This window comes from Abrus precatorius, unplaced genomic scaffold (assembly GCF_003935025.1).
Source record: "Abrus precatorius isolate BTA unplaced genomic scaffold, Abrus_2018 Scaffold7, whole genome shotgun sequence".
Taxonomy (NCBI): domain Eukaryota; kingdom Viridiplantae; phylum Streptophyta; class Magnoliopsida; order Fabales; family Fabaceae; genus Abrus; species Abrus precatorius.
The window spans coordinates 34,714,605-34,940,291 of NW_020874417.1; the positions used below are offsets into that span (position 1 = coordinate 34,714,605).

Consider the following 225,687-nt stretch of genomic DNA (forward strand, 5'->3'; position numbering starts at 1 on the left):
ATGAATTGCCAAACTGTCCAATCTATCTGCATCTTCCAAGAAAGTAAAAACATTTGTATCTCGTCCTCAACACATTTTGCATCTATTTAAAGAAAATACTTGAATCCCTACATTCATTATTGTTGCTTTTTTTTTACAAAAATATAGCTTTTTTTAAATAAAATTACGCACGTGTCCTAATCTTTTACATAAATATCCTAAAACCCATATGCGACTTCCCCCTCTAAATAAGTCGATTTTGGCTCTTCAAATAAGTCAACTCTAATCGACTTTCATAGTGCAGGGAAAACGATTAAAATTGACTTCTGTTAATGTTTGGAGATTATTTTAAACGACTACCATATAGTCCAAGTTGGAGAAAGGCAAGACCAGAAAGAGGCAAGAAGAGAGAGAAACGAGGCCAAAGAGAATGATAAGAGAACAACAGAGATTGCGAAGACAACAGAGACGACAAAAGATGGATAACAATTTATATCGACTTAATTTTATTGATTATATTGTAAACAAGTTGTTAACACAGATAAATTAATTTTTAAATATATTTAATTTATTTATAATTAGTTATTGTTGTGTTTAATTTAATGTATTATTAATTCTGTAATTATATGTTTAAAAATATGTGTAAATGTTAATACTTATTATCTTCTAAATTAATTATAATAATTTTGTTATAATATTTTCATTTAAATCTTGTATATATTATTTTGTTATTATACAGGAAGCTCGAATTTTAAAATGTAGACATTATAATATGATGATTCTTCCAAATTTAAGAATGGAACCATTTCTTAGACAAATTAATTTTTGGTATGTTGCACAGATGATTCTAGTATTTGATTATGATAGGACATTTATAAGTGCACTTGTAGAACATTGGAGACCTGAGACACATACATTTTATTTTTCATACAGAGAATGTACGATCACTTTGGAGGATGTTGTGTTTCAATCAGACTTACCTGTGGATGGAGTCCCTGTGAGTAGTTGTATTGGAGCGTGGGAGAAATTTTATGATTGAAATATATGGACATTGTGTGAAGATTTACTTGGAGTAGTTCCCGATGAGAGTAATATAAAAGAGTTTTCTGTAAATTTACAGTGATTCATAGATATATTTGGAGTATTATTTTACAATGCCGATGGACAGACTATTATCTGTTACAGTAGAGCATACATAATGGTGATATTTGGTGGGATATTATTTCCAGATAAATCAGGATTTAGGATTCATATGAAGTGACTACATCTTTTAACTGATTTTACTGAGATTCTAAACTATAGTTGGGGTTTTGTTGTTCTAGCATCCCTTTATCGTGAGCTTTATCGTGCGGTAAAATACAATGTCACCAAGATTGCAGATTATTTGTCTCTTCTACAGTCTTAGGCATGGTATAGAATACCTCAGTTAGCCCCTAGGTACTATTATCCTCTCACTTTTCCACTAGCATTGAGATATTGTGATATTATTTTTTTGGTATTTATATATGTTAAATTTGCAAGTAAAAACTAATTATGCCATTTCAAGTGGAAAATTTATAGGTCATCGACGAGATCAGATATGGATAAGTTATTGCGATATAGGAGGATTATTAATTTAATTGGCATTATTGGGTAAGTTCAAACAAGGTGTATGTTACTAAATTCTTTTGTTGTAAATACATATATTTTTTGGTCTAATATTTGTTATTTATTATTTCAGTTTAGGTGGACATCCTACAATAACAATGAGGTTAGAAACATTACACCTCTTATCGTGTTTGATGAGGCTGATATTTAGGCATCTGTGAATGCTCTTATACAGTTTACTGTGATTGAGTGGCACACTGTTGATCACGTAGTTCAACAATTTGGTGGAGCACAACACATACCAATTAGCCTGATAAATATTGATCGGTTGCATGCTAAGGATGGGAGGGATAATCTAGATATATAGCGGCCTAATTATTATGTGATATGGCACGTTGTATGGGAGGCACGTAGGGACCGGCGAGTTCTATATCCTCTAACTGACCATGATTGTCCCCCTGTTAAGTACTTTCAGTAGTACTTGTCAGTCGCTAATAGATTTTTGTCATTGGATGGAGCGCCAAAGGATGCAGAGCTTAAGGACTTATCTGATGGTGTACCACTACATGCACTCCAGCACCTAACATAACACACCTTAATGATGTTCCAAATAAACGCTCTTTCATGTGTCATTTGCATGCTAGTAGACGTCAGTATTGTGATAAGGCACATATAACAGCCGACCTCCCAACACACGATGTAGAACCTGATGCAAATCCAACTGTACAACGTACTTCGCACTACGTATACCACCCCAGCCACCTACATACCCCAGCCACCGCTTCATGTCAAGACCTAGCCAACAACAGTACATGGCTGGTCCTTCTCAGCACCAGTTCATGCCGAGCCCTAGCCAGCCATGTATGACTCTTAGCCAACATTTTATGGTAGACCCTAGTCATCAGTTCATATTAGATTCTTCTCTTACTCCTAGTCCTATGCAACAGGGTGATATTGCACAACATATATCTTTTAGTCCACATTTCATGTCAGATTCTGAGGTTATGACTTGGCAAAATTCAATCAGTACAATGTCACCACCTGATAATTTATATCAACCATCACCATCACATATCCAAACTCCCTCCTTTAATAGTTCATCAGAGGAGGAACATACACACTACAGACCTGTACGATAGATTATATATCGTCGTTGTGTAACAGGGAGTCACCTTGCTGGGCCTAGGCGCAATAGGCATGACCCATTGTCACATATGCTGCATGATAATCTATATATTTTATAGACAATGTACTTTGAAATTTTAATTTTCTATATTTTAGAATTTTATTTTTATGTCCTTTCAAATTTTAATTTCATGTACTTTGGAATTTAAATTTTATGTAGTTTAGAATTTAAATTTATGTCCTTTGAAATATTATTTTTACATTTATATCATTTAATAATTTTATAAATTATAAAATTATACAAAAATATTAACAAATTTGATTAAAATTATTATTTTTCTTTAATTTAGGTAAAAAATTCAAACAAAATATATAACTTAGGATATGGTATCCACCCAAAATGCATTACAGAAGTTGATTATAATCGATTCTTATATAATACAAAAGTCAATTATAATCAATTTTCTCATTGTACTATCAAAAGCGATTATAATCGACTTATGTAATCGTATGTAAAATCATTGACTTCTATGCAATTTAAATCAGGACATTTATGTAAAAAAGAAATTTTTGAAGATATATACGTAATTTTATTTTTAAAATGTTTTGTTTATGTAAAAAACCCCATTATTGTATTGAGAAAAAAAATCAAGGATAGTTAAGCAAGAAAACAATATAAAATTATAAATGCATGCTTCCGTCAATCCAAGTAGTTATTTTTTAAATACGGTTACATTCTAAAGATTGTTCTTTCACTAGCAAAATCTCCCTAGTTTATAGATCGTCAAGAATTAGAAGTTTGAAATACTGCTGAGAATTACACTGTAACACTATAATAAAATTGATTGTCAGCATATTACCATTCCATGGCTAATGGCTTCCTCGCGAGACCTCACTTGATAACTTTCAAGGGTCTCATCATAGCATTGTCTTCATGGTCCAATATCTGCATAGAAACGGTGTGTGCCGTGGGTTACTACGATGCATATCGCTTACAAATTGTGTATGTCGTTTTCCCATAAAAACATGCAATACTTCCTTCAAAAGCTATACCACCGATCCTCCACTTAACTAATACAAAATCAAGATAATTAATTACAAGCATGCTTTGAAAGTATATTTTCTTGAATGTTCTTATTATTTTACAGAAACTTGTTAATTAATATTACAAATCCATTGACTACAAAATTAATAAATATTTTTAATAAAAATCAGGTTAGAATTATATTAAAATATAAAAGAGAGATACATTGTTATAGTTTATTTATATAAGGTTATTTTAAAATCTTATCTTTTTAAGACATCAATTACTAACATTTATCTACTTGATATTACATTATTGTTTAGTAAAGACCGTTGTTTGCTACCAAGTGGTCAATACTGAATAGGCTTCTAGTGATTTAGCAGGAACGTTAGCTTAGGAATGGTTGAAATTACTGGTTCCACATAACTCCACTTTGCTTCGTTCCTCTCTCAGAGGGACCATCCTACTTCTTGTTGTCCCCTTCGAACCTACCATTGCAAATCCACAGAGAAGGTGTAGGAGCCAACAGAATTAAGTTTTAAAATATTATCCGACCATACACTAAGGTTGTGTTTGTTTGTATAAAGTGTAAAGATAGAAGTAAAAAAGATACACATGTGAAGGGAAAAGAAAGAAAGAAAATAATCAATTTAGAAGAGAGAAGAAGATTGAGAAATTTATCATGGAAAATACTAAAAATGAAATTTCTTCCCGTGAGGTGGGTTCTTGGTCAATAATAACTTCTTATTTTGTTGGAGGGAGGGGGGTTTAAATGCTCAATTTACGCTTTACATGCATGATACCTTTTAAAGAAAAAGAAAAATCATGCATTCTATTATAAAAGACAAGCATTTTTTTTTCAGTCTTCTACTCACAAAATAATTTTTTTTCTCAGTTTAAATAAACCTAAAATACAATTAGTTTGTATTTATTTTCAATATATTTAATGGAATATAATTAATGTCAAATGTTTCTTTTGACTTGTAATTAAATAATTAATATATTTTAAATTCATACCAGATAAGATTGAAATTCAAGTTTAAACTTTTATTATATTTTAGCTATAGTATATAATTAAAAAAAATTAAGCAAGTTAAATTAAACCAATATTGATAATTTTTACAAAACCAATCGCAAATTGAAGAGGTAAAAAATAGTTTCAACATATACAAATTAACACACGTATTTTCCACCTATTAAAAAATCTAGCAAATATCGTCAAAACATAAAACTCAACATTTATTTTTTCGTACTTCCTAACGAAGTCCATAATCCAAACATGCCACTATAAAATACGGCTAGGAAAATAAAAATTTACGCAAAGAAAAAAAAAGTCAGTTTAAAAAATGTTATCATCATTTTGGCTCATGGCCTGAGTGGGCATTTGCTGCCATGGGCCTTCAAAAAGGAAAACATATATGAATAAATAGTTTAAAATTATTTTAAAAAAACATATCATATCATAAATTTCGAATATTTAAAGACACTGAAATTATATTTATAAATTTTTTTATTATGCACATATAGACACGATGGAAAAAAATATAAAAATTCAATTAATGCAGTTTTTACTACTTTGAACCTTTTTAAATAGTATATTTAATGCTTTCACACTATATATTATAATTTTATTAACACCTATTCTCATGTTAAATAACTAAAAAAAATTTATAAATATAATTTCATATTAGTTTTTAAATCTGTACTTTGTTTTATTTTTCTATATAAAAAACATATATTTTGCTCCTTACAAATATAATATCATATTAATTTTTCTTAGAATACTTTAAATGTAAAAATTTGCATTAAAAGAATAATAAAACGAATCACACGTAGAACTAAAGTTGAATTTTAAACTTAGAATGAGACGATTTATATTGTCAACGTGCATCGCACATGTATTTGTTCGGCCGAATAAAAATTAATGTAACGATGCAAAATAATGGCATGGACGTGTATTTCAAGTGCCCAGGTCTATTGCCTGGACATACTTTGCAGGTGCATTTAATATACTGCGAATAATATTAAAACGCTTTACACAAACTAAATTGAAATAGATTAGAGAACAAAAAAATATTAAAATAAAAATTGAAATAGATTCTTTTGAAAGGCAATTTTGGTAGATATTATTTATTTTACTTTAAAGTTTGTTAAATTAATAGAATATACTGTATTTATTTTATAATTTTTTTCATCTCCTTCTCAGTGTAATTTAGGATGGTTCCGAGTTAAAAATAATGCATGAAATTTATTATTTTAACATTATTAAATGTAAAATAAATAAGAAATATATCTTTACTTTTACCATATTTTATTTTGTCAAACTCACACACTCCATTCTATGTTAATTAAACGGACTCAAATTATATTAATTCAGTTTAGGGTTTTAGCTTTGCTATTTAACACGAAACTTGTGTTACTAGAGTTGACCAATTTTAAACTTTAATAATCAGTTTAAATGCATGTCCAGACACAGCAAGGTGATGATTAATATATTATTGAGAATGTCAATAACTTATTTATTCTATTTGTCTATGGATAACTTTTCATGCAAAACATTTCGTGTTAAAAAGGAATATAAAAAGACATCTGTTATTAATATTACAGGAGATAGTATTAACCAGTTATTTCAGCGCAGTAATTAAAGAATTAAAAGTGTTTTTTTTTTATGATAAAGTATTAGTACAACATTCTATTACGATTTATATTTCAACATTGCATTATTTCTAATTATTTTAAATCAGTAATATATATATATATATACCGTTTAATTAATTTATCTTTATATACAGAACATGTATCTTTGTTCCTAGCTCAAATTATTTTAAATTTAAAAATATAATTTATCATATCACATAACTTTATTTACATTGAATATTTAATTTTTGAAATTAAACCTCAATATAATTATTTAATCTTAGAAGCTTTATAATTCAAGTTTTTATAATTTTGTTCTTTTTAATTTAGTTTTATTTAATGTAATAAAATTATTATTATTTATTTAAAATATGTATATTTTAATTACAAATAATTATATAACATATCTTCAATGTTTTCAAAAGAAATATTTTTAATTCATTAAAGGGAAAACTCAATGGTTATTATTTAAAACTTTTACTTATCTACTGATACATAAAATAAAAATAAAAATAAAAAAATGTGCAGGGTGAGTTTGACAGAAAAATGGAACCAAAGAGTGGATTTGACAGAAAAATGTGAATGGTATTGAGAGAGCGAACTTGTTCAAAACACGGTCCTCCATTCTCGGACACTCTCTCTCTCTCTCTCTCTAACTCTATAAGACGTCCACAAAGATGAACGCAGAGCAATTCCAATTCCTCAATGGCCACACTCTCAGAGACCTATGCGTGCGTCCCTTCCACCGAGCGCGGCCGCGGAATACTCATCTCCGGCGACCCCAAATCCAACAACATTCTCTACTGCACTGCCCGATCCGTCATCATCCGCAACCTCGACAACCCCCTTCAGGTCTCCGTCTACGGCGAGCACGCTTATCCCGTGACGGTGGCACGTTACTCCCCCAACGGCGAGTGGATCGCCTCCGCCGACGTCTCCGGCGTTGTCCGCATCTGGGGGACCCACAACGAATTCGTTCTGAAGAACGAGTTTCGGGTCCTCTCGGGTCGGATCGATGACCTCCAATGGTCCTTCGATGGGCTAAGGATCGTTGCCTGTGGCGATGGCAAGGGCAAGTCCTTTGTTCGCGCCTTCATGTAACCGTCTTTTCATTCTTTTTTATTTTTATATTTTTTTAATTCAAACGAATCCTTTCAACATAAAATATTAGAATTGTTCTGTCACAGTCACCCGAAACACAAATTTAATATTCAACTTTTGTACGGTGGATTTGAATCTTAAGCCCTAACATTATTGCCCACAACTTTTAAAATATATAAAAAATATTAAGCACGCTTTACAGTCGAAGTTCGTGACATAAGCACTTGCTGCATGTGAACGGTTCTGTGATGTGACTTTACTGAGTTTGCAATCCAAAACGTAGGTCTCGTGAGACCAATGAAATAGTATATGAATTCCTTTAGTTAACAAAATAATAATAAAAAACACTTAATTCAATTGATACGGGTTAATTGCTTTTCAACTTCACCGTACGAGCTTCGTCATGATTGAATGCATGATATTATATTCACATAACAAAAATATATTATAATTTGTATAGCTCTTGTTTGTTTATTTTTATCTATTATATTGCTTTTTTTATCTCGTATTTTTCTATTTTTTTTATTCTTATCTCTGATATTTACATGAATGATCGTATTTGTACGAATTATATGAATAAAATTTCTCATCGCATGCATGTGCAAATGTGCTTCCATCTTTTAATTTTAAACACGTGATTCCTCTTTTCATCTTTCATATGTGTTGCATTTGAAGGTGGGATTCTGGTTCTACTGTTGGTGATTTTGATGGCCATTCACGGCGGGTTTTAAGCTGTTCAATCAAACCAACAAGGCCATTTCGCATTGTCACGTGCGGAGAAGATTTTTTAGCGAATTTTTATGATGGTCCACCGTTCAAGTTCAACATGTCCATCAGGTAAGTTCTGTTATCTGGGGTTGCTTGCATATTTGTCTCTATAATTCTACATGTATCTATTATCTAGTACTTAAAATTATCTGTGAGCTTCGCCTTTCTTCATTTTAAGTGAGTGTAGTGTATATTCATTTCCTGTGAAGGAATTTCTATGAGAGTTTGCATTTCTCTTTCATTCGTAAAGGTGCCCACAAAAATGAATGCATGCTATTTGACGAGGGAATTGAAATATCAATAATTTTTATCAATAGGAATAATCAAAATTCAAGAGTTTTTGCATGGTCGGGAAAAAGTCAACTTCGTTATATTTATATATTGTATGATCAAGAGTATCGTATGAATTATTAATTCTAAACTTTTGAAAATAGGATCAAGTTATAGCGAGAAACAAATGTTTTGGGTTGAGTAGGTTTCCATTTCTTTATTCAGGTTGTCATAGAAGACATTCTGTATCTGCAGGGACCATTCGAATTTCGTCAACTGTGTTAGATTTTCTCCAGATGGTAGCAAATTTATTACTGTTAGCTCAGATAGGAAGGGTATTATATATGATGGAAAGACAGGGGACAAGCTGGGAGAGTTGTCCGCAGAGGATGGTCACAGTGGCAGCATATATGCTGTTAGTTGGAGTCCTGACAGCAAACAGGTAAGTGAATCTTACTGTTTCAAGTTTACTTACAATGGTGACAGAAGAATTTTATGTTTTCTGCAAATATAATAACTTACCACTAACAAATAGGAATCTAAACATGTAAGGAAGAAAATGTTTTGATCTTGCTTGTGCTCCTGTTGATGTCTCGGGTTACTATTTACATTCTAACTTAAATTACGTATCAATTAATTCCAGGTTCTTACTGTGTCTGCTGACAAATCTGCAAAAGTATGGGATATTCTTGAGGATGGTAGTGGAACAGTAAGCAAGAATTTGGCACTTACTGAATCTGGCGGGGTAGAGGACATGCTTGTTGGTTGTCTTTGGCAAAATGATTATCTTCTTACTGTCTCTCTTGGTGGCACGATCAATTTATATTCTGCTAAGGATTTAGATAAAAACCCATTGTCATTTTCTGGTCACATGAAGAATGTCACCGTTTTGACTCTGCTCAACAGACCTGAAAAGGTGCTTTTGTCAAGCAGCTATTGTGGAGCGATCATTAGATGGATGCCAGGCATTGGTTACAGTGGTAAGTTTGACAATAAACAATTTGGATTAATCAAAGTGTTAGTAGCTGGCGAAGAAGAAGTTATTGCGGCTGGATTTGACAATAAGGTAACTGATATACTCGTGTCATCGCTCGTCATTATCATTCTAAGGTTCTTGATTTGGTAGCGTAAAAATTATAGTGTAGATGCATCTTCTCTCCTTTTATTTCGTGTTTGATGCCCATATATCATTGAAGCTCCACGTCTGATGACACTGAATTGCTGAGTTAGTTTTAGAAAAATGTAGTAAATGTTTGTGGTAGCCAAACCATAATGGAAATTGAGCTTACTTTTTATTCTAAATACTGCTGATTATTGCATTCTGTTGATATTATTTAAATTTTATGTATTTAAATGAAGGTATACAGAGTTCCTCTTCAAGGGGATAATTTTGGTGTTGCCGAGGATATTGATGTTGGAAGCCAGCCTAAGGATTTGAGCCTTGCACTTAATAGTCCTGAACTTGCTCTCGTTGCAATTGAATCCGGCATTGTCTTACTAAAGGGTTCAAAAATTGTCTCCACTATAAACCTGGGCTTTTTTGTGACCGCATGTGCCATTTCACCAGATGGTAGTGAAGCAATCGTGGGAGGGCAAGATGGTAAGTTGCGCTTATATTCTGTTTCAGGAGATACAGTTACAGAGCAGAGTGTCCTTGAGAAGCACCGAGGTGCCATCAGTGTAATCAGATACTCTCCAGACGTTTCCATGTTTGCATCAGCTGATGTAAATCGTGAAGCTGTTGTATGGGACTGTGATTCCAAAGAGGTAACTTGAGCCTGAAATGATAGTTGCATGAAGTTCAAATGTTTCATGCCTCGAAGGATAGTGTCTACTTTGGTTTCTCCTATACCAAACTTTCCTATTTGAAATAAGAAATATATGCCATTTTCTCTCGATTGTAGTATTTTTGCTTGAGCGATCATAACGTGTGCATCTAAATTTCAAATCATGTTAGCTTCATGTTTATGTAATAACTTGCTTCCATGATGAGCAGCACTGATGAAATCAGTTGAATGGCCATAATTCTTTACTTATTTAACGGAAAATTAGAGTAACTTAACCAAATCCATGAACAAATATGCTCCAAGCCTTGAATGCTCATCTGGCTTTCTTACTGTTTATAACCATCGTATATAAACATGAATTTGAGTTATAAAAAGTGCTTAGTGTTAGAAAATAAAGTACACAAGTAAAATTATGTAGTTTTTAAAATTTTAACAGTTGATTTTTTAGTCAATTATTATTAATTTGTACTTATCCTTTGAAACTGTGTATTTAGAGTACCCAAATCTAACCACAGAAACTTTTTCCTATTTTGTCAAACAACATTAATATGGACATGGGTTCTCTGCTGCTCAACGTTGCAGTTGTAGGAGAGAGAGAGTCTTGTAGGAAATTCAATATAAAGAAACACCCCAAAAGTTCCAACACATTTCTAACCATTCTTGGCAAGATTTGGTAAACAGGGTATGTTGCGTGTGTTTTTCCCGAATAAATTTTATTGAAAAGAACTGAGGAATATTCATAAAGACACTGGATCCAAACCTGCTTACATCGTTGAGGCAGTTCTATCCCATTTTTCTTATCGGGATATTCTTGTTTAATATGATGTTATTCTGACATTGTAAGTGTGTGGCTGAGATTTTTCAAATGCTGATGTTTGTGTGCTTTATAGATAATAGTTCCCTTAGTTATTTTGACTTAATAAATTCCTCCTTTCTTTAGTAGGCATTTAACTGAAAATTTTCTCTTTCAGGTGAAGCTTAATAACATGTTGTTTAATACTGCACGTATTAACTGCCTGTCTTGGTCACCTGATAGCAGACTGGTAGCTACTGGTTCACTTGATACATGTGTCATTATATACGAAGTTGGAAAGCCAGCATCAAGCCGCAGAACCATAAAAGGAGCTCATTTAGGTGGAGTATATGGGTTGACTTTCATTGATCAGGAAAGAGTGGCCAGTTCTGGAGAGGATGGTTGTGTTCGTGTTTGGACTTTGATTTCTGAATAAACTCAGCATCAGAACCTCCCAATGCGTGATGCAGTATTGTGGTAAGAAATTTATGGTTGTAACGTGTATTATATGATGATCTTCAATGTTCTGTAATAGTTATGTAGTGGGAAGGAAACTGAAGATTGCAATACTGTGTGGTGTGTGCTCTTGATAGATTTCTCCAATAACTAACAGTCGGATACTTTATCCTAGCTGAATTTTGATTTGCAGAGGCGGGGAACTCCTAGTTATTTCCAAAGAAATTGGAAATAATATTTGTCCTTGTCTGAGCAAAATTCCAATCCAGTTATGCAGGTAATGAAATGGCACTTCTGATCCCTTTATTTTGCCTATCAAATCAGTTTAGTCCATTTAGTTTCAATTAGGTGAGTCCTACGCATTTAATCAGAGCAATTCAGTACACCTTCTGACCTCAAATATTTATTTAAGAACATGGATTGTTGCTGTCCTATTGTTTTGCCTGTATAATTCAAATTAACATGTTTTTGACACCCTCTTATTACATGAAATCTTATATAGACATCAATAAATAATCTAAACTTACATATCAAATAATAATTTAAAAAGTGTCAAACAGCGATCATCATATAATGGAGAAGATCTAAATTATCGTGCGTAACTTCTATAATAAGAACACCAAAAGAAAAAGTGCACACGCACAAGTTTAGAAGAACCAAATATCTACATAAATAACAAATTCGTCTTTTCGTTTTTTCACATCACTCTTTTATCATATTACTATATTTTTGTTTCCAAGTATCCCATGCATAAAAAGAGAGTAAAAAAATGTAATATTTAAAGTAATGTGGAAAGAAATATATGTAAAAAAGCGTTAAAATAATCGGTTGAGAAAGATGGGGAAAATTTGAAATTAATCTGAATTTCAGATTAGGGGAAAGGGAGGGAATGAACTTAGCGAAGCGACAGTTGACTGTATCAAGGCTCGATTCAGTGTCATTATTGACTTCAAGAAAGTGTTTATAACGCTAACAGTATACACCATCCCTCTCATGTTTGGCTAGTCATAAAATATTTATTATTTTAATTTTTTTTTTCAATGATATATCTTTTTGTTCATATCTCATTTATTTTCTAACTTTCTTAAGAAAGATTTTTTTTTGTCAAAGAAAGTCATTTGAAAAGGAAAAGAACACAGTGAGAAGAAAGGTGATAAGAGATTGCAGATATACTGTATAAAACTTCGGTGTTTGTATAGGAGAAGGAACAATAAATAAATATTGTTTTTGAATGATTCTTGGCATTTTAGTTGACTTGGTCAACCTTGTGTTTCGTATTCAGCATGTAATGGGAGCATATTGTTCGGTACATACTACGAAAGATGAGCTACCGTTTAAATAATGGTTTATGTGTGCAGAATCTTGTCTGTCTCCTATGGTGATACTTCAAAACCAAATACAGAAAGAATAGAATAGGATTAGTGGATAATCTCGATCTCACTTCAAGTTGAGCCACATATGTTGTCGCCATGCCTTTGTTTCTTCCCTATGTTTACTTCACATGCCTATCAAATGGTTCCCATCAATCTAGTAATTTACTGGAGGGCTGCAGAGAATACATTATTCAGAAATAGACAAGAAACCTTTGCATTAACTGTGAACAGTTCTCTAAGGGTAGGGAAGCATTTTGTTATGTAGAGATGAATTTCATATTGATTTATTTAACTGTAGCTATTTGGTGTCTTGGACTTCGGCGTCGCAAATGGCATCCATTTCATGCAACAGGCCCGTGGCCTCGTGTATCTGCGTTTAACCTTAGGTGGTAAATATTTGTCTCTCTTTTTTTGTTACAAAGAAAAAGGAATTGATTGAAGCCAAACTTTAATTTAAATTCCTATAATTAACTCAGAATTTTATTAGTTCAGAGCCCCTTCTAAAAAATAAAGTTGGGTGAACTGTAAAAAAATAAAAGAAAAAGGGGTAAAGGAAGACCTCATGAAAGTAATATTCGCTGTCGAAGAGAAGAACTACTAGTTTGTAGAATAACAAAGCTTAGGAGTAGTATTATACGCATTGATTGTGTTGTTGTTTTATTTAGAATTGAAAATTTGCTTAAGTTATGTGTATCAATTTTGAATGTTAATTTTTATTATACATATTATCAAAGTAAAAATTCAACTCTTACCTTATGATACTGTAATTAAGTTTTGTCCTTTATAAAATGTGTGAATTAATTTATTGAGTTAACTAATTTTTCAAATGTTTCTTTAAAATAATTCATCTTCCAATATACCATCTACTCCACTTTATGCATGTTGTTGAATTGCTGGCAACCACATTGTAGACATTCTAGTGATTTATTTATTGCTCACGGTCATGGTCCATGGATTCTCCTTGTCTTGGCAGTAGCGTTTTGCTTACAAGACAAGATGGCCCTCCTGATGTTTGTCTCTTCCATCTTAACAAACCAACTCTATCAACCCACTGCTAGTTTTTTCTTTTTAATGTATTTCTATTCATCACCTCGCAGTGAGGTTTAAATCTTGAAAGCATTCATAAAGTATATATACGCCCTATTACTATCTTAGATATTTCATGGATTTCATATCACTTTACAAAGACAATTACAAGTAAATATTATTTAATTTATGAAAAAAAGGACAAGGATAATTGTGTTTATTCTATTTGAGATGAATGATTATTATATCCTTTAAAAATAACGACCCTAGGAAGCAAAACAAAGTAGCAGTTTTTATAATTTTTCTGGGTCAACAACAAAGCAGCAGTTTCAACAGTTTCTGTTTAAACCTTTTTTCATAATTAGAAAAGGCTATTATGTTCAGTTTAAAATTCTCTTCGTATAAGCACCTTAAACATAGTGCATGTGCTTTATGACACTTAATATACTACTAGTTAATATTACCTGACTGGCGGGCTATCAGCATCATATGAGTATAATTAGTGTACTAATAAATGTTATTATATTCCCAACATCCAAGTTGTAATGTGGTCCCGCCCGATTACAATACTGTAATATCACGCACGTGACATACGCGTGCGTATACACCTAACGTTCATAATACTATTATTCACAGCGAAGCACATTGTCAACCCCACTGTTCCTAGACACACACGGTGTCATCATGTCTCAGGGCACAGAAAACAGTAATTCGTGTCACCTTGTCTAATTAGAGAAGGTTGTCCCATATCCAAGCCAATAATATAATAAAGGGAAAACCCATCCATCAGGTCCCTCATAGACACAAAGTTAGGTTCGCATATTTTTACATTGGCTTAGTTGCACATACTTTATTAAACCTTAAAAGTTAGGACTTGGGCATAACACATACTCATCATCTACTCCACATACAAAGCAAGCCATTGAGACAGAACAACCAAGGACAATTTTTAAAAAAATAAAGGCAGACATCATCTCAACCACTACACAGTACACTTGAGATGATTCACTCACTCACATCTATCCATCCATCCCTAACACATTCACATGCCTCACCAAATTATAGTCAAACAGTATACTAGCTTGGTAAATGGGACTTTAAGGTCAAACACCATCCTTTTTGCTTCTTTTTTTTTTTCACTTTTTGGCTCTACGATCTATCATTACATTATTGAACAGCTGCTGCTAGTATTGTCATCACTGAACATGTGAGCTGCAGAGTGATGATCATCGCCCCCTGCGTAGTAACTAGGCAAGGAGGCATAGGAATAAGAGTAATTTGCAGGGCTGTAGCTATTATTATTGTAGTAATAGCCAGTGTTTGGGGGAATAAAATGAGACCTGTGATACATCATCTGGGGTTGTTGCTGCATGGCTTGCCTAGCCTGCATGTTCATGTTCATCATTAATGGAGATGGGGATGGATGGTTATTGATGCCATTCATGTTCATCAACAGAGATGATGGATATTGGCTTGTTGCAAAACCACCATTAGAAAAAGCTGCAGAAGATCCTGGAATCATGTTATTAGACTGAACAGCAAAACCTCCCAAACCATTGGAATTTCCCCCTGGAACAGTGACGCTACCAACATTAACACCACTACCATTAAACCCAGCTAAATTCATCATCGCACCAATGTCATTGGCCCTTTTGGCTTCTCCAAGATTGAGGCTTTCACCACCCAGGTGGGCATTGTTTAACTTCAGAGCTGCCATGGTTTTCTGATCAAGCCCATTAGGACCATCCTTCATTGCCATATTCGTATTTGGTCCTCCTTTCTTCGCACCATTGGTATTGCCAGCATTGTTCATCTTACCATTATTGGAAGCTGCAGATATGGCTGCAATACCTTTCTTCACATTATTTGCATCTGCAGCTTGCTGCCTCAGCAATTGCAGTTGATTGGCTTTCTCTCTGATAAAGCGCATCTCTTCATCTTCATCGTCTTCGTCGTCATCATAATCATAAAAGTCATCATCCTCTTCAGAACTGAAAGCAGGAAATTTCTGCTGCTGATTTTTGAAGGCCTCAAGCCCCTTCACCAGCCCTTGCTTTTGCCCTTTGTTCTTGTCATCCTTGGCGCAGTTATTCTTCTGCTTTTGATTCTGATTTGTTTTCTGAGACCAGAGCTCGGCATATTTACCAGCTCTGACCAGTTTCTTGATCAAAGTTGCAGAATCCACACTACCTGAAACTGTTACTTTCTGCTGCTCCGCATCTATTTGAACTTGGTAAACTCCTGTGGAACAAGGGATCAAAATTTCAATTCCAAACTCAGCAATGTATTAGAAGATAAACTCCAAAACCTTTCACCAACCTTCTACGAAGTAAACAGAAATGCATCTCACTAAATTAAAATAGCACACAATAGTGACATTTTTTTAATTGGGTCGATTACTCGGGGGGTTATTTTCTTCTTGTTGTACCTTTTATCTGACAAGCTCTTCTCTACGTTTCTTAACTTCTTCACAGTAACCATGCCGTACAACAAGGTCAAACTAGGACGACTGTTAAACAAACTGCTCCCCTTCGAAATAAACATTAACAAAAGCCTGAACCTCCCAACGAGGATTTGAGTAGTAGTAACAGCCAATCAATGTCTACTTAATGAAAAATATCACCACTCAATAGGTACAATAGTTTCCTGTTTTCCTACAACTCCCATGACTTATGAAAGGAAACCCTTTGATGTGAGTAAAGAATGCTACTACACTCACTTTCAGTATGATTCTTATTCTTGTATTAAAGATGTACTCAATCTTACGAAAATTACACAATATTTTGGTGTGCCGTACATTTTGAAGTCAAGAAAACCAGGTAAGGTAAAGATAATGTAGACAAGAATGAGCATAGTGAGTGAATAGTATGGACAAGACAGGAGATGGAAAACAAGAGAGATGAAAAGAAAGTGAGGACCTTCAATTCTCTGAAGGAGTTTCTTCACTTTCTGCTTACACCCATCGCAGTGAATGTTCACTTTGAGAACACAAGTCTGTAGATGAAAATGAGAAGAAACAAAGCAAAGAACAAAAGAAAACAGAAAGATTCCTCAGGATAAGACCAATAAACAACTTTGCTGTGTTGAAAGAAAACGAAATTAAAATGAAAAAGGGTCTCAAAAGACAGAAAGCATGTGATGGATAAGAGGAGAAAGACCTGGATTTTAAGGAGCTTAAAGTCATCTTCTTTAGTCATTTCTTCAGTGCTGTTTGGAACGAAACAGGCTCCCTCTTTTCTCTCTCCCTCTGTTTGCAACCAAAAAATAAGGCTCCTTAAGCAATGGTACAAGGGTTTGCATGTGAGTTTCTACAACTTATAGATTCTACTTTCTCTCTCTCTCTTTCTATCTATCTTTGTGCTGGCTAGTAGCTACCCTTCTTCATCTCAACTCAGGCAGTTCTCAAAAGCAAACAAAACAAAGGCACATGGGGTTGGAGCATAAACATAAAATAATATTAAAAGTGAACAGCAAGAATGCAAGCCAAATGCCAAATGCCAAGAAAGAAAAACAGTAGAAAGCACCAATAAAAAAAGAAAATGCAGTGAGAAAGAGAGAGATATGAAAAAGTCAGAGGGAGAATTCAAAGGGTGAAAAGGTAAATGAGAGAGAAAGAAAGAAAGAAGAGAGAGAATTGCGGGATTGCTCTGAATTCTGAAATGATGTGATTTAACGTTAAATACTGAGGGAAAACAATAAAAGAAGAACAGCGACTTGACATGCCGAATTCATACTCTGTACCCTTTGTCACATCTCAATGTACTCTCTTTTTTCTCGTGATATTCAAATCAAACATCATTTACTGCTTCTTTTTAAATTACTTCCTTACATCAAAATATTTACATGCCTCCTTGTTGCAATTTGCAATTTTGTCCCTTGTGATGGGTTGTGAGAGCAAATATAACCTCAGAATGAAATCAACCACCTAAGCTTCTCGTGGAAGATGAAGATTTTAATTGAGGTCGAGTATGACTCTTCAACTCTTGTAACTAGTAATGATATTTTTACATTTATTTACAATGTATAAAGTAGATATAAGAAAAAAAAACCAAGTTCTATAAAAAAAAATCAAATTAAAATATGATTAAAAAAGATAATAAAAAATAAATATAGAGAAAATGTAAAAATGTTTTTTACTGTTCATGTATTAAACTTCCACAAAATACAATGTTAAATTTGTTCGTACTTAGTTACCACCGTCAAGGCGTCTACTGCTAGAGACAACATGAGAGACAAAATGCTTTCCCTTATAAAGTCTGTCTGCGAAAATTAAATTGGAGTGTATAAAATATGTGTTTAGAAAAAATTCTAAAAATAGTTTATATTTTTAAAAAAAATTTGTAGTACTTTTTAAATATATTTTGTTAGAATAAAATTTTGGAGTTTGTTTCAATTAATTTTATTATTAAATTTATAAGATATGTTTTTTTTAATAATATTTACTGAAGTTATATTTTTAAATATATAAAAAATAATAATACAGACTCAAGTAGTACATGATTATAGTGTTAATACATTCTATTTTAACTCTTTTTTAGCTTATTTTTAACAAATTTTTTAATATGTATAAACATTACAAAATATAATGATATATATATATATATATAATTTATTACAAAGTATAATATTTAGCGAGATCAAATGTATTCAATTATGTTAAATTGAGTTATTTATTTCATCCATGTCTACATATACATTCTAGTGCAATAGACGCACATTAATTAAGGTTAATTTTTTAAGCGTGAAGTACATACTAAATCAAAGCATGGCTTAACAGGATGAAAGATTGATGTAGGTAACATTTGAACAAACTCCTGTGATATTGTAAAATGTTTATTTGATAATGTTTCAAAGTTTTGTTTTTTTTTCTAATGTGCTACAATTTTATTTCTTCCTACAGGGATTGCAGACTATAGGACGCATTGCAGAACGATGAAGGAGCTACATTCGAATGGAATGCATGAATCGAAAACTGGTGGGGTCTTATACCTACCAAAAATTGGGTTATAATAATGATTTACCTTGTGGATGATGACTTGTTGGAATATATAATACAGATGAAGTAATGAATGAACAATGAAGAGCTTAACCGTACGTACCTTGGTGGCAGTTCACAATCCTTGCTTTGCGACCTTTGTCTGAGGCTTTATTTTCGCTATCCATATGCTACCATTGTCACGACTTGTTTGTCTTTTGATTGGAGTGTTTGGAGCTAATCAACAATCATAATATTCTACCAATAAATCATTTCCTACATACAAATGTAACAATCGAAACATTGCTGGCTGCCAGTTACTTCGCATGCAGTGACCAACACATGAATTTGCATGTGACATCATATTAGATCAATCACTTGCTTCTATACATCGTTTCTCCCGTGGAACTGGAATTGCTTTATCACCTTCTATTCCAATAGTAAGTTATGATACGTATACAAAAACCACCCATTGTTTCAAAGAAGAAAATAAAAAAAAAAGGAAAAAGCTCAAAATAGATAAATCATAACTATGTTGTTTTCTTTGATATATGTAAAGTTTAGATGTTTTTCTCATAATAAATCCATGCTCTACACTTGCCATGTTTTATTCTCTCTTTTTTTCTTTTGATCACACCAAGGAGAAATAATATTGAGTTTATGGTTTCTTGCATTGTTTGTACTTTGTACCACATGAGTGTGTAAATAATTCAAATTAATCAAATCAAGTAGACTAATCTGAACTTCTTTTTGCTCAATACTAATTTTGGTTCAATTTAATTAGATCCAGCTTGACTGAGCCATCAAACAGCATCATTATAATTAATTAGACGATTATTAAGGTTTTTATAACTTTATTTGAAAGATGTTTTAAAATAAACATAAATCAAATATCTTGGTATTTATATGTATATATTTTCATATATTTCCTTTTCTACGTCTTTAAAGTTATTTAAAAAACTTTGAATGAACGACCCCATACTTAACTTGCTGCACATAAAGTTCAGCTAGTGTTAAATTTTAAATTATGAGAACTTTTCAACTGTAAAACTTTAAAGATAAATCTATTAAATTTACAGCTGTTTGTGAAAAAGTTAAAAGAATAATTTAAAATTATATATATATATATATATATATATATATATATTAATTCTAACTTGAGCAAGAAATTATATATATATTTTTTTATAACCACTTATTAAATAATTGTTTGATTTTTTCAAATATTTTGGACGACATGATTTTTTTTTTTTTGTCACCAATATTAAGCTCAACAAGAAATGAGAATGAATTGGCCCAAACGGAACGACTTAGCCCAACCATGATCAGATCCCTAATCAAGTGCTCATAAATTCTCACATTTGTGTGGTTTCAAACTATCCAATATTCTCTCTTTGCAGTATTTTCTTGTGAGTAACTGCAACACCTTTATTTCATAGAAACTGTATATTAGTAAAAAATATTTTAATAATAAATTTCCACAGCATAAAAATTTTATTCTTCTTTGGATGTATTGTGGTATTTTTTACCCATTTTCCCGTGTATGCTTCTTGTTTTCTTGCCACCCAGCATATTCAGTCTAAGTTCACGAACGTTGATCCCATAGATGCGATAAGTACTTTAAGACGATTAAAGAGAGAATCTTTGTGTTAAAAGCCTGAAACAATTTGTACCCTAGCTATGGAGCAAGAAAATCTTTACCCTCATTGCTATTTTGGACAAAGATCCTTATATTCCACACCATTAGCTCTAAAATTATAAACAAATATTGTATAATGAAAGTTTATTTCTTCAAAAGAGTATTCGGAGTCATTTACAAAGCTGGTTCGCAATTACAAGATTGAGAAGATAACAACTTGAATTTGAAAGGCCAAGTGGGGAGAAGGGATGGGAATGGTTTAACTAAGGAAAGGAGAGTTAGATAAAATTTAGATTTTAACCATTTATGGCCCCAAATTAAAAAGCACATCCTCGTTTAAAAGCTATTTATGGTAGGCGATACGCATAGAGCAATTTGGGAGGGAGATATCAGAAATGACTTTTGGTTTGGGCATCGTGTCATATGTCACAAGATTTGTTTTTTATAGGCTATAATGAGAATAATAATATTAATATAGGGTGTATTAACAGAGGCAGAGTGCACGCAATCACACAAAGGCTGTGAAAATGTGTGACGAGTGGACTTGGGACTAGAGAAGGGTGGGGTTCAGTCACCAGTATGAGCCCTTGTTAGGTCATCATTACTTGCTACTCCCAAACACCTGCATCTTGTCTCTACAAAAAGCTCTTTTTCCTCTACTTTTATGTCTTTGCTTCTCCATCAAGTCTGTCATTTTTCTCTGAAAATATCAATTAGCTTTAACTGCTACTCACTTTCTTATTATTATATAAATAAAAGTGAGAATATTATTATTAAATTGTTTTTTTTAAGAAGCGTGTAACATAAGAAGTGTCCAAATAAGTGTATTAATAAAATAAATTGTTTCTAAGTCCTTAAATAATGCTTCTGCTTTAATCCATTTTTTGTAATCATGCATTACTGCACTTGTTTGTCATAGTTCTACCAAAACAGGCATGTTCCCGCTCTAGACTTGACCAATGACAGCGCAAGCAGAAGCCACTGCAACCCATAACAGCAACTTAATAACGGAGGATGATTCTGGTTTTTGTGTTGTTCAACACTTATTGAAATATAATGTTTAAAACTTAAGAAACTGCTATGCTTTTGTAGAGCTATATCAGTAAGGAAACTAAACCTAAAAATTCAAACAAAATACAAAGACCAAAATAAAAAGTTAAAGGAATTAAACTACAGTCGTAAAATATAAGGAATACAATTTTTTTTCACAGAACAAAGAACAAAAATGGTGTAGGCCCAACAACTGACAAAAATGGTGTAGGCCCAAATGAGTGGGAACGCTGGCCCATCTACTGCAACACAACAATGACGAATGACGGAGCGAAGCTTGTGGGTTGGACAGAGGCCCATACTAAAATAGTGGTGGACACGAGTACACGACCCATAACCACAACAAAATTAGTTAATTTACTCTCTTTTTTTCAGCCAATTAGAGATTGATATGTTGACAAAAAAAAAAAAAAAACCGAAAGAGTAATTCGTAATGAATTTACTTAGACTTCAAAAGAACAAAAATCAATAGTGAGCCATTATTTTATTTAGTAAAGAACGCTACAATACAATGTTTCTTAATAATGGGTAAATGTGTGATTATGTCTAACTTGGAGATAGGAGACTAACTATAATCAGCAATGACATAGCAAGGTTGAGTTATCCACAGCGGAATATAGGACCATATGATAGATGGATCGTCCTTCTATTATAAAATGGAATATTTGTTTGACCAATTTACCCTCAATATGTATACAAAAGAAAGCAAGACTTTTGCAAAAGGAAACAAACTTTAGCTAGGAGTGGGACTTCTTAACCTTTAGAACATCCTACTGTTCTACTCGCACCAACTATTTGGAATCTAACCTTTCAAATTGCTTTCCGTTTTTGTTTTTTGACAATCTAAAGGTGAAAACTACCAACGGAAAAAACACCCAAATTCGTTTACAGCCTTATTCCTTTCGGCTTATGTTCAAATGTTCTTTTTTTATAGAAGGATGTGGAGCTGCTAAGAGGCGTTGGAAATATCTCATAGCTTGATTGAACCCATCGTAAAATTGGGCTAATTCGATTTCACTAAGATAATGACGAAAAAAAATGGATAACTACAACGAGGAAATGAAAACAATTGATCTCCCATAATTTTCTAATGAATAAGTATATCCAAAACTATTTTAGAATCATCTTCTGATATATTAGTACTTAATCACTGTACCACCTACTTGTTTGTTAATATAAATATATAGTTTAATATGAATATCTATAAAAATTTCTCAATAACATTATTATTAATTATTACTTATGATCTAAAAAAAATTGTATTACTATAATTATAATATATTTAATTTAGTATTAAATAATATATTTACACATTTATGATACCTTATATTACTATCCATTGATAATTTATTAATCAATGAAAGAGTTTCCTAATAAAATTCTCTTAACTATGGGAGAGTAAGTGCTTACATAATGTATAAAATGTTTACATAAGTAATAAGTCAATAGCAAATAATTTCCTCAAGTTTACTTCAAAATCTTTGCATTTGCAAGTTGTGGTGCGGAGGTGGTGTAGTCCCTCGACGTCAATGAACGTTCTTAATCAATTGCTTATAGTTAAATGGACCAGCTTGAATATGTTCACATTTACATACAAATTTTCGTGCTCAAAATCCTTTAAAAAAAGTTTATTAATTGGACTAGTTTGCGGGTCCGTTCTCAAACCAAAATGACCATTGCTTAGTTTACTTGGAAAATATACAGTGAATTTTTAAAATGATAATTTTTTGTTATTGCTTTACATGCATGTTATTATAACACACGTGCATGCATCTAGATCCAACGTAGACCTCGATCTTCTTTACATGGATATGAATATTGGCCTTTTTTTTTCTGGATTGGAAGCCACACATCACGAGCTTAATTCCACCACGTAAATGGAAGTGTAGTCACAAATCATCCAACTCAAAGTTTTTTTTTTCTTCCTCTCTAAGACACACTCGTGCAATGCCAAAAGAACAAGAATGCTAGAGTTACGCTTCGTGTTCCCTAGTGGAGGGATCCTGTGCCAAATAATAGCCGGTTACTTTTTCTGAAGATTAGCTTTATGCAAATGGAATATAAATATATGGACCCATCAACTTTTCGTCCCCTACCAAAATAAAAATAAAAGCCAAACTCGATAGAGATAGAACAATTAACTATGCTCTCATTATTTGTTCCCGCAGGATATCCTTAGATATGTATCCCTGCATTTTGGTTGGTAAGAAAGTGCACAATTTACGGGTTTGCATTAAATGCAGAACCTCTTGAATTACGTGCCTATTCTCATTATCGTTAAATTCTTTTTGCCTTTATACTTTTCAAAAGGGTCAATATTCATCATATTTATGAATTTCTCACAGACAGAAAGAAAAAAAAGCCTGCGGTAAGTAAGAGCAAAGATAAGTTTCCTTTGAAACCTTATCTTATTCCTAAAAGCTACGTTGGAGTAATTTCATACCAAGTGGAAGCTTTGAGTTTCATTACATGATTGGGGAATATGAAAAGGTCTGGCCACTCACTTTCGTGCCAAGAGTCTCCTTCAAGCCATTAGACGCAGTAAACATCTACTTAGACGTTATTTATTAATTGATGATGGAATGTGACAATCAGAAGGGTAACTATGATTGATCTTTCTATATATTAAAGATAAATACAAGGAAAAGCGAAGGAGCTAAATTTAGTAAAAAAGAAAAGCATAGCAACAAAATGTAATAATAAGAGTTTAATCTCAATATATTATTATTATTATTAAAAAAAAAATTATACTTAATAGATAATATTTTGTGAATAATTTTAAAACTAATTATCATAAATAGCAATAATTTTCAATAATTTACAATTAGTTATGAGTATAAAAAAATGTACTTCATTACATTCTAACTATATTTATGTAATAATTAATCATATACTATATTACATAGTATTGGTGAATATATTTAATTTAAATATAGTGACAGTGTAAAAAAAAGTGTTTACATCATTATTCTAATTGATTGTTCGTGCAATATTTTATACTAATAATATATTAAAATTAAAATTTTAAATGAATATTTTAAAAAATTAACTAAGTTATTAGTTACATGACTAACATATAATTAAATTTTGAAAATTAATCTCAGAAAAATGTAACTTAGCACCATAAAGGTTGAACAATATACAACTTCGTATGGCTTACTTTCAAAAAGCATTATTTTGTCTTCTTGACGTTTTAAAATTGTGAAAAAAAAATAATCATATGACTGACGTTTATTTATTTTATTTCAAAACTATTCATATACTCAATTCTCATATATTTATCTATCTCTTTTGAACTTAATTACTACTCCCTAACAAAAGACTAAATTGCTAAGATAAAAAAATAAATAAATCAGTTATATTTTTTATAAATATAAATCTTATTTTAAAAATACCTATAACATTAAATGATGTAATCAGCACTTCATAAACATATATTTACAATAAAAAAAAGATAAAAAAAATAACGATCAATACATATTAAATTTATTTTATATTTCTTATAATTAAGACTAATAAAATATTATATTACGTTATTTATAAAAAAAAATCAAAGTATTAAATTTAGCAAATGCATACTGCTTAAGTTATCACATAGATTTCATGCTGAATATGTATCACAATCACAACACGAGCGACTCTAAATCAAATAAACACAGTGTTTAACATATCCAGTACTACACTAATAGAGAATTTACAATGATGATGAATAATCGATATCTTCTCATGTCATGCTTCTATCCTTTATGGCGTAGGTTTTTCAGGAAAAGAAAAGTTATATGCAAGATGATATTTCACACAACTTAGTGTTTTGGTGTGTACACACTGCACATTCTGTTATATGTAGTCCCAAATTTATACATTTTTTTAAGGGTAAGTTAGCACTTTACAGGAATTTTATTGTTGTTGATATTTGTTTTTATTTTTAAACTTTTAAATTTATATTGATTATTATTACATTGTTATTATATATTTCGATTTCCTTTTTTGCTCATATTTTCACTATAATTATTTTTAATCTCAAGATTCTGTCACTTACATATGAGGTTATATTGTCAAATAGAATCTTTTAATTTTTTTAAAAAAGTAATCATTTTTAAATTTAAATTATTCATACTTTTTCTTATTTATTCAAATTAATTATATTTATTTTGAATACATTTTATATTTTATATTTTCAAAATTTTACTTTAATAAAAAAAAATCCCTTCACGTGTGGAATATTGACTATTTCCTTATATCATAAGCATGATAATTTAATAAAACTTTGATTTGATATTACATAATTTAATTGATTTTTGTCTTTAAATTTAAATATCAAAAATAGTATAATTTTATAAAAAGAAATGTATTATATTTTATATTTTTTTAATAAATATTTACTATTTAATATTATTTAAAATCAATACTAAAAACTAAAATTAACAGTCTTCGATCATATGCTATCGCCTGACATTTTGCAAAAATCAACCACCGTTAATGCATTAGCATTCCACTCTACTGTCCTTTTGTTCTAAAATCCCAAAATTTAAGGAAAAGCAAGATACCATGATGTCTACTGTTTGACAAACATGACAGCAGATTTTTATTCTATATTATTTTATTTACAAGGAAAGTTAATTTTCTTTTCTTTTTAAAATCATTGGAGCTGTAAGAATGATAAACAATTTTACAAATAATTAATCAAGTACAGAGTTAATAAGAATCCAGATTTTCTTTCATTTGTTATTACTTGAAAGTCTGCTGCCAATGCGATCATTTGCACCTGCCTGCAGTTATATTGGGGTTATTTTTCTTGTTATAATTTTTATAGTAAAATGATATTAAAATATACAAGATAAAATGAATAATATGAAATAGTAAAAATATACTATATTTTTGATAAAAATATTCTTAATATTTTATCTCGTTATAGGTATAAATATTTAATAATTGTTTAAATAACTTTAAATTTGACCTTTTAATCAATTGAACTTTTAAAAAATCCAAAGTATAAGCTATTTAACAAATAAACGTAGTGCGATGACTTAAGTCATATATATTTTAGGTTATTATTTTCGAACAGGTAACATCATTACATATGTTCTCGGGTTTTTTTAATAATTTTTTTTGAAATTATAAAAATATAAATATTTTAGTCAAATTATAGAAATATAAAAAAAATAAAAAATTTTATAGCAGCTTTTAACAAAATAAATAATCAATAACAATTTTTCATATTTTAAAATATTTTTATTATTTTAAAAAAATTTATAGACAATTTTTATTTTTTTGTAAAAAATTGCTAATAATTTTAGAAACTTTATTATTATTATTTTATTTTTAAATTTATGTACTTATACTAAAGATCAAATGACACTTTTTAAATTCTATATTTTATAAAAAAATTTAAATATTTTATTATTATTATTTCTAAATATCATATATAAAAAATTAATCCGAAAGCTAGACTATTCGCCTTTTTCTTAATAGATAGATGATTCATTCATGATTTGCCAAACAAGCACTGTGGGGAAGTCGGCAGATACCATAAACAGGCTGTGATAAGATGTGGCCATCAAATATAATATAATTCTGTTGACGGTGAAAGAAATCTTTTAAACATTCTCTACAAAAGCGTACTTAATTTTTTTTTATTATTATTATTAGGTTATTTTGAAAATTATAATTAAAGTTTTTCTAAACAAACCATTAAAATTACCAAATATACACTATAGATAGCAGATAATTAAGAAAATTATTTGAGCATAATCTAATCTAACGCGTTTCTTGCAAGCACCTTGAAATTTTATATTTTAACACAAATATTTGCACCACATTTATACATGCTTAACACAGAATAACATTACGTAAAAAACAAGTTACTAATTATAAATTAATTCAAAATAATTTTCGTTTACTAGATACCTTCACAGCTTCAACACAGTAATTAAGGTAATAATACTTGAATTTAACTCAAAATAGTTAAGCTAATGGCCTTTTATATTTGACTTCCAATGTGAAAAAAACCATTATAATATATTTAATATAATAATATTTTAATTCCTAAAATTGTAATTTTATTAACTTAGTTCTTTAAATTATTAAAAAAAATCATTCTAAACCTGTAACTTTAGTCTTTAAGATTATATGCATTTGCTAATTTAAGTTTTGACATTATAAAGGAAATATTTAAATATTGAATCAAAATTCAGATATTTTTATCAAATTCTATCACAAAAGATGGAATAAACACACATTATTTTCTTTATCAAATATTTAAACACACGTTATTATCTGCATCGATCCTCGTAGGTGTTACATTTAAGTTGTATTTATGCACAACACATTAGTTAGATTTTTTTTTATAACGCCAATCATCATATATATTTCTACTGTTGTAACCCTAAGTTTAACTTCAGGCTTATTAATAAAGGAGAATGTTTTACGTGCTGCTTGAAAATAGTTTAAGGCATTTTTTTTAACATTTTAGATGTGTTTTTAAGACGTGTAGATAAAAAAAATAAAGCAATTGATGAAAAAATACATACAATATTAATTTTAAATAATTCAAATAACGATATCGATTTAGAAACCCTAGTACATAATTACTTTGAAATATTTATTAAGAAAAGCTTTATACAAGATGATCATGGAGTAGAACATAGGGATTATACAATTTAAACACAAGTTCATAACTATCACAACGATTGCCTACGAGGTACAAACATTATTTCTACATATTCTTCTACGTTCTATTCTAATTACTCATAAGCATAACCTGATATATTTAAATATGGATAGTAAAGCTTACAACGAGTTCAAAAATACCCTCCAAGTCTTTGTGAATAGTCCCCAAAATTGATCAAAGAAACTATGCACATATGGGAACAGTGAACCATGTGAACATGAACTTGCAAGCTGGTCCTTCTATTGCATGACTAAAATTGCGTTACATAATTGAACATGCGTTAGGGTTATCATCGCTGAAGAGAGTGGCGAGCTTCTCATCGGGTGCATTTGGGTTAGGAAGAGCTAGTTCAGTGTTTCTCACATACCCAGAAGGTGCTTTCTTGTCGTATGCCTGTGCTACATAGGGATATGCCACCAAGTTATATTGAATATAGGGCCAAAATTCAGCTCTCTTTCCTGTGCTCTTCACTTTCTTTAGGACCTTGTTTCTATCCACGTAACCTGTCACAGTTACCTTGCTTTGCTTTCTATTCACCTCTACTTGCTTCACACCTGGATTAATGTTCTAAAATTATTTAGTCCCAGTCGATAATAATTTTTTTCTAACACTAATAGCATAATTCTTTTTTAATTTGTATAAGGTTTCTCGTATAGACACTTAACTCTTTTTTTAATTACCAAAAACATTTCAGTGAAGCCTTTTGGAAACTTAATCTGAACGTTCTCATAAAGCAAAATAGCAAACTACCAAAAAATTATGCAACTTGAAATAAGAACATAAATACATATTTGGTGTGTGGGTATGAACTTGTTGTTTACCGTACAAGAGAGGAAAAAATGTCATGTCAAAGCTATTAATAGTTATAAGATAAAATAGTCTCCAATTTTCCTACAAGCTAAAATAGTTTACTTTGAACTATGAAATATAAAGTCTCTGCTTGATTTGGTTGTTTACCACATACGAAGTAGCCTTTGTATTTGGTTCTCATGAACAAGTTAGGACTGGTAGAGACGGAAATAAGCGAAACTGAGAGAGTAAGAGAGAGAGATGAACCTGACATGTTGGAAACAGAGTTCCGAACTCTTCTTTCACAGCCATCACAGTCCATTTTCACCTTGATTTCAACCGTCTATAGAAAAAAAGGGAGGGAAAAAAAATCAGTTTTTGCTTGAGATTAAAACAACCATAAACACACACATACACACACGGGATAGGAGTTCATTAAAACCTGCATTGGTTTGCGTTTCTTTTTCGAAGTGGAAACAGAGAAGTGATCTGAAAGGTAATCAAGAACACCCATTTCCTTGGTTCTTTTTGGAGCAGAGAAATGAATAGAGAACTCCACACAACAGAAAAAAAAACAGGGGAGGGAGGGAGAGAAGACAGAGCACAGTACTTGTGTGTGTGTGTGTGTGAGAGAGAGAGAGAGAGAGAGAGGGAGGGAATGGGGAGTCTATAACAATATTTTGGGACATCATATTATAGGTTTATAAAGAAAGTGGTTTGCTTAATGTATGCGCAACTTGTGGTAAAATTTAATGTATAAAATAAGACTTGGATAATGACTTTTGTCTCTAATCAATAATCATGTTCCTCTCCCCAAATATCGCTTGACACGAATAGACAAAATTATTGAACATAGGTAGTTAATTATTTGGGAATGATAAGGGTAAAATGTGTATTATCAAAGTCAAGCCGCAGTCTGAGTGGTTTCTTTTGCTCAAAGAAACGTTTACTATTTCAACTTTCTTTTCATTGTTCTGCAGAATGCAAAGTATCTTGTTCTCGACACCTGTACCTTTGGGATTTGACTTCACACCGCGTGGCTGCTTCTCTTAAATTTAATTCAGAACTTGTTTCTTCAGATACTCATGCACACTAATATTATTAAGCCAAATGCATACCAATATTTCCATCAAAAATTATTTTACAATCAATTGGTAGTAGTTAACTTCTTTCGAAATACCAAAGTTATTCATGAGTTTCATCTTTCTTAACTTTTATTTACAGAAAAAAATAGATTTGTCTAAGATGCTTTCTTGACTTCATTAGTTAAATGAAATTATTTATCTTATTCAATAGTTTAAATAAATCCTTTTTACACATATAATTAAAATTTTAATTTTAATTAATTGAATTAAATAATTAGTATATTACTCAATATTTTAACTGTTTTGAACCTTGTTGGTAATATATTATTATTTTATCTATATTACAATATCATGTATCATGTCTATTAACTGCAACAGCATGAAAACGATTTTAGAAAGAAAAAAAAAAATCCAATCAGTGAATTTCACAGTACAGCCTAAGATTTTGTTCTGCCAGTCAATGTGTGTTCCTTTTTCAGAACGAGATAAAAATAGAATTTTTTATTTATAATTAAATTTAATTTAGATGTGTTAATAATATATTTTTTATAGTATTATTTAATTATAGATTATTATATTGAAAAAACTATTAGTTTTTATAATAATTAGTTTAAAAATATAAGAATAATGTAGTTTAATTGGCTGATAATGTAAACAATTTTACATTTAAATTAAACTCTTGAAAATTTTCGGTTCCAAACTCATTATATTTGAATATTATATAAGACATTAAATAGTTTGCATTAACAGTGCAATTCAGTTAAAAATCAATACTCTACTCAAAAAGAAGAAAATAAAAGAACTTGGTAATCATTAATTTCATTGCAACCATTCTATTGCATCCATAAATGCGATGGATCCTTTCTCTTTTTCTTGGTGGTAAATGATTGTGATGGATCGTTTAATTTGAAGTGTCAATGTTTCTATCTAAACAGTGTGAAACTGTAGAAAACCTACCACATCTATATTCAATTTTGTTGTAGTGATATTTTTTTGTTGGAAAATGGTCGTGACTTGTGACGGATCATTTTGAAGTGTCAGTTTTGTTATAAATATTGAGAGATTGTTTGGTTTTTTTTTTAATATTTTTAATAATAAAAATATCACTTATAGTTTTATTTGTTTTTAAAAATTGTACAAAATAATAAAAATATTTTTTTTATGATTTCACTGCATACTGTAATATTTAAAAACAGGAAATAAAACAATTATATGATATCTTTATAATTAAAAATACAAACAAGAAATTTTTTTTTACAGTTAAATGGTTCCTAAGAAAATCATGCATACCTATATTCTCTCTTCTCTTTGATTTATACCACAACAATTGATTAGTGATATGGTTCATTGGTTCCCATCTGTGTTGCATGCATGCGGTGCAAGGGAAATCATAAAAGTTTATGTGTGTAAAACATACTTAATTAACGTTGAAACTGTCACAGTTCAATGGATAAAGCCCCAATATTTTTTTTATAAAATTGAAGGTTGACCGTCAATCTCACCACCAGTGATTGTCTGCACCTGGCACATGCATAGATCAATTAATGCCTTTCATTCATAATTAGAGATTTGGAACAAATTGAGATAATGCCAAAGCCATTTCAAATCGAAGCTTATTTGAAATACTATACAATATACATGCTATCATAACTTGTTAACCTAATACTATCTATGATTTTTAACCATCCTTGTCAAAATTAGTTGGATGGGTCCGTGCATGCATTATTCAAACAGATGCATGAACAGATTAAGTGAGAGGCAATCATTCAATTTCTATGTTTCTCACTCTCTTGTGGCCTCAATTCATGGATTCCATTGTTACTAAATTTTCGTTTTGTTCGCCTCCATTATTTTTCTAAGTGCATGTGGCACCATCCCATTACATACATGTTTCTCTTGCCCAGGATCAAGCTTTGGTACTTCATCACTTCGTGCCTTAGTGGCACCCTTCTAGCAATTTCCATCAATTAGTGTTTTCTTCCCTTTTGTATGGGACAGATTCGTAATTTGCATAAAATGCCTTTCATAAAAGTTAAGTATGTCATTGTACTAAAATTTTGTCGTATCACATTTTACATTTTTTTATAAGTTAATTTTTTATATTTTACATTTATTGCAGTTTATAAAATATTTAGTGTAACATATACGCTTCAAAAATTTAAAAACTACATTACTGTAGCATAAAAAATAAACAGAATAAATTATAATTTCATGCCTTTAAACCCGTGAAAAAAGTGTAATTTGAATCCCTTTGAACACTTCCCTTAGTTCCGGTCTAATATATGCTTATTGTCTTGCTTTACGCATGTGTTTGTTCGTCGTTCTTTCTATCGTTTTTTTCTTGTAACTTATTTTTTAAGAAAATCCTCTTTGGGAAAAAAGAGATAAAGCGTCCAGTCTTTCTTTCTTTCCTGGGGAAAAGGGCACACACATTTTTTTATAATTTTTGCACGTATGAAGATTGAAAGATGTCATTAATGCATAATTTGCTTCAATGCTTCATTTAAAATTAAACACTGTGAGCATTATATATGAATTTGAAGAGAATAATTTAGTGTAAATGTGCAACTGATCCTTCTACAAGGAATTTGAAGATAAAATTCAGAAGTTATAAACAAATATAGAACTCTACACTCAAAATGCTCTACGTTTCTTAGTCAAGTTAGCTGTTGTGACCTTAATTTGAATTTGTGTAAGCATTGCCTATTCAAACCTTGTCAACATTAGAAGCATTTGCACTCAATAGTTGTTATTTTTTATTAAAAAATTAGAAGGAAAGGATAATACTCCAATTTAAGATAGAGAAAGCCTTTGATTTGGACATAGAGCTCAAAATACTTATATTTAACTCTCTTTAAAAAGATAAATAAAGCTCAAATTTGTAACCTATCATCTGCAAAATTTTAAATTTTGAAAAAATTATATATATTATTCCTGCTTTCCAACATTACTTTAATAGCTTTATTCATATAATTGTAAAAAAAATAAAAAATAAGAGAATTATTATTAAAAATGATATATGATGTTATATTATTTAAATTAAAAGAGATTTCAATAATAAAAATAAATGTATATACATACGTACATACATATATACATATATATATATATATATATATATATATATATATATTAAGCTTGAAGAAATATAAATATAATTTGTTCTTGAAAATTTGTGATATAAGTCATTAAACGATGATAATAAATTTTGCGACTTTTTACTTTTGTTGATAATTTTTTAAATACTAATTTATATTTTTCACCTTGTTATCTTTTTAAATAGACTAAGTTATTTGCTAAGCCTTTAAAATTGATCAGTGCTGACGAATTTATCTTTTATATTGTTTGTAAAAGAAAGCAAGAGCTTAATGTCTGAATGTCTTAAGAATTAAGTTACTTGATCCACAAAAAAAATAATAATTTATTTAGCTTTCTCTATGTTTAACTGCATTGCTTGTTAAAGAAAGAAATACTTCATTCACTTTCTTGGTTTAACCAAAAATAAACACTTGACATTGAAGATAAAATACTGACAAAGAAAATTTTTAATGTATAAACATTCCAAATTAAATCAATGTATAATAATATAAAATCAATATTTTTAAATATAAAGTTTTATTCAATTATAAATGTATTTAATACACCACATAAATAAATATTTATTTAATTATAAAATTATTTTAAATTAAATTAAATTTTATTTTGATAAATTAACAAATTTATATCAAAATAAATTTGTACTATACTAATTTATATTGCTTGTAAAAAAATATATTTATTTTTTTATACGTAACACCTGTAAGGAGATAGAATAGTCACAAACCGATGTCATATTGTGTATATATTTATTTAACGTGCATAAAAAGATAGTATAATATTTTATAAAACCTCTAATGTTGGACATAAGATCTGTTCTGGGTGTTTCGTCTTCATCAAGCATGTAAATTTGTGGTAAGATTCGTATCACTTTCTCAACACCTATGCACGTAACCCAATTTTACTTTTTCAACACGTGTTCACCAAGTACACTTCAGATGTTAAGTACTTAGCAAACTTCTCTTGTACGACAGTACGGATATTCTCATTTTTTAATAATAAATTTTTTGTTATAGTTAACAAAGGAAAATAAAAAAATTGACTTTTAAAAGTGAATTTTTTTTTATCAAATAAATTATCAAAATTAAAACACTATCATATTTATTATTTAAGATGTCAAAATTTAAATTTATTATATTGAAATTTAGTTTATATTAATTCTTTATTTAATATGGTGTATCTATATTAAATTTAAAATTTAAATTAAATTTTTTAAAAAAATTTAAAAGGATGGAAAGTTAACGAAAAAACTAAATAGTCAGGGAAAAAAGTTATATAACTTAATAAAAACGATAACAAATCTAAAAGGAATTCTTATTAAAAATAAAGGCTTTTTTCATACAAAACCTAAAAAAAATTGCCAAGCTTGTTTTTATGATTTGATTTATTATTATTCATAAAAAAAAATTGATTCATCCTTATTTCGTATCAAACCGATACGAATAAGCGTTACTGTAAAGCAATGTCATAGGGATAAAAAAAAAAAACCCAAAGGTAAAATAAACAAATCACATTACCTGGTTATTAATCTAAGAACAGATCGTTACAGATCCAAAAAAACACTTTTTTTTGCAAAGAATTAAAAATTGGTGTAATTCTTCAAGTATTTTTAGTATTATTTTTGAATTTAAGTTTTATCCTAATAATATATATTAATATTTTAGCAGAATAGGATCCAAATTTTAATTTAATCTTTATAGAGTAGTGGAATGCCATTAAAAAAAGATTTAAATTTTAATCAATAAACAACATAAAAATATTTAAATAACTATACGTAAGTTCTCTCTCTCTCTCTCTCTCTCTCTCTCTTTTAACTCTCCTAAATCTAAGAAAGAACTACCAAAAGTTGTCGACTCTCCGGTGGACTTCTAAATGGGCCACTCCTTAGATTACAAACTTTAATAATGAAGATTTTGACCCACAAAGTAGCTAAGAAGTGGACTAGGGCCAAGCTAGCCCAGTCCACATGCGATACATCGCATAAATCATTAGTTAATAATAATAATAAAAAAATGTTAGCAACACAAAATATTAACCCGTTTTTTCTAATAGTCTTTTTACTGCTGGATAGAATTTATGTGATTTTCATAAAATTATTTCATTAGATAAGAGGTAAGATTTATAAATTTAATAAGATTTCTATAAAATTTTACTTAATAAGAAAGAGCTAGTTAGAAATATTAAGTAAGAAATTATGATGCCTAGCACTTCCCTCGATTTATGTTTGAGGACTAGGCTTTTATTTCGGACTTTCACAGTTTAAATTATTTCTTGAATTGGGATTTGGGCTCTTTCCCCTAAAAAAGGGGTAAATATATAACAAATAAGTTGAAGTTAAAATACAGATAAATATTTTATGTAAGTCAGCTTAAAATATTAAAAGTTACTTAAAATTTTAAAACAATAGTTTAATCTTATATGATATACTAGCTAACTTATATAATAACTATTATTATTATTATTATTATTCATTTTAGTCATTAACATAGATAAGAAACTAATTCACTTGAATTTAATAATAAAAAATATTTATTTTATCATGTATATTTGACTCTACTTATTTTATTAACCTTGATTAATATTATAGGTCAGTGATTAAAAAAGCATATTATTCTATCAAAAATAAATTTGTATATCTTCATTTTTTTTTCTTTCCTTCGTCCATTAAAAAAAAAAAAAACTGTTTGTCAATTAATCATTTTCCAAAAAAAGAAAAAAGAAAAATGGAGGTTAATAGCTACGACTCTAAACGGCGACGTCTGAAGCAAAGACCCGATCGCAGGTAGCTTTCCTTTCTCCGCGCTCTCTCCTCTCCTCTCGCCGTTGCCGCGCGCCACCTTTTCTAGTTTCGTTAGGGTAAGTTTTTTGTTCACCCTTACTATTCCATTTACGGTTTTTAATTTCAATTTTCTGTTGTTAATCGGTGTTTGAGTTCTGGATAATTTTGCTCTCAAATTTCACTCAATGTTCGCGAACTCATCTCTCTATACCGAAGAAACTCCACCAAAATTCTTCATGTTATCTGGTTCAGTTTGCTAGTGAATGATTTTAGGTCATTATATGTATTTGAAGTCGTTTTATTTGTTTAACCTTGTTAAGTTCAACCTGTTTGTGAATGCATTTTACATTCCATAGAAGTTTGGACATAGAGCTCAAAATACTTATATTTAACTCTCTTTAAAATGATAAATAAAGCTCAAATTTGTAACCTATCATCTGCTCAGAATACTTATATTTGATTGAATTTCGTGCTCAGAATACCCCTCTTCAATTTTATTCATTCTTAACTTTTCTTGCTTTCTTCGTTCGACTGCACCTTTCTCTGTTCACTTGCTATTAATTTCTACTTTTGTTTTTGTCTCTACTTCTGCATGCTTAAGTGTTATTTCAATTGCTATGCCCTCGCTTTTTGCATTTACTTTGCTGGGAATTATTTCAATTAAACAGGCTTATTTATGCGTTTTTTTTTTTCGTATTTTTATTATTATGCAGGCATTGGTACGTTCTAGCAATCTAGAAAATGCTTTCAGGGGTGAAGTTCATTCCCCGTGACCAGGTCAGTGGAGTTAGCATAGCATACTTCTATCATAGTGTCACTGTTATTATTCCCCCATTGCTGTGGCTGATTGTATGTGTACTAGGTGCAAGATGAGGACTTGGATTCTATTTCAAAGGAAAGGAAAAAATCAGATAGTAGGAGGAAAAGGAATAAGAGGAAGAAGGGTAAGAGCTCTCGGTATAGTTCAGATGATGATGATGAGCTTGAAAAGATAAAGAAAGGATCTAGGAAGAAGAAGTGGTATTTGTCCGACGAAGATTCTTACACAACTGAAAGTGAAAGTGAGCAAGATGAAAAGAAGAGGAGGAAATCAAAAGTGAAAAGAGACGATGCTTCGTCATGTGATTCTGGTGAAAGGTCAAAAGCCAGATCAAGATCAAGGAGTAGTAAAAAAGAATATATGTCTGAGGATGAGGAAGACTCTTCATTTTCTACTGATGATAGTGATAGTTTTTCAGGTCGACGAGGGAAGCAGCAAAAGTCAGATAGAAAAGATGGGAGTAAGAGGAACAAGATTAAAGGCAAAGCTACAAGTGTCGAAGGAGATTCTATGAGTGAGAGGGAAATTGCAAGAAAAGATATGGGATTGGATTGGATGCTTAGGGCTGAAAGTATGAGGCCTGCAATTTCAGAAACAAAAAAGGAATTGTCAGAGGAGGTTCCAGTTGAGGAGGTATGTCTCAATGTTAATTTCTTTCCCTCTCATCTGCAAAAATGTCTAGCTGTCTTGGCAGGTTCTATATTTATTTATTTATTCTGTCCTCAAAGGAGGACACATTGTTATATGTTTATTAATTCTTGTTACTTCTATATGAATTGATAATATTTATCATTTGTTTCAGTATGTTTTTATTTGAAGTGTTGAATTAGTGACCAGAGTTTCACTTTCCCTGTTGACTCCATTAATTGAAGTTTTTGTCCATTTATGGTCTGCTTAAACGTTTTCATTTAGTTTGCATGTAAGGTGATAAAAGGACTAAGTTTATTTTCTTTTTCAGTCAAAGAAGGTGAATCCCAAGGAATTGAATCCATATCTCAAGGATAATGGAAGTGGTTACCCAGAAGAAAGTGATGGAGCTAAAGTTGGTGCTGACCAACTTCTATCTTCTTCACTTGTTGGGGACGGAGGAGCAAGTTGGAGGCTCAAAGCTTTAAAGCGTGCACAAGAGCAAGCAGCTCGAGAAGGAGGAAACATTCATGAGGTTTTATGCCTTGCTTTACAGATATTCCTTGTTTCTATATATGAAATAGCTTTGTCCATCTTGTAAAATTTTTGCTTCTTATTATACGTGTGCAGATTATGGAAGAAAGGTGGGGTTCTCTTGGTGAGTTTACTGCATCTGTTGCATCTCATGCAGCTGCCCCAGCTCGTGCTCATCTACGTGCAATAAAAAATAGACAAAAAGGGATAACTGAAGAAAATTTACCAGATTCTGACAAGCATGGTCGAAGGGATTCTAAAAGGGTAACTTTGAAAACGAAAAGAGAACTATTTCAATTTTCTTTCTTGTTCCTTCTATGGGTTTTACATTAAACAAATAATATCAATTTTTCTGGAATTCTGAAGCATATTCCACTACACTTCACTGACTTTGGCTAATGAAACGCCACCAGGACTACTTAAAGGATGTTTCTGTTCGAGACCATAAAATGAAAACACCTAAAGTTCAAGATTCTTTATCTTGGGGAAAGCGAAAGAGCCAACGTGCTGTAGCTGAGGGTGCTGGGGTCATCTCTGCTGCAGCGTCTAGCCTAAATAAGTTTGCGAATGATGGAAGCTTTATGCATGATTTTGTTAGCAAGACCAATAATAATTCTGATGGCTCTGTTTTGGAAAGTGTTGAATTGGAAAAGGTTTCATCAGAAGCAAACACACCTGTTGAAAGAAGTGAAATAGTCAAGAATGAGATGAGTGCAAACCAGTTGGCGGCTAAGGCTATGCAACTTCGTTTGAAAGGAAAGCATCAAGAAGCTGAAAAACTGATGGTAAGTCCATAAAATAAGAGAATATGCCTTCTTTTCTATACTTTCTGACTTTGTTTGCCTCTTATCAATTTTTTGAGCTCGAAACTAATGCATCATGGTTTGTTTTTCTTAACAAATTTGTGCACCTGTTCAGTATTGAATTTGGCATAATGTTCAAACTGTTTTCTCAGATAAGTGTTTCGATGTATGTGATTTTGACCCTTAATCCAGAATTAGGACAAACCAGGTTTCTCTGGTTCAGGTGCCTTGAAAAGTCTATAATGATTAATGAATTATAAATGCATCCAGGGTTTCTCCAGACCATGCAGCATTGACAAATTTGCTTTTCATCAGTATTCGTTATTGTTTATAAAATTTTCTGTGACATATTGGTTTATCACTTGTGCTGAAATTATACATTTTACACTTTCTGGACTTCTTTTTCATGTTATCTATACCTTTTCTCGGGAGGGTGATTTGTGAGAAGATGGTAAGAAACTGGGGAGTAGTTGAAAAATTTCTAGCCTTGTAAGAGAACAATATCTGCCTTTGCCTATTGCTTTTATTTTATATTACTTTGGGAGAAGGTGGGACTAGCCTAGTCTATTGTGTTTATTTATTGCCTACAAAACATATTCTTCTGGTTTTATGATTATTTTGATTTCATTGTCTGGTTTTTGCTCTCACTTTGGCGGGCAGCAAGAAGCAAAAGTTACTAATGCAAAGCAGGGAAATCAAGATAATACAATTAGATCCAGAACTGGGGGAAGTTCTAGCAGGTATTTTGCTGTCTTCAAATTCTGTACATATGTTATTTTGTTCCCGTTAGTCCCATACACACTTGATTTATTCATTTCTTATGTGAAAACATCCTGTCCAAGGTGAAATTTCTCTTATTGCAGCAAAATAGAGGGTGACTTTGTCTTCTTTTTTTTTTGTTTTTTGCGTTTCTCTATTCTTAATAAGTTTGTGAACATATTTGATGTAGTGCTATTTTTATTATTATTATTATTATTATTATTATTATTGGTTTCTACAGCATTATTTATTCTTGTGAACTTTCATTATTCCATATGGTTTTAATGGTGACTTCTTACCCTTTATAGGTATGCTATGCAGAAGATATCTGCTGAGCAGAAGAAAGGAGAGGATGATGCTGATATGCATCTTGCTTACAAAATAATGCAGAACAAGCAGTTCAAGGTTTCTACTCAGGCTGATGATGAATATGACTTTGAAGATGGTCCAAGCAGGAAGAGTAGAAAGAAGCAAGGAGGTGATGACCACAAGATTAATCAAAAAAAGATGAATGCAAATCGATTCTTGACTCAGCAAGAGCGCTGCCTCTTTTGTTTAGAGAATCGAAATCGGCCCATGCATCTTGTTGTTTCAATTGCAAATTTCACATATCTTATGTTGCCACAGTGGCAGCCTGTGGTGCCTGGTCATTGCTGCATTTTACCCATTCAGGTGAGTTCAATTTCTATTACTGTTAAGTGTTTATTTTGGAGTTCATGCTGGTCAAAAGCAATATGGGGTTGATTAAATTCTTTAGTTGATGGTTTTTCATACGGAAAAAGATGCCAATTAACAATGTTTGCAACATGTGAAGATTTTCCTTCGTGACTAGAACCGTTCTTAAATAAATGATGCGGATCCAGGAAAAATCCAAATAGAATTTAGTAATGAGGATTAAAGTGTATTTCATGCTACTTTCTTGAAATTGTGATCACAATTTGGTAAAATGAAATATTCCTGCTTGCATTGGAAGTAACATTGAGTTGTCTAAATGTGATGCAAATTGAAAGTGGTCAACTGATTTTTGGGTTAGTTGATTTGTGTAATTATATATATATATATATATATGTATATGTATTTTTTTTATTTTATTTTTGTGGAATTTTACACTTACAACTTTGTCTTACCGTTTTGTATGACAGCATGAATCAGCTACTAGAACAGTGGATGATAATGTGTGGACAGAAATTCGAAACTTCAAGAAGTGCCTGATTATGATGTTTGCTAAGCAAGAGAAGGAGGTAGTGTTTCTTGAAACTGTGATGGGATTGGCACAACAACGTCGGCACTGTATGGTTGAGTGCATTCCTTTACCCCAAGAAATTGCTAAAGAGGCTCCTTTATACTTTAAAAAGGTGAGATGCCTAACATCGTTTTCTTGTGTTATACTGAATTGTGTACTTATCTCTTCTGAACCAATGCTATGCATCGTATAAAATGAACTATTAATCTATTAGGTTGCATGGTTATATCACTACTTTGTTTCTAAAAGCCAGCACAAAGTTAATCACCTAGTGTTTCTTTCTTGGTTTCTTGAGAGTTGAGTCAATGAATTGTTATATCAGTGTATGTGGTCATATCTAATGCTTGTGTAGAGATGCTGGGATTTGTTTCCATAGGGTATAAAGGACCAAACCTTGCAATTTAGAAGCCTTACTTCAGAGAGACGTCTGTAACTAATGGTTAAACTTGGGAACAGAGATCCTTTTGAGTAATTAGATTAAGATCTACCATGTGAAGTGTCTGCAGTGATACTCTCCTAGTTTGATCTATATCTTCCGTGACATTCTCATGTGTTTTGATGGGAAGCTGAAATTCTTTCTGGACTTGGGTTTTGTCCCATCTTAAAAAGAATAGAAATTAGTGTATGGGATTTGATTTGAGGGATTAGGTCATTCTAGGAATGGCTCTTTAGCAATTCTATTATCACTTAATTTACCCAGTTTTTACCTTGAGATTATTGGTATTCATTCCAGTGCTTTCGATAAAAGATCCTTTGGATATTGTGCTTTGTAGTTGTTGACGACACTTCTTTTTATCCTTCATATTTTCATTAAATCTTAATCTTTGTGTATTTCAAAATTCTAAACTCTTTTGAAATTGAGTTCATCACAGGCAATTGATGAAGCTGAAGATGAGTGGAGCCAACACAATGCGAAGAAACTTATTGATACAAGTCAAAAGGGATTGCGCAATTCAATTCCCAAGCACTTTCCGTATTTCCACGTTGAATTTGGTCTAAACAAGGGTTTTGTCCATGTTATTGACGATGAAAAGCAATTCAAGAGCAGCCTTGGCTTGAATGTAATAAGAGGCATGTTACATTTGGCAGAGGAGGACATGTATAGGCGTCGACGGTATGAGGCAGTGGAGGTACAAAAGCAAGCAGTTGCTAGCTTTTCCCAAGAGTGGGATCATTTTGATTGGACAAAACAGCTTCATGGAACATCTTAACGGCACATTTTACAGATTAGACCACTTTGACTTCTCGTGAATTATGTTAAATATAGGGTAACCTCGCTCATGATCTGTGGCATACTATAAGTTAATATACGTTCACTGACAAAAATGAGTTTTGCATGGTAACACCCTCCTTTCAATAAAAAAAAAACGAAGTGAAAGAATGTTTACTCATTGTTCATGTAAAAGCGTTCAGCTCACCGATCAGTTATTCCACTCGTTACAAGAATGGGTGGTAGCTTTCATTTCCAATCAGGTGCAGAATAGTTGGCCAATAATTTATGATAATAGGTGTGATTAACAAACATTGATTGCGAGCAGTAGAATAAACTCCCAGGAAGATATCCAATAAGAATCCCTTTTTTCCTATTTACTGAAAAATGAAATAATTGCTATTTACTTGGCAATAAAATGCTTGTTTTGAAATCAATTAAATTATGTTTAAAAGATTTGGAACTATATTCAGACAGTACAACATTCATGAAATGTTTAGAGTATGCCGCGATGTTTATACAGCGCTTCATTTTCCTTTCTTCTGACCAGATCGAAGAGTGCTTGCTATTAAAAGCACTCTTATCTAACTAAGGAAAATAAAATATGCCTTACTATGCAACAGAGCTTACTATACCCTTCACCCCCAAGCTGCCAATATTACAATGAAATATGATTAAAAAATTCATTTAAAATAGAAGAAAATTGAATCTATGGCCACTCATGTTTTAATTTTTTTTATATCGTAAAAGTATATTTTAATAGCAACAACAGATGATAAATGTCACCAGTTATGCATGCTAGTTTCAAACAATTGCAGCAATTGATGTTTAGGCAACATATCAAGTACTAATATGTTCTAAGCTTCTTCTTTTTTTTATGCATGACTTTACTCAGTAAATGATATTAAATCACACAAGTACATGAGCTCACTCTCAAATTATCACACTATAAAATGTCTACTTTGTGGAGCTTATGTGAACAAAGATGGTATTGATGAAAACACCTAACAGGAATATAAGCCTTTCCTACGGGAAGAACAATATAACTACCAGTATCTTGACCGTTACGCAGCTCTTGCAAACGTATGTGTCATACGCAAGTTACAACATATGAAATAATACTGCTATTTCAGGCAGCCAAGCCTTCATGCAAAAAAGGAAATCCTCCTGCAGCAGGCACCGCTTTGTGTCAAGATAAGATGGTTCTAAGTTGTAGCCTAATTCGTCTCTGACCTTGCCAGGAACACAAGTAACTAATTGACATCTGGTTTCTTCAAGTTCAAACAATTATCTGATGCTTGCCTAAACAGATCCTGAACTTGATTTAATTCCTTCTCTGACATCAAGAACAGAGTGTTAGGCAGTCGCATACTTTCTCAACATCCTACAGTCCATAAAAGCATAAATCATTTATTATTTTAAAAAATTTTCATTTTCAGTACAAACAATAAGTGAATGCACAATACAACTCTCATTACTTTTAGGAACTTGGTTTCAATATGAATCCATACAAAGCCAACCACAGATGAATGTCAGCCGTTACCAAATTACTACAGCTGTACAGGCCTACAAAATGCTCAATACATGAACAAACCCCTTTGGTATTTTCCATTGTTCATCAAATTAAACACAATGCTGATATTTGCTACACATGAAAGTTATGCACCAGGACATCTTTTTCAAAGAATATTACTGATCCAAGAACTTCACAAATTTATTTTTGCTATTTAACTCGAATTTACCCTTTCATGTGTTGTAAAGAGAAATCAAGATAGAAGTTCAGACTTCAGAGATAAACAGGAATCTGGACACAGACCTGCAGCTTCTAATTGCTTCTGAAGTTCTTGGCCTATTGCATCATTTTCAGCCTGAAAGGTAGATCCATAAACAATGTAAAATCATAAACACTGTTTGTTACAATTAAACTACTCATTATTAACTACACCAATCAATCACATAAGGAACAGTCCGTGAGCTGTGAGTTCCATACTTGTAGTTCAGCAATCCTCTTAAGCTGTGCTTCTTCACCTGACTCAGATATTGGAAGCGCTGCAACCAAAGCATCAAACTGCAGAAGAAACCACATATATTTTCAATGGACCACTCATGAGCGAACTAATAAAATTATTAGTTCAAAATAGAAGACATAAGGCATGATACATAATGAGGTACAAGTGTGAAAAACAGTAAAAATAGAGGCTAGACTCTAATTGTTTAATTTGGTTATATGCATATGGTCAATATTGGTTTAAAATTTCTGAACTGGCACCATGCAACTGGAATACTGGATACCACACCTTGTTTATCTACTATTGTTAGGATTGGTCATAGAGAAGAAAGATGAGAGAATATGACAGAGAATGAAAGAATTCTGTTGTTCTGTGAAAGAACCAAGGTGCTGAATCACCTTCCAAGGGTTCCCCCTTTTTCAACTGAATTACTCAACGTACTAAGCATTAGCACTTCACCACATTTGGGCAGTATTCTTTAAGATATATGAATTCTACATTTCCATATTTGCAGCTTCTTAGAAAGTTTCTAAACATATTTATCTTTGATATATTTTCTTATACTTGCTTAGCTGCTAACGATTTTATACGTCATTTTAACAATCCTTAGAATATAATTTTATTTTGCAATATATATCTAGTGTGTTGTGTTCTTTGAGGCATGGATCGGCTTCATAGTCTAGTAGTAACAAACTACAACCTCTCTTCACCGGCGTCAACTCAGTATCATATACTATACACCTTTTCACTTTTAACTAAATGCCACATACCTGCTTAGCAGCCTTCACCAAAGCAGCACTCATCTGCTTTGGCTGTTCAGAAAAATTTGCCCCATCCTCCGCTGGATGCGCGGGTGGTTCAGGATAATTTGGCGATAGACGATTAGGAGGGGCATCCCTTTGCAATGTACCAATGGTATTAAAAACTAAATGCGCTATCAAGTTAACCTGTTCTTGTAACTGAGAGATTATATCCATTACAAGAGCAACTTTCCCAAGGAAATTTTGACTTGCGAAAATTTAACTGCTACGTGTATAAGAAACACAAAGGTCATCTGTATGTATATGTATATGCACGCACGCACAAGTATACATATTCAAAATTGCATTGGCTTTAAAATTCGATTTCAGCATTCAAGAATCAACAAACACAGCTTTACAATACATTCTGGAACTCAAATCTAAACTCACGCAGTTATGAGAATGAAGAACCATAACCTAATTCTTGCAATTGCAATATTTGCAGTATTATCACACACAAGGAAACCATAAAAAAAAAAAAGAAAAAAAGCAGCGTGTGTTGAAGGAACGAAGTTCAGTTAAGAAGAGGAAATCAATCGAAGAAATAACGCAGAGTTGTTCGTTCAACAACGCCTATACGAATTATGCGGATATCTATCATTATTACAATTTTAATCGAAAAAGAAGAAAATCCATTCTCTGAAGTAGAAATTACCGATGGATGAGTGTACAGTGATGAATTCTCGTTGCTTCCTTTCACTTCCAATTCACAGGGAGTAAGAATTGTGCCTCCCCTTTCTTTTCCCTTACACTTAAAACTAGTAAGAAAATATGTTTTTTAGGTTAAAAATTAACACATTACTCTATAAATTATTTTAATTTTTTTTATATTTTAAAATTTGTATTTATTTATTTTTATTTACAAATTATTTTCTATCTAGTTCTTCGATTAAGTTTCTGAAAGACCAAATATTATTTTATCTCTGTTAAAGTATATGAAAGTAAACGAAAACATTTAAATAATACAAAATTAAATCATTAATTTGATTATTAAGTAGTTCTATGAATCATTTGAAAAATTTTAAATACGTCCCTATATTTTAACAGGGACTAGCAATTTTTTCGTGTATAATATGAATTTTTAAATAAAAATAAATTAAAAAACAGTAAACATTTGTGTTAAATTAATAAAAAAATATTTGTTTTACTATTTTTATATAAAATATTTTAAAAAATAGAGATAAAAATATTTTTAAAACTAAATAGTTTCTTAAATTTATAATAATTAATTTATTTTAATTTGACACTTGTAATAGAATGGTCATATAACCTCATTTTACTTAAAATAAAATGTAATTTATTTTTCATTTTTAAGAATTTATACAAAAATTAGTGAAAATTAGATATTTTGTATAAAAACAAGAAACATAATAAAAATATGATAACGGATAGTTTTATGATTAAAAGTAAAAATAAAAAATGAAAATAATAAGACCGTAAGAAATCAAACAAATTTGTTTATTTTGGAGCTATTTTCTTAATTTTAACACAACAACAAACCAGAAAAAATAAAAATAGTGATAAAACAAATGATATGACAGTATAAAAGATAAAAAATATCATTATAAATTTTTTTTAAAATAATATAACCAATAACAAATAAGATAAAATTTACATACCATTTTTTAAGTACTATTTCTGTTATTTATTAACAAATTATAAATTTATTTTAATAAAACTTATATTTAATGATTTATGAATTATTAAAATTAAAATTAAAAATACTTACAATATTTCATTTAAAATTCATTGGCTTGTTTAGTATATGGAATTAGAATTAACGTTCAAGCTATAATTCTAATTCCAATTTTATTATAATTGAAATTAATTTAGAATATAATTTTATATTTAACATATTTAAAGAATTAGAATTCTAAATTGAAATAAAATTTTATAATATAATGTAAGATTTTTTTTAAATTAATTTTGTACTAAAAATTTATTTAATAAATTTTTTAAAAATAATGTGTTAAGTAAAAATACAAAAACAATTATTAAATAAATTTTTAAAGATGATATAATTAAATAATAATTGATTTTTTTTTAAAAAAATCATGATACAATAGATTTATTTTTTATATTTAATTTATAATTAAAATTTAATATTATGTTATGAATTATCTTTCTTATAAATTAGATGAAAGTATACGAATGCTGACATTTATAACACCATGAGATAAAGTAGCATAAACATACATAAATGTAAAAAAGAAGAAAGAATGAATAAAATTTTTAAAGAAAGAGTATATTTTATAATATTAGAAATTCAAATTTTTAAAGTATAACCTAGGAATTAAAGTGGACTAATGATTAAAATTTTAAAAATCAATTCCAATTCTACCGTATAATTTCATACTCAGGTACTAATATTTAGTTCCTAACATTTTCACAATTTAAAGATTTAATCTGTATAAATTAAGCCCAGTTAAGTTATAGTACGATTTGCTGGTAGCACGTTTGTGGAAGCTCTCACAAGAAGCCTATATTTTAAGAATACCAATTCTTGAAATTGGTATTAAAAACCTGAAGTTCAGCACTGCGACCATCCATGGTCTAATATGCAATTCGGAGGCTTTCGTGTTCCCTGCTTGCAGCTTGTTGCGTTGAAAAATCTGGTACTACTTTTTTCCCGTGCATACACGGGCTACCCTTCCCTCAAGAATAGCATTGGCATCGAAAATAGTATATTATGTCTTTTTTATAACTTATTAACCTTATTTTGCTATAAAATGTCATTCATTTTACCTACAACATTTCTTAAAATTTTTATTACTTTTTTCTTTGGATTTTAACTTTGTTGCAATCAACAGTTTTATTGGCGATGCCTTAAGAAATAGTTCACTTCCTACTGAAGTTAGGAATATATTTTTGATGTGATCAATTTATAAGCAAATATTTATTAACTAACATTTATCCAACCAAGTGAAAAACATCATTTTCATAATTTAAAGATAAATACTTTTATGTTATTTTTTAAATCGTCCAAAAATCATTTGCACAGGTCAGGAGGTTGAAAGTTTTAGGTTTGTTTAAAGAATGATGACAAAAAACGTTGATGATTACCGTTGCAAAAATCTATTCTTTAAAGGACTAAATTGAATATTTATTTTCTTTTATAATACAGCAATTAATCTAAAATGAAAGCTCAACTGCAATTAACAGTCCCCATCCTATGATCCAAAATCCATACCAAATGAAACTCAAATCTTTCTATATCCTGACTCTGCAAAAGAATCAAACGGAAACGTTTCTTTCTATTTTGAGTTGGGTGAGAGGACTTGAACCGCTCACCGACTCCCTCATATCCTCACCTCAAGCTTAATAATGACTTGTTGCTTAGCTTAGTACAATCCCCAGTTACTATAAATGGTGCAGTAATGTAAAAGGCGCATACATAATTAAATACTTGCTTAATAGTTTTTTAAAAATAATGACTTGTACTATATAATTTATTAGCACAAACAAAAAACAACTTATTATAATAAATTATACTATAAAATTATTGAAATAAACTTAAAAGAACTTTCAAGAATCATAAATTAATTCTACAAGGTTTTTCGACAGACCCAAAATCTTTTAAAGGTTACCAAAAAGGTGCAAAATAGCATACTGTAAGAAAAGTCATAATCCTAGCAATTTGCGAAACAGAATCGTGTCAAACTTCAATGAGTTTAGCCATCAGAGTTGCTGTCCCGTTTCCACAACTCAAGTAACCTAATGAACAAAAAAGAAATAATGAACACTAGAGCTACCAGGCTAAACCAGTCTCGAACTTGTGAAGCCATAGAGTCAAACAAGGGGCTCCAATCCATCATACTAACAATCTCACGCAGAGAGAAATGAAGATACAAAGGCACAGAGCAAATTGTAGCTCAAATCAACTATAGCAGAATAGGATTTAACATGACCAACTAATCTCAATCAAGATCATCGGCAAGTGATCTCAAACTGAAAGTTCCATAAGATATCCCCCAAAAGATGAAATGTGAATCCGTGCCTTCTCTAAATTACCAAACCTGGTCCGTTCTGCAATAAATTGGCAGGTACAAACTGCCATCAGAACAAAACTTGCAAAAAAGTAGTAAAGGATCTTAATGTAAGGATTATAACAGCACAAAAAAGATTGTTGACCATTCTACCTGCCTCATCCCATTCACAAACACATAAGGCTAAGTTGCACAGCCTTTCCCACATGTCCAAGTAGAATTCTGTTATGACAAAACAGAAAAATCAAAAAACAACCGGACCAAAACTGGAAATAATCTAGGTTAAGGATATATATAACGGCAAAATAAAACCTCACGTGACTAAACCCCAAACAAGACACACCAGTTAAAGATAAATATGCTCAGCAACTGAAACGGCCTTCTAACCAACTGTCCAATTATGTTCTTGTATGAACATATCCAACATAAGACAAAACCTAAACACTAAGGCAAAGACAAAAAACCCTAAATCATCACTTCACATTGATATTGCAAGAATGTTGAAAATGAACAAAATTTTAAAATATATGTAAATGATCCCCTCCCTGACAGCAATGGAGCTTCGATCAAAAACAAATCATTAACTTAGCAATAAACCAACTGAAATTCAAAATAAAACAATAATCAGTGAAACAAATAATTTGTCTTGATCAGATTAGATAAAGGAACTCCACTACTTCCCATTCCCCTCAAGAGATAAGCGCCAAGGTGCCAAAATCTGTATTCCAGAATTAACATCAGTCTTCAAGACAACAGTAAATCCTTCAAGAAGTCTCACAGTACAATAAATATAAGGTATTCAACATAAAATTCATGAAAATAAATAACATCATGTAGTCTATCAATACTATAAGAATCCATATGCCTCATGATAAGGCAAAGATTACAACAACCTTCTTGAATGGTAATGCAAGAAATATGCTCATTTCTTTCTACCACCACGCTCTCTTAAGGTGAGGGCAAGTGTTTCTCCTCCACCAACGTTGTAATGGGCAAGTGACATGTTATCCTTGAGAAAGCCTGGTTTTCCACTCAGTTTCTGTTTGTTAGCTGGAAGCTGTATCTCCCCGGCAATTTTTTCCTTTAGACTGCCAACAGTTTCAGACAAAGATTGAACTGTAATTTCCAGAACTTGTCCTTTGAGATTTCCTTCGTCAACATTAGGAACAGATATGCTGATGCGAACAGGTCCCTAGAGTAAACAAAGCATAATGCCAGTTAGGACAGACAAAATAGCATTCACGATAAATATGTTGCTATATACATTAAAACGATACTAATTGTTAAATTGGTATGCCCATACCGGATGTTGGGCCAGAAATTGATCTTCAGGGATCAGAGCAGAATCATCAAGCTTCTGCCTCTTTGGTTCCGGTTCATCTGGGAGAGGGGGAGGAGCTTCCTCTGGTGGAGGTGGCGGTGGCACTCCTTGAGGCAAAGGTGGTGGATGCATCATAGGCATACCTGATGGTGGAACAGAAAGAGGAACAAAAGGTCGAGGAACTGGAACAGGAGTAAACTGAGATCCTGGTGGTGGAGGTATGGGAATTCCTTGGCTATTCATAGGAATTGATGGATGCATTGGGGGCGGTTGACCAGCCATGACTGGCTGCTGTCCAGAAGTCATTGGCATTGGAGGAGGGGGAGCTGGCCGAACAGAAGAAATCATGGGAACGACTGGGGGTCTGGGAGGAGGAATTGGAAGGGCACCACTATTAGGAGCAGAATATTGGACAGGAACACGGGGAAGATTCAATGCCAGTCCAGGTGGTGGTGGAAGAGGACGAACTAAAGGCATACCAGGTCTTGGAGGAGGTGCAGCAGGACCAAGAAGGTTCTTGATTTCATTATTAGAAGCATCATTTGGATCCTCACCTCCAATATTCTGTGACATGGCTTGGTTTGCAGTGCGGCCAATGCTACCAGTGTGACCATCCCATATAACCTGCTTAGGTTGCTCATCATTTTTCTTCTCAATCTCTGCCTTGACAGCATTGGAAACCTCTTCCTCCGTAGTACCAAAGATATCAGGACGGGTCCGAGCAAGTCCAACAATGTTTCTTGAGATTTCATCATCCGCAGCCAGAGTTGTCTCTCGAATTTTGGCAAACATCCTTTCTTTTTGTTCTTTGTACTTGGGATCAATGAGAGAAATTCGCATATGTTCCGACATTTCACTAATAGGAATTAGCTCACCAGTGATAGGAGAAACAACAAACTTGGTTGGATCTCTTTCTGCAGGAATCCTCTCCTCAGGTCTCTTCCAGTTCTTCACAATCCTCATTGGTGGTTCAGGATCTTCAGTAACCCTCACTTCATTTTGCTTCCCATCATCATTATCTTCCAAACTAGCAGCTCGCATGCCCTCTTCAACAAGCTGGGCCTCTTCCTCATCCATTTCCATTTCAACCTCCTTTCCTGGCTCAACAATATCCTCTTCCATGGCTGTCATCTTGCTTCTCCTTATAACCTCCTCAATAGTCATTGGAGGAGGTAATTCTTCATCCTCATCATCAACAAAATCTATTGTTTCAACCACCACAAAATCATGCCAATCAATCATAGCCATTTGTATCCTTTCCTGCTCTATCTCATCCTCAGCCTTTTGCCTAGCTTGCTCTTGTGAACGCTCCCATTCCAGCCTATTCACACACCTTTCAAGGACAGTAGTCATGTCAGAGACACTCTTCTTCAGCTTCTCTGTCAAACCCTTTGGAGGCATCAAAACCTTTGAATATGCATCAGCAAGGGAAGTAAAAAATGTAAACATGCTGTGGGTTGGTTTTAAAAAATGGAATTGGGGGTTGTTAACTTCTCTACTTGTCAAGCCTGTCAAAAAAGATTTCCCATTTCGGGCCACAAACTGTGCTGTAAGCTTTATAATATCCAGCTCTTCCCCTGTAATTCCTTCAGGAAGCCTAACAGTATACTGCTCGGCTTCAGGGGGTTCAAGTACTTTCCTTACAGGTTTAAACTGGGCAGAAACATCAGGCTTTTCTGCTGCTACTACACCATTACTATCAGGCGTTGGTGCAGACGGGACAGATTCAGGAATAGCTGAATCTGCAGGCAGCGACAGAGGTTGCAGTGAAGAAGACTGATTCTGAGCACGAAATTCAGTCAACCGGTGTTGGTAATACGCATGATAAGGATCTGATGAGTTCAAGAAATTGAACTTGACATTGCCGGTGTTATTTGCAATAATCCTCTTTTCAAATTCTGGACCATTTTTAGCCACAAACTGGGCAGTTTTATCAACAATGGTTCTAATGTCAGGAGGGGGATGTATAATTCCAATAGTTCTAGTGTGGGTGGCAACTGTTGCCGGTACCGGAACAGAAGCTAAATTTTTCTGCTCCTCGTTAGAGAATTTCTCATCCCTCTCATTCTCAGAGAGTTGAGCCTCAGGGAGAGGACCTAGATTTCCATCAGAAGGAGGAGCAGGAAGAGGCAATATAGGCAATGAACCTAACATGATGTGAATTACTAAAACACTGAAAAACTTCTATGTATTCATGTAAAGCAAAAATGAAAGAAACACCAAAGCAGCCTCTTGCTAACAGAACCCCCTGCAATGAAAACAAAAGAAAGTAAAGTATAGCTCAGATTAAATTAATTGAACTTATCATGCTCGAGAAGTAGGTAACAATCACACAAAATCATGCTTTACATGAAGCCCTGAGTGGAAAACACCTCCACTACTATTTCACACAACAACAAAAACCCTAATACAAGATTATTGATGATACATATTATAATAAATAAACACAATACATAGACTCCGCTTTTATTCGGATGTAAATTAAAATAGAAAATTTTCACTTTATTGAAATCGAGAGGTGGTAATAAAACGAAAAGAAGAAAAAAAATTCTTATTTACCAGATTCTTCCGCGCAAAGCGAGTGAAAAAGAATCTAAACGAAATTGAATCGTGGAGAGAAGAAGAAACAATGTTTGGTGGTACAAGGTAAACGGCGAAACAGAAAAAGAGAACGAAAACAATGAATGTGTTAACTGCGGAAAAGAAAAACGAAGAATTGTGGAGAAGACCTTACTGTGGAGCATAAGGGTTGGGATCTTCTCTTCCCAAACTGTTCCTAAATTCCAGAGACTGGGCTCTTATCATCTACCATCTACCATCTACAAGTCCGTTCCTTCAATGGGTTGAGCTTACTAAGGCCCAAACCTGATTACCGACTTACCGTATTCATTTATCACGTGCAGATTAAAATATTTAGAGTTTTTGGTTTTACAAATTATATATATATGACATTAATTGGTTGAGTATTTTTAATTATAATTTTATTTTCCGAACATCATTCCTTAAATTTAACTAGTTTAAATTTAAATATACTTCTAAATCTTGAATCTACTAATACATTATATCAAATTAAAAATATTGTTTAAAATAAACTGAACGTTGAGATATTATAATATTAGCAATAAATATAGTGTATGTTAATTTAAATAATTTTATTTTATTACTTTTTATCAAATTCAGAATATTATCTTCCTAATTTATGATTAATTAATAGGATAAAATAATCATTATTGGAAGATAGTCTTTATAATTTTCATTTATAGATTTTACAAAAATTTAAAATTAATAATAATCATTTTGCTCGGATTTCGTCAAGATCTTTAACATAGTACACACGTGCTAGTCGCTGAAATCATTTACAGTTCTCACAATATCTGAACTTGATTTAGGTCGATAATTTTCAACACTGAATAATTGAACTACAATTGTTTTCCTTAGTTACTTGAGAGAGAGAGAATGAAAAAGTATATATTTTTCTCCAATTTGTTAATGATAAACATAAACAATAAATATTTAAATATATAAAAGGCCAAGACAGATATAAATGAAGAAAATAACAAATAAATAAAACTCAGTAATGATTTTTTAAAAAACAAAATTAAGAAGAAGACGCGTTGCATTGTCAAAAAAACAGAGATGAAGAGAATTCTCACATAATAAGTTGTTGGGTAAGAATTTCATATCCATCTCTTGTGAATGTCCACAAAGGTAGAGATGGACACTTTTTGCATGATCACATGAAAGTTTTCACATCTCTGCATCTAATGGATTAATCATGTATGCATACAAAACTGATAATGTATTTATTTGTGCCAAGCAACTAATGGCGATTTCCTCAATTTATCAATTTTCAATGCGAAATATAAGGCAGTATTCTCCATCCCAGAATTAATTAGAGCATACTTAAAGGTACTAAACATTTTGGAAGGTGGCCGAATGCCCGCATCCAACATTTGTTGAAAGTATTTACTGGCTTCATCTAACTTATTTTCATGGCACAAGGCAATGATTAACATGGAGAACATATTAATTCCTGGAAGGAGTCCCTTGGCTTTCATCTGATCCCAAACTGCCATTGCAGCATCCAATCGCTCTTCATTACAAAACATTCTAACCATGATCTCATACGTGCTGAGAGTTGGTTCACACCCCCACTCATCACTCATCCTCTCAAAAACCAAGCAAGCTTGTTCAATTCTACGAGCCTTTATTAGGTGATGAAGTATTATGTCACACGTTCGAGAATTCGGACCAATCCCATGTTTCTTCATCTCATCAACCATCCTATACGCATCATCTATCTGCATTGAGTGACAATAAGCCCCAACAACAGCATTGTAGGTGGGAGCGTCAGGTGCAAAACCACTAGCCTTAGATTTTTCAAAGAATTCAAGGGCTTCGTGCAATCTCTTGTCAGAACCCAAACCACTAATCAAAGTAGAATATATATGGGGGCTAGGCCTCGTACCCTTTGCTTGCATCTCATGATAGAACCCAATGGCCTCGTCATATTTCTTAGCCTTACAGTATGCATTAATAATTATACAATAAGCAACAACATCAAGCTCAAAACCCTCATCCTTCATCTCCCTACACACCTCATCGACCCTCAACAAGTTTTGCTGCTGACTCCACCCTTCTAACAAAATGGTGTAGGACTTAATATCAGGCGTTAGCCCTAATTGCCGCATTTTATCAAACACCTCTTGTGCTTTCTCAACAAACTTGGATTTGCACAAAACATCAATCAACCTATTGAAATCCAACACTTGGGGCTTCAAGCCATACTTTTCCATCTTTTCAAACGTCTCCACTGCTTCGTCGACCTTCTTTGCTCTTGTGTATCTTCGAGCAACGAAGGAAAAAGTGTTACCAGTAAGCAACTTTCGGCGATTCATGTCATCCACCAAAGACCAAATCATCTTGAACTGTCTAATCTTACCCAATGCCTCGATCAAAGCGTGGAAGCTCTCTGTGGTGTGTTTGAACCCTTCTTGTTTCTCTGCCCAACGAAAGAACGAAAGCGCGAGTACACCCGCATTGCTGAGCCTGTTCAAAACCTCAACCACCAGTTCCGGCGACGCAGTCACCGGAACATTGCGGAGAGAGGCGTCGACGGTGGAATCACGAGTGTTTGATAAGACTTTGCAGATTGTTTCGGCGTCTGTGTGAGAGGCAGAAGTGTGAATTTTTGGAAACCCATATGGGATTTGGGTGAGTTGGAATGTGGGTATGGAGTGATGATGCTCAAGATTTGAACTTGATGAAGGTGAAAGGGATTTTGAGAGTGGAACAAGATTGGGGTTGGTCAATTTTTTGTATGATCGTAAAAGAGCCATGGAAGTTGGAAACCTAATTGGAAATTTAGGAGGTGCCATGGTTATTTGTTTTGGGTGATTCAGCTTGCAGCTTCACCTCTTCGGCCATGTAAACTGATATAAGTCCTTATAATTTCATTAAAATTTTAACTGAGTTTTACAATTTATAAATGTTTAGTTAACTTTTTGAAAAAGGACAGCATAAAATTTCTGTTTAAAATTACCCTTTATTGCCGTATGTCTGTTCATAAAACTTTGTTTTTCAGTAAAAAGATGCTCCCATCTCTTGCTCTAACAAAGAGCACCTACGAGGTATGTTTTCTTAAAATTTCTACTTGGGGACCACTTAAAGTTAACATTCAATGAGACTGTGAACTAGATAGTACGCAATTTATACCACTTTGGTAAATAATCATTTTTATAATCCATTCTTTTGTACCTTCATTCACTTGTTAATGATTGTGTTTACGAGCTCAAAGTTTTATTATTCCTCTTTTCATTTTAAATTAAGTAATATTTTAGTAAAAAATTTGGATCTTACTAAAAAAGGGTCTTCCGTTTAAAAAATAAAATAATATATATATATATATATATTAAAAATCTTTTTTTTTTGGTTAATTTTTTAATCAATACTGTAAAGGGATACATTTGTGAATATTGTAAAAAAGTAACAAATACTATGTAGAATGAATCAAGAAGGCACTAAAATTTAAGAAGAAAATAAACAACACTAAGAGATGTGATGTTCATGCATATTTAGATGCACATTAAAATACTAAATGACTTTATTTAGACCTACCGTAATTACATTAAAAAAATACGATGTTTTAAAAAAATTCAGCACTCTGTTAGAAGTATTAAGAAGATTGAAGATCAGAACTGCAATTTAAAAGTTTTGATAACTAACTTATCAAATATCAAAATTCTGTAAATAAATATTAAAATAATAACACCGAGGGTCTAAAACTTGAAGGGGGCACCATTATGTGGCCCAGAGAACTATACGAAGACTTTTTTTTTTAGAACTATGAGACAATTTCACATAACCCTCCAAAGGACTGAGCCGTCACTGTTTCACTTACTAGATTCAACACCAATAAAGTTGAGGAACCGCTGATCCCCCCCACTTACCATCTTTTAACATCTTCCATCCATCTGAAAATCTGCTAGTCAGTAACATGCAGCACGTGGAAAGCTATATAATAGAACTAGCAAAAATCCAATATAAAAGTTGCAAAGGGAAAGGGTAAGAAATTGGAAAATGACAAGTATATCTAAAAAGAATGAACTTTCTGCTCTACTCGTCCAGAATCACTAAGGTAATGAGGAGACATACAGAACATACAACATGATGAAAATGGAATCATGACGGAATACCCTCCTACCGATTGAAGGAAATGGAGGATCCACCACAAATATTAAGCTTCCAAAACGATACAGCCAAACTCTGATGTGTTGTTATGAACAGTCACTTACAAACACTGTTATGACAGGAGTCCCTTCTTCCAAGATTGATATTACACTTTGGAGACCAAAGAATGTGCTTTCAGCAAATGGCGACTTCTACTGGTCAATGAATCGAGGTGCAATAGCCTGCACAGCTCCTAAAATGTTTCTATTTTTGTGTCTATTCACTGGCACTGATTGGTCTGGGAGCTCCAGTCATCAAGAAGGCTAGAAACAGACCCTTCAAGCTTCTTAGCCTCAGGACCTGGCTTAACAATATTGACATCACCCCACTGGGAGCATGGATCTACCCACCAGCTCCTCCTCCCAGAGCACCATGCTCCGGGAGTAGCTCGACTGCGACCACGTTTGAGGATCTTTTCATCAATCAAGTCCAGCACAGGGTTATCAACTTCAAACTGTCTTGCAAAAGCAGCACCACTTTCTACCATCTGATTATAAACAGAGGCATTTAGGAAGTGTGGATCCATCCTTGGCGGATTGTCCCAGATCATATATCGTAAGTCACCATTTACTGTTGTGTTCTTAAATTCTGGTGCATTACAAATGACCGAGTGAAAGTAGCCTTCTTGAGATAGCTTCACATTTGTAAAATACATCAGCAGTGTTCGAGGTAAATTGTCCCAACCAAAAATGCAGAACTCCAGGAAGGGTCGGCTCAAGATGACCCATGGCGAACCTGTAAGGGAAGGAAAGCATTCAATAAAAAAATAAAAAAACTTCACAGGCATAGATTGTGTTCGGAAAGGATGTGAAGAAAAGATTTGCCTGTGAATAGTTTGAATGCATCAGGTGTTGGCCTCTTCTCTGTAGCCTGAAAAATTTGACTTCTCCTTGCTAAATATAGCCCAGGGTCAACAACAATAGGTTGGAATCTATCACCCCTGCACGGACACAAATACATAAATAAAACATCAAGGACAAACTGAATAAGTGCGCCAAAGTAATAGCTAGATGTTAGCAGTAGTTCTCGTACTCTTTCCATCCAAGGTCACCAGTGTGATCAATGAAATTCAGGTCTCTCCTAACGGTAGAGAATACGTGGGACAGATCTGATAAAGATAACAGAGCATGGGTCGGTCAGTAAGAAAAGTATGGAAAGTAAGCAAACATCAAACTGACTTGAGAATATGAACAAACGAGAAATCTATTGACCTTAAAAAAAACATAATCCAGTGAATAAAGTCAGGAAAAAATTAATAAATTAATGAATGTAAATGTTCTTGTACCGCATCTAAAATAAGTCATAGCCAAACCAATAAAGATGTTCAGCTCTACCAGTAAATGTAAATGTTTATTCCAATCGACAAGGCCATACCACAACTAGGGTCTAGGAGAACCAATGCATAATAGAATGTTGCCACTTGCCAATCTACAGGCTAATAATAATTTTTAGTCAAACAAAATATTTTCAGATCAGCCAGCCCAATGCATATGAAATCCCTTCAGAGATTCTAGTATAAACAATAAGCTTGTGCTTGAATGCCACACTAGTGATCTCAAATATTGGGGCTTAAAAAGCCCATCTCTGGTTGCCAACATAGCAAAATGTTTTTTCAGTATACCCCATATATGATGAAAATCAAATCTTACTCAGTTTCTTGGACAAGTGCCCTTTAGTGATATCTCTGACTTTTCATTTACAACTGATAGTATCCATTAGCAGGCACATAGCTTGAATTGCATGGGTTTTTTCCCCTCTTTTGTTATCAGAATGATAATGGAAGTGTTTGAAATATAAGAATTTCTTATAAATATGCTGTAAGCTCCTACTTGAAACATGCCAATATCTACATGTCATTTTTGTTATTTATGATTATGCTTCCCAGTTGCAGGAGTATATCAGAGTGAAATATAACCAATTTTCCTTGTTTCCACAAAAGCATAATAAAAGCACTTAAACTAATGATTGAACTGTGGTATACTCCCCTTGAAACATTTTAGTATCTACAACTTTCTTCTTCTTTTATCACTATTTATGATAACCTTTTTGGCTCAAAACTATTTGTTACATTTGAGCATGCTAAATTACGTCCTCCTGCCACCATATCAGTCAAACTATCTGTTAATTCACTATCAAAAACTTTATTCCACCTTGATACTCCACTTTGTGAGGATGCTTAAAAATCTCCTCCAATTAGAAGCCCATGCCTCCAGTCTTACTAGATCTGTATAACAAGATCAGTATTTCAATTTATCAATTCATCAGCAGATAACAACAATCAGTAGAATTGACTTGGTCCCCTTATCAGATTTTGCAATCATAAGCACTCAAGATATTCAGCAATCCAAGGCATAAAATACAATCTCCAGCTCAGAACTAATCAATTCCGTCAGGAGATTAATATGCAATGCCAAAGCAGTTTGTCAAACATGCTTAAGCAAAATCAATTTTGGTTGGAATGTGAAATGCATTCACAAACAGGTTGAACCTAACAAGGTTAAACAAATAAAATGACGTCAAATACATAAAATGACCTAAAACCATTCACTAGCAAACTGAACCAAATACATGAAGAATTTTGGTGGAGTTTCTTCGGTATAGAGAGATGAGTTTGAAGTATCTCTGTCTCTGAATTTATTATTTGGTTACGATAGAACAGTAACTTCTGCCTTTTGGCTGTAACCACCAAAGGCACAGCGAAGGGCAAGTGCCCCCTGACCTATCCCCCTTAAATACCCTTTTATTTACCATCTCTACCTCCGCATTCCCCTCTCCGCACCAGTAATCCCTATACCTTTTCCCCCTTTTCAGCTCCCTCTCAACTTATGTCTTGGTTTCATCTCCTAGCTGCTACCACACAGTCCTTATGCATGAACAACTAATCATCTGGAAAACCTGTCTCTTCAACTCAGTATCCAACACGTTTTCAATTCTACAGCCTAAATCATGGTCAGCTCCCAGTAAATTTAAATTTAAATTTATTTGGAAAATCAAAATAAGAATGGTCAGGCCTCAGTTCAATTAACCTGTAGCAACCAATATAATGTGAAGAAATTTCAATAATTTTTAAATGGTATAATTCTTAAACTTCAGTATTTAAACTAAAAAAATCTAAAAAGATGAAAACTTACAGAAAGTGTCATTTTATCACATAAAAGGATATTATATGTACGTCAATGTGAAATTCTTTTAAGACCTAATTGGAATTCATGAAAATTCAAAGCAAGGAGGCAAAATTGGGATGCCTAGAGAAATTTAAAAAGAAAAAAATATGTCAATACTTATACTGATTTACATAAAATTCAAGTTGATCATGTGAAAGATTCAAATGATAATTGATAAGACAGCATCTTACCATAATCCAGGAGCAAACTCATTCATTTAAAATTGAATTCTAAAGAGATCAATTTTCCAGTTAATACCAAATCTCAAATTCCTAAGACAAGCGAACCTGACAAAAAAGGGGTCAACTAAAGAAACAAAAAGTGAAAACCAAAACAAAACTCCTAAAAATTTTCAGAAAATTGCCAACAAGCACCAAACTACTACTTCCCAATATTAGATCACTCAAAATAAAATTCACAATATTGAGTCACCAATCCTCAAACTGAATCAACCAAAACAATCAAATTCAAGACACAAAGTCCATGAAGCAAACAGAAAGGACCAATAGGCATACCATCCTGAGTAATCAGAGGATAATCACGTGCACTCAAAGTGATGAACCAATTCCACCCACTATCCAATTTCAACATAATAGCCGCAGCACGGAGAGTGATAGCAACATTGGAGGATCCCAAGTAGGTGACCCAATCAGCCTTGCCAACCACATCAACGTTCCCGAAAGCCTGAATCGCCGGCACCGACCTCACGGCGGCAACCAGAGCCAGCCTCTCTTCATCCCGAGCATCCCTCCCAAGATGAAGGAGGTACCTATTCCTAGGATGATAGATTGCCAACAACAAACGAAAGATCCGGTTCTTATCTTGGTGTCCACCAGAGATAAAGTATGCAAACGCAGGAGGGTAATGAGAACCACGTTGAACAATAGAAGGAAAAGGCTTTGGAGAGCTAAAGGCAGAGAAGGAAGACATCAACAGAAGCATGAGGGATAGGAATGCTGCACTGAATAGCGTGAAAAGCCATTTTCTCTCAGCTCCCATAGCCACTATTTTCTCTCTCTTTCTCTCTTTGTGGGTGTTGGGGCATACGAGCTTCTTCCGGTGAAAGAAAGGATTCTGAGAAGTAGGTGTAGCTAAAGTCTGGGTTTTGAGACTCTTCCGGTTAACGGGTCGTTGAAGATCTTGGCTTTTCCGGTTATGGTGTTTCGATTTGGGAGGTTGGTGACGATGATGATGGGCATGGAAGCTATTAAACTAACTACAATAAGATACATAATAAAATAAAATAAAATAAAATGGTGATCGATGAAAACGTAAAGCAGATCGGAATGTTCTAAAATCTTCCTCCAATTTTGCAAGTTCTCGCTAATTCAAATGCTCAAATCCCAACCCATTTTTGCAGGATTCTCGGAGAGAAGGGCTAGGGTTTCTTACAGGTTGGATTGGTTGTTGGCTACTGCAGAAGAAAATGGAGATCACGGATTCCTTCTTCTCTTTCCCCTTTAAACTCTACTTATTGATTGATGTTAAAATTCAGGTTTGTTTTAAGCAACCCAACAAAATAATCAAATTAGGTATTGCATTGTAAGAAAAGAAAATAAAATAGGTATTACATATTACATAAATTAAATAAATAGAAGATGCAGACACAGTCTACATGTATGCATTTTTTTTTTCCTGGTAAAAAGTGTAGAAGTATGATACTGTGATTCGATGCACTCAAAAAAGAAATTGTGATATTGTGATTCGATTATACTTTACTTGAGCGGAAATAGTTGACCGTTTGAATACGCACCACTATAGCGCGTGTGCTCAGCTTCTTCGCGAACATTTGAGTTTTGGGATTTGGCTACTATCGTGAATAGGATGAAAGAGAGTGCTTTACACTCGCTCTTCTAGAACGTCCCTTGACATTCTTGAGCGTTTATTATGTTTTTCGAAGTTGATAAAAAACATTCGTATGGTAAAAAATATTTGGATAAAAGGTTAAAAAAAAAATTTTTTTTGTATAACACCGCACGGATTTTTTTTTTTTTAATTTAACTCTTAAAAATTACTAGCAGTTATGGATTAGTTCAAGAATAATTTAACTATAAGTAAAATTGTGTAGTATGATATTATTTTATATTTTATTAATTAAATTATATATCATTTAAGAAGACTTGAATTACGAAACATATAAATTAGTTAGTAAGAGATTATTTTAATTTAATTTTTATTTTAATTCTATTAAATACAGTTATATTAAATATTTAAATAAATAAATTTTGTTGTATGTAATAATTTTATCAGGTTAAGATAAAATTATATTTAATAAAAAGTACAATAATATAGACAAAAATATAAATATTTTAAATTAATTAAAAACATGTCCTTGTCAAGTTAGAACGTTGAAGTAGAATAAGTCAACAAAATATTTAAAAGTATATTATTTAAAATAGTTAAGGGTTGCTGTATTTTAAAAATATAAATACAAAAACAATATTTCATAAAATATTAATAAAAAAACGCATCTATTCATAATTTTCAATATCATCCCAATATAATGTTTTAAATTATTTACCAATTGTTATTTTATATTCTTAAAACACAATATTTTAAACACATCAGCTGACGGCAAGAGCTTGAAAATTTGACCGAAGTGTTTGTTAATGGAGAGTAGTCGAGAACGTGAAGAGAAACGTATGGAGCCATGGCAAGTTTTTTAAAATTAAATTAAACATGCAAGTAAACTTTTTTAAAAAATATTAGTGTTAAAATATTTATTATATTTTTAATATGAGAATGCTTTTATTTTAATGAAAAATATTATATTTAAATTCAATTTTAACGAACTAAAATAAGTACAAATTATTTTTATGCCAATATCTTTAATTATTAATGACATATTTATTACAAATTTACATGTTTTAAAAATAATAAAAAAACTATTTAATATTAGTTTTAAAACAAAAGATCGCAAAAACAATTGGGGGTCTGAAATTTTAGTTACTTAGCACCGATTTTCGTAATAATAAAAAATTTGTTATATGTGACGCATAATAAAAAATAATAATAATAATAATAATAATAACATTTTCAATAAATATTAAAGTCTTTAACGTGTATTAACGACACACATCTTATTACAAGTTATAACAGTAATATAAATGAGTGAATTATGTGATTTTTAATAACAAAATACTATATAAAATTTTTATTAGATATATTAAATAAATATATAAAAATATTTTTATAATTAAGGCTAAAACAATGTTTTTATATTTTTACAAAAATGATAAACGTATATATATACACGTATCTCTAATAATTATATTTTTTCCTTATCATATTAATTTGTTGTTATTTATTTATTTTCTTCCTCGTTCGGCACTGTACAAGCAGACGTGGATTAATAGGAGAGGTGTTGAAGCCATAGCCTATCACTCTGTTTTGTCTTTACTTAATGCAACTAATGACGTGGGTGGGTTACCCTTTGCAGTTTGTGGTCCTGCACATGGAATCATTTGTTTTTAACGAACTTAAAATATTCAAAATAACTTCTTAATACCACTTGCAACTTTAAACTAAAACGATAAACATGTATACATAATATTATTTTCCCTTTAACATATATGACTCATAATTTTACTCTTGATCCAAAATATCAACACATTATTTTAGTTAGTGATTATACCTGTTGAATAAAATGAAGAAAAAATAGCTTGAATCGTGTAAGGGATACAATTATAATCGTTAATAGTTAAAAACATATCGTATTCTTCAAATAATATTGTCATGAATTGGTTTTGAAAGAAAATAAAACTTAGGAGTGTAAAATAGAAATTAAGTAATCTGGGGGTTGAGTATTAATTACTTTCCTAATTTAAGAATATGTTTACTTTAAATTTAGGGTTTTAAATATTATTATTTATTTATTTATTTCAGCGAGCAGATAACTCTGACCATCAAATTAAATGATTTTGCATCAAATCAATAGCTTATGTATTTGGATAATGACACTCATGTGTCTAACGAATTTAAGTTATAGTACCACGGAGTGATTTCAACTTTCCCCTAAAAAGAGGTTGAATTTTCTCCCCAATTTTCGTATTGTTCATATCACCCTTTGCTCATTGGTCAAAGTTATCAGAATTCTAATATTCCACGTTGATCTTGTCGGGGCAAAATATAAACTTACTTAATTGTTTTAATATGCCGTAATGATAAATATTTTCACAGTTATAAAAGGATAAAAGTTATCTTCAACCTAGATTAAGATCTCACTACTAATAAAGCCTGACATAATTAATAAATAGTTAAAATCCTTTAACACATTAGGTAGAGTTTAATTCTTAATAACGTATGTCAAAAAATTATATTAAATTTGATAATATTTACATATTAAAAATCTTTAATATTTAATTCTTAACGCATAAATATTTTTTTACACACAAAAAAATTAAAGGACTTGATTGCAATCCACTGGTGATTGGTGAGACATCAAGCCTGTGGAATTCACATTGGAAGGGGGAGGTGAGCCGCCTCCTTCACAAAGGCTCCATCTATATAATTCAAATATGACATTAATACTGCTATTAATAATTAATATTCACAAATAAACTGATATTTTATTAATAATACCTTTAAGCAATAGTTAAAATATTAATATTTTTTACTAAAAAATATGCTAAATAGAGTTATTAATTAATGCTTAAAGAACTGATTAACATCTATTAAAAGAATTCAGTTTTTAACTTATTTCGTTTTCATATAAAACATGTATTTTACTTTTTTAAATAATAAATTTAAAAGAGCCTTTATGTTATATTATTCTGAAAAATATACTGTGATTTTTTGCTTCAAGCTTCTGTTTGTATTGGGCCAGCTTGCCAACATCAAACAGAGTTTTAAAAGTCAATTTGGAACATGAAATTCAACCAGTTGGAAACGGAAACATCACTTGCAATTTGTTGGAAATTTGTTGCAACCTATTTCATTTTCTTTCTTTACGTGTAGGAACGCTATTACATGTTAACCTCACCACTGTTGTCATCAAGAGTTGTCTATTGTGTTTATTTTGTTTTTTTCTAGGATTTGTCATGCTATTCTTGCGTTGGGTGCTGGCATATATGTGTTGCCTTTATCTCTGTCACCTCCTCGATTTTACTTGAGCATGAAGTGTGAACATCTCTCTGCAATTTTTTTTCTTCATTTTGCCTCTTTCGTCTCTTATTACATTTTTGTTTTTTTTCCTTTTCTTCTCTTCTTCTTTGTTAACAAATAATACTTGTTAAGTTTGTTTTTTAAGCATATAAGCAATGCAGAAATACATTTTATGAATTATTCATTAATAAAAATACGAATGTATTCTTTTTGTCTAAAAGCTGTGCTTAAACTTCGTGTAAAAATGTTTATAAAATCTGAATTATTAAAAATAGATATATGAAACACGTTTTTAATATTTTGATTTTTTCTAAAAATAGAAAATTGGACACTAAAATAAATATATTTTATAAATCTTGAAAATGTGAAAATAATAACTGTTTTATTTAAAAAATGTTTTTTTCAGACTAAAAACCCCGTTTGGATTAGTACTTTTATGTGACATGAAGATGTGTCGTTTCTAATAAATAATGAGCGGTGACGTTTTTGGTTGGTTCAGTTTAAAGTCTTCTCAATCCCAAAGACTCGATGGCATGAAACTGTGAGTCCATAAAGGATGAATATAACAATTTTCAAAACTAACAATATGACGCTAGCTATTAAAAAATCACTGTATGCTTATTTATTTCATATTTTATTATGAAAATATTTAAAAAAATACATTTAAGAACTTAATTTTTTTAAAAAACCAATTATATTATAATTTATGGGTTTGGAAAATTTAGATTGTTTTTTTTAAGATACAATTTAGTTGATGCACCAACACAATAAAATAAGTTTTTATCTTGATATCAAAATGTCATATTAGAACATTGATTAACAAATTAAAAATATTTTTTTATCAAAAAGTACTTGTTAACATATATTTTAATATGATTAAAAAGTAATAATTTTAATTCTTTAACCAGTATCATTGTCAGTTAAAATTTGATTTATTTTTGAAAAATAGTAAATTGTTAATCTCATGTAGTCATGTGCATGATAGGAAATAAAAATTTTTTTGCGTGTTGAATTTGGCATGCCTTTAAAAAATTTGGGTTAAAAACGTAATTGACAGATTTCATGTATATAATATAATATATCACTTATATAATGCGAGTGGAAAATTAAGAATGTATATAACTTGATCGTTTGATCAAGCCGAGAAGAATAATATGACATATGATTTTTGTTTAAAAAGACATATATTTTTTTTCAAAATATTTAAGTGTCCAAATTATTAATATTCTACCGTCGACCCTTATAAAAGGAAAAGATCTGGTAAAGTAATGGGATTTTTTGGCTTTGAATTGAAGCTTTCCAAAAAGACAAAGAACATAGCCAATTCTCTTCACAAGAAGACACGCTTTTTTCATACCCATCTTATCTTCAAGCGGACACGTGTCACACATGCTTTCCAGTCACCAAAACGCGGTCGTTCCTTCACGATATTTTACTCGTTAAGTTCTTTGTTCCGGGGGCACTCTTTACACTCACAGTTCCCAGTGCACACTTCGCACCGAAGAGAAGAGACGATAATGGCGGGTTTTGGCGGGAAAAAGGTGCGCCAAATGGTCGTCGGCTTCGGCGGCAGTGGCCTCGGCCAGGTCGTCATTGCTGTCGCCGTCTCCTTCATCGTCCGCGTCTTCTCCGCTCCCGGCCCCGCCCTCTCTCCGGATAACGACGATGATGACATGCCGGACAACGATTCTCGCAACGGCGAAGCTCCGTCCTCCGGAAAGGTCACGCCGGTCACAATTCGCTGGAATAGCATCAATTGCTCCCTTTCCGATAAATCCTCCAAGTCCGTGAGTTCCTATTATATTCTTCTTCGTGAATGCTGAGTTCCTGTTTGGTTGCTACGAATATTCGCGAGGGGGAGGGAAAAAATCGAGTATTATCTTTGGATATTTATCATAATTAAGATAACCTGTTAGTTTTCGTTACCTGCACATTTTTGTGCTAGACTGATAGTTTTTTTTGCCTTTATAGATATTTTTTTTGCTTTGTTTTGGTGATAATGGGGAGTTGATGTTAAACTTACAGGTGAGATTTTTGCTTAAAAATGTGAGTGGAGAAGCAAAGCCTGGGAGATTATTAGCCATAATGGGGCCTTCAGGTTCGGGGAAGACAACATTGCTTAACGTTCTTGCGGGTCAGTTGCAAGCATCTCCTCGGTTGCATTTAAGTGGCATTTTGGAGTTCAATGGAAAGTCTAGTTCTAAGAACGCTTACAAGTATGCTTGTTTGTTAGTGTGTTTACCGTACATTTTTTATGTTTCTTTCTGAACAAAATTTAGGTGCAACGTTTTAGGTACTTTTTTTCAATCAAGATTGAAGTTTCATATTGGTAACTTGCATCGACCTTTGTTATGCTAGTTATCGATGTAAAACTCTAATTTTGATTGAAGAATAGCAGAAAAAGCACTTACAATATTACACCTAAGTTTTGTCCTCTCTTTTAAGCTGCTAAGGAGATAATAATGCCGTTATTTATTGCTGTAGGTTTGCTTATGTGAGACAGGAGGATCTCTTTTTCTCACAGCTCACTGTGCGGGAAACATTGTCTCTAGCTACAGAACTCCAGCTTCCCAGTATATCTTCTGCTGAAGAGAGAGATGAATTCGTGAACAATCTTCTTTTCAAACTAGGCTTGGTGAGATTCCCTCATATCCTGTAACTTGTGTTGGTGATGAAGTAGTTACTGGGAGTATATTGGAATATAGGAACAGTTTTGAGTAGTTTTTTTTTCAACAAACCTGTATATCTTCTTTGAAAACTGAATTTTGATTCATCCATTTTAGATGCTTGCCCTTTATTGTCACATGTTTCAAAATAAGAATCACCATTAGAAGTTACTGGTGTATCTTATGTAATTATTTCAGCTTTCCTCTTTCAAATTTATGATTGAAAATGTGATACTCTTGTTGGATAGTCCTATGTTACTGATATTACTCCCTTTGGTATCTGTATGCCTTTTTTTTTCTTTTTCTAAAGGTTAGTTGTGCTGACACCAATGTTGGTGATTCAAAAGTTCGTGGAATTAGTGGTGGTGAAAAGAAACGCTTAGCGTTGGCATGTGAACTGCTTGCAAGCCCATCTGTTATATTTGCTGATGAACCCACGACAGGTAAGCATGTGTTTGTGCTTGTGCTTGTAGAATTTAAACTTTGCATACAATATGGAGTAGGTGTATGGCTAATTAAGTAAAAATATAATATTGCATGCACAAAGTGTATTCCTTGTGTGCATGCTTAAAACTAAAATTTAAGAATTAGTCAGTAAGGAATTTCAATATGTACTTTTAGTTTCATATGCATTCTGATCTATCATCTGACCATTTACCACTTTGATGCTCGTGGTAAAAGAGTTTCAATTTCAGAATACTATCATTGTTATCATCTATTATGAATTGATGATGAGAATGGAAAAGAGAAAAGAATGATTTTATTGCTCAACTAAGATATGAACAAGAAGGAAAATCTCTTCTCCTAAGGGTTTCCCCTTCACAATTGAGCATTTGCTCGGTTCTCTCAAATACAATTCCTTGAATGATCCCCCTACTCTTACTTCTGTCTTTTCATTTATCTAAGAAATTAGCTTAATTTACTATTTTTTCTATGTTTCTAACTGTCTAAACTAACTCATTTGTCTTCCCCTCCAATCAAGTACACTTTTGTCCAAGCCATATCTGCCAATCACTTTAGGGCTGCTGAAACTATTGGGTTGTTTCTCAATAAAAAAGAAGTTAGTAGTGTTTTGCTGTATAACTTGCTGCTTGTTCAGTAATGAGTATTCACTTTGACATCTTTAAATCTGCTCAATAAGGATTTCTATTGTCATGGTTTAACCTGACATTCTGACTTCATGGTAGTGAAATTATCTTGGTTTGGGGGATATATGTATATGATGATCTGAATACAGCAACAACTAAACTTTCTTACTAATTGCAGCAGCTGCATGGATTATACATCATTATAAATTTGTCATGTATAAGTGTAAAGATAGACCGTTTCCCTCTAAATCTCTCTTGATGCTTTTATAGTGTTTCTGGGTTTTCCTTTACTTCTAACCATTAGAATATCTTCCACTGGGTCAAGTCAACCCTCCTTATTGGTCTTTCTACAGTCTTCTGCACACATGCCCAAACCATCTAAGAAGAAATCTCAATTTTTTCTACAACAGAGGCTACCCTAACTTTTCCTCTGAAGGTTGTATTTCTAATGCTATTTTATCTTGTATAACTACTTATCCACCCTTGCTGTTAGGGTGACTGATATGGGCCCATTAGTGAGTCAAGTGGAAAGGCTCAAAATTTGGCATGTGTACACTAGGAAGGGAAAGGGAGCACCCGTTTAAGGGGGAGTCAGTTATATAGGAAAGGAGGAGAGAGAAGTTTGTTATGGAAGAAAATGATTAGGGAGGCTGTTTGTGCCTAGAGAGGGAGGCTCTGGGTCTGTGAACTGAGAGAGTGGTACTTTTATACCTTCTTTCATATATCATACATCTCATATACATGATTACTCCATTTCTGATTTTTTTTTTTTCTGCTCTTAACCATTATTGTTATATTCGTGTTTGGTGAGCTTAACAGTAACATCTTATCTCTGCAACATTAAGTTTCCTTTCTAGTTGGCTCTTTGCTGCCTTACACTCGGTCTAAGACAGCATTGTAGGTCTTATAGAACGTTTCCTTTGGCTTGAATGGTACTTTTCTATCGTTTATCACCCCTGAAGCATTCCTCCATTTCATCCACCCTGAATGTATCTTTTGACTGATATCACTTTTTATTTATGACCTGAGTATCTACAATTTTAGAGAGGTAATCTTGGTTGATCACATCATTTTGCTGATAAATTCCATCTATTCACTGAGTTGTTTAACACAACAGTTTCCTATCTTAGAACCATTAATCAGAAAACTGTGTATGTTGACACCATACAAAGGATTTCATACCTGAATAATGGATTACTTTATGCCTACTTTACACCATTTGATAAGTATAGGAAGTTTGAGTAACAAGTGGTTTTTCTAACACTAGCCTAGACTTAAGAGAGGGTTCTTGCACTTTTGCCCATAAAACATATAGCATAATAATGTGCACAGATTGCACTTCTTTTCACTTTCAGTGTTTTTTTAGTGCAAAACCCCTGTTTTCATTCTTTAAATCTTTAATGTAATAATGTATAGATGACTCTTCCCTGCCAGAAGCTGCTGTCAAATGCTGTCAATCTGTACACTCATTTTGTCATGAAGTTACTTTCTGTTCTTTCAGGACTTGATGCCTTCCAGGCTGAGAAAGTCATGGAAACTCTCCAACAACTTGCACAAGATGGTCATACTGTAATTTGCTCTATACATCAGCCAAGAGGTTCAGTGTATAGTAAATTTGACGACATCATCTTGCTAACAGAGGGTTCTCTTGTTTATGCTGGTCCTGCTCGTGATGAACCATTGGAATACTTCTCAAAATTTGGGTCATCATCTGGAACTTATTATATTATGCTATTATACAGTCTTCACACTTTCTCTCAAGTTTTATATTATTTGAGAAATTGTGGCTAATTTAAGAAATTGTGGCTAGGTTAACTTCATACACTATTGAATGACCTATTATTCTAGAAAAACCAGGAAATCCAAATTAGGAAGCTTGTCAGAATTTCAAATCTGACAATTATATTTAACTTATCATTTAATCAAGTCTTTGATTGATATTGGTAGCAATGCTGTGATAAGTTATATTCTTGGAGATACACCTTGCATCTATTGTTATCCTACTTAATTACTTTTAAAGGCAGTCTGCATTGTGAATGAGGTTCTTTACACATCTAAGGGTTTTTTCTTGCAAAGCCATGATGTTAGGTAGTGTATGAATTGAATCCTAATGAGCATAATTGAAATAGATATATTTCTAATTCTCTAAGAGGTAAATCCTTTCATCATGTATGAACCTTAATATTTGCCTAATTTCCAGTTTTTATGCATTTGGTAGATATTTTTGTTTTGCCTTCAAGTTGAGATATTACAACAATAACCAAACCTTATCACTATGTGAGGTCGACTACATGGATCATGATGCCATTGAGCTTGGTGAAAAACTAAATTTTAGAAATCTAGTTAATCAAAATTATTTGAGTTTTAAGTCAAAATTATATTTTGCAATAGTCTGTTGACTTTTCTCCATTGTCTAATTATATGAGTTAATTAGTTAAATGAACCCTATTTTTTCATTCATTCAATCCAAAAGCATAGTCCCTTTCTTTATACCATTTGTTGTTAATATCTGAATGGAAGTAAGAAATAGTGCACTGAAATGGTAATTTTGTGTAATTTAAAATTTTTTCTTTGACTTTTTTATTGTTTGTTCCACACAATTGGTTGATGATTGCTTGTGTAACAGGTACCCCTGTCCAGATCATGTAAATCCTGCTGAATTTTTGGCTGATCTTATATCCGTGGACTACAGTTCTGCTGATAGTGTCTGTTCCTCTCAAAAAAGGATCGATGGTCTTGTTGAGTCATTCTCACAAAGAGTATCAACTGTAATATATGCAACTCCAATTACTATAGATGATTTCTCAAAAAGTAGAAAGAAAATTAGCAAGAGGACTGTAGCAAAGAAGTCAGGGGGTTGGTGGAAGCAGTTTCAGTTGCTTCTTAGAAGGGCATGGATGCAGGTCTGCCTTTTTATTTTGTTGTCTGTCACTCTGTCAACTTTCATAGGATGGCAGGATCTGGATAAATTGCATGATAGGACCTGTATAAAATTTTCTGGCTTGCCCACAAACAAATTTGATGTCTCTTAAGGAACGACTTATGATGCATGCTTAAGTCATTTGAGAAGATATACTAACAAAAGTGGCATTACTGTTTAATTATTTATTGTTTTCACATCTTGTATGTTATGCGGTTAAATTATTTATTTTCTCCATCTTACAGCTTCTATGAATGTCACCAGTTCTCTTAAATTCTTTATCTTGTCCTGATCCCTAGAGATTAGATATAGTTTAGGAAGATAATGAAGGATAATTTATTTCTTAGACATAGTATAAGGAGAATCAAACTTTTTCTCATTCATTGGATTCATGTTTGTCTGGCTGACTAGGCTTCCCGTGATGCTCCAACAAACAAAGTTCGGGCAAGGATGTCAATTGCATCAGCGATTATCTTTGGGTCAGTTTTTTGGAGAATGGGAAAATCTCAGACTTCAATACAAGACAGAATGGGATTGCTTCAGGTTTGTGGTCTTCCTGATTCCTGTATGCTTGTTTTCATATTGACTTGCTTCTGACATACATTGCAGAACAACTTTGAAATGTTCTTATGATTCAATTTTAATTCTACCATGTGATAGGAACCCATAAGCAAAATATGATGTTTAAGAGGTGTAACTTAGAATGAGAGAAGTTGAGACAGGAAAGAATGCGTCTGTTGTTGGTAACTGAATTTCCAAGAAAGAACAAAGGAGGAATTCTCCTTCTGGTGGTTTCCCCTTCACAAAGGGTTACCCCTTTCACAACTGGGCTAATTCTCTTCTCCAAAACTAATAAAACTGAATTACATTTTCCTTTTTATTTATCTAATTATCTTCCCTCTGACTGACTAACTACTCTAACCGTCAATACTATTTTGTTTGTTTTCCCTTTATTCTTCCAAGAAAAAACCCTTCTGTCTTAACTCCTAACACTATGGTTAGAGATCTTGTCTACATTTAAACTCTGAACACTGTTGGCTTTTGTGGAATTTATTATGCATATTAGAATGGTCTTTATATGAGCTAATATTATAAAAGTTGACTTTAGATAACTAGCTCTGTTTACATGTCCTTTGACTATTAATCCTTGTACGCACCTTTCTCCAAGCATGTATCTGTGTTTTGTATGTACTTCACATGTGAATAAACCGCATACATCTGCACAAGTTTTGTGAGGAGATTTTCTTGGAATTCATTATTAGTTTCAATTTGTTAAACAGAAAATAATTGAACATAACATGAAGATTGTACTGGTAAAAGAATTTCAAGATTGTTTATTTATTTATTTATTCAAGACGAAGAAAAATAAGTTCCAAGGAGAAAATGGAAAGTATCTAATTTGAGATTTCTCTATAAAGTGCTCATTCATCACCTATTTTATTTATTTGGCTTATTAGTTTAGTTGATTTTGTGAGGTCAAACTTCTGAATTAATAGTGAAGTTTTTGCTTATTGACCTAAAAGTAAAACTATAAATATTATGGGGACCACCAATTAATTGTGTAGGGATAGTGTTATCCAAAATCTAGTGCACTTGACTACTTGAGTTCCATCTTTTATTGTAATTATCTTGACAATTGCTTTGAAATGCTTTAAACCCAAATATTGCTATGTTACAGAAAATGACAGTTTCACTTGGCTAAGTTTACTTTCCTTAATTACATGGTGGCCATCCAGGTTACTGCAATAAACACAGCTATGGCTGCTCTCACAAAGACTGTTGGCGTGTTTCCAAAGGAACGAGCAATTGTTGATAGAGAACGTGCTAAAGGCTCCTATTCCTTGGGTCCCTATTTGTTATCAAAGTTGTTGGCTGAGATTCCCATCGGAGCGGCATTTCCATTAGTGTTTGGTTCTGTTTTGTATCCAATGGCACGTCTTCATCCTACTTTGCAAAGGTCAATTTCTTATCTGGGCCTATATGAGCTACAGTTTTGAATAAATTTGCAATTTTCTTTCATTTTATTTTGCTATTTTTTGGGTAGCAGATTGACTTTTTCTCTAATGCTTTATATGATTGAGGAAGGCAAAGAAATGTGTATAATTTTCTAAGTAGTCCTTTACAATCCGTTATTGCCGTTGTTTCATTTCCGAGGATTATTTATAGGGGTCAATCTCAAAGGCCATGGGGGTATATACATAAATAGGTGATGAATGAATGTTCTGTTGAAAAAATATATATTTTTCTTTTTTCTCTTGGCCAGCTTTATTCCAATTAATTCTTTCCATTTCATATATGATGACTTATTAATTTGACATTCTAGATTTGGAAAATTCTGTGGCATTGTCACTATGGAATCTTTTGCTGCATCTGCTATGGGTCTTACTGTTGGTGCTATGGTTCCAACCACTGAAGCAGCAATGGCAGTAGGCCCCTCTCTGATGACAGTTTTTATCGTATTTGGAGGTTACTATGTCAATCCAGAGAATACCCCAATCATCTTCCGCTGGATTCCCAATGTTTCTCTGATTAGATGGTAAACACAATTCTGATTTGTGAGTGAGCAAGAGGAGTTAAGTTCAAATATATAGCTAGTACTAGGAAACTGAACTTCATTGAGCTAAATATCCTTGCAAAGTTTACTATTGGTTTTTCCTGCTCTGATACTGATGAATACCAAATTGATTTATGCACACTTTCAGGGCCTTCCAGGGACTCTGCATCAATGAATTTAGTGGTCTTCAATTTGACCATCAGCATTCATTTGATGTTCAAACTGGAGAACAGGTGAGGGTAGAGCCAAGAATCTCTTACTTTCATTTGGAGTTAAGATAACATTTGATAGAATTGAATAAAAAATGACATTATAACCGATGTACTCCAAATCTAAAGAGAAAAGTTATCAAGTATTTAAAGAAAAGGTAAAAAAACCAAGCTGGAAAACATGGTTCTTTTGGGTTTGACTGAGGTGTATAAGCAAGAGAGGAAACAAAATCGTAGCCCTAAAAGCTGGCCTAAGAGATTAGACAAATCACCATCAGTTTTTAATCAAGTTGCATGTTATAATATCATTGAAATATTGTTGTTGCTTGAGTAGTAATGCTTTTGGTCTCCCTCCATCATATAAATGCTAAATTTAGAATATTAACCTGGACTTATAATCCCCTCATTCAATCATTTCTTTTTTTCTAGAAGAGGTATTATCACTGAGTTACACAAAATACCTATATGCTTTTCCATTGTCCGACTATATGGACAAAAGCAGTAATTTTATGTACTTTCTTGAATGCTGATCCAGTTCACTTACTTATTCCCTTCCGTCTTTCACAGGCACTAGAGCGTATTTCCTTTGGAAGAAGTAGGATTAGGGATACTGTGATAGCACAAAATAGAATACTGCTATTTTGGTATTGCACCACCTACCTTCTCCTTGAGAAAAACAAGCCCAAATACCAGCAACTTGAAAGCCCTATTGACCTCAACAAACCGCATTTAAAACTTGAGGAGTTGAATTCTGAACAAGTTGATCAGACACTTAAAGCTCCACTGGTCAACCAAGTTGGTTCCAACCAATCCCTTGAGTCAGATGAAGTAGATCTTGTTGGCCCTTTTGTCCTAGAAGGTTTGTAATCAGCTGGGCCTACTGCTGTTCTTGTCAGATATTCATCTATTTATTGATTTATCTAATACAGGTACTAGGTAAAGAGATACTTTGCGAAAGGGTGACCAGCAAATACTGAGACAGTTAGCCGTTTCTATAGAACAGGACTTCAATCACGATGTGATAATTGCACAACCAAAACATCAGCTTATGCTTACTAGTTAGTTTTTTGGTCGAATCACAGGTGGTTAGTTGTAATAATAAACAGTGATGGTGGCTGATTGGCCGTATCATCTTGGTTCATTTTTATTATAGCTTCTTTTTTCATTCAATGATCACAGAATATGTGGAGATCATCCATCGGATGGTTTTTTCTTGATTGTGACTACTATGATCCACAATTTTGGAAAATTGAGGTAGGTCACAGGTTTCCTTTTTACCAAGTTTTAGTAGTGAATAACGTAGTCCTAATGGATTGTGTCTTCTCACGCAAGACGCAGGTTTATATACCAATCCAAACATAGTATTCGGTTGGACCAGAATGAAGGGAAAGAAAAAGGAGGGAAATTTTATTAAAATTTTAAAATTTCCCGTTTAATTTATAAGTTCGGAGAAATTGTGGGGAGAATAGTTATTTTAATAGAGTGAAGTGGAGGTGAGGAGAGTGAAGGGTACAATCTTTTTGGTGTGAAGGACATTGCATTCTTTTTCGTCATTTAAAAACTATTAAATCACGTATTTTGATGCTTCGGCATTTAAATATTTTTTTAATTGTAGCGTAACCTTTGCGGCCTTGTCTTGTCAGTGCTAATCATATGATTTACTGTTTTTATTTGATTTAAAAGTTAAATTGTCTTCCATAATGTTTCTCTAACAATATTTTGATGGCGTGTGAGATGGGTACGAGAAAGAGATACGAAGAAAGTGAAAAAAATTGTAAAAAGTATGGTAAGTGACATGACAAAAATAAAAAAAGAATAAAAATAAATGTAAAAGGACCAAGAATGCTTCTAGATTCCAACATATTATTACGGCGATAATATGAAGCAATTGTACACGAAACAAATCCAACATGGTGTGGTGTGAGGGAGAAGGTTCTTTGGCGTAAGAAACATTCAAAGAAATCGACACGCCACCTCCAATTCCCATTTCCAATCATATGGTGTGCCGTAATCCGCAATCTCTCCTTCTTGGAATCTAACTTTATCTTACGCCCCAACTTTCACTCCACCGTCCTTTAATTTCCATAACCTGCAACAACAATACACGCACATCCATCTACTATATATATATATATTATAATATGCACACCAAAACATTCAACGATACATTTCAATCACACAACTAGTTATTGTTCATCACTTTGAGGTCCAAGAAAATGCAAGCAACCTCTCCATCCTCACTTATGCTTATATCATCCCCTCCTTCAGGCATCAAAAAGAGGGCACCATTTATTTCACACATGCTCCTCACTAATACCACCACCACTAGTAGTCGTAGGAGTTTCATCTATGCATCAAAAAGAGACTCATATGGGCACCGTTATGATGGCAAGTTGGTGGATGAGAATATGATCATTCTTAGAATGCGAATCCGTGAGATTGAGATGGTGGAAATGAAGAGTAAAGCTCCTTCGGATTGGACTGAATGGGAGAAAGAGTATTTTGAGAATTATGATTCGGATGTATATGAAGTAGTTGGATTGTTGCAAAGATTGTTGATGAACACTAGGCCTTGCTTTGTAGTGGGTATGTTGGCTCTGCTTATGCTAAGCATCTCAACGTCAATGTCACTACTTGTGTTTCATCTAATTCAATTGGCTAAAGAAATCATATAGTATATCTCAAGGCCAGCTTTTATTTGCACCAATCTGAAATCAATTCGAAACGACCCCAAGGTCACATAGGAAATTCCAAATTGACTTTACAACATTACGTCAAAAAGGTGCAATATGGATTCCTGTAACAAATATTGTTCATACTTTGATGTATATAAATGAAGTGTAAAACTAACAAATTCTTTGCATGTTATGCAGTAAAATTAAGAGCTTAAATAGCATTATTTGCAATTGAAAGTAACTTAATTTTCCAAATTTGATACTAGAGCCCACTTTACGACCAAGAAGTCACCACGACAGGAAACAGATGGGTCTGGAAAAAAAAAAGAGTTAAAACACGTTCAACATAATCGTCTTTCCGTTTTATTTTTATTTTTTTTTGTTCATTTTTGAATAAATTCCCTTTTATTCAAGATACGTAATTTCTATTGATATAATGTATCAAATTTTAGATTAAATCTAAATTAAAGAGAATTATAACAATCTTGAATTTTAGTTTATCTAAAAATTATTAATACAATTTAATTTTAAATATTCGATGTCAGAACAATCATACAGCTCAATAACAAAGAAAATAACTCTTGAATTATTTTTAAAAAATAAAAAGTCAGGTTTATATATACAAATAAATTAAAGGGTATCATCGCTACGATAACTTTAGTGGGAAAATTGGGTTTTTCAGAATCAATTACCTATTAATTCAACAGGATGACGTATACATTCATAGCATGAGGAGAAGAAAAAACATTGTTTGATGAATTTTTCAAATTAATATATTCTTCATATTATGAGAAAATTCCATTTTATTAACAAATACAAAATGTTAAAGGATCAATAGTTTTGGCAGGTGTAATTTCAATTTAATAAAAAATAAATTATTAGTATAAATATAACAAGCTGATAAATTAAAATTTTAAAACGTAACTTTTCGATAATGGCTATTACTTAAAAAGGGTCTTGTAAGGGATCAATAACTTTTCTTTATTATTAAAAATTGTGTTTTATATATATATAAGAGAGAGAGAGAGAGAGAGAGAGAGGAACGTATCATTATGTTTTTTAACTTAATCAATGTCTTATTTGTCATTATCAAGAACTGTAAAGTTAGAGAAAAAAAAATTCCATAAAAATTAGTAATTACAAATTATGGTAACACTCCAAACATGTCAACATAGATAGTACATTTTTATTCTAGATGATTGAGTTTCCCACGAAGAAATATTAAGCCCTAACCCATTCTTTCGTGCCGTTTGCTTCATGTTTGTAGAGAAGGTCAATCTTTCTAGACTTGTGAACAACATGCAGTCATGCATGGCTGTAATTGTATACATCTTTGTGAATCCATCTTTATTTCTTCTTCAAAATTCGATTCTCATGACAACAAATTAAAACTATAAGCCTATGTAGCTAAGCTCAATAGGCACGACCATAAAGTTGAACCAGTCCATGTTCCTCAGGAATCAAGTTCATGTTTTGCCTCTCCAAATTTAAGGTGGGGTTAGATTAACTTTAAATTTATTCATTGTGTATTTGAATTTACGTTCATGTTAGATAATCCTATGTAACATATGCAAATTTCAATGCAACCTAGCTTCAATATTATAGACGAATGTTTGATACTTCTTACTACAAAATAAAGCACACATTTACATATTGAGAGATAGAGAAATATATTAAATGAAGAAAAAAATATTATATAAATTAAATAATATAATAAAAAATATTTTCATAAATTATTGTATTATTTTATTGTAAGAATATAATTACACCAAAACTTATTAAGGGTGACGTCTAGAAGTTGCTGTTACGTGTTTTAGTGTGCCGACCGTGATTTGTGGTTCTTTTTAAAATTAAAATAATATCTCAATTTAAAAATTGCATTTCTTTTGTGCAAAAAATGTCATACCAATTGCACTTTTTATAAACGTTACGATCATTCCCACACGCCAACATTTTGCTTCTTTTATCCTTCTTCGAAATTATTTTCCTGTTAAGTCTCTACATCTCTTTTTCTTATTTATTCTTTATAAGGTATGTTTATATTGGTTTCAAGCAGCAGCGTATATAAAATTACAAACATTTTATAATAGGATAAAAAATCAGGAACACGTTTTTGTGTTTATTATGGATGAGTGATTTGAGATTGAAATTTACTTAATGAGAAAAATAGTGTTCATATAACATATGTAATGGAATTAATATATATAATTTATTGTGTATAAAAAATTATGAAAATAATAAAATAAATACGGATAAAGATTCATACAGTTCTTTAAACTTTAAGATCTCTTTAAAACAATAAAGAGCTCATGTTCTAATTATCTTTAAGAGTCACTTTTAATCTAACTTTGCTCACTAATCTACTTTTAGCTTTTTATCTTGTCCTTTAGACATTTGAAGTGCTTTGTCCAAGTTACTTTTGATCCAAAATTATTCATTCTCTTCAATTTTTTCACATGTACTTCTTAAAAAAACTATAATGTATGTAGAAGTCTGTATATTTTTTTATTTTAAAAAAATTCATATATGTATTCTATAAGAAATAATCATAGTGTTTGACTTTTATATAAGGTGATATTTCATAGGCTTTGGTAGCTTTTATTACAAGATTTTTTATAGCTTTATTAATTTTTTTATTTACTATAAACAAATAGAGCTGGTGAGAATTGTGAATAAATTAGTAAAATTAATTAAAATAAAAAAATTATGATTTTAAATTCAATGACATTAAACATGGATAAAGTTAATATATTATATTATATTTTAAAAAATAATAATTTTATTTATCTTATTAATTTATATAATTTAGTCGAATACGTATCGTAAAAAAATGATACAAGTTTATTATTATTATTATTATTATTATTATATAAAATTCATTACATCATTGATGTAATGTAATGAAACGATTTTTCCAATTACTCACTGCAAGAAATGTATCAATATGAAACTTAACCGTAAGAACTAATGCATGAAAAACAAGGTGAACGTTTATATTTGGCAAAATGGTTGATCTTCCAATTTAATTTGATTAAAAAAAACAATTACGGTTGAATTGTTAAACTAAACACCTTTGCTTGCCTTAATTAACCTCTCTACATATGCAACAACGACAAATGTTGACTTGAATTTTAGCAAAAACTATTCTCAAATTTTTACGATGAATCAAGAAAACGGCTCATGCCGACAAGAAACAAACGAGCATTCATGTATGATATTATTGTCCATAGAGTCTTGTGAATCAGTGTTGTTAGAGTATTATTTAAGAAATAAATAAATATTTTATTAAAACTTATATTAAACAATAAAAACGTGCGTATTTCTATATTTTTAATAAAATGTTTTTATTTTTAGTTCTTTAACTAAGATACTGATTATAATTTTACTTTTTATTTTCAACAAAGCAGTAGCTATAATAATTATCAGCCTACCACTGTCTGTTGTGTTGCTTTCACTTTGACAATTCCTTCTTCACGTTTTAATTTTGCAGGAGATAACTCATTAATGTTTCAATTTGACGTAATTTCTGATCCCAAGTCAACACTCTGACTTTAAATTTAGAAAAAATTTATAAGCATTTAATAATCATAAATTTTTATCAAAAATATTTTTATTTTATAACTTCAAGATGATAAATATATATATTTTTATAAAAAAAAATATATTTATAAATGTTTAAACTCAACCAGAAATTAACCAAATCTTTAATTTTATAATACTTTAAATTTTTTAGAAAGATTTCAGGTTTATTAATTAATGCGTGTTTTGGAAGAAATCAATTATCTTAGACACAAGGTATAATAAAAAATACAGTAACCACTTTTATGAATTTTAAAATATTAATTATATTTCTTAATTTTTGTGTTACAAATAAAAAAGAAATAAAGAAAATATTTAATAATCATGAACACTAATTAATACCAAAGGACATGTATAAAAGACTTTCTTTGTATACTATTTATACGAGTCTTTACCTAAATAAGCTCAAATCTATTTTATAAAATATTAACACAAACCTAACCTTAAATATATCACTCTTTTTAAGGCTCAGCCTTGTCTTTTGCGATAAAAGATAACGTTGTTTGAAATTATATTTAAAAACTTATAGCACATGAAAGTTTTCATATAGACCAACAAATAAAAGTGTTGCATAGTTACAAACAAATGCAAAACAAGAAATATAAACTATTGAAGTGTATTAAATTTGTAATTATAATGTAAACAATATATAAATAAGAAGTTCAATTGGTCTTTTTAAAATTAACTTTATTAAACAAGTTTTAAAAAAGTTACAAGTCCTATTTCGGCGCCTGAACCTTGAATTATTCATGTGTTGCTTATTATATATTATATTTTCTTTTGTGGAACAGGTAATAACGAACTGTGTGTGTTTAACGTCTGCTTTAAGATTCAAATAATGTTGAGAAATCAGGTAGAGAGGGATTGAAAAGGCCTTAAGGACTGCGACTAACCTTTTTTTTTTGTTTAATATTGAGGGATTACAATTTAATAAGGAATCTTATTAATTAATATTTTGATTTTGAACTAAGGCTTTATTAATCAACATCTTTAAAGCATTGGTTAAGAAACTAATAAATAAAAAATTATGTTGAGGGACATTAAAATTTACAATAAAATATATTAATAATTTTTTAAAATTTGTATTCTTAAATTAGTAGCTTTAAGTGGGTTGCTACTAAACCACTTTCAAAGTTCTCTGATATTTATTATCTTCCAGTTACAAAAGCATTAAAGAATATTGTACTGGTCATATTATTATGCATCCCCATGATACTGATAAAAATGGAGTAGTTCAACCTTGAAAAGAAAAAAAAAATGTTATGCAGGCTACGTATGTTAATTAATCATTGAATAGGAAGATTCTGACATGTTCACGAACACTTGTTTAATGAGAAAGAGTCCACCCTTACTTGGGCCAACGTTTTGGAATTTGATGTTTGCCATTAATGCTCATTGTTCTGGAAATTGGAAAGTTCATCACACTATGATCAACAAAATGTTAATATATTACACAAAGATAAGATGCAGAGTACCTGAAGCTCAAAGTTGACATTAACAAACGCCGTGCTCGTTTTTTTATTTTTCTTTATAGTAAAAGTCAAGCCTACCCTGCCTCTGTGCCCTCTCTTTCAACTCTCTTTTATCCACACTTTCAATATTTTTTATAAAAATTATTAATTATCTTTGAATAAAAAAATATCTACTCTTAACAAATTTTCATACATACAATTCAAACCCAATTACTTATTTATATAAAAATAAATATGTATCACTTTAATTAACCAACCCATTAATCCCTCTTTCTTTGTACTTCTACACTTTATGATATTTAATCACTGGAATATTCTCTCTTATAAAGCAATAATGCAATATTATTCACTCACTTCACACCAATGATCTAATTTTACACCATCCATATATTCGTACATGAAGCTCACGAAAATTATATTAATGACCCGAATCTTTTCTTCCATTGATTTAACATATTTTAATTCTCAAGGAAGGATAAACCCTATATTCAATATAATTGAGGATAATATTTTTTTTTCTTAACTTGTGTGTTATTTTCCTAAGAAGGTTATCAATTGGTACGAATAATTCTATAAACACGAAGTCCCGTATACATATTTTATTGAATAAAAGTTAAATTAAAATCTGAGAGTGATAAGTTTGACAAAATTATGAAGTTTGAGTTTTTGTCACTTAAAATCCCGCAATATCATTGTACGATGAAGTATTTTTCATCCCTCTAATTAAGTAGACAGAAAATGAAGAGATAATAAAAGTTAAAATTAAGATCTAAGATCAACTCAATATAACTTTTATTTATTTTTACTATACTCCAAATTTCAATTGTAGAAATGGATAATATCAATATATATATATAGAATCACGTTAAACCCATTACGTGCATTTAATCTGAAGACAATTTCGGCGAACTTTGTGGCACGAACCTGACGCCACAGCAAATCATTACTAAATCTATGTTTCACAGACACGAGTCATTTTCATATGCCGACACGACATTAGAAACGCGTTTTTACGAAGACATTAACTATAGATTAAAAAAAACACGGTTTTGTCACATTGCTTCTTCTCTAAGATCCCTTCCTTTACCAAATTATCAAAGTATGAACAAATATTAAATACCCTTCCCCCAGTGCCTATATAGACATGACATGATTGCTCTCCCATTTCCGTCACCAAATTAACAACACTATACATTTCCCAAAGAAAAAGAAGGTACAACACTATATTCCAAGTCCATTAATTGATTTGATTCCCTACCCTCAAAAAAATGCAATCCACTTCTTTGATCAATCCCTCTCCAATATTGTTGTATCAATTTTCATCGACCAAGCCATGTTCTAATAGCAGGAAATTGGGTTCATTTGCTCCAATTATGGCGTCCATTAAAGGATCAGCAGACCAGAACTTCAGTGGGAGATTGGTGGATGAGAGCATGATTGTCCTCAGAAAGAGGATTCATGAGATGAATATGATAGAGAGGAACTATGAGCCACCTTCTGATTGGATGGATTGGGAGAAGCGCTATTATACCAACTATGATTCCGTTATATGTGAAGCAATGGGAGTTTTGCAGACCCAGTTGATGAATACTAGACCAAGCTTGGCTCTTGGAGCCATGGCTTTGGTAGCAATGAGTGTGCCAACTTCTACTGCTGTCGTTTTGTTTCATTTGGTGGAGTTGAGCAAAACTCTCTTATCTGGGTTTCATCTTTAGCCAAGACTAGTCTCTCTAGATTATTTTTTCATTAAATGCTTTGAATTGGTGGTTTGTTATTTTGAAAAACCATTCAATTCATTTATCTAAATCCTTTAGAGAATTTTCATTGGACGCCCCATTTGATGATCACCTGTTACTTGATGACGCGAGTCTGGGGATGGATTGGGGATAGATATGTTTACCCAAAATACGACTGTTTATGATTTGTTATCTATACAACTCATACATATCGTTAAAATTATATGCTATGATTTGACTCTTCAATGATTACTTTTATCTGGAAGGACTGTTTTACCTTATCTTAAACTATGTTTTGGGGTCTTTTTATCTTTTCAAAAAGATAAAATATTTTTTTAAATAAATAGTTTAAAATCTTATAAATTTTTAAATAAAGATAATATAAATTATATTATGAAAATTTTATTTACTTTTTATAAATATAATATAAATTCTGTAATTAGTTGAAAGGATAAAAATTCTTGAATTACCCTATGGAATATGTTAATTTCATAAATCAGAACGCCATCGAAGATGAAAAACCAGCCCGTGCATGTGAATATATAATTAGTTTATTTCCGCCTTGGGAATGAGATTTAGATCTCAGATCTCCACATTTAACTTGGCACTTTTATTTAGTTCCACTAAATTTTTAAATGAACAATCACTCATTTTCTTAAATTTCTTATTCAATTTAAACATGCACCAAGTATCTTATAATGATATGCCATAAAAAATATTACAAAGGAATTTAAATTTAGTTTAAAAAGCAATAACTTTTTTTTTCTTAAAAACTAATTTTTAAAATTTAAACCAAATTAAATATCCGAAAATTTAAAGCTTCTATTTTAAAAACCAAATAAGTTAAGGGCTTCGGTATTAGAGAAAAAAAAGAAGAAGAAGCGGAGCATGATAATTAAAAAAATGAATATAACAATAAATACTATCATTTAAATTATTTATACATTTATTTTGTAGTAATTATTTTAAACTATATTGATGATGACTTTAATTGACTGACTTTATACTGAGGTAATAAACTGCTGGGGATAAATCAATGTTTTTGCTATTCTGGGGATAAATAAATTACCAGCAAGGCGAATGATCATGTTAATTAGACCAGTAAGATTATCAGCAAACTCTTTATAACATTTTTTTTTTTTATTACTGACTCAAGTTTATTAATTTTCAATAAATTTTAATTACAACAAATGTATTAAATATTATAATGCTAACATTCCTCAACACTAAATTGATCACAATTTAGGGTATTTGGAACTGTATCAACTTTGTCAGTACGTTCTAATTAAAACTATAGAAACGCCTTAACACAGAGGTAGAATAAAAAATAAAAAATCATATAAAAATAGAATAAAAAGCATTTTGTTTAGAAAAATAAAAAGGAAAAAATTATTTGATTATTTATATGAATAAAAATATATTAAAATTCATCCCTTCCTCTTTTTCCTACTTCTTTCCCTTTCAACCCATACACATAACATGATTTAAGTCATAATTAATGCCTCAAAATAAGCTAATGAAGATATTAATCTCTTGCTTCTTATCCATGTACACAGTTGAAGAAGAAACTTAAGACGTGTAACAGCCAACCACAATTTATAAAAATAGATTATGTGTCTGATAAAATTCTATTTGATTTATTTTAATATACTTCATCGATAAATTTATAATATAATTATTTATTTTTATTAAATAAACCGTGTCAAAATCTACCCGAACTCATTGAACAAACAAAGGTAATCTCTCCTGCGTTGGAATCGTCCGCAAAAGAGAAAATTGCTTTATGTTGAGTATATCTGTGAATATTGCTTTATGTGGTCCAACTGGTTAACATATCTGCTATGATTAATTAAAAAAATACTATTTTTCCCAAAAAAAACTCTTTAAAAACATTATAAAAATAAATAATTCTTTTCAAAAAATTAAATAACGGCGACTTAGTTTAATTTTTTTAACAAACTAGTAAAAAATTAAAGTAAATCAAACTATACATTTTAACTTCTTAAAAAATTATCTGCACCAAACTTCCCTAAAAATTTAAAAATATTGCTTAATTTTTTTTAAAATAAGTTACCTCCTTATTTATTTTCATATAAATACTTGAGCAAAAAGTTATTCAAACTAATCTACCGCCTCGTATAAAAAGAGTCATAGATAGAGGAATAAACTTCATTCAAACTACTGATTTGTTCCTCTTACCACACTCTTCGAAAGAAAGCATTCTCTCATTCTCTCAGATTCAGCATCGTCTTTAATGTGATCGATCACAGCAGCAGTTATCATCACACAGTAAGAGAAATTCCACTCCCTGCAACAATTCAACTACCCAACCAATGAATATATAACATCTCTCACATCGCAATCCCTACAGATATTTTATGAAACTAAAGAGATATAATGTGTATTGCGCAACGTTTATAAATAACATCAGACAAAATGAAAAAAAAAAATTTAATTTCAAGCTTTTAGATGAACTTCAATGACTAATAATAAAAAGAAAATCTAATTAAAAAAATGTTTATTATACTTTAATATTTCTATCATAGTGATATCCCTTCAGATAAAAAAATATTTATTTTTAAATATTTAAACACTGAAATTTTCAAAGTCCAAAGTAAAGATAGAATGATCAACAGGAATTTAATTTAATTTCATTGAAATTGTAGAAGGTTGATATTATAATTCTCGGGTGCAAGTAATTTATGCATGCTTCCCCGTACGTACCTCTGCTTTTAATGCTTTGTTCAACCGGATCGGAGAACTGAGAGATGCGTGTTGCACGAGAACAGCTGAGAATTTAGTATTAAGATTAGCTGTTGTCAAGTTTCTCCAAAAGTGCTAATGCATTCAAGTCTAAACCTTTATTTTTGACATTTTCAAGGGCTGTGCTATGAACTAGAAAGTAGAAAGTGGGATGCGCTGCAACTTCTCCCATCCGCACAACCACCATTGAATTGCCCCTACTAGTACCATTCTGCAATTGATACAAAATGCAGAGAATTTCGTTGTCAATTATTCAAAACGAATCTTCTTCATGTACAAATATTAGTACTATAAATTTGGGCAAAACTATTGGCCGTAAAAAGGGAGAAAGCCCCTTCATATAATGCAATATTCCGTATAAAGAGCGCAGCACAAATAGTGAAAGCCTAATCGAAAGTAAATACATTTAACGAATTGCAAAAGATTCGGTACTTTGAAGCTTGCAGATCAATCAAAATTAACTGCAATTTCACGTAAGGGTACGTATCATACAGCTCTTCTCCAGAATGCAAACCATTCAAGCAATTAAACTTTTCTGTTGCCATAATACACCACCACACATATAATACTAGCCACATTAAATCAAGAAAATAGTTTCATAGTTGGCTAACAATATACTTGAAAAATGCACGTCAAGGAAGTAAATACAGTACCAATACAAATACATAATCAAAGCAATTAACCATATAAAAAAAAAAGACTCAATGAAATATTTGAGGTTAAACAGCAAAAGTGTGAGTGAAGAGGCCCCTTCAGTCCAAGACGTGACGGTCACGACTGAATGCAGCTCCCGCATCGTTGGATCAGAAGCACACCACCATGTGGAGACATCGATGATCTTAATGGTGAGCTCTCGAACCAACGAGTCAGCAGCTGAGTCTCAGCCATCTTCCACTGCCTCGGACTGGACTGAAGTGAGCCCCTTCTCTTCCACCACACAATCTAAACAACAACAACAACAACAACCACAATCTAACGTATGAAATAATCAACAACTATATATCTTATGCAAGGCTATACTTCTAGTTATAGGCTTGTGGTTGAAGTAAAACAACACTCAACACAAACAAATTAGGAAGGATATATTATATAAATTTTTAGCCCCTTCAGATAGGGCATAGTATTGGTTAGACAAAGAAGTCACCCATCGACAACATATCTTGTGCATAAAGCAACTCTTGTCTAGTTTATTTTAACAAGAAAGCTATAGCTAACTAGCTATACACACATAGCTAGGGCTTTGAGTATCCCACTAGAAATGTGTGTGTAAGAGAGAGAGAGAGAGAGAGAGAGAGAGAACAGATGAGTATGTTTAGACGGTACGAGGAAGAAGAGTGATGAAGGTGTTTAAATAGCAAAAGAGAAGGGATATTTTGGGACATGCAAATCTAAAGGGAGCCTGAGATAGAGATTTTGGAGCAGGCCTTGAATCATAATGGTGTGGAAAATTTTGGAGTGAGGCCTTTTCAGTTCAAGAAGACAAGTCTCTCTTGAATAATATCGTACACCTGGTTATATCTAATCAAACAGCTGGATGGCTTAACATTATCTGTGGCATGGCACAGCTGTCCCATTTCCTCTTGCACTAGCCTGGCTGCCAGGTCTTTGCTATACTAGTGGGGGTTCTCCAGACCCTACGGTTTCTTCTTAACCCTAGATAGCTATTTATTCTTCTTATATAACAATTTTTCTTGAAATAAGAATATAAGATGAATTCTACATGTGCATTTTATTAATAAACATCTATATTTGTTGGTTCGTTCTTCCTTGATCTGAAATTACTTCTTTATAGAATCCCGTTCATGTAGTAATCTATTATCATTAAATGACAATTATCGATTTCAAATTGTATGTCTTGTAAACCTACTTTAAAACGTTTCATAAAATACCCTCGGGGTGATTTCTTGATATACAAATAGAACTTACCAGCCTAATTATGACACGGAAAGCATAACGCTTTGAGAAATGTTATTTTTACAGTATTTTGTATAAAAGAAATTGATAAAAAGAAAAACAATATTATTAAAAATGTTATATCAATAGTGTAATTTTAAACGTAACTTCCCTATTCATGGGTATTTTAATTTATTGTATATACGAAACTAACAAATAATAATTCAACAGATACAGTAGGACACGTTTTACAAAAGCACAAGCTCTGTAGTGCTGTACATCAATTAATATCATTGAACAAGGGCAAGACAGTGAATGCGGATACAGCTCTCTTCACGAACATGGGTTGAAGAAATGGATGATTTACCGTGATGGGTAATATATGTGACCTGTTTTGAGCCAGTGCATTGATGTCTGGTTATTTTCTTTGCGCTCATTTTCTTCTGAAAACCAGTTACCTAAGGTCCTTTTATTTTATTTTTTAAAAGTAATTGTAGCACCAGCATGTTATCATGGATGTAACTCATCGTATACATGATTATTCTTGGATAGAGGATATATATTATAAAGGAGACAGCCACGACACAACTTGACAGGGCAAGCTTTTCTTTTGTTGGACTTCACAAATGGTGCACTCTACCTAGCCTACAGCTAATATATACATAAGCGTGACAGTGTAATAACTAGTCTTCAAGCCCTCGCTACGCTCGGGGCCGAAACGCTAAAATGACGTCACTCATTCTGCTTTTTTCCATGTCAACAAAACAATTATATTTTCTGATTTTTTAGAAAAATTTACAGAAATAAAATATTTTAAATATAAATTTATGCATATATCTTTAAAATATTTTTTTATATAAATATCCTGATTTAAAATATATAAAATTTTATTATAATCGACTTTACATAAGATTTGAATTTAATTATAATTATTTTTTGCAATATAATATAAAAGTCGATTATAATCAACTTCTATGTCAGTCATATAAATTCTTTAAAATTTTTATCTAAATTAAAGAAAATTAATAATTTTAAGTAAAAATTAATAATTTTAATTGATAATTTTAAATAAATTTATTAATATTTTTGTATAATAATTTTATAAATTATTAAATAATATCAATATAAAAATAATATTTTAAAGGATAAATTCTAAACTGCATAAAATTTAAATTTTAAAGTATATGAAATTAAAATTTTAAAGTACACAGAATTAGAATTCTAAAATAGAGAAAATTAAATTTCAAAGTACATAATGCACAAAATATTTATATCACTATGCTATAGGCCATGCCTGTTGCGTCTGAACCTAGCAAGGTAACTCCTTGTTGCACAATGACAATATATAATTTTTCGTACAGGTCCGCGGTGTGCATGCTTGTTCTTCTACTGTTCGACAGGTGTGTGATGCTCCTCCTCCTCCTCTGGTGAATCATTAAAGGAGGGAGTTTAGATATGTATTGGTGATGGTCGATATAGATTATCTGGTGGTGGCACAGATCTGCTTGTACCAGTCGAATTTCAGCCAAGTCATAACCTCAGCATCTGACATGAAAGGTGGACTGAAAGATATATGTCGTGCAATATCATCCTGAGTTAGACCTGTGACAAAATGTTGCATAGGATTGAGAGTAACATCAGAATCTGACATGAACTGATGACTATGACCTGTCATAAAATACTAACTAGGGGTCATACATGGTTGGCTAGGGTCTGGTATGAACTGGTGCTGAGAAGGACCAGCCGTGTATTGCTGTTGGCTTGATCCTGACATGAAGTGGTGGTTGGGGTATGCGGATGTCGGGTGGTATACATAGTGTGAGGTATGTTGTATAGTTGAATTTGCATTAGGTTCTACATCGTGTGCTGGGAGGTCGACTGGTATATGCGTCTCATCACGATACTGATGTCTACCAGCACATGTACCTGCATGCAAACGAAGCATAAAAGAGCGTTTATCTAAAACATCATCGGGATGTGTTATGTCAGGTGCTTGGGGGCATGTAATGGTACACCATCAGGTAAGTCCCTAAGCTCTTCATCATGTGTGCCTCTATCCAATGACAAAAATCTATTAGCCACTGACAAATACCATTGAAAGTACTCGATAGAGGAACGATCATCATCAGCTAGAGGAAATGAAACTCGTCGATCCCTACATGCTTCCCATACAACATGCCATGTCACATAATAATTAGGCCACCATATATCTAGGTCACCTCTCCCATCCTTAGCGTGCAACCGATCAATATTTATCAGGTTAATTGGTATGTGTTGTGCTCCACCAAATTGTTGAACTACGCAATCAACAGGGTGCCACTCAATCACAGGAACTGTATAAGAGCAGTCACAGATACCCAAAAACTAGCTTCATCATACACGAAAGGAAGTGTAATGTTTTTGACCTCATTATTGTTGTAGGGCGTCCACCTAAACTGAAATAACAAATATTATACCAAAAAATAAAATTATTCAAAATAAATTAATTTAGTAACATAAACTCTGTTTGAACTTACCCCAGTAATACCAATTGAATCAATGATGCTCCTATATTGCATTAACTTGTCTGTATCTAATCTCGTCGATGACTTATAACTTTTTCACCGGAAATAGGCATAATTAGTTTTTACTTGCAACGTAAACATATATAAATAACAAAAAAATAATAATATATTGATAGAATTAATTTGTACCTCAATGCTAGTGGAAAATTGAGAAGATGATGGTTCTTAGGAGCTAACTAAGGTATTTTATATCATGCCCAAGACTGTAGAAGAGGCAAACAACCTGCAATCTTGGTAACATTGTCTTTTATCGCACGACAAAGCTCACGACAAAGGGATGCTAGAACAGCATAACCCTAACTATAGTTTGAAATCTCAGTAAAATTAGTTAACAGAGGTAGTCATTTCATATGAACCCTAAATCATGATTTATCTAGAAACAATACTCCACCAAATATCATCATTATGTATGCTCTAGTGTAACATATAATAGTCTGTCCATCAGCATTGTGAGGTAATGCTCTAAATGTATCTATAAACCACTGTAAATTTACGAAAAATCATTTTATGTTACTCTCATCAGGAACTGCTCAAAGTAAATCTTCACATAATGCCCATGTATTTCAATCATAAAATTTTTCCCACGCTCTAATGCAACCACTCACATGGACCCCATCTACACGTAAGCCTAGCTGAAACACAGCATCCTCCAAAGTAATCGTACATTCTTCATATGAAAGATGAAATGTATGTGACTCGGGTCTCCAACGTTCTACAAGTGCACTTATGAGTGTCCTATCATAATCAAATACTGGAACCATTAGGGCAACATGCAAAAAACCAGTCTCTCAAAGAAATGGTTCCATTCTTGAATCTGGAGCAACCATCATATTATAACGTTTACTTTTCAAAATACGATATTTCTGTATAATAAAAAAATAATATATACAAAATTATTATAAATTATAAATTACTACAATACAAAACTAATTTATCATAATAATTAAAAATATATAATAGAATTTTAATTTACATTCCTTAGTATAATAATAATAATTATAACAAACAATTTAATTTAATTTATAATATAATAATTAACATTTACATATCTTTCTAAATAATAATTATGCAATTAATAATATATTAAATTAATTATAAAAATAATTAATTATAATTTAACTAAATATCTTTTAAAATTAATTTATTTGTATGTTAAGCTTGCTTGCAATATGATCAACAAAATTGAGCCGATATAGATCATTATCCATTTTTGTCCACTGTATATGCTTTTTTTCGATCTCACTTTCTCTAGTCTCCGCTCTCTATAGTGATTGTTTTTTCTGATCTCCGTTTCTCTATGGTGGCTGTTGTCTATGGTGGGGAGGGGAATGGTATATATGAAGTAGTCAATTATACTCGTCTCCAAAATCACACTGAAGTCAACTTTAATAAACTTCTCTTCAACATGTAAGTCCATTATAATCAACTTCAAGGGACTAAAAAGCAGCAAGATGAAAGTCGACTTGAATCGACTTCTTTGAAAGCTGAAAGTTGATTGTAATTATCTTTTTTACAGTAATAAAGTTGACTTTAATCGACTTCTACAAGATAGATAAGTTATTTTTAATCGACTTCAATGTTTCAGATTTAGAACATTTGTGTAAAAAAAAAGTTTGAGAACACATGCGTAATTTTGTTTTTAAAATATTTTATTCTAGTAAAAAAGTTAGTTTTTCACATGAACATCTTAAGATATATTAGAATGTTCAACATTTTTAAATTTATATTTCATACCCAATATTTTATTTTCTGACCACCAACTACAGTTCAAAGTATAAATCATCTCTCTCTTGCTCAACATTTTATAAATACAATTGTCTTGTTTTTAGCTCCAAAGAGAGTTAGCAGAAAGACAGAGGCATAAACAGTGTACTTTAATGACATATATATATATATACAAATTAATACATTAATACATCTCATCTATCAACATGCATGTGCCAGAATTAAACTGAATTATCCATAAGCGGGAAATTTTACACAGTCGTTGATGTGTTTAGAGTTGCACTTTGCAATATATGTATATGATCAAAATACTTTCTACAAAACTTGGTTAATCTTACTCTTAAGCTAACTTAATGTAATCTTTCTCTTAAACTTGGTCACTTGCAGTTTTGTAAAAAGTATACATCACTTCCGGTCATCTTCGCATTTCCATATTCTTTAATTTTTCACACATTTATTGAAAGCGTTTATAAAGTTTAAAAATATTTACTCAGAAATAGCAGATAAATATGATTTGAAAGGAGAAGATTGGATTACTTACAGAAATCTGTCAACTACATGTATTAAGCAACTTTCTGTTGACACCACCACTCGCATGAGATTGCCATCGCCGTTGCTGCTTACGTAGTTGCTGCAATTGGAAGTTATTGTACGTTACATACAAAAAATATTAACGCATCGAGAGTTTCAACTCCTTGTCACCTTACTGCTATCTTGCTTTCCTATATTATTTGGAGAAAGAAACATCAATTGTTCTTATTGCCTAAGCAATCCTGCAATTAATCAATGAGTTTGCTCATAAATTTATCCAAAAAAAAAAAAAAGTTAGACCTCTGCAACTAATGACTCGTGTGGGATATCTATAGCTTTTTCTTTTATTTTATCGAAAGAGAAATTAAGCTGAAAGAAGGTGGCAGAGGTGTTTCTTTCTTTCTTTGGCGCATGCCCTTTCTATATGTAAGAGGAAATTTCAAGTTTCAACCCCCTTTCGCATCAATACTGATAAGAAAATGGTATTCGAACTATAGTTAGTATATATGTTAATGGATTATAAATTCGGATCAAGATTTTATTGGCCCAACTAATGATTCTGAATAGAATATATACGTGACAAGCTTTTCATTACGTAAAAGTAAACGTCATGAAGATTATGTTTGGATTTGTGTAAAGAGTGAAATAAAATGAAATAGTGTTTTATTATGTTACAGTTGAATTATTAATGGAATAGAAAAATAATTAACTGAATAAAATTTTCTCATTTAATTTTACACATTTTTTTTTATCTTCCACAATATTAAAAATATACAGTGAAATTGATGTCATTTTATGAAATATTTAAATAATATAATAATCTTTTTATTTCACTTAATTATATTATACTTTCTTTCTTTCCGTTGCAATTCTTTGTCCCTTGTTTATCACTGATTTTCAAACAAGCCTAAGACTCGTAATAGATACTTGAAAAAAACAAAGTGATTGGTATATGCCAAAAACAGTCGATAGATTCGGAATATTGAATACCTACCTTGTTCGATAAGCATATTATAAATAGTTAATATATATAATAATGGAATTGTCGTAATTAAAACATGTTGTGTTATAATGATTGATGTTATTTGAAATAATTACTAGGTTTGGTATATACTTTTCGTTTACATTTTTTTAATTAGAAACATTTTCCACTTACATTAATTAAGGTTGTCTTTAGGTACATTTGGTTCAATTTTAGAAAATGAAAAATCAACAATGCAAATGAGTTGGTTCGATTTTGTTTTTATTTTTATTTTTTTGTCAAACTTAAACCAATTTGAATAAAAATAAGTTGGTTGACTAAAGTCAGGTTTAATATATAATTTTATTTTAAAAAATAGAATGGAGTTGATTTAATTTCTTCTAATAAACATTTCATTTTAATCCAAGCAATATTATATTGTGCATACAAATACAAATATATTTTATATGGAAGATTTGGGGTTGACTAATTCAAATAACTAAAACTTTGAGCTAAACTGATGTGTCTAATGTCACTCTATGCTTGTAACCCAAAGAGTTTCAGATCACACTTCGAGCCTTTTATGAATCAAGCTCACAGATTAACGTGCTTTTGATTGAAAGATACAAATGAAAATACTAAACACGAGTGACAGTCCCAGCTTATATAAAATCACATCCACAGAATGTTTTGTTATCAGAAAAAGGTATGTTCGTGTCTCAGCAACCTTGTTCATTCCCAATCCCAACCAAATGATTGCAGCCCCTTCAATGTTTTCTCAGCCAAACCAAATTCTTGCCAAAGCTAGTTCCTTTCCAACCATATGCTTCAATCAAATTTCCTTCTTAAATGGTTCCTATTCCTCCTTCTGTAAAACCCGTACCCAGTCAAGTTCCATCATCAAGCAATATTCTCAGCAAATTTTGGGAACTGAGCACTTTAAGGAAAGTGTGTAGACCTGAACATTAAATTAACAGGCTACCTTTTTTTTATATGGTTTTTATTTTTCAAAATATAAAAGATATGGAATTTTTTTAAAGATTACGAGAATATGGAGTTTCAAAAATTGTCAGTACCGTACAAATATTCAGGAATAAAAAAATGATAACATTTTAAAAGTTATCAATAACAATTTTTAAAAAATAATTAAATATTTAAAAGTATATCAAAAATTGTCATTGATGATTTTTGTCAAAAATCGCTTCAAATCATAATTTTATAAAAAAAATTCATATTTTTTGAATTTAAAAAAAAACCCATATATAAAAAATTGTCCCCTTTTCTCAGTAGACCAAGAAAACACAACTTCAATGAAAAAAAAAGGGACACTTTTTTTTATCAACTAGTCTCACCCATAGTCAGAGTCTCATGGCTTGGACAAATGATTGAATTAAGGGAATCTTTTTTTTTATACGTCTCGTCTTTTCACTTTCTTCGTTCTTTCCGCTCATCCACGTTTCATGATCTTTTCCTCTTCGTGGGGTTTTCGTCTTGTTTTGAGCTTTACAATTAGGTTAACGTATGGTTTATTGTTTGTGTTGGTTGTAAGATTTTGTATCAATGGCATTCATCGAGATCACAAGTTAAGAAATACCTGGACAGGAATATAAGCCATCATTATTTTGAAATTAAAAAAAAAAACAACGAAAATTTTAATTACAGTTTTAGTGCTTCTACTTTAGACTCTCTGATCTAAATTTTCAGTTAAAAAAAAGAGACAGATAAAATGAAGGCTTTACTTCAGTACTCTTCATCATAATCAAGGTTCACACTTCACAAGAACAACAAAACAGCAATAATTATATTTATATAATATAATGTTTTACTCTCTTTACTTTTTTTTTATCTCTTGTTTTTATATAACATCATCCATGTATTTTTTTTCAGTTTATCACTTTTTTTTTTTTGTCATCTTATATTTTCTATATCATTATATTGCCTGTCCCATAAGCTTGGCAGAGCACTACTACCTAGTCAACCCTTTATTTATTTATTTTTGCTCACAATCAGCCTGAGTGAAAAAAAACCATTGAAATATAAAAAATAATTATTTAAAAAATAATAAATATACTAATGAATAGTTGTGATGGAGATTGGATTCGGTGCAGTCAATTTTTCACTGAGAGGATTTAGATCCGCCTGAGTGAGAGTTCTAATGACTATGGGAGATCCAACTGAGAGTCCAATTCAACTACCAATTTTTTAACCTACAAACTGTTACTAAATTGAAGCCCAAGTTTGAGGCCCCAAAGCTGGCTTTCATTGGAGACCAGGAGCCCACGTGTCTACAAAAGCCCATAATTATTAATTCAGCAGCGTCACTGACCCAAAAAAATAATAAATCAGCGATCTCAATTTAAACAACAGCTGATTATTAAGTGAGTGATTTATTTCAATTTAATTTGTAATTTTGAGTTTGAGTTTAAATAAATAAAATTATATTAAATATTATAATAAAAAAACTTTATGGTTCAAACTACAAATTTAGAAAATAGCAAAACAAAAAAACACTACAAATTTAGACAACAACATCGTACATAACTTAATTCGTTGAGTATTGCATTAAACAATATCTGTTTATTTTAAAATTAAATAGAATAAGTTTAAATTTATTAAATATAATTAAAATATGTGTACAAATCAATCTGGATTATATATTTTTATTAAAAAATAAAATTTTATTTTTTTAATTAAAAAACAAATACATCTTTAAGTGTAACTTTAAAGTTTCACCTTAATTTGAAGAAAAAATCAAGTTATGTATTGAATTTTTTCTGATTCGTTGGTTAATTTTTTTTCTAATTTTACTTTATTTTAAATCAAGATGCATTTTTTCACGTTTACTTGTATTAAAAACAATAAAATGGAAAAAACAGTAGAACCTGCCGACCTGGTATAGTCTATAGGTCTCACATGAAAGACTCGTGCTTTGCCCTTTTCCTTTGAACTACTCCATGAAAACTGAAAAGCAACAGCAAAATGTTTCGCAGACGTCTATGAAAGTGTCTTTATCGAAATAAATAATTGATAAATACGATAAGTGAAACGGTATGATGAGAAAAAAGAGAAACAAAAGAAAAGATGCTAAATGGATGTTGAAAGTGTTTAAAGTGCTTATGAATCATAGTTGAATGCAATAATATGCTGCACATATTCGTCTCGTTGGTCATTATAAAATTTAGGAACTAGACACCTTTAAACTATTTATTAAAAATATCAGATGGTTCACCAAAATCTAAAAAATTCTACATGTCTAATTTGAATGATAATGCACCCTCTGTGATTTTATGTAGAATTTGTAAGCTTGGAATTCCCAAATTCCATCCTCATCAGTCATCAACAAATTTTAAGCATAGCCCAAAATTTTGTTTTAATTTCTGAAAGACCAGTTCTTTCTAACGAACAATGACGGCAATTTCCAGTTTATTGAGTTTAAACACGCCACCACACGGGACAAAAGGACATCTAAAAGAAAATCAAAACACAAAATATTAGGATGGTCTAAAACTCATTGTTAGAGCAAATTTCATAAGGGAGTGAAGGTTACACTTGGAATAGTGCAAGAGATTATGCCACAATAACATGTGAACCAGTATTAAGCATTTTTGGGAAAAGGAAAATCTCCATGAAAATGTAACAAAAGTTCTTTGATTGACATGGATAGTGAACAAATATACCGATCGAATGTGATCAAAAATTGCAAGTCCTGATCGTGAAAACATGAATATCTCGAAGAGTCAAATCGATATCAGACCCCTCACCTATCTCAAAAGATTATTAAGAGTTTCATAAATTGAACCTTTTCTCTGTTGCCTGGAGCTGGATATGCTTGAAAGCTTTTGTCATTTTTTCAGGTGGGTCCTAAATATTCAGAATCTGCTTATTTGTAAGGTTCCTATTTCTTCATTTTCCTCCAAAATTGTCTCTGTCTCGGTGGTGGTGGTGTCATTATCATTGTTGTTTTTATTTTTTAATTAAACCTATGCTCATAGTTTTAGTATCTCAATTTTATCATAATTCCTTGATTTTATCCCGGTTGTGGTGATTCTTATTACGTGGATATTCTTTTGGAAACTATCTAGGTTGGCTTCTTCTTTTGATAATTGTGAAACCTATTTTGTCTGTTGTTATATGTGTTGGGGACTTATTGGTTTGTCTTCATGTTATGTAATTGACCATGCTTAAGTTGTTATTGCAATGCTCCTAGCTTGTTGAGGATTAAAAAATATCACGGGTTAAATTTAACAAGACAATATATTAAATGTTTTGTATAAAAATTTAATTTAATTGTTAAATTAAAAAAAACATAAAATAATTTGAATTTATAAAAATTTATACAGTTCAAAATTTAATTAATACTTGTCTTGCTTTATGATATATTATTTTAAACAAAAAAATTAATAAATTATATATTCACAAAGGATTAATTGTGTAAAACTTTTAGCTTTTATGCTTTATGCCCCACTTTGTCCTCTCTTTTCGAAAGTTCTTGTTTCTTAAACAAATTCTAAGCTTTATGCTTCTGACGTAAATGATTTGTGATGAATGGTGTTTAGCATTATTATTTTCACGCAAATATTGAAAATCATCCGCCAATTCATTGCACACACTAACTATAAAATATTTTCATTTGTTATCTTCACTCAAGATGACAAAATTATACTATCCTCTAATTATAAACTCTTATATAACTAAAAACAATTATTTTTATAATAATTATTTTAAATATTATAGCTAAAATTATTATCAATGTAAAAAATATTAATAATATATCAAAATTAAACTTGTATATACATGCAGACTAATTGGAGTCCTCACTTTCACCTTTTAGCTATTTCAGAAGAATAATGTATGATGTTTTTGTTCTCTCTAACATGGTCCCCTCAAGTTGTTATTACACTACTTTAAAAATAATAAGGCCACTGTTTTTGTTTAACTTTTTTTTGCTAAAAAAATGAATGGTTTAAGAGAAAGGGAATTGCAGTTGATTGAAATGCTTTAATTTATATAGAGAGAGGCCTGCTATCATGATTTCGATTATCATGGTTTTCTTATAAGCATATGGAATTAAGATGTACACTCTTAAAAAAAATATACGATGATTTGAAAACATTTGTTGAACATAATGAATTATGGGAAGTTGATTTTCTTTTTCTTTTTATAATAATTATTTCTCTAAATTTGTTAGTACATTCATACGAGTTTTGTTATCGCATCTTAATTCTTATATATCATTCAATAAATAAATAAATAAATAAATATATATATATATATAGAGAGAGAGAGTCTGCTAAAAGATAAAATTTATGAGACTAATTTTAATAATTTAAAATTTTAATTTATCATACGTAAACTTTAGTTATTTTTATATATTATTATTTTGTGTTTTTTAAAAGGCATAATAACGTAAGAATGAATTAAAATAACCAAATACAGTAGAAATTCAAAGAAGTTAAAGAAAAGCTAAAAAATAACGAGAGAAACAAACATACTCTAACTATTCAATTACATTCTAAGGTTAAAAATCAACAATTGGAGTGAATATTTTTTAAGCAGCCACGTTATAAGCATCAACGCATTTAAGTTTTGAAAAAATTGACCCTATAACACGTTTAATTCGTGTAGTAAATATAATACGAGAATATTATAGAAGTTTAGTTTACGTAAACTTTTAAATAATTCATATAAGAAGAAAAAATTATCATAGGAAGAAATATAACAAATAATAAATTTTTAATCATAAATTAAAAATTTATATTTTTCTATTTACTTTTTATTTAACTATTTTAAAAATTTACGCAATCGAAGTCATATTTATTTATTTTATTACATTCTTGATATTTATTCAATCAATACGATATAATAATTCTATTTATTTTAAAATATACTCTATCAAGAAGTCTAAACTTAAAATAAATAAATAAATAAAATATTTATTTAATATACCCCTTATACGATAATAATTATATGATTAGTGATATTTTGTATAAATGGTGCGTGCACACACACCGTATATATCCCCAATGAAAAGGGTCTTACCCGAATCCTATTTGGCATTGGCATCGGCATCGAATAGCGGTCCCAATTCCAAATACGAAAGTGTGGTTATTTGTGCACCTTACAATAATAATAAAGATGAGATCAAAGTTGCGGACCAAAATCACTGACCAATCCCAAGAAGATGCTCTGAAATATTAAATTATTATTAATTAAAATTTATCAAAAATTATATAAATTTTACTTTTCTTTCTTTTTAAATTGATATTTTTCTTCATATTTTTATAATTTTTAATAAATAATAAAAAGTATGTTACCATATTTCAATTAAAACATGCCTTTTTAATGGTCCAGGCAAATTCCACGCCGAGCGTCGTTATCAAACACAAGCAAAGTGCCACTGGACCTTCTCTAGCCACCCTAGCCTAAGAATCAAAAGAATATGTTCTAATTCCAAATTCTGACAATTAAGCTTTTACAATCATAATGTTCTAATGCTAATGGGGAATTATTTTTGTCTCCATGTTTACATTAAATTTGGATATTACCAGAATTAATCTATGTGTAAAAATAATTATATTTAGGCGATAAAATAATTACTTTCTGAAATGCAAATTTATTCTTTATAAATTTCTCAGAGTTAGTTCTTATTAACAGAAAAAATAACTCTGTTTTCTTAAATTCAATTCTTCTGTAGAATTGACTTGAAGATTCAAACAGTTTTGCGAACACATTTTTGTCGTGCAATTTAATTTGGAAACAATTATGAAATTCAACCATATAAACATTAGTCTTTTTTTCAATAACTTAAAAAACAAGTTACATATAGTTTTTTATTACGATATTTAATTTACATCGATAGGAACTTGTTTTTATGATATCTTTTCATTTTAAGCATCTTTTAAAATAATAATGTAATAAAAAATATACTATCCGATCATTAACAAAAGGAAATTATTCTAAACTAATAGAAACAAACGGCATATATATCGCATAAATGAATGGTTTCGTTGAAATGGAATATACGAAGATTCGTAGCAAAAGCAAGCCTCACGCCTTGTTTACCACTACATCATTGACCATTGCAACAACAAAGAGTAAATTAGGGTATACAAAGGATAAAGTCAAAAATAATTTTTAAAAACAAGTTTCTAAGAATTCAACACAAATCTTATCCGTACGATCAGAATCTATATAATGCATGCATGTGGTCCATTCAAATGCAGAAAAATGGGTGAATTTTGCAAAAGGGGTCCTCGTTGATCAGTGCACGAGACTTTGAACATTTAAATGATTTAATGCTATTTAACACAAACTGATTCAATGCGTGGGAGAAGAATGACAACACTCAAACGGTGATTATGACAATGCCTATTGTTGGAGCATTTTTATTCTTTTTTTTGGTGATTTTCACAGTAACTGCTTATTGGAAATTCTTTTTTTTAATTTTATAATGATTTTACTTCATTAAAAAATTAAAACGGGAAAAGTAATCATACAAAATTATGTGTCATTGTTGTACAGTGAGAAATATGTAGAGTAATGAAAAAAAAACAATTTGTTTTGAGAATATATCTTAAACAGATAATAAAATTGTTTCGAGACGAAGTTATACCAACAATCCTTAAAACATGATGTGCGATTAGAATAATTAAATAATAATGATAAAGTTAATATTATAAATTTACGAAGGACTAGTTTGTAAAATCATAAGTTAAATGTTTGAGCACTCAATGCATGTAATGAGAATATATATTGATCCTGATTCGATTATATACAGTGATTTGTAAAATAAAAAACACATAAGCGTATTTTCATTATAATATGTGGATAATTTTTATTATATATAGTGATTTGCATTGTACCATTTAAAATAATATAGCTAATGATAGATAATAATTTGCATAACATTAATTTCATTTTACATTTAATAAATAAAACAACACATGAATACGAGGTGTGTTCCCTAGGTTGGATAATAAGGTACCAGTGCCTGAATCTTAACTCTTTTAGAACTCTTGTCGTTGATATAATACGATAATAATAATAATAATAATAAACTAGGATCATCGAATAAGAATTTAATAAGATAATATCTGATCTGTTTGTTTTGTTTGGGTCTTTGATCCGTTTAATATAAAAGAAAATAAAAATATGATGTATTGTTCTTTTACTGTTAATGTGTGTTAAAATAATAAATTAGATACAATATCTTATATTTGATTTTATTTTAAATTTTTAAAGGATAAAATTTTCACTAGGATATAAGAATTAGCAAGTTTAATAGATTTATTATATGAAGTTGGTTAAATAAACATTGAAATAAAAAACTATAAAAGATTAAGATAAATTTTTATTTTATTTGATGCACGCTAAATATTATCTTTTAAATGACTCAAAAATAAAATAAAATAAACCATTATATTACATTTTCTTGTCACATCTACCAAATTTTACCTGTCCATTACCTATCTCTTCGTTATGTTCATTGAATCTAATCATTATTTCTAAAAACGATATTCAACTGAAATTTATTCCAATCATTATAAACAACAATAAAGTAAATTTGGTAAAATATATTTAAATCATAAAAAATAATTAAAGTACACATTTTTAAAGATATTTTTACTGTAAAATTTATGATGACAATGTATGCATAAAAATAAGTGTAATAATCAATTCAAAGATATTAATTAAAATAAAAATACAAAATTAATTAATTTTTAGATTACAACTATATTATTATTAAACAAGTAAATCAACTGAAAAAATTTTGTTTTATATTTAAAAATGAAAAATATATATAACTTGCTTATAACATATTTTTCAAGAGAAATAATTGTCTAATTCTAAAAAATACTAAAAATGAACGTCTACATGTTTTTAAAATAATGTAAACTAAATATATACCTATACTTCACAAATCCTAAATGCCAATGGGAATTTGTCAAAATACAAAAAGAAATGTTGATTTTTAGGAGCATCAATAGTTAATTGAAAATGATATAAATTAAATGTGGAAAGATTGACAGCACAGATACAAAACTGGTTAATTTCAATTTTGTTTAGTTTTCTTTTCAAGAAATTGATATAATAACTATCTGGCACATGTACACAAATATTTTGAAAGACAAGCAAAAATATAAATATTTTTCAAAATAATATTTCGATATATGAAATAATGTTTAACTAAAGATAATGTACATTCAAAACAAAATTTTGAAAAATAGAATTTGATATATGTAATAAAAAATAGTTTCGAAGAAATTTGAATACTGTAGAAAGCACTGGGAATACAAGTGATTGAAATTAAAAAAAAAGAAGATTTTAATATAAAGAATTGAAAAAAGAAAGAAAGTTAAGGATATGTCAATATAAAAAGATAACTAATAAATTTAGAATACTTTGATATTATAGAATCAATGATAATAGAAGAAATAGATCCACTTGACTTAAAGAATTTGACTTTAGAAATGAAATAATAGAATGGTTTTATTTTTGGTGCATGACTGCGTTCGTAGGTGGAATGTCTCTCTCTCTCTCTCTCTCTCTCTCTCTCTTTCCCTGAACCGCGCGAAACACGTCTAAGTTCCTTCAAAACGAAAAGCAGTGTTTGAAACGAAGTGGTTATTCTCGACCACCTTTCCCTATAAATAGCCTCAAAACCAAACAATCCCCACCCCCGCCTCCATCTCTTTTCTCCTCATTACATCGTCACTCTAACCCTATCCTCTCTTCTCTTCTCTTGTCTTCATTCACCACCACACGTTTAAACCACACCTTTCAATCTCTCTCTCTCCCCTCCAATATTCTCATTCTCTCTGATTTTCCCAATTTCCATGAAAGCCTCTGCCTTGATTTGATTTCAGTCCCGTCTACGTCTCTTCTTTTCCGTGCTTTTGAGGACCCAACATGGCAATTCCCTTCCCCCATTTCATCGCTTCGGAGAAAGCAGCCATGGAAGCTGGTCTTCTCCTTCCTTCTTCTCCCTCTGTGATTCTCACCCAAGACGATTTGAAGAAGATCGCCGCCTACAAAGCCGTCGAGTACGTTGAATCCGGCATGGTCCTCGGCCTCGGAACCGGCTCCACGGCCAAGCACGCCGTCGACCGAATCGGCGAGCTTCTCCGACAGGGCAAGCTCAAGGATATCATAGGAATACCCACCTCCAAGAAGACCGAAGAACAGGCCCTATCGCTTGGGATTACCTTGTCGGATCTCGATTCCCACCCTGTCGTTGATCTTGCCATTGACGGTGCCGATGAGGTTGACCCTTTTTTGAACCTGGTGAAGGGTCGTGGTGGCTCCCTCTTGAGGGAGAAGATGGTGGAGGGTGCGTGTAAGAAGTTCGTGGTGATTGTGGACGAGTCAAAGTTGGTGAACTATTTGGGGGGCAGTGGTTTGGCTATGCCCGTTGAGGTTATACAGTTTTGTTGGAAGTTCACTGCTGATAGGTTGCAGAAGCTGTTTGAGGAATCTGGTTGTGTTGCAAAGCTCAGGACTTCTGGGGAAAAGGACGAACCTTTTCTCACGGATAATGGGAACTATATTGTCGATTTGTATTTCAAGAAGAGTATTGGGGATTTGAAGGCTGCCAGTGATGCCGTTTTGCAACTTGCTGGAGTTGTGGAGCATGGGATGTTCCTGGACATGGCTACCACTGTTATTGTTGCAGGTGAACTTGGCCTAACCGTGAAGAATAAGTAGTTGGATCTTTCAACCAGATATTTAGATGAATAATGTAGGTGAAATGGAGGCAGGGTAGACTCAAGGTAGTTTCATTGGTCAAGGTTAATGCTTTGACACGGCCTTCTAAATTCTAACACATTATATATGGTGTAGGGAGTGGATGGGAGGTTGAGGGGTGGGGGTTCGTGAAATCCTTTTATTATTGAATACAATTGTTGGGGAAAGTATCTTAATTCTCCTCTAGTTTTGTTTATTTTTTAAACTTAGATTTTGAGCCAGCAGAAAGAAAATGGAGAGCTAATATTAATCTCATGCAATGGCTGTTGTGTGGTGCCGAATCAGTTGTCCGCGCAATTTGTTGTTGAATTGACAGTGTTTAACATATTGAACTTATCCAAGTCCAATTTTGTCCATTTTCAACCTCTAATTTGCCGTTATGGAATTGTATGATTAGTATTTAGTCATTATATAGCTGCAAAACTACCTTCTCTGTTGTTGTCAATATTTATTTGTGATTTATAAACCGGTTTTAGCCAGTTGAATCCATTTAATTACTGTTTGGACTTAATGATAATCTGATTAATAGTTAAAGTTTTCACCTGCAACCTTATTGTAGTTATGCTTGTTAACTAGGACTCGTGTTTAATTTACCTTCTGTGTAGCTTGTCACTTGTGCAGCGAACAATTGTGGGGGGTAATGTGTTGAAGGAAAAAACCGTAGTTATCTATTCATTGACTGTCCAGATCATGTAAATCCTGCTGAATTTTTGGCTGATCATATATCCGTAGACTACAGTTCTGCTGATAGTGTCTATTCCTCTCAAAAAAGGATTGATGGTCTTGTTGAGTCATTCTCACAGAGTTTCAACTGTAATATATGCAACTCCAATTACTATAGATGATTTCTCAAAAAGTAGAAAGAAAATTAGCAAGAGGACTGTAGCAAAGAAGTCGGGAGGTTGGTGGAAGCAGTTTCGGTTGCTTATGTGAGACAGGAGGATCTCTTTTTCTCACAGCTCACTGTGCGGGAATCATTGTCTCTTACTATAGAACTCCAGCTTCCCAGTATATCTTCTGCTGAAGAGAGAGATGAATACGTGAACAATCTCCTTTTCAAACTAGGCTTGGTGAGATTCCGTCATATCCTCTAACTTGTGTTGGTGACGAAGTAGTTACTGGGAGTATATTGGAATATAGGAACAGTTTTGAGTAGTTTTTTTCAACAAACACCTGTATATCTTCCTTGAAAAACGAATTTTGATTCATCCATTTTAGATGCTTGCCCTTTATTGTCACATGTTTCAAAATCAGAATCACCATTAGAAGTTACTGGTGTATCTTATGTAATTTTTTCAGCTTTCCTCTTTCAAATTTATTATTGAAAATGTGTTACTCTTGTTGGATAGCCCTATGTTACTGATATTACTCCCTTTGGTATCTGTATGCCTTTGCTTAAGCATGTTTGACAAACTACTTTGGCATGGCATATTAATCTCCTGACGGAATTGATTAGTTCTGAGCTGGAGATTGTATTTTATGCCTTGGATTGCTGAATATCTTGGGTGCTTATGATTGCAAAATCTGATAAGGGGACCAAGTCAATTCTACTGATTGCATGGGGTTACATGTGATTGTTGTTATCTGCTGATGAATTGATAAATTGAAATACTGATCATGTTATACAGATCTAGTAAGACTGGAGGCATGGGCTTCTAATTGGAGGAGATTTTTAAGCATCCTCACAAAGTGGAGTATCAAGGTGGAATAAAGTTTTTGATAGTGAATTAACAGATAGTTTGACTGATATGGTGGCAGGAGGATGTAATTTAGCATGCTCAAATGTAACAAATAGTTTTGAGCCAAAAAGGTTATCATAAATAGTGAAAAAAGAAGAAGAAAGTTGTAGATACTAAAATGTTTCAAGGGGAGTAGACCGCAGTTCAATTATTAGTTTAAGTGCTTTTATTATGCTTCTGTGGAAACAAGGAAAATCGGTTATATTTCACTCTGATATACTCCTGCAACTGGGAAGCATAATCATAAATAACAAAAATGACATGTAGATATTGGCATGTTTCAACTAGGAGCTTACAGCATATTTATAAGAAATTCTTATATTTCAAACACTTACATTATCATTCTGATAACAAAAGAGGGGAAAAAACCCATGCAATTCAAGCTGATGTGTCTGCTAATGGATACTATCAGTTGTACATGAAAAGTCAGAGATATCACTAAAGGGCCCTTGTCCAAGAAACTGAGTAAGATTTGATTTTCATCATATATGGGGTATACTGAAAAAACATCTTGCTATGTTGGTATACTGAAAGAACATTCAGTTAATGTGTTTTTTAGACAATTTAGTTGCTCATGCTTATCATGATTTCCCGTCTAAACAGTTTTTGAAAATTCAGAGAGAAGCCAGATATGTTGCTGAGGAAGAGAAATGGAAACGTGGTTGCAGGGATTTTGTTTGAGTGTTCTGCATACAGAGTAGTACTGAGCTTTCAAGTGATCATGTGAGTAGAAAGAAATATATGGTGATTGGTCAAAAGTAACTAGTCTAAGCAGACTAGACGTGCCTCAGAAGTATTCTTCGTGTACAATAATATAATTAATAGAGTAAAGCAAAATGTAATGCTTTAATATTATACTATATGATGTCCGTCAAAATTTTGTAAGAATTTTCTGTGCATTTTTTACAATTTAAAACTTACTTTTGGCTTTTGCTTTTAGTATTAGTAAATTTAAAAGTTAAATAAATGTATGTAATTGGAGTTATTGTGATTTGTGTATTCTTTCAGTTAATTTATTAATTATTTTGCCAAACATAACCTAAGGTTTTGCACCACCTGAAATCACATTTGGTGAAAGAAGTAGATTTGTATAACGTTGTTGTTGTTTGGATAAAAGTTTTAGATTCTTATTATTAATATATACAGTCAATAGGTTTGTTTTCAAGAAAACTGAAACTTAGTTTTTCATTTTTAACTAAATATAATTAAATTTAAGTGTTGTATCTATTATCCGTAGAATTTGAAGGCTGCAGGTGAGAGGATGTTCTTAGGCATAGCTGCCACTACTACAGGTGAACTTGGGCTAATGGTGAAAATAATCTATTTGTTTTAAATTTTGGTAAAAATAATTTTAAAAGAAATGAGATTAAAGGAATTAATTTCTGTTTGGAAATGATGAAATGTTAAAAATTTAAAAGAAATAATTTTTAATTGGACGATAAGATATAGAATATCTTCTGAAGTGTAAACAGACTTTGTGGGGTCTATATGATTTATTTATTTATTTGATTTTCTACGAAGATAAGGTTGATCTATAATCCCTTGAATCCTGGAGTTGAATAAATAAGTTAATTGAGTTGATTCCACCAAGGTGTTAGGAATATTTTCATTTTCATTTTCACTCGAAGGATGCTTTAAAGTGGAACGTTGTTTGTGGGGTAGCATAACATAGTAGATAGCAGAACAGTGGTTTTTCACTAACTAAAGAGTTGTGAAAAAATCAAATTATTGTATATAATATTACGTATGGTTAATTTTTAATGATTTAAATAATAAAATATATATAAAAACACATTTTAAAGTTGATGCCGTTGTAGGGAGAAAGAGTAAAAGACAAAGTAAGTTTAACTCCAAGCTTTGATCAAGAAGTGTGTCCAGAAAGCAATCAAAATTGTTCAGTTTACAATGTAAATTATGATCCACATGCCACTACCAATCTTCCAAATTAAGTCTCCATCCCAAAACTGCTTTTCTATCTTTTTCGCTTTTACTTCCATATTTGTCTACTTTCTTGGAAACTTGGTGCTTGTAATAAGATTCCGTGCACCTTTTTTTTTTTTTTTTTTTTTTTGCTTTTGTTCTCATGAATTTTCCTTTTGGAACGTTAGAATTCCACTTCTCACTAGCTCCCTTTTGACAAGAGTTCAATGTTTTCTATAATTACACGAGTCCTCAACTCTCACGTTGCTAAAAGTAACTCTAAATAGATGCAGAAGTAGTACTGCACTTCAACCACAATTCACAAACTTGCTGGATCAGCATCCACCGATCATGGCTGGAACATCCTCCAAGACCCCCATTGAAATAGTAAGCGATAATTTTGCTTCTGCAGCTTGTTCTCCTCTCACTTCTGCTGCTATACCTACAACACCCACCCCATCTTCAGCCTCTAAGTATCCCAAAAATGCCATATCCATTCACTCATTTTCAGTTCAAGCCAAGAGAAGGTTGTTCATGGGTTCACAACGTGACATAGAGGACTACGGAAATTTTCCGAGTACTAGGAAGAAGCGGTCAAGAGTAGCTGACACTTTGCTCCACAGGTTTAGGAGCAAGAAGGGCTTGTTTGTCACTGATGTTACCAAGACAGAATGGTGTGAAAAGCAAATGGAATTTTCTCTTTTTCATGAAGAGTGGAAGAACAATGCTGGTCAGGAATGGTGCAGCCAAAAGCAAATGGATTTGGCTCTTGTTTTTAGAGGAGGAAGGGAGAAAAATGAAGCTATGAGAGCTGGTATGGTTCGGCATGTTCAACTCGTGAAGGAGATTCAAGCAACCGTGAAAGTGAAGGTGAAGTCACGTGAAGATGTTATGGCACTAAAGCTTGTTAATTTCATCAATGGGGTGAATCAATTGCTGTTTGAAGGATTAACCCGTGAGCTTCCAATAGTAAGCTTTGCTTTTGCACAAGGCATATGGATGGTTGGAAAGATTGATGAGGTTTGCATGCCTAAGTCAAAAAAAGATCATAACCCAATACTAGTTGAAACCAAGACTCGTTTCCAGGATACAGTTCCTTCAGAACCTCAAAAAAGAAATGGAAAGATTCAGTTAATGTGTTACAAGTATTTGTGGGACAATTTAGTTGCTCATGCTCATCATGGTTTCCCTTCTAAACAGTTCTTCGATTATTTTGAGCTAAGTCCTCAACGAGCACTAAGTGAAGATCTACTAGCAGCATGTTTTGACTCTGGAATCTCAGCGTTGACCCTTGATGAATTGGTGATATGTTACCAAAATACATGGAAAATGCTGCCGCGTGCTCATAATAAACTAGTGCTGAGATATGAATCTCAAAGAGATCAATCAGTGCTGGATGAAGAAAAATTTGCATATAATGATGGCTGGATAAGGAGGCAAATCAAGAGTTGTCTTGAGTTTTGGCTTGAACAGCGAGAAGCCACTTATGTTGCTGAGGAAGAGGAATGGAAGTGTAGGTACTGTGATTTTGCTTCTGAGTGTCCAGCATGTTACACTGATTCTGAGGCACAGAAACTTTCAAGCGATTACTCAAGTGAGTAGGAAGAAATGTAATGTAGGGAAGTAGTGTACCCAGAGAAAAAACAAAAGTGATGGCTCTAAAGCACCTAGCCATGCCTTGGAGAAGTATTCTTCATGTACAATAATATTATAATTAGAGCAATGCAAAAATTAGAGCTTTGATGTTATGATATGTATTAACAATAAAATTTCTGTAGTAATTTTATATATTATTTTGACAATTTAGAATTAGCTGTTATCTTTTGTTTTCATTCGTTTTTTTAAAATTACGTTATTCATGCAAGTATAATAATCACTGTTTATTGTAACTATAATCATTATCATTTGAGAGAACAAACTAAAAAGAAAATTTGAACACAAATTAATAATTTAAAATTTTAAAAAATATAGAAGTAAATGCTAAAAAAATAATGAAGACTCGTATTATCCGAAAACAATAATAAGCTGTATGTTCGCATTAAAAAATAAAAGATAAAATTTAATTAATAATTATATTTTTTCAAAATAATTTGTTGGTTTTGAAAGAGATAGGTTGGCCTGTTTTTAAAAATGGACTAAAAATACTAATCTAACTTGTTTAAGGGTGGATTGAGCGGCTAATCCATCAAAAATTGAAAATTTGAAAATATGCAAAGTTGTTAGTGAATCAATTGGTCTAAATTAATGAAAAATAAAAATTAAAAACTTATAAATATATTAAATTATTAAATACATCTTGCTTATTTAAAATATATATATATATATATATATATATATAAGTTCAACGGGGTTAGTTTACCTCATTTTGTCACTAATCTACATTTTAGTAAAATAAGATAAACTAAACTAAGTAAATAAATGTGTAAGTCTCAACTTGACATATTACTTTAGGTAAATTAACTAAGCTACTCCATTAGATGAAGCCATATTATCATCCATGTATATACATGCTCTAAGTAAATGATATTTTATAATAATTTGACAAATTTAGGTTACAACCTTTAGATTAAAAATTCTTAAACACTGAACATCATGTATGTTAAGCCTTGGTCGAAGTAATTTATAAAGAAATTATAAAAAAAATTATAATTCTTATAAAAAGTTATTTTGTTTTAATAAATTATCCAGTATAACTTATTAAAATAGTTTTTTAATTCATTTAAAAAATTATGATCAAATATAAAATATCGACTTTAGTATAATAAAAAATATTAAACAATATTTAATTAAGTTTTTATTTCCTCGCCCTAAATGTTGGAGGGAAGAGATAGATATCATAATATTTAAAACTAAAATAAATAAAAAAAAGGGTCGACGCATAAACGTTGGGATGGGACCTATCGAATCCCATGTGAAAAAGCATATTGGGCCCACGTGGCCCTTGCCGGTGGTCACGTGCCTGGCCACTCACCCACTGGCAAAGCCCAAAGCCACGCCAAATTATCTATCAAAAACATTGCAATGAATGGGCCATATCTAAGGGACCCACCCATCACCTAATCTTATTCATTTTCACTAAATCTAATGCTAACTTAACAGAATGATGCTATGGTGAACCTAATCATACAAATGTTTTCTTCTTAATTTGTCTTCCTCCATTGACTATGTTTGAGCTTCATAAGTATCTTAATCCTATTCACCCTCATCAACATGTTGGTTCCTACCATTTCCTTGTCATAAATTGGTAACATTGTTGGGATTTTATTTTTCTTAATTTTTTTAAACAATAAAATAAGGTAAATATATATACTTTTAATGGTTTAAAACAAGTATAAATTGATATAAGAAAAATCTTAAAAACTGTAAAAGAAATTCCGTGAGAAATGCTTATTGTTTGTTTGTTTCCATCAATTTGTAGGCCAAGTGTGAATCTTTCGGTGCCAGACTGACAGCTCCATTATGGCCCATGTTGCACTTGTCTTGTTCCCTCCACACCTGTGCTTTTATTTGCTACACAAAATATTATATATATATATATATATATATATAGTTTTTTAATAAATAATTAATAATAAAAATATGATAGGAAAAATGTGTTGACAGTATTTTTATTTTATATACATATATATACTCACACATTAATACATGCTCTAACTGATAATAAAAAAAGTAACTGTTAAAATATTAAAATTATTAAAATGAATTTTAATTTTTTAATAAAATATTTGTTTATATTTATGATAGAAATGCGATTCTTATAAATGTAATTAAAAAATACTATCCATTACCTATACCAAACTTTATTGACTAAAGTGATAGTTACCATTGGTTAAATAATGAATATCATGGATGTTAGAAAAGTAAGATTTGCAGCAAGTGGATCGAAATAAGTTGAAGTTTGCAAAGATCACTTCAACAGGGCAACTTTTATTTGATGGGATGAAGAAATGGACATTGGACAAGACTATAAAAAGAAAAAGAAAATCATAAAAGAAAAGAAAAGAAAAGAAAAGTGAATGGGTCCACATCGCCTAACTAATGAGTGCAAGTGCGCCACCAGCACCAACACAAGTGTGATTTTAGTCAGTGTTTGTTAAGGTAATTGATTGTGCATTTAGGACAATTCATTAAATGCACTGTGAAGAAAAGCTGCCACGAAGAAACAGAGATTTAAGGCCTCAAAATTAAGTAAATGTCTAAGATAAAATATATTTTTTAATTTTCGTGAATATTCTATTATTAAATAAAATTATTAAATATTTTCTTCTATTTGAGACAATATATATATATATATATATATATAATATTTATTTTATTAAAATAAAAGAAAATTTATTAAAGATATACACAAATATTTTCATCATTAATTTTAATTAATACACCACATAATTTTTATAAATTTGAAATTGATATTAAATACATATTTATTCACTTTTAGAAAAGTCAAATTCAACATCTAAAATGTCAAAATTTATAAGCAATTAAAGACAACAAAACTCAATCTTTTATCAGGCAAATCACGGTATCAATTGAGATTTTATAGGTTTTAAATGAAAAGGAAAGTAGAGATGAGCCACTAAACAAGAGAAGAAAGTTATTAAGACATTGAATCCGCGTAGTAACAGTTGATATACCACCACTTAATTCACTGTTACACGGAACTAAACATGATTTAGGCTAATTAAAAATGATAAAAATCACACCCGCCTTTTTCGTTCCCCTCACGTCAATATTAACCTGTACACCCCATGTGATTCACTGACCTTTTATGGTTTCTGTTTGTTCCCATAAATCTCTGAAGTTGTGTTCTTTGGTTAGATGTAACCTCAACGAAGCACAAAGGGTTAACAACCGATTGAGACCGTCACAATGAATGTTGTGATGTGTGTTGGTGGTGTTGATTGATTGTTCCAACTCTTAAGACTTGGGTTGGACTCAGAATCCAAAATGGATGGGGTGGGGTGAGGTGAGGTGATCACTTTGCAGTGACTTGTGAAGTGAGTTTTTCTTGCAATGAAGGCCCTTTCCTTTAATGGGTTTTGGTTTTTGTTGTTTCTCTTCCCCATGTTGCTGTCTCTCTGCTCAATTTCAGCTTTTTCTCCAACTGGGTCGGTTAAGTTTATCTTAGGTTGGTGTTTCTCTTTCATTTTGATTTGTGAATATGGTGATGGGTTTGGTGTAGATCTTGTGAAGTTGTGGACTTGGGAGGGAAAGATCAAAACTTGATGTCAGCTTTTGCTTCATTTCATCTTGTTGGGTTTTCTCCAACATGCAATTTAAACATGGGAATTTTGGGGTACCTTGTGTTTGCATATTGGCTTGTGGGGTGGTTTCTTCTGTTTTGCTTTGCTTTCAAGTGTCGTTAATTGTATATATGTTTTGTTGTCTGTTTCCACTTTTCAGGAGGAGAAGAGAATTTGGGTCCATGGAAGAGTGAGTTCACACAAGTGGCTCCGGCACCAGGGCCTAAAAGTGGGGATGTTCTTCTTCTGGCGGCAAACAGGACCGAAAGGCCTGACATTCTGCGAGGATTTCGACGTTATCATGGTGGTTGGGATATTGCAGATCAGCATTATTGGGCTGTAAGTGCTGTGGTTCATTCCTTGAACATCGTGTTTTACAAAGGACGGGTGATTCAGTATATTCTTAGTGCCAAATCCATATTTAGAAATGATGTTCTGGCATGTTGCCTTACATTTCTTGTTGAGCATCCTAGATCTTTGGTGTAGTTGATTGAAGTGGAGAGTGTTCTTGTTTAACTGTCTGTCTACTTGTATCTATATTGCATGCCATTAGGAAATGTGAAGTGAATTCTCATCATGCTTGAGGTCTGGTAGTAACCACGGAAAATTTTGAAACTCGAGTGATGGGAAGCATGAGTTATATAATTTCTACAGATATTATTTGGGTTATGAAAATGACTTATATGACTCCTATAAGTTCTTTTTAGTGTATTCCAATTAATGTCTTAATGAAGCTTATCTATTTTATGAATTTCTCATGTAATAAGAAGTTATTGAATAAGTTCTTAAGTTATTTATCCACAATGCACCATTACTATGTGCCTACTTACCACCTTTTAGTTTTAGCACATTGAAGTCATGATGGGCATTGCCCATTGGCCCCTTCTGTTTAATTAACAGATGCAGATTACATCTATACCTAGTCTGGCTTCTGTCTTGAAGTCTAATTTTCATTCCATTTCCATTGTTTTTTGTTCTCCTTGAAATTATATTTTGTTGAAGTTTGGAGTCTATTGCTTAGTTACTTTGTTGTTCCACCTTCAGAAGATTATTCTTTTTCTCACTTCAATTAACCACTATATTTGCAGTCAGTTGGATTCACTGGTGTGGCTGGTTTTATTCTTGCTGTCCTATGGTTTATCTCGTTCGGATTGGCGCTTGCTATTCATCTATGCTGTGGATGGGGTATTAACATCAAGGACAAAGGATCGAGTCGTTCGCAAAGGATTTGTCTTATACTGCTTGTATTGTTCACTGTTGCTGCAGCGTAAGACTCTATGTTATTTTAATGTTTCCCTTGTTAACTTCTTTGTGAGATGCATTATTTCCTTACAATTCTCCTTGTTTTATCTGTCAAAATTTCAAACGTGGTCACTAACGTGCCTCGTTTCCTTAATCACACAGAACTGGATGTATCCTCCTTTCTGTTGGGCAGGATAAGTTCCATGGTGAAGCTTTGGATACCCTCCATTATTTTGTCAATCAGTCAGATTATACGGTGCAGACTCTAAGAAATGTCACTGAGTACCTCTCCCTCGCAAAAACTATCAATGTCACTCAGATGCTTCTTCCGTCTGATGTCATGGATGGTATTGACAAGCTGAACGTGGATCTAAATACTGCAGCAGATACACTTTCTGAAAAGACAAATGAAAATTCAGTTAAAATTCGAGGAGTATTCAACGATGTGTATGCGATCATAAAACTGAGAATCCCTCATTCTAGAATTTATTATTCTCTCCCCCCTATAACACTAAACTGTGCACATTTTGTAGGCGTCTAGCTCTGTATGTTGTGGCAGCAGTGATGCTTCTTCTGGCTCTAATTGGACTCCGTATGTGTTGATCATAACATGTTGAATAAATTGAGCTAAGTTTATATTTATATTCGAGAACTATTGGTTATAACTTTCTTGTATTTTTTGCAGTCCTGTCTGTCCTTGGATATCAACATGCAATCCTCATGTGAGTTACATTCCAGAACTATTTGCTTGTGTGTTGATCATAGCTGGAGGATTCTTGTTATGTTCTTTTATCTGATTTTAAAACGTTTTGCAGATTTGTTATCACTGGATGGTTACTGGTTGCAACCACATTCATACTTTGTGGAGTATTCATGATCCTTAATAAGTAAGCCATCGTATCTAAGAGATCGCAGTTTAATAGATTGGCAAGAACTATTCACTTTCTTGGCTCCCTTTAGGCATTCGTTTATTTACCTTTGTAAAGTGTTCTGCATTCATTGCATTGGATCTCTCCCCCCCCCCCCCCCCCTCCTTTGCCTTCTAACTTATTCCATCACAAAATGCAACCGGAACTGATGATATCCAAATGAAATCCAATTATCTTTATGTTATGGAGATTTCTCTGTTAAAAGCTAACATTATCATCTAAACCTGATGAGTAAATTATTTCTATTACAGTGCAATTTCTGACACCTGTATGGCCATGGGAGAATGGGTAGCAAATCCACACACTGAATCTGCTCTTAGTAATGTCCTTCCATGTGTTGATCAGAGAACCACAAACAAAACACTTTTTCAAAGTAAACAAGTGGTCACCAATATTGCAAGTGTTGTTAATCGGTTCATCTATAACACTGCAAACATAAATGCAACACAAGGTAGTTTTGGCTACTACAATCAGTCTGGGCCTTCAATGCCATCGTTGTGCTACCCCTTTGATACTCAGTTTCAAGAGCGCCAATGTACGGCCCAAGAAGTTTCCTCTGCCAATGCTTCAATGGTAATTTTTTCATCACTTGACTTGATTATTGAGCTCTGCCACTTGTTAGCTTTCTTTACCTTCCTCCCCTCCAACCAAGAACTCATGTATGTGTTTGTGACAGAGAGAAATGTTAACTCTTTTTTAAGTTTTGGATTCTCAGTTGAATGCTGAAAGTGGTGAGATTAGACTACAATGAACTATCTGTATATCAAATCATTTGATTGATGGGCAATGATATTGGTATTTCTGTACATAGATGGTTGATGACTTGACGTGTATTGTACCAAATGACCATAGCATAGCCTATACCTGAAAATATTTTATATAACTTATAACTATTATGATTTTTTGCCAGGGGGAAATCAGATGAAAATAATTCTCTCTAAATTATGCTCTTCAATTGTTCTAAATCTTTTGTATTATGTTCCAGTGTTTTCTGCCAACTATATAACACAGAATCTCATTAAAAATCTTTGTTTAAACTATTCAGGTGTGGAAGAACTATGAATGTGAGGTATCTGAATCTGGTATTTGCACCACAGTTGGCAGGGTGACCCCTGAGATTTACTTACAGTTAGTGGCTGCGGTGAACGAAAGCTATGCATTGGAACATTATACTCCACCTTTACTTAGCCTTCAGAATTGCAATTTTGTCAGGGATGCATTCACAAGAATCACTTTGAGTTACTGTCCTCCGTTGAACCATTACCTTAAGATTATCAATGTAGGACTTGGCCTCGTTTCAGTTGGTGTTCTGCTCTGTCTTGTTCTCTGGATCCTCTATGCAAACCGCCCCCGAAGGGAGGAAGCGTTTGAGAAGTTATCCTTACCAGAAAAAATAAAGAATATATTTAAGAATAACCAAAACCGCACAAATTTTTCTTTGTCAAATGCAGATAGTGAAGTATAGATTGTATAATAGAAAATAAGTTGATAAAGTAGACTACTATTGTTTTTCTGTACCCTTACGGGAAGAAACAAAGGTGGAGCGAAGCTTCATCTTGTGTTCGATGAGAATAGCCAAAGCAGTGTATTGTATACATTTTGTCCATATATAGAAAAAGCAATTTTATTTTGTTTATAGCTTTAGAATTTAAATGCAAACAATTGAAAATCATGACTTAATAAAGCGTAACTAATAAGAACCCTCTTTTCTTTTTACATGACATTAATGGAAAACGAAATCTCCGTCTCCAAGAACAACCAAGTAACTGAAAATTTACGCTACAAATGCCATTGCCACAGCCAGAGTCTCAAAGTTCAGAAGGGTCAAACACAATTCTTTCATCGTCAACGCGAAGGGTGTTGTCATGCGCAGCTAGAACATCACTGACGCCATGAACGACAACCTTGTCATTGAAGAACACGTCCGGGAAGAAAACCGGAACTCCATTTAGAATCAAAACGCCGTCAGATCTAGTGATATTGATGGCGAAGCCCTCCAAGAAAGTTCGCAGCTCCGAACCATCGCCCAAGTCCACCAGATCGTTCCACAGAAGCCTGCACGGCACCACATGCCGACGGAAGAACGATGGATACTCGCTGAAATCGCCGATGCGGTTCGCCACCGTTTCATCCGCCGGAGCAAACACCGTTATTCCACTCTGCTCCGCCACGCCCGATAGTTGCATTCCCAGAAAGGAAGCCATGGTAGAGTATCCCCCGGATCTTAGGGTTTCAATGGCTTGGTCGAAGGAATCGGAGGAACTCTGAGTGTGGTTCTTCCCTGAACACGAGGAATTCGAATTTGGATTAGGTCTTTGGTTATTGAACTGAAAACTAGGGTCGAAGAACCTCTCGGTTCCGTAGACTAGCAGAAAACCATCGTCGTAAATGGGCGATTCCGTGAGTTTGATGTTGTTGAGAGATGCTACGCGCTCGGAAGGTGACGTCGTGACGGTTAGAGACTGCCCGGGGAGCATAGTCGGGATCCTGGCGCCGGCGGGGAGTAGACGGAGACTCGCCGGCGGAAGAGGAAGCGGCGCCAAGTGGAAGCGGAGTAGGTCGAGGGATGGCTGACCGGATTTCTTGAATGCGGAGTCGGAGGGAGCGAAGACGGTGGCGGAAGGGGATTGTTCGAGAAGGTTTTCGGCGACGATTTCGAGTGTGAGTGCCATGGAAACGAAGCTTGAATCGGAGAGAATGTCGGCGGCGTCGAATATGGCTTCGCGCGGAAGAGCGAAGCAGAGAGAGAAGAAGGGCGAGAGAAGGAGGAGGAGCGCGAGCGTGGACGCCATTGATGAAGCTCGAGATTTGGCGGGAAATGGATACTTCAACGTGGCGTTCCACTATTGGACGCAACGAGGAAGTAGTTAGAAAGATCGTTAGCCGTTTCTTGCGGAAAGACAGAAACGCCCCCTTTCCATTCAATAAATACTATCATTTTTCTTTTTTCTTGAAACCAATAAAATGCTCCATATTTCTGTTTTTAATTTTATTAAATTTTTATCATTTGAATTAATCTAAATTTGATTCTGATTTAAAATTAAAAGTAATTCGAGTTAGATTTTTATTTTTTTTTGCTAAAAGTTAGATTAACTTTTTCGTTATAATAAATAAAATAAAAAAGCCAATATAAAGTAATAAACAAATCAATAACAAAAGGACCTAATTTAATAAAAAATATTATTTTTTTATTTTACTTTACTTTTTGATATTTTTTTACTTACATGGAATTAAATTAATTTCTGAATACAGAACATATTATTTTACTTTTGTATAATTTTTGGCATTTGATTTTTATATTTTTACATTATTATTTTGTCTCCTGAATGCATATGAAGAGATACATATTTTAATAATGGGAATTATTTTTTTTAAATTCCGTATTTTTTTATGAAAATGTTGAAATCTTGAATGGAAAAGAGATGTCACCAGCGAAAAAAAAAAATTAGAAGTTCATAGGTTTCAATTTTTTTTAATTCCAACATGTTTCTTTTTATTTTTTTTCTTCTTTTTAAAAATCAATATAAAAATTAAGAATAAAAAAGATATTTTTCACTATTTCTTACATCATAAACAATAAAAATAACTAACATATCTCTAACTACAAATTAAAATAAAAATGATTTATAAAATAAAACAACCCCCTTTATATTTTCAATTAAAGTGATCAAGTACATCATTAATGCCAAAAATAATGTATATGATATTTAACAGAAAAACATTTTTATTTTTCTTGTGAAATCCAAAAACACAGTGTAGAGTAGTGCTTTCATATTCTTAATCATAATGATTAATTTGTGATTCTTCCGCGGCTTCGTTTATAAGGAAGCGTCTTGGGTGGCAATAAGAATAGTAAAATCTAGCGTTGCAGCAACAACAAAAATAACTACATCTCTTGTCACTCCTAATTTGGCCAGAAAGTTAGTTATAGTGGCATAGTTAGCTTTTATCATGCACCACATCAATTATTTCAGCTTTTAAGAGAATAACTCCAAAATAGCAATCCATTTTGAGTTTTTATTTTCTTTAATAATGGCAGCACGAAAGTTTGAATTTATAATCCAAATTAAAAAATCTACCAACTCTAACTTGACAATAAACACGTATATATAGTTTCTGGCCATGTTGGCTTTTTATCTTTTGACTAAAATGTTTCTAAATAAGTCAAAATCAGTTTCATGATGCACCATCTTTGATGTTCTTCCGTGCACATACAAACTCCTACATTAGTTTGGTCGTTCACCTACACAATAATTCGAATCTGATTATTTGTACCACAAGATTTGCATAGTCCTTCATGATTAGAATGGAGCAGGAGCAAAAAGAACCACAATAATCCCAATATTATATATACGTATATAGAGAGAAGGTGAGATCAAATATTAAATGGGATATGTTGACGTACATTATGCATGAGGAAAGTCAATATCGATCCTTCGACTTTGCCCAACCAAACCAGTCAAACATCATAATTGTTGTGAGTTAACCTAATGCTTATATATATGGTCTTATGATAATTATATTTCTTGAATTATAGAATCTATGACGACGCAAAGTGATATTTGATTCAACGACCAGAGTGTTTTTGTTTATAGGTATTTTGGGTTGCATGCAATGGTCTAATATACTTTTTATATTCAATTCATATAATATAATGAAACTTCCAATTAAGACTATACATATCAAAGTTTCTTAAATAAATATTTGAGGGAAGGCTCAAATAGTAGGATGGGTTTAGATTAAGGAGCCCACAAGACTCAACGAAAAGGAAAAGGAGAATGGTGAATGAGAAAGGAACAAAAAAATAAACATTAGATGGCAGTTGAATACAAGCAATCTCTATGAGGTCTGTCTACTCTTAACCTACCTCAAGGCGACAGTTAACTAAAAATTAAGGTACGTAAGATGTAGTATTAGAAATTAAAGGGGAGAGAAATTATTCAAACATTTTAATCGAAGCAATCTTAAATTTTTCGAATTTTTATGTATTTACTGAAATGATAGTACACTGGATGTCGTTTTTGTCTTATAAACCAGCCATGCATGTATTATACTTTTATCTTATATCACAACCGACATTTTTACTTTCACTTTAGCATAAAGCTTTGTGTAAGTATACAAAAACAACTAAGCCTTAATTATTGTCAATAAAAGGAGTTTTTTTTATAAAAAAAACAATGAAAAGAAAATTATTTACATTTTATTGTTTTTACTTAATGGGTTTGGTGACAGAGGAAAATGATATCAAGGAAAGCACATAAGATGGAAATCGTCCTAAGAAATTGTCATTTATCGCATGAGGTCATCTGTTGTCTGGTTTCTTTTTGTATGTAACTGGTCTATCCATTTTTATGAGAATATACACTTATATCATTTTGTTAATAAAAAAAAACTGCTCAATCTTGAACAACATTGATAAAAACAGGAATGGCATGCACTCCATATAATAATAATAATAAATAAAAAAACTGCTCAATAACATTGTCGACCTTTGAGATAATTTTTTCGCAGTTGCCTTTGTTGAAAGCTTGAAATGTATCTGGAAAATGAGACGACAACTTTGATTTCATTTTTTCAAGTTTGACATATGATATAAAAAACACTCACGACCAGGTCCAGGAGTCTCACACAGTCTACTTGAGTCTATTGTGGCTTCATTCTTTGACCCATTTTTCTCCACCAATGCCAGGTCTTGGTGAAAAAAAAAACATACAAATCAAAATCATTGTATTAAATATTGCATTTATAATGAATATTCCTATACCCATGGAAATTGTTTTTAGCAACAATAACTATTTTGATTTAAAATATTTAAGATGAACAAATTTTAAATATAATCACATGTAATTGTATTTTCATTCAATATCATTAGTTCCTTCACTTTTCTTTTATATATATATATATATATATATATATATATATATATATATAATTGATCTTCTTACATTAGTGTAAATTTAAAAATTCTTATATTTAATTTGAACTTTTTATTTAACTTAAATCTAATGAATTATAATTTATTATTTCACTGTCTGTTAGATTTAAGTTAAATAAAAATCTTAAATTAAATATAAGAGTTTTTACATTTACACTGGTGTAAGAAAATTATTCCTCTCTCGCTATATATAAATTCTTATACTTAATTTGAGTTTTTCATTTAACTTAAATTTAATGAATTATAATTTATTATTTTATTGACTGTTACATTTAAATTAAATAAAAAAATTAGATTAAATATAAAAACTTTTAGAATTACACGTAAAAAATCTTATCATATATATATCTATATATAATTATATATCAAACTTTAAAATTTGATGATATTGGGATGAACGACCGTGTGAGTGGCCATTCGGTCGGCAATAGAGTAATGCAATGGAGTGACGCGTTAAACAATGGGGTGCATGCCTCACCTGCACGAATAAATGGCTTCTACCCTATTCCTACGTACAAAGCTTTTACTTCACCAAAGTCTTAAATATTGAAAAAGACGAATGTCTGTTTTCGGTGCTCGAAAGTCGAAAAAGAAGAGGTTGTTTATGCTGAAAGTGAAAGAAACGTGGATCGGTAAAATTCTACATCCATATATCTTTCTATGGATAAAGTGTAATCACAGTTATTGATTCAAATTTTAATGATTGATAGTTAACAGTTATAAATGTATTATATATTTTAAAAAAACTATATTATCATTAATCCTCTTATTTTGATTAAAAATTAAAATGTAACATATTTAATTAAATTTATTTGTGATTATAATTTATATTACATATTGGCATTTATGACTTTTGGTTGCACCAAAAAAAATATTGATATTTATGTTATAGTGTTTTTTTTTAACTTTCACCCTAAAGGCTATTTTTTAAAATTCATATTTGGGAGACATGAATACAAAATACCCATGCTATATGTAAACGATGAGAGCAAAATTAGTAGAAAAAAATTGTATCCTCTTTGAATACAAGAATAAGTCAATTGAAAACTGGATATAATTCAAAAGAAGTTGTAAATGCATGCGTAGTTTGTTTGAGTTTCATCAAGTATGATTAATTTATCAAACCCAAAACTTGAAGTGAATGCCTTTAGTTTTTCATATTTAAATTTGAACTGTCTTGGTGATATGAACCAAATCAATTTTGTTGGAATATCAAAATGATATATATTTCAAATATATTGAATATTTATTTTAATTATCTCATTATTTATAACATTTATTTTAATTAATAATATAATATTTTATTATAAAAGTAAACTAATAAATTTAAAATTATAGTTATCTATAAATAAATTTATGTCTATAGATATCTTATCAAGCAACATTTTTTATGATATCTTACAGTTATCAAGCACTTTTAATTTAAATAAAGTAGTTTAATATCAATTTTCAACTCTCAACTAAAAAATAATTTTCTAACTTTCAATTAAAATTCAGTTAATTGTACTGAATATAATCAAGTGTCCAGAAATTATAATTCATATTATTGTAAGAATTTGATCTTCAATTAAAATATGTATCATCTTGATTTGAAAAATAATCAAATTTCACCCAAAAGAAAGAGTGAAAACATTGTATGCTTAACACTTATTAACCCTTATTTCTCAATCTAGTGTTAACATATGTCTTAGATTTTGTGTGTGCACATTATCTACTGTAGTTTTCTCATTTTTGAGAAATTATGTTCATTCTTGTCGATTTACAATTTAAACAATAATAGCCTTGTCAAGTTGTAATTGAAAAAAAATAAATGTAACAATAGTAACTTTGTCAACTTGAAATTTGAAAAACAATATTTATAAAAATGATATTTTATTTATATTTTATTATTTGAAATAATTAATACAATTGTAACTTTTTTAAATTTGCAAAATGAAATAGTTGTGTATGCACACACAATGTACGTGTGACAAAAACTTTATTTCATTTTTTGACCAATAGAAACTTTAAAATATTTTATTTTTAAATTTTTTATAAATCTAAAGAAGGTTAATATAACATAATTAAATTTGAATCAAATAAAACATTAAGTATCAATTCAATTTAACTTTAGAGCAGACTTAACTAGAACGAAATGAAAAAAAAAAAGTTACATATAAAAATATTTTTTCATTAAAAATATTAATATTGAATTTCTAAAGATAAATGAAACACGCTTAGTGTGACAATCTTTTTCTTTTTTGTATTTTAATTATTTGAATTGGGTCATTATCTAATGATTTAGTGTTTTTTTGGTTTATTATTCAGTTGGGACATGTTGATGACACACACTAATACTATGGTGATGGTCAAAGGTAGTTAGACAAAGGATGAAACTCAGAGAGAGAGAGAGAAAATGTAAAATGACAAAAAAAGAGTCGAATTCACGAATCATGAAATCATGGACATGTTGATGGCGGTCCCATACGTGGAGTCACATTTCTTCTATTCACTTCTCAACCCTTTGAAACAACATCGACAACATCAAACATCAAACATTCTTATAAAAGCAAAAACACCGCTCACACAAACAAAGGAGGGAAAATCGCATCTCTCATTCTATTTCCCTTTGGCCATTAACAACACTCAATCTCTTCCTTCATTCGCAAACCAACTTTCTACAAACTCTAACTTCCCTTCCTTTTTTTCTCATCCGTTGTCACAAAGGCAAACCAAAAAGGTGACAAAATAAAAAGAGAGAACCTTTCTTAGCTTCAACAAAATGCGATCCCCTTCTTGTAAGATTCCCACCTCCTTTCTACCCTTCTTTTTCAATTCTTATGCTTCTTTTCTCTTTTTAAGTCATTCTGTGAGTAAAGGTGCTCGCTTTTTGTTCTCTTCTTCTGTTTTTCTCATCTGGGTCTGTTTCATCTCCCCCTCCCCCTCCCCCTTTTCCGCTCTCAACTTTTTTCTCGGTACTTCCTCTTCTCTGTTGTGTTCTTCACTTGTTTCGACTTACTGGGCTACACCTTTTTTTTTTTTTTTTTTACTTTCTCACTATAAATACAAATTCCTTATTTTTCTTAAAATTTCAAATTATTTTATTTTGTTCATTGAGTTCAATATCTTGTCAGTTTTATTGTGAGATTCGATTAGCTTTTTTTAAATTTTTTCTTTGTTGTCTAGGATGGGGGACTTATGTTCCTGTTTTGGACCTTTCTGTTTGTGATATTGACAACCCTTCCCCGTTTTTCTACAAGCATTATGTGGGGTCCAGTTTTTGTGATGGGAGCTGGGGATTTCTGCATGAAGATAAAATTCACCAATTTTATGAGCAACCAAATGGAAATTTGACATTTTCTAAATATGCTTCTCGATGTTGCTAACATGCTTTTTTCCGTTTTTGTTCTTTATTTGCATGTGGTGTGGGCTTCATTTGCAGAAATTCTGAAGGATATTTACTTATTCTAGAGGTTTAGACGCATAGTATTTAGAATTTCATTGTGTTACTACAAAGATGGGGGATCACTTTGAGTTGCTGGTGGATCGATTGCTTACTGAATCCACATTAGAAGCTGCACTTGAAAGCAGAAATAGGTCAATGCAGGCTGCATCCTCAGCAGTGAATGATACAAAAATTGATCTCTCGTTGATGAAGATGGGTGTGGATAATATCAAATGTCCAGGGAAACTGGTAGAATGCAGGATATGCCATGATGATGATGAAGATTATAATATGGAGACACCCTGCTCATGTTGTGGTAGTTTGAAGGTTAGTTCTTTGTTAGTGTATTCATAATCGTATGTTTTGATATGTGAAATTTATTCATCTTTTTAATCTGTACTGTTGTTACTTGTGAAGTGAATCCATGAAATTCACGTTTTAAAATCCAATGGAAAATTAAATCTGTTGTGATGGACATGAATTTATTAACATATTTTCTATCAACAGGTGGATTGTTTTTATCTGTCAAAAACTTTTTGTCAGTTTGTGATTCATTTATTATTTTAACACGTCAGTTACCAAGTTGTTCATAAAAGACCTTCTTTCCATTCAAGATAAGCAAAAGATTTTGGTGAAATGCCACGCAACAAAGATGTTTGATAAGAGTACGTCAAGCAAAGTATAATATAGGAGTTTTCCTCCATTTGATCCTTGATAGCATAGGAGTTAATAGATGGGATCAATTGGAAGCATGCACATTTTGTGCAAGATTTGAAGAAACTGTGACCTTCACATTATAGAAGCTTCTACATCACTATTAATCTGACATTCTATCTTTGGGTAGACTGTTGGCACCTTATTCAAACAATTGTGTAAGAAGTTGGGAAATACTAGCAGAGCTTAGATTTGTTTTTAAGTCTGACATGTATTGCATCTGTCAATGCTTGTGCAGTTCAGTTTTGTGGTGGTCAGAGATAAGATGGATTATGAAAGATGAAGCTCTTGTATGCATGCATCTGATGGTGTGAATGTGAAGCAAATGGTCCTAGAGTTCCAGCTTCTCTTCCTTGTATTTGGCTTGTATTATTGCTGAATAAAATTTTGTGTAGTCTCTTGATAGTTGGTGTACATTATGTTTTCACAAGAAAAAATTTGTAGAATTTGTGCATTTATTAAGTTACTGACTATAGATATTTATCAAACTCAACTGATGTTTGGTTTGATAATCAGAAGTAATTCCTGTATATCTTGCCCCAATTTTATTTTATCTGCTTATAGGTTGATGGCTTAAACTTTGTGTGCTTTTATTAATTGATGTTTGCAGTATGCCCACCGCAGATGTGTACAAAGGTGGTGTAATGAGAAAGGTGACACCACCTGTGAGATATGCCACCAGGTAACTTAAATTTTTTCCTCTTCCTGGTTCTCTTCTTCTTTCTGCACACTTGTTCCATTGATCATTTATTTGAGGAAATGGCAGTATCTGGATTATTTGGGTTTGGGGAGTTGCAATGTTTGTCATATCATTTTCACCTGATTTTGTTATATTTGATTTTTTTTTGGCTGAAATGTAATTTTCAGCAATTCAAGCCTGGGTATACAGCTCCTCCTCCACTGTTTCAGTTTGGACGTATTCCAATGAGTTTCAGGTAACTTCCATGCAAACTTCTTATTTTTTCCCCCATTAGTTAATCTATGAACATGTTTTTACTTTCCATTTCAATGTGGTCTAATGCTGTTTATGTTAGGGGAAATTGGGAGATTTCAAGAAGAGACTTGAATAGTACTCATTTGGTTAGCATGGTTCCCACCGATCAGAACCTTGCCAATTCTAACTATGATCAATATTCAGCCTCTGCTACAGGAAGTTTGATATGCTGTCGTTCAGTTGCTGTCATTGTAATCTTTCTCATTTCTCTTATGCATGTATGCCACTATGCCATCACACCTACTGGCTATGACATTTCTCCATCTTCATTGCTTCTCATTTGCAGTTCATGGTTCTACTGATTTTAAGACATACTCTTCCCCTTGTAATTAGTGGAAATAAGGAGTATTCTTTCCCCCTATTTATGGTACGTTTTGCATTATTCAATGTATAATTTTAGTAAGCGCATTGATCATACTCTTACTTACCGAGGTTTATTCAATTTAATGGAGTTTCTATAGCTGTTATTACTTCGGACTGTGGGAGTTGTTCTTCCCATATACTTCATGGTTAAAGCAGTGGCCTTAATCCAAAGACATCGGAGACAGCATCGAGTAAGCCTCTATCATAGGCTAACCTTTTTTCTCTTTCCCATGATTCTCTATATCATATGAATCGTCTAATTACTTACAAACAACTCTCTTGTTTTTTTCTTGGCCATTTGATACTATTAGGAGCACCTTAATGCCTTGGCCAGTTCATCTGATGATGAGAGCCAACAACCAGCTTTGCAGCCTCAGCCTCATGTCATACATGTTCTGTAAAAATACTGTAGCCACTTGAAGTAAATGAAGTGTTCGATTGAGATGCTGCAATCTGTCTTCTGATTTTTTATTTAAATTAGATGGAGACAACTTCCCTGAGACCGAAAACTGTGAGTTTGCTAAGGATGAGGAAAGTGAAATTCAGATGCAACAGGTGTCGTAGCTATTAGAGGCATTGCATGCCCCTTATGTTACCACTTACAAAGTCCCTGCTGTAGCTACTCCTGGGGAAGTCTTGGCAGCAAGTTACACATTAGTTTTACTGTTTCTGCTTACTGATTGGAATTATTCAGATGTATAGATAGAAATCATACAATTATATAGCGAAAATTACATGGGGTAGATATATATATTAAAAATGGATGACTTGTATATATTGCATGAAAGTTAGGTACTTCTGTGTTTTTTTTTTTCACTATAGGATGCTAGCTTCGTCTATCACTTTTGGGTCTCATGTTACTTGTATCGCCAGATCATTAATTAATAATAAAATGCCATAGAAAATGACATTGTGTCTGCAGTAATATTCACATCGTGTCCTTGTCTCTAGTTGACTCACGTGGATCTAGGGTCTAGTAGATATGCATGTCTCAGTCCTAATCTTGGTCGTTGTTATTTTGGTCTGTTCTAAATTCTGCCATCTTCTACTTCACTATGTGGTCCTCTTCGCCAAAGGAATGACCACTTCTGCCACCACTCTGCAATCTAAATTGACATCTTTGTCCACGATTCAAATTACACGAGGAATGGGAAGGTGTGTAACTTTGATTACAGTAGCGATGACTTCATTGAATTTTTTTCAATAGCACTCCAATCCTTGAACTGGTTTCCTTCAATTCTTCTATCTTTTAAGATATACTATTGGCTGACATTTCAGATTTCGTTATAATCATATTTATAGTTGATTATAAAGTTCATGACCAGTACGAAACTATTAAAATATTCAATTATATCGCATGAACCTGTTAGAAAATTCAATCGAACCCCAAATTACATAGCAAAGACCTACAAATGTTTTTAACATATTCTTTCTCATCAAATGAAAATCTATTTGAGACTCGTGTTTTTGTTCAACTGCTTACTAAAAGTAAACCAGACAATAATGTAATTCATGCTTATAGTTTATACACTTAATTTGACAATAAAAAAAATAACCCCAAATTACATAGCAAAAATGTTACGTCATGTGCTCCTTTCCCCCAAATTTTCTAGGCTGTAGCCTGTAGAGTAGTATATTTGAGCTCAACGCCAAAAAGTAAGTGAAAGAAAATAGCACAGATCAGTAATGATCTCCAAGAGTAAGAATTGTATTCTGTACATTCTATTAAGGAAGAATAGATTCAAAAAGGAACTTGGCAAGGCTCTTTGGAGTGAGATAATAAATTGGATCCCTATGAAAGCTGCTATGCATGCACCTTATATGCGTTTCAGTGCACTTGTCTACCATTCCTACTTCCACGTTCTCTTTGGCCTGAAACATTAAAATAAAAATAAATGATAAATAAGCCAACAACTCAAGAACATAATCTCTCTCCTTATATCCCCTTTTCAATTCTTCAGGAGCCAGTCATTTTCATTACCCTCCTAATTATCAAATGTTCTTTAAAGAGTGTAGGTGGTGAAAATACTTCCGACTCTTTTGCTGTGAACGCCAGTAGCAAGCAAGTGCTCCAAAACCACAGCTAGCAATAGCAATAGCCAATGCAGCTCCTACAGGCACCACAATTGCATGAGTTGCTACTATTAGATCTTCAGCAGCTCCTTCACTTCCGTCATTTCCAACAATATTCCTGTCCTTGTACAGAGAAGTAAGCGTTTTTCCATAGTAATCAGTCAAAAACTTGAAGACCTCATCTCGGTTCCATTCAATTTTGTTGTTCCTCTGGTCAAGGCTTAGGTAACAGGAAGGGCAAAGCTTCTTTGGTGGCCAAATTATCTTTGGGAATTTGGGATCACCAGTACCCAGTGATGCTTCTTCTTTCATCAACCTTTCGTTAACCGTGTTATGTGTACTCCACAACCAGATAGCAAAGTCACGGGCTTTGTTGAAAGGACTAGAAACACTGAAAATTAATTCATAATAAGAAGAGTGAAAGAAAAAATGAGCTTAGATTGATATTATCAATTCTCTCAATTCCCTTTACCTTGAACACATCTTGTAAAAGTGTTGTCGACATTCCTCACAGATGAAGAAGTTGTTAACAAAATCACATATTGCATTAAATGTAAACTGACTCTCTCCATCTTCAATCCTGACGGAGAGTGAATGCAGAAGCACCCATAAACCACAACTGGAAAAACACAGACGAGATGGGGTGTTCTGTTATGATATGTTAAAGAGATGGTTTGCAGCAATGTTTTAAAATTTGGATTGGTCACTGAGCCAACAAAGGCACAGCTTCTTTACTTTGACTGTGATTGAATCAATACTAATTAACTATATTTATTTTAATATTGTATGATATTAAGTAATAAACAAACACAAAATCATAAAAAAATAAAGCTATGGAAACTTTTAAATTATTGTCCTATAAGATAAAAAGCCAATAAGCTAAATAATATCAACCCATAAAGTACTCGTGAACCTTTGTAACTTGGCATTGGGCCTTTATTCGTGTAAAAAAGACAGTTTTGGTCAATTTTTTTTTTTAAATATAAAAATTTAAAATACCAGTTCAAACAAGTTCTTCATCACCATTTAAATTATACAAGTTTTGGTTAAATGGACCAAACACCCGACTGATTCACCAGTTTTCTAGTTGAATCGATTGGTCCAGTCCAGTTTGTAATCAATGATTTAAAGTCAATACACAATCTCAGGCCACATAGATGGATGAAGCTCCATCTTTGGTATATGCATATTTCTTTGTACACACAAAAATAATCATGGATCAAAATATTCATAAATGACAGAAGAGTGAAACTACTCAAGGAGATATCAACTTAAATTTTAAATGAAAACAGGTGAAGTTGATATAAGGAAGTTGAAAATGTTGATTAGATATGAAAATAGATAAAACAGGGAAATGTAAAGTATTACCTAAAGCCTCTGGTATCGTTCTTACTGCCACGACAAAACATCTGCAAAAGAAAAGTCAAAATAAATCAAAACAATCATAAACCTTCTTACACTAAGAAAATTCAAAATTTAATGTATGAAGATGACATTATGAATTATAACATAAAAAGTAGACTCAACAGTCAACACTGTCTGTGATTGTGTGTATCTTGCTCCTCAAATCCCATGGACATAAGGTTTTATTTTGCTCAATGATTTCAAGATGCACACACAGCTATATGATTCTTTGTACGGCCAACTGCCCAATTGAAATGCAGTTTTTTCATTTACGAGAAATTATCAGTTAACAATGGAATCTTTCAGATGAGGAAAGTTTGACACAAGCATATGCATCCATTATACAGTTACAGTGTATAAGGAGAGGAATGCTTGTATTGTCCAGGGTGTTCAATACTTTTGTTACAGAAACAGAAGGTGGAAACTTGCCACAAGAAACAGCATATGCATCCATTACGCAATCATGCAGTTTAGTTCTGGAGAGATATCCATATTTTCTACGTTTGTCCCTATGAAAGTGTTTTTTTCTTCTCAAGATTGTTTCAAGGGAATGTCTAGTACTGATATGCAAAGAAATCGGACACTTTTGTTGTGTTTTAGCTACTTTGGCTCACCGCTTTCCTTTTCTTTTTATTGGAGCCCTATCTGTACTTTCATCTTCTTTTCTCTCCCTCTCTATTCGGTGACCAGGATTGGATAATGATAGGAACTGAATTAACTGTGGATTAACAGAGAAAATACACAGCGAAGCATGGTCTGATTATGAGAATAATATGCAAAAAGTATAGAAATTAACAATGAAGCAGCATATCACAGGAAGAAAACTTTTCTGCTCTGTGGCAACAGCAGCCCACAACTACCCAAATGATTGCCTGCATCTCTCATTTTCCCCCCTCTTCCTTTATATCCCACACAGCCTCTAACTTTACCTCAACGCTTCCACACTTCTTGCAACATATGCTAGTTTGTTACAGCCTACATAAATCCCTCTTTTTCCCTTACCATTATAGGAGCGCCAAACAGAGTGAAAACAATGCTCATCAAGCTGAATTTTCTAGTGGGAAAGCTTTGAGGAAAAATCATGACATACACACAAGTATGACAATAAAAAAGTTCATTGACATAGGGGAGGTTAAAAAGTATTTATTTTCTAGGAAATAGGTCTGCTTACAAATACTTCATCACAAGTAATAATATGAGATCCAACTCCAATAACAATTCAACTATGATTAGCATAATATTAACTTTCAAAACTATTAATAAATTCTTGTTGCTGAAAATAGATCTCTCAAATATTCATCTGATAACAGTAGCCAACAAAAAAAATGTTCATAAAAAATTAGTTTAAAGTGTTGGCCACATTATAGACAACTGAAAATTTTCATACAGAAGCCAAGCAGAAATGCAGTTCATAGATTCCTAAAAGGTCTAATACAAGCATTGAGATCCTACCCAGTATCCACGAGGCACATCTTTTCCACAAATCTTTAAGTTCCTAACTGAACTTTTTTCATCTTCCTGATTATTACTTGACCAAAAATCTGTTGGGTACAAGTCATCAAAGCTGACAAGAAGTTCAGCGGTACCCTTCCGGCATCTGAAAAAAAATTATCCATTAATCTATAAAAAAAGATTGTGACAGTAAGTGCTTGACAAACAGAGAACAAAGGATCAGCAAAAAGTTCATCTTACCTCCTAGAAGGATGATGAGCTGCCAAAAGCTGAAGAAACTTTATAAGTGAAACACGAGTTCCTGGTTTTATCATCTGCCAAACAGAAAGTATTTGTTCTGTCATCCAAAAGAATGAGCACAAAAGAACAATCAGGGAAATAGATAATCTACCTTGTGCTCTAAAATGATGTCAAAAGCTGTAGAAGTTGCCTCTTCAACATCATAGATAGCTCTTGCAATCTTTCCAAGTCATGCATACCATATACATCAATATCTTCAAATATAAAACAAAAGTGAATCAAAGATGTGCGCATGTGAAGAAAAGGACCTGTCCAGGATCTGATACATTGGATGAAAGATGCTCATTTTGAAATTTCTGATCATCCAGGCCAAATGAACTGCAACGTTATGAGCATTGTTGGGTGCATAATCAGATTTAAGCAAAATATATAATGACAATTTTCACATTCCATCAGACACAACTGACTCCTTCCTCATAACTCTAGACTCTTCCACTTTGTACTTTGATTTTTCCATACGGCCTAATTTATAGTGCATTATAAGTCTATAAAGTCCCCTTAATACTGAATCTAACTCTATTTATAGGATCTATTAACCATATTAACAACTAACTAGCAGTTTCTTTCCTTCCTTTCCTCCTAACATAAACCTTCCACACTTTAGGGCTCTTATTAGTATCAATCATATATTCTTCTGCCATGGGTCCAACATCATCGGGCTTAAATTAAAAAAAAAAAAATCACCTACAATATCATAACTGTATTAACAATGAATTTATTTAAATCGCATACCTGCTCATTTGTTTGTTAATCCAATTAAGCAACCGGTCAGCTGTGCGTGCATCATCAATCACACGGATATCAGTTTTCTCTTGTTTAGGTTCCCATCTACTACCAACAAATTTTGTAGGAGGGCCCCAAAAGAGCATAGGATAATGTCCGACAGAAAACTTATCACAGAGCTTAGTATTTATCTGTGCTGCCAAAAAAATTGAACAGAAAGGTACAAATCACCAAGGCATGTTTTGCGTAAACATTAAACCTCACCTTATTAAGTAAAACAAGATTCACGCACCTTTGATGCACAGTCTACCCTTGTCATTAATATGATTCCTGGATGCACTGAATCAGGTCCATTAAATAACCTTGCAACCTTTTCATAGTGAGGCTGCATTAAAATTTCAGCGGGATAATAATGGTGAGTTGAAATGTTCATTTAAAAAAACTCAAAAAATTAATAGTTTTTGCTAACCTCAACCATCAGGGCTGAGTTTAAGCATCTAAAAGTAATAAACTTTTATTGAATAAGAAAGTATTATTACATTGGATATAGAAAAGTGTAATAAATGTTTTATTTTCCAATAAAAATATATTATTTTTGGATATTTAAACTTAGCCCGAAGATAACAAAAGTATAAAATTGAAAATTAATAATACTTTTAAGCAAATAATACCTTATAATTCCTGCATGCAGGGCACCTGACAGAGAAGCAAGGCACACAAGAGAAATGAGAACTTCTTATACTCATATTTCATTCTTTTAAATATACTTATGTGCAGAAAAGAATTTGTAAAATAATTATTCCCAAGGAATACAAAACTTTTAGTTCAACTAGATAGTTTTCAAAAAATTCCTTCAAATTTAATTAAGAACAGCTAGTAATTGAAAACTTGTTGAAAGAGCTTCTGAAAAGGGAAAAGATAAACGATTTCCCCCAAAAATTTAATAGATTCCAAACATGCTACAATAATTAGTTTTATCTTCCAGTCTTTTTGAGTTATAAGACACTTAAAACAAGTAGGGGAGGAACTTTGTGATACATATTAAATCATTTTTTCACATTTACTGCCTGTTGCTAAGCACAATACAACCCAGTGCTTTGCATATGGGAAACATGAAATATACAAATAAAGAAAAGTTAGATGTGTAATTTAGATATTGACCACATAGTTCTCCTCTCTCCCTCGCTCTCTCTCTCTCTCCAGAAAGATCATAAGGTATCACTGCATACTTCGGGTTTGGATTAATCCTCAGTTGGGAGTAGGCTTAGCTAGAGATGTGCTTCTAATGGGTTTCAAAACCCTGCAATGCATATAAAGTGCACCTTTGATTCACTACATGTTTCTTGAAAGAATATATGAATAAAGTTTAGAAAACAACATATGAATCAGAGGGGAGGATTCTGCAAAAAGGAAACCCTAATGAAACAGGAATAGTAACTTCTTGGACTGATTTTTCAAAGAAAATTTAAGCTAACAAAGTTTGTGCAGTAATCACTAACCACTAACCACTCTGAGTATATTATTTTTAAGAGTTTCTTTCTCAGAATTCTCCCATTATTTTTTTCCTAAAGGAGAATGAATCGAAAATAAGGCTATATTATATTTAGACAAGATTACGATAAAGGGGATGAAAACTAAAATACAGGCTAGAGGATATATTCATAGAAAAATCAAGAAAAAAAAAATATTACTTCAATACACATCATTCATAGGCTAATGGTATCTCAAAGTTATAATATAACACACCCAAAACAAGAAAAAACAAAGCTTCTTTGTAGAAAAAATATAACTGAGGAATCAATTGAGTATGAAAATGGATGAATAGGAATAAAGAAAATAACAAAATTGACCCACGAGTTTAAAATACTCCTATTAGCTAACTATAAGAAGATTATATTTGATACTATAAATAAAAATGAAAACTAAAAACAACTTCCTTAAATATCTTGTATATGTATGCCAACATCATTTCAGAAGCATGCCGCATGAATACAAGTAATTAGCAAGTATAAGTATAAAATATACTTGATCAGTTCCAAAAATTCTATCCATGCAGCAGGTCTAACAGGGTATCCTTTTCTGTCATGAGTTGGATTGGATAACAAATTCATCTTCACATGCAACAGTAAAGTAAGTAAAATTCAGGCTTGATTCATAAGCACAGTTCAGCTTCTAACTTATCAGAGCTTTTCAACAGTAAAATTCTACCATTAAGACTTTTTAAGGCAAGAATGCAAACCTCTCTTAAGTTAATAGGTGCCAACAGAGAAGTAAGATGAGAGAACTTCTAAAAATTTTAAGACACATAAGGTAATTTTAACTCATGCGAGAAGTATAATTTATTTTACCAGTAATTTTATTTTCTTCTTTTATAACTGCTGAGAAATTAATCCAAACCAACTCGTACAGATGTGAAGGAGGAGGGAACAAAGTAAATGGAATAAAAAAAGACCATTTTCAAGTGATGTCTTGATATATGACACGGTGTCCGTCACTGCTCATAGCATCAATTGAATAAACCAACCATTAGCTCCACTCTAAAGAGCAAACTCAACAAACCAATCAACCTAATCTTCCGAAAGTCTTTTAATGCATTAACATATTATACTTTCATCTCTCCTCCCTACTGTTACTGCTGATCCAATTTGCAGATCATATTTCACCTTCTATCAAATTACTCAAAACAAAAAATGAATAAATAAAACTCCTACCATCGAAGTAAAACCCATAAAAACTCAAATTTTTCAATACCCAAAAGAGACTTCCAACAATTCCATTAGTATAAACACATAAATAAATAGAAATCATCATGACTAACCAATGAGCAAAGAATTCAACGACAGCGAAAGTAGCAGGGGTATCCTTCAGAACAGCATCGAAATTGGTGGCATTAAGCTCAACAGCATAATCAGGATGATCACCGCCGTTTTTACCATTGTCGTTGACCTCTCGAAGTATCGAACGACGCGACCCGAAGGAAGAATGTGAAGTGGCAGAGCAGCACACAAAAAGCACGCACAGAAACACACCCAAATGCAAATACATCTCAGCCATGGAAAGATCACAGGGGAAATAGGGTTAGGGTTTTGAGGGTTATTACCCAAAATTGAAGAAAGGTGAGATTTTTGAAGATGGGGTGGAGAAAGAAATCGATCTGTTAGTTTTTTTAAAATAAAATTATTATTATTATTATTATTGTGTCTGTGATAGGTTTAGTTGTAAGTAGTTGTGTTTGTGGGATTGGATTAGATGGGTTGATGAAAGTGTTGTTGGGAAGGGAAAGGTGAACCAGAAAAGAAAAGTGTGAGAATTACGTTTGCATAAACATTGCTTCGGATCGGAGATGGCGGAAGCACCTCTCTCACCATCAAACCTTTTTCAAACTCTCCTTCTTTCCCCTTTCACCTTCGTTGTTTGTCACCGAACATTAACATGAGTAAAATATTAAAAAATAAACTATTAATTTTTTTAGAGTTGAAAATCGTATAAATTGATCTAATTATTTTAATAGTAATTAACAGACATTTTAATATGTTAATATTAATTTAAAGAATTTTAAAAGTTAAAAATATCATTTAATTAAATGATTAATCAAAATATATTAATTGAAATTAATATACAAAATTTAAGATCCATTTGACAAAGTTCCAGTGATACATGTGATTATCTGAAGAAAATATATGTTAAGAGAAATTAATAGGTTCAACTGTATTTTTGACTCACTTATTTTTAAAAATTTCATGCAAAAAACAATATAGTTTAGCTTTTATACAATTTTTTTACAAATTAATCTTTGCTATTTATCAAATTTATAATAATGTTAATATAATTTTTATATAAAAATAACATATTATGTATAAACACAAATTATAAATTTTTTATATATAAATATCAAAAATAAAATGCAAGAGTAATAATTAAAATGAAAAGTAGTGGGAACAATAACAATCAAATTCAACACTTCTAGTTTTGACAAACAATAAATTTTTATATGTAAATAAATTTTCAAAAGAAGACTAAAATTGATGATATTACTAAAACGAAAAATAGTGTGAAGTATAAAAATTAAATTTGTAGTTAAACTTTCTTTTTCATGACGAGAATTGAAAATTTCCATTAAGAATTTATTTTTTATTTTATATCATGTTTTCAATGTCAATTAAAATTGTATTAAATACACTTATATCATTTACGAGGATATTTGTTATTTGATGAAATATGAAACGTTTTAAGTAATATGACATTATCGGTTTCATTCCTATTAAACATGTTTTTGTTAATTGAATAAGGTAAAAAGTTTAGTAAATACATATAAACTGTGTGGCTATCCTATTAATCTTGACGTAGAATGAATTTTGCATGCAGGATATTATTGTCAATAGGTTAAAATACGTTAAATTTTAAATTTCCTGTTTTCTCATTTCAATATTACAATAAAAAAATTTCACGTTATTAGGGATTCAATAAAAGCTTTAGTTCATGTTTCTATGATTAAATAAGACAACAAATAAATTTCCTATTTATCTGTAATCAATTAATATAAACGTTTTCTATCGGAAATTAAAAAAGCAATGAAATATTTAGTATTGAAAGGGATAAAAGGAATGACTATAGTATGAATTAATATATAACACAAAATGATTGAAAACTAGGTTATAAAAGAATCAAAGCATGCAAAAAGAGAGAGAGAGAGTTAAGAATAAATTATACATGCATAACTAATTATTATTTTGTAAATTTATGCCATGTGTAGAATGATAATTATTTAATTATTGTATTTGTATGTATGGACAATGTTAAGAAACGAAATAAGGTGGATGGTTCCACCTTAGAAGGTTCAAGGTTGTCAACTCTTCCAATTTGTTGGCATATGAAGTATGAACAAAACCTAGGTTAGGCGTATGCCAAGTTTGAAAATTCAACTATTTGATGTTTGAAGTGAAATTTTAAAGTTATATTTTTAGTTACTTAACCTTTTTTACTCAAGCTGTGGGTGGCAGTGTTGTTAAGATATTACAAAAATGCTTATCAACATTAAATTAGATTGAATTTATTTCTAAAAACTTTTTTAGAAACTAATATTTATAAAATTTTATATTAAATAATTTAATCCATTAAAATGAATATGAACCCTGGAGTACCATGATGCTCAGCCAATTGCTTGCTGGAGATTTTAGACAGATTTAATAGAAGAGACAAAGATACATGTGAAATTTGTAAAATTGATAAAATTCACAAGATGTATGTGATTTTTTTACATAAAAAAAATAGAGAAAAATAATGAATTTGAGAGATAGAGGAAAAATAAATTAAGGCACATAGTTTTGTAAATGAAAGGATTTTTTTTAAATTTTTTTTATAATGGATAGGTTTTAAAGAAAAAGGTGATTAGCATAAAAAGAAAATTGAAAAATGTGAAAAGTAAAAAAAAAAAAAGTGGGGTGCATATGAATTGGGCGGGGCTTTCTTGTATTGGGCCGTGGTGTGGTACTACTCTCACAGGAGGATTTGGTGTTCTCTACCATCCACCAGGCTGAATATCGTCCACATCTCACATCGAGTCAAATAAAAAATCGGATATTCGAATTTCACCGCTTCGAAACCCTTTCTCTGTCCCCAAATTTTCAAACCCCAACATTGCAAATTAGCAGGTGATCTTTCCTAAGCATCATCAAATCAAGCAATTTCCGCTGTCTTTGTCTCTGGTACTCGTTTTTATTTCTAGTTCCTCTTTAGATTTCGTTCATTTTGACATGCTTTGACTTCGTAATTTTTATTTTGAATTGTATGGATTTTACGGCTTATGTTACTCAATTTCGTGCACTCTGATGCTTGGTTACCGTGAACTGTTCCGAAATGTTCATTGTTTTTCATTGCTTTTTTTTAAACCTTGCAGGGAGAGCCTCTTGGACGAGAGCATTTCGCTGCAATTTTCACCGGCCAAATTGGAATCATCTGAACTATTCATCATGAAGTTCCTGGAGTGTGCTGCCCTGGATCGGTAATTGTAACTTCAAACGAGTTTGAATTGAATGATGGGATTTCGTTATATAATTCTGGTACATAATAGAGTATTGTTAAAATATTTTCAGGCTTAACGATTTTTTGGATAATTTGAATCTTGGAGAACGTACTATCAAAGGATGCCTTGAAGCTTATAGTTGTAAGGAGGAGTAAATGATTTCTGAAACTTTGTTTTGAATTTGTCTGGGGCTGTAACTAATTTTTTAGTTTTTTACCCCATAGGCAAGCATGCTGGAACTGATAAAAAACTCTCCATAAGTTTGGAGACTGAGGTGAGCTGATGCCGTATATATTACATTTCTAACCACACTGTAAATTTTGCTCTAATAAATGATTTGGCACATGTTAAAGGTAGAGTTGAGGATATAGTTTATTCAAGATGTTTTAAACGTAGTGTTTCGTGCTAATAACATGGCTTCCTGCTTAAATGAGTGTCCATTTATTGCATCTGTTAATCGCCAGAAAATATTATTGCATTGATATGAAAAGAAGACATTTTCTGTGTGAAGTTGTGCTTTAATGGGTTTTCTTTATAATTTTTTTATGGATATATCATATCTTATAGAAATAATAAAAGTGAAAGTTGATCTTTCTTGTGTTCTGACAAAAAAAAGATGCTTAAAATTGAAATGAATTGTATGGTATTGGTGGAACACGGAATAAGCCCTTCAATTGATTAATTATTATTTGAACTTCTTCAATTTCAGATTCTTGATTATCTTGGCAAATCGTCTGACACTGATTCCTCCTCACCAGATCAAACCTTATTAACGAGAACCAGGTGGCCTTGCTATCTAGATAAGTTTAGGAAAGTGAAAATTAGCACTGAAGTTTCTTTCAAAATGTTATCATTTTTTGTTCTTTCATTCCAGCCGAAAGACATTGGTTTACCTGGTTCTTACCCTCTATCACATGTATCCAGATCATGACTTCAGGTACCTTAGTATCTTATGATGCATCAAATATCCTTCTATGTTATCCATAGGATATAAAGGAGGATTATGGGTAATGCTACTGTCAGCTTTTTTGGCGACATGGCAACCCGCTATATAATCCTTTTTTATTGCATTGGGAGTGTTGTCAAAAGGCTTGACAGACAGTTCTGACAACTGTTGCTCTAGAAGCTGAGAGTTCAAGTCTCTCCATTTCCCAAGTCTTATTCTGGTCATTCAAGTAGTTGAACAGTACTGCTTTAACTTTTTGAATCTTCTGGTTAATGCTTTTGTTTTTCCTAAAATGTCATACACCTATAATGGTTTTTAGTGCAGTTAAAGCTCATCAGTTTTTCACAGAGGAATCATGGGACAGTTTTAAGCAGATTTTTGATACCTACATGTTTGAAGCCTCAAAGGTGCTACTATTATTATTGTATATTTCTTCTTTTAAGAATTTTTTTTTATCATTTGCGCAGCTTCTTGGGTGCAAACAAACAAGTTTATGGGATAGTTAGTTAGTACGCAGATTGTAGACATAAATAAATCATAATTTAAAAATGGGGAAAAAATGTGAACAAAGTAGTTAAGGGAGACAATCCCCTTTGTTTAGTATGGATTAATATATCATGTAGTTATGAATTTTAAGTAACATAAGACTAAACATTGCATGGGTATTTGATGATAATTATATCAGTAATTAAAAACACATGCATAGCAAACTTTCTCATGCAGTTTATACATGTTATGATAATTTGTTTTCAAATTCAACATCTTATATGGTCATGCGGTTAAACATGTTATGTTCTTACACGAGTAGTTTAGGGGCTGTTACATTTCAAAAAAACATTTTTGTTTTCATTTTTAATTACAAATTGTCATCTTATTTTCATTATGTTTCTTATTTTTAAAAATTTGCGCAATGAAAATAAAAGAGAGAAATTATTTTCAGTGCTTTTTTATACAAATCTTTGAAAATAAAAAACACAATAAAAACAAGGTGACAAATTTGTAACTAATTAATAGTTAAAACAAAATGAAAATTGAAAGTGTTTTACGGATCTCATTGTCTTTGAATCTTTTGTTGGTGCAAAAATTATAATATGTTGTGATTTGATAATAATGATTGCTTTTTTTACAGTGATTTTCATACATTCAGTTTTGGTTTACTTGTCTACTGCAGGAATGGGCTGAAACTGTTGGGGGTGTTTCTTTACTGGACGCCTTGTTCAAGGCTGTTGATGAGGTATGGTATCTTTTTAAAGTGAATAGAAGTGATATCAAGACACACATCTGTGATACCTTGTGATGCAGGTTGTGAAGTTAGTGGATTGTGAAATTTACGGTTATGTCCCTGATTCTGAGGCAGATCCGTTACTAGAGAGAGGAGCAATGTAAAGTTATTTTGTTTCACATGGATAAAACTTAAATTATTACTTACATCATTTTGTCTATTATAGGTTATTCTAACAACTATCTTCTGTATTTTCTATAGATGGTCCTTTAATTTCTTTTTTTATAATAGAAAGCTCAAGCGGATTCTGACTTTTCATTTCAGCTGTTTTAGGTGAGTTGAAAATTTCATATTCTTTATTTCTTGGAACTACTTTTTGGTTGCATCGATATTTAGCCTTAGCACAATGCTGTTGGTGGCAGTAACTTGATTGCTGACGGATTGCTTGTCGATGAGATACACAATGAGTATGATGAAGAAATATTTGCTGACATGGATATATGAGTCGCTACTACCTCTATTATGATAGCATAACAAGACTCTCATCCTCCCATGTGCAGTTCTGTAATATGATGAGATCGTTTCACGTGTAGTTTTGTAAATTGAAGATCGTTTCTATGGGACATGAGTTGTAGATATAGCATTTGTATCTTACAGCATGCATATAGTAGATTTAGTATATGTATCTTCCTCTAATGCACATAGTAGATTTGGAATCTGTACCTATCTGTGTGCATATGCCTATTGGGACACACCTCTGGTGTAATATTTAACAAAAACTTACTCGTTTGGAATTGGAGCAAGGAGTATTAGATATCAAGTTAAATTCCTCTGAAAATGGTGCTTCTTTTCGACCGTTAGTTATTTTCGGTGGTTTAAGGTAAGGTTATAAGTTTAACTGTCTAAGTGGCACACAGACGAGTTTATCGATCAATAGTTAGTTTGCGCTTCTAGCATCTTTCCCTTGGGAAGATCAGGATCCTAACAAGATGGGTAATGTTCATTGATCATGACGGGATTATATTTTCGTTTTTATTTATTGTTTCCTCAGAAGGTTTTCATATACGACTTTCATTTATCTTTCCCTTAATATAATGAACATATTTTATATTGATATTGTTTTTAACAAATTGTTTAGGGCAAGAAGAGAAAATACTCATCCTAAAATTATCAATTCGTAGAGTTTGGTCTTTAATGTGATAGTTATAAATTACTTTCCAGGATACATCTCAGTGGAAGTGGATTTTAAAGTCGGTTTATCTTTTATTCTTTGATTATTTAGCGGGTTAACATTGTATTTTATTTAAACTGGGTATATTTTGACTCCAGATTGTGGTAATCAAATAGTGATTGAAATTGTGAATGGTCAAAAAGAATTTTCGGCTTACATGTTTTGTCCTGTTATTTTAGATTAAGTACGATTTTGGTTATTTAAGTATTTTTAATTAAGTTTTTTAGTTTTGAAGTCAATTAAATTTACTTTTTGTCATTTTTTACTTAAAATTTACAATTTTTATTTTTTTCAAATTTTTTATGAAGAAAAGGTTTTTCGGTGTCATTGTTAATTCTTAGGTTTTAAAATTTGTAAAAATTAAAATTTGATATTAATTTTTATAGTTTTTTGTTTTAATTTTTGTAATTTTAAATTATTAACACTGATTTTAAATTTAAATTTTGTAATTCACTTTTATTTTTTAAAATTTAAATTGTTTGGTGATGGAGGAGATAATAGAAGAGACAAGATAGAGAGATGTGATGGTACTAACATAATTTTTATAATCAATTTTTTTATATTTTAAAAATTGAGACAATTTTTTAAATTAAATTAAAAGTTAACTCAACTTTATGTTAATCAAACGTAATTTGTTCTAAAACTTACATTGAATTTTTTTAAAATTTTGAAAACTCAATTGTTTCAAGCAACTCTTAAATTGATTAAATTTTCTTTTATTTAAGAATTATTGTCTAAAATGTTAAATTACACTCAAAATAAAAAAATGTAAATATTTTATCCTTAAAATTCCTAATCTCATATCTTATAATTTTTAAAAAATTTATTAAGTATTTTTCTAAAAAATTTTATTTAAAATCACTTTATATCTCAAATTCATCTATTTTACATAACTTTAAAGATAGAGATGCTTAATTAAATAAATTTAAATTAATTAACGTAATAATTTAAGAAATAAAAATCACGTATAATTAAAATTAAATAAATTTAAATGTTCAATTAAGTTTTTACTTTTTTTTAAATAGCAAATCATAAATCATATATTAGAAAGAAAAAATTTAAATATATCATAAATGCTATATAGAATTTAATATAATAATTTTTAACTAAAAATAGATAAAGAAACTTAACTATAAGTCTAACAAAATAGATATTAAGTCACACATACAAATTAAGTGTGTTAAGCCTTTATTTGGAAAGAATGAAAATAGAGTAACAAAACATTCAAATAGAATACATGCAGTGAATGAGTGATCAAGGATAGATTAGTGAAATAATTAAATAAGATATATATTTAGTATTTTTTTAATTATTTTTTAACAATTTAAATTGAAACTATGATTGGTAAATGTAATTTATTGACTTGGTTAATAAATTTGTAGAGTCGTTTAATAAATACAAAATAAAAGAACTTTATAACTTTTGAAAGATATCTAAAGAAGTGTTTAGTTTTCAAAAATTAGTTATGAATATTTTTATTATATTTTTACTCTTTATTTAAAAAAAAAATAATTTATCATTACCACGTTTAAAATTCTAATTCATTAATTTTATTTTTATTTTGTCTTTTCATTTGTTTCTTCATTTTTTCATTTTTTATTAATAATTAATAATACATTTTATTAGATAAAATAAATTAAGGAGATAAATAATAATTTTAAATTAATGGATAAATAAATTATTTAAATTAATTAATATAATATTTATTAATATAATATGTTAAAATAAATATTTTAAAAATAAATTTAAGTTATTGTTTAAATTAATAGTATCATTTTTATGAATAAAATATGTAAAAATAAATTATATCTAATTTAAGTCTTATATCTTTTTAATTTACTTAACATAAATTAATTAATTGCAAAATTAACTCATCAAATAACTTAATTTTATAAATTACTTATGCTACTTAAGCATTTTTAGCTACATGTTCACGACAGTTAGAAAATAAAAGTTTACAACTTGTAACTCGATTTATTAATCATAACCTTGTATGACTTATAATCATCGAAGTAGTGAAGTGTAAGATTTTAAAACTTGTACTTTAGAGCTGTTATCTTTAAATGAATGCCGTAGAAAATAGAAAAATAATGAGAAATAAACAATGAAATGATTACACACACTTATATTTAAAGATTTCTATATATACAAGAGATTGATTTAAATCAAAACATGTACAAGGTGTATAGAGGATTTTTGGTATAAAATAAGCAATTCTATGTACTAGAAATTAGCCTTCTCATCATTTTGTGAAACTAATTATTCATCAAAAGAAACACTGTGTTCTATATATATATTGTCAATTTAGTATTGGTTTACTTCGTTTGGTTACATTAATTGGTGAAATAAAAAAAGTCCATTAGTGTGGTATAGGTGTCCATCAACCTAATGAACATAAGTGGAGGAAAAAAAAAGCAAATAATATTTAACTATGATATATTTTCCGTCACCTTTTACATAATCATTTGAAAATAACAAGGTTACTTTTATCCTTCTTTTCCTTGGCCTTTTTCTTCTGTTTTCATGATTTAAGTCCCTACCACTTTCTTACATTAAAGGATAAGATACGATTGCAAATTTGTCAAGGAATCTGTTCGAGATGGAGATACACTGAATCTCATAAGAGGATTGTGCATTGCTTAAATGGTATCAGTATGGTTAGTGGTTTGTGTCACTAGTGCATTTTTTTTTCACAACCTTAACTTCGTATCTAATGGAAAATTTGATGTCATGGCCTACCCTATTAATTGCCACGAGTGTTGGTACCGATTACATGGTAGCCAGCTCGGCTGTTTAGTAAGAGTTATCTGAAAAACAATTCAATGTCACATAAAGAAGTGTTTGAAAATTATTGACAAGCGAAAAAAGGCTGATCATTTGGATTACATGTTCGAATGGATATAAGCATTTTACACTAGTTGATAAGTTAGTTGGAAATTAGAAAGTTAATTTAAAGTAAAAAAAATTAAGCTATCTTATTAAATTTGAAATGTTTAATAACGTTGTGCCTTGAATAATAATTTTGTAAAACAACGTAAAATAATGTGTTTTATGATTTTTATATAAATTTAGTTTTGATTTATGGATAAAATCTATATTTTAAATAACTATAGTTTTAGGTTTTGTTTAATTTTGAAATTTTATTATTTTTGTTTAAAATTTAATATTTTACAAATAAAATAAATATTTTTATTAAAATATTAAAGACAAGAATAAAAAAAATAACAATAAACTTACAATTACAAGCTACTTCAACTAGTTTATATAAAATAAGGTTAACTATTAGGATAAATATGTGTATCAAGGATCCCTATGTTAGTAACAAAATTCTAAATTAATTAAATAAGTTATAACTGAAATTTACCGTCAAATACACCAAAAGTATTTTGGGTTGTTTATGGCAACTCCTTAATTTATTTTTGATTGTTAAGTCAGTAAATGCAGTTGCATTAAATGCTTAGAATGAAAGTTTTAGTGTTCATAATAGTTATATCTAATTCGAATGTAATTATTTTTAGCAAAAAATATATGTAATTTTGAAAAAATATTAAAATAATAAATAAGTGAGATAAAAGATATAGAAATTATAAATAGTTAGTAAAAAAATAAAAAAGTTAACAACTTTTCTTAATTTATATATTACACCTTAGAGAATAATAAAAAAGACTTGTATATAACCTATTATAAACTTGAGTAAGATGAACGTTAATAATATACTCTTAATTATTAGTAAAATTTACTGAAAATTATAAAAGTGTAATAGAAAAATATTAAATTAAAAGTGAAATAAAGTGTGAAACTTACATAACTTTTAATAAAATTTAGTTAAGAATTAAAAATGTGGTAATTAGAGTGTGATAGCAATCGCTTGATTAATTACGCAGTGCCTTCATTAATTAAATAATAACATATACTAACCTGATTGTAGGTTTGTGTCTGCGTGTATCTTCTTCACTGTAAGAGTGTAACTCTAGTTAACAAACACCATATAATGAGCTGTTTGCTTTATTGGGTGCATTTTCATTTCATCTTTGAAATTCGCTTTTGCCATCTTGGCCCACAAATCTTCCCCTTCAGATGCCAAATCAAACACAGGGTTGTCCCACCAATTTTTATGCTCATTTAAGAGAAAAAGAATCAAGCACATTCAGCTTCTGAAACTTGCTGAATTCTATAAAATTTGGGTAAGATCACTAAGATGCTATCAACATTCTTCAAAATAAGCCTTGATCGTTTAAGAATACACTATTAATTAGTACTGAGTTCTAAAAGCCGAAAATCCAAATTCTATGGTTGTGACATTAGTTTGATAGTGTACCTTCTCAGATTTTTCGTTCTTAGTTATTTTTAATTTGGGGATGCGTTTGAATTAGGAAATGATTATTTTCTAGGGTTCGTTTGAATTAATATAGCGAACTCCTTGGCTTGATGCACAATATGAAAATTTTCTAGCAATTTTTGTACATTATTTGCATTTGTCAAGATGACAAAATTTGAAAGGGAAAGTTTTCAATCTTGAGAATTAAAATGCATTATTTAAAGGATATGCAAGAGATACATGTCTTGCATTAAAAGTGTTATATATTAACATTCTAGCGCTAGATGAATCTCTATTAATATAATATTTCCTTAATTAAAATTAAATTATTAATATAGATATTATAAGTTTACATATTTATTATATGATATATCATATTAACAAATAACTTTATTAATATAAAATAATCTTTCTATTTTTTTCTCTTCCTCTTCAGAGTAGGATTTAAAAATAAAAATAAAAAGATAATTGTTAATTAAAAATTTTACATATATATTCAAAAAATTACAAAATTATTAAACTTTAACAATTAAATTTTAATTAATGGTTATTTTGTGTCTCTTAAACATGTTAACATGAGTTCAATTCTTGACTATATATAACTTTGTTGAGAGAGATAAAATATAATTTGATAATATCTACGCTTTAAAAATATTTAAAACACGTTTGATTTAAAGCAGAATATAATTATTTTCAATAAAATTAAATTATAGATCATTAAATATAATTGAGATGCATGTATAAATTAGTTTTAATCACACATTTTTATTAAAATTTATATTTTTTTGTGATTTTATAACTTTAAAATAAACCAGTTCTTAGTCCTTAATTGTTAGCTTAATTAAAAATACCCTTATAATACACATTAAAAATTAATGATTATCTATTTGCACTACATCTTTAAAGTGTTACATACTTTAGTGGAATCAAATGACAGAGAGAGAACCCAACAGGTTTAGCAACGTAAAATATCATTGTTTCTGTAAAGGTTTATAAATTCAATTTTAATACAGTATACAGTTATGTTTCACAAAGTTTCATTTTGATATGGTGTCTCTTTAAACATCTCAGATTAATTAAACTTGGTTTCACCATCATGTAGGATTTTGACGATTGTTTAAAAAAAAAAAGATCCGAAACCGAAACTTTTGTTTCAATTTTAACGTGTAATTTTTTTACTGAAATATTTGTACAGATTTATCATCTATTAATTTATCGTATATAGAGTTAGAAAAATGCAAACAATACAATCATTTTAAAATCTCTCCTATTATTAAATGGAGTGTTATGTTGATAAGAATAATCGAAATTAAGTTGACTCATAATATTTAAATAACAAGATTCACATGAATTCCCTCATACACGTGCATAATAATTTTATGTTTAAATTTTGTGTTATTTTTCTTTGTATAAACACTAACTTAATGTAAAAAAAAAAGAGATTAATTACTAAATTTAAACGTGATCTTATTATGTTAAAATTTGATAAGCGGGGTTGATTTTCCATGGGGAAAAAAAAAAGAGATGAAAAATTAAGGGCTAATGAATCAAGGTTCCAAAAAACAAATAATTTAAACTCAGATGAAACAAGACAAATAAAATAATTTGCCCTACAGATACGTTATTATATATTTTTGTATTACCTAATCTATCGCAGGATTGACATGTAGCCCGCATCAAACGCATGAGTCCTCTCGATCATGTGAGAATATCAGATCTCAGTGATCTGTGTCTGAAAAAGATCTTAAGCTGTAATGTAGCGTAGGTGCAGAGGTGCCATGTGTATCTCCTCCAACAAGACACTTGTCCTATTACCTTCTTCTTTTCTTTCTTAATTTCTTATTATAATCTTTAATCAAAGCACGTCATCCTAGTAGCTAAAAGAGAATCATACATCTTCGAATAAAATATTCTATATGACTACTTTCACTAAATATTAGTGACAAAATCAAGTTTAATTTCGAGCTAGGCAGGTAGATGATCCCTTATAAATAATACAAATTAAAGAATAGAATCAAATTAAGGAGTGAAACTCCAACCTCATGGCGTGCTATCAATCATCTTTCTGCATCTTACACCAACCTTTTTGCAGGCACAAACTCTTCCACTACCCAAAAATAAGATCCCAGAGCTTTAGCGACAATGGTAATGGATACTATACTTCTTATCAGCACAGCGGAAGTGGAAGACTTCCTTGTACGGAAATTGAGTACACTACGTGTGCACTTGATGACTTCAATACTCTTGATGAATAATTTAATTTCTTGATTTTCTTCCACTAAATAATCCTCTAATTAATTTTTTTTTTTGTATTTTTTAAATAAATCCTTCTCTTTCTATTCTTTCTATGATTACAGCCTTTTCAGTATTCCAAAAATCATTAATTATTGTCACAATTATCGTACAAATGAGGGTTTTGATTATTTTTCTGTGATTGTTTTGACAGGAAAACAAGCAAACATTGTTGATGCAAACCTGAGTATCCTAAGGGAAAGAATTCAACATATGAGAAAGAGGGAGAGACTCACACATACTTGTGGGTGGAATTATAAGCATAGTTATGAGCGTAAGCACAAGAGAGATTCTATGATATCACAATCTGCTGAGATTATAGGTTCGGCATGCGGTGCAATTGGGCTTGTCTTTCTCATTGGTTCTCTTAGTATCTACCTTCTGTCTCTCCTTGTTTATTTATTATACATATGATATCTATAAGAACTATATCATCATCTTGTCAATAGCTTCTAGATTATTTGGATTTAAAGGTGAAATCATAAGAATGTCTGGAATTCACACAATCTGTGGTTTTTGAAGAAAGGCTTCTACTGATATATGATTTTAGATATTCTTAAAAAACTGTATTCTTGTTTATTGGTTAAGCCCATTAAACGCTTCCTGTTAAGGAGATTACATGATTCCGAAGTTGCGGGATAAGTTATCAAACGTTTGGAGTTTAAATTTAACACACTTTATTTAAAAAGATTTGAATTCAAAACTAAGGTTTAACATGTTTTAAAAAATATGAAATTCGAGCCTAATTAATATATATATTATGTATATCTTTGTTATTTTCTATTATTCTTAGGTTGATTAATTTTATTTTAGTAAAAATTCATACTTAAAGATAAAATAAAAAAATAGAGTAAACAAATTATAATTTATTAAGTATGTTTATTTATCTAAAACTAATAAGTTTTGTTTTTATTGGCATAATTTAGGCGAGTTATTTTTCATACACTTTTAATTTGTTGAGTTTAAAAAATATGAGTACAAATCATTTTGTTTAAAAAAGGTTAAATTTAATCCTAAAGAAATAAATCTTATTAAATATTTAATAAATTAAGACTGAAAAAATATAAGTAATTAACTTAATTTACTTACATTTTTATTATTAATAAACTCTTGCGTGGAGAAGGATGCGAAGGATGATCTGACAATGATATCTCTCCTCCGCAAGCTCAAGTATAGGGGCATGATTAGCCTCTTTAAATGCTATACAGAGCTAACTAAATTTTCTTAGTTTTTTTCATTTGTTTTAGGTTATATATACCAATGAAGAGTAGGTTATGTTTATATATATTGTAAGCAAATTATTAATTATAAATTATAACTTACTTAGGCTTTGTTTAAAAGTTAGTTGTTGGGAAAGGAAAAGAAAAAAAAAAGTTTAAAAGGTTATCATTCTTTTTTGTAAGTTTTCAAATGAGAGTATGAGAATTTATAAAATCTTTAAAACCCTCCTAATTTTATATTTTAAAATTTCTGTATTTTGTAAAGTTTTGTATTAATCTTCTTTACTTCCTTTCTTTTTTTTAATCTTACAATTATTTTTCTTTCTTCAACCTCTAAACTCTCTAAAAAAAGCTTAAGTGAGTTAGTGTGAGTGTACCTTTACTTACTAAAGTTAGGTATACAAAAATTTTGGATAACTCATGGCTTGTTTAAGTTTAAACTCAGTTAAAGTTTGGTCTATTAAATTTACCAACGTACACAAGTTAATTTGTAATTTTGCCGGTTAAAAAAAATGCAAACTCACATACTAATGTAGTTATCTAAATAAAAAGTTTTTAAACAATCTTATTTTTTAAAATAAAAAAATATCATTTTGAGTTGACCTGTAAACTATTTGACTCAGCCACTAGATCAAGTATTTTACAAAAAACAAAAAATATGCAAAAGCGAAACAAAACAAAAACATGTAGACCGATATGTAAATTAGTCGACAAATAAATGAAATTAAAGTGAAAGTGTTAGCTTGCTGTTAAATACAAATTCGTTTAAATGCAAGCCAGTATGGAATCCACTTTTATAAACCTAAAATGAATGCATCAAACTGTTGCTGAAAATGAAATCACAAATTATAAATTGTCCATTCAAACACTTGAATTTCTTTTTTATCTTTTTAAAATAATCCTTTCATTCTTCTTAATTGGTGAGAGCATCTATATAAAGATAAAAACAAAATGGATTACTTAAGCGAATTCACTTTTTTTTTTCACTTCAGCAACAAATACTCATATAAACAAGCATTTCTTTAATTTGGTTGCCCTTTCACCCTCTCTTAACAATAGAACCAAGTTTTACGATCATTTTTAACTGTAGAAGTTAACTTAGAAAATGCCATTAAAGACACAAAAAGCGAACATCAAGCATTTTTTTTTAACATTTCTAAATTAGTTAAGTGGCCAGCCACGTGGATCATTAAGGTCTTAATAAGGCAAAAGATGCACACTGATTATTAGGGCATTGATTTTACACTGAAATGAAGAAATTATGTTTCGAAAATTGTTGATAACTCATAAGTCAAAAACGACATGTACCTACCTTAGCTGGCTCTTAGGTGCGAACGAATCACGTCAAGCCAATACATAACATTCATATAATCTGACAAAAAAAAAAAATTAAAAATTAACGTACGCAAAAAATACATTTAGTTATGAGTTCGTTTATTTTCTTTTTTAATTTCTTTTTCTAAATTAATATTAAAATGTCATGTTTAAAAAACATACAATTCAGAATGAGAAATACTAATAACAAATATTTTATTTCTTATATGTCTTTATGTGGTTCTCAACTAATAATTTAGGTTTATTTTTATTTAATTGCATCAAAATAAAAATTATTTAATGATAAAATATTTTTAAAATACATGATTAACGTAAGTTCATTATTGACTTTGATGTTGTCCGTTGATTCGCATGGCAGCCACCACCCCCAACAAAAAAAAGCACCTTTCAATAATGATGAAATAATTTTAATTTATAAAAGTATAAAGAACGATAATAGTTGTTCTTTGCAGGCGGTGCTATTAAATTTTTTTAGTAGCCAAACGCAAAAATGGATAAAAAATATTTTAAAACTAATATATCTAATTAATAAAATGTATACGATTAAAAATAACAAAATAAAAAAGACTTACCGTAATCATTTAAAACTCTTTAATGCTTGTTGGACTCTATCATCAATAATTAATTTTACTAAATAGTTAATATCTTTTTTAATGGAAAAAAATTTATTATCCTTTCCAAACAGTGATTGAAAAAATAATATAAAAAATAAACAACAATAAAATGTTGAACTTGAACAAATATTATGAGTAATATGATAATATTAATTTATTTATAAATTGAAGAGTTTATGAGAACAATTAATGAGTGATTTTTTTTTTTTTGAGTTTTGTTAACTTCAGTTTTTAAAACTAAGTTTAAGTATTTACAAATAAAATTTTTTTATAAAAAAAATACAGTTATTATATTGAAGTTATAAAAATATAATAAATATTTTTTTTAATAAAATTTTACTACTGTTAACTTTTTACCCTTACCTTTTAACACCTTTTTTTAATAAAATTTTACTACTGTTAACTTTTTACCCTTAGCTTTTAACACCTTTTTTTTTTTATGAAATGCTTTTAATTTTTACTTTTCTAACTAGAGTCATGATTAAGTACACTTGTTATATATGAACTGCATTTCTCATACATCACGGAATATTGAGGTTCATTTTTAATTTCTTTTTGTAAAAACATAAAAATTCACTTTCCAATATTCAAGGTTCAAAATGGACCTTGTTTACCCGTCAAATTTAATTAACACCACCAAGTACCCAAATAGTGAAGTTCTCTTTAAAATGGATCGCCAAATTGAAAATAATTCCCTTCATATATTCCAAAGTTCGAAGCATATGCATGCATTCACAGACATGACTAGGGGAAAATATCTTAATAATGCATTTAAATGTGCTTCAATTTTCAATAATTTAAGTTTCCATGCACAATTTTTCTCACTTTTCACTCAGTTCTTATATTTACAACGCGGACGTGACTGGCGGTGTTAAATGCATGTGTAGCTGGAATTCTCCAAAGCACAGAAAAGTTCGGAAAAGAAAAATTAATTCATATAAACTTCTCAATAAATATTTATAAGAAAAATACGAGACAAGAGTAAATTAATTTTTTTACTATAAATTAAAACAATTTAGGCACTTCATATTTTTTATCTTAAATTCCCTCATCTTATTTCTTCATAAATACCTATAAACTTGACAAAATATTTTTGCTTTAGAAAATTTTGAGTAGGATAAAATAACTTCTCATAAACTTGGAGGTTAAATCAAACTTGTCCTGTGTTTGGAGGAAATTTAATAATAATAATAATAATAATAATAATAATAAATTATAGGCATTTCCTGAAATATATACCATAGATGGTGGTATGCCAGTTTTATTTTTGTCTAGTACTCTTTTGCTTCCATTTGGTCAACTGTTCTTTAAATTTTGACTTAATTTAAATTACCTACTTGACCTTATTGCCTTAATCATGTTTAACTTGGTGAAATAAATTTCGGTTGACTTAGCTGAGCGACTCGAAGGGCAAAGGCCGAGGAGTAATGTTCACAATTTGTCTCATCTCGTGCGTTCTATTTTTAAAACGTTTTAAACACGAAAGCAGATTGCTTTTATAAAATCCTATAAACTTGAGAGTCTATATTACTTAATAATTTGATATATGTTGCAAATGAAACAGCCATGTTATCCTTATTCTTATACTTATACCTATTTTAAGCTACTTTTAAAGTAAAAAGGGAAAAAAAAAACTATCGTATTTTACCCATAGAAATAGATATAAATGTGTACAATAAATAATACAATAATATTGCTTGTGATTAGAAATTTTACGTTTCTCATATAAGTCACGTTTAATTTTGTAAATGAAAAAGTTAGCTGATATATAGAGAGAGAGCTTTACTATCTTACGAGTACACCTAAATTCAAAATAATCCAGACTTGATGTCTTTCAATTATTAAGGGAAACAGAAACCCAAAAGATATTGGAATATTAAAACCGTGAAAAAATGATGTTTTTAACGAGAAAATAACACAAGCTAATATAGAACAATATATATAAAAGCTGCTTTTATTCATAGTGATAATAGCGACATAAATCACCACAAGAGTTACATGTTTATGTCAACAGCTTAAGCACTAGATCAAATTGCACTACTTGTTGCCCTTATTCGCAGCATGGAGATGACCGAAATAGCCTTGAGGGTTGCTCTCAAATGCTCCACGTGAAATGTAAGCTCCATCGCCACCAGGGGCTTTCATTTGTCCCCCAGAACCACTGCCACTTGAGCCATAGCTAGAGTTTCCACTACCACCGCCTTGAGCACCACCACCTCCACCACCTTTGCTGGCACCACCACCACCATTGCCACCCATGTCTCAAATTAATGATCACAACAGACACTTTCTAATTTAGAAATAATAGTGTTTTGGAAATTCAAAGGAAATGGATGCAAAGTACTTTGGTTGGTTAGCTATTTATAGAAGAGAAATGGTAAAGATCTGTTCATTGTTTAAAAGTGAATTTACTTACTCTTAATTAATGATGATAGGAATTATTAAAATGCCTCCCATAATTCCCAACGAATGCTTGAATCCATGCAGTGACCAGGTAAATTTTCAAATATGCATTTAACTGGAGCTTCAATTTTCAAGTTTCAACGGCATGACCTATGCATATGATTTTCTCAATATATTTCTCAAACTTCCCATGGGATAAACTTAGCATAAATGGCCGGACCCGGAAGTAGCATAAACAGCATATGCACACACATTCACACATATGACCATTGTAAATATCTTAATGCATTTGACTGTGCTTCGATTTTCAATAATTTTAGTTTTCATGCACAGTTGTTTTCACTTCTCACTCATGTTCTTATTTACCAGGGCAGTCGTGACTGATGATGTTAAATGCATGCATAAGCATGCGTAGCTTGAATTCTCCAAGCACCGAAAAGATTGACAAAAAAAATAATACATATAATTTTTATAAATTTTTCAATAAATATTTATACAAAAAAAAATTAATGAAATAAAAAAAATTAAGTATTTCTTACTATAACTTGAAACAATCTCGTCACTACATTTTTTTTTCTTAAATTCTCCCATCATATTTCTTCACAAATACCTATAAATTGAACAAAACATTTTTCTTTAGAAAGGTACAAGAGTAGGGTTGAAAATATCCTCATAAACTTGTAATTAAGTTAATTCAAAGTTGTATTGTATTCGAAGGAAATTTAACAATATAATAAACGAAACAATAGACTGTTTCCTGAAATATATATCACAGATGGCAGTATGCCATACTTATTTTTCTCTAATATTATTTTGCTTCCTTGATCACCTGTTTTTTTTTAGATTTTGGCTTAATTTAAATTACTTTCTTGACCTTATTGCCTGTTTAACTTAGTGAACTCTTTACAAATAAATTTTTGTTCCCTCAACACTTAAAAGGGCTACACCGAGAAGTAATATTTATAATAATATTTATAATGTGTCACTTTTTCAAGTAATTACATTTGAGTTACGTAGGATTATTATGTACAGTAAATTTTTTTAAAATATTTAATAATTATATTTATTAATATTTAAATTTAAAATTATAAATTAAATTAGAATAACTGTACTAATTAATTTAGTAGTTTATGATCTCATCTTGCAAACTTTAATTTTAGAACACTTTAAATTTGAAAGCACGTTGCTTTTGTAAAATGCTCGACACTTGAGAGTATGTGTTATTAATATATTTTTTAAAAATATAAAAAATAAACATTCTTTTTAAATAAATTAATTGTAAATTTTTTACACTTCTATTTATTGTAAGATTTATGTTAATGAAATATTTATTTTACTCATAAAATTAGTATAATACATCAATTTAACCATTCAATATTATAAGTACTTCTAAAATAGGGTATAACTTATTACATTTATTTCTTGGTAGTTAGATATTTTTTTATAAATAAAATTAAAAGTAGTATTACTTATTAATTTGAAAACCCTAGTGTTCAGAAAGATCATGATGCATGCATGGGGTTATTCAGAATAATGAATTAGAAGTATTTTAACGATACGGATTTGAAAACCTTTGAAAAGAAATACTACTCTACATTTTATAAGAAACATGCATGAGGTTTTAATCAATAAAATGTGCCTAAATATAGGAGTATAAGATATTTTATACATATTATAAAAAATTAGTATTAAATATTTTTTTATAATTTTAAGATAATAAAATATTTTTATTTTTAACACGTATTCCTTTAAATATATTAAAAGAAATCATTTAAACAAAACAAATAAACCATGCAATATATGTTGCAAATGAAGCAGCGATGTTATCCTTAAATTATTTCCTATTTAAAGCTACTTTTAAAGTAAAAAAAAAGAAAAGAAAAGAAACTGTCTCACTTTACGCCATAAAAAAAAAAATATAAATGTACAATAAATAATACAATAATATTGTTTGTGATTATAAATTTTACGTTTCTGATATAAGTCAAGTTTAATTTTGTAAAAGTTAGCTGTTCTATATATAAAGAGAGCTTTACTATCTTAAAACGAGTACACCTAAATTCAAAATAATCCAGACTCTTTCAGAAACCCGAAAGATATTGGAATGTTAACACCGTGGAAAATGATGTCTTAAACGAGAAAATAACACAATAGAATATATAGAAGCTGCTTTTATTCATAGTGATAATAGTGACATAAAACACCAAAAGAGTTACATATTTATGTCAACAGCTTAAACACCGATTTGCACTACTTGTTGCCCTTATTCGCAGCGTGGAGATGACTGAAATAGCCTTGAGGGTTGCTCTCAAATGCTCCACGTGAAATGTAAGATCCATCCCCACCAGGGGCTTTCATTTGTCCCCCATAACCACTGCTACCTGAGGCATAGCTAGAGTTTCCACTCCCACCACCTCCACCACCTTTGCTAGCACCACCACCACCTGTGCCACCCATGTCTCAAATGATCACAACAGACACTTTCTAATTTAGAAATAACAGTGTTTTGGAAATTCAAAGGAAATGGATGCAAAGTACTTCGGTTGGTTAGCTATTTATAGAAGAGAAATGGTAAAGATCTGTTCATTGTTTAAGGATGAATTTACTTGCTCTTAACTTATGATGATAGGAATAATTAAAATGCTTCCCATTGTTCCCAACGAATGCTTGAATCCATGCAGTGACCAGGTAAATTTTCAAATGCCTTTAAGAGCTTCAATTTTCAAGTTTCAATGACATGACCTATGCATATAGCCGGTTTTCTCAATATATTTCATATTTTTCCCAAGGGATAAACTTGACATAAATCTTTTGTATCCTCTTTTAAAATTTTTTGGATTTTATAATATTTTGAAAAGAAATTTAAAGCACTTACATAAAAGGCTAATATTGTTAAATGGTTAGAGCAATTTCCATACGAGCACTATATTTATAGTTAGGCACAGGTAATAAAAAAAACTTTATCATATATCGCATTGCAAGTTTTATCATTGTTTTAATTGTTTTTTGCCAACTTTAATTTATTTAAACTTATCAATAAATAATTACAAAATAAAAATATTTTTTTTCAAAAGTTAAAGTTAATTTTTGTTCTTTATTTTTTTTACAGAAGTTCAATTATTTTCTACAAAATTAACATACATAAATTGATTTTAATTTTTAAAATTTTATTTATTTTACTTTCTTATTTTAATAAATATATTAATGAATTTATTCAAAATTTCAATATAACGCACTAAATTAAATTGAAAAAAATCAATTTTAATTCTTAAAATTATAAAGCTTCAATTCTTAAATATATAAAATATCATTTATTTTGATTTTTTCTTTCAAGTAATAGATCATTAAAGTATATAATACTTTTAAAGTCAACATGTAAAATAAAACTTTATGAAATTAAGGATTAATGCGATCTAATAGTTATAATCTTGAAGGTTAGCTTAAAAAAAAATAGTGTTTTTTGTTTCTTTTGAGTTTCTAATGATTTAAGATGAATTTTACAATCTCTCAACTAGTAGTTATTTTAAGCAATTTTTTTAACATGCATTGAGAAACATACAATAAAAATTCATATATAATAAGTTTCATTAAAATTATAAAATATTATAAAATCTGATACATTGATAATCATAATTTTTATATTTTTAATAATATTTTATTATTTATTAATTTGTATTATACACCTTTAAGTATTCATTAAAGAAAAACATATTTTAATAAAAGGGACAAAAGTATTTCCGAAGACAAAATGTAATCATTTTGAATTTGGCCACACATTAGTCATACACACGTGCCTACCTGCTTTAACATTCTATTCTATTAATTGCTACTTCGCCATTCATTCGACCCACAGCCCAACCAAGTCCACGCGTTGCTCGCTTTATTTTAAGTGAAAAATGGTTGAACGATTCTCTCAGTGTAATTTTCTTCTGAGAAAAAGCAAGAATCAAATGCAAAATTACCAAATATCTGTTCCAATTAAATCTCATTACATTCATTGTACCCAAACAATAAAAAATTAAAATTAAAATTGGCCATAATATCACACGCAAATCTGTTCTTTCTTCAAACGAATTTTGTACAAATTTAATGCTAGCGATCAATTCACCATACCTCTAATCAATTTTGAAGCATTATATGAATCTCTCTAACCCAATCTAAAATCTTTGGTTCATCAATTAAGGATCTTGCTCAGTATCTTTTTCATTTCACCTTGACCTAATAGGTTCCTCATTTATAGTCTCCAAAACAGGTTTCCTTGACCTACAATAACTTAACCTATATTGAAACCCTGATTCCACTCCGTCCAAACTCAACCTTGGGACTCCGTTATTCTTCTCACTCTCCGCCGCAGATTCCTCTTCCTGCCACGCTCCGCCGCCGTTTTCCGGCAATACACGCGCCTTTCCGGCCGTCAACCGCTTGGCGGCGGAGTTAGCCGCCAAGAAGAGCACCGCCATGTCAGCCGCCGTGACGACGGAGTTCACTCTCCTCATCGGAAAGAAGATATAGACGTTTCCGAATTCCAAGTCCTCGTCAGCACTGAGAGCAGAGAACCTTCGACCAATGTGCAGAGAGCGAGAATTGACCAAGAAATAGTTGGGTTGCTCCAGCATGAGCTCCGCAACGTTCACGATATCTCGGAATTGCTTCACTTCGCCGGTGGGCAAAATCACCCTCGCGGCCTTTGCGTTCTTCATCAGTGGTGGCGCCAAGGTGCATGAAACGTAGTTGCCCATTACGTGAAACTGATAAAAGATTCAACCTTTTTTTTTCTCGGAACAGAAGTTAAAATTATGCGTCGCGCAGTTGATGAGAGAAATAATGGAATTTGGAAGAGGTTTTGTTTTGTTTGTTGGGTGAGTTTGAAGGTGTGTGTCTGTATATATAGACGAGAAGAATAGTCAAATTCGATTAAGGGAATATAAAATATTCGAAATTGTTCTTTTACACTTCATTTCAAAGTGTAAAAGAGAAAGATAACATTGTAAAGTTTAAAAAGAGAAAGCCGAAGATAGAGAGAGAGAGACATTAAGGGAATGCAATAAATGATATCATAAAAATTAATTTGTATATATTATAAGGGTAAGAAAAATTGTTATCAATAATTTCAAATTAAAGTAGACTACAGAATGATTTTTATAGGATTTTTTTTTTGTAACTGAAGATACATAAAAAATAATAATTAAATTATAGTATCGATTAAAATTTCAGTATATGTCATTTAAAAAACGGATGTAAGAATTGTAAAATATTTGAGGGCGCACGTTGTTGGGAATTATCATGTGCGCGTGTGTGGCAGTGTGGGATATGTTGACCAGTGTGTCTTTGGCTGGATGAGACTTTGGAAATGCGCGTTTGGGTTAAGAGAGTGAGAAAACATTGGGAAGAATGTGCAAATGCAATGTTTGGTGACTGTTGGCCAAATTGGAAGATAGTTTAACTTTATGGCTGGCAATGGCATTCACACGCGGCTGAAAATTGAAATTTCGCCGTAAACACATACACTCAGCGCGTTGGACCCACGTAAGTCTTGCCGTCTCAAATAATAATAATTTTCTTTTCCATTTCTGTTGCACTGAAACTTCCAGCTACCTATATTAAACTTAAAGGAAATTTCTGTGACATGATTCTCTTAAAATTTATATTTGGAAACTTTTTTTAACTTATAAAAATGCATTCAATTTTTTATTTTATTTTCCAAACAATTTTATGCTATGTTGTTAATTTTTTAAGCTATATCTTTTATTTAAAAAATACTTTTAAAAGAAACGGAAATAACTATTGTTAGAACTATTTCAATTTATTGATGTACTAAAAAATAAATCTCAATTAAGTAATGGTACTGATAAATCAATTTAATTTTTTAATATAAAGAGCGATTACGAATAGAGTATAAACTACATATTAGGTGCATAAAAATAACAACAAAAATTTGAAGAAAAAAAAGAAAAAACTTTAAATTTGGTATAATTAAATCAAATTATACCATCAGTCATTGATCCTGATTAGCCATTAACGTAAAGAGTTGATTAATTTGATTGACAATTAATATCAATTAACCTCATCAACAAATTAATCTAAAAAGTGAAGAAAGACACAATTATTTTCTGAAAATAAATTCTTTTTTTTTAATTGTTGACTGCAAAAGATCAGGGGAAATACCTAAAAGAACATTTATTTTTAAGTTATAAAAGGAAAATAAAGAAAAGGAAGGAGAGAAAAAAACTGTTCTTTCATAATTGTTTGAGAAAAGAAAAATTACTCCACATAAATTACGTACGCCAAGTTTTAGTTATTTTCTTCAAATTTTATGTGTTTTATATTAGTTTAATAATAATTTAATTTAAGTTACTGTTTTTACGTTATGATTTAATTTCAGATTGTCATGTCTGGATGTTCGATAAACAATTAATTATACTAAATTTAATATATAGACACGCGAGTAGTGGTTGTCACTCGCTGCTTCAAAAGGCATCCATTGGGTAGTTAAAGTAGTTCTCTCCTTTTGCTAAAAAGAGAGGTTGGAAAAAATAATAGATTATATGACTGAAGATGATGGGAAAGGTAAAGTGAGAAGTTGCTGAATAAAGATGTGCTAATCAAGTGTGGAACAATTTTACAAAATGTGGAAAAGATATTTATGATTTGTTGAAAATTTAAACTCATGGGTTAAAAGTAACTTATTAACATAATTATGATTTGTGGAAAATATATTAAAAATCCGATTCATCCATTCATTTAAAAATTATCTAATTCATTGTTGATATTATTTTAAAGATTAATATCTCTAATTTATTCTTTTGAATTTTTTTTTTGTTTTTTTTGCTTGTTTCCTTCTAAATACTATTTTTCAGATCCGTTGCTATCATATAGATTTACTGGTTTAAAACATATAATAAATGGTTTATTAATCGTTTTATAATAATTATTAATCTAATTCGTCAAAAATTTTAAGTGCTTTTTCTTATAATTAGATGGATTAGCTAAAATTATGTATTATTAGATTGAATGATTAACGTATAGATGAAAAAAAAAATTGTTGCTCCTAAATTTTTAACCTAAAACAAATGTATATATTATTTTCTCAATTTTGAAAATTGTGCGTGCCATTAATATCAGGAGTGAAAACGAGATTAAATCTTTATTTAGTAGGAACTTGTTGAAAGTTAACAACTTATTTAATTGACTGGATTAAAATTATTAGTAAAATTAATTATACAATTAGTTGAATTGTATTTAAAATATTAATGATCCGAATACTTTAAAATGATATATGTATATTTTTCATAAAAAGAGGGAATAACATTAACAAGTATTCGTTATCGTTAGAAAGTCAACAACTGATTACTCTTCACACCGAAAACACATCACCATCCATCGGGGGATGAGGATGAGTAAACCAAATTAGGTGACGTGGGACTGTAAATGAAATCCTACTCGTGGATAATTTATGAATAAAAACTTGTGATGGATAAAAATACACATAATTGTGAATTTTTATGGGTTTAATTCAAAAAAAATATTTGTTTATTAATGGAATGAATGTGAGTATTAAAATATGAGTAATTGCGACTTGCGAGTGTCATCCCAGTCATAAGAGTCCCTTCTCAAAATATAGTTGAGAATCATTACACCCATCAAATGGACCATCACTTTTCTCATTCCAGGATACTCAAATACAAGACTCGAGTCGGCGACAAAAAATTAGTTTTTGGAACCAAAAAATGAAAAAGTAAATTTAAAATTAAGGATAATTTAAGAATGAAACAGTGTGAACAAAATAATACGGAGGTGAAAAAACATTTCTTTAATTTGAGTTATTATTTAAATTATAAACTTGACTTATAAAAAAATTTAAATTACTTCATTTATTTAAAGGAATCAAATTTAAAATCTATCTCTAACCAAATTAAATATTTCAAATTTTAAGATTAATTGAGCTTACTAATCTCTTTTATTAATTTAATATTTATTAGATATTTTTATGCTAAAAGATGAAGTAAAATAAATTACAAAAATAACTTTATATTAATAAAGATAACTTAAATTATAAATAAAATCCTTAAAAAGTTAATTTTAAAATTATATTCAAATCAAGGAGATTGTACCTTCGCACTGCACAGAAACATTTTATCCCAATAAAAAATATTTAGTATTTAAAATTTTTTTAAGTAAAATTCTCAAAACTATGTTTTTTAAAAATATATTTCTTAAATAACTTGTTACTCATGTTTGTTTATTAATTAATTTTTACATAATTTTTTTTCTTTTTATATTTAGTATTAAAAAAACTTTAAAAAATATTATTATTTTTACAAAAATATTCTTAACTTAAATATATATATAAATTTTTGCAAATATTGACAACAAAAATTAAATAAAGAAGAAGTATAGCAACTCTGATAAATAATAGCAATTGAGAGAAAAAAATAAAAAAATAAATTTTTTTTTAACAAAGAGTAGAAATAAAACAGCTATAAATGAAAATACCTAAGAAAGATTAGTGAAATAGAGAAAAATAAAATAAAAATAATTTAAAATTCGTAAAATGAAATGAGATAAATAAGAGTACTTTGTTCAAAAATTATAAATTCTCAAAAATATTTAAAGATACTTTCACCTATTGAGATAAAAAAATATAAATTTTAATTTTTTCATAATTAAAGTTTATTAAAAATCTTACATTTTTAGAAATAATTTTTTATATTTTATACCAAATATGGATTAAAAAAACTTTTTAATAACGCGATAAAGTTGATTCAAGATATCGAACACCCCTTTTCCTTTAATATAATGGCCTCGCGCGAGATAACTGCAATTTAGAGAAATCAGAGAGATCGAGGAAGCGGACTGTCATTTTGTGTTGGGCCAAATTACATTTTGTTTTGGTTAAATTTTTAAAATAATTGAGTTGTTGTTTTTCCCTTTAACAACTTTTTTTAATTTCAATTTTTAAATTAATTTTAAACATATAAAAATTATTTTTTATTATCTTAAAATTTTAAAAACATAATTAATTTTTTTATTAAAAACATATAATTCTGATATTAATTTTTAAAAAAAAGGGAAATTACTAAGGTAGTAATAGTATAGTAGTAGTAGTAGACTCGAGAGCAAGATGAGGGTGACAGGGGGGCATTCGCATCCATCGTCGCGTTCTTGAGAGATGAGCAATCCGAACGAAGAAGAAGGGTTATCCAAAGCTGCACGAGCAGCAGAAGATCTTTACCATCGCCGAGACACTTATTTCCCTCCCAATCCCGATCACAGAATCTCCGAGTTGCAACGCCATTCCGATCTCGCTCTCAAACTCCTCGATTCCATTCCCCCAGGTCAGTTTCTTCCCCTTTTCAATTCATTCAACATTTCAAATTCACCTTTCTCATCACTTTTCAATTTTATACGCCTATGCTTTAATTACCTATGTCAGAACAAAGAAAAACACCTTTGCAACGAGCAACATTTGAATATCTTAGAGGGAAGATGTTGGATGTATTTCCTGACTATCGGAAAGAAGCTGAGGATCATCTATCCAAAGCTGTAAGTAAGACTGAATTTTAGTTTCTTTTTTATTTAGTGTGTCTTTCTAGTAATGTTTAAGTGATTGATTTTTAATTGACTCATCCATGGTCCAGGTTAAGTTAAATCCATCTCTTGCAGATGCTTGGCTGTGTTTAGGAAATTGTATTTGGAAGAAAGGAGATTTAACTGCTGCAAAGAACTGCCTCAGTCTTGCATTAGAAAAGGTTAGCATCCAGAGTAGATTTCAACGACTTGCATAACTGATACTAAAATATCCTTTTCAAGATAATTTGAGCTTCGGTGGTTCTAAATTATGTTTTTGTTATGTTAGAGTGATATGAAGAATGGTTTAGCTACATGTTGAATTGTTTTGTTTTTTAAATGCTTTAAGTTATTTCACAGTGGCTATCCCGTTTCTTAAAGAGTTTGAGTAATGTATTCTTGTAAATCATGTTGCTTGCTTGACATGGTAGTTTGGTTCTTGATTTCATGGTATTAGTTGTGAATCTGTAGAGGATTTGGGGAAAGTCATTATTTTTAACATTAAATATATTCAATATTTTGATGTAGCGGAAATATAATGGAAACCAATAGGCCATGACCATTTTCTCCTGAGTCTCATTCTTACTTTACTCGAGTTGAGATTCCATGTAGTGAACTGATGAGTAATGACAGATATTTGTTGTTTATGCAGGGTCCTAACAAAGAGATTCTTTGTCAATTATCAATGCTTAAAAGAAAAATGTCACAAGGTAATTTCTTTTGTCATGTATATAAAATGAAGGAGCCTTCTATTTTCACGTTTGTCCTTTCTTTGTTGATTTTTGTCACATTTATAATGTTAGAGATTTATGATTTGCTTTCTATGAACTCAGGTGTGGAGAATCAAGCAGAACTTGTTGAGGAAAGCATTGAACATGCCAAGGAAGCAATCACTTTGGATGTCAAGGATGGGAACTGTTGGTGTAAGTTTTTAAATAAGCTATTACTCATATGTTTAAAAATTAATCTTGCTTTGCTATTGAAAAATATTTGGCATATCCCCTGATAGATGTAGCACCTATAAACATATGGTCAACTTTAATTTTGATGATTGCTATAAAGTAGCCGGTCATTAGACTGCAGTTAATTACTAACCCCTTGATTACTCCTTCATAAATAGAAAAAATTATCCCATAAATTAGGGATTGATACGTGCAACTTAGGTATGCAACAATTTCTCTCAGACACTCTGTTTCAACATTCCACTGGACTTGACATATTACTACTTAAAATTAATATCACTTTCTTGACTTGTTGCAATGTGTGCATATATTATCATGTATGATATGATGCAATAAACTATTTATCAATAATTTAGTCAAAGAACACCATAAATAATGGCATTCAAAGCATTTGAAATTACTTTACGGTGACAATTGAAATTGAATGTAAGACTTAATAAAACACTCCTTTTTTCAGTCTATCCTAAGATACTATCAATGCTAGTCCCTGAAAATGGTTTTCAACTGAATAGAATACATGAGAAAAACAGAGCTACCTTTAAATTTTCATTCTCCATTAAGTCTTTTTTGTTCTGAAGTAAGATGCAAAATCTGAGATCTTTTAACATCATCCAATCCGCTTGACAGATAATCTTGGAAATGCATACCTTACAAGTTTTTTTGTCACTGGAGCTTGGGATCATACCAAACTTTTACATTCTTCAAAAGCATATCAAAATGCTGTGAGTATGAAGAGGAATGATTTATAATGTGCATACAATAGAAATGTATCTTCCTTTTCGTCTCTTTTATTACTCTCATTTCTACATGGACATTGTTATTGTATGTAATATTTATTGATGAATAGGTTTATCATTTACAACTTGGAAGACCTAATGTTTGGTTAATATGTACCAGGAGAAAGATGAAAGAATGAAGTCCAATCCAGATTTATATTTTAATAGTGCCACTGTACGTTGCATTTTGATCCCTTTACTAGTTTACTGTATTTCATCATGTCTGACTATTCAATTAGAGATGCGTTGGATATTGAATATGCCAACTTACTTTTCTTCTGTATTTTTGGTGTCATATTTATCAGTTCCCACTCTCCTGATAGAAAAGAATAATATTTAAACCTCAAAATTATATAATAGTACTTAATACACTTGTTGTGTATAAATAGGGTATTGGGTTGGTATTTTTGCTTGTTTGTCTAAATAATTTGTTGCAGGTTAACAAATATTTAGAGAACTACCAGAGGGCCCTTAGTGGATTTGAGGCTGCTGCTTTAAAGGATCCAGGTCTCAATGCTGCAGAGGAGGTTCAGAAGATAGTCAATTTGCTTGACAAGGTGGACAATCTTTTGAAGGTAACGGAATGAAAATTCCATTAGCCATGTAGTGGTAATTTATGCTAATAATTTGTTGAAGCATTATTCAGAGGATTTTTCTATAGCTTGACATTCTAGCATGGAGAATTTTTTTCATGATAGAAACTGGTAACTTCAACAAACATTAGAGTCTATTATTCTATCCTCTCCCCAAGTACCAGCAAGTTTTTTAAAAGGTTTGTAGCCAACTTCCTAGAGGCTGCTGGTTTATATATAATTTATTATGTACAGGGACATGTAAGAGCTAAGCGAATGGCAGTTTTGGCATCATCATTGGTTCCTGTTAAGTGTAAGCACTTTTCTGAGCTATATATTTCCATTGATGGCCCATTTTGAATTTTATCGAGCTTGTGCCTTTATATTTTTCACTAATATACTGACTTGATTCATGTCTATCTTCTGGTGCAAGTGAAATCGTCATACAGAGGAGTTACTTTAGATATTCTGTCAGAGGGTCTGAATAGAGCTCTTGCAGTAGAGGGGAAGGTGTTTTTCTTTGTTAAGACTGAGAGTGTCGCTCCCTTGTAAGTCCTCTATTCCTGAAAAGTATTTTTCACTAGTTATACATTTTTCCTCTTTTGATTAGTTCTGTCCCTTTAACTTCACCAAAGATAATTTAAAATAAACGGTTAAGTAAAAATTTTAGCCCTTATAGTTTTCATTTATTTTCACTTTAGTTCCGCTGTTGTCTTCTCTCTTTAAATCAGTTCTTACACTTACAGGCAGTTTCAAAATAACCATAACAGTCAATTTTTGTTATAACAGACTGTTTAGTCTTTATTGGGCATTTTAAGGTAAAATAAGAGCATCTAAATGAGTAGAGTTCCTACTTCACAAAAGAGCACATACTCAAAGGAATTACTGAACAAAGGAACACAGTTAATATTTGTAAATATAAGCATTGATCTCAAAAGAAAAAAAAATATTGGGTCTAAATTGAAATTTGAAAATAATGGAAACTATGGGACCAAATTTTAAATTTAACCAAAATATTTGTTTTCTTATTTCTTCTTGAACTTACCTGTTGAAATATATTTTCCTTAATAATATTGGATTAGTTATATTTGTTTTGTTCTTGTGATTTAAATACTATATAATTTTTAAGATAAAAATATAATAGAATTTAAATTTTCATTTAATAAAAGGCATAAGAAATTGGGCTTACAAGAGTTCACGAGAAAAATTGCATTGTTTAGCACTGTGCAGTCATGTAGCTGCAGCATCAATATGCTTTAAATCTTGTGATGGGACCAGTTTGGTTTTGTTCTCTTTTTTTTTTTGTGAAGCAAAGGACCTGCGGACAGTGACAGGAATAACCACCCCTGTTCCTTTTCCTAAGTGTGCCCTACTGAACATGCATGTCATAATAAAATATCATGTTTCTACTGTCCTGTATATATTATAGTCTGGAGTGTCCTGTAATTTTTCAGAAAGAATGTGTTTCCATGTCATTTATATTAATGTCTTAAGAATTGTTGATTGGATCCAAGATAATCTTGTTCTTGTCATTTTGCAGATACTATTTGCTTTGTGATTCAAATCAAACTTGCTTTGTTCTATCAGTTTATGGTGTACGGAATGATGTGGTAAGAACAGCTGCTGAAGCTTTATGTCATCGTCTCCTATTGTCATTTTCAAAAGTGGAAATACAAATGTCTTTGTTGGATAAGTGTCAAGGATAACAAACCAGTGTCATTGTTCCGTCTATCATCTCTAGTAATATTTCTTATATACATAAAAATCAATGGGGGTGGGTTTTCCTTGCCTAAGCATATGGACTTCCATGCTATTAAGGCATGTCCATGAAAGGGATAAGAGAAATGACCAAATGTGAACATATGCAAATGCAATAAAGTATGCTGCTTTACCAGCTGATATAAACCCTGTCGAATTATAGTAGATAAATCATTCTTTTTTTTGTCTGCATTTAAGTAATTGTTTGTTGAACAAAAAATTGGTATAGTTGGTTGTTATTCTGTTTCCTACTGCTATGGTTCATCAATTGAAGATTTATTATGGAGTTAATTGAGCTCTTATCTTCCAGATTAAAGAAGGAGATCAGCTAACATTGCTTGACCCTTATTTTCGTGATGTTAATTTGTCTTGGAAGGAGAAGGTACGCTTTCATCAAAGATATTCTTGATTTAATCCTCAACGTCCTTGCAATAGAAGTGATCATTCTGATTAAGGGTTACCTTGTATTTATGTATATTTAAAAATAGCATTACCAGTTCAAATCCATTCGCCTGGATTTCTATGAACAAGTGCTTGTAAATGGAAAAGCCGTGACTCCTCAACAAGCTGTTCGTACGTCAATATATGCACAACATAAACCCTGAACAGGTTACTGCTGAATTAGATATGAGTTCTTCTGCTTGTCTTTGGCCGTTGGTGTTGGATGCTGTATTCATTGAGTAAATAGATTAGTTGATACATGTATACAGGTGAATTTCTTGCCCAAGGCATGGGTCACAATCAGAGAAATCTTTTGATGCTTTAACAGCATGTTTATGTAAAAATCTTCTTCTTGTATCAAACTCAATCTTGCACATGATCTTTTTAAGTTATTCTGTTTTGTGAGAAAAATAAAAGGGGATAAAATGCTTGGAAACTTCTCAATGTGCGAACAATCTTGTGCGTTTATTAGCATAATTTTCTTGCAGACCCTGTGCCCTATGTCAAGTGGACACATGAATGAGAATTGGATTCTCATTCTTAAGCCAGAGTGATGATGATTCTGTTAGAGGGAGAGAGGACGTGTGTGTTCTTTGTAGGTTTGCTTGTGTGCTGGTTTTACGGGAGAACAAGAGTGAGAGTATTTTTGTGTGCGAGGGTTCCGAAGAAAATAATTTTTTGTTGTACCTACTTATAGTGTAGGTTGTATTTTTATTTTTTTATTGTCTATTTACTTTTCATTAATGAAAAAAAATTAATTTTAGAAACGAAATATAGAGATAGAATTAAATCTCACTAATAGCAACGGGCTTTGCGAGAATTTTTTTTTTTTTCAATTTGAGATAAATTTAGCAAATGAATATTTTTTTAAAAAAAAAATTTAATGATGCCTATATTTGCAATGAATTGTGTTCTTTGTAAGTATAGGCCATAAATATTTTAGCTAGAGAATTTTAACTAACTAAGAAAGTACCCTTTCCATTTGTGGCAAGAATTAGACATCTAGCTCTATTCTTACTTAAGCAAAAATAGACTCATTTAAGTAAAAATACAGAAAATAATAAAAAAATTTTAACTTAAAATTAGCTTAAGCGAATTTTTACAGATTCGCTTAAGAGAATTTTTTTGACTTAAGCGAATTTTACATCTTTTCTCAATCTCCTCTTCTCCTTCTTTTCATATTTAACATTCTCTCTTTAACTTTTATATTTAACACTTTTTAACCTTTATATTTAACCGTTTTCTTTCTCTTATACTTAACTCATGTCTTTCTCTTCCAACTCTTTTTTTTTTTTACTCCATACTCAACTTCTTTCTTCCTCTTCTCACTCTCACCCTTTCCCATACTTATCTCTTCCTCTTTCTTCCATATCCAACTCTCCATCATCCTCTACTTCCACCATCATTCTTATACTACTTGCTCTCCTTATCTCCATCCATCTTCAATCTTTTCTTTGCCTTACGCCTCCTTTTTTTCAAATGTACAAAATTTGCTTAAGACAAAATAATTCGTTTAAGCAAATCTGTAAAAATTGTTTAAGTCAAAAAAATTTACTTAAGTCAATTTTACTTAAAAATTTTTGTTATTTTTTACATTGTCGCTTAAATGCAAAAAAAAATGGATGTCTAGTTCAGGCCACAATAGTAAAGAAGCCGGATCCGTAACGTAACATGTGCAATGCATGAAATTTTCATTTTAGAATTATATATATATATATATATATATATATATATATATATATATATATGTGTGTGTGTGTGTGAATAAAGAATAAAATTTAATATTTTTTTAAATAATTGTATGCATAGTAAAATTGTTTTAAATAATAAATTTAAAATAATTATTTTGATTTAATTTTATAACTTGAATATTATTATGTAGCAAAATAATAATAATTTAATAAAATTAAATAGTTTTAAAATATAATTTATTTAAAATAATATTTTTATTGTATAGTGTTAAATTTTTTTAATGATTAATATTTATTAATACTAATAAATTTAAGATGTAAATATCTTAAAAGTAAACTTTAAATTTTAAAAAAATTAAGATAATTTTTATAAATATAAAAATAAATATTTACAAAAAATATAAAAATTTGTATAAATTGAGAAGGAAAAAATAAGTAACAACTTCAATATTTAAAATTTAAAACAAAAATAATAAAACTGAGTTAAAAGTAAAATTATTATTTAAAAAAATGTGTCTTAATTTTTAGTCAATTTTAAATTTAAAATATATACATAATGCACGGTAATAGAGAATAACTTTAAGAATGATTTATTTTTTAAATAATAAATTTTAATTTATAATTTAAAGTTGATCAGGAACTAATTTTTTTTTCAAAATTTTTTTATAAGTGTTTTAAGAAATAACATAACAATATTATATTAAGATAAGATCCATTAACACTAGGTGTAAATTTAAAAAATTTACACTAAATTTCAACAGTACAAATTAAATAATCTAACGGTTGAAACATTATGTTTTTAATATATTTTTTAGGTAACTTTTCAACTTTTAACTTATTTAATTTGTATGGTTAAAATTTAATAATAGATTATATAATATATATATATATATATATATATATATATATATATATATTCAATCATCTTATCAATAGGTTTTTTTTAATGAAAATTTATATATGAAATAACTTACACCTAACAAACAGCATGTTTTACACCCAGTCTCCTCTTTCACACTACATTATGCTTTGAGTAGTCAATAATTTGAGAATCTCTTTTTCATTGTACTCTCTTGGCAAACTGCATTCCTTCTTTGGTTAAAAACTAAAGGATTTCACAACAAAGTTGGAGTACATATCGAAGTTTACACCCCATCAAGTAGCAACCTCACGATTAATTTCTCACTCTTATTTCTCCTTTTAAGTTTCACTACTTGCAATACTTGGACAACACAATAATTTCAGAATCTCTTTTTTATTGCATTCCCTTATACTATGTTGCATTCCTTCCTTGGTTCCAAAGGATTTCACCGCTACATTGGAGTATATATAGAGAGAGGTTTAAAAATAATATTATTTTCTATTGCGGTTAAGGAATATGATTTGGAAAAGTTAATGAGTTGGATAATTTTTTAGTCTTTCTAACTACTAACGTGTAGCCCAAGTCAATTTGGTATCTGAATTTTTAAATTTTATTTTAATCCCTCAATCATACCTATATATGCATACTCTCGGGGTTCTTCATCCATGTATCTGCTGGAGATAATTACTCTTATTTGCATATAGCCATATATACCTTTATTATATTTCTTGGTGGTTAAGAAACATGTCATTCCCAATTGATTCACCTTGCAGAGGGTGTGCTGCTAACTTTCCACAGCCTATAAACGCTGATGATGAAAGTAGAGCTCAGTCTTTGATGGCAACTGTTAACCGCTTCAGTTGCACCAATGTTACCCCACCTTTGGTAGCCGTGCCAGAAATCCAGTACAGGCATGAAACTGTTCGCCTTATTTTACTAATTAAGTTCATCCTTTTCTATTGCAACTGTAATTTTAAGGTATAAGTTGGATTCATGTTTTAAAAAAGATCTAATCAAGTGAGTCTTTATATTATTATTATCCACCTATCTTAAAATTTTGTGGATCCATTATCCCTCTTACAGAGGCAGTGACAGAGAGGAGGATGTGATCCACCACGTGTTCCGTTGGGCCAGGGAACCTTACCAGCAGATATTTGAGAATGGGTTCCAGGCAAGGCTCCAAGAAGGGGTTCCCGATAGCACTTACTACAATGTGGAGAACTACGTTCACAATGGTGGCAGGCCAGCCCAAGAAGGGAGATCCCAAAGGCATGCCTTCGTTGGCACAACTCTTAACAGTAATTATCGCCCACCGCTGGGCCCGGATGACCAGGAGGTTAGGCTTTATAGGTATGAGATCTATGCTCCTGGGGGCATTTGGATAGCTGCGACACTTGGTGAACAATATCGATTTCCTGGTCAAGATGAAATTGCCTTTGTTGCTGGCATTGCACGCCAATACATTCGCTCTGCTCAGTTATTCATAGGCACGCGTGACGCTGCAACCGGGTGAGTATTTCATACGACTTTATATATCATCATCCATATTCTTCAACGTCCTTGTATGTTGAAGAATTTTAGAAGCTCGTCTTCAATTCTCCTATAAATATAAATATCTCCCCCATTTAAATTTTAGTGTCTTCTAATTAAATTGGCTAAGTGAATACTGTATAAGATGGGAGAGTTAGAGATCCACTTTTTTAAGATTTTGAGTCAAGATGTGGTATCCAACCCACTTATTTGCTTTTCTCACTTAGTACGGTCATCTCAGCTGGGCTTCCCCGACCCAACAAAGCATCCTATATATGTTATCATTACTTTCAGTGAGTTTTCATTGATCGTCTTTTACCGTGCAGGCATCCAAGATGGAGAAGAGCGGACAACAGAATAATAATAAATGGTTATTTTAACCCACAAACACATCCATACAGATTGCTCGACATCCAAAGGCCAGTATTTGATTACAGGGATGAAGATGATCATCGCAGCAGGTATTTAACCATTGTAATCTTCAGACCACAAACTCCAGCATTGTTAGAATTGGATGAGCAAAGAGAGAAAAGACAAGTCTTAGGCTCAGAGAATGATGACGATGCTATGAACTGGTATGCGGATGAGGTAGCAAATGCTCAGGGCTATATAAATGCTGCATTCCGTTCATCTAGAACAAATGAAGCATACATATTCATGAGAAATGAGTATACATTGTTGAATTATGCTCCTGGAACAACGGATGACAAGATTGTAAATGGGCCGCTTCTAATTTGTGATGGGTATCCGTCTCTTACTGCCACAGCATTTGGTGAACATGGAATAGATTGTGCTTTTGACACTGATGGGAACCAAGCCTACATCTTCTCTAGCAACCTTTGTGCCTTAATAGACTATGCTCCAGGAACTACTGATGACAAAATACTCTCTGGTCCCATGACAATCGCCGCCATGTTTCCCTTCTTCAAGGATAGAGTGTTTGAGAATGGCATAGATGCTGCCTTCAGGTCATCTAGGAGCTATGAAGCTTACTTATTCAAAGGCGACCAATATGCTCTTATAAACTATGATACCAAGAATCTCATTGCAATCCGAAAAATCACTGAAGGGTTCTATAGTTTGAGAGGCACGATATTTGCGAGTGGAATTCAAGCTGCTTTCGCTTCTCACAGGACTGATGAAGCTTACATTTTCAAAGGAACACAATATGCACTTATCAATTTTGCTCCAGGAACTACTGATGACTACATCATTGGTGGTGTGAAGCCAATGCTTCCCAATTGGCCTTCTCTTTGTAGCATATTGCCTCGCAACAACCGTGGGCTTGATGGCCATGATCATCATCGCAATCCAGGTGCTGATCATGGTCACGACGAAGTCTGAGAACAATGTTATTTGTACATCAAAAGTGGATCTAAAAAGTGGACACCATAGCGAGAGATACAATATATTCTATGAAAGAAATTAAAAAGAATTAAGGTCTGTGTATCTCTCTCAGTGACATCCACTATTAATGTCTATTTTTGGTATACAGATATTACATTGCTCCTTTTTATATATATCAATCTCCTATACCATGTATGATGGTATGATCAGAATAAAGTCTCGTGTGTTGTTGTTGTTCTCTCTTTTTATATATATCAATCTCCTATACCATGTATGATGGTATGATCAGAATAAAGTCATGTGTGTTTGCGTCTTTAAGAAATAAGAGTAACGTACCTAGCATGGTTGTGTGCTCCAACTTTGTTTTTCTTCTTTCCCATTTGGTTTTTACTAATCCCCAGCCTTATCTTTACTAAGAAAAAAGCCTTCAGTTCTTGCTCTCTTTATTCAAACTCATCTGCTAGAAGTTGAAAAACATAAAATAAAACACGTCTAAATCTCCTTAGAATTCACTGCTAATAAGGAATGATAAACAGTCAAAACAAAACAACTGAAGGCCGAAGACAAGGGTCACACAAACTTTCTAGTAGGTATAGCCCTTGACAAACATTCACCCTCGGCAGAGTATCTTCCAAGTTGAGCCAAGGAGTTTGCTTTAGCGCGGACCAAAAGAGCCTCTGAGCAGCTTCCACATTCTCAGGGCGTCCTTGCCAAGTCTTAAGCACCGTGTTCTGCAGAGCTCGTGCATATGAGAAAGAAACATGCCATGGGTTGGGACTCTGGTTCATTGCATTGAGATTTAATGTTGCTTCTACTTCGGATTGTCCACCTGACAAAAACTGAGAATAAAAACAGAAAATTGTGAACAGCTTAATTGAGGGGATCCAAATTTCAACTTCTAACTCAAGTCAAGTGCAATCTTAAATGAAAAATAATTGAAATTAGCATCATCACGATGAACGATGCATCCATTCAGATTAGAAAACAATTGAGATGATAGCATATAGACAAAAGGTGATGTATATATCTTTTAAGGATTCTGAGTTCATGTAGTCCTGAAAATGTTGCACAGGAAATCTGATCATCACAACAATTTATGAAGAGGACAGAAAAAGTGTGGCAACTGATTCGTGGGACAGCAGGAGGGACTCTTCTTCTAAGCATGGTTAGAGTATATTTGGCAATGGTTTCTGGAGAAGCCTTCTCCTCGTGTTCAGCTCCAGCCGTAACCATGCTAGGCTTGAGCAAAATTCCCTAGAAAATGACATTGTTTTCGGCCAAATAGAAGAAGACCTCTGCGACCTTCTCAGCTACTTCCACTGTCCTCTCAATTGGGTGGTCTCCATCAAGAAGATTTTCAGGCTCTACAATTGGAACAATACCGCTGTCCTGCAACACAAATGGAGCCAGGGATCAGTGCAGTGTGAGGGAAAGAAAACTTTGCTTCAGATAAACAGTAGACATGGATTTTATGTAAAACTTGTTAATTTTTTGTTGTTATATCAGTACTAGTGTAAATAATAGTAGTGATTGTTTATTTCTATATTTTTGTAATTTTTTCAAAAATATTATATTTCTGTATTTTTTTTAATTCCATATTTTAAAAACATTCCTTTTTATGTTAATTTTTTTTAAGTTGAAGTCACTAATCTTTACCTTTTATAAGTTTTAATCAAAAATTAAAAATTTAAATTTTTTTTATTATTTAAAAAATACATTAAATTTGTTATTTTTTAAAACTTTGACCAAAATTATAAAATTTATTAAAAAACATGTCAAACATGTTCAACAGTACTTTAACAAAAAAAATGTAAAATTAATTAAATTGAGAATTTTTTAATTTAAAAATATTATAATTTTTTTAAATAAAAATAATGTAATATATATGTATATATATAAATATTTTTGGAAATATACCAAAGTATAAAACTTGTTTTACAACTTAAAATTTTTTAAAGTTTGCGGCAAAGATGTTTTGATCGTCATTAACGTAATAGTATATATTCGTTCCTATTGATTTGATTGAAAAAAGAAAAAATTTTCTAAGGTAATGTTCAAAATTTCTTATTATACTTTTGTAGTAGAAAAAAAACTGTCTTCTTGAAGAGAAAACTTTAATGATTGATGGCATTGACACATCTTTTAAACTAAAACTAAAGAAAATTTTAAGTTTTGAAGAATATTTTTTGACACATTTTTGTGAAAACTGACGGAGTCTCAATTTTCAATTTTATCGAAAAACAAGTCACTCCACTTAGTTTAAATAAGGTCACATTTCTAGAGATTTTGGAGGGTCTCAAAAAGAGTCACATTTTTGGTCGAAAAAGAAATCACATTTCTAGAAGCTTTAGAAATTTTGACTCCAAGGTCAAAAACATCCAAAACTAGTCGAGAAAGAAGGCCCCCAACAGATCTAATTAAAAACTTGTAAAAACAGAAATTGATAAAGGAATCATTCTAAGTCCAAGAGAGAGCTCATAAATTTTCTTTAAAACTTGTCGAAAAAGAAATTGACAAGAAAATCATTCTAAGTTTAAGAAAATAGAGTGAAACTTAAAAGATTAAGAAACATATCTAAAGAACTATAAGGTTTGAAGCAACTACAAAAACAACTGTTACTAACGGTTACCACCAGTTGAATGTCAGAGACACGAAGAATCAATCTGGGCAACAATGGTTGTGGAGAAGGCTGATCACGAGTGTAACATCCTTATTTTCTTCATTCAAAATAAATAAATTTTCGTAGCGAATGAAAAATAATTTTATTCCTATTCATGAATTTAATAATAGAATAAAGACAAAAATTTATATTTTATTATTATGTAAGTTTCATAATACTCCAAAGGAGTCAAAACTTCTAAGAGGATGATTTTGAAACTTTGAGATAATAAATAAAACTTAACTTTACTCTAGCAAATTATTTGGTTCATTTTGAATACATATAAATTTAGAATTTTCACTAAGAACATTTCCAAAATATTCATTACAAAAAAATTGGCCCATGTATTATAAATTCTAAAATTTGATATTAGAAATCATTTACAAAATTTAGTCATCACAAGATACAATTAGGATAAAATAATACACTTTCTCAAATGATCCTAGTTTCTATAAAACAATCTTCCTTCTAATACCCTTGGATTATGATTATAGAACAGGCCAAATATCTTTATCTCTTCACTTTCATTATCTGAAAATATTAGTAAGGGTGAGTATCTTCCGTCCCACTAAATCTTTTGTTTGACATAAGCAAAATAGTCATATATTTATATATATTATAAAAAAATAATTTCTAACATGAATTGAATTGACAATAACACCTCAAATCATATCAATCACTAACACCACGGAGTACACACAACAATAATCAATCATATTTGCAAACTTTCATACCATGCATCTTTTTATTAATTTGTACGCTATAATACATGTATTATTCCATGTCGATTAATATGTCATAATACATGTGTCATAATCGCACCTGTCGATATATTGCAACACATATATTGTAACAATACCAACCGATATGTTACAGTGCATGTATTATAATTGTACAAATTCTATACTGCTTCATATATATCACACTTTCATATTCAATGTCCCTGAGATTCCTTGAAGACTTCATAGCTTAGATAGCTACTGGTTAGCTGCAGCAACACGGATACACATGTGCCGACCCAGCCCTTTTTAGCAAAGGTATAGTCAAGAGTCTTGTCAGGAAATGAGTGTGCGGCCCATGAATGCTTTCAATTTTTAATAAATCATTGTACACTTGTTCATACTTAGCATTCACCACCTTCATTTCTCCAAGATTTTTCAAATCTTCTTTGAACTCTACACCCACAGTGTATATCTATAGTTATCTAAACTTACCATCAACATCTCATTCTTTTCCATATCTTTCTCATAAATCAATGTGTCATAATACGTGAGTCTCAACTATATAACTTGGTGTATTACAAAATATGTATTATGAATACACTCTTAAGATGTACCACAATATCTACATTATAATCACATCCATCAATCATTTCAATTTTCGTATTATAATCACTTTTCTCATAATTTCTCATCATTTCGCATCATTTCATTTCATACACCAAACTATATCTTCATTCAAGAATAACATATCACTTTTTCATTAACAATCCAATTCAATACATTTCCACATACCTCAATCATCAACATACACATTTTCTCAATAATTATAAAGTTGTCTATTCTAAAGTTTGACATAATTCATTATTAATAACATTCTCATTATTCCAAAAATATCAAATAACAATTCTTAACTACTCTCAAAAGACCTTTGTTTAGTAAAATTATAATATTTCTATTCATAGCCTTTAAGAATGATTCACTTTTTAAATAATAAATTTTAATTCATAATATAAAATTGACTAGAAACTAATTTTTTCTTTAAAATTAATTTTTTAGCAGTGTTATGTTATATATATATAGTCAATGATCTTATCAATAGTTTTTTTTTTAATGAAAATTTATATATGAAATAACTTACACATAACAAACAACATGTTTTACACCCGGTCTCCTTTTTCACACTACATTATGCTTTGAGTAGAAAATAATTTGAGAATCTCTTTTTCATTGTACTCTCTCACTTTAATTTGTGGCAAACTGCATTCCTTCTTTGGTTAAAAACTAAAGGATTTCAAAACAAAGTTGGAGTACATATCGAAGTTTACAACCCATCAACTTCAAGTAGCAACCTCACGATTAATTTCTCACTCTTATTTCTCCTTTTAAGTTTCACTACTTGCAATACTTGGACAACACAATAATTTCAGAATCTCTTTTTTATTGCATTCCCTTATACTATGTTGCATTCCTTCCTTGGTTCCAAAGGATTTCACCGCTACATTGGAGTATATATAGGAGAGGTTTATACCCTAGCAACCTCATTAATTAATATCTCACACTTCTTTCTTACTTTCCATTTACTATTATCTTGCCTCGCAACAAGGTCAGAATTAATCTCTTTTTCATTGCATTCCCTTACTTTAATTTGTGATATATTGCATTCCTATAACAAAGGCTTTCACTGCGTTTGGAGTATGGAATTTAACGACTACTCTCTGGTTTCCAAATGTCAAGAAAACGGTATCAAAGCAGATATAATTGCATCTGTGCAAGTTCAATGCTTTTAATTTGTTTGTTTGCTACTCCAGTGTCTATATCTTTGATTGCAACTTTATTTATTTATTTTAATGGTTTGATGGACCAAAATCTTATATTTCTTTTTTGTAATATATTTTCTATTTCTCCAATGAAAATATAACATCTCAACAAAAAAGTAATTATAAATAAGGAGAGCATTAGTTTAAAATCGAGAGAGAATTTTTTTTTTCTAAACTGTTGATGTATATTAAAATTTGATTACATACCCGATTCATGAATTTGGGAAATTTAGATTTATGATCTAAATTTGAATGCATATCTGATTCAAGAATCATTTTAACTTAAATTTATAATTTTTTATCTATGAATGCATATCTGATTCAAGAATCTTTTTAACTTAAATTTATAATTTTTTATTTATATATCTTTTAATTTATTGATAACTTGCTGGTGTGTGACTTTGTTATCTATCATTCTTCCTTAGTTTATTCTGGCGCTTTTATTTTGGTGTGTGACTTTTCTTTTTTATTTTGGTGCTTTAATTTTTTTTTCTTTAAGTTTGTATAGATCTACCTTCGATATTATATTAGAATTTGACTACAGATTCATTCCAAAAATGTAAGATAGAGTGTTCATAAGTTTTAAGTAACTTACTTATCTAAACACTTTTGAAAATTTTAGATTCATAATTTTCTTACTTATTTATCTTTTAAAATTTTCATCTATTAGTAGAACTTTATTATATTTAACAATGTATGTTTTGTTTGTTTTTAAATTATTTTTTGGTGCATGTGAAACATTTAAGATGCTTGGGATGAAGGAAAGGAAAAACGAGAGGTAGGGTTAGGCAGCGCATGGTGTTAGTGAATTTTCCAATTTATTTTATTTAGGTCTTGTAATTAATAAATTTAATTAGAGTAGTAAGAGTCTTGCTTATAGTTAACATCCTTGACCTGTGTTACGTACAATGTATACAAAATTCAACTTTAAACAATAAAGGAAGTTTTTGTTTAAAAATTTTAAACAAAATAATAAGAAGTAAGGAATATAAATCAAATAAATTATTATAACTCTAATATAGCATATAAGGAATATATCTAATGAAAATCATTCACATTTTAGAATTGTGAGACTGTAAATTTACACCGTGAAATTTTTCGTATTTTAAGATTTTTTTATATTTAGTTAGCGACCGTATGATCATATAAAAAAATTAGATACACTTTTTAAATCTTGTTATTTAAATAAGATCTCATGGATATAGTAATCCAACTGAATTTTAAAAGAGAATATAAATATACATCTGATTCTAAAATGAAATAGACTTTTTTTTATTTAGTTAATTTTAATTATCCAATTTTTTTAACATTGCTTGGATGTAAATTGTAATCTATATCTGGACTGGCATAAGCGATTATATTAAACAAGCCTAGTTTTGCTTTAGTACTTTTGACTTGAACGTTAAAATTACTATTATGTAATGGTTATGCCCCTATTTAATTTGTTTTGGTGTTAAAAAATAATAATTCTTACACTTTTCAATATTAGGTATACATTTTAACATAAATAAAATTATTTTAAACACATTTTAATGATGTTCAATAATTTGAAAATTTTATTAAAATTAATTCTATCAAACTTTTAAAGAGAAACAAACCTACAAATATACAAGCAATGCCGTTATATGTTTTTATGTGTATATTTAAATGTTTTTACTTTTGCTTTATTTATTATGGCACATATATAATTTTTAGTCTTATAATATTTGCTTGAAATTTAGTTTCTAATCAAATTCTTCTATTTTTTTTTTACATAAAATCTTCGAAAATTCATTATTTAATCGAACAATAAGAAGTTTAAGATGAATTTGAGATAAAAATAATAATTTAAAAAATTCAAATAATTTTTTAAAACGAATATTTTAAATTTAAGTCAAATATAATATTTTTATTGAAAACTTTTGAGTGAAAGAAAATTTAATGATTTAAAAAGTTTAATTTACAGAGATTTCGAGAGAAAAAAATGAGTATTTTATGTAAATTTGTGGTACAGTTTTCTCTTTTAATTAATTTTGATTAAGTCTGGTAAATAACCTTATTCTATTTAATTTTATTTTTAGGTCTAACCTTTACTTTAATTTAACTCGTCAACCATTGGACAATGACGGAGACATTAGAAGCCATCGTGGATAAAAGGCTTGCCCAACTAAAAGATGCAGAACAAAGCTTTGATAAAGATAGTAAATTTCCAGGTTCCAAGATCCAAAGGGCACCTATGTTTTTGCGACAAAATGACAAGTGTGCTAAATATTTCTCCCCAAAGATGATCTCATTCGGTCCCATCCATCACGGCAGTCCAAGTCTTAAGCAAGGAGAGCGTTACAAGCTTCTATGGACATCAAAATTTGTTGCCGAATATAGTGAAAAAACGAATCAAGATAAAGACGTAGCAGCTAAACTTTTGCTGGAAAGGATAGAAGATAATATGGAAGAGTTGAAGACGTTGTTCACTGAGGATGCAATCAAAGATTACAAGGACAAGGACAGTGACCTTGCTTGGATTTTGTTTGTTGATGGATGTTCTTTGCTCCATTTCATGGAAAATATTGACTATCGGCATCCGGAAGCACTAAACCTTAAGCTTGACCAACTAACGCATATGTGGAGAGATACGTTGTTGTTGGAGAACCAATTTCCAAGGAGATTGCTTGAGATGCTAAGCAATAAGAACTTGGAATATTTAATGAGCAATTACAATGACATGGGTGAAACCAAACAACGTGGAATGGCAACGATCTCAATTCAAAATCCTAAACCAATTCATTTACTCGATTCTTGTCGCTCAATGTTCCTTTCAACCGTTAAGGAGTTTCCCACCGACAAATACAATGAGATGGAGAAGGAGATAGATACAATCCTAAACCAACAACAACATGATGCTGATGAATGCAATATTGAAATAGATCCGATGGTTGTTTGGCATACTTATAAGAACATACGAGATCTTAAAACAGCAGGGATTCGAGTGATGATGCCAATGGCAGATGAGTCAGTCGGTAATGCATGGAGATGGAATAACGTGTCTTTCAACTCTAAGTGGTTTAGCGGCGAATTAAGGCTCCCAATGTTTCTCTTCAACGATGTCACGCCTTATGCGTTTTGGAACTTTATGGCTTACGAGTTGTGTCCAGATGTTGGTTCCAACTATGAATGTTGCTCATTCTTTTCCTTCATGGATTCATTGATTGACACTGCTGAGGATGTGAAGGAGCTTAGATTAGCAGGTGTGTTTCAAAACTTGCTTGGAACCGACGAAGACTTGGCCAAGCTCTTTAATGACTTGGGTGATGATTTGCCAACTAAAATGTACTGCGACAAATTCTACTCCAGTGCAGTGGCCTACAGCAAGAAATATATTTTGGTGAAGGCGAAAATTGAAAAGCATTACAGAAATAAATGGAGGACATGGTTGGCTGAATTTTACAATACTCATTTCAGTACTCCATGGGCCATGTTTGCCTTTTTAGCTGCATTAATTGCATTGCTTCTCACTGGTATCCAAACCTGGTTCGCCATATTTCCTAAAAAAAATTGAAAATGCACCATCATATATGTATCTACGTACGTGTGTGTAATGTATATAATAAGGTCGTTTTGTATGACCCACGTTGAATAATAATTTTCTAGTGTTGAGATTCCAAATTCCATAAACAACTCTACGCAGGTGTTGTCGCAATGGTTATTAACTATTATATGGGATTTTCCTGTTTAGATTCGCACCACTCTATCTTTTTTTAACTATAGATGGCGTTTTTCGAACTATTGGTGGGGTGCATTTGTTTTGCGAAAAATGTATATAAATAAAACAAAAGTTAAGTGAAAGATATAAACAAAATAACTTTAAATATTTCGATTTTTTTAATAAATTTATTTAATTTTTTTCAAAGGGTACGTAAATAACCTCATCCTAAGTAAACTAGTAAACTTTTAAATATAAAAAAAATTATAATGATTTTATTTATTATTTCACTTGTAATGAGATTATTTATCCCATGGCATAATTTAAACAAATTCATTTTTTATTCTTACAAAATCTCTTAATTCTTAAATGAAAAAAAAAAATATATATATATATATATACTTTTTATGTTTTCAAGAAAATAACTAAACATACTTTTCATTTAATATTTATTTTATAAAATAGTAAAAATATATTAAATTAGTAGATCAGAAAATATAACAAGACTCTTATATCTTAAATAATGATGATATGATGTGTAGTGGAAAAATTAAGAGGACTCGCAGGTTAAGCATAATATTAATTTATCAACAATTAGTGAATGATTATGCAATCCGAAATTTTAATGATTAATTCTATCCTAATTTATTAATCTTGCAGCTATTAATGTTATTTTTATTAGTTAATAACTCAACCGTCAACATCAACACACTTAAAAAAATAATGACACAGAATAATAATGTATTAGTTTGTTGTCTTAAAAATTTTTGTTTTTGTCTATGATCGGAAATCACGGATTATCCTTAAATAATAAAAAAATTGGACTAATTTATACTTTGTGATTCGTAGTTATTGTTTACAATTGACAAATTTTGAATAAAGAACTTTTTTATAAATAAATTGACCACGTATGTATGAATGTAAGGAACCTTACGCCAAGATATCGACACATCGTGATTAAATTTACCCATTAATAGTAATTTTTTAATGAATTAATATTTTTTATAAGCAATAACTAGTATGGTCTATTTTAAAATATTAAAAATAAAATAAAAAACAAAAAATTAAGATTTAATCTAAATATTTTAACGAGTAAAAGATTATATAGTAGAATTGTTAAAATCTTTCAAAGATGAATAGGATTAGGAAAGTTGTCATGATGTTTTCTTCAACAAGATGTCTTCACCTTCTCGTTGGTTTGCTACATACGTGGGGTGAAGAAGCTATCTTGTCTTTGCAGTCCCATCTGCTCTTCTGCAACCCATTTCATAGGAAGAAAAGTCTTCCATTCATTTTGAAATGAAGAGGGACACTTTCTAGCTCGTAGCAAATCATTCATACCAATTACCAAACTTGGGTCCTTCTTGTTGTAACAGTGTGCCAAATTCATCACCATATCATACCAACTTATAAGCTGTTGACCATGTATGCATGAATGTAATGGAACCTTACGCCCCGATATCGACACATCGTGATTAAATTTCTTTTTATATTTTTTTAAGCTGTTTATTTTTTATTTTTCGCTGGTGTTGAAACTTAGGAGATTTTTATCATAACTATTACGAAATTAAGAGACACAAAGATATTCAATGCTTACAGTTTTTTTAAAATTAGCAACTATCCATATCATATCAGTATGGAATACTCATATGTCATAATAAGTTTTATAAATTAAACTTTAATATTTCAAAACGAGTATCATATAGGTTATATAGTATCATATTTTCTAAACTCTATTAATAATGAGTATCATAAAATAAAAGAAATATAACCTATATACATAAGTTATACAAAATTAGACTTGATTATTTTAATTATTTTATATTAAATTATTAATTAAGTCATTCAATGATTTATTAGTATTAATTTTTTAAAAATATTTGTTATATTTTTTCTATTTATTATGTTATATTATTTTTTAAGATACCATTTATTACTATTATTTTTTTAATTTATAAATTGACGTGCATCCAATGATTATTAATAACCTTCAAGACAATTGCATTATACCTAACATAGCTAAACAATACATAAAACATAAATATCAGCTTAGAAAAGTAATGATGTTTTAAAAAAGTAGTTTTAGTTTGACTAATGTGTATTATAAAAAATTAATAAATTTAAAATAATAATTAATTTATTAAATTTTAAAATAATTATCTTTATTGATAGTCATGCATGAGCATATGACATTATATTTTTAAAAATCTTTTTAAAAAATAAATTAAAAATGAAGAACAACATAAATTATAAGTATGTCAATCAAAATTTTTTTGATACTCATAGTTTTTTTTATATCTTTTGAAAAAAAAATTATCAAGCAATAATTGTCATACCACAAAAATCTAATAATTATAAATTAATTATTTTTAACTATTTTTTTTTCAAAATCATCATTCTTATGATTTTTATTATTATTCTTGTCTATTCAATTCAATTTCAAATGTTTACATCTCACCAATACTTAATATAAGTAATATGTTAGACAATATATTTATAATATATAAGTAGTATATTAGATAATAAGTAGTTATTGATAAAAAATATATTTTTTAATGAAATTAATATTTTTTATAATCAATAAATAATTTTAAATAATTTTAAAATATTAAAAATAAAATAATTAAAACAAAATAAAAAGAGTAATATATCAATTTAATCTAAATTTTTTAACCAGTAAGATATTATATAGTAGATATATCATGTCATAAAATTTTTCAAAATAAATAGTATTAAGAAAGCTGTCATGTATGTCTATGTTTTCTTGGTTAAGATGTCTTGTTCTTCTCGTTTGTTTGTTGTATACATGCCACGCTTTATTGGAAGCTGTCTTGTCTTTGCAATCTGGTGGGTGCGGTTTAATGTGAACATTATCTGCATCCCATTTCATAGCAAGAAAAGTCTTTCATTCATTTTGAAACGCAGCAAATCATCCATACCAACTACTACGAAACTTGGGTCATTGTTAATTGTTACACATAGTGTGTCAAATTTAGGTAATTCTAATATTTTCTTTTTTAAAAAAAGATAAAATTATTTTTTTTAAAAAAATTTAAATATTGTGAATCATTAATCAAAATCAAATGATTAAAAATAAAAAATAAAAAATTGATAATATAAGTTACATTTAGAAATGATGTAAGAGTAAATTTTTTCTTTTTTATTCGGTTCTTTTTCTTTGTCTTATCTCTTTTTGTCTTTTCTCTTTTTTTCTTTAGTATTAATAACATAGTTTAGACTCAGAAAAAATATAAAAAAATACTAAAAAAATTAGAAGCATAAATTAATATTCTGGAGATGCCTCAGCAAGATCTCATCCTTATTCATGTTCTGTAATAAAATGACACATGTTAAAATATGGTAAACATGGATTTAACAAGAATCTTATTAAATATGTTTATGTTCTTTTTCTATTCTTAAAATATAGCACAGTTTGCTTAAGAAAATCAAGACTTTGTTAGAAATCTGTGTTAAAAATTGCAACAAACTCAGTCTTTCACATAGTCACAGCTTGTGCCTAAGAAAATCAAGACTTTGTCATAAATCTGCGTTAAAAATTGCAACAAACTCATAATCTTTCACATAGTCACAGCTCATAACAGATTTGAGATTCTTAACTTTATATCTTGGACAAACATATAGATTATATTGATTCTTTTTTGACTTTATTTTGTAACTTAATTAACCATTGTCTCCTCTCTGTGACGTAATTTTCTTTTAAATGTTACTTCTAGATCAGTTTTGTAGAGGAACATCACTGCTTTTTACATTAATTTTATTGGAGAACTGATGCATAAAAAGCTAACGTATATTTTTTACATTAGTTTTAGAAATTGATGTAGAAAGTTAACGTAACTACTTTTACATCAGTCCTACGAAAAAACTTATGTAAAAAGTTAACATCTCAACATCAAAAATTAAGTAAAGCTAATGTATACTTTCTACATTGTTCTTTTAATAAAACTGATGTAAAAAGTAGTGAAATTTTTAATAGTGTTGTTGCTTTTCAACGTCGTGATTTTTTGAAGGTGCATATTTTTCTGGATAAAGAGTTCTATTATTTCACTAGATGAAATTTTAATCTTTTAGCTTTATTTTGCTAATTCTATTTAGGCGTATGAACAGTCTTTAGTATTCATTTGTTTACTTGGATCAACCCAGATGTATGTTAATACACCTCAGATGCAGCTATGTTTGACCTCTTCTTTCATATTATTGTGCTAATTTTCTCTAAACGGTATAATTGTTGTCATTGTCGATAGTAAAAACAAAGTGATACTACTAATTTAATGTCTTTCTACGGCAACGACAAGATTAGGTTAGGATTTAGAGGGGGTCGCTGTTACAGTAAAGACATGTTGATATTATATATCACTTAATAAAAATTAACCTTTTTTATATGTCTATTAACATTAAATGTTAAACAAACTATAATTTTATGTGATTTCAGAGTTTCAATAGAAGAAAAAAATTAAAAATAGAGAAGGTTAAGAGGAAAGGAGAGAGATGAGAATGGAGGAGCTTTGGATAGACAAGAAAGAGATAAAGGAAATGCAACATTTTACTTATTTACCCTTCATTAATATGTTATTATCTATAAATATCCAATACATTTACTAGTGAGAAAAAAGCTTTTTACATCAGTTAAAAGATGCTTTTTACATTAGTTCCGTATCCGATGTAGATATAGGTAATGTAGAAAGTTCAAGACTTTTTAAATTGGTTGTTAAAAATCGATGTAAAAAGTATCACTTACTACATTGGTTGTTTATAATAACCGATGTAAAAAATATTTTCAATGTTTAACGTTTGCGTCAATATTATCAATATATTTTCTTAAGTTAAATTAAAATTCATAAACGTCAGCGTTTATGGTGTTCGTCGTGTTCTTTATGTTCATCATATTCATTGTGTTCTTCAAGTTCATCATGTTTTTCATATTCATCGTGTTTGTTGTATTTGTCGTGTTTATTATATTCATTGTGTTTCATTATTATTCATCTTTATTTGAATCTAAAACATAAAGAAGATGCAATTTTATCATATCGTTTAATAAGGAAGAAGAAACAACAAAAAAATGAAAGAAATTAAAATAATTGATATACCTGAAAAATATTTGCATGTTCGTTATCCACTTAGCTAATATAACAGAAATTTCAGAAACTTAAAAAAAATATGTGTTTGAGTCTTCAATTTATGCTATTTCACTGGCGCATATCTGAAAATTTAAAATTTGAATTGATTCTACATAAACAACCGATGTAAAATACATATTTTGTATCGGTTGTTTTTTTATAAAGTTCGCTTAAATTTCAAAATTATCATCGCATTTTTTTTTATATCGATTATTTTTACAACCGATGTAGAAAGTATTTTTCACATTGATTCTTTTGGCAACTGATGTAGAAAAGTTTACAAAAAATTTTAAAATGTCACTACATTTTTTTCTATCTCATTTCACAAGAAACCGATGTAAAATTTTGTTATAAAAAGTATTTTTTGTACTAATAATTATAAATAAAATTTGCAAACATTAATCTTGCAGCTATTAATGTTATTTTTATTAGTTAATAACTCAACCGTCAACGTCAACACACTTAAAAGAATAATGACACAGAATAATAATGTATTAGTTTGTTGTCTTAAAAAATTTTGTTTTTGTCTATGGTCGGAAATCATGGATTATCCTTAAATAAAAAAAATTAGACTAATTTATACTTTGTGATTCGTAGTTATTGTTTACACATGACAAATTTTGAATAAAGAACTTTTTTTTCAAATAAATTGACCACTTCCGTATGAATGTAATGGAACCTTACGCCACGGTATCGACACATCGTGATTAAATTTTTTTTTATATATTTTTCGCTGATTTTGAAACTTAGGAGATTTTTTCATAACTATTACGAAACTAATAGACACAAAGATATTTAATGCTTACAATTTTTTAAAATGATCAATTTTACTTAATTAAAATTAATACCAAATAAAGAATAAAATTATGGCTATCAAAATGGATTGTAGCTCGTGAGCCAACCTAACATGCAGTAAGTTTTGGATGAAATAAGTTATAAAAAAGTTGTTCTCTAACTATTTGAGTTTTTTATTTATTTATTTTTTATCTAACTCATTTAATCTACACGGACCAACTCTTCATAAGTTGGGTCAAATTTATGAGTTTTAATTTAAATAATTATTTTTTTAATATTATTATTTTTATTTATCTAATAATTCTAAAATATCAAGACATAAAAATTAAACTAGTCAATTATGATTTTTTTTATTTTTAATCTCTATTTAATTTATGCATGTTTGTGTTCTTATTTTTGTATTTTTTTTGTTTTTTAAATATTTTTAATTTATAAGCTAATTCAGTAGATTGGTGAATTGAATTGAGTTAGTATTTTTTTAATTTATTGTAAATGTGAATCAGATTAAGTTAGCTCGTTATTACATTCAACTATTGTGAGATAGTTCGAATTATTCTATTTTTAAGTTCTAATTAAATTAATATTTTTAATATTAATACATAGAATATTATGAGTTATTTTAAATTTTATTAATTTATAAAAAATAAATTTTTTTATATCATTGTAAGTTTAAAAAATTTTATACACAATTTAAATATTTTATTTAATTTAAATATAATATGTTATAATTTATTATTTTACTGACTATTAAATTTAAATTAAATAAAAAAATTAAATTAATATACACTTTTATAAATTTGTATGGATATTTATAAATTTCCATCATTTATAAATTTCCGACCTAATATAGCATAGCATTTATCAGTGATTGAAAAGTTGACCAATTAATAAACGCATTAATTTATTTTTGGGGAGCCTACTCGTCCAACACTCACACGTGACAGATATTGTCACCTTATCTTTATATTAATTTCAGTTGTTGTTTATAGTACGAATACACAAAATATCAACAGCACAACAACACGATTACTGAGGTTTTGTTTTCTATTTGTTAACAACAGTTTCTAAAATTAACTCAAAATATTTGAAAGAGGTGAAATGTAATTTTTTTTGTTTTTTTTCATTTGTTATATTTATTTAAAGTATTTTTATTTAACTTTCTCTTTTAAATTTTAAAATAATATTAATTACATTGAATTAAATATATTTTTATTTCTACTAATTGATATTTTGAATCATTAAATATACAAATAGCTTTATTTTGAAAGAGTCTCTTTAAAAAATAAATTTAAAAAAAATATAAATTATGAGCATGACAACCAAAAAAAAATTTCAATACTCATAATTTTATTATATCTTTTAAAATAAAAGTATATCAAGTAAAAATTATCATAAAACAAAAATTTAAAAATCTCAAATTATGTAATATTATAATTTTATCTCAATTAATTTCTTAAAGTTATTGTTTCTATAATTTTTATTATCATTCTCAACAATATAACTTAATTTTAAATATTTACATTGTATTAATCATTAACATAAATAGTACACTAAATAATATATTTAAAAATTTTAATGAAATAATATATAAAAAAATTTTTGGTAACTAGGTAGCTATTGATAAAATACAAAAAAATCTTTAAAATTTTGTAGTTTTTTTTTAAGTAAAGTTTTAAAGTTTTTTGTAATTTTATCTTAAACAAATTTTTTAATTTAAATAAAAATTAATTTTTTATCAAAATTATTTAAATGATTTCTTTTAAATTAAACAAATTTACACTACAAAATAAATTTTTTGTCAAAATTTAAAACAAATCTAAATCCCGATGTGCACATGTTAATTTCCTTTTTCTACTATCACATAATTCAATAAAAAAAATTTGATATAACGTGTTGTATTTTTTAGAGTTTATGTAATGAAAAGATTTGAGTAATTTTTTAATGACATTAATATTTTTTATAAGTAATAATTAATTTGGAATATTTTAAAATATTAAAAATGAAATACAAAATTAAAAATTAAGAAACTAATCTATTTATTTAATCTAAAATTTTTATCGAGTAAGATATTATATAGTTGAAATGTCATGTCAAAAAATTTCTCAAGATAAATAGCATGAAGACAGCTGTCATGTATTGTGTATAAGAATAACAATGGGTAGAGTATGGATAATGTATTATAATACCCATTAATATACCTGTATTTTTTAAAAAGTATTTATATCTAGCCTCATATCTACATGGATATGAACATCAATCTTTATACTCGTACTCTATGGGTACCCACATACTCATACTTGTATTGATTATTTACACTTATTTGAAAAAAAAATATTTATAAAAAAATATACTTATATTACTTTACATAAATATTATAACAATATAAAATTTAATAAGGAGTTGTCAAAAAAGGTGCAAGCATAAAAAAAAAAAAATTCAAAGATTAAAGTGTTAAATATATCTTAATAAAACAATTTTTTAAACTAAAATTCTTAGAAATCATAGATGAAATTAAATATTTTAGTTTTTTGTCAGTAATGACCCTGTCTTGTATAAGATTCGATCGAACAACGACAACAGAATGACAATGAAATAAATCTCCACAATGGGTAGTCTCTCGTGTCAAATCACTTTGTGAACTTTTGTGGCAATATTGATAATTAACTCTAATAAATAATGATTCATGATTGTTGCAATAGCTTAAAATGAAAAAAACCTTTAGAATGAGAATAAAATTAAGACAGAAAAGTTTAAGTACTAAATGACAACAAGGAGAAATTGACACATAATTATTTTTTAACTTTTAAATATGAAATTATAAAAAAATAACAAATTTAATTAAAATAATATAATACTATATATATATATATATATATATATATATATTAGCATTTTAACTCACGTACTACATAAAAATATTTTATTAAAAATATAAATTTTAAAAAAATTATTTTAATAAATTAAAATATTTATAATACATATTATACATAAAAAAAATTATTTTAAATTAAAATATAAAAATTTTAAATATTAATAATAAAAAATTAATCTACAATAATAGTAAGTAATTATAAAATATTTATAATATATTTATTATTTATAAATTTTTTTACTTAAATAAAAATATAAAATTTTATCAGATTGGACTGTTTAATTCTCGTCTAAACGATGACGTGAAATAAATACCTAGATATCCGTAACTAAATCTATTTTTATTAAAATTTACAAATATTTATCTATATTCAGACTTATACACATAAATATCCGATCCATTATAAATAAAATTTGCAGCGGATATAAGTGGTTTACCCGTTATCATCCGTACTTGTATGTTTTCTTCGTCAAGATGTCTTGTCCTTCTCGTTTGATTGTTATATATATGTCAGGCATTTCTTGTCTTTGCAGTCCCATCTGCTGAGTGCGCTTTAATGATCCGCACCCCCATTTCATAGGAAGAAAAGTCTTCCACACTAATTCCCAAGCTTGGGTCCTCGTTATATATAGTGTGCCAAATTCATCAGCATATCATCCCAACATCTACAAGAAAGACTGAGTACTGAGATTTGAACGTTATTCATTCATTCACACTGAAGCCTCTGGTCCAAGTCATAATGGTCAAATCCAGGTACATCATTCCTTTTGATATATATATATATATATATATATATGAATGATGGCAGAGAATTGTGTAGCATTTGGTAGAGAAAACACCATTTGACCGGGCCGGAAGCTTCATCATTCCAAATATTCACTTTTTTCTCTTTTGTCAATAATTCATGAAAAATATTTAGCCTTTAGACATTAAAATAATAATCATTTTTCATTTTACGAAATTTTTTTAGATTGATATAATTAGGAACAAAAATAAAGTGAATATTACACAAAAATAAAAAATAAAAAGACCACGTATATATAGCATTATCTCTCTCTTATTTAATTTTTTATTTTAGAGTAAATATATTATTCTTTTACGAGTTTACCTCTTTAGTTAATTTTTTTTCTCTTTTTTAACAAACTTATTTGATTTTGACCTTATTAAGTCATCATTTTGGTATAAATTAAAAGTTACATTAAAATTCATGTAAAAATAAATATTTTAAAAATAAAAATATACAAATTAATAGAAAAACAAAAAAAAAAGTAATTTAAACTATATGGTTCAATTGTGGTATTATTATGTTTGGTTTAGATAATTTTTTTGCTTAAAAGTTGAACCAAATAGAAGCTTAAGTTCTTAGTTATTGACTTATTTTATCTTATTTTTTAGTTTAAATTTTACCTTACGAGAGTTTAAGTTAGAAGTAAATAGAATAACATAATATATTTAATTTATTATTTTGATATGCATTAATTATAAAATAAAAGGATACTTTTATCATATCATATTCTATTTTTTTCTATACTATGAGGTTTCTATCTATTTCCTTGATAGGTGCGGTATATATATATATATATATATATATATATATATATATATATATATATATATATATATATTGGTGAATCTCAAATGTTTTCAGATTTAAAATATTTAATGAGGATCTGTTTAGGCTCCAATTAATACGAAAATTAGATATTCAGTTTTATTTTTATTTAAGTTAAAATACAAATAATAATAATTTTTTTATATAAATTTTTTTGTTTTAAACAAAATTTTACAAATTTGCTAAAAAAAACATAAATTCTTTTTTATCAATTTTTTATATTAAGCGAATCTATTTTGATGCAAAAATAAAATTGAATGTTCAGTTATGCGTTAATCCGAGCATATTCCTATTCCAAAAGATTGCACCAATTTTGGAGATGAGTTTCTTCCCACTAAATGACGTTGCCGTGAAGGCGCGAGTATTTTTTATGCGAGGCAATCAAAGAAAGGAAAATTAAGGATATAGAATTAGGTGTGTGTTATGTTACTTTAAAAATTTTGTATGAGTAATGTATTTAAAAAATTTATATTAATAAAAAAATATATAATAAGTTAAAAAATTATTATATATAATTTATTTAAAATTATATTATTTGTTACATAGTTTTATTATTATATATATATTTTATATATTTAATTTCTTATTTTATTTTTTTTATAAAATTTTAGTTTCAAATAAAATATAATTATATTAAATTTATTTAATAATAAATTATTATATTTATAATATTTAAACAAGTAATAGAGCAGTTAAAATTTTGAACAGGAATAAGATACTATCAAAATTAAACTAACTAAAACTTTTAAAAGAATATTATATTAATATATTTCTATATTCTTAATTTTATTATTATTAATATTTAATTATTATATTAATGTATTATGTTATAATAATTTTTTATTTATAATAAATAAAAATTACTTAAATATATATTATATTTTATTCAAAACTAAAAATTTTAAAATAAATAAATAAAAAGATAAAATAAAAAATTGAATATACAATATATAATAATAAAAATAATAATAATAATAATAATAATAATAATAATAATAAGATTATATAACAAATAATATAAATAATATAACTTTAAATAAATTATATATAATAAATTTTTTAAACTAGACAAGTGTTTTTTTTAATTGATACAAATTTTTTATATGGTACATTAAATTTTTTTTTAAGGATAACATATAATTTACCGTAAAATTAACCGATGCACGGTCACGCAGAAGCAAAAAATGTTGGTTAGTTTTTCTATTTTATTTTTATTTTTAATTAGTTCTATTGAATAAATGAACTTAATTATAGTCGTAAAGGTCTTGCCTATAATTTATACTATTCGTAATTGTATTCTAGTTCTAGAGAAATGGACCCTCAGTGAAAACTTTGAGAACCGCGAAGGCGTCAACCAGAGGACAATGGCGGCGACATTAGAAGCCAGGCTTGCCCAATTAGACGATGCAGAACAAAGCTTTGATAAGGATAATAAATTTTCAAGTCCCAAGATCCAAAGGGCACCTATCTTTTTGCTACAAAATGACAAGTGTGCTAAATATTTCTCCCCAAAGATGATCTCATTCGGCCCCATCCATCACGGCAGTCCAAGTCTTAAGCAAGGAGAGCGTTACAAGCTTCTATGGACATCAAAATTTGTTGCGCAATATAGTGAAGAAATCAATCAAGATAGGGACGCAGCAGCTAAAGTTTTGCTCAAAAAGATAGAAGATAATATGGTAAATTTGAAGACGTTGTTCACTGAGGATGCAATCAAAGGTTAAGCACTAAGGACTTGGAATTTTTAATGAGCAATTACGATGACATGGGTGAAACCAAACGACATGGAACGGTAACGATCTCAATTCAAAATCCCAAACCAATTCATTTACTCGATTCTTGTCGCTCCATGTTCCTTTCAAACGATAAGGAGTTTCCCCCCGACAAATACAATGAGATGGAGAAGTGGATAGATACAATCCTAAACCAACAACAACATGATATTGATGAATGCAATATTCAAATAGATCCGAGTGTTATTTGGCATACTTATAAGAACATACGAGATCTTAAAACAGCAGGGATTCGAGTAATGCGATGTGCAGATGAGTCAGACGATGATGCATGGAGATGGAATAACGTGTCTTTCACTCCTAAGTGGTTTAGTGGCGAATTGAGGCTCCCAGTGTTTGTGTTCAACGATGTCACGCCCTATGTATTTTGGAACTTGATAGCATATGAGATGTGTCCAGATGTTCGTTACAACTATGAATGTTGCTCATTCTTTTCCTTCATGGATTCATTGATTGACACTGCCGAGGATGTGAAAGAGCTTAGATTAGCTGGTGTGTTTCAAAACTTGCTTGGAACCGACGAAGACTTGGCCAAGCTCTTTAATGAATTGGGGGATGATTTGCCAACTAAAATGTGCTGCGACAAATTCTACACTCTTGCAGTGGCCTACAGCAAGAAATATATTTTGGTGAAGGAGCAAATTGAAAAGCATTACAGCAATAAATGGAAGACATCGTTGGCTCAAGTTTACAATACTCATTTCAATACCCCTTGGGCCATGATTGCCTTTTTGGCTGCATTACTAGCATTACTTCTCACTTTAATCCAAACCTGGTTCGCCATATTTCCTAAAAAATGAAAATATTGGAGTACTGTTTGTGTGTCTGCAGTATATGTATGTATGAATGTGTGTTTAATGTATAATAAATAAGGTCGCTGTATGACCGACACAGAATAATAATTTTGTAGGGTTGGGATCCAAATTGCATAAACAACGTTCCTGCTTGGTAACGTGTCATTTTAATGTCATATGAAATTTTCCTGTTTAGATGTTCATGCGTGCAGTACTTTGCACGAGTATATTATTTGTAACTATAATATTGTGTGATGCCGTTATTTTGAAAGGATCGAATAGTTTTTCGACTGTATACGTAAAATGAGGTTGATAAATAAATGACGTGGAGCCTGTGCAATAATTTGCTATGAGGTGAAGCTAATGAGTTTCTTGTTTTAATGATCAATTCTATCCTAATTTGTCATTAATTGTGTAGCTAATTAGTGTTATTTTTATTACCAATTTAATTTACCAAGACTTGATAGATAATGACGTAGAGCCTATGCAATAATTTGCTATGTCTTAAACAAGTTATGATTAACTTTCCTATTTTTCCAAACTGTTTAAATTTCATTTCCCATTAATCCTAAAACACAGGAGAATTATTCACAACTACTATGAAATTACTTGATAGAAAGATAATGCTTACTATTTATAAGCCCTGAATTTGGTTTTCGTTTTGGTTGTGTTTTGAATTTTGTTTTTCTTAGTCTTTTGACCTGTGGGTGGTGACAAGAGTAACCACATGAGACCTTACAGTTAATAGTTCTTACTCCCTAAATACACCCCACTGATTGTACCCAGTCGCAACTTTTACTTTCATATATTTTTTACAATGAAGTTTCATGTTTTTAAATGTCATGTACATTAAGTCTGTGGAGTGCTGTAATTATTCAGAAAAAATGCACTTATGTCCTGTCAGATAATGTCTTAAAATAGAGGTACATACAGTAAAAATGTTAACTTTAAATATTAGTTTTAACGATGATATGTAAGTACTTCGTTATTAATTGATCAACAATGAGACGGAGGAGAGAGATACAACCCTAAACCAACAACAACATGCTGGTGATGAATGCAATAATCAAACTGATCCGATTGTTGTTTGGCATACTTATAAGAACATACGAGATCTTAAAACAGCAGGGATTCGAGTGATGCGATGTGCAGATGCGTCAGACCCTAATGCATGGAGATGGGATAACGTCTTTCACTTCTAAGTGTCTTAGTGGCGAATTGAGGCTCCCAGTGTTTGTGTTCAACGATGTCACGCCTTATGTGTTCCGAAACTTTATGGCTTACGAGTTGTGTCCTGATGTTGAATCCAACTATGAATGTTGCTCATTCTTTTCCTTCATGGATTCATTGATTGACACTGCTGAGGATGTGAAGGAGCTTAGATTAGCAGGTGTGTTTCAAAACTTGCTTGGAACCGACGAAGACTTGGCCGGCCAAGCTCTTTAATGAAGTGGGCGATGATTTGCCAACTAAAATGTACTGCGACCAATTCCTCACCCATGTAGTGGCCTACGGCAAGAAATATATTTTGGTGAAGGAGCAAATTGAAAAGCATTACAACAAAAAATGGAAGACATGGTTGGCTCTAGTTTACAATACTCATTTCAATACCCCTTGGGTTATGATTGCCTTTTTGGCTGCATTAATTGCATTGCTTCTCACTGGTACCCAAACCTGGTTCGCCATATTTCCTAAAAAAAATTGAAAATGCACCACTATATATGTATGTACCTACGCGTGTGTAATGTATATAATAAGGTCGTTTTGTACGACCCACATTAAATAATAATTTTTTAGTGTTAGGATTCCAAATTACATAAACAACTCTACGCATGTGTTGTAGCAATGGTTATTAACTATTATATTGGTGGGGTGCACTTTTGCTAGAAGTGTATATAAATAAAACAAAAGGTAAGTGAGAGATGTAAACAAAATGATTTTAAATATTTCCATTTTTTATGAATTTATTTAATTTATTTCAGAGGGTAAATAACCTCATCCTAAGTAAACTACTAAACTTTAAAATATAAAAAATTATAATGATTTTATTTTATTATTACATTTATAACGAGATTATTTATCCTATGGCATAATTTAAACAAATTTATTTTTTATTCTTACAAAATCTCTTTATTATTAAATGAAAAAATTAAATATACTATATGTTTTCAAGATAACAAAGAAACACACTTTTCATTTAATATTTGTTTTATAAAATACTAAAAATATATTAAATTAGTATATCAGAAAATATAACAAAACTCTTATATCGTATATAATGATGATATGATGTGTAGTGGAAAAATTAAGAGGACTCGCAGGTTAAGCATTATATTAATTTATAAACAATTAGTGAATGATTATGCAATCCAAAATTTTAATGATTAATTCTATCCTAATTTATTAATCTTACAGCCATTAATGTTATTTTTATTAGTTAATAGCTCAACCGTCAACGTCAACACACTTAAAAAAATAATGACACAGAATAATAATGTATTAGTTTGTTGTCTTCAAAAATTTTGTTTTTGTCTATGGTCGGAAATCACGGATTATCCTTAAATAAAAAAATTTTAGACTAATTTCTACTTTGTGATTCGTAGTTATTGTTTACACATGACAAATTTTGAATAAAGAACATTTTTATAAATGAATTGACCACTTACTCATGAATGTAACGGAACCTTACGCCCCGGTATGAATCGACACATCGTGATTAAATTTCTTTTTATATTTTTTTAAGCTGTTTATTTTTTATTTTTAGCTGGAGTTGAAACTTAGGAGATTTTTATCATAACTATTATGAAACTAAGAGACACGCAGATATTTAATGCTTACAATTTTTTAAAATTAGCAATTATCCATATCATATCATATCAGTATGGAATACTCATATGTCATAATAAGTTTTATAAATTATACTTTAATATTTCAGAACGAGTATCATATAGATTATATAGTATCATATTTTCTAAACTCAATTAATATTAAATGATGTGATTCTAGAGTCATAAGATCATATATGTATACCCTCTTTACTTGCTCTATTTATGTTTAGAATAATTTATTTTGTACTCTGTATTTTAGCCATAGGTCTAGAAAGCCTATTATACTTTAAAATGAAGTCTTTTGTATTTTTGTTTAGGCTTGTATTAGGCCATATTTTAAGATATATATTCAATCCAAATCTTCATTTCCTTTATTTTTCTTGTTTTGATGGCTTATTATAGACCTTTTGGGGCTTGAGCTAACTTGCCTATATTAGAGACCTTTTGGGACTTGAGTTAGCTTGCCTATATATAGGCCAAGTTCTTTTGTAAATTATTTGGGACTGACGACTGTCCCCACAAACTAACACATAACTTTTCAATGTGTTTTGTCCTCACTCACACACTTTTTGAGAACTTTCCAGAAGGTCACTCATCTCATAATTGCTCCAAGTTAAGCACACTTAACTTTAGAATTCTTAGGTGATAGGCCACCGAAAAGTAAATGTATTTTGTTGGTATAGGTAGTCTTAATTAATTCTTTTAAGCTATACAGTCTCTAGATTCCTCTCATTCTGATGTAAGTTCGATTCATTCATGTGCCCCTTATTGCCAAAAGCCGGAGTCGCTCCTTGTTTGTGTCAACATTACACCGGTGATCACTCTCCGCCCTCGCCTAATGCCTAGATCTCACATAAATTTTCAAATTTAAATTCATTTGATACATTTTTTAGCATTGTCTCCTTTTGAGTGAGTGAGTGAGTTTTCTCTGAATTTTTTAATATAAAATTTTAAAATCACACCTTATCATAATTTATTCTATGTAGTAAATGCATTTATACTTATCTCCAATATTTTGGACTGATGCGCTGCCTTGTACATCCATTTTCCTTAATTTCCATTTGCTATTTCTTCTCTTTTTGGTGCCGTATCTTGGAAACTCCCTACATATTTGCTTAAAACTATGGCTAATACTTCTCTTGGAAGATCATTATATTCTTGAAGAAAGTTTCGAGAATCATTTATTATATCCTTGTTTTCCATTTGCTATTTCTTCTCTTTTTATTATGTTTAAAGCTAAGTTTGCTAAATTATTTATTATATCCAACTATTACTGTTTGATCAATTATTATTATTTTTAGAATTTAAAGGTATGTTGTTTTTTTTTCTATTTATTATGTTATATTATTTTTTAAAAGACCATTTATTATTATTTTTTTAATTTATAAATTGAGGTGCATCCAATGACGTTATTAATAACCTTTAAGGCAATTGCATTATACCTAGCATAGCTAAACTATATATAAAATATAAATATCAGCTTAAAAAAGTAACGATGGTTTAAAAAAGTAGTTTAACTTTGACTAATGTGTATTATAAAAAAATAATAAATTTAAATAATAATTTATTAAATTTTAAAATAGTCATCTTTACTGATAGTCATGCATGAACAAATTATAAGTATGTCAATTAAAATTTGTTCGATTCTCACAGTTTTTTTATATTTTTTTTGAAAAAAAATTTACCAAACAATAATTGTCATGCGACAAAAAATTAATAGTCATAAATCAATTGTTTCTTAACTATTTTTTTTTAAATCATCATTCTTATCTATTCAATTCAATTTCTAATATTTATACTTCACCAATACTTACTACAAGTAATATATTAGATAATACATTTATAATATTTAGTAAAATAATATATATAAAGATATTAGATAACTAGGTAGTTAGTGATAAAAAATATTTTTTCATCAAATTTTTTATAATTTAAAAGATAAAATTTATAATTTTGACTTAAGTAATTTTTTTGTTTTAAATAAATTTTTTTATCAAATTCTTTTAAGTAAAATTTTTTACTTGAATAAATCTAAACTACAAATTATAATTTTTGTCAAAACTGCAAAAAATTTAAATTCTAATAAGTATGTTATTATTAAAATAATTTTAATGACATAAGATAGAGTAATTTTTTAATGACATTAATACTTTTTATAATCAATAAATAATTTGAAATAATTTTAAAATATTAAAAAATAAAAATAAAAAAACTAATATATTAAATTAATCTAAATTTTTTAACCAATAACATATTATATAATAAAAAAAATTTCAAGATAAATAGCACTAAGACAGCTGTCATCTATGTCTATGTTTTTTTTGTCAAGATGTCTTGTCCTCTTCGTTTGTTTGTTATATACATGCCACGCGTTTATTGGGTGAAGAAGCTGTGTTGTCTTTGCAGTCCCATCTGGTGGGTGCGGTTTAATGTGAACATGATCTGCACTCCATTTCATAGCAAGAAAAGTCTTCCATGCATTTTGGAACGTAGCAAATCATCCACACCAACTCCCCCGAAACTTGGGTCCTTGTTAATTGTTATATATAGTGTGCCAATTCATCATCAGCATATCATACCAGCATTTACCAGAGAAAGAGTGAGGACTGAAGACTTGAACATCATTCTTTCTTTCACACTGAAGCCGCAGGTGCAAGTCATAATGGTAAAATCCAGGTATATCATCCCTTTTGATATATATATATGGATAATGGCAGAGAATTGTGTAGCATTTGGTAGAAAAAACAGCAAAGGTGGGAAAACTCTCATTTAGTTCCAAATTCCATTACCTTTAATATGTAAAGGGCGCTCGTAATTCTATCTGACGTGTGAATATGTTGTCTCTGCTGGGCCGGACCGGAAGCTTCATTATTCCAAATATTCAATTTTTTCCTCCATTGCCAATAATTCGTTCATTCACTAATCTCAATTGTAATTTTGAACGGAGCGTCATGAAAAATATTTAGCCTTTAGACATTAAAATAATAATGAATTTTTATTTTACGAAAATTTTTTAGATTGATATAATTAAGAAAAATTTAAAGTGAATATTGCACATTTCTCTTATTTGAATTACACCCAAAAAAAAAAAAAAACACACCACGTATATATAGCATTATTTTTCTCTTATTTAATTTTTATTTAATAATAAATATATTATTCTTTTACGAGTTTACCTCTTTAATTAAAATGTTTTTCCTTCTTTTTTAACAAACTTATTTGATTTTTGACCTTATTAAGTCATTATTTTGGTCTAAATTAAAAGTTACATTGAAAGTCATGTAAAAATAAATATTTTAAAAATAAAATTCATACAAATTAATAGAAAAACAAAAAAAATTAATTTAAACTATTTGGTTCAATTGTGATATTATTATGTTTGGTTTAGATAAATTTTTTGCTTAAAAGTTGAACCAAATAGAAGTGTAAGTTCTTAGTTATATATTGACTTATTTTATCTTATTTTTCAGTTTAAATTTTATCTTTCATGGTCTAAATTAGAAGTAAATAGAATAACATGATATATTTAATTTATTATTTTGATGTGCATTAATTATAAAATGAGTAAGATTTACTAAACCATAAATATCCTTAATAGCACTCAACCTTCATCTTCTTAAATCTCTCCTATTTCCTTAAATTCTCCTATGTTGCACCCATCTTGGAGATGAGTCATCTTGGAGATGAGTTTCTTCCCACTAAATGACTTAGCCGTGAAGGCTCGTGTATTTATGTATCTTTTGCTTTCTTTTTTGGTGTGTACAGTCAAGAAAGGGAAATTAGGCTCGTGAATTAATAAGTTTAATTTACAGAGATTTAGAGAAATTAATAATAATAATTTGAGTGTTTTACGTAAATTTATTGTGAATTTTTCTCATTATTTAATTTTTGTTAGGTCTTGTAAATAAACTTATTTTAATTTCATTTTATTTTTAGGTCTTGCCTTCAATTTAATTACAACTTTTTTATTTGTGTTCTAGTTCTATACTAGACAAAGGTAGCATTAACAAACATATTTGAAACCCGGCAACAACTAAATCATTGAACAATGGTGGAGACGTCAGAAGCCATCGTGAATACAAGACTTGCCCAGCTAAAAGATGCACAACAAAGCTTTGATAAAGAAAATAAATTTCAAAGTCCCAGGATCCAAAGGGCACCTATGTTTTTGCGACAAAATGACAAGTGTGCTAAATATTTCTCCCCAAAGATGATCTCATTCGGTCCCATCCATCACGGCAGTCCAAGCCTTAAGCAAGGAGAGCGTTACAAGCTTCTATGGACATCAAAATTTGTTGCCGAATATAGTGAAAAAACGAATCAAGATAAAGACGTAGCAGCTAAACTTTTGCTGAAAAGGATAGAAGATAATATGGAAGAGTTGAAGACGTTGTTCACTGAGGATGCAATCAAAGATTACAAGGACAAGGACAGTGACCTGGCTTGGATTTTGTTTGTTGATGGATGTTCTTTGCTCCATTTCCTGGAAAATATTGACGAACACCGTCCGGAATCACTAAACCTTAAGTTTGACCAACTAATGTATATGTGGAGAGACACGGCGTTGTTGGAGAACCAACTTCCAAGAAGATTGCTTGAGATGCTAAGCAATAAGGACTTGGAATATTTAATGAGCAATTGCAATGACATGGGTGAAACCAAACAACGTGGAATGGTAACGATCTCAATTCAAAATCGTAAACCAATTCATTTACTCGATTCTCGTCGCTCAGTGTTCCTTTCAACCCTTAAGGAGTTTCCCACGGACAAATACAATGAGATGGAGAAGGAGATAGATACAATCCTAAACCAACAAAAAAATGATGCTGATGAATGCAATATTCAAATTGATACCTTTTCAGGTTGGCATACTTATAAGAACATACGAGATCTTAAAACAGCAGGGATTCGAGTGATGCCAATGGCAGATGAGTCAGACAATTATGCATGGAGATGGAATAACGTGTCTTTCACCTCTAAGAGGTTTAGCGGCGAATTGAGGCTCCCAGTGTTTGTGTTCAACGATGTCACGCCGTATGTGTTTTGGAACTTCATAGTTTACGAGTTATGTCCAGATGTTGGTTACAACTATGAATGTTGCTCATTCTTTTCCTTCATGGATTCATTGATTGACACTGCAGAGGATGTGAAGGAGCTTAGATTAGCAGGTGTGTTTCAAAACTTGCTTGGAACCGACGAAGACTTGGCCAAGCTATTTAATGAATTGGGAGATGATTTGGCAACTAAAATGTACTGCGACAAATTCTACACACATGCAGTGGCCTACAGCAAGAAATATATTTTGGTGAAGGAGCAAATTGAAAAGCATTACAGCAATAAATGGAAGACATGGTTGGCTGAATTTTACAATACTCATTTCAATACCCCTTGGGCCATGATTGCCTTTTTGGCTGCATTACTGGCATTACTTCTCACTTTTATCCAAACCTGGTTCGCCATATATCCCAAAAATTGAAAATATTGGAGTACTGTTTGCGTGTCTGTATATGTATGTATGAGTGTGTGTTTAATGTATAATAAATAAGGTCGCTCTATGACCGACACAGAATAATAATTTTTAGGGTTGGGATCCAAATTGCATAAACAACGTTCCTGCTTGGGATAACTTACGTGTCATTTTTCTATCATATGAAAATTTCCTGTTTAGATGTTCATGCGTGCAGTACTTTGCACGAGTATATTATTTGTAACTATAATTTGCTATGAGGTAAAGCTAATGAGTTTCTTGTTTTAATGATCAATTCTATCCTAATTTATCATTAATTGTGTAGCTATATTAGTGTTCTTTTTATTACCAATTTAATTTACCAAGACTTGATAGATAATAACGTAGAGCCTATGCAATAATTTGCTATGTCTTAAACTAGTTATGATTAACTTTCCTATTTTTCCAAACTGTTTAAATTTCATTTCCCATTAATCCTAAAACACAGGTGAATTATTCACAACTAATATGAAATTACTTGACAGAAAGATAACGCTTACTATTTATAAGCCCTGAATTTGGTTTTCGTTTTGGTTGTGTTTTGAATTTTGTTTTTCTAAGTCTTTTGACATGTGGGGTGGTGACAAGAGTAACCACATGAGACCTTATAGTTAATAGTTCTTACTCCCTAAATATCCCCCACTGATTGTACCCAGTAGCAACTTAACTTTCATATTTTTGTTTACAATAAAGTTTCATGTTTTTAAATGTCATGTACATTAAGTCTGTGGAGTGCTGTAATTATTCAGAAAAAGTGCACTTATGTCCTGTCAGATAATGTCTTAAAATAGAGGTACATACAGTAAAAATGTTAACTTTAAATATTAGTTTTAACGATGATATGTAAGTAGTTCGTTATTAATTGAATAAATTTAAGTAATAATAACAACAATAATAATAAATGAAAATCAAATTTGATTAGATAATGAATTAAAAGGAAATAAATAGTAATTTAACGTAAAAGCTTATAAAATATGTGTTGCAAAATTAAAAAAAAATAAATCAAATTTAATGTAGTTGATTTTATGGCCACTAATCGGTGCCTTGTGTTGTGAGTCATCTGTATTTTGACTCAGGAAACATCCTTACTAACTACGAAGCATTGGATTAGCCACTTAGCTGAAGAACGGACTTTAGCTTTCGAGGTCAATTAAACATTCTTAAATGCTCAAATTGCATAATAATTCCATCCGCCATTGCTAACTTAACGGAAACTTAATAGACATTTGAACGTCTAGGGCACAATTTCAAGGTATAGCACATGCAAGTTGCATGGATACGACCATGAATTCATATTCATTTTGCAGCAAACCAAATTATTTAGTCGCATAACTTAAGTATTTTCCATGAATTGATCTTATAGTTGAGTGATAAGTATTAGAATATTTGGTATCCATGTATATCCAATAATTAAGAACCAAAACTACACGGCATCTAAGAATGAGTACGGCGACAATTACTCATTCATGCATAATCCATCGGGGTCATATGGTATATATAAATATGAGATTTAGTCCATTTGTTTGTTGCATAACTAGAAACTCCATTTGGCTTATTGACGCTACAGAAGATATATAGTCAAGAGATGGAGGATGAATCGTATGCAATGAAAGGAGGAGATGGTCCTCACAGCTATGCTCTAAACTCTACCTTTCAGGTATAATGAATGTCTCTATTGGCTAGTATACTATAACACCTTGATTCCCGTTCATTATTAATTTATCTAGAAATACGTTTGAGAACGAGATTTGAAAAAAAAAAAAAAAATTAACTTGTGTGCTTAAATTCATATTAAGAAATTAATAATAAATAATATTTTATTAAAAATTGTAATATTAATAATTTTGACGCATTAAATTTTATAATATTTTATAATTTCTAGTATAAACTTATTATAAATAAATTCTTATTATATGTGATTATATACATGTTAATAAAATCATTAAAAAAATAGATAAAAGTATTTTTTAATAAATATATTTTAATTTAGTATTTTTAAAATTTTACAAATAAAATGATAAAATTAGTATACATTTAATGTCCTGCTCTTTTCTTTTCTTTTTATAAATATCGTATATTTTTAATTTTAAAAAAGTATTGCCTTGCACTTTCTTTTTTGGCTATGCATAAGTTGTATATATAGTTTGACAACGGCGCATTATTTACAGAGAAATACAATTGAAGCAAGTAAAAAGTTGATCCAAGAGGCAATAGCTGAAAATTTTAATCCCAGAGGCTATGCAGAACCTTCAAGGCCAATTTCTATTCGTGTGGCAGACTTGGGCTGTTCTACAGGACCAAATACATTTCTTGCAATGCAAACTATAGTAGATGCAATAGAGCTCCAATTCCAATCAAAGGGTGTAGCCGTTCAAAACCCAGAATTCCAAGTTTTCTTAAATGACCAAGTCTCAAATGACTTCAACACACTCTTCAAAAATCTTCCTCCAAACAGAAAGTATTTTGCAGCTGGTGTGCCAGGCTCTTTCCGTGGACGCTTGTTTCCAAGGGAAACGCTTCATTTGGTCCATTCTTCTTCAGCTCTAAATTGGTTATCTAAGGTGCCAGCAGATATTACAGACATAGCTTCTAGTGCTTGGAATAAGGGGAGGATTCATCATACAAATGCTCCCAAGGAAGTTGCTCATGCCTATGAAACCCAGTATAAAATGGACTTGGAAAATTTCCTCCATGCCAGAGCACAAGAACTTGTGGACAATGGACTAATGCTACTTGAAATTCCTGTAGCATCTGACGTAGTTCTTGATTCAGATGCAGACCCTGGTAAAGTTTTTGAACTTATTGGATCTTGCCTGGTGGACATGATCAAAGGGGTAAGAAACCATTTGCAGTATCTTAGCTAAAAAAGCCCTGAATGAAATCTGTTAATGAATAAATTTACTTTTTTTCTAAAGAATTTAGGCTCACTAAAACGAGGGATGCACTTTAATGTAGGGACTGGTTGGTGAAGAAGAAGTGGATTCTTTCAATTTCCCTTTGTTTTACGCACCACTTAGGCTTGTGAAGGAAACTCTTGAAAGAAATGGCTGTTTCAGTATTGAGCGGATGGAAGTGTTGCATTTGAAAAGCATTTTCACAACCCCCAGTGTCCAAATATATATTTCGTTGTACAGAGCTATGCTTGAAGGGTTGATTGAGAAGCACTTCGGTGAAGGAATCGTTGACGAGCTTTTTAACCGCCTCGCCGAGAAAGTTAAGGAATTTCCAGATATCATGAATACAGAGAAGCTAAAACTAGCTGTGCTGTTTGTTCTTCTCAAGAGCAAGCCAAAAAGCAATGATAGCTACTAGTTTGGCCGCCAACATTTTAATGCACAAATCGGTGATTTTAATAAATTGAATGCAATATGTTGTTCCTTTCTAATGGGAATGAAATAATTTACTTCATATGTCTAACGTATAATAAACAACTTGTTGGAGTTACCTGATTAGATACCCAAAGTTATCTAAATCACAGCATATTTGTGAAGTATGTGATCGATCAAGTATAATGATAAGCGTTGCTATGAAAATTGGTCAGCAACTTCTAAAATTTATTAATCATTGTATGACCCTCAAATTGAACAAAAGTAAAATAAAAATTGTGACTCGAATTCTCTGCAATAACCGTGTCTTGTAGCATTTTTACACTTTTGCTTAAACGACAAATTTTCGCGATAAAATTCCGGTCCAAAATAGTGTCTTTTCTGGCCGCATACACTTACATCTAGTATGGTGGACATTTGGCATTAGTGTGGCAATATTCCTAGTCTGTTTATTTTATATACTCATTACTCGTTAGCTTTTATGGTCAAAATAGGTAGAGGACGTTTATGCAAATTGGAGTATGATAGGTAGTGGTATTTGATCATTAGCTTGTGTCCTTGCGGTAGAAACTTGCTGGAGTGCAGCAGTGTGTGTCGATGAGTATTTGCTGGTAGGTGTTGTTGAAGGATTAGTCGTTCAAGAAACCGGAAAAAGAATTAAGAAAATGGAAGCTTAATTTTGGATCTTTTTATTTTCAGCCATTGATTTCTCTTATAAAAAATGAAGCGATGATAATAAATCAAAATATTTTTTCTTGTGACATCTACACTGGAGAAGGGATCCGCACCAACCATTATCACAGATATCCCTACTTTCGGTTTCTTTGTCAAGGCAGATAGCGTTCCTGGTCGGTTAGCACACAGCACAGTTTACTTTGCCCCATGTAATCCTCATTTTCTTGTTCTATCCAAGTAATTTCTTTCGTCCAGTACCAGAATCCGAAAATGAGTTTCACACGACTCATCCAGTGGGAAAATTTAATTCTGAAAATTAATATCATACTACCGATGACACACACACACACACTGGTAATGCTTTATATTTCGTCTTAATGACAGTTTTATAGATGGGACAATCCCACTAGTAAAGTGTAAGTCAAACAAACTATACATATGACATTGTTGTATAAGCTAAACTATTCACAATCCAATGATGATGCAAACCAACTCAAAAAGATAATTAAGATTTTCACGCTATGCAAAGGCTTTTAAGATTTAGGACTAATCTCATTTATTTGAGAGAGAATTAACATCAGAAAGAATACTAAATTTATCCTGCAGGATGTTTGGATGAAAACACTATTGCTGCTTATAGTAGCCACTTTGGTGAGGCGGAGGATATGGTGATGGAATGGTATAAGGTGGTCGAGGAACAGAACCAGGTTGCTGTGCTTGTGCATTGTAGTATGGACCACGCCATCCAGGATATGCTGGTTGGCCATACTCATGGTTTGGCGGTGGCTGCTGATGGACCTGAGGGGGTGGGTATGGGGCAGCTGTTGATGGTGGAATGTGGTATGGAGGTGGAGGCTGATGGTGCCCAGGACCATATGGGGCAGGTGGGTGTACATAGGGAGGAACTGGTGGTTGCTCAGCTGGCTGGTAATAAGGTGTTTGGGGACGAGGATCTGTTTGTGAAGTGGATCTTTGATTTTGGTTTCCCACTGAAGGATAGTTGCTGTTAAAAGCACCTGCGTTTTTGTTATCCTGGAAACTCAGACCAGCCACTTGTCTTTGAACATCTTCAATCATTTCCCTGCACTGGATATTCCTTGTCATGACAAAGTCATTGCTCTGCTGCTTTACATTCGTGATTGCATCCTATTAAACAAAGAAATTGTGTTATTGCATAACAAATATTTATTTTAAACAGTATTGTGCAACCGAAATCAAATAATACTGAGAACGATTTAAATTAACAAAGATGATAACATGTTTAGCTTTGGGAAAAGAGCAATTAATAAATCGGTTAAGTTCATGCAGAATAGAATTCAAACCAGACATAGTTGATAAGTTCATACCTGTAGAGTAACATAGAATTTTAACCCTTCATTAATGTTGTCCTTTATTTCTCGAAATTTTGCTATGGCAGCTTCAATCTGCTTGTAGGCTTTTTCCCGTGAAGCTGGAGTAATTACAAGAAACCATCAAAAGATTAACTGTGTTACAGGAAGGGTGTAATTAAAAAAAAAATGGAGCATTCTGTACGAAATGAATAGACCATCTGAAAATCAAAAATTGAAATTTTATGTCCATTCATATAACAACTGAGGAAATTCTTTTGCTAGTTAATCATGAAATTTTATGTACATTATTAAATATAATCTGAAAAGTGACCAGCCTTGTCAACATGATGACAAACAGATAATGTATAAAAACAATAGATTCAATCTAGAAGACAACCAAACGGGACCTACCTTTGTAATCTTCAAGATTGAAGATAACAGAGAACTCATCATTTTGAGCCTGTGAACAATGGCAAACAATTATCAGAATCCCGACATTCAAATTTCTCGTTTTCTCTAACATCTATTAGATGCAATCACCTAGAAAGGAAATCTTCTACCATCAACACTCAACCGAGGGATGTCCCTCATACCCTTGCTTCTACAGTGAAAAGGCATAATGGCATATAATCTGTCACTTTTGCCTTCAGAGGCAAGAGTCCACTCTCAAGAAGCATGAAATATATAAAAAGTAGTGTGTATTTGCTGCTAAAATAGCTACTTAGGCATTAATTAAAGGTGGTAATCAACAACCTAAAGAGTATAGTCCCATGTGAATAGCCACTGGGAAAACATAGTCCCAAAATGAAAAAAAAGGTTGGGAACATTTCTTTTCTTATATGCATTAGTTCTACTTCAATAGGTGCACAGAGATAAGTACCTGGATCTGCAGCAATAATTGCTCTTGAGCCTCAATATTTTGAGCTATTTCTTCACAAATATGGTCATATTTTGCTATTTCCTTCTTGAAAAGATCATCATAAGAACCAGTGGATGTCATCAACTTTGGTAATATATCATCCTGAAGATATTTATACAAATATAAGCCAAAAATAATATTTGTGTGTAATAGTTTCATGAATGGAAAACTGCATAAGAAGCAAACAAACTCCCACCAATTCTTTGCATCCACAACATTAGAAACCTAAATGAAGAAAACAAAATCCAAACTACCAATTCATCTACCACAAGTTAACAGAAAAGCAAATTTCAACAGAAAAGTGCCATATACTTTTTGTTTATCACTCTTAATTACAGATTTACAGCTCAGCACTTTTTTTACATCACTTGGAGGGGAATCACACTTCATTCATTAAATATAAAAACTCCATATTTGAATTACCTAGTATAAGAAGAAAGGAGTTAATGAATGATGAATCCAGTAGGCAAGAATAAAAGTGAAAATACTCTCTTTACACTTGCCAGCTATGATGCACAAAAACATGATAAAACTGGTGGTGTATTTGATTATCAGTTTCATATGCATATCTGAAATTCATATGTGGCAGAGTGGGGAAGGTGCTGGGCGAGAGCATGAGAGGGAAGACAACAAGGACATGTGGAAGGAAGGAAAGGCAGAGAAGAGAGAATACAAGGGACTTAAGTTGGAGTGATACAAGTGGATGAATTTTATATTTCTTATACATATAAATTTTATTTAACCAAATGCATGCCCACATCTTTTTTTTTTAATAGCATATTTCTGTATCAAATACTCATCATACATAGCTTGGGAGGCATGAGCTTAAAATCATAAATGTATCCAATTCTCTAACAGGCACAGAACAATTATATGCTTTACTTAATATATTTTCCTTCTACACTCATTGCTTGAATATATGTTACTACCATTAAATACCATATTGCTCCCCAATATCATTAAAAAAACACACCACCCATAAAATAATGCCTCTTCTCAGACAGAACTAAACTCCAAACAAATGTAGGGTTTAATAACAGGTCGTCATGCTGTCCATATACCTTAACAATCAGAAAAAAAAAATCCCACTCCTTTTTTGTTTAAATTTTAACATTCTTTGCATCTTTACTCCGTGCATACAAGGTTATATACTTCAAATGATCACCAATGAATAAAATACATACACAAAAGCAAAAGGCACATGAAGTTATAAAATTTTAAATATGGCTTGCAATGATGAAAATAACAAGTCACCCATCAATAATAATAACTATAATCAGCCTTGCGTAACACAGGATTAGGATATAATAGGATTGGAGCAACACATGAAGTTGCAACAAAAATATAAACGTGTACTAGACTAAAATCCCCAAAGGATCTATGTTGGTTTCTCTAACATCATGGATGTGTGTGGTTGCATTTGTGTAATCAAAATTTCAGTGGATAGAATAGGTTGAATTTAGCTAGTGAGTGATTCAACTTTAGAGAGAAAAGTAAGGAATCTCACTCAACCATTGATGAGAAAATCAAGCGCATGGATTTTAACAAGTATCTATGATTTGTTGTGCATGTGCATGTAATATCAACCATTGATTTTCTCATCAAAGGTTGAGGTTCGTTGCTTTTCACTCTAAATTGAGTGACTTTTGGGTGTAGCAAGTGTAATTACTTATTACCCCAAGAACATACTGGACAAAAAGACATTTATTGCTGAATTCAGTAAGAGAGAAAAGCATGCATATTATGTGAGGCATTGAATGTGTAATATTACTTCAGTATCATTGAATGTCACCAGAAAATTAACATGTAGAACATAAATGAGGCATCTAATTTGCAGGAAAGGCAAAAACGTATTTCATGTCTTCAGATAAAAAGACAGAAATGCTTCTACAGGAAGAACTGAACAACCTAATTATGTGATACCTTTCTTTTCATCTCTTTAAGCATATCTTCAAGACCAGCCCTTTGAGCTCCTAGAGTTTCAAGTTGCCTCTGCATTAGTTAGCACCAAAATTTAAAAAGGATCATAAACACAGCCAATGAAATATTGTAGCCAATTTTGACATTACATACTATCTCAAACAATTAAAATATTTACTCCAAAATTCTAGATGTCCATTAAAATGTGTTCTCCTATTACTAGCTCTAATCAATAGTCAGTCAATTTCATATCTCCAAATTTGTCCTGGAATTTATAAATTTTGATAAGCTCTCCTAATTAAGAGTATATGGCTAAGAAGAAACTGATAGGAACTGAGTGTATTTAGGGAATTAACACAGAACCCTCAGGGAATACCCTGATAGTACAAACAGAGAATGAAATAACAGAAACAATACAAAATGGAACCTTTCCTATGGCAGCAGCCACACCCAATGACCTCCCAGATAAATCCTACCTTCTCTCCTCTGATCAAACTACCTTATATCCCTCCCTCGGCCCCCTCCTCCACGTCATTCAATTTGTTATTCTGTTAGAATCTTCCCTACCAGCCTCTTTGCCCATAATTCCCTTTTTACCCCTCCTTCTCTGGTATGTTTTTAGTAGAGGCCCAATTGGCCTAGACCGAACAGAAACCATTCAGTGCTCAGTTCATTTGTAAATTTTATAATCACTATATAGTGAGCAAATATGAAAGTTAGCTAGTTTGGATCATTACAAATGCTATAAGTTCAAAAAATATAAAATAAAAAACCTGCCAATATATTACAATCTATCATAAAGTCCCAATAAAAATTCAAAGAGGGATTTATGAATTGCAAACTCAAATATTTAATTTACAGCCTGCACCAAATATGTCTTTTGCACAATATATCGTGGAAATACCTACTAATATCTGTCAATGCAAAAAATATGTAATTCCATGCATAATATGTTTCACATGCTTGTGCTGATATTATGATGATTGCTAACCACAAGAACACACACAAAACACCTTAATTGGATCGTCACCACACTACTTTTGAAACATAATACTTCGAAATATACCAAAAACGAATTATGCTTCCCCAGATCTATATTTGGATATGAATTGTTGTCAATAACACACTGTAGCAGGACCCCATTGCAGAGCGCCTCCTGGGCACTATGGAATTCAAATAGCAATGTGGTTTTGTATAGAAGCCATTGCAGCTTCCACAGCAGGTGAAATCACAGCATTTTGCAGCTGGAGTGGCACAAGTATAATTGTAAGCAAAAACCCTAATTTGGCCTAGCAACAAAGCAGTCCAAGTCTTTTTAGGGGGTAATTTATTGATTTCCCCCCTTTTCATTGAATCAGAGGCTTCAAATGAAATCGCAATTTTCCCATATTCACATGCATGCAATCTCTCGTGAACACCCGCCCTTCTTTGACAAACAGTATTAACAATTTCCAGCCATGCCTGACCCCTACAGCAGTGCAGCCATGTACTGTACATTTTGTTCTGTATAGTCCACCATCCTTGACCTCTACAGGCTACTTTCCAGTCATCCCTGCTCTCTTTCTCTTTTTTTTTTATTTTTTTCATTTTGTTCTCTATTCTCTACCCCTATGATTTTATACTACTAATAACAAATATCTTTAATTTTGAATAAGATTTTACATCATATTTATATGTATAGTATATAAATAAATTATTTAACTTGTATCTAAAATTTCACTGTAACAGCCATCTTGCTATCCTGCTATAACAATTTCATGATCAACCGCTATGATTGATAACTATGATTATGACAATAAACAACAGCTATATAAACTATGGAATGGGATCTATGAAGCACAGACACATTTCTTGTTTGAAGTGTCACAGTGTTGGACATTTGTTTGATACATGTCAAACACTCCTCAGTGTTTAATTAAAAAATTATTTGTTAGCTCGGACACAAGAGCCAATACTTTCCATATGAAAAAATAAGTTTTTCATTTCTACTTTTGAAAAACTTAGCTTAAAAATATAATATAAAAATTAAAAAATGGTGCTTTTTTTTTTTTGTAAGGTTCATTATTATACAAAAATATAAAACTTAGTATTTTTGTTCGAGCAGGCAAATATGATATAATTTTATCTTGTTTTGAGATTTTTTTGTAAAGAGACCAAGTGCTTAAATGGTAAAATAATGTCCCTATTTTTTAAAATAAATTATTTTATATATATAACTGGTGTTCTATATTTTAGACGTTAGCCATGTTGGAATCCACTTCATAGGTATGGACTAAAGAAATGGTTATAGATTGTACTCCTTTAAATTCAAAACATAACAATAACAACATTAAGAACAACATACCAAGCTCTGCTTGAGAGACCCCACAATAGCATCTTCACTTTGATCAAAAGACATAATTGGCCTTGCCAAGCTTGGAAGTGCAGATTCAATCTGATAAAAGACAAAGAAGACTCAATAACTTGGTGATGTTTTCTTTCTGATCACATTGAGAAACAAATAAGTCATAACAAATAGCACAACAATTTACCGGACGGGCATCAAGGATCGACATGAGGGCTGAATGTTCTCTAACTGAGCGCTCAATCCTACCATCACTTTCAGCAGCTTGCTTCAAGTTACCCGCAAACCTGTTTAGCCTATCATGCAAATTCTTGGTCAACGTGGTTGACTGAGGCCTGGTCCATTTTGTGCCAAATTGGCTTCTAAATTGTGCATCTTCTCTTGATTCCTTATGCAGCAACTCCTCAGTCTGGACCAGCAATTCTTCATTCACCCTCCTTAGGTCTTTAAGTTGCTGCAACTCTGCTTCCAAACCAGTAGGTCCCCCACAGATTTGCACAGCCTCTACATCTTCTTTGAGATTTGCTGGTAGTGTGAAATTTCCTTCCAGAGCAAGAATAGAATCTGGCAGTTCCATTTCCTTGAGCTTAACTCGGGTTAGCTCGCTAGCTTGCTGTAACTTTTCAGCCTGTGTTCTTATAACATTGTCTACCATTTCAGTGTACCTGGAGAGGGCCTTTGCACTACTGTCAGGAACAATACTCGCAAACATCTTCTCCTTGCTTGCATCCAGCACCTCATTCATCACCATAGACTTCACCATAGAAAATGCTGGAAGAGGCGGCAAGGAACTTGGAGAAGGAACTCTCATGAGGTAAACTCTATCATTCTCCTTGACAGCCCTTTCCAGGTTCCGGTTAATATTGGCCTCCAACTTGCCAATCGCATCTAAAATTTGCGCTGCAGCACCCTTCGAGTTTTTCTTCGCCTCACTCAGCACATTAACAGCACTCCTCAGTCTTGCAATTTCCTCCGCTATTTCCTCTTTTTCATGTAGCTCCAATCCATACCTATAACAAGCTTCTGCATAGAACAGTGCCGCCTTCAACTGCACATGAACTACCCATGACTTATCAAAATGCTGGCTCAAAGGCGCAACATTCAGCGCAGCTGAAGCTTCCTCATAAAATATCCCAACCTACAGCATCTCAATTGCAACAAACGCAAGTCAAAATAAGAAAAACAGATCAGTGATCAAAGTTGCCAAACAATTTGCACAAAATAATGCGTCATATTCACAATTCATAATGAAAATTAATAAACAAATTAGCACCGGACCTGCCTAGAGATCTTGGCACAGACACCAGGAGTGCTCCCTTTGGCAATGGTGTTCTCAAAGACGCACTCCTGAGCCTGAGCGAGCATCAGCTTCTCGAGCATTCCGGCACATTCGAAGGACAAATCGACGGTGGCGGAATTCCCGATGGAGGCCTTCATGGAGGCAGTATCACGGAGGAAGGCGAAGGAGCCAGCGGCAGCGATGAAGGCGTGCGAGGCCTGGCGGCGGCCGTCGACAGTGTTACGATCGTAGGAAAGGCCTATCTGGCTGTAAACGGCGCCCAAATTGAAGATAACAGAGGCCTTCTCGAGGTGGATGTTCTGCTGAGAGGCCTTTTGTTTAGGCTTGAAGGCATCGAACCAGACGAAGGTGAGGGTGTTGACATGATCGGGATCGGAGGAGATAGGGAAGCGAGTTTCGACGAGGCATAGGGATTTGAAGTAGGTTTGGAGAAGGTCGCGGCGCGAAGGGAGCGATGGATCGGAGTGGCGTTCGAGGTCGGTGCGGAGTTGCTTGAGGGTTTGGAGATCGTCTTCGAGGTTCTGTGCCTCACGCTCGGAGTAGTTGAAGGCCACGTAGTTGCGGAGAGGGCGATAAAGATCTATGGAGTTAGTCTTCTTCTCGAAGATTGCGAGCATGATGTTCGTGGTGGCCGCGGCGGAGGACGACGGCGACGCGGCCATGGCTACAGAAGATTCTGGAAACTTAATTACACAATGGATAATCAGACTCCTCCTTCTATTTGCTTTGCTTAAACTACCTGAGGAATGTGTCAATGCTAATGTGAATCGTTGCCTTCGGTTTGCATACAGACACAGGATGGGTGGACGGATGAGTGTCGCGGAGTCTGAGACCAATCAAATACGATGCCCCATCAAAGGGTTTTGAGTCTCCTCCATATACAGTAAAATAAAATATGAAATGGCGTTCCTTTCAAAGTTAACTGAATGAGGTTTGAATGTATCTTAACATTTAAGAGACGAATTGGTTTAGATTTTTATATTCATTTAATACTTTTTAAAATTATATAAAAATCTATTAAAATTTATTAATATTCATTTTTTTAAAATTATATAAAAATCTATTAAAAATTCAGTTTGAATACTATTAAATTATTTAAGTGATATAAAATTCTAATTAAATATTAATAGACTTTTTGAATTTTAATAGTTTAATTTTTTAAATTTATAATTATTAATATATATTGATCATTGATGTAAATTATTTTTTATATTATAATAAAAGAATTATTTTAAAATAAAATATATTTAAAATTATATAATTTTATTAAATCTTTAATATATTATTTATAACTATAGATTTAAATTAAAATAAATTTAAAAAACATTGTTTAAAATAATTTTAATATATATAATTATTTATCAAAATATAAAATTTTATTCTTTAATTATTAAATTATATTTATATTAATTATACAGTAAAATCCTTGTGCATTAGGCATGCTAGTTTATTTTATAATTTTATGTAAAAAATAAGAGTTATCTAGTATACATCTATTGTTGAAATTGCACAAGAATAAGTCATAATAACAAGGATTTTATTTTTTAACAATAATTACTAAATTAACTTTTATTTATAATTTATGTGTTAATTCTTGAACAATAATGCTTGAACTCAAAACTACTAATTACCTTAAAACAACTATATATCAATTGATTTATATACTTATTTGCAGTAAAGAAGAATAAATTAAAGAGATTTCAAATTTTTAAATAAATTATAAATTAATTAAATTATATATATATATAATGCTAATGAAAAACTTATACAATATAATTAAAAGAGAAATAAAGTTATTTTTATCAATTTCTGCATATAAATTACAAGTATGTACTAATTTTTGAAACTGGAATGTCTTAGAAGTATTTTTAAATAATTTTAAGAATTAGTTTTTATCAAGTAATTTTTTTATATTATATATTTTCTTGATTGTTTATTAAAAAATATTTTAATTTAATGTTATTTATGTAGTGAAAAAAATGTTATTATAATTAATATCAATATATAATTTTTGAAAAGTTGTAGATCGTGGTAATGAATTTATAATTAGTAAAAAAAAATAAGTGATTGGAATATAAATTTATATAAGTTAATTTTTTACTATGTTATTTATTAAATTCAACTAAATCTATCAATTATTAGAAGTAATGTGTAGGGATGAGAAAAAAATTTCAAATTTAATAGTTCAAACCATAACCTAATCAAACTGGATTTAAAAATCTAAATTTTTAATAAAAAGAGATGTCCAATTCATGATAAAAAAAGAATTTAGATATTTTTTTTAATCTAATTCATCAAAACTGAATTTATTTTATAAAAATTGATTTTTTCTTTTTTTTAAATTTAATTTAACAGACAATGACATGACGAAAATACAAAGGTAACACGACAAATGCTTTTTTTCTAGGAGCAATATTCTGACTCATTTGCAAATCCATTTGAAAAAAATTGTAGATAAATAGGAAGTGGTAAAACATAATTATTTCTGCTAAAAGCCTAAACTTTGTTTTCATGATTTGCTACCTAATTTTTCGTGCATTCCATAATTATTATTAAATATATAAACTCTAAGTAGCTAGTGTTGTTAATTTAAATTTAAGCGATAAGTTTATTATAATATTTTTTGTATATTTTTATTTTATTTTTAAAAAACATTATTAAATTTAGTATTTCTATTAGCTAAAAAAAAAAAACCAATTCAGCAGGGACTACTGCCACAATAAGTAAGTAGTTTTTGTTTTAGATAACCTTTTAAAGTTGTGTTTGATATTAAAACGAATAAATTAAGTTACTTTTTTTAAAAAGTATTATTAACCAAAATCAAATTTATAAATTTAAAATGTTATAAAATCAAGCTAAATGTTCAACCAAACAAATTATAAAATATCACAAAACGAATATTGATAGGTAACATCTACAATTAAGAGATCTTTGAAAGAAGTTATAACAATATATGCAAATTGTAAATACATCAATCTCTAATTGCATATATTTTACTAATAAAATTTAAAATATAATTATTATATTAAAAATATTAAAATATAACAAATATTATTAAATTAATTATTACTATTTTTTATATTTATTTTTATTTTTAAATTTTTAAAATATGAAAACATAATAATTTTATCATCATTTATATTCTTAATTTTTATTTTTATAGATTTTAATTTAAATTTTTATCATTCATTCTGTTTATTAAAAATAAGTTAAAAACAATAATAAATATATTATAAATTTTTATAAAATATAATATAATTAATAAATATTGCTAAAATTTTCTTAAAACTCATTAATTTAATGTAACAGTATGTACAACTAAATTTATTAAATAAAATAATTTAAAATTTAATATGTATAATAAGTTTGTGTGATATATAGATGATAAAAAGTAGAATATATGTAAATATTTATTATTTTAATATAATATAAAAATAAGAATAATTATATTATTAATAGATAAAAATATATATAAATAATTTTTTATTAGTTATTATAAAATTTAAATATTTTAAATATAATAATTTAATAATAATATAAAAAATATTTATAGTATATTTTATTAGATTTAAAACCGGTTTTAAACTAAATTTAAATTTTAAAACCAACTTTAAACCGATTTTGAAAAAATTAAAATGGATTGGTTCAAATCCAATCCATATAATTAAATTTTAAATGGATTTAGATTTGTTTTTTGAAAATTCAATCCATGCACACTCCTAGTAATGTGACATTTTTCATATCAAATATAAATTTTAAAATTTATCTAAAATACAATAAGATGCATAAATATAATCTTTCTAAGTTAGAAGATGCTACACTTTCTTTAAAACAAGCATGCAACGGGAGTAGTAAAGTTTCACCTCCAAACTACACTTAAGGAAGTGATGAGAACATAGGATTTAAATCCATGTTCATAAATTTTATCTATTATCGTATACATTTCATTAGTCAAATCATAGTCATAACACATTATTCATTGTAGCAATAACTAAGAGATTACCGTTTAAAACAATAAAACTCATGATAATATGATCCTTTTCAGTCATTTCTATTGCTTTTACCCTTACTTTTAATATCATTTTTCACTTGCTTGATTTGTAATTTGTCGAAACCCATATAGTGAACGCATGTTTTCTCAATCTTACTAGATAAATAGATTGACATGAATTAGTTACTTTACCCCATTTAAAAATTCTCATATCATAGCTAATGTTATGAGAACCCCTTCTTGCTTCTTTGGGCACTCTCATCATCCTTGAACTCTCATTCTCAAAATTATATGATATAATATATGACCTAAAATAAAGACTCTCTTTTATAAGTAAGGAAAACAATATGAGATGAAATGAATGGCTCCATTGTGATGCATAGGCATGTCAAGTCTCAAGTTTCTTCCTCTATAGTAAAAACTTTCTTTCATTGCTTTCTACACACATTCTTTGGATAGTTAAACAATACAATCCAAATTTAACCAATCATCCCCATAAAAAAGAAACATCATCCAATTATTTGAGTTATATTTAAAACCAATAAAACTACCATTGATAAGGAGCTCTTGTCAATGACCAGGGGTTGGAATGGGAAATCAAGACTTTGTTACAGGATTAGTAATGAACACCTGGTTTTGATCCATGATCCATGACTTATACAAGAAATCGAGAACATCATTAGATATCTCAGATGATAATTCCTCTCCACGTAAAGGGTGCAACTCAAATTTTCTATTTTAAATTTAATTTTGACTATATTGGATGAAGAAACATGTGTCTGCTCTTGACAAAGTATTTTGTGTTTGCTTTAATGCAAAATATGTTTCTTTTAAAAATGTTGTGAACAACTTCCCAACAGACATAAATTTGTAAATAACCTTTGCTGATAGCCAAGAGTATATCTTAAATAATGTATCTTGAGATAATATCATTGTGTGAGAGGTTTGAGAGCAAATAAATATTTTAAAAGAAAAAATAACACTTACAAATGAACAAAGAAAAACTTTGAATGCATTCAAATATATAGTAAATCGTATTCATATATAATAGCAAGTGATAATTCAATTTTAAAATATAATATATTTGAACAAATCTTTTTTAAAATTTAAATTAAATTTAATATATATTGTGAATACCCAATTTTATCTGGTTCCCTTTCAAAAGTAAATTTCAAAATTAAAAATTAATTATAGTAATTTGATTTTTTAAGAGGTTAAGAAATAGATAAAAAAAACTAATTTAAAATTCAAATTTTCAATTTTTAAATTTAAAATTTGATTAGAAATAGTTAAAGTAGTTTGTAGATTTTTAGGAGAATGGATGAGAAGAATAAAAAAACTGATTACCAGTCATCAGAAAATAAGGGAGCCTTTATTAAAATAAATAAATAAATGTGATATAGGATTTCAGAAAATGTCTATTAACAGGAAGCTTAGGTTCTTAGAGAATAAGACCTTTTATTTTATTTTTTATGAGAAACAAAAAGAGAGAAAATTGAATTCTCTTGGAGAACTCCGAAAAGAGAGAGAGATTTGCGAGACAGAGAAGAAAATAGAAAGAACTCAAGAGAAAAAAGAGAATTCAACAGAGTTCGAGAACCAAAGAGGAAAAGCAAGAGAAGGGATCAGAGAAAGTCAAAGTACATCTTAAGGCTAATCAAGGAAGACAAATCTAGAGAGTCGAAGAATAAGTTTGATCTCGAATCTTAAACCTTCAAAAAAGGCTAACAAAAATCAGTATTTATTAGAGTAAAGGTTACTCCTTTTTTATTTCTACTTTTTGTGATTGTTTTGTTCTTTAATTATTCTATATTCCCTTTCTTATTCCTCCTTCATTCAATGTTGCTTAGAGTAAGGGTTATTCTTATCACTATTTTCATTTTGTTGGCTGTTATTCTCTATTTCTTTCTTGTTCTTTATTTGTCTTACAACCCTAGTTTTTCCAAATCTCTAAAAAAAACTCTTAAAAAAAACCTATTGTTTGCTTTTCCTATTTGCCAACCCTTAAAAGAAAACAATTTTTTTAATCCAAACAATTTTTTACAAACCCTAGCTCTCCCAAATCCTAAAAAAAATAAAAATAAAATCTATTGTTTGCTTTCCCTTTTGCCAACCTAAAAAATAATATTTTTAGCCCTAACAATTTTCTGCAAATCCTAATTTTCCCAAATCTTAAAAAACCTAGTGTTTGCTTTGCCTTTTTTCCAACCCTAAAAAATAATTTTTTAATTCTAATAATTTTTACGAACCCTAGTTTTTTTTTTTTTAACTGGCATGCAAAGATTTAATGTTAATACATGAATAATATTTTTTTACTTTTTTATTAAAAAAAGAAAATAAGAACTTCTGATTTATCAAGAAGTAGCCAGGTGTGAGTGTTATGGATCTAGCCCTTTATGAGCTGCAGAGCTAGACAAGCAAGAAGGCTCTTTTCAGCCTTTTCGATTTCTTTTATTCTAAAATGCTATTTCTTGATCCATTTCTTTCCAATGATAAGCAATTCATGCACAATTCAATTCTTTTCATGCTCGATTCAAACTCAAACCAACAAGATGGGTAATCCTCTTGTAGATTGAGTACTATTAGTTGTATATTATTCTATACATATGGTATAAATACCTTAAAATTCATGCAATGACCAAACGATTTTGATAGAGTGATGGATCCACCTTCAATATTGTTTAGATTGTAAGGATTTATTGAGTAGTCTATGCTAACTTGAACCTTGTGCAAAAGTAAATTTACTAAAAAATATAATAATAAAATAAAAATTAAATTTAAAATAAAATCTTTAAAACTTACCTAAAACCTAATTTCAAAAAAATTATTAAAAAATAATAATAATAATTTTTTTAAAAAAGAACTACTTGACAGTTTTAATTCTTTCTTTGCATATGAAAGATATGTAGGATCGAGAACCTTACCCGTCGTCAAGTTTAAAATTTTTATAATTTTTTTCACATCTAAAATATTTTTAAAAAAATTTTGAACTAAAAGTAATTCAAAATGATTAAAAAAATGAAATTATTGTGTTTCTTTCAAAAAAATAAATAAATAAAATATCAAGATAAAATGTTTTAAGATTGTTTTCTTTAATATTGAATTATAAAAAAAAAGAGCAATAATATTCTATAACTAATTCTCTCTCTATTCAAATTAATTTTTTAATTATATTCTTTAGTTAAAAATAAAAAATATAAAAAGTAATTTTTACTTTAAGGAAAAAAATCAAGTTAATTTTTATTTAAATTTATTTAATACGAAAATACAAAAAAAAAGGGTAATAATATTCTATAAATAATCCTTTCTCTCAATTCAAATTAATTTTTTTAACTATGTTTCTTTACTTAAAAATAAGAAATATAGAAACTAATTTTTTATTAAAAAATTCAAGTTAAATTTTATTTAATACGAAAATAAAATAATAATAATATTTTATAAATAATTTATTTTTTCAATTCAAATTAGATTTTTAGCTCTTTATTTAAAAATAAAAATATAAAAAATGAATTTTTACTTTAAAAAAATCAAGTTAGATATTATTTAAATTTAATTAATACAAATTGTTTTAACAAGATAATAACATTTTTATAACTAATTCATTCCTTTAATTCAAAATTTTTTAGTTGTATTTCTTTATAATATATATATATATATATATATATATATATATATATAATTAAAATAAAAAAATTGTAAGAATTAGAAATAAGACTAAAAAATAATGACAAATTTAAAAATAAAAAAATAATAGTTTCCCTTTAGAGTTAAATGAATATTTTTAAAGTTAAAACAATTTTTACACAACTAATTAGAAAGTAATCGTTTTAATTAACGGATATTGTAGGGTGCTAACACTTTCTTTACATGTAAACGATGTAACACCCCAAATTTTGATAATTTTAATTACTTATATATATATATATATATATATATATATATATATATGCGTATGTGTGTAAATGAGAATGAATGTGAGAATTTGCACTTAAGTGCGTAATGATGAGATGTGAATTGCATCTAAATACATAATAATGATGTTTGTATGTATAAAGTACAGGGATGTGTGTATATATATGTAAGCATGACTGAATTAGACTAAAAATAGGCTAAGTGCCTAAGTGCAGGGTGTTCTCGTTGTAGCGAGCAACCCCTGGGAGAAAAGGGCGAAACTGTCGTCTTCTTACTGTAACGAGAGAGCTACAGAGGAGAGTGCATTTCTAGGTGCAGTCTCGCTATAGTAAAATTTTGCAGAAACCAGAATGCAATTTTGTCTGAGATTTTCGCTGTGGCGACAGAGGGTGTCGCTGCAGCGAGAGATGCCTCGCTGCACTGCAGCGACACTGTCTCGCTGTAGCAAGAGTGTGACAATCAGAGGAGTTTTAAAAGTGAGTTTAGGAATTTGAAATTCATTTCTCGATTTCCCTTCTAAATCTCTTCGATCATCTCGACCCAAAGCCTATTTTACCGATTGATTGCCTCCAAAGCCGTTCAAGAGCTTGATTGAAGGTTGAATCCGTGTGGGGAACGCTTGGAGGTGAGTTTTAATGGTTAGAGTTTTCGTTTTTCATCCTCATTCTCTATTTTTGTGATTTTCTTGGGTTCTCATGGAGTTCTTCTATGTATTTAGGTCAAAATCCGTGTGGGGAGTACTTCCGTAGTTGAATTCGAGTATGAGTTTTCAATTCAAGGTAAAGGAAGACTCTATCCTATCTCAATATGTGTGATTAGCTATTTATTTTGATGAATATTGCAATGTGGCTGAGATAGGAGGTAGAAAATGTGTGTTGATGACAATTGTTATGTGTTTGAATGTGATGAGATAGTTGAACCTAGTGGGAGTGGTTGTGTATGTTGTAGTATGTCGGTGACTAATGAGGATTTAAATGTTAAGTGTGAATGTGGGCCA

At 30.6% G+C, this 225,687-nt stretch overlaps 25 protein-coding genes and 1 pseudogene across 52 annotated transcripts; 15 read left to right on the plus strand and 11 right to left on the minus strand.

Moving 5' to 3' along the window:
- Positions 1–7,054: 7,054 nt before the first annotated feature.
- Positions 7,055–11,841, plus strand: LOC113873541 (actin-interacting protein 1-2-like). Its single transcript, XM_027511696.1, has 6 exons — positions 7,055–7,449; positions 8,129–8,290; positions 8,747–8,933; positions 9,135–9,557; positions 9,851–10,258; positions 11,250–11,841. The coding sequence occupies exons 1-6, from the start codon at positions 7,058–7,060 to the stop codon at positions 11,505–11,507; spliced, it is 1,830 nt and encodes a 609-aa protein (XP_027367497.1). The 5' UTR covers positions 7,055–7,057; the 3' UTR covers positions 11,508–11,841.
- A 3,120-nt stretch (positions 11,842–14,961) lies between these two features.
- On the minus strand, positions 14,962–17,322 carry LOC113873184 (heavy metal-associated isoprenylated plant protein 37). Its single transcript, XM_027511204.1, has 3 exons — positions 17,085–17,322; positions 16,845–16,920; positions 14,962–16,167 (listed from the first exon to the last, which is right to left on the minus strand). Exons 1-3 carry the CDS (start codon positions 17,121–17,123, stop codon positions 15,089–15,091), a joined length of 1,194 nt encoding a protein of 397 aa, XP_027367005.1. The 5' UTR covers positions 17,124–17,322; the 3' UTR covers positions 14,962–15,088.
- Positions 17,323–28,227: 10,905 nt separating this feature from the next.
- On the minus strand, positions 28,228–29,656 carry LOC113872701 (heavy metal-associated isoprenylated plant protein 20-like). Of its 2 annotated transcripts, none has more exons than XM_027510456.1 (3): positions 29,492–29,656; positions 29,317–29,377; positions 28,228–28,814 (listed from the first exon to the last, which is right to left on the minus strand). In XM_027510456.1, the coding sequence occupies exons 1-3, from the start codon at positions 29,561–29,563 to the stop codon at positions 28,522–28,524; spliced, it is 426 nt and encodes a 141-aa protein (XP_027366257.1). In that variant the 5' UTR covers positions 29,564–29,656; the 3' UTR covers positions 28,228–28,521. The 2 variants fall into 2 exon arrangements, with proteins under 2 accessions (XP_027366257.1, XP_027366256.1); XM_027510455.1 differs by having other exon boundaries at positions 29,317–29,392.
- A 6,267-nt stretch (positions 29,657–35,923) lies between these two features.
- Positions 35,924–43,337, plus strand: LOC113873350 (CWF19-like protein 2). Of its 3 annotated transcripts, XM_027511443.1 has the most exons (11): positions 35,951–36,086; positions 36,723–36,786; positions 36,872–37,146; positions 37,248–37,462; positions 37,788–37,991; positions 38,087–38,254; positions 38,404–38,775; positions 39,454–39,533; positions 39,861–40,224; positions 40,695–40,907; positions 41,668–43,337. In XM_027511443.1, the coding sequence occupies exons 3-11, from the start codon at positions 37,119–37,121 to the stop codon at positions 42,004–42,006; spliced, it is 1,983 nt and encodes a 660-aa protein (XP_027367244.1). In that variant the 5' UTR covers positions 35,951–36,086; positions 36,723–36,786; positions 36,872–37,118; the 3' UTR covers positions 42,007–43,337. The 3 variants fall into 3 exon arrangements, with proteins under 3 accessions (XP_027367242.1, XP_027367244.1, XP_027367243.1); XM_027511441.1 differs by having other exon boundaries at positions 35,924–36,086; positions 36,872–37,462; XM_027511442.1 differs by lacking the exon at positions 35,951–36,086 and adding an exon at positions 36,102–36,282 and having other exon boundaries at positions 36,872–37,462.
- Positions 42,984–45,441, minus strand: LOC113873356 (mediator of RNA polymerase II transcription subunit 21-like). The gene is made up of 4 exons (XM_027511452.1): positions 44,785–45,441; positions 43,996–44,073; positions 43,822–43,873; positions 42,984–43,341 (listed from the first exon to the last, which is right to left on the minus strand). The coding sequence occupies exons 1-4, from the start codon at positions 44,989–44,991 to the stop codon at positions 43,259–43,261; spliced, it is 420 nt and encodes a 139-aa protein (XP_027367253.1). The 5' UTR covers positions 44,992–45,441; the 3' UTR covers positions 42,984–43,258.
- A 2,851-nt stretch (positions 45,442–48,292) lies between these two features.
- On the minus strand, positions 48,293–52,981 carry LOC113873348 (probable splicing factor 3A subunit 1). 13 transcript variants are annotated; one of them, XM_027511436.1, is made up of 6 exons: positions 52,851–52,981; positions 50,104–52,369; positions 49,694–49,992; positions 49,144–49,518; positions 48,954–49,022; positions 48,343–48,840 (listed from the first exon to the last, which is right to left on the minus strand). In XM_027511436.1, the coding sequence occupies exons 2-3, from the start codon at positions 52,273–52,275 to the stop codon at positions 49,723–49,725; spliced, it is 2,442 nt and encodes an 813-aa protein (XP_027367237.1). In that variant the 5' UTR covers positions 52,276–52,369; positions 52,851–52,981; the 3' UTR covers positions 48,343–48,840; positions 48,954–49,022; positions 49,144–49,518; positions 49,694–49,722. The 13 variants fall into 13 exon arrangements, with proteins under 13 accessions (XP_027367236.1, XP_027367232.1, XP_027367235.1 ...); XM_027511437.1 differs by having other exon boundaries at positions 48,444–48,840; positions 48,958–49,022; positions 52,681–52,872; XM_027511435.1 differs by lacking the exon at positions 49,144–49,518 and having other exon boundaries at positions 48,293–48,840; positions 52,856–52,944.
- A 943-nt stretch (positions 52,982–53,924) lies between these two features.
- On the minus strand, positions 53,925–55,460 carry LOC113871874 (pentatricopeptide repeat-containing protein At1g71060, mitochondrial-like). Its single transcript, XM_027508967.1, has one exon. It carries the CDS (start codon positions 55,458–55,460, stop codon positions 53,925–53,927), a length of 1,536 nt encoding a protein of 511 aa, XP_027364768.1.
- Positions 55,461–56,300: 840 nt separating this feature from the next.
- On the minus strand, positions 56,301–61,705 carry LOC113873352 (beta-glucuronosyltransferase GlcAT14A). Its single transcript, XM_027511448.1, has 4 exons — positions 60,530–61,705; positions 57,883–57,958; positions 57,675–57,790; positions 56,301–57,585 (listed from the first exon to the last, which is right to left on the minus strand). Exons 1-4 carry the CDS (start codon positions 61,011–61,013, stop codon positions 57,071–57,073), a joined length of 1,191 nt encoding a protein of 396 aa, XP_027367249.1. The 5' UTR covers positions 61,014–61,705; the 3' UTR covers positions 56,301–57,070.
- Positions 61,706–66,572: 4,867 nt separating this feature from the next.
- LOC113873351 (ABC transporter G family member 7) lies at positions 66,573–76,352 on the plus strand. Of its 6 annotated transcripts, XR_003505942.1 has the most exons (13): positions 66,573–66,904; positions 67,143–67,333; positions 67,602–67,752; positions 68,094–68,226; positions 70,373–70,574; positions 71,498–71,774; positions 72,203–72,334; positions 73,528–73,748; positions 73,839–73,997; positions 74,115–74,327; positions 74,494–74,578; positions 75,122–75,413; positions 75,484–76,184. XR_003505942.1 is itself a non-coding variant. In XM_027511444.1 (12 exons), the coding sequence occupies exons 1-12, from the start codon at positions 66,635–66,637 to the stop codon at positions 75,492–75,494; spliced, it is 2,178 nt and encodes a 725-aa protein (XP_027367245.1). In that variant the 5' UTR covers positions 66,573–66,634; the 3' UTR covers positions 75,495–76,352. The 6 variants fall into 6 exon arrangements, 3 of the variants coding, with proteins under 3 accessions (XP_027367245.1, XP_027367247.1, XP_027367246.1); XR_003505940.1 differs by lacking the exon at positions 73,839–73,997 and having other exon boundaries at positions 74,504–74,578; positions 75,484–75,834; XR_003505941.1 differs by lacking the exon at positions 73,839–73,997 and having other exon boundaries at positions 74,115–74,363; positions 75,484–75,833.
- A 357-nt stretch (positions 76,353–76,709) lies between these two features.
- On the plus strand, positions 76,710–77,229 carry LOC113873354. Its single transcript, XM_027511450.1, has one exon. It carries the CDS (start codon positions 76,771–76,773, stop codon positions 77,227–77,229), a length of 459 nt encoding a protein of 152 aa, XP_027367251.1. The 5' UTR covers positions 76,710–76,770.
- Positions 77,230–83,548: 6,319 nt separating this feature from the next.
- Positions 83,549–83,995, plus strand: LOC113873355. The gene has a single exon (XM_027511451.1). The coding sequence runs from the start codon at positions 83,549–83,551 to the stop codon at positions 83,993–83,995; it is 447 nt and encodes a 148-aa protein (XP_027367252.1).
- Positions 83,996–104,024: 20,029 nt separating this feature from the next.
- On the plus strand, positions 104,025–106,993 carry LOC113873353 (probable ribose-5-phosphate isomerase 2). The gene is made up of 2 exons (XM_027511449.1): positions 104,025–106,266; positions 106,825–106,993. Exon 1 carries the CDS (start codon positions 104,363–104,365, stop codon positions 105,155–105,157), a length of 795 nt encoding a protein of 264 aa, XP_027367250.1. The 5' UTR covers positions 104,025–104,362; the 3' UTR covers positions 105,158–106,266; positions 106,825–106,993.
- Positions 106,994–108,937: 1,944 nt separating this feature from the next.
- Positions 108,938–110,746, plus strand: LOC113873283 (exonuclease V, chloroplastic-like). Its single transcript, XM_027511335.1, has 2 exons — positions 108,938–109,382; positions 109,434–110,746. Exons 1-2 carry the CDS (start codon positions 109,207–109,209, stop codon positions 110,455–110,457), a joined length of 1,200 nt encoding a protein of 399 aa, XP_027367136.1. The 5' UTR covers positions 108,938–109,206; the 3' UTR covers positions 110,458–110,746.
- A 2,767-nt stretch (positions 110,747–113,513) lies between these two features.
- On the plus strand, positions 113,514–119,305 carry LOC113872656. Its single transcript, XM_027510363.1, has 9 exons — positions 113,514–113,983; positions 114,259–114,437; positions 115,187–115,365; positions 115,503–115,787; positions 115,874–115,932; positions 116,026–116,062; positions 116,156–116,227; positions 116,521–116,842; positions 117,315–119,305. Exons 1-9 carry the CDS (start codon positions 113,869–113,871, stop codon positions 117,732–117,734), a joined length of 1,668 nt encoding a protein of 555 aa, XP_027366164.1. The 5' UTR covers positions 113,514–113,868; the 3' UTR covers positions 117,735–119,305.
- On the minus strand, positions 118,054–119,061 carry LOC113871875 (putative fasciclin-like arabinogalactan protein 20). The gene has a single exon (XM_027508969.1). It carries the CDS (start codon positions 119,059–119,061, stop codon positions 118,078–118,080), a length of 984 nt encoding a protein of 327 aa, XP_027364770.1. The 3' UTR covers positions 118,054–118,077.
- Positions 119,306–124,755: 5,450 nt separating the features above from the next.
- On the plus strand, positions 124,756–128,460 carry LOC113872212. 4 transcript variants are annotated; one of them, XM_027509585.1, is made up of 8 exons: positions 124,756–125,158; positions 125,626–125,955; positions 126,953–127,024; positions 127,210–127,277; positions 127,377–127,527; positions 127,623–127,703; positions 127,798–127,890; positions 128,011–128,460. In XM_027509585.1, exons 2-8 carry the CDS (start codon positions 125,701–125,703, stop codon positions 128,098–128,100), a joined length of 810 nt encoding a protein of 269 aa, XP_027365386.1. In that variant the 5' UTR covers positions 124,756–125,158; positions 125,626–125,700; the 3' UTR covers positions 128,101–128,460. The 4 variants fall into 4 exon arrangements, 3 of the variants coding, with proteins under 3 accessions (XP_027365386.1, XP_027365385.1, XP_027365387.1); XM_027509584.1 differs by having other exon boundaries at positions 124,756–124,981; XM_027509586.1 differs by having other exon boundaries at positions 124,756–124,981; positions 127,377–127,422.
- A 568-nt stretch (positions 128,461–129,028) lies between these two features.
- Positions 129,029–137,073, minus strand: LOC113872211 (sulfhydryl oxidase 2). 4 transcript variants are annotated; one of them, XM_027509581.1, is made up of 12 exons: positions 136,470–137,067; positions 134,323–134,347; positions 133,944–134,036; positions 133,661–133,842; positions 133,177–133,246; positions 133,020–133,088; positions 132,869–132,942; positions 132,629–132,773; positions 131,141–131,181; positions 130,245–130,391; positions 129,681–130,163; positions 129,029–129,571 (listed from the first exon to the last, which is right to left on the minus strand). In XM_027509581.1, exons 1-11 carry the CDS (start codon positions 136,703–136,705, stop codon positions 129,692–129,694), a joined length of 1,554 nt encoding a protein of 517 aa, XP_027365382.1. In that variant the 5' UTR covers positions 136,706–137,067; the 3' UTR covers positions 129,029–129,571; positions 129,681–129,691. The 4 variants fall into 4 exon arrangements, with proteins under 4 accessions (XP_027365382.1, XP_027365383.1, XP_027365381.1 ...); XM_027509582.1 differs by having other exon boundaries at positions 129,070–129,571; positions 129,729–130,163; positions 136,470–137,073; XM_027509583.1 differs by having other exon boundaries at positions 129,215–129,571; positions 129,729–130,154.
- Positions 137,074–139,204: 2,131 nt separating this feature from the next.
- Positions 139,205–142,656, plus strand: LOC113872311 (repressor of RNA polymerase III transcription MAF1 homolog). The gene is made up of 11 exons (XM_027509768.1): positions 139,205–139,356; positions 139,548–139,652; positions 139,744–139,814; positions 139,898–139,947; positions 140,383–140,456; positions 140,548–140,610; positions 140,939–141,026; positions 141,791–141,853; positions 141,922–142,001; positions 142,103–142,174; positions 142,264–142,656. Exons 2-11 carry the CDS (start codon positions 139,621–139,623, stop codon positions 142,343–142,345), a joined length of 675 nt encoding a protein of 224 aa, XP_027365569.1. The 5' UTR covers positions 139,205–139,356; positions 139,548–139,620; the 3' UTR covers positions 142,346–142,656.
- Positions 142,657–158,954: 16,298 nt separating this feature from the next.
- LOC113873656 lies at positions 158,955–160,221 on the minus strand. The gene has a single exon (XM_027511871.1). The coding sequence runs from the start codon at positions 159,991–159,993 to the stop codon at positions 159,463–159,465; it is 531 nt and encodes a 176-aa protein (XP_027367672.1). The 5' UTR covers positions 159,994–160,221; the 3' UTR covers positions 158,955–159,462.
- Positions 160,222–164,339: 4,118 nt separating this feature from the next.
- On the plus strand, positions 164,340–169,763 carry LOC113872995 (tetratricopeptide repeat protein 5-like). Its single transcript, XM_027510923.1, has 13 exons — positions 164,340–164,589; positions 164,688–164,797; positions 164,893–165,003; positions 165,474–165,531; positions 165,655–165,744; positions 166,411–166,505; positions 166,681–166,734; positions 166,997–167,134; positions 167,387–167,444; positions 167,565–167,679; positions 168,672–168,741; positions 169,200–169,271; positions 169,378–169,763. Exons 1-13 carry the CDS (start codon positions 164,424–164,426, stop codon positions 169,492–169,494), a joined length of 1,254 nt encoding a protein of 417 aa, XP_027366724.1. The 5' UTR covers positions 164,340–164,423; the 3' UTR covers positions 169,495–169,763.
- Positions 169,764–172,627: 2,864 nt separating this feature from the next.
- Positions 172,628–174,757, plus strand: LOC113871876. The gene is made up of 3 exons (XM_027508970.1): positions 172,628–172,794; positions 172,967–173,392; positions 173,740–174,757. The coding sequence occupies exons 1-3, from the start codon at positions 172,628–172,630 to the stop codon at positions 174,755–174,757; spliced, it is 1,611 nt and encodes a 536-aa protein (XP_027364771.1).
- Positions 174,758–175,330: 573 nt separating this feature from the next.
- LOC113871877 lies at positions 175,331–178,657 on the minus strand (annotated as a pseudogene).
- Positions 178,658–196,233: 17,576 nt separating this feature from the next.
- On the plus strand, positions 196,234–196,644 carry LOC113873823 (putative UPF0481 protein At3g02645). The gene has a single exon (XM_027512155.1). It carries the CDS (start codon positions 196,234–196,236, stop codon positions 196,642–196,644), a length of 411 nt encoding a protein of 136 aa, XP_027367956.1.
- A 5,392-nt stretch (positions 196,645–202,036) lies between these two features.
- LOC113873579 (UPF0481 protein At3g47200-like) lies at positions 202,037–205,247 on the plus strand. Of its 2 annotated transcripts, none has more exons than XM_027511751.1 (2): positions 202,037–202,142; positions 203,447–205,247. In XM_027511751.1, the coding sequence occupies exon 2, from the start codon at positions 203,515–203,517 to the stop codon at positions 204,940–204,942; it is 1,428 nt and encodes a 475-aa protein (XP_027367552.1). In that variant the 5' UTR covers positions 202,037–202,142; positions 203,447–203,514; the 3' UTR covers positions 204,943–205,247. The 2 variants fall into 2 exon arrangements, with proteins under 2 accessions (XP_027367552.1, XP_027367553.1); XM_027511752.1 differs by having other exon boundaries at positions 202,042–202,131; positions 203,447–204,951.
- A 1,310-nt stretch (positions 205,248–206,557) lies between these two features.
- On the plus strand, positions 206,558–208,284 carry LOC113871878 (probable S-adenosylmethionine-dependent methyltransferase At5g37990). The gene is made up of 3 exons (XM_027508971.1): positions 206,558–206,629; positions 207,141–207,806; positions 207,928–208,284. The coding sequence occupies exons 1-3, from the start codon at positions 206,558–206,560 to the stop codon at positions 208,282–208,284; spliced, it is 1,095 nt and encodes a 364-aa protein (XP_027364772.1).
- A 982-nt stretch (positions 208,285–209,266) lies between these two features.
- Positions 209,267–217,739, minus strand: LOC113871177 (vacuolar-sorting protein BRO1). Its single transcript, XM_027508072.1, has 8 exons — positions 216,766–217,739; positions 215,675–216,625; positions 215,488–215,577; positions 213,147–213,215; positions 211,185–211,325; positions 210,716–210,764; positions 210,320–210,423; positions 209,267–210,119 (listed from the first exon to the last, which is right to left on the minus strand). Exons 1-8 carry the CDS (start codon positions 217,447–217,449, stop codon positions 209,598–209,600), a joined length of 2,610 nt encoding a protein of 869 aa, XP_027363873.1. The 5' UTR covers positions 217,450–217,739; the 3' UTR covers positions 209,267–209,597.
- Between the last annotated feature and the right edge of the window lie 7,948 nt (positions 217,740–225,687).

Coding starts and splice junctions, on each gene's coding strand:
- LOC113873356 (XM_027511452.1), bottom strand. CDS start 44,991: ATGGATATAATCTCTCAGTTACAAGAACAGGTTAACTTGATAGCGCAT. Junction 43,874..43,995: donor AGAGGATTGCTGAACTACAA/GTATGGAACTCA, acceptor TCTACCTTTCAG/GCTGAAAATGATGCAATAGG. Junction 43,342..43,821: donor GAAGCAATTAGAAGCTGCAG/GTCTGTGTCCAG, acceptor TCTTGATGTCAG/AGAAGGAATTAAATCAAGTT.
- LOC113873350 (XM_027511441.1), top strand. CDS start 36,751: ATGCTTTCAGGGGTGAAGTTCATTCCCCGTGACCAG. Junction 37,992..38,086: donor AAGGAGGAAACATTCATGAG/GTTTTATGCCTT, acceptor ATACGTGTGCAG/ATTATGGAAGAAAGGTGGGG. Junction 38,255..38,403: donor GTCGAAGGGATTCTAAAAGG/GTAACTTTGAAA, acceptor AAACGCCACCAG/GACTACTTAAAGGATGTTTC.
- LOC113873351 (XM_027511444.1), top strand. CDS start 66,635: ATGGCGGGTTTTGGCGGGAAAAAGGTGCGCCAAATGGTCGTCGGCTTC. Junction 72,335..73,527: donor ACAGAATGGGATTGCTTCAG/GTTTGTGGTCTT, acceptor GTGGCCATCCAG/GTTACTGCAATAAACACAGC. Junction 73,749..74,114: donor CTTCATCCTACTTTGCAAAG/GTCAATTTCTTA, acceptor TTGACATTCTAG/ATTTGGAAAATTCTGTGGCA.
- LOC113873354 (XM_027511450.1), top strand. CDS start 76,771: ATGCAAGCAACCTCTCCATCCTCACTTATGCTTATATCATCCCCTCCT.
- LOC113873823 (XM_027512155.1), top strand. CDS start 196,234: ATGTGTCCAGATGTTCGTTACAACTATGAATGTTGCTCATTCTTTTCC.
- LOC113872212 (XM_027509585.1), top strand. CDS start 125,701: ATGGGGGATCACTTTGAGTTGCTGGTGGATCGATTGCTTACTGAATCC. Junction 127,278..127,376: donor CGTATTCCAATGAGTTTCAG/GTAACTTCCATG, acceptor TGTTTATGTTAG/GGGAAATTGGGAGATTTCAA. Junction 127,528..127,622: donor GTCGTTCAGTTGCTGTCATT/GTAATCTTTCTC, acceptor TCTCATTTGCAG/TTCATGGTTCTACTGATTTT.
- LOC113871876 (XM_027508970.1), top strand. CDS start 172,628: ATGTCATTCCCAATTGATTCACCTTGCAGAGGGTGTGCTGCTAACTTT. Junction 172,795..172,966: donor GTGCCAGAAATCCAGTACAG/GCATGAAACTGT, acceptor TCCCTCTTACAG/AGGCAGTGACAGAGAGGAGG. Junction 173,393..173,739: donor ACGCGTGACGCTGCAACCGG/GTGAGTATTTCA, acceptor TTTACCGTGCAG/GCATCCAAGATGGAGAAGAG.
- LOC113873355 (XM_027511451.1), top strand. CDS start 83,549: ATGCAATCCACTTCTTTGATCAATCCCTCTCCAATATTGTTGTATCAA.
- LOC113871177 (XM_027508072.1), bottom strand. CDS start 217,449: ATGGCCGCGTCGCCGTCGTCCTCCGCCGCGGCCACCACGAACATCATG. Junction 210,765..211,184: donor AATTATTGCTGCAGATCCAG/GTACTTATCTCT, acceptor CATTGTTCACAG/GCTCAAAATGATGAGTTCTC. Junction 210,424..210,715: donor CAATCTTGAAGATTACAAAG/GTAGGTCCCGTT, acceptor TAATTACTCCAG/CTTCACGGGAAAAAGCCTAC.
- LOC113873283 (XM_027511335.1), top strand. CDS start 109,207: ATGGCTGGAACATCCTCCAAGACCCCCATTGAAATAGTAAGCGATAAT. Junction 109,383..109,433: donor TCAGTTCAAGCCAAGAGAAG/GTTGTTCATGGG, acceptor AAATTTTCCGAG/TACTAGGAAGAAGCGGTCAA.
- LOC113873348 (XM_027511435.1), bottom strand. CDS start 52,275: ATGTTAGGTTCATTGCCTATATTGCCTCTTCCTGCTCCTCCTTCTGAT. Junction 49,993..50,103: donor AATTTCTGGCCCAACATCCG/GTATGGGCATAC, acceptor TGTTTACTCTAG/GGACCTGTTCGCATCAGCAT.
- LOC113872211 (XM_027509581.1), bottom strand. CDS start 136,705: ATGGCTGAGATGTATTTGCATTTGGGTGTGTTTCTGTGCGTGCTTTTT. Junction 133,247..133,660: donor ATTAACAAACAAATGAGCAG/GTATGCGATTTA, acceptor ATAACGTTGCAG/TTCATTTGGCCTGGATGATC. Junction 132,943..133,019: donor ACATCATTTTAGAGCACAAG/GTAGATTATCTA, acceptor TCTGTTTGGCAG/ATGATAAAACCAGGAACTCG.
- LOC113872311 (XM_027509768.1), top strand. CDS start 139,621: ATGAAGTTCCTGGAGTGTGCTGCCCTGGATCG. Junction 139,815..139,897: donor ATGCCTTGAAGCTTATAGTT/GTAAGGAGGAGT, acceptor TTTACCCCATAG/GCAAGCATGCTGGAACTGAT. Junction 141,027..141,790: donor ACATGTTTGAAGCCTCAAAG/GTGCTACTATTA, acceptor TGTCTACTGCAG/GAATGGGCTGAAACTGTTGG.
- LOC113872701 (XM_027510455.1), bottom strand. CDS start 29,563: ATGGGTGTTCTTGATTACCTTTCAGATCACTTCTCTGTTTCCACTTCG. Junction 29,393..29,491: donor AGAAACGCAAACCAATGCAG/GTTTTAATGAAC, acceptor TTTTTTCTATAG/ACGGTTGAAATCAAGGTGAA. Junction 28,815..29,316: donor CTCTGTTTCCAACATGTCAG/GTTCATCTCTCT, acceptor ACATTAATCCAG/GTGTGAAGCAAGTAGAGGTG.
- LOC113873541 (XM_027511696.1), top strand. CDS start 7,058: ATGGCCACACTCTCAGAGACCTATGCGTGCGTCCCTTCCACCGAGCGC. Junction 7,450..8,128: donor TCCTTTGTTCGCGCCTTCAT/GTAACCGTCTTT, acceptor TTGCATTTGAAG/GTGGGATTCTGGTTCTACTG. Junction 10,259..11,249: donor GGGACTGTGATTCCAAAGAG/GTAACTTGAGCC, acceptor TTTCTCTTTCAG/GTGAAGCTTAATAACATGTT.
- LOC113873353 (XM_027511449.1), top strand. CDS start 104,363: ATGGCAATTCCCTTCCCCCATTTCATCGCTTCGGAGAAAGCAGCCATG.
- LOC113871878 (XM_027508971.1), top strand. CDS start 206,558: ATGGAGGATGAATCGTATGCAATGAAAGGAGGAGATGGTCCTCACAGC. Junction 206,630..207,140: donor CTCTAAACTCTACCTTTCAG/GTATAATGAATG, acceptor CATTATTTACAG/AGAAATACAATTGAAGCAAG. Junction 207,807..207,927: donor TGGTGGACATGATCAAAGGG/GTAAGAAACCAT, acceptor ACTTTAATGTAG/GGACTGGTTGGTGAAGAAGA.
- LOC113872995 (XM_027510923.1), top strand. CDS start 164,424: ATGAGCAATCCGAACGAAGAAGAAGGGTTATCCAAAGCTGCACGAGCA. Junction 166,735..166,996: donor TATATTTTAATAGTGCCACT/GTACGTTGCATT, acceptor AATTTGTTGCAG/GTTAACAAATATTTAGAGAA. Junction 167,135..167,386: donor AGGTGGACAATCTTTTGAAG/GTAACGGAATGA, acceptor TATTATGTACAG/GGACATGTAAGAGCTAAGCG.
- LOC113873352 (XM_027511448.1), bottom strand. CDS start 61,013: ATGGGAGCTGAGAGAAAATGGCTTTTCACGCTATTCAGTGCAGCATTC. Junction 57,959..60,529: donor TCCTCTGATTACTCAGGATG/GTATGCCTATTG, acceptor TATCTTTATCAG/ATCTGTCCCACGTATTCTCT. Junction 57,586..57,674: donor TGCATTCAAACTATTCACAG/GCAAATCTTTTC, acceptor CTTCCCTTACAG/GTTCGCCATGGGTCATCTTG.
- LOC113872656 (XM_027510363.1), top strand. CDS start 113,869: ATGAAGGCCCTTTCCTTTAATGGGTTTTGGTTTTTGTTGTTTCTCTTC. Junction 114,438..115,186: donor CAGATCAGCATTATTGGGCT/GTAAGTGCTGTG, acceptor CTATATTTGCAG/TCAGTTGGATTCACTGGTGT. Junction 116,063..116,155: donor TATCAACATGCAATCCTCAT/GTGAGTTACATT, acceptor AACGTTTTGCAG/ATTTGTTATCACTGGATGGT.
- LOC113871875 (XM_027508969.1), bottom strand. CDS start 119,061: ATGGCGTCCACGCTCGCGCTCCTCCTCCTTCTCTCGCCCTTCTTCTCT.
- LOC113873184 (XM_027511204.1), bottom strand. CDS start 17,123: ATGACTAAAGAAGATGACTTTAAGCTCCTTAAAATCCAG. Junction 16,921..17,084: donor TTAAGCTCCTTAAAATCCAG/GTCTTTCTCCTC, acceptor TTTCATCTACAG/ACTTGTGTTCTCAAAGTGAA. Junction 16,168..16,844: donor ACTCCTTCAGAGAATTGAAG/GTCCTCACTTTC, acceptor CTTGTTCCACAG/GAGTTTACCAAGTTCAAATA.
- LOC113873656 (XM_027511871.1), bottom strand. CDS start 159,993: ATGGGCAACTACGTTTCATGCACCTTGGCGCCACCACTGATGAAGAAC.
- LOC113873579 (XM_027511751.1), top strand. CDS start 203,515: ATGGTGGAGACGTCAGAAGCCATCGTGAATACAAGACTTGCCCAGCTA.
- LOC113871874 (XM_027508967.1), bottom strand. CDS start 55,460: ATGGCTCTTTTACGATCATACAAAAAATTGACCAACCCCAATCTTGTT.